This window comes from Tinamus guttatus, unplaced genomic scaffold (assembly GCF_059628265.1).
Source record: "Tinamus guttatus ecotype Peru unplaced genomic scaffold, ASM5962826v1 Tinamus_guttatus_pri_ptg000245l, whole genome shotgun sequence".
NCBI lineage: Eukaryota > Metazoa > Chordata > Aves > Tinamiformes > Tinamidae > Tinamus > Tinamus guttatus.
This window is the reverse complement of record NW_028288779.1, coordinates 1,780,994-2,069,351: the sequence shown is the minus strand read 5'-3', so window position 1 is coordinate 2,069,351 and position 288,358 is coordinate 1,780,994.

Below are 288,358 nucleotides of genomic sequence, written 5' to 3'. Positions count from 1 at the left end.
AATTTTTTAAAAGCTTTTTTCTTTTTTTCTTCTTCTCTCCATTGTGGACGGAAAACAACTTGCCCAACATTAAAAATTGTGGTAAATTGGAATTGCTGCCCAGTGGACAATTCCTGTAACAAGTCCAACCAGACTGTCATGCTGAGTCCAGTTCTTCCCTGTTGAAGCACAGCAGTTCATTTATGCAGCCGTTCATTTATGCAACCAAGTGTCCAAAGTGTTTCATGCATTGCTAATAATTATGGGCACATCTTGGTGGTCATATTGAATTCAATGGCAATTTTCCCACAGATTTTATCAGGAGCAGAATTTATCCCTATATGCCTTTGATTGTTTAACTCGATTTCTGTTATTGGTTAAGACTCCTTAGTCCATGCCAGCATGTGAAATTCTAGTGAAGTTTTACGTTAGCTGCTGCTGCTGCTAACTGTTCTTAATTATTTGATAGTCATCTGAGGCCTGAATTTCAGAGATGTGGACCTCCTCTTATTCCCATTCTAATCAGTGGCAATTTGGATACTTTGACCATCTGTAAATCAGACCTTTAAAGAGCATTTCTGATCCCATTGTGTCTAATGGTGCAGGTCTGTGCTTGCAGGACGAAATATTTTCTTCAGCTAATAAATTAGGTAGAGTTCATTAAAAACAAGCATATGAAAAGCCCTTTCTGGGGAAATCATATGATTTACTCTTTTTTGGGAAGAGTGTCTCAAATTCAGGAAAAAAAAAAAGTAGTAAAATTCCAGATTTTTTTCATAAAATGAAATATTCTGATAAGTTTTATCTGCATTGAAACAGTAATTTTGTCTCTATTGTTCCAACTAACATGAGGCAATAATTATACTGTATTATAGTGATCTCATCAAAAGAATAAAGACACTGTGAAATATTTGGACCTCAGTGCAATGATACATTTCATAACTGCACGTTGAACATGCTCATGGAAGTGATGCATTTCACCAAAATGATGTTGACTTGGGGAATCAGCATTTTCTGCTGAAAAAAAAAGAAAAAAAAAAAAAAAAGATGTTCAGATCTCGTTTTTACTTATCTGTCCCACTAGAAGTAACATAAGGTTGAAGTTAAGTTCTTTGGACTCTCGTGAAAATGAGCATCTGCCAATCCACCAAGTCTCTGACAGTGGGACTCTAGCATTTCAAGGCCTGAGTCAAGACAGGGCAAAAATAGCAGCTTTGACTGCTATGGGTAATCAGGATCTGGCCCAAAATGTTTGGGTCAAAACCAGAGAACTTTGTTTTTGTTTTGTTTTGTTTTGTTTTCCCTTCTTTTTATGGAGTCCTGGACATTTTTTGCTTTCAGATAGAACAAACCTGTTTTTTTTAAAAAAAAAAATCATTGTTGTGTAAAGCAAAAAAAAATGGATCTTCTTACAGTTGTTCTCATGGAGGAGTTTTAACCTACTTATACTGGCCTAAGTAATGGTGCATTAAAACCAGGACAAATATAACTCCTGTGTAGCAAGGCATGCCAGGACCCACTAGCATTCTCTCAAAATGTTGACCCTACACTGCTGTGTGCCCTTGGCTGTATTAGGCCAGAGCTTGATGCAACCTCACTGAAGTTGTACAATGGAGGGTTGGGTGGACATCAGAAGTCCTTGATGTTCCCCCCATCAGAAGCTACAAAGCCTGCTTAGCTAAATTTGAAATATTCACAGTTGCTTAGAACCATGGTGATAAAAGCACTGGTTATTGCTCCAACTTTATTATCCTAGTTCTAGGGAGATTATAGAGAATCTTAGGCCCCAAACACTGGGTTTAACTTGGAATTCAATCAAATGCACCTGGAAATGTGTTTTAGAAGTTGCTTCTGTGTTTAACCTCCACTTCCCTAATGCCATTTTTCAAGGTTCTCTGTTCTCCTCTTCCCTTTCAGAGAAAGGGGATTTTTCCATTGGCACTGCAAGGACCACGAGTGGATACACACAACTCCACGAGTGCAAGGCTGATCTTAAGGGATGAGTGGGGAAACAGGGATTGACGTCATCTTAAAGGACAATTGGGCATCTCTCCATCCCATTGCCCTGTGGGTCTCTGGCCCAGTGCTGTGATGGTTGCACATTTGGAGGTCCCTTGAACGGACATGTGCTCCCTGCTGCAAGCGGAGCATGAATGGGCAGTACTGCACATCAGGAGTCCCTATAGAAAGGAATTCATAGGGTGCTGATGCTCCTGAGGTTGTGGATTCATGGCTAATTGCATGGCTGGATCGGACATTATGGTGGCATGGGTTTTGCCAAGCCCCCCTCATCTTTGCAAGCTGAAGGAGGAGGATTTCCCCTCTGTGTGAATGGAGAGTAACTTCAGCTCAAACAACCAAAGAGCTACCAAAGCCCTACCAAAGAGCTGCAGTGGCTAATCTACAAAATCAGAAGAGAGTTTTAATTATTCATGTAATCGGATCTCACATCTAGACCAACACCCTGTCTTGCCTTAGCTATACGTATATAAAAAAAGAACTTTATGCATGCTATAGAGCAAAGTATAGGCATTTTTTGTCTTTGGGTACCCAAAATGAGGCATCTAAAATGCCTGGTACCAGACAGTTGATACTCAGCAGTTTCTGAAAATCAGCCTTTGGAAATCAAAATGAATAAAAGAAGGAAAAAAAAAAAAAAAGAGAGAGAGAGAGAAGCTCCTGAATCTAAGACCCTTTTGTCAGAATCAGTTATCATAGGGTAATTTTTGGAATAACTTATAACTTTCAATCTCCCTCCCTTCAATCCATTCACCCAGAAAAGACTTTGGAATGTTAAATTTTTTGAGCATCCTTTAAATTTGGGGTCAAATAGAAATCTGTTCCCAAGCTGAAACCCTACCTACCACAGTCTGGTGGGAATGCTTACTCTGAAATTGAAAGGTTTATGCTGGAAATGTTGACACAGACCTAAACTAGAGTGATGTGGGTGTTGGGAAGGACTGCAGAGTGGGGGCTATTTGAATCAATCCTTCTCCTAAGCCTAGGAAGGGGCCTGCAGAAGAGATTCACTTTCCATCTCAAGTTTCATTCGCTGAAATGATTCTGTAGATAAAACTCATAAACTATGAAAGTACAGACATAATGTGGGCGAAAGGGTTAAGGGACTGAAGAAGACTCGGTAATTCTCTCAAATGGGGACCAGATGTTGTTTGACATTTTAAAAACACACAGCCTCCTCCACCCCTACTTACCTTGCTGATACTGTGAATTGTTCAGCTGAGATCAGGGAGACACTACTGAAGAGGTGATTTCTTTTCCATCGTTTATTCTGTTTGTTTCACAAAATACAGGGGCAAAACAATAAGGATGCATTAATAACAGCAAAAGCCCTTCTCAGCTGGTGTAAATTGGCATAGCTCCACTGAAGTCAATAGAGCTCTGATTTACAGCATGTGGGCTTTTGTCCCTCAGCTGGATTTCCTATACCCAGGGATATCACAAGGGCCATTTACAGAATGTGCCATGTTTTTTAGTATTATATTATATTCACGGCTTTGCCAGGACATAGGCTGCAGTGGAAGGTGTACCAATACAGAGGCAGGCCTGCTGTATATGCAGGAGCTTCAAAATATCAGGGGAAAAAGAAGGAGATTCACATTTAACAGTTTGAAATGAGATGGCAAAACATGGTCAATAACCATGAGGTGTAACAAAAATGATCAAATGCAGGAGGAAAGGTCTTTGCTGTATCCAACCTGCCAGGAAAGAAAGAGTCATTATGGGGAGATGAATGATATACACATAGTCACACAATCCATTGTGTTTGCTGGATCTCATGTTCAAATCATGCAAAACTGAAGAATGGAGAGGAAACGGGCACTGAGTGGCAGTTCTGCTATAACAGATGCCCGATGACTGGGTCATCTCTTGCCTCTTAAGTCCAGTCTTGTTTCTTCTCTATCATGACCTCTCTTGTGCATACTTGTGAAGGGAGGCTGAGTTTGGCAAATCCTGGAGACAGATGTATCGCATTTTGTAAATCTCATCAGCCCAGTTTAATCTGCATCAGATTAGATTGTCTGTATGACAAAAAGATAGGTTGACAAGTAAAGAGATTTCTTCACCCAAAGCAGCAGCTGTCAACACCATTATCTGCGATCACCTTTTTGGTAACACTAATAATGTGCTTTTAACTTAAGCATATTTACTGTTTTAACCTGGCTGTAAAACAGTAGTCATCTCATCTTCCAGGAGCTGAAAACAGGTTATTTTTGTCTAGGATGGATTCTAGCCTGGAACACAATCCTGTGGCACATAGCTTTTTTATGGGACACGGGAGTGTTCTAGAATATCCCAGGCTAGAATCCATCCTAGACCAGTATAATGTTTTCAGCTTTTTCAGAAAAATGATTGCCATTTGGCCAGCTTCTTGCCTTGAAGGCAATAGTAAGAAACTGATTGACTTGAATAAGAGGCAGCTGAAGTCAGAGTTGACAGCTTCTGGAAGTAATTATAATTTTACAGTTTACATATATCAATTTATTTCTATGCTTATTATACTTATTATTTACCTACTATATTTTTATAATTTACAGTCTACTTGTGAAACTTGATATCTTGGTATCTTTCATTTTCCTTCTTTTCATTCTACCCTGTTCACCCAAGTCTTTTTATTCTTTTTATTCAAATCTTTATTCTTAAGAAAGATATACCAGAAATGCCTCACAACTGAATATGTCCTTTGCCTATGTATATAAAATATGCGTTTTTTTTCGCTCTTTGATTTATTGTCCCTTTTTTTACCCTCTGTGATAATAAATAGTCTATGAAATAGTCTATGTATTACCTTGAGATTTTTCTTACAAAGTTTTCTCTTTCCCTTTTCACTAACCTAAATAAATGTTGGCCAATGGCCAAGTAATTTTCCATATCAGCAACCTCTCTGCTTGCTTGCAGTCAGGAGAGATGCGGCTCTTGTAAAGAGTCTTCCTTTCTCTAAAATGCAGAGTTCCTGTACTCTGCAAAATCCCCAAACTTTCTATTTAGAATTAGCTGGTCAACCATGTACTGGCTTCCTGCTTTTGATTTTATTATTTTCATGCACCTTTGTACAGATTTCCCTACCATTACTTAATTCGAAAGTAATATTTCATTCTGAAATTGGTCTCACTGAACTCAACAATATATTTATGTTGTCAGGTATCATGAAGATCGAGGGTGGTAATATGTCGTTCTTATTGGTGTGAATTGTTCCACCATCTTTGACAATAATCTTGGAAGCTTTTGGATATGGATAGGTGAGCAAAAGGTAATGGGTGGTTTTGTTGTAGGAGTCAATGATCCACAGAATTAGGTGAAATCAGAAGCTAAAAATAGTTTAGCCTGAGAAAGATGAGAATCTGGTAAAGATCACAGAAAAAAAATAAAAAATAAAAAACTCAAGTCTGAATTAAGCTTCTGTAAATACAATGTACCTTGATGAATTTAGATCAAATTAATGATATACATCAGGGAAAATAGAGGGTGAATTAATGATATGTGTTAGACTTAAATAAATGAATAAAAGGCTAAATCCCTACAGCTACAATAGAGAGTTGTTTAGTTGTTGTCACATTCCCTGGTGCAATTTTTGGCCCATGATAACTAGCACTGCATGTGGGCCACGTAATGCTCCCAACATGTAGCATGGAAGGAGACCACCCTGTCTTTTGGGGAGAGGAGTGCAGCCTGACGGACCTGTTCTGTGGCATGTGCCTTCAGGGACAGCAAAATGGATCCTAATATAGCCCTGACTGATAGACATACAGGTAATATTGCAGTGCAACATGTGGCTGGTATAGCCGGTATTGAATCAGATCAAGGCAGGTGAGTTTTTTAGCAATGAGTTAAAGGGTAATGTATGGAAGATGTGCTTGCAACAGACTAGATTCCTCTGTGATTCACGCAGGGAAAGAAAACTTGAAATGAGCAGCAATTACCTGTGCCACCCTGTTTCATTCTGCACAAATTAAATGTCACAAACTGAATAAAAAAAGATAAAAAGTTATGGGTTATAAGACAACCTGTGAAGGCTAAGACAAATTGATTGAGATGACATAGTTAAAATGGTACTACATGCTTTGCTGTAGGTAATTCTTGAGAAAGCACCAAGCAATGAAGAGAAGCAGAAGGCAGCAGTGAAAATCTAGCCGAAAACATGGGTACTGAGAAGGGACTTTTAGCACGTAAAAGTCAGCATGAAAAGGTCACAAAAGGTTGTGTAGGTGGTGGAAGACACCACAGAGACCAGCACCCCCCACAGAGGTACAGAAGTGATATTTATCACTCAGCTCTATAAATAAAAATACAAAGAGACAAAAGGGAACATAAGGGCTGACTGTTTCAGAAGGTAAGACCAAGCACAGGACAGTGAGAGAAGAAGGGATCAAGCACTAAGGTGAGAGTTGCAAAGTGACTTTAAAATCTGGGGGGAATCCTGTTCAGTGAAGGGACATCAAGGAGCTCTGGTGACATTGCCACAGCAGTAGTGAAGTAAATGCTCTGAGACATTGTCCCGTGGACTCAAGGAAAAAAGTCCCTGAAGTTTAGGAATGTAGGACTGGACCTGATTGGATTTTAAAAGCACACAATGCTAAAATACCTGGAAAGAATGTTATGATATCTCTCCTGGCTTCTTCTTCAAGAGGTTAAGAAATTTAAGTCCCTTGAATTTCTATTTAATCTGCTCTGAAGGGACAGCTGCATTTTGGTCACTGCTGAGTGAGTGGAAAAGATAATAATATCCTAAAATGCAAGGTCCAATATAAAGGGAACTCAAGCCCAGTTTAAGAGTACAATAATTTGGGACTGGATTAAGCAGAAGTCAGGATATAATCCAAAGTGTCTCAGAGTGTCAGTTCATGTGTCACGAAACATGTCTTTCATGTGCTGTGTGAATCTAGAAATGCCACTGAATAGCCCACGGTCTCTGCTCTTTTGCCTGTTCAGCTCCAGTCTTGGACCATCTCCTTGGGCAAAGCAGTGCTGGTGAAAGCTAGTGTACCTGGCATGAGGACTGAGCTCAGGGCATCCATCTAGGGATCTTCTGCTAGTCTTACAGCCTCTTTTTACCAGCCTTGACAGAAGAAGAAAGCAACAAAGCCAAAAAGCCCAAAGAAGAAAGCAACACGGATTCCTGCTTAAATTTGAAATCACATACTGTTGCATTAGATAGGTTTTTATAATATTGAAACAACTCCATTTAAAGCTAAATCAAGCCCTCACTGAAGCTGAGAGCAGAACCGAGCTGAGTGAAGGCTCTCCAGTGCATCTGGACTGTTTGTCCAGGCAGGGAGTGACAAGGTGTGGACAGATATGCCTCAGGGAACTTGGAAAGTTAGGAAGAAATTTTAAGACTGGTGTCCTCGAGTGCTTTATTTGTGCTTAGCACCACTCTGAGGCACCAAACGTATGGATCCAGGGTCAACTACAAGGACTCTGCTTCACAGCCTGTGTAGCAGTTCCATAATATAGCAAGTGGGTTTTTTTTTTTCTATCTTTTCATTCCAAATGATCATTGGCTTCCTGAGGCCATCACTAAGGGACATTTCCAGCAAAAAACTAGTTCCTGACATACCCTGGAAAGACACAGTTGTCTTCTAAGGAGCTACAGCCATGTAGCACAGGAGAAGCTGGGAAAAGAGGTTTCTGAGCCCAAAGTGTTAATGCGGAAGCAAGTCCTGTGGCTGCAGCAGAGGAAATGATATTAATAAAAGTATTTCAAAAAGTTCTGGATTCCTTCCAGTCAGACGGATATTTTTATTATGTTTAAATACCCATGTCAGGGTCTCATTTACTGCAGACATTAGGGAAAGGAAGGGACATTCTTGACTGTCACATTCCATATTTTTCCATTCTGTCTCAGACACATTTGATTTGATTTCATCAAGGGAGATACTATTCTCCTCAAAAGTAAATCTACTGTCACTTTGCTACTTAGTTGTTTCTCCTCCTTTCCCTTCTAAATAATAATATCTACCCTTTCTCTAGAGACTTTCATGAGACAGCCTGAAGAAGTATCTAGAGGAACAAGCCAATACCTGGCAGCTGGGGACACTGAGGCAGAGTGGGGAAGTGATTTATCTGTACTTACCCACCAGTGATCGCCTAAAGCAGAGCTGGAGACAGAATCCAAATCTCTAAAATCTCAGTGCAATAGGTGACCACCTATGTCTCACCTAAACTCAAAATGAAGCAGAGAATAGTCTGCATGGGTAATGGATTTTAATTCCAACAATGTGGCTTGGACAGAAGCTTATTCTTCAAGCTTTTAATCCCCTCTGATAGCAGAGGACACCAGACTCAAGAGTCCCTCTGCAAGTCTATGTATTGGGCTCCATGCATATGTATATGTTCTTTTCAGTCTTGGTGGGACACTAAGGATTCCCATGTTTGGTTTCAGCAAGCTGTTTGCTTCGTGCTTCAGAATGTGCATCATCTTCATGTATCTTAGGGGAGTAAATGCCTTCATAATTAGCATTACAGTAGCAGGATGAGTGTGTTTTTCGTCTGACAGCACATGGAGAGTGGGCAGCCTCTTCCACTTCATCATGATCCCAGAAAATTATCTGTGCAACCATGCTATCCACACTGAATCACTTCTGTCTTGAGGACTTGCCGTTTTCTCCCCCTGTGTAATTGCATCTGTAAACTGGGGAAGAAGACATCCTTTGCAAAACTGTCTGAGGTCTGTTGGTAAAATGCCCCGCATAAGAAAGAACAATATCTCAACTATAAGCACTGTGTAGTCCAATTTCAGGAGCATCCTCTTCTTAGGTAGCAGAGCCAACTAGAAGAAATTGCTTCCCATTGTGTGGGGAATTCCAACATTTCAAAATTTGTTTTGGTAATTAGAAGCTGAGATATTTCATGGAATGGAGAGTCTAAGCTATTTTAAGCCATAAACACACTTATCAAAAGGGAGGCTATTAGCCTGTTCTATTTGGCACAGGTGGGGTCTCAGCTGGCCTGAAGTATTTAGCCCTGACCACCATGATTTAAAAAAAGTAATAAAGCATTTGGAAAACATCCAGAGGAGAGTAACACGAAGGAGAAGAGGTTTAAGAAAACATGACCTATAATGAAAAGTTGAAGGAATTGAGTTTGTTTAGTCTAGAAAAGCAGTGAAGGAAGGGAGGCACGATAAGAGTCTTCAAACATATAATTGGTGTTTTAAAAGGAGACAGTGATCAATTGTTCTTGATATCCACTACTGGTAGGACAAGAAGAGATGGATTTAACTCACAAGAAAAGAATTTTAGATTAAATATCACAAAATGATTCTAACTTTGCACAAAGGAACAGCATACCTGGATGGTCTGCCACTAGAGGTTTTTCAGAACATATTAGACAAATGTCAGGAACAATCTAGATATACTTGATGCTAAATCAGAAGAGTCGGGTTGGAGAACCTCTTGAGGTCCTTCCCAGCTTCCTCTTCCATCAACCTGTGAAATGCTTTATCTTTGTAATGCCAGCGCATTATCATAGAAGTGTCAGAGTATATAAAACATCTAATATTGTGCATTATACTTCAAATTAATGAAGAATATTTGCACAATTTTAGCATTAAAGGTCAAAACTAGCATACCAAACTAAAATAAAACAAAAAAGTCTAAACAAAGTGAATTAAGAAGGTCAATTCATATTAGATTTATTTTGAAGTGCTGCCAATGAGAATATTAACAAAGTTGACTGTACCAAGAAACATCTTGATTTTGATAAATCAGCTTTTTTTTTCTTATAGGAAGGTATAAAATCAAAACAATTTTAAACAACTCTGTCACATCAGGAGGGCTGATATAACTTAATAACAGGGGCTCCAGTTGTTTAACTCTAGCTATATACAGAGAATGTATTTTCAGCAAAATATCACTTCATGCATAGTGGATTTGGGATGGGAAATTGTATTTATAGTACAATCCCCCTTCCTTCAAAGTTTATGAAGGGCAGTTCTTGCAGAGGAACGTGTGTGGGCAAACAGGAGAGTTTTCTTTACCCTTATTGGAGAGACTGAAGATAACAAAACCTTGGCAGCTGCTGAGGGGAACCAGCAACTTTATCATCCCTGTAAGTGGGATTTAATGTGTGAGGGGTGATGCAGTCCATGATAATTTCCATATGCTTGGAAAAGAGAGAGAGAGAGAGAGAGAAAAAAAAAAGACGACTAGAAAATTGCAGAAAGTAAAGACCTAATTATCTCTGTCTTCTAAGCCTCACTGCAGGTTGCATGGAAATTTATTTTGGGTCAGAGAAGTGCAATTACTTGGTAGTCTGTGGGGAAATGTCATCCTGTAATCACCTGTTATTTGTTTACCAACAATTCTTATTAAGTTTCCCTTAATTAAAGAGCAATTGCTTTGATTTTGTGTGCTGTGATTGAAATTGGCATTGCCCTACACAGGCATGAAAGCTGTCCTGCAGATGTGGACACTGATATCATTAATGGCACATGCTGTACCAAGGCATATAGCAAGGAATTTAAGGAAAAAAATATTGACGTGAGGGTGATAGAGCACTGGAACAGGCTGCCCAGAGAGGTTGTGGAGTCTCCTTCTCTGGAGATCTTCCAAACCCGCTTGGACGCAGTCTTGTGCCACGTGCTCTAGGTGACCCTGCGTGTGCAGGGGGGTTGGACTAGATGACCTCTAGAGGTCCCTTCCAACCATTCTATGATTCTATGAAGGCTTCCTATTTGCCCTAAGATTCTTAGGCTCTTGGTGGCATGAGACTTTATTTTATTGTCACTACACCCAATTGCTGGAAACGATTTTGTCCTAGGCTCATTTCAGAGGCTCCATGATGGGATAACATTCTTCAAGGTTTTATTTTTTAAGAGATATAGGTTAGCTGAGATTGTGCCCTTCCTTGGAAATGGTCAGTGTGGAGATTATATACAGCTAAGCACAAGATCCTTGGTCATAAAGACACTCATGAAGCATGGAGTTGTTTCTACAGATGTCAGTGGAGCAACCTGGGGCTGCAGATATGCAGGGGGAGCACCCCTATGAGGAAGAGGTGTCAGACCTATGCTCCATGCTCCTGCATAGCAATGACACCATTGCCTTTGACTGGGTTGTCACTGTAGCATGGCAACATCTATGACCATTGCATCTAGCTAACAGAGTTGCAAGAGAAGCCAATGAAAAAGAGCAGACTAGGACAGGGAGTAGTGAACAAAAAACCTTTTCACAAGAACCTTTAGAAAAACCTTATTTGGCCTCTAGTCTGACTCAGTCCAAGACTTCTAGCACTAGTAAATAAGATGGGCAAACATGACTTAACTGTGGAGCCTTCTGGAGAAGCTATTTTTCTCCCTTTCACTACATTTTAAAAATGAAAAATAAAAAGGCCAGAGAAGTGTGGGTGGATGTGCAACCCCCAAAGCAAATCATTCATAATGAATGCCAAATCCCATTATAATTCATTCAGTGTTGTCTCTATATGGCAGGATATCTAGAGGCCAAATACTGTTCTCCATAAAGTTGGTGCAATTCTATTGATATATTGATTTTGGGAGATCATACCAGATTATTATAATGGTTCCTTCAGGCCATAAAAATCTATGACTATGAAAGTGTAAGAGAGCAAGTAGAGGAGAACACAGAAAACAAAATTTTTGTTTTTGTGGAGAAGAGAGGGTGGTTTCAGGGAGTGTAACGTAATAGAGCCTTTTGCTTTTAGATCATGAACATAAACCCTTTTCAGGCTGGTAGCTGTTGCAAACTGCTACTGTTTGACGGTTCTTATGTAAAACCAACTGGCAGCCTCTGCTTAGTTCCTCAGAGCTAAAAATCTAGTGAAGTCTATAAAGACAATTCTGAATTTAGCAGGTCTCAAAATGGGCCCTCAATGAATAAATGCCTGCAACAACATCAAACTGTCCATCATCTGATGCTTCTTGCATTCAATTAAACCCTCACCTTTTTACCCTCTTAGCACAACCCAGCTTTATTTGAATATCTGCTTTGAAAAACAGGGAGAAACAATGACACCCTTTTAAAAACTGGCTCTCAAATGAGCACCACTTTAATAAGAGATTGACACTCTAAAATCAAATGTTGCTGCAAGAAGAGATTGAATTTCCCCCATAAAAGTCTTTTAAATACCCATATTCCTTCCCCAGGGACAGGTTTTCCATAAACAAGCAACATTCGTGTGTTGTTGTATTTTTAGCAGTCTTGTACAGTATCTTGTCAAGATGTCATCAATACAATTGCTTTGACGTTTTTAGTGTGGCATTTGGAAAGCAGGTTGAGTTTTTCAGTCCAGCAAGCCAATATAAGTCAGCCTCTAATACTTAATTTCTCTATGAGATCCTTCACTTCTATTATAAACAGATCCAGCAGTTGAGAGATAAATTTCTTGGTAACAGTTTGGACTTTTTTATGAACCACCTGCAAGTTTTCTGCAAACAACATGTTTTATGGGAGCTCAAGGCAATGTTCACCCATCAAGACCTGACAGTAAGAAGTGGATGAATGAGGCCTTATCTCAGCCACACATGTAACCTTCTGTGTCCCCTGGCTTGACCTCCCTCTGCACTCATTTATGAAAATGATTCATCTTTAAAGAGCTTCCTCGCTCTGCCTGGAGGCTGTAGATCTTTCTACACTGGACTTGTGTAGGCTGAGGTTATAAACTTCAGCGTGGAAGGCATACAGAGGGTTTAGTTTTGAACACTAGGAGAAAAAAAGAATGTGTACACTGTGTACACATTTAAAGAGGCAGGTTAAAATGTGGACAATTAAAAAGCATTTCTCCATGAATTTTCATGAACTTTAAAAAGTGGATGGATAAACAGGGGGTTCCTATCTCTTTTAATACTGTGTTAGATTTTTTTAAAGATTTTTTTAAAAACTCTATTTACGTTGTATTAATTATTTGTATTTTGGCATGGATAACAAATACCCCAAATGCATTTCTATAACTAATATCTCTTTCTGGATCCCAGACATTCAAATTTAGTTGTACCACAGTTCAAAATCTAGGAAGCAATAATAATAATAATTAAAAAAACCCCACAGTTTCATGACAAAATAATATTTTACAGTTATGTAAATAATAATTTTAGAAGTCAACAGAAAGGCATCTTAGTGCTTTTTAGCAGTATCTAAATTTCAGCCGTACTAGGCTTCATTCTGCTAATGAACTCAAACATCTCAAACTCCTTCCTGCCCTTTGACTGTTACAAGAAGTAAATCTCGCCCTTCTCAACAAACCTGAATGTCTAAGACTTAGCTGTAAAAATAACCTTGAAAAAATAAAACCTGCATCAGCCTCAGAGTTAAACGACATATTGGAGTGTCTTGGGGCAGAATACTTTTACTATTCGTTTAGGATTTTCCTCCTGTATATGAACAAGCTATAATCTGATATGCTTGACAATCCATGCAGGAGAAAAAAATCCCCCCCCAAAAAAGCCTCTCACCTATATTTGGACATCATTTAAACCTGCATAAGCTTATTCATCTGGGCGAAGCGGGGTTAGAGGCTGTTTCCATTTTGCTTTGAGCTGAAACTTGTTCTTCACAGTGCATGCAAGCAAAAGTAACTCCTACAGGCTCTTCAGTGTCCTTCTAGCAGATTTTCTCCTGAGGTCTAGGAACACCTTCCCACCATCAACATCACGGGTAGGCAGCGAAGCCAAGAGAGGCTAAGCATAAAAGCTCTTGAACTGTATCTTCAGAGATAGGTGGGTGAGGACACAAAAGACAAGGGCACGATGTCTTGGATAGGATTTAATTACAGGATTATTTGCCCTTCAGCTAGGCAGATCCTGCAGTCAGATTATTTACTTAGAAAAAGCAAATCCCTGAGGATCTCCCTGAGATTGTTGGAAGACACTGGACATAGGTCTGAGAGCAAAACACTGGAGTGAAAAGTGTCTGCTCTTCTCAAGATTTTCTCTTCCCAATGATCATTTTTGTTTCATAAATGTAAAACAAAACAATTCTAGTTAGCCTAAAAGCATAGCATCAAGGAGCTTTTTTCTAGTTATTCTCGGAAAAATGAAAAGATTACAAGAATATTGTAATTATCTTTCAGGCAATCATTATAAATCCTCCCTCTCTGTAATTTCTGTTAAAGAAATTTCCGAGCTGTCATGGTACAGAAAGTTCCCCCATATAATTTCTGCTGTGAAGTGACACAGTGAGCTAAACTTCTGGTGTCATGTTTATAGTTCCAAGGCTACAGTAAATGGGACATGGAAAATTTCCATGTGTATTTCAGTGCTTTCTAGTTCACAGAGCCTCACCTGCATCACAGAACAAATATCTTTCACCAACTGATCCAGCATCATCTCAGATCTAGTCTTTTTTTTGTTCCCCTTATATAGCTAAAGTTTTATAGATCCTGATTTAGTTGTATTCACATTCATCAAATCCCTTTGGTTCTGGTGACACCATTGGCCATTGAGTTTTTCTTCCTCTCCCTTGATTTTGCATCCATACATCTATACGATACACTTCTAACTCCCTATAATCCTCTTTTGCTAAGCCTTTTCCTTTAAGTTAACAAGTCAAACTATGCTGAGACATGTCTATATTAATATAGCACTCAAGACAGCTGAAAAATATTTAATATGACTATGTAGGTTAATGCATTGGACTGCAAACACAGTAACCAATGTAGTGTCAACTCTACTCTGGTGCTCAGTCGAAATAGTTCAGATGGATATGAGCTCTTTCTCCCTCGCCCCTCAGACATCACTTTTGTCTCTTATGAAACAGATGCTCCATCTCTCTGATAAACCAAGCAACAACCCTCCATGTATCATTTAATCTAGAACCATATTTCTGAATATAGGGCGGCTGTGGTTGCATACGTCCAGAATGTCCGGGTGAAGTTGTCTTTGAAAATACAATGCAAGCTATTTTTCCAATCACCAAATTTTCCAAATCACCAAAGAGCATTAATAGTTTTTGTTGAAATCTGATGAAGCTGAAGATATTTTAGGTTGGGTTTGTTACTGGAATTTTTGTTCGGTTTGTGTTTTTGAAAAATAATTCCTCAGCATATAAATTTCAGAATCTTCCTAGTGAGTCTGTGAATATCACCAACTGACCAAAGGAAGCCTGGTTTATTCACAGAACATCTGTCATTGGCACATGGCTTTGAGTGTTAGTACTTGGACACAGAAGTCTCACAACTGTGGTGTTTATGGTACTTGATTGGGCATATCTAATATGCTTAAGAGGAGTGAAGATTGAACATGTTTGATGCAGTCAGTCCTTGGGAAGGGCTGAATGTCGAGTGGAGAAGGAGGAACAGAGACAGACAGACAACAGAGCTCTCATCTGTAAAAGATAATAAATGACATGCCTGAGGAACAAGAAGTCTGCCAGTTCTCATAGATGAAGTGTATGTGATTTGTGTTAAAGAAACTAACCTGATTCAGATAGGTTGCAGATATTAGAGATTCTGGATACAAATGAGTAAAGCTTCTATTGTATCCTTTTCTATTTTAGCCTATTCTAGCTATTACATTACAGGTGTGGTATCAAAGACCCACACTTATCAAAAGGCTTACATATCACAACATTGAATTTAATGGCTTCTAATTCTCAGGAGCTTTGTTCATAGTGTGTCGCCCAATTTAGGCATGTAAACTTCCTATGAAATATGCGTTGAGGAAAATCAAACACCTAAAAGAGGGATTGGCATATTCCAGCAATAGGTAGAGGCCCAAAATGGTGGTGGGAAAGTCAAGGATAAGCAAGAGAATTTGTATTCTCTTTTTAGGAAGTCAACTCTAGACTTGAGGGAGATATTGTCTTGCATTCAGGCTTCATGGTCTTCCAGTCCCTGAACTTCATCTCTAATAGGCTTTGGTTGAAATATTCATCTGGCATCTCGGAGACTCTTTTTCAAGTCTGACTGGAGGAGACCTGAGTCTTCTGCTTGAAGGAATTAAATGTTGATATATATAGTCATTCTGTTTCACGATGACTTTTATCTGAAAAAGGAGAACAGATGTTTCTGATGGATAGAATAATCTCTGTTCTCTTACCTTCAATACTTTCTCAAGGAATGAAAAGCCTAGTTTCAGTTCCATCACTATAAGTTAGGAATATTTATTGTAGCTTTGGACTAAGGTCACTCCTAGCCCAGATACACATTTAACCAGTTAAATATTGAGATTACTTTGGCAGTAATCTCAATTTCCCTATCTTCCTGTCTCTAGATGCTGATTTCCCCACTGTCATCATGATCCAGGCTTGTGCTCGTGCAGGAGTAAAATCCGGTGTGCTAGAGCACCACTGAATTTGACAGTGATTTGCAACACTGTAAGAAGCAACTCTATTTGAGAGGATAGTGCTATTCACTGCTATTCACTGCTAGTTTCAGTGCTTGGGAACCTACACCCAAGCACCTCTCATTTTTTTTTTTACCCATTAATGATCTTTGGAACAGCATTTGGCAGTAGGAATGGCATAACAGAGAGGAATACAGCCACAGGGGTTTTTTGGGTGCAGTGATAGTTTCTGACTGTGTTGAGTTTCATAGAATACAAGACCTCAACCATGGGAAGAAGCCAGATGATGACCACTGAATGAGTTTCCTATGCATTTTCTTCTTTTTCTCTTGCCCTTTTTTTTTTTTTTTTTTTTTTGGATAGCTGCCTCTGATCATCTCAACATTCTTATTTATTGGCACACTGACAGCATGCCAGTGGCAAGACAACTCCCTCCAGGAGTTCCCATCATTTGGAAGACAGTTTCCTCCCGCTCCACCTACTGCTGCTATTAAACACATTCAATATACACACTAGCATGCATGCACTAAAACACTAGGTAAACCCAAGGAGCAGCCAATTCTGAATATAAAACAGGCATCTGAATAATAATACTCGTGGAGCCTGAAGAGTTGCCTTTCTTGCCCAAAAGGCTTTTTAGGGGTGCTGGGAAGGGAGAGGAGTGGCTTTTGAAACCCCAGGATAAATCCTGCAGTGGAGATTTTCCTTGTTGAGCACTTCCACAATTTTGGGAGTGACCAAAATGGGATACCAGGGAAGAGGCCTGAAGCTAAACTTGCCTTGCAGATGTGAGAATCCACAGAAGGGAATGTACATCATCTAGCCAGGTTTAATTTTGCAGTAGCTCTCTAACTCCCCACCACTACAGCATTAATTTAGCTCACAAAAACTGCTAAGCCTGTGGGATGGATGGATTGGCTTTTATGCTGTACAGATGCAAGAGGATTCCGGCACAGGAGAGGACTTGTCCACTGCATTAACTCTCCTCCAACCCAAATGCTAGGAAGTGGAAGGAGTGAGAGGGCCTTTTTCCCTCTGAGATTCCTTCAAATGGAGGCGAAGGGGCTGGGACCAGTTAGAGCACCAGGCTGTGCTTTGCAAGGCAGAGGTGCTTTTCCATGACTTTGCTTTGTTTTTCCTCATCACCAGGCTAAATTCTGGTGAGGGAGGCACTGGTAAGCCTGCCAAGTGCCAGAAATAATAGGAATTTTGTTTGTCCAGAGAGGAAAGGAGCTGAGCTTGGCACTCTACATCTTCACAAGACACTTACCCACATCTCCGATACGGACACAGGGAGGAGGGAGGTCTCTGGATACCATACCCATCTCTCTTAGAAACAGGCTTCAAGTTTTGGTTTCCTGTACCTTCCAGGAGGAAGAATGGGAAGCTAAACTATCTCAAAATGAAAGCAATACTCTTATTGTCAGATTAGTATTCTCAGTCAGAGAGAAGAGCATTAGGAAGCGATTGGTCTGTCTGCTCCCCGAATGGCACTGCAAAATGAAGTAAAAGCATGAAAAGAGTTATACCAATTGTACAAGGACCCATCTAAATCATTAGCCTGTTTCTGAGTGGCCAAGAATCAACACATGCTTCAGGAAGAGTAAAAGAGCAGCCCAAGTGAGGCTTCCTCAGAGGAGTCTCCCAACATGTAACATCCCAGCATTTGCATTTCAGCATCTTCCGGAGCCAGAGGTAATGCCTTTGTATTTAATAGCCCTTGATGAATTTTTCTTTCATGAACTTGTCCAGTCCTTTTTGAACTCATGTAAATTTATAGCATCCACAACATCCTGTGGCAAGGAGTTCCACGGCTTCATTATGCATTTACGAAGAGTCATTTCCCTTTGTTTGTTTTAAAGCTGTCTCCTACTTGCTTCATCTGATGTCCCCTTGCTCTCATTTTGGAAGAGATGGTGAACAATTGTTCCCAATTTTCATGCTTCTTTAATTTCATAGATCCCTGTCATCTACCTCTCATTCGCAAGCTGATCCTTAATGGGCAACCCAAGGTTATCGCTCTGACTCTTAATTGTTTAAAATTGTTTCTCCCAAGTAATAAGAATCTGCATTGGGCAGAGAAAAGTGAAAGGGGTTTTTAAATGAGGAAGAACAAATGTCTGGTAGATTTGTAATATCAGTAACCATCACCATTTACAGGGAACGATCTTTGAACTGTGGGTACTTGGGAAATTCCTCTTCACCATCTGTCTGGGGAATTATGGAGGAGTTCCCTGTTTTGCAAGTGCACTGCAAAAGCAATCAGAGGATAACACCACATCTAAATCTGCTTATCAAAACCACTATCAGGAAGAGATGACAAAAATATACTATATGTTTACCAAAAGATCAGTTCTCTTTGTTAACTTTTGGTTCAAATTATATAGCCAGTAGACACTTAACTTTATCTTGCTGAGATATCAGTGATACCGTATTACAACATGACAGAGAGCTTTATAGACTAGTGACAAAAGCTGAGAGTTTCTCAACTGACATACAATTATCTAATGTGCTTGATGTGCCAAAAATTGCTATTCTAGATGGATGAACTGAGAGAACAGAAAGAGAAACAGAAAATACCTGAAATATTTGTTAGGAAGGAGGAAAAGGGAATCCTTATAGTGGAATGTACTTCTTAGAAAAATATCTCTAGAAACAGTAAACTCTTATCAAAATCTTATTTCAACAGTGGAGTTAGCTTTAATCATTAGAAGTACTCATCAACCTATTTTAAGCATGCACTTAATTGCTTTGCTTGATAAGGGCCTGATTGAGTCATTCTCAGAAAGGCAGCCTCTTCATTCATTCTGAGGTTCAGAATTTATATACAATTTAATGTCCCCCCCCCCAAAAAAAAAAAAAATAGGTGACCAAACAATTTTAGACTTTAAGGTCTTTGGGGAAGTCTTGGATGGAAATGGAACTCCATGTAAATTTCGGCTGCAGATTAGGGGCAAGTCATATGAGTGCTCTGGTTTAGCTAATTGCTTGTCTGTGCAGTTGTGTTTTCAACAGCAAATGATGGTGTACTCTTGCCTGTAATTCTCTTACATGCTGCGTCAATCTGATTAATAGCTATCCTGAACATTTAGCAAGATTCCAAGAAGGAATCACATAAGGCTGTGAGACAAGGGGAGGAAGGAACATGACATTCTTTGAGATTCCAATTTATTTTTGTGGAATTAAGAAAAAGTGTTCAAGAAAAGAGAAGGTAAGTAGGTAGTTACTCTCCCTCTTGAAAATCACTGTCATGTTTCCTGACACATTTGAACCCAGTCAGTGATAGAGAAAAAAATCTTATGCCGTAAAAAACAGAAGATTGACACAGGAAGTATTTGTAGTCTGTAGTTCCAGGAGGTGTAGACTGACCATTATCTCGACTATTTTCAGTTTAGAGGATAGAATGTGAAACTCAAATTCTAAAAGTTACTCATGTGTCTATCCCTGTTTAACTTTCATCCCTAAATATGCTCAGGGAACTGTGCCCAAACCTCTTGGGCTTGTAAAGCAAAAGCAACATGGTTATTTTTTTTCAAACTTAATTCCCACGGTCCAAAATCCAGAACTAAAATCGAAACTTCTCAGACCTATGGCAAGTCAATGCAGAGACACCGGTTATTTTACATGCCTGGAAATGTGTTCATTTGGCTGTTATTTTGTATGGAATAAATCAACTTTCTGCACAAATGCAATATATTGCCCTTAATCCTCATTTACTATATATCTAGCAAAATGTATTCATGTGGTAAGGGCATATATAAGAATTTTAGATGATTTATGTGTGTTTTCTTGAGACAAGCGTCCATTATTGTTTCCCGTCTTGTCTCTCTGTCTGTATCCACACAAAATGATTTCTCTTCATTACCTCTTGCCTTGTGCTTTGATTGCAGATTTTCTAGAGCAAACAAACACCTCCGTTTTTTCGCCCCCTCTATTTCTTTGTTCTTCTGTGCAGCATGCAGCAATCTGTGATCAGTTTCTGTTTTATGACATGCTTAAGCCTGGTACAACTCCTGGACTCCTAAGTTTATAATTATTAATATTACACATATATAAATAATAAATAAAAACATCAATATGCCCTTCTAGTTCATTGAACTTGCTCATTTTTTCATGTCATTGGAAAAAGAGTTTAAGTAAGTTCCCTGTGTCTCTTGAGATATGATTTTACTTGTCCATGGTTGACTTTCCTCACACTGAGACATCGGTGGGAAAGTCCCATTCTTTTTCTCTCATTCATTTTTTTTTTCTTTTTTTCCCCCAGACAAGCAAGATTCTGGAAAATTAAACGCAATGTTTTTCTTTAGTTTCTCAGACTGTTTATCTTTCTTTTACTCATTTCAGTAAAATACAGCATATTCAAATCAGGTGTTGATAAAATGATGTTCCTTTAACTTGCAGACAGAAATGAATCAACTCCTTTCTCCATTTATAAGTTAAGAAAAAAGGAAGGAAAAGCATATTGCTCTTCTAGCTGCAACTTCTCCCCTAATTATATCTTGAGAATGAAAATAAATTCAGCTGCTAGGCAAACAATTATCTTTCTGTGAAATTCTTTATCTTCATTAGTGATAATGTATTTTCTGTGTGTCAGGCTAGCTGCTTTTCAGAAGTTTCTTAAAACTGTTTCTTAAGGGCTCTACCTGGCCTGTAGGTACGTGAGCTGGAGGGAGTGGGGTAGGGTTACTAAGTACATGATGCAACTTATAGGCAAACTGTAATTCCTATCCTCCAAAGTCACCAAGGCTCATGATTCCAATGATTCCAACTTTTAGCACTGATCCATGGGAATCACAGAAAAACTAAGCAGAAGCATTGCCACTTAAAATGCTACAGAAAAAAAAAAAAGTTGGAATAGCCTTGAAACAGCTCTGATCCCTCTTTTGGGGCTGGGTCATCCAAAATTCAGGGTGCTGTGTGCCTACAGGCCTATTTCCTGTAGTCCTCACAGTGCTAAGGGGTATTTAAACTAGCTGCCAAGTATCAGTTCCACCACTCCATAAAAGCAATTTGGAAAAAACAGAGAGGGAATAGTTTTCTTTTCTCTCTCTCTCCCCACATCCCCTGCCCCTTCTCTTTTTCTTTTCTCTCTCTCTGCATGTCTTTTTTTTGGCCATTTAACCAGCTTTTCTGTGATAAAGCAGCCAACCAGATGTAGGCATAATATCTTATGCTATGGTCACTTCCCTTCCTATGAAACTTCTTTTTTTATTATTTACTGGAGAGAAAGCAGTTCTTGCTGAAATGAAGTGGTCTGGCCAATTCCCTCAGAGCTTCACTAAAGACTGGCTCTGCAAACCCATTCCTTCATGTTTACTCTGCCTTAGCTTCTGCCCTTGCCTTCCAGTGGGGAGGAAGGGAAAAGGAAAAGTAACGTGACCTTTGGTATTTTGAAATAACGTGATAACTATGCACGTCTTCAAAGGATGAGGCTGTTGAAGAACAGCAGGGGGATGGTGGTGGGAACAACCTACCCCTGACATTCAGGCCTGGTAGATGAACCAGAAGAACTTGCAGAGCTTGTGAGAAGTACTGGGGAAAACTAGGAGTGGCCAGAGCAAACTCACTGCCCCCTTTCATTATATCTGCGATTGACCTTTATAGGTTGCCTGTGGGTATGGAATGGGCTTAGTTGAAGCTCTTCACGCAGGCAGCACCCAAGCGCCCATGCAAAGCATGAAAAAGGAGGAAAGAAGGTGAGCAGGAAAGCCCCAGGGAGATTGCAAGATTGCACCGCAGGCCAATGCCTCTCCCTTTAGGGTCCCATTTATCTGCACCGTTGTAGAGGCCAAGCACAGTCTTGAAAGGGCACAGGAGCTTCCCAACATGCAGACAGACCAGGAAAGGATTATTATTCCTGTTTGCATGAAATAGGAACGGTGAAGCAGAAGGCATCTAAATGCCTTTCAGCATGCTGGTCAGATAAATAAACTTCTAATTATCCATCAAAACCATTTCCTGGTGGAAACAAAAGGTTTCCGTGAGCACTGCTTTTTCTGGAGGAGAAAACTGACCTTTTGTCTGAAAGTCAGACACCCCCAAAATAAATATTTTGATTCTTGAAAAAAAAATCCACATTATTTTCATTTCACACAATTTCTGAACAGATTAGCCAAAGGAAAAAAAAAAAAAAGAGAGAGATTTCCAGCTGATGATGGAAGGAACGAAAACCAGTTTTGCTGACCTCAGGTTTCTTTACTGACTTTGAAAATCTTCACTGGAAGCAATCATTAAAAAAAAAGAAGGGAAAAAAAAAAAGATTAGGTGTTGCCCTCTGTAAAACAATGCCAACAACATTTTACTGGTTCCTCACTTATGTGCCTGCAAAATATCTTTGATTATTAAAAAAGAGCTGCTTTTTATGAGATGATGACCCATGCATGAAGGCTTCTGTTCGTGAAAGAGTTCATAAGTGGATCTCTTTCTCTGGAGGTCAAGGGAGTTTGGTTTGCAGATCTCAGAGAGAATACTTGATTGTATTACAGCTGTTTTTTTCAGCGGCCCTTATCCTCATGTCTCTGATTGCACAGAACCAAATGGCGGGAACCCCCAAGCTAAGGATAAGATAATCCATTTCATATTAGGTAGCTGATCCTGAGTTTATGGTTCAGAATGTCTCTCAGATTTGATTCTGCATGGCTGTATTTTGGGTTTCACCCTTTTAGTTAACTCCTATTTCTAGGAAGGTCTGGAGGCCTATGCAGTGAGTCCACTGTTTTACTCTATGTGTATAAAAGGGGTAGTGGAAGATGAAAGGAGCCTTGATTCCCTCCTCATGCAACACTGTGCATTACTGAGTGCAGCTGGAGCAGGGCAATAGACGGAATGTCAACATTTGCTGCTTGGAATCACCCAGAAACAGAAGAAATTGTGAGGAGAGACCAGCATCTGGAGAGAGTAATCCTGAGCTCCTTCTTTGCATTAGATGTACAGCATGGCTGATGTGCTCAGCTGGGGGTGTCAAGGATGACCTGGAAACTGAGCCCAAATATATGCATTAGAAAAGAAAACAGACAATCCAGTGATAATGCTTTGGAAACAATACAAAATGTTTTAGAGTAATGCACTGAGTATACAAAGAGAAGAAAAAGCTATGTGAATATGAATTTTGCTTTACTGGAAAAGATCTTTACTAGTAGGACCCCCTTTCTATGTAAGAAGACGACTCAGTGTTCCTTCAGTACTGTAATGGGGATGCAGACATAACACACCTGCAGAACCCCAGCCACGACCTCCAGGCATGCTCAGGTCCTCACAGATTTCAGTTGGCCACTTTGAAGATGGAAGATGCCTCACCCAGCCGTTTTTGCTAAGGCCTTCATCTCTGCTGTCCTTCCCTTCGGGATTATAGTGACATTTGTGATACCAGCTGGCCATTTTGCATAGTTATAATTATTTACTAAGAGCAATCATAAAAAAACCCAACAACTTGCACCTCTCCTTCTCACACCTTTCCTGTTGGCCTCTTGATGTGTTTTACAAACACGAAGGAATGAAATTTCACCAGAGCTCTGGGAGATACGGGGCACGGACCCCTACAAAGGAACCTTCATGCTGCATGACGCCAGCTAAGAAAGGTGTCAGGTTGGAGGGTTTTTTCTGGGGAAAGGTAATCATTGTTTTGGGAATCTTGACAACAGCCCCAGAGGGAAGAGGCTAATGGTGCATGGACGTGTGTGGGCAAGCTCTCCGCTGACAGGGGAGAGCTCCCAGTGTCAGCACCCGCATCCAACCATCAGTCATGCCGAGGCCATAGGTACTCAGCAAGCACTCTGCGACCAGACACAGGCAGCACATGATGCAATGGGCACAGGTGTGCAGCAGGCACTGGGGAAAGGCAGCAGGGCTTTGCATACATAAAGCATCTTCCTCTGAAGTTCTCAAGGCGATTTGCAAGCATTAATTAATTCTCACAACGCCCAGGGATGGTAGGCAAGGCAGTGTCACTGGCAAATTAATTTCATAGGTAGTGTCTTTGATATCACACACTCATATGCGCACTCCATAGGACTGAATGTATTATATTATTTCCCCAACACACCTGCTGCCCTTCAGCTCTTCCATATTTTGCAACATCCTAGATAAATTTATTATTATCACTGTTATTATTATTGTTGATGTTAATATTATTATTATCTTTATTATGGCAAGGCTGGTGCTGTGAAGTGGATGTGTACATCCGAAGAGAAGTCATTGCCCTGGAGAGCTCATAATCTAAATAGGCAAGGTCCCATATTTGTGCAAGTCCCTGCTTGCACTCCAAGAATGCCTGCTTTAAAATACCTCAATAAAGTTTGCTCCAGGATTCACAAAGATTGGTCTGTCTTCAGATTCTGCACAGCCCTGCATTTAAACTGTGTTATGGGCTGACTGGTCAATAAGATATTCTTATCTGAAGATCTGCCAAGCTGTGCTGCCCAGCTGAGGACCTCATGCTTTCAGACTGGGTGATTTAAAGCAAACACAATGTCTCTATATAGAGCTGAATCTGTAACAAGGACTTTCATCAATAGGCAACGTTCTCATAGAAAATTATCTATCTATCTATCTATCTATCTATCTATCTATCTATCTATCTATCTTTCAAAATTACCTTAAATGGAAATAGAACGGGGAATATTGCAGGTAACTTTTTCTCCATAATGAAAACTAGAAGAAAACAGGTATTTATGAGCTGGGTCTGTCCAAAATTTGTGGGACTTGGAAACAGGAATACCACCGATAGTTACTATCAGGGTCAATAACCTAGTTAATTAATTAAATACTTCAAAGCTCCTTCCTTCCTTCCTTCCTTCCTTCCTTCCTTCCTTCCTTCCTTCCTTCCTTCCTTCCTTCCTTCCTTCCTCCCTTCCTCCCTTCCTCCCTTCCTCCCTTCCTCCCTTCCTTCTTCCTTTCACTGCAATTCCCCAATAAACTGATGGCAGCAAGGAGACACAGATTGCTTCACTCAAATGGCCTAAAGTGTTTGGAAAAATACCATCCACTCCTTTATAGATGCTGTTACACTCTTTCTTACATGTGATGTAAATATTTATCCTCATCTGGAAAAATATTAATGTCATGGTCAATGTTTCAGAGCTGAACTTCAGTTTGGAATTCACATGTTTCTTCAGTATTTTACACCACAAGTTAACCTTGCACTTTGTCTTTTCTATTTGTGCCCTAAGGGAAAACAAGGAGTCCCATGTCACTTGTACATAATCTGGAGCCTGAGTCATATCTCATCTAATATAATTCTTCTTTTTATCAGCCCTAGAATTATAAAGAAGAAAGAGGCTTGGTAGCATTATATCTATGTTTCAGTTATTTTCATCTAATATTCTGAGAGCTGGAAGAGTACTACTGTTAGCATAGATTCGCTTTGGGACAAGTACTTGATTTGAAGAGTTGACACTTTGGCAAACCTCACCTTCTGCTGTCATTAGACACAGGTTGATTGTGCAGATGGTGAATAATACAGGTGTGAGTATGCTCCCTTGTGGTAAGCCATTTTGTTGTCACATTATTTACTTAATTTCTTGCAAAGTTCATCGTGAAATTATTTGTTTTCTAATAAAGATTATATTAGTCACACTCTGTGATGATACAGCAGGATGATAAACATTTCGGCAGGACATCCCATTAGCTCGGGCAAGAAAAGGAAGTAGAGATGCTACTTTTTTCTCACCAGTAACAGTGGGTTGAGAATACCAATTAAGCTCTGGAAGATCCAGGTTGAAATCCCTCTTCTGCTTAGGGGGATTTGAACTTGTCTCTCCACTTCTCTGACTGCCCTAACAACTAGGCTAAAGAGTATTTTAGGGCAGGGCTTTCTCAGTTCCTCCTACTAAAGCCATTTCACTTTGCATAGATTAATTAAATATTCATGGAACAGGAAGATGGCAAACCTATGCAAAAGACTATATAACTTCGTGGTGTAGTCTTTCATTTGGAAGTAGAGACCTTGCTTCCATTATCCACATCAATGAATACTTAAATGAAAAACACAGAAACATTAGTTTAAGCAGGCACAGGAACTGAGGATTTCCCCTTCCAGGTGAATAATCTAACCACTAAACTAGAAAGTCATTCTGCCCATGACCCAGGAAATAGTGAAATATGGTATACAAATAAAACTGCTCCAACAAGAGAACTTCAGACAGGTCTGTCTTGAAATCTTGCACTGTGAATATTCACTCTTAACTTCAGCCTTGAGTTCAAGTTCCTTGAGAAGAAAGCTATGAGTTTTAATTACCAAGGTGTGTACCGTCCATCCCTGTTAAAAAAAAAAAAAATGACAATATTTCTTGCTCTCGCTTGCCTGCTTATTTTTTCCTGCCTCTTCCTTTAGGTGATGAAAGAATTGACGAGTTGACGAATGGTGAATTTGTTCTGTACAATGTTTGTTTTGTACAATATTTGATACTTTTGCCCTTCCTGGCTGAGTCAGGTGGATGGTCTATTGCCTTCTGCACTTGTTTTGTAATTACAGCTTTCCCACCTTTGGAAGATCCTGCTAGAGGGAAAGGAAATGTAAGTGGCTGATAGCCTCTTAATACAAGGACGTTGATATAGAGGAAGAAGGCAGTAAGAAATATTATTGATCCTGTATCTTACTGACCTCCAGGCAAGTTGCAGCTGAGTCCTGCATCTGCCAAAGAAGGGCAGATGATACATATTGGCATAAGTATTTATCTCATGGTATAAAAAGTAATATGTAAATTTACTTCTCACCTTTTTGGCCATAGGCCTTCCCACTTCTAGGTAAACTTCTTCATTGCCTGAGGAAAGCAAACTGGGTTTGATTGGGTAGATGAGCTCTGAAACATGCACTTGGGCTGTGCAGATGAAGTAGAAAGAGGAACACTTTTCATGGATTTGTCTCATCTCATTTTAAACATAAGCAGTAGAATTGGCGGCATATGAGTTAATCACCTATGTTACATTGATAGTCAATGGAGAGAAACTGAATGTAGAAACAAATACAGAGTGTGAAACATATTTTAAGTGCTTTTTGCTCTCTGTTGACTATTAAGGATGTTTAGGGTCTAATCTACTGTCACACACTGCAGTGTCCAGTTCAGAGATAGGTGTCTATACCATAGCCATCAGAAGTTAAAACAGATGAATCCCTTTCAGAAATGAATTTTACCGTCTCACCAAGATTTAATCACAGTCTGTGGTTCTGATTACCCTGAAGAACTGAATAGATTCTGTATGTATCCAGAAAAGTTTTGTAAAGGAAAACACTGGTCAAGTCTATACCACAGGGCAGCAGAGAGAGTCCCAACCAGGTAGCAGAATACCATCCTGTGTGAAGGAGCACCCCAGATCCAGAGGCAGTACTGATGCATCAGGCAAGTGCTGAAGTTGAACTATAGTCCCTCAGGAAAGAAGATGAGCTCAAGTGCAGATCCTGCCCTGGATCTGCATATTCACCAGTGCAGATGTAGCTGTGCTTTAGGAGCTCCTGACTTCAATGACAGCTGGATCTCAAAGGCACCAAGGACATGATCTCAATTTCAAAAACAAGTTGATTTCCTGCATCCCTATGGAGGCTTAGTGCTAAGTCAGTACAGAAACACTGCATGGTCAGGGAGAGAAAATTATGGAAAGAAACTAGAATACCTATTTTATCTGAAGGGAGGAGTCTTTAGGCCTTTAGGCCTTCTTTTTTTTTTTTTTTTTTTTTTTTTTCCTGTATATAGATGTTTCTCGCTATTTTACTTCAGGTCAAATTTATTTGATGAAAATAAATTGAGGTCTGGCTTTGATCCCTACTGTTTTTCTCAATCAGTAGATTGTTCTCCTGCATTTTCACTAAGACACTGAAGAGTCAGGATGTATGAAGGCAAGCCAGAAATGCCTTTTTATGCAGCAGTGTGATAGTACTTCCCAAAGACATGAAGCTTCATCTCAGATATTGTGTAGCTGAGTCACTGACATCGGTGTGACTAGTCTTAAAGATAGGCTTTGACTTCATGATATGCCACAGTAAGGTTTGATATCATTTCTACACTGATTTTTGTATTTCAGCAAACTTTCCACAATTAATCTACACATTGAGAAGACAAGCTGTAAAAACAGAAAGAACTCAGTAATTTGCCTTTAATTTTGTCTATGGACCAAATTTTGCCCTCATCAATAGGTTGCAACTTCCATTGACTTGACTGTTCCTATATCCAAAGGCAAAATTTGTGCTTATCTATCAATCTACCTACTATTTTATCTACTATCTGTCTGCTTATAACTCTATTAATTAGTTACTGTTTGTAAAACACTCTAAAGATGTAAAGCCCTATAGAAATGCTAAGTATTATAATTATTGTTATCTGACTGCTGTATCTCTTTACCGATCTAGCTATCTACCTTCTCTATCTATTATAATAACAATAATACTTAACACTTATATAGTGTTCTTAATCTTCAAAGCACTTTGCAAACATTAACTAATTAATCTAATCTAGTCATCTTGCACACAACTCCTTTAACAAACCAATGGTTGTTTTTGTCAAACAAAATTCTTTGCAAAATAGAAGAATCATACTTGGAGAGGAGAGTATTTTGTACAGGTTTGACTATGATAAGGTAATAAATACGTATAATAGTAAAGAAGTAAAAAGATGGATGAGAGAAGCTCCATAACAAGTCAACATAGATCTTGCAACCAAACAAAGAGCAAAAACAGTTATAAGCTGCTACAAACCATGAAGCATTCTTCTGATGGTTACATTTGTGTGTACTGTCAGTTTTGCTATAGAGACTTTCTGCTACAGAAATGTGATTTTTCTTTCTTATTTAAAAAGAAAGCCCTACAAAACATCTCTACCAGCTCTTTTTTTTTTTCCAGATAATTTTCTAATTAGCATCAAGATGTCAAATGGAGGATCTGAAGCTGTTCTCTGCAGTTTCCAGTCTGCAAAGGCATTTAGGGACCTCACTCTCTTGCAGTCATAGTGGCAGCTGTGATCCAGACTTTTCAAAGCATTTGGATCCCAGTTTCACAGTTGGATGCAATAGGGTTAAGGGGTCCAAAACAGTACAAAAATTAAGGAATAACTTCCTTGGTAAACAAATACTGATTAAGAATGACCCCCTAGATACCTCTGTGGATCTTGGCCTCATACTAGGGGTTTGGTGAAGACATTGATGGCTGTGTATGTTAGCAGCATCCTGGAGGCACCAGATTGAAAAAGCACATGATTAAAAAAGCACATGCCAGCTAAAGGGCAGACATATAGGTCATATTTATATTTCTAAATAGTCCTTTGACTTTTTAGGTTTCAGACACATACCAAGAACTGCTCCATGATTGTCCTGGCTGCTTAATTATAACCTAATAATTGCCTGACTTAATTTTTAACTGCCCTCTTAAAGACAAATCTTCTACAGAGAGACATAAGTGAGGCAGCCTGTGTCACTTGGCATTATAAGCAAGAACTTGTTGTGGCCCTGCTATAGTTAACATCTGAGACACAGCCATAACGAAAGACAATCCAGGCCTTATGTGGCTTATAATGTAACCAGACAGCAGAAAATGAAACAAAAACAGATAGAAGAAAGATTCTGTTTTCCATTTGATGAAAGGGTAAGCTCCCCGCTCCGCCCTCTGCTTTTTCTTGTGGTATTTTTCTATCTGTTCAGTTTATTTGTCTACTTAGGCAAAATGTACTGGGACTTTTCTGGTAAAAGCTGACTTCAAAATGAGTTAAGATTCGAGACTTTGCTCAATATTGATTCAGCTAAAAAGAACATTTCCCAGCATTACTTCCTTCAGCATCTAGGTTACCATGAAAGAAATAACAACAAACTTTTTTTGCTTTCTCAGGCTCTAAAAACTTAGGTAACACTCAAAATCTCTTGCAGCCATAGATGCATTTTGCCAAGTACCAGCTCAAAACCAACCGTCTCTTCCTTATCAGTGCAAATGATTTGTGAAGTACAATTTCCTTTTCTTTATCAGTCTTCATATGCCTGTCGTTCCATAGCATGCATATTTGTAAATGAATAAAATAAAATAAAATAAAATAAGCCACTAAAGAGGGTTGCACAGGTTCGAATACAGGCTAATCTTCATTAATTTTTTCAGCAAAAAAAGAACAGCTTATTGAGTTAAGACAATTAAGGATAAGTCAGCCTTCCAGTACAATCAATGAAATGGATGGCTGTGATGTATCTGTCCTGGACTCAAAGAAGATGATCTGAGAGGCAGGGGAGCCAAACAGACTGGGATTCAGGCAATATTGGCTCAGCCACAGACTTGCTTGGACACAAGACCCAGTCTAACTCCTATCTCAATGCTTTGCCTGATAATGCTCAGCATAAAAATAGCCCTTTGGTAGTCTCAAAAGTTATGCCAACCTGGGCCGGAAAAACAAAAGTAGATAGGTAAAATTATGTCGGCAAATGAGAAAGAGAAACACAGTTAGTTTATAGCAAGCGAGGGCAATTTTGAGCGGTGTTGAGAGACCTAAAATTAAGTGCAGAGGTTTCAAAATACTGAATCAGGAGTCTAGGAGACTTTTCCTAGGAAGGATGAAGATACCACTGCGCATTTGCAAAAGACATAAGCCTGCAGTAACACACCTGTAGGACTGGCAGGTCTCAAAGGTGGATAAGTGAAGCTGATGCAGAAGGAGGGCTTTGGATCCCATTTAGAGTAGCAGCTAAGGAATCAGTCTTTGTTTTTCAATAGGTTTGATGGGGCCTTTCCTCTCTCTTTTCTCACCTTGACCCCCTGCATTCACTGGAAAAGGTCTACACAGACTATCATCTTGTGTAAATATAAACACAAATACAAATATAAACGATCCTCCTCTCGCTTTCCTCATCCCCTTTATTCCCCTGAGAAAGCCTCCTGAAATATTTGGGGAAAAAAAATTAAAAAGTGCCCCCCCTCCTCCAAGCAAACAAAAACCCCTAAGTAGAAATCCAAATCTCCTGCTTTGCTTGACATCAAGGCAGTTTTCAGAGCAACTGTTACTTATCCTCTTTCCGCAGTGACGCAGAGGAGGACCGAACATGTTTCTAATTGCCAAGCCAAATGGTTATGCATGGGTCCTGTCATGCTTGCGAGAACTTGTTTTCCCCCATCCCTCCCTCTCCTCCCTGCTGAGACGGCCTTGCTAAACTCTGCTTGAGAGTGGTCACAGGGAAAGCACAAAGCCTCGCAGGGATTTGGGGAATAGGCGTCAATCTGTCAGAGGTGTCACCAACACTGGATATATCTGCTGATCTGTTACCACTTGCTAATTACGTATTCGGTGGCTAATTGTCATAAATCTTGGTAAGAGATGTGGAATGAATGCAGGGTTTTCAGAACTGCGCGGCCTGGATGGGCTTGCAGGCAGCAAGTCATGGAGCAGAAATGATGGGCCCAGTGCCAGGGCGAGCTCTTCTGCTGTGTGATAGCCCCATGAATGCACATATGGTTGAATGTGTCATTTTGCTCAAAGCAGCATTTCTGACATTCCTCTACAGGAACACTGAATGTCCAGGACTGGAGTAAATTGAATGATCGTTGAAGGATTTTTGGTTAATTAACCCAGAGACGACTGTGATCACTGCCAAACAGAGGTTTTACAAGATGAAATCTCACCCAGTCCATCAAGTTGACCTTTGGATCCACTCTGCAGGAAACAAAGCAAAACTGCCATGCAACCAAAACTTTGACTCACCTTTACTATGCAAAGTCCCAAATCAGCACAGTCGCAGAAGGGATCCCGATTGCTCCTAGAACTTAGCAAGTTTCATACATCTTTGTGTATCTTTTCTGACATTTCAGTCCCATCTAGTTATCTACCATCCTGTTCTGCCTTGTTTATATCTTTCCATTTGTTTTGGCAGTGGAGAGGGGAAGGCCAAATCTTCAGCATCTCAAAGGCACTGTATTTCGTTAAGAGCTGAGCATTTTCTCTGAAAATCAAGTTTCTTGGGGATATATGAAGTCAAGCATCCAAGAATAACTACTTGGAAATCTCTGTTGCTCTAAGGATTGCAGTCTCTGTGTTCACGTGCACCAATCTTCAGGTGACTGGTAATACCAGTAAAAGTTCAGTGCTAAATCTGTGCTATTGATCTAAGGTTGCATGCAGAACCTATCTCCTAAGTATGAATTCCTTATTTTCAGAAAACTTTTGCTTTTTTTTTTCTTTCCTTTTTTTTTTTTCCTATTTCATCAGTTTTTTGCACTGTCTTAATCTAATTCAAATTTTCATCTAGACTAAGATTACCAGCCACTTTTAGAAATACAAGCTAATGTCTGTCACACATTCCACGCAAAATCTGCCAATGTTTTGTCACACATTCCACTTAAAATCTGCCAAATTTTCCAGGTAGAAAGACATAACAATCTATTTTAAGGTCAGTTTTCACCAGCACTGGCTGAAAACTCTGTAGTAGAATGTTTGTTTATTTTCACAATTGATAGAGCTGATTCACAGTAATTCAAACATTTTACTGAGATGGTTCAGTTTTGATTCAGGTGTGATGGACTCCAAGCTGAGTGTAACTAGCCTCTAATGACTAAATTTCCATTGGCTTTGGAAACTCTGTGGCCTGGTGGGATGCAGGGACTCAAGCATGTCAGCGTTTTGGTTGTTGCACCAAGTAGTCAGGAAACTGGAAATGTTAAAACATAGAGGTCGAAAGTTTTTGTTTTTTTTTGTTTGTTTGTTTTGTTTTGTTTTTGTTTTGTTTTGTTTCCTGCTAGGTGGGAAGGGAGACAGGACAATCCAGAACATCTTTACTCACTTCATCTCTGTGCTCAATGTCTGATACTCTGTCTCTTCATGAAGTCAGGATCCATTGCTTTGTCTGGAAAAAAAAAAAAGCTTTTTTATGTTTATTTGCTAGAAATAAATGTAATATTTAAGTATTTGACTCTTTTCTACAGTGAGTAATTCCCCTTTGCAAAGTTCTAGTGTCTATAGCATGGTATGCCCATTAATGTTAATGTCTGTTAACTGTTTAGTTGAATATGTGTTAGTCCCTCTGTAGGAAATGCAATCTCTCTTTTGTGGAAGGGTGAGAATTTGCTCTGTATATTCTTAAGTCCACACAGGTGAAGGTCTTTCAAACTAAATTCTATAACATATGTTCTTAATTCTCCAGACAAAAGGTTTGTGTACCAGAAACCATCTTGATTCCTGCAGAAAGCAGACATTCATGTCAATAGAAACCAAGCAAAAAGGCAAATGGACCAACACAAAAAACCAATCTCCTCACCCAGTTCTCTCCAACTAAAAAAAAGAAAAAAATCTTCAGAGAGACATATTTTTTAGTTCTAATTTAACCAAAATATTCTGGGGCTGACTTAAAATCAGTCACCTGTCCTCGACTATATCCCCCTCACTTTTTAATAGTGGCATATCAATTAGTGGCAACTGGTGTTTATCAATTAGAGCCAATTCCTGGGTGCAACCCTGTGCCACGTTGTCTAGGTGTCCCTGCTTGAGCAGGGGGGTTGGACTAGATGATCCCTCGAGGTCCTTAGAGGTCCCTTGCACCCTCAACTCTTCTGTGATTCTGTGGGATTCTGTGTAATTCTGGAATATCGGCCTCTTCAGATAAATTAATACAGAAGGTCTAATTGTCCTGTCACATGATATGGATCATCACTCATATCCAGAGTGGAGTGATTCCCCTGTAAAACAATTATGAATAATCTCAGAATCCAGATGAAACAACTGGAAAAAATCACTTCACTGGAGTGTTAATTCTTCACTTAGTGGTCCACTGCCTCCCGAGCTAGGAAAAGACCAAGAAATGTTGTGCGGCCCAGAGATTTTTAATCTGTTGCTTTGTTTTCCTTATACCCCTGGAAAGGGCAACCAAGTAGGACCAGATATTTACCTGATGCAGGTGACTTCCATCCTGCATGGTCATTTCCCTTCTCCCACTGCGTAGGTTTCTAGATATGTACACATGTGTGTGAGCATGAGCACACGGGCGCACATTGGGGTAAATCTCACCCACTTTGTTCACACAACCCACTGGCTGACTCATTCTGGTCCCTCTAGAGTTGGCGGATCCCCGCCACAGTCTGACAAATAAACAAACAACCTAAAAATCAAATCTGGGTCTTGTAGCTTCTTTCTCCGGCAGTTCTTCACCTTCTTCCACCCAGATCCAAACTCAGCCTCCCTTGCCAATGACAAATGACAGTGTGAGAGAGGTATTTAATGTAATGATGCTTTAACACTTTGTGGACTGCTATCCTGGATGATTATATAATCGTGCACATTTGCTTGGCTGGAAATATGGAAAATTAATTAGTAGTAGAAGAGTACAGCATTGCCAGCTATTAACTGAATTATAAGTATTTTCTTTGTTTGGCAATATCTTACCTTGTCCTTGTGCCAAAAATATCTCATAACTTGGTATTATATTCTCTGAAGACAACCTTTCAATGACTTTGCATGTGAAATAATGTAATACTTCAAGGAAAGGACTTTCCTTTTTTTTTTTCTCTCTTTATTTTTCTCTTTATTTTTTTCCTATTTTTAATGTGAATTTTTATTTTTATTTTAGTAATGAGAAGTGACAGAACTAGATTTCTAGAGCTAAAGGCCAAGTGTTTGGAATGAAAAGCTCTTTGTCCATTTTTTTTTCTGAGCAACAATAAAAAAATAAAAACTTCCAACTAATAACAAAAATAAGAGAGAAAGAAAGGAGGATTTTTAAAAAAAAAATCCTTAATGCTGATGCTTGTTTATTTTCTGATGCAAAGCAAGCTGCTATAGATGGCTAGGGAAAGAAAGAGAGAAAGAGAGATTTGGCACCTTCCTCCTACCTTTGCTTTGTATTGAGTGCTTTTACACACGCAATGTTTTCCATCTACATATTTACTGTAGTACAAAGACTGATGTAACTGATATGTGTTGCAGTAAAAAGAAAAGACAAATAAAAATAAATAAAGAAGGTCTCCATTGCTCTAGGCAAGTTTTGAAAGCAGTTATAAAACAGATAGCTCCTAATTTAACTCGTGTTCCTTAATCACCACAATGATAAGCAGGGTAAAGCACAGTATGATTCTTCAGTTCAGTCTTCATGCTCCTCACACTTTTCTGGTCCATTATTTCTATGGAGGTCTGTGAGCAGAACGGCTTTGGACGATGGATGGAAGGTGAGGCTCTCTGCAATTGACTAATCTTTTTCTTCCAGATTGGTGATCAGCTCTCTGTTGGATGTTTGCCTACTCATTCTTCAGCCTCTAGGTACAATATACAAGTAATAGGAATAGGAGGCAGATATGGAGCATGGCAGACAGGCACTGGTGCAAAGCATCTTGTCCACTGGCTTATATTATCAAGGGAATGGTCTGAGACAACATCCTGGATGTTTCTTATTCCCCCAAGGTGAGAAGGAACTCAGCAGATTTCTATAGAATGGCTGCAGATCGCCCACGAGGACCCATCAGTTTTCGGAATTAATCAGTGCTGACTTGGAAGCACTTTCATCTGCAAAAACTCTCCTTCTTTCCTCCGCCCCCTTCCTCAAGCTGAGACAAGGTAGCAGGGATGTGATGGGCACCATGATGGCACTGTCTAGACACCTAGACCACTGCAGCCTTTGCTATGTTGTGAGCATGAGGTCTGTTGCTGCAAAAAAGGTGTTCACATGCATGAGGTAGTTGGCAGGTTCATCTCCCACTCTCTTGGCCAAGTCTCCAGCCACAAAGGCCATGTCTAGTCAGTTTAGTGAGCTTTCAAATGTCAATGGTTGGACTGATTAGCAAGTGCAAGAAATGCTGTTAACTGTGGTAAACCCCCAACTCTTCTAACAGGTAATTTGTATTTAAAGGTCTTAAACAAATTGGTCTGTGTAGAGTTTGCCTAGTTTTCCTGCCTAGCAACAAATGCTCATTGGTATTCTTCGTTGCCAGTGAGGCTTTAGCAAGCCTTTGTTCAGGAATAGTACAAATGCTGGTTGGAGAGAATATGTGCAGGTCTTTAGTCCAACCTCCTGCCTGAAGCAGGACTTATGCCAACACCAAAGCAGGTCAAACAGTCAACCATGGATTTATCCAGAGGAATCTCAAAAAGCTACAAAGATGGACATTTCACAGGGTATCTGAGTTTAGTGTGGCATGACCTTTTTATGGACGATGTTCTTCCTAATGACTAGTCTGGAACTTCCAAGACACAGCTCGTGGCCTCTGCTCTGTTTTACCACCTACCACTGCCAAGAAGAGTTGGTCTCCATCCTCTTTGTAACTCTCCATCAAATATTCAAACACTGATTCCCAACTCGATCACTTTTTAACTTCCTTTTAGCCAGACTGAATGTACCCAGCATGGTCAACCTCTCTTTGTAAGTTATTCGTTACAGGTCCCTAAACATCTTGCTAGCCCTCTGATGAACCCTATCTAGTTTCTCAACATCTTTATTGAACTGTGGGACCCAAACTGGACATAATATTTCAAGTGCAACCTCTCAAGTACTGCATAGAGAGTGATAATACCTGTCCTTAACCTTCTGGACCTTTCTTAATCTCTTCCTAATTGCCTCTTGCAAGCAGTTTGCTGTATTCATGCTAAGGGATCACTGTTGTCTCACATTCAGTTTGGCATATACTTTGAAGCTGGGCTGTTACACACCCAGTCAGATCCCAGCCTGTACTGATTCGTGGTTGTTTTTCACCTCAAGTGCACAATTTTGCATTACTCTTTGCTGAACCTCATGAGATCTTTGCTGTACCCATCCTTAAGTTTAAATATCCATCTGTTTTGAAGAATCTACTGTTTAGGTTATCAGCTACTTGTAATTTTCTACTTATCAGCTGCTAATTGGACATCAAGCTAATTACTACAATTTGAACCCAGTATCTGGTCATTTTTTTAACTCATCTAGAAGTTCATTTCTCTTTGGTCTTTCTGCTGATAATGCTGTAGCTGATACAATACTGTTATAAAGGTATACAACATCTACTGCCCTTTGCTTGTCGTTGCAGCTGATCATTTTATTACAGAAGTCAATCAAGTTTGATAAACGTGGCTTTCCCAGGACAAATCTGTGTAGACTGTTCCTGATTGATTGCTTCTTGTCTTTCAGTCTGTATGGAAATGAGGTCCAAAGTGATGTCCACCTTCCCAGGCCCTGAGGTGAGCCAGGTCAACCTATAGTTCCCTGGTCTTCCTTCCTGCTTTTTCTGAAGATGGGCATAACCTTAACCTTTTTCCATGATGATGAATTTACTGGCCCAAATTGCAGTGGTAGACTGTGACCTTGCAATCACATCAGTCAGCTCTTTCAGCACCTTCAGTAGACTGTATGTATTTCAATATATCCAACACTTCTTTGTGGTCCCTCACTTGTTGCTCCATCACTGCTAAGCATCCTGCTCCTTTCCAAACCATGCTGGTGAATGCTGAGAGGTCTGGGACCAGATTTAGCTTGTGAAGGCTGAGGCAAAAGAAGTTTTGAGGAATTCAAGCCTTTCTATATCATCTCTCAGTAGGTTGCCTCTACCCTAATGAATGTAGATTTCTGCTAAATTTCCACTAACATACTTGTGGAATCCCTTCTTATTGGATAGTTTTAGCTCCAGCAAAGCTCTAGTCTTCCTGATTTTATCCAAGCATTGAAGTATTAAAATCTATTCTAATTCAAGAAAGGACACAGGAAGATCCTGAGGCCTTTGTATATGGAGCTGTGCATGTGCTCTTCCTGCTCATTCTGAAGATTCAGACCCAGCAGGTCCCATGAACCTTAAAACTTTACACGGAAGTTTGCTTCAAGAGGTTTAATTTATGGTTGATGTGTGAAGCCATAAAGTTACATCTACCCCTGCATGTTCTGTGTATTGGAAAGCCACCTCCTTTGGGTATGGTACCGGCAGAAAATGTCTGTCTGGTTGAGGGGGAAGTGGGCTTGCAAATCTTCTTTTGTGTCAGGCATAAAGGAAAAGGGGTGGCTTCTAGTCAGCAGCAAAATGAGAGGAGGCTTTCTGTTCTCTTCAAAGGGCTTCCTCTTCCCCTTTTCTCTCTATTGTGAATTCTTTAAAAAGACCACCCTTTCCTTCTGCAGAACGAAGACATCAAAGGCAACGGTGTGGTGGGGTATTTCCTTGTGAACATTGACTTACCTTAGAAAGGTGAGGAGTTCACAGGAGGTTGTCTCTTGTGAAGCATGTTCTGGCTGCCTGGCTTTGAATGCTGAGTTGACTGGGAAAATGCTCTTACATCCCCGGGCAAGTAGTTTGGCTGCAAAGTCAAAGCTTTTCCTCTCACTCCCACCTTCTATTTATCCCATCCTTATTTCTCTTTTCTGGGGATAGAACCAAAATATTTGAGGCTTTTTCTGTGTTTCTGCAAAGGAGAAGGGGGAGGCAATTATGAAAACTGGAATTTAATGGAAAAAGGACACTACCTGCAAAAAGTTGACTATAAAACATCCTACATCTTCCATTTATTAAAGTGCATTTCCACAGGAAAAAATCAGTCTACGCCATTCAAGGATACAGGAAGAAGAAAAGTTTGCTTGTGCTTGTGGTGACATAAGCATATGATTGTTTTATTGGCTTATGTGCTTAGAAAGGGCAGTCAGTCATCAACCAGCTGCAACAAATTCTTCTTTTTGGAGTGACATTTAAGTTTAATATTATTAGAATATCTTAAAAGTCTCAGTTTTCTCCTTGTTTAGAGGGAGCTTAAGGACAAGTAAGAGAAAAGAACCATCTAGGCCAAGAATCTCAGACTCTGTTACTCCTCCCTCCCCCACATGTTTTTACCCCTAAGAATAGAGCTGCTGTCCACAAAATTACTATCTGTCGTGAAGGACAATGCAGAAATACACTCTTTAACCTGTTTTTCCATAACATCTTCTAAGAGTTGCCGTGTGCTATAAGTTGCAGATAGTTTCTGATTTACTGTAAAGACAGAAAATGGTTCAAATATTCACTTTTACCCAGGAAGAACTGCAAGATGTGTATCAGTGTCTCATACAACAATTCTCTCTCCCTGTATTCTGCCCCACATCCTACTTGGAGGCTCAGCCATTTGTGAAGCCATCACCCAAGCACTGCAGTTTAGACCCTTGTGTCTGGAATGAACTCACTATGATTTTGGCAGTAGGAAATTTATGAGGAAAGGAAGATGAGGATGGGAACCACTGCAGTAGCTCCATGGCTGAATCAGATTTATGAAAGATTTATCAAAACCACTCAGGAAATCAGTTCAAGTGCTTACAAATTTGCATAAAGTAGCAAAGAGATGCCGATATAGCCTTAAAATTATATGTCCATAAGCATCAGTATTACCGATTCATTTCAGATATCTGGAGTTAAAAAGAGAAGGCTTTCCCCTTCACCTCACCCCGGCAGGTGACAATATCTTTTTTCTTCACATTCAAGATCTCCATCCAAGATGCCCCTTCTCAGAGCCCGCTAAATAAACACAGAGATTTGTTTCAAGCTAAATTCCAGTGGTGACTCATAGTCTTACAGTAGAGTGCATATATATGTGCTTGATCACACTGGAAGCGAGTTGTGCAACAGCAGGGGGTAAAAGCTTCTAACGAATTAATGAATCCTCCATGTTCAGGTGGTGGAGTTCAGCCTTACCAGTCCACCAGTGAAAAGAGCAGAGAAAATCCTTAATCAAGAGCGACGTGAAAAGGCTACAGTTCTGCTTTTTAGCTCCCATAATGGAGAGTGGCCAGAATTTGCATGTGCATTTCTCGAACTCAGAGACACCGAATGGAAGAGCAGGTTTTTGCTCTTGTCAGCACTTCAGTCTGTGTGTGGTTTCCCCATTGCTGTTCGCTCCAGGCACTTTGGAAGTTGTATTCCTCCTGCAAGGCAGAGTGGGAAGGGCTGACAAGGTGGGTTAAAATATTGAGTAATGAGGATAATTAATCAAGAGCCTTCTGCAGAATTTCTTTCTCTCACTCTCTCTCTTTTTTTTTTTTCTTTTTTTACTTTCTTTTGTCTCAGAACAAACAAGCAGCCAAGGGGGAACCTCAGTGGGCCTCCAGCTGTGGAGTGGGTGCCCACCACCATCTTTCAACTTTTCATCCCCCAAAGTACTTGATCTTGAAGACTGCTGTCTCTTCAGGCTGGATTGCTGTAAATTGAGGCGGTTATTAATTTGGAGGTAATGTGAGGGTCAGGGAAAGAAGGGTTGTGCTAAGGAGAGCGCCAATAAGGAATGGGAGGTAAGTCCCTGGCCCAACAGATATGTAGCCTAAAAGGATGCATAAGGGAGAAGTAAAAGCCTTTTACAGCCAGGCACAGACCTGCCTGAGACACCACCAGGAGCAAACTCAAGTTTTACTCTTTAAAGGATAAGGAAGAAGTCCTGAAAATAGAAAGGACAAATTAAGCACTTTTCCCAATGGAGTAAAATACAGCTTTTCTCTTCCTCAGGCCCCAGGAACTTGAGGTTGTGTTTTGGGCTGCTGTTCCGGAAATTCAGCTAACCCCAGTAGGAAAATGATGAAGCGTGAACTGCAAAATAAATACATTATTCAAGAAGGAACTGCTCCTTTAGGCATTTCACCCCTTAGGCCTGAAAACACTTGAACAAACCTTGTGTCACTTGTGGATGGTATTACTGCTCTTCCCTAAACATAACTTTTCCTTCCTGCGAGAAAATAATTTTAATTAATCCTCTGAACAACATTCCTGCCAAATATAACTGCCCTAGTGTATTCATAAAATTATGACAGTACTCAGCTTGCATCTTATAAAACTCATCACAACTGATTTTTACCCTTTTTGGACAGTGATGAATTCAAAGATATTCCTCTGATGCATGTTTGTCTGAACAGCACCAGAGTGTATTTTAACATGAAGACTGCAATGATTTATTTTGCTGAAACTGAGTCTTTTATAGGAGAGGAGAATCTAGCCCTTTTTGTCATTCTGTTTTTGAGTAAACATTTCTGCAGCATAGCATTAATTATGGATTCTCCCCCTTGATTCTGTATCACATTTAGTCTGCTATTCCCTGTTAAATCATCTTCCCTGACATGCGAAATTCAGGCTGCTTTTGTTAGATTAAAGTCTTTTTATCTGACCTGCCTTTAAGCTTCATCTACTTAGTCATATCACTGGGTAGGTAACAGAAAATTGCCAATATGTCACCCAGTGGGTAAATCAATTCATGAAAGGAGGCCTAGTGCTTTTAGATTGACTGCAGAATGGTTCTTTTCTTTTTTTTTCCCAAGCATATCTTCCTCAGCACACCTGGGTATTCCTCCTGAGGGCTCAGGAAAAAAGTTTGAATTGCCTTGTTCTTTATTAGCTACATCCCGTCTCCTTTATATTGCAGGTGAACGTGATTTGCTCCATAGTATGTATTCCTAAGAGACGTACTGAAAGGAAAAGGGCAAATTATCGTTCCAGTGATGTGGAAAGCAGGGATAGAGCCAGTAGGAACATTATCACTTGTAACAATCTTGGACGTTTTCTGCATATATTGAGAGGCTGTTCTCTTTAGCGGAGCTGTCAGGCTGGTGGTGACATAGGTGACCTCTTCCTCGAGAGTCTCTTAAATGACAAATCTTCTTGGGTGTCTTACTCCAGGTGTGGTCAGAAAAGCAAAAAAACGTCACGAAAAACAAAAGTGTCATGGTGAAGACCCAGCAAAAGGGGTCTGGAAGTTAAAAAAAGGAGGATTTCTTATCAGTTCTAACTTTCACGGGGAAAGATTGGAGAACAGGGCGTTGAAGACACTCCTTGGATTGCAAAGGGCTTTGCAAGGAGTCTTTGGGGAAACTGAGGCAGGAAAGCACTAGAAACTGCCTCTGATATCTCGTTGTTCTATTTTAACTTACAGCTACTGTCTATGCCCTATAAAAAGAGAGGGTTTTTATTCCCTCTCACCAAAGCTGCTGCTATCAGTGATTTCATGCCCCCCAACGAAGAAGCTGTCAAGTGTTGATGTACTGAGAAATATTTGCCTGGTCTGCTTGAGAATGATGCTCATCTCCAGGCATAAGCAACCAAAACGAAGGGTCTGAGCTCACACCAAATGTGTTACAAACCCCAAAATGGACGACCACTTATATCAGCTTTACCAGTCCTGCATATGTATATTTTAGTACAGTGTAGTAAGTAGAAAGAAGGAAGAAGAGGTAGGGTTTCAGAAGCCCATGGTCTCCACAGTCTGTCACAATATGGTGTATGAAAGGAAATACTGAGAAGTGTTGTTACACTAGTTACATCTGAAGGCTGTAAACAGGCAGTCCAGAGCTCTGCTTAGAGCAGGTTGCAGATTGTTTTGCAACATGAAACTGATTTTACAGCTTCAGGATTTTTTTTAATATCACCTTTCTAGGTACACTTTTCCCACAACTTTCTGTAAAAAAATAAAAAATAATAGGGCTCTTTCCCTCCCTCAGAATTGCAAATTTTTGCCAGAAAACAGATAAAACACCTTTTTTGATTGGAAATTCAAAGCCTTTAGCTAATTATCTCAGAATCTGTCCTAATACTTCTGTAAATTCTTCAGAAATGCAAAACAATATATGATTGGTGCTATGAGTTATATGCCTATTATAGACAACCGATAAAAAATATTTGAGCCTCTTCTTCATGAAGGTATTTGAACACTGTAATCCTTTCTATTCTCTCATTTAATCTGGAAATCAGGAATAACTCATTAGAGCCAATGTTGTTTATTTAGTGTAAGTGAGAGGAAAATCCAAATGCATGTATCTGATATACATTAACTTAGAGTCTGCTACTAAACCACAGATCGTGAAAGACTATGGGAAATCTGAACCCCTGCTGATTTTTGCTAATTCTATAAAGAGTCTATTTAATTTCCTCAGGAAAACAAGACAAACCTTCCCTTGAGGGCATCTACATTTTTGAATGGGCTACAAGTAAGTCCCTGAGGGCTTAGTTATCGCTGATCACAGTTTGGTCTGTTGGATATTGCTAAGGGAAATTTAGTGCGATTGTCTGTGATCACTGGCATGTGCTCATACCCATTAGGAGACCTATTCAGCCCACTGACATTTGGTTCCTTGGAGAATAGCGTCACTATACTCAAAACATTTTCAGTTTGCAGCATTTTTTTTTTTTGCTTGCTCCCCCCTCTCTTTTTTTTTTTTTGTCCCAAACAGAGCAGCAGCTGTTCAAGTTCAGAAAAGAGCTTATACAGAGAGCTGCCACTGTGGAAAGAGGATGTCCTATCACCAAGAAACTGCCGCTTACAAGAGCACCTATCTTCCCCCCCCCGCCCCCTTTTTTTTTTCTCTCTCTCTTAATACCTTCTGGGCTACTATAGCAATAGTACAAAAGAGCAATAACATTGTCCGCAGCTTCATCCAGTGTGCAGAACTGAGCTGCAGAAGTTTTCTCTACATCACATGAGCTCATAGAGGGCCACAGCTCTGGCACCAAATCTACCAGCCACTCCAAAGTTGGATATGCAGCTGTGTGGTTGTCCCATGTCCCTCTAACTGCCTTTGGACACTGTAAGTCAGTTCCTACTGCTTATAGCAAATCGCTTGTGGAGCGACCTTGGTCAATGTTGATGACAGGGAAGTGGATGGAGCAAGTTATAACCATGTGTGAGGTGAAGAAACGATCTGCACCAACTGCAGCCAGGATCCAGGGGCTGGTATTCTGGAGTCTGCTGAATCTTAGATTTGATGTTCACAGGAGTCTTGGATAAAAGATCCAATTTACTTTCTTTTCTTCAGAAGCTGGATACAGATCTTTCTTGCTTTCTCTAGGATCATATCACACCTAGGTCTGGCTGCTCTTTTGCCTATACCAAGATGGATAGAAACAGAGGATATGACTGGGGGATGCCACCTCAGATAAACCCAGTATAAACTTTTGAAGTTTCAAAGAAAAAAAGAGAAAACAAAACAAAACACAAAAAACCTTGAGTTTTAGTTAAACCACCAAAACTAACCAACCACCTCCCTCTGTTCTTGAAAACAGCCTTTGGTTCTTGTTCCATGTTTGACCCAATGAGACCCATTTCTCCTTTTGTTTCTTAGCTCACCAGTTTTAATGACCAGGTCATTATTGTTTCAGTAAAAGATAGTGTGTCCTAGTGGTCAAAACCAGCATGGCTAATCCGTGTTACTCATGCATTTTCCTACCTCTTCTTCATCTTGCAGGCCTGCCAGAAAGCAGTGCTTTTCTTGGAGACTTCCTTCGTTAGGACAGGTTGCAAACCAACTTGTTTTCTCCTTGCATGTGCGTCAGCGAGATGTTTAGGGCTAGTCCCCAGAAAGGGTGGAGAAACAATCCAGGTGTAAAAATGCATGCATATACATGCATGCTTGCAATTACACCGTAACCATGGCTGCCAACAGATTTTTTTCATCTGTAGCTTTGCCATTAGACTCTCCTAATTCTGTGTTCTGACTGCTGCTGAGTGCCCAGCATCAGGTGCTATTTGGCTGGGCTTTTTGTTCTGCAAGCAGGGAAATGCAGCCATTTCTTGCCTCTTGTTTGGCATAACTTGGTTTTGTTCCAGAAAATCTGTAAACTAGGTTTGATGATAATTTTTTTTCTTGTTCATATATGATTTATTTTCTCCCTCCCACCCCTTTTATTTTTTTATATTTGTTTTGTAGAGAGATTGGGAACAAATCTAAAATGTTGAAATCTGCAAAATATTTTTGGCGGATAAATAAAGAATCAATTAAAATCTGAATGAAAAGGCCAAAGGCATACAATGGTCAGTGAAGTTCAACTCAGTTAAATATTTCAGAACAATTGTAATGACAAAATCCTATGAACAAAGTGGGAAAAAAAGGGCTTTGGAAACGGGCGGATGCCCTACAGTAATTCATCTGCACTTTTAGGGATGATGGGAAGACACAGGGCTATGGTTTTGCAAGTGGGTTAATGTGTCCTCTCTTGGTTTAATGCATACCCAGAGCCAAGCCAAGTGGTAAAGGATGACTGTGCCATTCAAGTCCAGAGATGAAAAGCTCTAGAGGACAGTTTTGAGAAACATCAGAAGAGCCCATGTTAATTCTGCAGTGTTTTTATCTTATATTGAGTATCCTGAAACCAAAGGATATCAAGTTAGCAGTCAAAAGAAAAGTTTGGCTACAGTGTCTCCATGTTTACTTGATATTATAGGCCACTCTGTGAGTGCTTGCAATTTCTGTGGTGGTCATTGGAAGAAAGGTCGAATCTGCAAATACTAACCATTTTGCATGTAGAAGAAAACAACACCAGAACAAGACGAGAGATTCCTTAAACATAATGTGGTTTTTCACTGGAATCACTTCTCATCTTCAGAGTATCACCTGTTACATAAATATATTGCTACAAAGGTAACAACAGGGAATATATATATATATATATATATATATATTTAAATCCTTATGTTCCCAAAGGCAAAATAGTTCTGTGGTGTGAAGATACGACTCTCACCTGACACAGAGCCATTAGTTCAGCTGAAGAGAATTGCCTACAGGCAAACATCAGACCATGATGGATTAGGTTATGTTTTTTTCCACACAGGTGTTTCTGAGTAACTTTTCGTAAATCTTTGGAGATGAAAAATCAGGGAATAACTTAATCATGTTGGGTTATTAAAAAAAAAAATTACTGAGAGCAGCACCAGGCGGATTAATTGGGTGGTCTTTAGAAAGCCTAAAGTTGTGGGGGTTGTTGTGGATGTGAAATCTCTCTTTGCACCAAGGTGTCTTGATTTTTTATTTTCTTTATTCCACTAGTGTTGGGGGTAATATCTCTGCAAAGAATATGTAATCCTGTGGTTGCCGAATTCTCATAATTTTTTAAATTACTAGTAACTGTCACATTTGACATGTTGCAACAAATGATCGGTGCAGTGTGTTTGGAAATGGCATGGTGCTAATTAGGAGACAGAGACAATTGTTTCAGTTCCATGTGATTGTAAGGAGGAAAACCATGGATCAGCCTAAGGAAAACTTATAAAGAGAGTATCATGGTCTCAACATTGCCTAGAGGAGAAGCATCATAAAGCTTCACTATAAAATTTATCTGACAGATTTCCAGGCAGTAATTATAGCTGTGATTTATGTGTATTTAATATCACTTCTGCTATTTTTCCCCTGAAAAGACTCTTGGAAGCTTCTTCTTGTATTGTTCTTTCTTTCATGAAAATGGAAGCCAGGTAGCTGTGATGTAATAACACTTTCTCAGCATTTGCAGTAGAGAAGGCTTTTTATTTTCAGCTCACCATTCCTAATAGTTGTCCTGTCCAATGTGGAGACTAATTTCTTTACAAAACTTTTTTTTTTTTTTTTTTTTTCATGTGAGATTTAGGAGCAGCTAGGAATGTAACAGCACTCAGAAATATTATGTGGAAAATTGACCCTATGCATTTAATCTTAATAATTTAATCTCTTAATCTTGGTGTGCCAGGTCATGCAAAACAAGGAGATTTGGCAGGCCTTAAAAACTGCAGTTCAGCAGTTCCCCGTCCCATTTGAGCTCATTTCAGGGGTTGGAATGGGTTAATCTCCTTCCACCTTTGGTTTAGCGCTGTGGTTTCTCAGTAACTCCCGTGGCATGTGCAGCTGGGGTGGCCGGTGAACGAGGGTGATGGCTTCGTCAGGCATGGCACGCTGTGGAGCAGGAGAGGAGATGCACCTCAAGGAAGGTGAAGAAGATAAACCTGGCGGTAAGGGGGAATGAGGTGGAAACAGCTGAATGGGTCTCACTTTCAGTAGCACAGACTTGCAAATCTGTCACCCCAAGGGCTATAGGAGAACTGCACAAAGGAATAAACATCGTATGAGCATAAGATTGTATTTATTTACCCAAAAGGGGCATCTTTCTATGGCTTATTTAGTAGTAACACAGAAATGTTGTTGATGATAAATTTGCCTTTCAAGATCACTGAGTCCTAAGCAGTGTGCTAGGAAATCTCCAAGACCCAAAGCAGGAAAAGAAAGGAGGACTGGAAGAAAAGGATTTCTTGAGAACATAAAACAGAAACAGAAAATCCACTGGGATCCTGGTTTTGTGTACAAGTTATACTCACTGGGATGCGCTTTATTCCTTTCAAAGAAAGATAAAGGAATGGAGTTAGTTGAGTATGTAGAAGAGAAAAATAGAGAGTTCTAGGAAAAGCTTTTCCACTTAAATTAATGAGACAGTAAAGTCTATCCAAAGAAGCCAGTCAAACCTAGGCTAGTATAAAGAATACTGAGTTCTTGATTTACAAAATCATTAATAAACAATTCATGTCCAGATCAAAGGAAGGACTGAGGTGTATATTAGTTATATATATATTTTAAACTTGTACTTCAGTTTTTTGCTTGCCTTCCCCCTCTCCTCAGCTTCCCTGCTCCAGTACACACATCCACAGCGTGCTGGAGCCTTAGTGGCACCACTGCTCTTACTAATAAAATAACTCACAAAATAAAAGTGGTATGGTGCTATTTCAGGGGAAAATCCAGACACTGCAGAAGAAAAATGAAAGCTGTGTTAGGCAGGGCCTAAATCTTTGTCTTAATATCACTTTTCAAGTTTAATTTCAATTCTCTCTTTCGCAGATGAAATCAAAATCTCCCTTTTATTATGCTCTTTCAAGTATCACTTGAAGTATGAACATGTCCATCTTGACACCTGAATTTTTTTGAATACCAGGGCAAAATCTAGAACTACTTTTTTTCTTTCTGTTCATGTTTCAAGCCTTGGTGATTATTGCCAGGGCGGTTCAGATGCTAACTTGGATTTCCAGTGCTTCAAAATGAAAACAAAATTCCCAATCTGCGTAAATCACTGAATGCCTTATTGTCACATACGGCTTTCACTTGTCAATGGAGCATTAGGTATAGCTCACATATGCCCTCTGCTCAAACCCAGGAGAAACCACACTAGAAAGCATACCGTGCTCCATTCTAAGGAGCTTCCTTCTAAATCACAACAAATTAACAAGTGGGAACAACTCTACCCGAGCTTTATGGGGACATAACCGCAGAAGAAAACTTTCCCTGCCTTCAGCCCTGTGTTGCTCTTTTTTCTCTATCTATCTGCCACATGACCAAGGCATTCTTGAATTGAGCTACAGGCTCTTCCTGGAAACGTTTGTAAGCAGATTGTGCCGCCAAGGCATTTTATTTATTTGTCAGAAGGGGACATGGGGAAGAGGCTTGGAAGTCACTTCATTTTGCTTTCCCTGGTGTAGACTAGAGGGAGCCAAGGAGTCCCATCTTAAGGGCTGGGAAATGTGAAGAGGGAGATCCTTAGGGTTTCTATGCAAGAGGTGGTGTGAGAGAGGCCTTCAGGCCACTGTGATTGAACCAGCAATCTGTAAAGTGGGTTCGGAAGAAAGGCCGTTCCCTTTGGCTGCTCTCCATCGCCTGAAGACTGGAGAAAAGGCTGCTTGGGCAGCAACTGAGAGCCAGCCTGAAAATGTGCACATGACTAATTCCAGAGGTAGCTGCAAGTGCTTATTTAGGAGCAGAGGAAATGTCAGAGCTGGAGTCACACCTCCAGCTATCCACAAGCAACATGATGCACAACAGAGCGCACATGTGTCTGTATGCAGCATTGCATTGCTCTTAGCAAATAAGAATAAAGCAAATCCCTGTGCATGGTCCGGTATGTCTCTCCCAGTGTTGACCATGACACTGAGTCTTCAAAACTGTGGTGTATCAACAACTTCTGAGGAAAGGTAGCTGTTTGTTTCCTGGGACCCAAAGAGCTGTCATTACCAGATTTGGCATTCAAAGTGGAAGAGTTAGACACTGGAGAAAGGGGTCTTCCACTTTGGAGTCCATTCTGCTGTCTAACATTTGATTTCCGAACTGACTTTCTGGATTCCTGGGGTCTTTGGAAGAACCAATATTTCCATTAGATAACTGGGATTTTCTGGCTTTTGGACATGTAGGGAAAGCTTTAAAAATTGTCAAGCCCTCTCATTCTATGCTAGGGAAATTTTTGGCAAATTGAGAAGAAAAAAAATGTTATGTGTGACCCAAAGAAGAAAGCTGGATAAAGTTGCTATAATATCCGAGTGATTAATTTCTGCAGAGGAAACTTTTATGGTTAAATCCCTGCCACGAGTTTAAGACTCTTTTGTAGAGTAGTCTTTGAAACAGAAATGATCCTTGGAGAGTCTCACATAAAGATGAGGCTATTGATTTCCTACCTGTGCTTTTCATGAGCTTCAGCCTTGCGCCATCCAAAGTAAATGGGAAAGCGAAACAATAATCATCAACAAATAGTGATGTGAAAAGAAGCAGAAGGACCTTGACAAATCAGAGGACATCAGGTTAGAACAAACTTATTCACACTGCTTTCCATGCAATAGGAACTTTCCTGCTCAAGGTGGATAGAGCTTCTATATTAGAAAAGTAGTTAGGGACTCCAGCTCATGCTGAATAAATTTAAGCAACCAGCTAAAATTTAGCTTTTTTTTCTCATCAAGGCCAGTGGAGTCTAACAGAGATTTGGCTTTCATCCACATGTGGCAGCTGCCTAAAACTGAATAGCAGAGGACAGTATTTTCTTTGCCCCATTCAATCCTGTTGATTTACAGGCAAGATGAATAAATACTTTGTGAAGCAGCTCCTAAATCACTACACCTTTGGACCCGCTGGAAACTGAATTCAGGACTGTTTAATCTGCCCGAGGTATTCAAGTAAATTCAAAGTGTGTGGCTTCAAGGCACTCGGATGAAAATTGCAGCCATTCAAATGCTGCTTTGGACATTTTTACTGAGGAGCAGCAACTTTGGAAGAGGGATAGTCTAGAGTCAGGGGATTTTCCCAGGTTGACCAGCTGCCACAGTGGAACCAGATCCCGTGTAACTTTGTGGTTACTTGTTACAGCTGAGTTGAGACTCTTTCTCCATGATTTTGCATTCATATTACCAGTAGACTTTATTTTACGCTGGCGAGACACCAGGTCTTTCCGTAGTAAAACCACCCTATGACATTGCTTCTGGAAGACAACCGCAAAACCTAATCCCTTAATCTCACTTGAGAAAGCTGATTTAAATGGGAAACAGAGTTATGTTCACTTCCATACTCACATGGCTGATTCTGATCTCAGTTGTGCCAATGCAAATTGAAATGCACAGCATAACATGGCAAAATGTGCTCTTGATCTGGCCCAGATACTGTAATTCCCATCTGTGTACAAGGAGGCCTCACACTACACTGATAGATGCATCAGAGAGAATGTATATCACATTACCGTACATGGAGAATGCCTCAGGATGATTTTTTCATGTATTAGCTTATATACATTACTTATATACATATCCAGTTATTTTACATTAGTTGAATTAAGAGCTATAATTTCAAAACAGACACATTTTTTTTTTCCTTCTCACTGACAGAGAGAAGGTCAGGCCATTTAAAGATCAGTAAAAGAGATCACTGTTCAAGATCATCTCTGTTTAATTTGAAACAAATTCTCACACTCTTAGTGCATATCCTAATTAGTGAGCCATTCTCAGATAGATATTTTCTTTTTTTTTTTTCTTTTTTTTTTTTTCTAAAATACATTCTACTGCATATAAACAAATATCTGAACATCTGTTGGTCTTGGAGACAAACAGAAGCAAAAGTGACCCCCATGGCCTAATAGTCAGCAGTAATGAGAGAGCCAAATTCAAGGTTCTCTTTTGTATTAGGCAAAGGGGTGACTGCAAACTGTGCCCCCTCAATCTCAAGGGCGTATTTTGCCATAGAGAAGTATTCTGCACATTTTGCACTGCTCTGCAGATAGTGCTTCTGTCACTACCTGTGGGCGCTGGGTACTGTGAAAAGGCAGATCCAAACTAGAAAGTCCACAGAAAGAAGAAGGAAGTGTCTGCTGTGGCTAATAATGGCTTGACAGAATGTGTTATGGCATTTAAATACTGTTGACAAGGCTTATTTAGGTCCTTGGCTGAAATGAAAAGACATTATTATTAATGTCCCGTAGATTCTTAAGCTGCTATATTTTTTAATCTTGAATATAAGTGCTTTTAGAACATTTTTTCTAGAAGTAATCCTTTTTTTTTCTTTTTTTTTCTTTCTTTTTTTTTTTTTTTTACTTTTGCAAAGTAGTTTCCATGTAAGGCTGCAAGCAAGACTCAGTTCTGCTATGGCAACTTGATGCTGAAATGGTCACTGCTGCGTTAGGACCACAGGGATGTGAATTCTTATGGTAGGAGGAACCTGAGAGCTGTCTCAGTTTAAAACCTGCATGCCCTGATTCCTATAATATATGTTCATTTTTATTATCTTTATTGCCTTAATTCAGTTGGAAAGGATTCATCTCACCTTACTTCAGCCGTCAAAATTGATGAAATAGGTATAGCAACTGTAAATTGCTCTCACCTAATTTAAAACCATATCTTGGAGTATGAGGAATCCCTTCTGTTCAAAGTGTCTTTTTAGATGTCCAAATTAAGGCAGCTGGATTCCAACCCAAGAGTTTTAAATGAGGTTATTATGGATTAGTAATGCAAGATGGTCTCATAACTGATTTCCACAAGAGAAAATACACAATATCATGGAAAATAGCACTTATTAATACTAAAAGCCAGATGTGATCAGACTGAATGTGGAGGAATGTGGAGTGAATTGGAAGCAATCGTAATGCAACATGAGGCATCTTAGCACAGATCCAGATTGCTATAAATGGGATAAAATTTATTAGTTCACCCTGCCTCTTTCCTTGTAAGTGCTAGGATTTTTTTTTCCTTGTGAAATTATAGGTTTTGCCTTATTTAAATGTTCTAAAAGGTGGGTCTTTCACTGCTGTTCTTGACACACTCTTTACAAAATGATTTCACCGGGAGAAAGGTTCAGTAATACAGGTCTGGTTTGGAAGAGCATTTGAATGGCTTTGCCACCTACATGATCACACGTTTTCTCTAAAGGTGGCTGCAACGCAAAGCTCCTGCCCACAGATTTGTGCTTGCACTAATTTGTCCTCATACCAGTATAACAGTAGAGACCTTGTACAGTCACTTCTAAATTGTGTTGTCTGCAGATGGCCCTTTTAGTCACATTAATTATCCAGTCCAGATTAGGAATGAGAGCATGTGATTTAGCTAGGCAAGGTCAATACAGAGTTTTCTTTTCTATTTTTTCTGCTTTATCCTATCCTATCCCATCAGATTGGATCCTATGTGATTCTACCTTCCATGCCATGAACAACTTCTAAAAGTGAATTACTACTCTGCTTCTATCAGAAAACAGAAACAGTCTGTTTTCTGCAAAGAAATAACGCAGGAAAATCTGTGAGTGATCAAATTAAATCATTTGCTGTAATTTCCCTTGCCAAGAATTATTTCCTAAAGTCATTTGCAATTAATGTCAAGCATAAATTTGGAAATTTTGTCGCCAGGCTGTGGTAGATTTGTAAAAATAAATAAATAAATAAATAAAGGTTTGGCACAAATTTTGGGATGAATGCTTTTCACTGAAAAATATATTTCTATAATCAATCAATATTTTACTAAAAAAAAGTCAGTGATCTTTTTTCTTCTTTTTTTGGTTTGTTCATGATTTTATTGACTTTTTGTTAGTAACTTAAAAAATAATAAATTATCCTTGTTTTCCCTAAATCTCATTCTTCATGAAACATGAAGGCACTCTCAATAAATAAGCATATTAATGAATATTTTAAAATAAGATTTTATTATAAATCCTATAAAATGTTAAAATACCACATAAAATAAAATAACTGAAACACATAAAATACGATAAATTACTTCTGCAAAAAGATATGTATGCTATCTTCTGCAGTGATGCTTTCCCTCCTGTTTTCAATAATAGTTTACATTTAAACAACTCTGTAAACTGAATAAGAATTAATAGCATAATAGGAAAAAAAAGTGTGTTTATGCTCTGTGCACTTTTTTATCTTTACAAGCATGCCATTTCTTGTCCAGTTAAATATAGAAATGCTGATTTTTGCTAATATACATATATAAGTTTTGATAACATAAATATATTAATATAAACATACTCCTTTACACTCCTAAGATTTCCTAAGATTTTAAAAGATGATAATTTAAAATGTAGATTTATAAGTATATATTCAAATCATAATTCAAATCATAGAATCATAGAATGATTAAGGTTGGAAGGGACCTTCAGAGATCATCTAGTCCAAACCCCTGCACACGCACGGTCACCTAGTAGGTAAACAAAGAACTGCCTTGCAAAAGTGAAGAGAATATTAAGGTTCTCATGTACAACAGTGCTTGCTCCTAACTTTAGAAATGAAGTCTCTCATTAGGAGGATTTAAATATATGGGAGCAACTTTTAGTCCCATTGTTTTAACCTTCTTTGTGCGTAAATCAGTGTTATAGCTCATTTCAACACTCTGAATGATCATCTTAAAAGAAAATTAAGCTAATGGACTGCGAGCCTTACCATTCGCTCATTGTCATGGGAAAACCTTATGAAACACTTCATGCTGTCGTCACCACTGTAATTAACTACTGGTGCACGTAAGAGCACATAAAGCCTGTTAAGCAGCGACTTCTCTTTATTCTGGACTAGATGATAGAAGATTCCTGAAGAGGAATCTTCCAAATACTGCTCCTGACAAACACGCATCTGCCTTACTCCAAGCTCCTGGGTTGCTCACTAAGGCCGTGCATCAGTTTCCCCGAAGAAGAAAGATGCCATGTAAAGAAAGCAGCCTCATTATGTCCCAGTGACAAGCCTAATTAAGAGTGTCTGTCTCCAAAAGACATAAGAATAGAGGGAAACCTTTTGTTCACCTGAAGACACTACCATCCTTGACCCATCCGAGTAACTTAAACCCAGGCTGAATTGGGCAGGGACAGGTGTAATTGGGCCCCAGTCTCGGCTGCTCTCAGCCTTGCAATTACCCTAATGAGGTTGTCTGCAGAGGGGTCAGTAGCTAGCGGCCAGTTTGGCTGGAGCCTTCTGTGGCTGTCGACAGGCGGAGAACAAGGAGTCCATTGGGCCACCGCGCAAGACGGGATGAATGCCGGTAATTGATCTAGTGACAGCAGCGTCTGATGGGAGCAACGGGCAGCTGCAATGAAAGATGCAATGCCAAACAAAGAAAAAAAAAAAACACCCCAAAATAAGAAAAAAAAAGTCAGGAATATTTCTTTTCATGCTTTTTAACCCTGCTCTATCAGCTCTCCCTCCATAAGGCATTTGCAGCCCACGGGTCTTTCTATATATCTTTGCATTATGTTGTTGTGGGTCTCTCTAGAAGGCTCTAGGACTACCCTCACAAAACACTTTCCCAGTATGTTATGTATGTGATTTGGCATGTATATGCTCAGCCTCCTTGTTGCAGGTGGATTGAAATGTAATTTTAACTCATCCTTCCATCGCTCTGCTCTTGCAACAGTTTTTAATTAAACGTGGTCTTTAATCAATTAAGTGGCAGCTGCAAGTAATGTCTTAGAGTTCTGAACATAGCTTTAGAAATACTCAAATGGGCAGAAAACACAGGTTCAAATACCAGCAGGGAATAGACAGTCTTTCATCCTTTCTTTGAATTCCATAAAATTTCCTGTCTGGGTCTGCACATCAATATCTTGCCTAGACACAAGAGACAGACTTTCAAAAACAATTTATCCCTCCTCCCTTTTCTGTCTGCATGGTAATTCAGGATAATGGAAATAATAATAGTAATAATAAGGACTGAAGCTGGAGCTAGAAATTGCAGCTTTAAAAATTGAAAAGCTCTATTTCTTGCCCTATGTGTTTAGAAGGAGAACTGATGGTGTTGATAAAAGACTGTTGCTTATCATCATTTTGACTTCAGAATTAGAGTAAAACATGGATGTTCCTGTGTATAATTAAGCTTATGGCTATTTGCAATAACAGGAAGAACAATAATAGTTATTGCTTTTGTTTATGGTTGGGGTTAGAGAGTCACCACAGCCACATTTTACAAATCTATAACAAATTACATACATTTACCTTAACTTAGGAATCTAAAATTCAGTGTCTGCGTACAAGATGATCACCCTGGAATGTGTTTATAGCCAATGCAGAGAGAGTATATAGAGAGTATATAATTCATATTTCTCATTCTTTTATCACAAATTTAAGGAAGTTAGAACATTGGCTACCAGAACGATGGATTTATGACTACGCATGACACTTTTCTTTTGTGAATCAGAAGTTTTTTTAAAAAACAGCTGGGTATCTGCTACAAAAATATCCCTGAATTTTCACAGTGCATTAGGATCCTGGCCATGTGCTGAGGCCGATTCTGAGCTCAGTTCATGAATCACATGCTTGTCCACTAGATCAGAACTTATGCACTCATCAGAATTGTTTGGATGAACTTAAAATTAAACAGCAAAGACAGAGTGTCCTTTCTACCTTAAGCATAGAGAGGAACGTTGGAGAAGAAAGAGTGTGATTTTTGAGACTCAACCTCCTCTGCTGTGGTCTCATTTATACCCATTCTACCCAAAGAAATTTCACTCAGATGCTTTTTTTTTTTTTTTCCTAAAATTGTATTTTAAGATCCAGATCAGATTTGGAGACAAGCCTTATTTTGAGGGGACATGCTTCATCCATTGTTCTCTCTAGTACAGTAAATTAATTGAATCATCAATAGAATCATCATTGAGTATGCCCCAGAGGGGCATAGGGAATATATCTGCTGGTGAAATCAGCTTGTAAGAGCCCTAGACAGAGACATTAAAAACTGTCAAGGAGACTGGCACTCTCAGAAACCTCCCTTCAGTGTTGTTTTTTATTCACAGAATGGTTGAGGTTGGAAAGGACCTCTAGAAATCATCTAGTTCAACCCCCCTGCTCAAGGGGGGACACCTAGAGCATGTGCACAGGGTCACATCCAGGCAGGTTTTGATTAAGGCAGGTTATTAATGACATGAACTTACACATATCATTTGCTGTCCATAGGCTCAAAGGGAGTTGGGAAATTTAAGGCACTGTCCTCAAACTTACATTTATGTGAGGAAAAATGCAAGTTTTTCCTTGTGTTCCAAGAAAGGGAAAAGCTTGGTAAAGGATTTATCATTTATCATGTCAAAGATGCCACCTTAACGATAAAAGAGAACAAACAAACAAAAACCCTCCTACACATAGCAAAGAAAATTAATAATATTAAGTTTGGCCAAAAAAATCACAGAGTAGAAAGACCAAATAAGGAATTAACAGAAATTGAAGAATGAAGAAACAAAAACAATACAAATTTAGAAAGATCGGCTGAAGCCGAACTATGTGAACATGTAATCGTTCATCCATGATGAAGGCTCTATCCCAGATTTGCCGTGGTGTGCAGTGTACACCATTACAATGAACTTCAGCTCCTGGGGAGCCAGACCACAGGCACTGACAGTTGAGTGCTGAGTCAGTTTTTCTTTTTCCTTTCTCTACCTCTCATCTTTCCAAGTGGAAACGAAACTATTTTCCTCCACTTTGTGTCTACTTTGTCTCATTAGGTTTTAAGTTTTCTGGCAAAGATGTCATCTCCTTTTATCCACTGTGCTTGAGAAAAAAGATCCCTATATCTTCCATTAAAGCTCTTATGATTGCTGTAAGAAAAATATATGTGAATCCTACACGTATTTGATTTAAGAAACTTGATCCTATTAATCTGATTAATTCACTGCCAGTTGCATATGCAATAATAAGAAATAGCCATGGTGTTTCCCACCTTTCACTGGGCTTGTGTTCAAAGTTTGTAAAAGAACTTAAACTGAATTGTCAAGTTCTTTATATATTTTGTCATCTATTAAACCTCTGAGAAATGAGAAGTGATTTTAATGGAGTCTTACGTGCTCTAGGTTATATCTAAACTGTCTAAACTGCTTTTTCTCACTTAATTTGTGTAGTAGAATACAAATGATGGCATTAGTAGATGGCACTAGTAGATATATATTAAATAATCGATTTGATTATTTTTGTCCTTTTTTTTCCTCAATAACTTTTCTGTATGGAGATGCAGTCCAGATTTGATGACTTTAATAATTTCTCCTGAAGTGCAATTAAAGAACAATCTTGACACTTTCCACCATAGGAAACTTAGGAAATAGGTGAGATATGGATTGACAGATCCAAACTTACTCTGTCAATCTGAGCTAGACTGCAGGAAGCCAGATCTGGCCATGAAGCTGTATCTCCACATTAGAGTGCTGCTGACCATAATATAGTTATCCTACTGAGCAGTCCACTCCTGATTACCCTGGAGTTTATGGTCGTCTTTGGTCATCTCTGTGTATCCACACAAACCTGCCTCTGTTTATACTTATATTATAATCACAAAATCTTTTTTTTTTTTCCCCCCTCATTTAGTGTGCGGGTTGGCTGATTCTTGCTCCCTTAGGAGCTACAAATAAATTGTGTTTTAATTTTCTTGTTGAGTGGCTGGTCCCCTCCACCAGTATTTATTTAATGACAAAATGCTTGATTTCCTCCTGGACTTTTCCATGGTTCTCTATGCTAAAATATCCATAATAATAATAATAAAAAACTCAGAACCTGTTGATTTTTCAACAGTTACATAGTTTGCAGACTTGAGGTAGGATTCTACTCACCTACTTTTGGAGGGACAGGATCCAGCTCACAGATTAAAAACAACTTTTTGTAGATGGCTGATTCCATACTAGGTGTGTGAGCTCTTCTTCTAGTCAATGTGGATCCAGACAGTACAGTCAAAGGATGTTGAACATGGGTGTCTTCTTCAGGGGGAGATGAGTTGTACTTGCTTAGCACTTTGGTGTCCTGACTGTGGAGCTGAATTCCAGGCCAGAGGTTTCCAGTATGGATGTCTATACCTGAGCCTAATCTCTGGATTTCCTATGTGACCAGGGCAATGAAAAAAGACACTGGCAGCGGATTATTCACTTTATCCTTAAGAAATACATCTGAAGTAGCTCAGAAGAAAAGAGCCATAAACATACTCATTTTCTTCCATTTAGTATGAAGGGAACTTAGAGTGACAGCTTGAGTATGTTTAAAATGTACATTTCCAAAAGTGAGTTCAAATTAATTGGACTCTGTGAGCTAGGAAATTTCTTAACAGTTTTCAAGCTACATCATAGTCCTTCTCATCCAGCTGAGGACATTGCAGGGATAAGAGAAAGCCTATAAGCTCTGCAGTGGCTATTTGAAACCACCTGTTTCTCAGACACTGATGTTTGGCTCACACTGAAGCATAGCAACCGTTTTCCCTCATTTGAGTGTAGTGAATCAAAGCAGACGATCTCCAACAATCATCTAAAACATGCAACTCCGTGATAATATACCATCTCAACACAAAACTGAAAGTTACATGCAAGTGCAAAGTAGAAAAGATGACTTACAGTAGGAAGTACAGGACAATATTAATGATAGGCTCTGTTAACAGATCTGTTCATACTATATAGGACAGCTCTGTGTAGGAAAATCCATCACAGAGAATCAGAGACTCAGTATAGCAAATATTAGGTATGTACTAAATATGTAAGCTTTTGCATGGGAAAGTAAAAGTTTCTCACAAAATCTGTAAATAAAAACTTTTATCTGAGATCTTCAGTTTGTAAAGTACGGAAGATCTCTATCCAAGGTCCAATAAGGAACACCAAAAAATTATCTTGTGCACTGTTTCATGTATCAGACACTTCTTACAAGCAAGAAGTTCCCTGAAGCACAGCATCCTTTATCAGAAACTCAACTTAGTTCCTCAGCAACTTCTGTTTCCATAACAGAAACACCGGTCATGAGAAGTAAAAGCTCTTGAACATCTGGCATCTCTGACTTGGTCAGTGATCACCTTCTAGCAAGCTGAGGGTTCATTTGCTGCCTACCACAACTTTTATTCTGAAATTTTCTCTCCCTTTCATTTGAAGGCTTTGGAGGCATAGGTCAGGGAACATGTGGACACTTCTAATGTGCTCAAAGATATTGTGGTGAGGAAGCCTGTGTGAGGATAGGGTGTGAAAAAAAGAGTGAGAGGATGCAAATCCTGTGTATACATTTGAATTTTGCTGTGTGTATGTAATTTATAATGCAGGACTCTGCATCACACTGGATCTGGATAGGTCTCTCCCAGCAGGACAAACAAGTGGGATTTAAAGATGTTTTGGTCTGTTTGATTTAACATTGAGTGGATGCAAGGAAACTAATGGCATGTGAAAGTCCACTGACAAATCTGATGGGGTTGTTCTAATAGTGCTAATGGGAAGATAGTGGAGGAGAAAGGAGATGTAACCCCCAGATTGCTTATGAATGTCTAGAGTGTATCTTGGGCTAACAGAGGTGTTTATCCAGCATGGGTGTAATTTTTTCCTTTAAGCATTAGCCCTTTGTCAAACCTTGGTCAACCAGGGGAATTATGAAACACAGAAATATAGACTCAATGAACTCAGTCTACAGTTTATCAAAGAGAAAACTAAGCATGATTTAATTTGAGCTTGCATCTACCTACACGACAAAGAAAAAAAAAAGATAATAGGAGATTTCGTGGGACAGTGGTCTCAGAAACATCTTTAGGAGCCAGTTGGATAAGGAACAGGCTTATTACTGACATCCATAATTCTGACCACTATCTGCGTCAATTTTAAAGACATACTATGGAGATGCAGGTGAATGAAGACAATGGCTAGGCATTTTTTTTTCCTATCTATCAACTACCTGTCTATCTATGTATCTATCTGTCTGTCTATCTATATATTTATTTATTTTTGCACGTTAATTTCTCAGTGTTTGTCATTTGATCCGGATTGGATCGATTTGGTCTTATTTTCCTTTGCATTTTTTTCAGATAATAGACCCATCCCTGACCCAGAATTAGAAAATTTTGTAAATGAGCCAAGATATAGAGGGGCTGAACAAGTAAAGGAGATGTGGACTAAGTCCTGGGACATGCTTTAGCTCTCTGTTGCCTCTGGCAGCAAGACACTTCTGCTGCTTCTTTTTGCTACTGACACCGTGCTCTCACCCCACTTTCCATAGCTACAACCCTTGTCAGCTGCTCTGACCTGCATCAGTGTGAAGCTGCCCCCCAGAATCGCATCAGGGGACTGATCTGTAGTTAATAAAAAGATCTTTCTCTCTAGAGATAGAGAGCATGCTGCTCTCTAGTAGCATGCTGCTACAATTAGTCATGTTAGCACGACTGGGAGGGAGACATGCAGAGGGAAGATCACCTCACTGGAGAAGGCAGGGGAGAAAAGTCCATAAGTAGCAGGGATTCCAGGGTAAACACAGGGTAAAAAACATCCTGCACAGGCTGCCTGGGTTTGCTTTGGCTCCCTGCCCCAGACCTTGTGCATGACCACGAGGAAGTCCAACTATCCGTGTCTCACATCCCCAGGAGAACCACGGGGATAATAATATTTTCTTTTGTTCCTTCAGGCCACGAAGGATTCTTCCCGGATGGGCATACAGCCCTCAACATAAAAGATAATAGTAACTGGGTTAATGCTCAGACTTCATGGAAGGGGACGTGTGGGTGTCTCGGAAACACGCTGTCTTGAAGACTGCTCTCTCCTCGAGACGGTGCAGACGGTTCCTCCCAGGCTCTCTGGGCTAGCAGCGTAACCGTGCAAAGGGCTTACGTGTGAGCACGCACTGAGTTACAACCTCCTGCTGACGGGACTCAAAGTTCCCTTTAAAAAAAGCTATTCATTTTACTGCTGAGCTAACATGATTAAACAAGACAGGTCTGGCAAGGCTCTTCCACATTGTCAAATCCCAAACAAAAGCTGTAATTTTCCTATTTCTTATAACTGCAAATAGCAGTTTGCTTATGGAGATGGTAATTACTCACAGCCAGCGTAACTCAAGATTTTTTCAGTGTTTGTATCTCCACATAAAGCACAAATTTACATGGCAACGGCATGGGACAAGACATGTCTCTTAATTTTCCCATCATAATTCACAGCAGGGCCTTGCCAAGAATACACTGGAGCTGATTACCAAGTGTGACTGTGATCGGATCATTTAGCAATTTGAGTTTCCACACCTTCTGCGTGAGGCTGGGCTTTGTTTTACTTAAAGCAATAATTGCATTTTAATTTCATAATATAGGTCATGGTTGCTTCATCCCTCTGTGCCTTCAAGGAAAAAAAAAAAGGTGTAAGGAACGCAGCATTTTTTTTTATTATTATTTATTTATTTTTAATGAGCTAATAAAAGTTTACCTGCATCACAGGTGTACTTAATGCAAAGAGCCATTCTTACCATTCCCACAGTCCCCATATGAAGGTTCACAAAGCGTTTAGCCGTTGGTGTGATCCCCACTAATAATGAGTTATATTTTTATGAAGAACACAGTCAACCAATAATGCTTGAGTCAACAAAACTGGTCCCACTGGATTATACATCCTCTGATCTCATTTTTGTCATAGATTTCTTACTTCATTTCAAGCACTTGCCACTGTTATATCCTCCTCATTCTCTGATGCTACCAAATAACAATCTTTTGTGTGTTGGTCTTCATCATAGACCTCACCTGAGACACTCTATGTGTGTTTTCCCCAAACATAGCTAAGTGGGGGTATACTTTTACCATCCAGAATGTCTGAAAATCAGATTAAACCACCTCTTACACTGAATCCATTCCTCATGTTACCAGTTGACCTCCCTGCTTTCTATAATGATAAATGCAGAAGGCTTTAGGTGCTAAAGGCAGGAGCCTCTGGAGTTGCAATCACCCTTCCCCATATTCAGAAATGCAAGCCAGACTCCTACCATATCAGCTGGACAGATGTGCCAGAAATTCTCTCTAGATTGAGTGTGCTTTTGCTTGAGTGGGACACTGTGGGTGTCTGTACATGTTAGGTCCCTGCAGCCACTTCTGTGTATCCTTTTTTAATGTATAATATAAGTGGACATCGTATACTGAGGACTGCTTCACATGGGGCTACACAGTTCGAACAATGTGCTCTACAGTGTATTTGTATGACTTGAGACTTTGTAGCTTCTTACAAGGTTCCATGACCACTTTCATTAACAACTCCTTAACCATTTTATGACAATTTTTGGTTATACTTCAAAGGGATTTTAACTTACTGGATCCCTAATCCTTCTAAGAACTTGACAGGGTAGGCAGCTGTGTGCAGTCATCTCTTCTCACAAGTCAGCAAAAGGTTGTTATGTGAGTTTCCTACAGTACTAAGGAGGCAGCATTGAATTTAGAGTAGGATTTCAAAACCTTCTTCCTTGTGCAGGTCTGTAAATGTCTGCAAGGATTCGATATTATAAGTCACTCTTCCAAGGCTAGTAGAAGTTGGGTAATTCTGCCATGAATATTACCAGTTGTCACTGAGCCTTGGACAAGAGAAGGGGCTGGTATTAACAGTCCAACCTTATCCATCTAATTTGGAGCCTATTTAGTGTAAAGAGTCTACCTTTGTGACCATGTAGTCAATAAGGAAAAGAAGGACTCTTTAGAGCATCATTCAGAGCCTATAACAAGCTTCTCTTCAATCATGTCCTTCTCTCAATCTTGACAATACAGAGAGTTCAAAGAGATTAGTTTTCTAAGGTAGTTATCTAAAGCATATCCTTCTGTAATACTGCATGCATGTCTAAATGCAAACATTTCCCTTTGCCCATTGCACAATGTCCATGCCAGCTGCACATGCAGAATAAGATTTAATTCCAAATAATTGCTGGCTTCTCTTTTTGACATGCACCATAGGCTTTAGTTGCCTAAACTCAGGCATTTCAGGGACATGGGAAATATTGCACTATCACCAGCTGCTCCTACCGAAGGGTACAGCTCTCCCATAAATCCTGCACAGAGATCTCTTGACTCCTCCAGGACATCTTAAAGGACTCAGGTGCTTGTGTTTAGGCAACCCAGATCCAAAGCTTGAGAGTTTGCTTATAAGTTTGCTTTGCTCTGATGTCATCAGAAGACATCAAAAATCTTCCCAGAAGTCTTATATTCCTATGTCTTCATCAGCCTTCTCTATATAAGTAATTAAAACATAACTCACTTGACCACAATGATCACAAAGTCTCTCACTTGCCAAATTCTCCAACCAACTTTACACAGATCTTCTGTCAATCTTTAAACTGTGAAAACTTGAAACATGGCAGAAATTTGGTCTTAGTGTTAAATTCACGACAGAACTGAACACTTTTCCTTCATTTTATTAATATGATTAATACTTTGTCATAGCTTTCTCCTTGTTCTGGACTCTGACCTTGTTAGGGCCCAAAGAAACTTAAGTAGCAACATGCGTATGTGTATGAACTAGAGCTGTGATAAGCAATGATTATTTTAGAATTTGAAGAGAGTTAGCAGGAGATTAATGTTGACTAGTGTTAATATCAGTACATATCTTAGTGACTTTTTTTAAGGCTAGTTGTCCCATAGTATTAGCCCTTAGTAGGTAAATATCCTGTCTGATAGCAGTTACCTCTCATTCTCTAGCTATAGCTTAGCATTTTCTCAGGTGTAAGCAGGCAGGACAAGATAAACCAAATTGAATAGAGCATAGCTGTATTGACAGACATATTTTATTTTCAGTTTCGACTTGCTTCATCAAATCTCTAAGCAGACAAGAGACAATCTGAGCTCCAGTGGGAGGTTTTGACATCATCCTCCATGTTATAAATGTTTCAACTCTGCTTAAATTGAAGAGTGACCCCATCCTGTGTGAGGTGCTCTAGGTGACCCTGCGTGTGCAGGGGGGTTGGACTAGATGACCTCTAGAGGTCCCTTCCAACCTTAAGCATTCTATGATTCTATGAAGAATAGAGAGGCACAGAGTTAGCTACAGATGAGATGCACCTTGTGCTCCTTGGTACAGCCAGGTGAGCTGCCTGAAGGTACTTCTGGCAACCCTTCTTGTTGGTGACACAGACCCCAAGGGAGGCCTCTACTCTTTTAGAAGCAGGTGGGAGATCTGTAGCACCTCACGTTGTGATGGCTGATATATATTTAGACAACTGTAGTCATCACTTCCATTTGAGAAACTTCTAAATTATGTAGTAAACATGTTAAGTTGGGACTGCCCTTCAGTTCTATCTTTGTACATGACTTTTTGGTCTTTACTTCCTGATATATTACAAGACAAGAAAATAAAAAGACAAATAAAAGGGAAAGATCATGTCATCACTTTATTTCCTCTAAGTTTAATTCCTTCAGTAGTCACTGGATCTCATCTAGTGAAGGTAAGACATCTTCTGGAGAAACTTGAGAGAAAGAGGCACTTTCAGAAAAGACATTCTGCCCTCTCATCTTAGGCATTTATTCAGTGACAGTGTGGCCGAGATGGCAAACGTTGGGTGGTTAGAAAATAAGGAAGGTGAATCCTGGCCTTAGTGACTTGCCAAGGTCATCCAGGAACCATCAGCAGAACAGGAACACCACACTGATCTTCAGAGTCCTAATTGATGCTTGACCCAAAAAGCACCTCTCCCGTACTCTCAGAGCAGAGACAGCAAGCCCTCTTACACAAGAGCTTCATAAAAAAATCAAATCTCACACCCAGTTTGTCACCACTGTCCTCCAGATTAAGTCAATGTAATCATTCTCATTTTATACATGAGTAAACTGAGGCAGTGAATCTATCTAACCATTATCTGACAGGGAATAAGTGACCTGGGAAGAAATCTATTTGCTATTCTCCTTCTTGTTCTATATTTTTCTGTCAATTGTCACATCTCATGTCTCCACATCCCAGTTTAGCTTTAATTAGGAAATATGCTGGAAAATATGTCTTTTACCATTGTAACACTGGGACTCAATTAGCTCCTAGAGCAAAGTTCCACTTGAAATGCCATATGGCATTTGAAGCACCTAGAGAAGACTGGTAGAAATGGTAAAAATCTAGAGGAGATCACATGTTTCTCAAAAGGTGACCAAAAGTCAGGCAGGACATCCCAAATGTCAGATGCAAATAGATATTTGTGTCTGGGCAATTAAAAGGTTGAAAGTTTAAGACAGCTTAATGTAGATGTCTACATTTAGATAATCTAGGTACCTAAGTGTCCCGTTATAATGAATGGAGATCTAGGGATTAATTCAGAGGTCTAAACATGGATTTACAGTGCCGTTCTAGTGCTAATTCAGTTCTCTCAGGCTCAGTTTGAAAGACCTTTACAGTATCATGCTGCAAAAGATTAAAACTATGTAGATATTTAATCCTTTCTTTTCCTATGGAATGACAGACAACGACCAATTGTGCTTTGATGCTACTCTCTAGTTGAAGCAGAAATCTCTTCAGCAAAGATCTGTGCTTTGGTGCTTTGCAGGTGAGTCCACAAAATGATCACAATGGCTCTTTCCGGTTATGAATTTTACAATGCAGAAAGACAGAGGTTTAAAAAAAAAAGAAAAATTTACATAGCAACTCCATTGCATAACTAGCAATCATCGTAATAGAATTACTGACATTATGGGCTGCTAAAGGAACAGTTTGTAGCTTGTCTCACTTGTCTGTAATTTACTCTGTGTCTATTTAGCCTTGATGTACAACCTAGGTCAATTGCTGTGCCACTTTCCTATCTTCCTGCTTCTGAGTTATAGAGGGAAATGTGTGTCTCATGAATGACTATCTGTCCCGGTCAAGCTTGTCTCTCCCACTGTTTGGCAGTGTCACGTGTTAATAGATAGTGCTGAACAGTTAATATCACTAGTTAATTGGCAAAGTGTGTGTGAAGCAGATGTTTTTAAATATAGAAAGTGGAGGCTGGAGGAGAAACTGAAATGTATAGGTGATAAGGATTTATTATTAGAATAAATTAATGAGCTCATTTATTTATATATATTTTTTTTTCCCCTCCTCCATCTCTCATCCTTTTTCCTGGCCAAGCGTTTTTTTAATTCTTACCTTTCAGGAAGATATTATTCTTCTGTTGAGTAAATCGTGATGGCTACTTTTGTGCTGGTTGCACAGCAGCACCTGGAAGGCCAAACCAAGTATGAATCCATTTATGCCAGGTGCTGAGCATGTGGTATTTGTGAAGACTCAGGTGTGTAATGCGACAGTAACAACTAATTTACAGAGTGTAGATGAGGAAGAGATGTGTGAAGGAGGGAGCGAAAAGGGAGAGAGGTGTATTTACTCTAACGTAACTGCTATCAGCTGCTTCAAAGACCCACACAATCCAACTAGAATATCCTATTCCCTTTAAAAGACTTTTTATCACAGGGTGATGCACATATTAGCAGACATTCCTTCCTGAAAAAATGAGCTCAGCAAGCTCTGAGGGGAGGGCTCAAGCCTCAAACTCAGCATTTTCTGCTCCGTAAGATTTTTCAGCTGCTTTTGCTGTGAGTCCCACCAGTGTCTCACTCCAGTCTCCTCCTCAACCCTTGACTGCAGTGGAAACCAAGGTGCTCTTCGATATATTCTAACTCCTAAATTTGCTCCCCAGGGAAACTTTCAAGCCAAGCAGGAGAGCAACTCCAGGTTTAGGAACTGGCTTCTAGGTTGTTGTCAAAACACACGTCTCTCCCTTCCTCCTCAGCTGAGGATTTCTGTAGCTTACATATTTTCCAGGAAGTTTGGTTTCCAATTTGAGCTACCTGGATTGCTTCATAAGCATCTACTATATCCCCTGAGGTCACTGTGTGTGTATTTGCTCTTTCGGTTTTGCAGTGCAGAGAAGCTGAACTCCAGAGAGTGTAAGATTAGCACTTCCCTAAACTGAATGTCTAGGATACAACTTAAACACGCTGCTTTTGCATGAGAAACAAACAGAGAAGTCCTTAAGATGAGTTGTTTTCTCTCTGTGCTGTACATCTAGCCTAGGATTGCTCTCAGGGCTGTAGGCACAGCAAGGCAATTCATCATGCAAAATTAGTCATGTGCTTCATTTAAACAAACATGTATGTATTTTATCTTCTACAGGGTTTAACTCTTACTAGCAGGAGCTGGTAGACACCTTTGCTGGACTTCAGAGTAAAGCCAAATAAATGGAATCTTTTCATTTCTAAACTGGAAAATTTAGAGTAAACCTACTTCTCATTATCGGTCTTGCAACTCCAGATAGATAAGATCACTGAATTCTTTCTTTACTAACTAAATTGATTTTAGCCATATTTCTATTTGGCAGTAAATCTCTGCAAGTCATTCAGACTATGACTAGTATGGAAGACCTAGGGATGCCTTAGCTGTGACATGATACTATATGGAGGCAAGGCTCAAGTACGCAGCATTCTCTTCAACATCCCACTTTCCATATGAATAAAATCAGTATACATGAATTAGATGGGAAAGTGTAGCACAGCCTCTCTCTGGTTTATACAGCAGAAGACTGGGACATTTTGGTACATGGACTACATATCCATTACACAATCTACACAGATTTGGTGTACTTCTCCAGACTTATGAAATCATTCTAACTATATTCACAGCCATATACATCATATGAAAAGCATTTCAGAGAAGTTCATCTAAATTTTCTCTGAATAAAATAAAAAAAATGCAGGCTATTTCTATCTTTAAGATAAGTGCTTACATATATGGAAAAAAAAAACATGCAAAGATCCAAATCTTCCTTCATTTATACCTATGCAAACACACGGAAATGAAACGAGGGCAGGATTTTCCCAATAAGCTGCAGTTTTAGTTATAACTTCTGATGGTTCGATGGCATGCTGGGGAGTGTTATCCATTGGAGGGTTTGCTAAACTGAACCTGATTTTCTACAGATTGCAAATCAAGGCCAAATCAGTTTTTGCTTTTGTCTGTTTCTGTTGGTAATATTTACAGTTATTTAACATGGCCCTTCAGAAACAAATTACCATTATAAATGGGACTATGGGGAAGTGTTAAAGCATCCTGGACAAGATTATTATTATTAATTATTATTATTATTTTCTCAGCTTTTTACAGACGTAATAAAAGGGGCAGACTGCAGACAAGATTTTAATGTTTATAATCATTTAAAAATCTTGTGTCCTTTCTACCTCTAACCACAACAGCAGCAAATAAATTTCACGAACATTTTCAAAGCTAAAGATGTAGATACACGTTCTTTCTTTCTTTTTTCTTTTTTCTTTTCTTTTCTTTTTTTTTGAAACATGGGTAAATATGGTTATTTTTGCTGTGATTTGATTAAGAACTAAGATTTATTCTTGCTGATGCAAGTGAGAAAATCCCACTACATTAATTGAGTGGAAAGAAGTGCTTAAAATATATGATTGCCAGCTCAACTTGAGCAGGTAGTTTTTAAAACAAGGGGGTAGAGTAATCTTATGCAGATAAAAATATGCCCCATGACACTATGGGGCAATTTATCATACCTCCAAGGCAGAATTACCCACGGTGTAAATTGTTCTTGATTGAAAGAGGAATTGCAACAGACCCATTCTGTAATGAAGGCAAGTTGTATTGGCTGAAAACCTATGCCAGTGCTTTAGATCTTTACAGCAAAGCTAAATGCAAAGTGGCCATTATATTCAGTGGAAAACCAAACTCAAATGCCACTGCAGCCTCCAGGAGCGTTACCATTGACTTGGGAAGGGAACAAAATGCACTTGTGAATTCACTATAGTGGAAATTATTTGAAAGAGGCAGTTCTAGCTCGACTACCACTCTATGTCTTCATGTGGTCATCAATTTTTTGCCTGTGAAGTCAGTGGCAGGATCCAGCCAGTTTAAGACAAGGTCAGGCTTTGCTATTTTCACCTCCCTTTTCCTTTATGTCTGGGCGGCACGCTAATTTGTGTCATGTGCGAGGAGCTTCACAACAAAGACTCCTAAGCCTTTTTTTGTTTGTTTCTTGTTAATTGTGGCTTCCTATTTTTTATTGCCACCTCTTTAATCCTGGAAAGATAATGCGCTGATCTCAAATCCTGCTTTGGGGTGGCAGCTAATTGCATGCTTGGTCAAACACTGGACTTCCTTCCTTATAATGTTTGTCTCAAGCGCTACACAAAAGCAATTTGTGGTGGGTTTTACTAGTCAAATGTATGTAATATTATGTATTATGAGAATGCTATTAAAGCAAAGACATTTGTTGTGCTCCAGCCAAACATAAAGAACTCTTTTCCCTTGCATAAAGAGCCCTCAAAGTTAAAACTTCCTGCCTCTTTGAGCTTCCAGCAGTGCCCTGATCTTAATGAACTGGGAAAGGCTATTTTTCTCATTTCAGGAAGAAACTGTAGATATTTTCCGTTCCTGTGAGTTAGGGCAGGACAAGGTGTGGCTGCTCCATGTGTGAACATCTCTGAGATAATTGCAGCTAACTCATTTGAGTAGTGCATGCAGGACAGGACAGAAAAAAGCCCAGATTGTCAAGTGCACCAGAAGAGACAAGGATTAACTCTGCTAACTCCTTGATGTTAGCAATGCCTGCAGAAGCCAGTTTCAAGCTGAACATGCTGCGTTTTGCCTTTGCCTTTTCTGGGCTCCTCTCTTACCTTTTCATCTCTTTCAGGCACAGCCTCTGGTTCTTCCATATCCTGATCCAAACCATGCAAGAACTCTAATGCCACAGGAACAATGGCAGAAGCAAGCGTTCATTCCCAACCAGGAATTGCTTAGAAAATGAGTCTGTTTTCTGAACTGGGGAATTCCTTAGCTGTTCCAGCCTGGCCTTATGCTTTCTTCTCCCTCTGTGCCCCCCTAGGACAATGTCTCTTCTTACTTCCTTCTTCCTATCCCAAACTTTCCTTCAAGATATTTCTGCAGTTAATGGTTCAACATTTCCTCTCATATTTTTGTTCTGGTGATGTTATAATGAGACCTATTTGAAATGGTGACTGGAACACATTCCTACTTTAAATCAGATCTGGAAATCTCATGACAGAAACCTCAGGCCTCCAGTCACTGAAGAGGTACCAATGAGCTCAAGTTTGTACCTGTAAAATACTCTTGTAGAGCTCTATTATTTACTATATACATAGTGACTAGGACAGGGATTTAGGAGTTCTCACAAGAGCAAAGCCTCAGTGTGTGGTGGGATTAAGAAGGCAAAGAGGATTTTTGATGGCACTGTGAGAGAGAGAGTATGCATCAAAATAATGACCAAATTCAAACAGTTTTCATATGTAGGGATCAAAGTGAACTCCTTAATGCTTTACCTGAACAACACTTGTGCCAAAATGCCATTTATCTCCTCAGGGCCACAGACACAGAGCGAGACAGCATTGCACCCTGCAGCAGTGATGCAGGTTTGGCGTGGTGGGCGCACAGCCATTGACTCTATCATTGGCTGCATCTGCAATGAAAACGTTGCCCATTGCAGAGGGCAATCTCTGTTCCAGGGTGACCACTCCAGGAAGTGCCTTTCTATAGTGCTTGGTATTGTCTTGGTATTGCCTTCTCTTGAAGACTGATGTGACCTTATCCACGTTTTCACAGGGGTGAGCCATCTCAGAGCCGTGCCTAGGGGAGCTCAATGCTGGACGAAGCAGGCATCTCCCCATGTCCCAGGTTTGCTTTTCAACAATGCTAATGGGTCAGTGTCCCTTACAGCTTAAGGCTGGCTCGTGTCCAAATTGAAGAAAGTTTGGACAGAGCAAGCTTGGGTTCGGGAAGAAACTCTCTGTTTGCTCACCTCCCACGACAGCGTTCCTCAGACACCAGGAGATACGTATTGCTGAGTCCCCTTTTGTTTTGGATTGTGTTTGAGATAGGTAACATGAGAAATGTTCACAGACCCATCTTTCTCTGCAAACAGCACAAGTCTTGAGTGGAAATATGATGCATTTCGCTCATCACTCAGGCTTTTAAACAAGTGTAAAATGATGATTTTGAAACATTTTTTTTTTCCCTCCTACTTCGCCTTGACCTGAATTTAGGAAACTGACAGATTCTTTCCACCCCCCTGTCCTCTTCAAGAAAAAAAAAGTTTTGGATTTCAGCAAGTTTGATGTTAGTCTGCTTAAAAGATACAGTTGCAATGAATATCTTGTTGATGACATCCAGCGACAACTGAAGTTAATACGGTTTGTAAAAGTCGCTTGCTTCAATTGACTTACTGAAAAAGCACAAGGGCTGTCAGTTTCATTAATGCAAAAATGTAGGAAAAGCCCTGTTCTCTTTCCTTTCTTCCTTTCTTTTTGAAGTTGCAAATATGTTACGAATAAACAGATTTGATATTTGACATAAAGAACCTCTGTACCAGATGTCTGACATAATTTATAAATTACTGTGCTTGCATAAAGTGCGTTATTGCTATGTGACTTTATTCTGTTGTAATGACTGGGTATGACTCTGAGGAAGAGGGAACAGAATAAATCACCAATAACTAGATAATGGCTTCTAAAACACAGATATAAGAGATAAAGATGCTCTGCAATGCAGGCAAAGATTCATTTCTATAGTGAAACATTCTGAATGTCCATTTTAAGGGCATGTCTTGACAAAATTTTAAGGCATTTAATTTTGTTAGTGCTTTGAAATTGTGCTTTCTAGGGAAGACAACTCATGAGAGGCCACCTTATCCCCTGTTCTGTTAAGTGAGCATATTTTATTGTAGCACTAAGTCTTTCACAAGGATGAGAAACAATGTCTTTAAGGCTGAAGATTTCATCCATGACAATTAGGATTCCTTTTTTCCAGTGACTGCATTTTCACCTTCAAATCCTAAAGGTCACAGGGAGGTAATGTTTTCATTAAAACATACCTGCTAAGGTGACCTAAGCCTTAACATAAACAAAGTCTTTCAAATGCAGACACCTGAAATGCCTGGGTTTTCAATCCTGGCTCCAGTGTTTGAATCTCAAAGGTGAAGAAGGCATCCAGATTCCTTTGAAGTCCAGTTTTCTAACCCTAAACTACTTACTTGAGGTACATTTCCATTTGAAAACAATTATTCACGCATGTGAAAATTACATATTTAGCAAACTTTAAGTATGTGATTTTACATGTATATGTGTATTTCCAGTTGATAAAGGAAAATATTTTCTAACCAAAGAAAAAGTTAGCCCAGCTTTTATCTTGTTAATATACAAGTATATATTTTAGTTTACATTTTTACGAAGTTAGATAATATAAGCTTTCTATCAATTACTTAGTGTCTAAAGTCTGAAGGAAGATCTAATAGTTTGAGAGGGAAAAAATCATGCAATATAAATCTACTGCTTATTCCTGGGAATCAACTGATGAAGGCAAAATTGCATCAAGTTTTTAGGGCTCACAATCATCAGACTACATGGAAAAATTATGCAGATTGAGAATCTGTCCCAGATCGCACTAATTTCTGCAAGGGTGACGCAGTAGCAAGATCTGTGTATTTTAATATTATGAAAACCTACATGGCTCAGCAGAGGTATCATCTTATGCTCCTGGTTGACCCACAGTCATTTCATATCGTGCTTCCTTCAAACCCCCCAGGGAGTCAGCTTCCAGATTTATGTTCCTTCTGTTTGCACAAGGAAGTGGAATAAGCCTAACTTTAGGAATCTTCTGTCCCCACATCCTCAGGACCCTGCCTCCAGCAAATTCTATTTTGTCTTTAATTATTCCAGATTTTTTGGCTCTAAAATGTAACTTTTATGTGTGCATATTCTTTTCTTGTCTCCAGTAGATGGGAAAGTGCAAGAACACTCATATTCTGCAGTTGTCCAGTTGAGTGCAGGCAGCAAGAGAAAGCAGGATTCAGTGCTCATTTGTAGATGTGTCACATTCCAAAAATGTTACAAACCAGTAAAAATAGTAGTTTTCAAGGGAAATATAAACTGCTGTAGCTGCACTGGTTAACACTTCTCTAATATATGAGGAATTATTTATGATTTTTTTTCTCCAGCTTATATCCAATCTGCTGTCTGTTTTCTATATTAGACAAATAAACAGGAATAAAGTATGCCACAACTGGAAAGTCTGTGGTCTGATGGCAAAGGGCACTGGGTTTTAGTTGACAGGGGTGGCTCTGATGTCAGATCACTGCTTTGAAGGCAGAATAAATAGGATCCAGTGTAAGTAAGATTGCCAACTTGTGTCTGCACATCAGGTGTGTAATTACAGAATGGTTAAGGTTGGGAGAGACCTCTAGAAATCATCTGGTCTGATCCTCCTGCTCAAGCAGGGACACCTAGAGCATGTAGCACAGGGTCGCATTCAGGCAGGTTTTGAAGATCTCCAGAGAAGGAGACTCTACAACCTCTCTGGGCAGCCTGTTCCAGTTCTCTGTCATCCTCACAGGAATGTAGTTCTTCCTCACATGGAGATGGACCTCCCTGTGTTTCAATTTGTACCAATGACCCTTGTCCTGTCACTGGCCGCTACCAAGAAGAGTTTGGCCCCATCTTCCCTACATTCTTCCCTCAGGTACTTATACATATTGATCAGATCTCCTCTCAATCTTCCCTAGGCTAAACAGGCCCAGCTCACTAAGTCTTTCCTCATAAGATAGATGCTCCAGTCCCTTAAAAGTCTACTTTGAAAGTCTACGTTGGACCCTCTCTAGAAGCTCCACTTGTACTGGGGAGCCCAGAACTGCACACAGTATTCCAGGTGCGGCCTCAACAGAGCCGAGTAGAGGGGGAGGATCCCCTCCCTCGACCTACTGGCAACGTTCCTCCTGATGCAGACCAGGATCCCATTGGCCGCCTTGGCCACGAGGGCACATTTCTGACTCATGGTTAACTTGTTGTCAACCAGGACTCCCAAATCCCTCTCCGCAGAGAGGATCAGCAGGTCAACCCCTAATCCGTACTGGTGCCAGGGGTTATCCCTCCCCAGGGGCAGGACCCTGCATTTGTCATTGTTGAACCTCATGATGTTCCTCTTTGCCCAACTCTCCAACCTGTCTAGGTCCCTCTGAATGGCAGCACAGCCCTCTGGAGTGTCAGCCACTCCACTCACTTTTGTATCATCTGCAATCTTGCAGAGAGTGCACTCTGGGCCCTTGTCCATTGATGAACTAGTTGAAGAGCACGGGGTCCAGTACTGACCCCTGTGGGACACCACTGGCCACAGCCTCCAACTAGACTTGGCCCCATTTATCACCACGCTCTGGGCTCTGCCATCCAGCCAGTAATTGACCAAACTTCTTCAAATAATGTCTAAGATGGGTACTTGCTGGTGAGAAGAACCTTTGAAGAAGCCCAGAGAGACTGACTCATAGCTGAGTGTGAGTCCTGAAGCTCAGGGTCTTTGTTGGGTAAAGCATTTCCCTGCTGGCCTTCAAAAATACTTGCCTCCTTCCATGCCTTGTACAAGAAAGCTGGTTAAGGTGGGCATAACCTAATCTAAGCTTGTTACTTGGAGTTATCTAGGCAAGTGAAGTGGAGAAATACTGCGGGTCACTGAGGGCTGTAAGGAGAGGCGCAACAGCAATCTGGGGTTGTGTTCTTCAAAATCAGGAGGAATGTTCTCATAAAATGTGTAGTGTCTTCTTGTCAACTGCATCAGATGTGGCAGTCAGATGGTAATCAGCTTCTCCAGTTCACATTTTAAAACTGCTGTTCTTCAGGATAGCGAATGCTACTGCTTAGTAATAGTGCATTCCTTGCAATGTGGCAGATTCCACTCTTGTTCAGTCAAGTCTGACCTTCAAGAGCAGCAAAGACACTCAATAATAATAACTGACTAGTGATAAATTAAATCGTAAAAGTATAACTGGACCTATCACTGACCCAGACCTTTATGCAAAGCATAAAAACAAGTGAAATATTTATCACACATTAAGCAAAGTAAAGATTTAAGGAAATAACTGTGCTGAACTGTTAGTCTCAAGAAGAACTGACTTGTGGCCCTGTCCTGCAGACATGTACGATTGTCTTTATGTGTATGCTCATTCTGTAGTATAAAAAGGAGTTGTCCATGTGTGCAATGCTGCATGTTGGCAAATCCATGCAGGAATTAGGTCTAATCAAGAAAATCAGATTTGAAAAAAACACAGTTTCAAGGAAAGTAATCTCACAATGTGAATCTGTGAATAGCAAAATAGTTACTTAGGCAAAGAGCAAGTGTGTGACAAGCATGGCAAAAACAGGCTACAGCAAAGTGAAAATGTCTTGGATCTTGACCCAATGTTAGCAGAAGTCTTTGGACATCAGTACGCTTTATACAAGATCCATCAGCAGTCTGACTGACCTCAACTCCAGCTCCTGAAAGCTATGTGAAGGAAATAAATGGGTATCATGGACATGGCAGGTATGCCTTTTAACAGGTAACAGATTTCTGTGGTGGTCAGTGGAGTTACATCAGTCACCCCAGAGCCACGTGGGGCTCCGATATTAACTGCTAATAGGAGATTTCTTATGCTGGGCGAGGTGGGAAACAGCAGGATTTTGTGCTGGGATACTCGGTCCTGGCTGTTCAATTCTATTTCCCCAGAGAGTGAGAGAGAGGGCGAATAAGGTGAGAAGTCTTAATCGCTCCACTTAATCCTCTGCTACATGATGCTTAGATAGGACAAAGATGTAAGAACATGATTACCTTGGTGTAGACTTAAATTTATCTATTTTGTGCAGCTTTGTAAGCAGATGCTGACCTGGGAGACCATTCAGAAATTGTTCGTACGTAGCTCTGAGCTAGCTCAGATTTGAAAGCTAAGGTTCATATATATTCGACAGAAACTATTTGTTTAAAAGAGGAACCTTCGTCCATAAAATGGCTGCTCATATTTATTTTGATTTGATTTTCTTGTAGCTTTTCATGTTCTGTTGCAGGGGGAACAACGCTTCGCTAGGGTCTTTCCTTATATGTTTCCTACATTTCACGCTTACAGTCTCAAAGGCCCTGAAAACAGATGTCTGCTTTTCAAAGCAGGTTTCAGCTTTTGGAAATGCCAGACATTTTACAGTAGAAAATACAAAACAAAAACAAAGCCAGTGACTTCTGATGTCTTCTGTTTCCTTATCACCCTTTGTTATGCTTGTTAATCAGGGTAACTGGGAGCATTTTAAACATTCATAATGTATACATTTCTCCCCCCCATAAACATCTGTTTATTTTACAACAACATGAAACTAGTGGAAAAAAAATAATAATACTTTTTTTTTTTTTTCAAAGTGAAGAAGTAAACATGCAGCTTTCACATTTGCTACATCAAATGGATGCTGTTTATTTAATTGCCTCAGGCAGGAGGCCTCATCAAAAGAGAATTTCTTTTATGGCCTAAGGTGCTGAACTATTTTTAATAAGAACAATGCTTAAGGAAAAGAAAATTCCTAAAAAACCTCTTCAATCAGTTGGAGAGGGGAGAAGGGAAATCCCCTCTTGTGGTAAAGAAAGGTAACAAGCCACCTCTCCACAATAAAACCAGCTTGGGCTGTCTGAATTTTCCTGAGCCCAAGGAGAGAGCGAAGATGTGTTACTAACCATCATCTCACCCAAAAGTACAAAAGTAAACGTGAAAATATGTCACAAGGATCGTGGGCCAAAAAGGTCCTGTTTCTCCCATTGCTAGGAGCAGAGGTGTGAGGAGTGGCTCTCAATACCTATACTGGAGAAGCCTCCAGGTGATGTCCAACCTCTTGTTTTTCTCCAGAACTTTTTGTCAGTTTTGCTCAATAATGTATGCCCAGGGGTTCAAATCTCAAGAGAAAGAAAGAAATACTAAAAATATGAATTGTGGAATGCTATTTATTGGTGTCTCAGACTCTGAAACTGAGGGCTGTGCACGCAAGTGTGCAATGAGTGAAACAAAGAGGTGTTGCCTTGGTGAAAATCACCCGTGAGAAAGCCCTGGCCTCAATTTCTATCCTTATTCAGTTTACTTATACGCGCTTTCATAAGCCAACTTATATATATTTAGCCCAAGGTCATCCTTTTTTTTTTTTTTTTCAAACTCCTTGCCAACAACATGAAAGGTAGAAATTAATATCAGCTGAATGAAAGCTGATGTAAACAATTTGAGAATCCAGGAATATTGAGCCAATCATCATGTATCACAAGACTAATGATAAAAATAACACAAGAATATTTAATTTGTATATTTTTAGACTTACTCTTTAAGTTTCAGCTATGATATATTTGTCATTTTATTTTGATCCTCAGTGTCAGCAATTTATTATGACTGCAAAACCAGGAATGATGACTAATTCTGCACAGACAGATGAGAAATACACCATTTGAATGTGCATCGAAGCAAGTATTGTAAAAATGAAAGAATTTGAAATTTTAAAATTTCTTTTAGACTATTGTTTTTTTGTTTAGATACCAAAAATACTGTGGAAACTATAAGTAGAAATGTTAAGTAATAGATCTGTTGGGATTTATTTTATTTAATCTTCAGATTCTATGATATCTCAAATGGTCTTTTAATCACAATGAAAACTTCACCTTACAATGACATTTCCCAGAAAGTGTTTTGTTTTTCTTCTGTGTACAAAATTCTTAAAATAAACAGATATAGTCTGCCTTGTAATCTATCTCTTTGGTGAGAAAATGCACTCTTGCTGTCTTGCCTAACAAATAATAGCCAAAATGTTAATTTGAAAAGATAAAGCAAGACACTGAAATGCTCATTTGGGTCAAAAAGAGTTTATTTCCCAGGGCATAGAGGGAATCCCAGCTGAATTGGTTGCTGCAGTGACACAAGAAACATGCAAACCGTTCTCTTGATTAGAATCTGGGAGAGAGAGATAAAACATTTATCTGTGTGAATGAGAGCTATTTGATGGACTATTATATGACACTTTTTTAATGTTTGCTTAAATCTCACAACTTCTGTTGCAGCTTTGTCACTGAAAAAATTAATAATCTCACCTTTCAAGGAAGGCTTTCTGGCAAACAAAACTGATATGAGCAAATATGTAAATAGCATTAGTATTTTGCTTCAAATACACATGCAGAGACGTGCATGTGTTTGGGTAAATATTTAGGTATCATTACACATTGTTGCATGCAAATTTGTCCACATGTGTTTATGTGTGTTTGTGTTCCACACACCCTCTAGCAGGTACTACTAGGTTTTCAAGTACTCACATGTGATCATGAGCTGACACAACTGTACAAATAGACATTACTACATGAACCTGTGGCCACCGTATGGGATGCAAATACATATTTGCTATATGCATATATAAACATAAATATCTGTGTGCATACATTCAACCTTATCTGTATATATTCATACATACATAACCAGACTGACATGCAGTAGTACTCGGAGACATATAATGCTGTAGATATTCGTATAGCACATAACTGTGTATGTGCATAACATACCATATGCATAAACATGGCGTATGCATAAGCATGCATATGTATTATGTAAGCATATTGTGGGCATAGGCGAACACATGTGTGGATATATATGTATATCCATATATATGTACATATACAAAAAACATAAGTTTAAACAAATTTTGACATCTTTAATAACCATTTAATGCTTTTCTGGTACAACAGGCTCCAATGAGACAACATGAGGATCTGATGTAATTCAGGTATACTCCTGGTGTGCCTTCAGAGTGGTCACCATTTCATAGGGATAGATAGTCTGAAAGTCTAGTAGATGCTTACAAATGAGAGAGCAGGGGTGACAGAGGAACACAACTGTGATAGGGACAGAGTGAAATACAGCTGACCCCTTAATCAAATCTCCCAGATTGCTATATTTGTTTAAGGTCTCAGCTTGGATAAAAGTTTCTGCCTCATCTCCTGAAGTTCCTTCAACCACTTCCCATACTGCACAGCTATAATTCACTCCCACTCATTCCATAGTGAGTTGTGGAAAGGCCTACAGGGAAAGATGCTTGCTTCAGAGGGCTTCATAAATTCTATCAAAAGAGAACAATCTTCCCAGAGACTAACTTAACCTTTGTTTTCCTTTAAAACATAAAACCAAGGGAATTTCCCACACAAAGGAAAGCTGTCAGAGGTAAAGTTGCATATGGTCATATCCTGGGTACTCCTTTGCTGAGCATCCATCAAACCAGAGTTAACACTACAAGCAACTTTGAAGCGTGTGTATTTTGCAAAATATCATAACCAAATACACCTGCAGGCTTTTCCTCTCCATTCATTCTTCCCCAAACTAGAGTTCATATCTTGCTCTTCAATAATGACTTTCAGTACAAAATTAAAAAATGTACTAAGCTCTTTCTAGTGTGGATTTTCCTGAGTTTTAATAGCTGCACCATGGTAGGCCTAGAACATGGTCCTTGATCTGGTCTAAGCTGATTCTCCCTCAGTTCAGCTGGGAGTGATAGTGGCTTCCCCGTACAGTTTACTATAAGCCCAAAGCTACTTTAGACTACATCAAGAAGAACATTTTTACTTCCCAAAAGAGAATCTGACTCCAGAATTTTTGGATTTATGTGAAACTGGTAACATTGCTTTTCTGTCTTACTGTCCTCTGCCTCACCAGTTTTCCAGATACTGTTTTTCCCACAGACAATAGGTTGAGTGCTTATACTTCTCTTTCATAGTCTTGCAGTAAGATGATTTAATCTACCAGATAAGACCACCATGCTGTGGCACCCAGATATTTAATCCTCATTTTGTTCTTCTGTTTCTGCAGTTAGGAGGGTAGCCACCAGGTAAGGGGCATGGTGGACAACTGGTTTCGGTGGGGCTTCAGCTGTTGTAGTTAAATGGAAGACAGCTGAGAAGGACTTAGAATACATTCATGTTCTACGTATCCATCAATAGCTCTGTCTGAGATAAGTCTCCAGGATGGTCAGTGGAGGAAAATAATCACTTTTAGCACATAGTTCATCTTATTGTAAAAAAAAAAAACATGTAGATTCCCAGAGGAATCATAGCTGTTGGCTATCAGGTGACCTCCGGATGATTAGACAGGGTGTAAAAATAGGTCAAGTAAACTTACTCCCCATCACTTGATCTCTGTGTTGGAGTCTTATAGCTTGCCTATGAGGTGCAATGAAGAGACCAGCTAGGGAGCTGATGACCAGAAACATTTTAATTAACAACAATTCGCCTGCATAAGATTGTACACTTTTGTCCCAGGTACTCTGAAATTTCTTGGAAATGAAAATCTTTTTCTGCCTGAGCTTTTTCTGTTTTTGTCTGACATGTGGATCTCTTTAATCTATGTATATATATGGTTGAGCCAAAACCCAAGTTAACAGGAAAATGAACCAGAGCTGAACTAACAGACGTTACCCATGTCTACATTAAGCCATGCATTACAATTAAATCCACCTCTCTGCACCTGAGTCTATTCACTACATCAAAGCTAGGCCACTAAAAATACTTATTTCACAGTAATTCAGCTATTAGTTGGCATTTTCCTTCCCTATTTACTCCATCCCAGGCCTCTTAGTGTCCTCCTGGAGTGATTTATCATGACTGGTGAAAACTCCCATGTAGCTAGTAGTGCAGAGGAGCTGGAAAGTGTGAAGGCTGTTTGGAAGGACTCATTGTCTGATTTATGTTATACCAAAAACTTCAGCCTTGTTAACAGATTTCTTCATACACAGGCAAAGCAGTCACTGCTGCCAGATTAGGCAGTAATAAAGATTCAGCAGGATTTCTTCAAATCATAATGTCAGTGATTTTTTTGACTTATTCTTGGCCTATTTCTATTGAAGGATAGGTGAAAAGAGACTAGTAACTGCTGGAAAGATTGTTTTTGATTTGATGAGTGTGCATCAAGCTATTTCAGGGGAAATTTACCTGAGCAGCACTAAATCTTAAAATATGCTGGATATCAAAAACACCAATTTTGTTTTGCTTTGTCTTTCAACTGGAACACAAGCAGATATAAAATTATTGTTATTATTTTTTTATGTTGGAACATTTCTCTTATTTCATAGGAAGAAAAAAATCTAATCCTTTTATTTTTAATATTGCTACCTCTCCTATCCAAACTACAGGTAGAGAGTATGAGTATTTGGCTTTTGCAGAATGTGGAGACATGTAGTTTGGAGTAAGTGATGAAAATAGGAAGGACTTTAATTCAAGTGCTTTCAAATGCGTTTGGGTCTTTCACCCAAAACTCTTTCACTCTGCATGAGACATCCCAGTGCAAGAGGAATCTGTGTAAAACGACAAAAATGAATCTATAGTGGACTGTCACACAGTTTTGAAATTGGTTGCAGAGTCAGTGAGTGAGCAGGCTGAGATTAGAGCTGGCCAATACTCATAGTTCCCCTTCTTGGGGGAATTCCAGCCTCGGGAAACTCGCCTTTGTTCTGAATCACAACAAAACATTTTTCTTTTCTTTCAGAGTTTTCCATAAACTTGAACGAAATAGTGATAAAGGAAGTTTTCAGGCCAATCAAAGCATTTAATGTCAGTTTTGATTTGCCTTCTTTTTTTAAAAAAATAATTATAATATCAAATAAATGCACTTTAAAATTATTTTGAAACAAAATTATCACATTTTAATACTGAATTTTTTGATACTAAGCTGAATTTTTATTCTTTTTATTTTCTTATGCCTGAAGTAATTGCACTTGATATAATTGCTTTAAAAGTGTTGTTGTTGTTGTTATTTTTTCTGATGAAAGCACTTTGTGATATGGGAAAAAACTGGCAGAGTGGAGGATTTTCTAACTAACTTCAGTTCTGCCAATGGAAAGCAAAGACTCATGGGTCTCTGCAGGAGGGTAGTTTCAAAAGTGTTTATTTAAACTGGACTTATTGCCTGAAAGTATCATTAAAAAAGCACAAAGGATTTATCTTTTTTAAAATATTTTTTAAAAGTTATTTTAAGTAGCTGTTGCATCACTTTGATTGAAGATTTGCTTTCTAATCACACATCTCTGGCTTGCTTTGGTAGGGCGTGGATGGTACTAGCTTTTCTATTTATTAATCTGATAAAGGGAGAGTTGCTTGTGCAGTTTCATTTGTACTCTAGAAAGCTAAAATATAGTGTTAATACCTGCACAGAATTCTGCTACTGATTTCAACAAGGTAGGTACAGAGGAACTGCAGCTCTCCAGCTTTGCTCTGATGTAAAATGAAAGTCAGCATCACCTGAAGGATGCTGAAGGTGTTATTACAACACCAGCTTACCTGCCCTTGGCATAGCAGTGATGGGAAGAACAGTTCCAGACAACCCAAATATCCAGCAGTGAGAATCAAACCCCAATATATGTACATAGTTTTGGAAAAACTATTTGTGACACTATTTGTGTCAATGATGTACTGGAGCCAGTTGTTTCATCATGAATAATGATTATTAATGTCCTTTTTTTTTTTTTTTTTTGGCTCATCTCAGAGAGAGAATATAGAGATAACCGTCAGAGAGCCGAGGATGAGAAGTTTTCAGGTCTGGGCTAGTAAGCAAAAGCACCATGTTTCCGAGAGGGCTGATTCTGTGAAAGTCACATATCCTGGAGGAGGAATCAGAACTTATTTTTAACCCCAAATGTGCCTGGAAACTTCCTGCCTCCCTGACGCTGCCAGGAGCAGATCCAGGAGAAGGTCCCGATATGTTAAATGCAATCCAAGTGTCCTGTGAGAGTCATTGCCTTTCCCGGTGCCCTTGCAGTCTACACAGTGGGGACTAAAGGCAATATTACTGTCCCTGAAGCAGAGATGCAACCAGAATTCAGATCTTTCTTACAATTTTTGTATTTCTTTCGAAGCTCCAAAGACCTCTTTGCCTGTTATTTAAGCTTAGTAGATGGTTTGTCACATTGGGATCTCGAACAGGCTTGTGTTTGTATTGCACAGATCCTGGCTTGCCTCCTGCCTCAGTTTCACTGTCCGCAGTGGGAGGAATTATTCAGGTTTTATTCACTGAAATGCTATATAAGATCAGGATATGTCTACAATCATTACTCACAGTTTGGGATTAATCAAATGGTAATTTTTTTTCCTGATCAGATGCCTATCATTCTTTTGATGAAAAGAATAAGAATGAATAACAGAAAGGATGATAATACTGATAGTGAATGGCAAGTACTTTTCTTCTCTGAATTCTTTTCCATGTAAGATGGAAGTAGGAGAAATGACTGAGTGAAAAACAGCCTTTCTAAAAATGCTCATGTGAACTATAGCCACTTATTGCAAATAGTCATGAGTGGTGAATTAAAAATGCTCTCCAGATTTTGATCTCAGTTTAGCTGGTTTTGCTCGGGCACAAGTCCATTGGCTTTTTCACCCATGCAAGTAAGACACAAATCAGGTTGTCATACATATGCATGTCAGATAAAAGTGTGCGGGGTTATATCCATATTAGTCATGCGATAACAGGACAGATACATGTGAGGGGGAAACAGTCTGTTAGCAAATTATCTCAGAAAAGGCTATTTGTCTTCCTTGGGATTTGTGCCACTGTTTTAAATAAATCTACATTCCTGACTTATGTCATGAAGACTTAATCCAGCTCAGTCAGCAAAGGGATCTGGGCAGCAATAAATTGGCTGGAGAAGCAAAAAGCTTCAGAAGGCTCCTGCATTTTCCCCACTGCGGGTCCAAGGTTTTGTTCTCGGGGTAGGCCAAGTTGTTGAGGGATGAACTGGGAAGAGGGTAGAAAACTCTCTAGGTGAGCAGAGCTCTGCCTGGGCTGTAGGTATGATGTGAGGTCTGGATTCCCTTCATAATCAGAAGGCAAATATTGAGCTATCAGTACTGTATCTCACCCCACGCATAAACAGAGGTCCAAGGTAGGCCATGCTTTTGCACAATCTACTCCTGTATTGACTATGAAGGGTGTTGAGGGTGACTAGCTTGGGTGCATTAATCTTGTTGAATGCAAAAAGAAAAAGAAAGACTTGGATGATGAGTCAGAGCTCACCATTCCTGCCCATATCCAGGCTGTCAATCTTTGCAAATGCCAAGTACAAAACCACATTGTTTTACTTGCTCCTAACTAAATGGCAGTGGCAGGATAACATGTCTGAGCCCTCTGCACCTCAGGCCCCTTCTGTGTGACATGCAGAGCATCAACACAGCAGAAACAGCTGGAATTCAAGCTCTCATTTGGCTTTGCTTAAACCGTTACTAATTTGCACTGAAGTGCACTAGAAACTCTTACATATTCCATGACTCAGCAGCCAGCACATCAGCCCCTAGCTAAAAGCAGTAACAAGCAGTAACTCCTTAACATCTTCAGCCAAGAGAATGAAGCTGGCCTGTCTACACCCTGGATTAATCAAGCACAGATTTATAGGGAGTGGTTAGGAGAGAAAGGGAGTGCGTTGGCCCTAGAGCTGGACTGCATCTGTCCATGCTCACAACCTCGCTTTAGACTAGCAGCTCCTTTAGATTCAGAGACGTTTCTTGGACCAGCCTCTGTCATATAGGTATTTACAAAATAAGTTTATGATCATTGGGTCATGCTGTCCAGCTATCCAGTGTTATGGGCATCCTGACCCCAGCAGAACCATAGACTGAGGGATAAAGCTCTGTTCAACTCTTAATTCTGTTCACTGAACTGTGAAGTTTATAATTATTTTTTTTAGTGGCGTGACCTCTGTGCACTTGCTAATCCCTCTTCCACTGCTCTGTAGCTTCTTTCTTGCCCATCATCGTCTGGGCTAATATCCAGGACGATGCTTGGATTTCCCAAGCTGCAAGCGGTGCAGCTGTGGAATTCACAGCAAGCGTTTTCAGGAGTCAGCAGGACCACAGCGAGGGGATCTCCCCTCCCTGCGGATATTCACATCATCACATGCGTCCAGGGCCTTCTGGCTGCAGCAGGCTTTCAACATCAGCAGCAAGATTGCTTCTCGGTCTCGGGGCAAGCTGAAATGTGGGAACTGAAAAAAGACTTGAGTCAGTATTTGAAGAAAGGATGTGTCCAAAATTAATGTTTGCATCCTCTAAATCAACATTTTTTTTCCCTCACAGTGACTATTTAGGAAAAAAAAAATGCCGTCAGAGGTTATTGTTGGTGGTTTTGTATTCAGGAATATATTATTTGGGTTATGTACTCAGGGTTATGTGTTGGAGACTTTTACTCGAGAACAGCCAGTGCTCTATTGGTGCAGACTTGTAACATGGACTTGCAGACAAGTAAGAGTGGGCATCAATCCACAGTGTCCGACTCTTCCGCAAAATCTACACACCAACATGCATTTCCTCCACAAGGTAACTCACTTCTCTTTCATGAAGAGTTAATTTACTTCACAGTAAGTGAAGCAATTCCAAATGTGAGTAATGAACTGTGGACGTATCTTGATCTTATATAGCATTTCAGTGAATAAAACCTTAAAGCTTTTGTTTAATCTGGAAAAATGGAGGACACTTGGATTGGCCAAACTGGACTGACACATCACCAAGGCTGTAACAAAATTTCAAGCAGCTCAAGATGAATCAAAGAGAAAAAACTTTCCTGGAAAAAAAGTCACCCAGACAGAAGTGAAAGCAAGTGGGTCCCATGTGAAGATGACCCTAAGCAGAAGCCAAATTTCCTAAAAAAAATTCGTGCCCCAAATGCAAAGTCTGGCCATTCCAGTGGTGTTTCAGACCAAGAACAGACTAAACTTCTGTTAGAATATCTGATTAAAACTTCATGGAATATTTGATTATTAGGAAATACTAAAATAATCTTTTTCTTAAAACAGATATACTTTCCTCTAAGAAAGTGCCTTCTTGGTTGTTTCATCTTGGAAAATCTGTCCCTCTTCTAGAAATCAGAATAGATATTTTCCAGAAAATTCTGCTATTTTAACTTCAATTTTCTTGAAATATGACAAAAGAGAAGTGATACTAAACTGAACAATGTGAAATAACAGACTAATATATAAACATTTAATTTGGAATTATATCATCTTAAAGGCCAGGAAATCTTAAATGCGTTGGGGAAAAGAATTGATTCAGTCTCCTACATTTCCTGAAAAAAAAAACCAAAAAAAAACCAGATTCTTTTTAGAGGATGCATTTTCTCTGTGTTTTTTTTTTTTTTTTTTTTTTTTTTTTAAATAGTGGGTACAGTGCTAAAAATGTGTGCAGGATATGAATAATTTTGATAGAAAATACCTGAAGACAAGTAACAGAAAAATGGAAGAGGTCTGCTTATGACATTAGAAAGTTTAGGATGTTATTAGGAAATTGTAAGTGAAGGCCTTCCCTACAACACAGTCAATGGCAAAATTGAAATTAAATATCTTTTAAATATAAGGCACACAAGTCACAATATATACTTACCCAGAGCTTTGGTTATAATGTGGCAGGAACTAGCCTATAATTAATATTTTATGGTGATTTCTGTTTAACGAAGATTGTTTCAAGAGCTGTAATCACCGCTACATAAGCAACTTGTCCTTCGACAGCTGGGAAGAAATTAGGACTCAGAGCAGAGGCAAACACGCGAACCGATTTTATTGTCAGAACATAATGTGAAATGAAATTTTGATTCTCATTTCTCCAAACCTTTGCTGCCTTAAAATCTTTTTCTTTATTTTTCTTCCCACTAGTAACATTGGACATGGAGTTTGGACATTTTTGAAGTTTTAGCAGCTGCAAGTCAATCCTGTCTTGAATCTAGATCTTTTGCGTGTGTCTTAGGTCAGCCTGTAGTCTGCATAATAAAACAGAATTGCCTCAATAGAAACAATGACTTCAGAAGTATTTGGTTTGTACCTTTGTCTGGGGGCAACATCTTTGGAGATTAAGCCATTTCAGGCAAAGAATTGGTCTCTATATAGACCAAAGAAAATCACACTAATATCTGTCCTAGAGGAACAGAAAATAGTAATTCTCATCTCACAGCAGAACAAGGGGAACCAGGTATTCTGCATTCATCCAGAAGATGATAAATAAATCTTCAAAAAAGGATGTCTTAGTGAACTAAGTTTGCCTAATCAAACACTCTAATAAATGAAAATTTCTCTGGAAGTCAGTTAATCAACAGTTTATGATTCCAAATTTGGAAATTAATGGATATTGTCACTTTTAAACAAGCAAAAAAGCTTCACATTCAGATCTGTATTCAAAGGGGCATACCATCTTTAACGTGCATCTAAGACATTTGTTTCAGTTGCATCCCATTGCAATACATTCTATGAATTAATCATATGATGTTTAAAAGAATTATTGAATCAATTTGTCAGTTATTTTTTTTCTTAGATTTATTTATTTGTTTATGTATTTATTTTTATTAAACTTATCTATTCCTCTTAAGTGAATGATTTTCTTCTTCTAGGACCTGGCAGGAGAAATTTTTAATTCATCATTATTAGGAAACTGCCCACAGTTCAGTATTATTTTATGCAATGTTGCACCTTAGCAGGCTTTGCAGTCTTTGGGACAGTGTTGATGCATGTGGTATTGCAATGGTCTGTATTAAGAAAGCTTTTTTCTTCTGTGAAAGGTCCCTTTACAGTGTTACCATATTTTGTCAGTCTAAGAGCCTAATAGTTGCTTGCACAGAAATAAAAGGCAATATCAACTCATTCCAATCTAGAAATATGAGAATTGAACCCCTGACATCATTGTAAGGATACCAACGCACAGTTCTTTAAAGTCAAAAGGCACATAGTGTCATATTTTTTTGACCTTCTGAATGATACTATATCCTTCTTTGAGCAAACTAGATTGCTTACATTAGGCTCTGACTTTATAACAGATCTTTATAACAGATTTGATTGTTCCAGTAGTGAATTACCCTAATTTGTCCCAAACTGCTCTTATTTAGCTTCTACTTCTACTTCTTGGACCGTGTTATACCCTTGTCTGGTAGAATAACTATCCCTTTTGTTGTCCATCATGAGATTTCTGGTTGAAGTGTAGCACATCCTGCTTGCTCAAGTCCAGGCTAAGTGGTTCACAACATTTGGATCAAGAGCTTGATTTGCCCTTTTTGTTATTCATTACTCCTGTGCTCTTTAAATTAGTAGTACATTTTATCAGCACTGACTTAATCATCACCTGCTTTCTTTTGGGTGCAATGTCAAATAATCATTTCAGGCCTACTGTGTTTTAAAGAGATGTTTTTTATTCAATGATCTCTTCCATTTGTCGCTGCATAACAGGCCAAGGGCTTCTCTGCCTCTGCCTCTCATTAGTCTTCTGCTCTCCAAAGCTAAGATATAGGATGATGCAGGTACCATTTCTTTCTTTCCCAAATAAATTAGTACTTAACAAATAATACTGGTCTATAAGGTTTATAGTCCTACCCTAGCAATATTCTCTTAACCTCTAAGGAATCTGGCCCTCATTTGGACTGTTGAATATCCCTTGAAAAAGAAATGCTCCTGCTGTTGAGGAGCAGCACATCTGTCTGCTCTGCCAGTAGCATTCCTTAAAGATAAACTGCCTGATCCTGATGGGAGCATTGCATGAATTAATTCCTCCTTAGCAAGCCACAAGATTTTTTTTTATCTGGAATCTTTGACTTCCTCCACTAATGATGTATTAATTAATGTAAGAAGGGGGATGTTCATCTGAATCTCAACTCCCTGTGGACATAATTCGGATTTCAGGCAGACAAAGTTTTGGCAACAAAAACCATCAACATATTCCTTAGTATAAACCCAACAGGAATAGCATCTCTGGGTGTTGCATGTCCTCAGCAATGCTGAGAGACACCTCTGGCATTTGCAGCTGGTAGATGTTCAAAGCTTGCTGTTTGAAGAGTACAAAAGTCAAGTGCATGGGACCAGTTTTAACTGGAAAAGCATCTTTATATTAAGCCACAAGGTGACTTGGTCACTGGTGACTATGAGGCCACGTCCTTGATGTCCTTGATCGCTCTCCACAAATAGGCCAAAGCTTGCATTCTAAAATCTGATGTTTTCCTGTTATCTAAAAGTTCACATCTGAACATCAGCGTTATTTGAAGCAAGAACAGAACTTTGAAATATAGCACCATAGAAAAACACCTGCCATAAAAGGTAAAATACTTTTCATATTCATGCCATGGTTTCTTTTGCATTCCTTTTGCTAGAGTTTTTTTTCTGAACTCCTTAGAATATAAGAATATTGAAAACTTAACTTTAAAATATGCTTCTAAAAATCCTAACAAAGTATGAATTGATGCTTTAAAAGAAGGCATGCCACATTAGAAACCTCTGTGTATCAGAGATATGGTAACTTAGATTACTTTAGAATATCCTAGGGCAGAAAACCCCTGTGGTTTCTCCAAGTCGGCTGAGGAGATAGAAAGATTACAGCTGTGACAAGAATTCTGTAAAAAACTGTTTTCACTCCTTTATCATCTGGCAAAGTAGTGGTCAACTGCTTAACAGCTTGCTCTGCCCACACACACACACACACACACACACACACACACATATATATGTATTTGATCAGTTGTTATCTGCAAATTTGCTGAAATAACACAGCACTAAACCTCGAGAATTTGCTAGTTAACTGAGCATAACTGCCTTGCCAGCTAGTGCCTGATGATGCTCCTTGTTTCTATTTCATCTCTGTATTTAAACAAATGAAAAACACAGCCAGCAGTAACCTATGTTCATGTTCCCATATCATAAATCCCACAGCAGGTTCACAGTCACTGGAAGGAGATTGCTTGAAGGGTCTAGCACTGGAGGCAGCATTTCATGTTTTTCTTCCTGGACTTTTCATTTCAGTCTGGAAAAAAATAGTGAGATATGAAATAAAACTTCTTTTGTTGCAGTTCTCATGGCTTCTGCCACTCATTTTTATGTCACTTCAAAAAATCAGAAACAATCCATAAAAGTATCTCTGAAACCCAGATCTATCACATCTCTCGTGTATAGATAGCAACCATTGTGTTTCTTAGCATTTTACACATGTCTAACTCTACTCTTGTGCACAGCCTGAGACAACGGCGTGATCTTAGAGGAACTCTCTACTACCAAATTTAGAACAATACCTTGAGATAAGGGGGACACAGGGGCTGATTTCTACTATAACTACTTTGATAGTGTTATGTGATCTGTTGAAATCTGAACACCAGTGCAGGCTCCGTTGAGAAGAGGTCACTACTAGTGGCTTACATTTTTATAGAGATCCACAAAACGCATTTTCAGTAGCTTTTCCTCTTGCTTTTCTTTGCCCCGCATGCGAGTTCCAAATGGGAGGTCAGGTCAAACTCCTGGCTGGTGTAATAGCTAATTACACCTCCTATTTGGCTTAGGATGCGGGATGAGGCATAAATTAGGACTTGATAGCTCAGTTGGTGCCACGGCAGGTTATTAGATGTGTGTCAGTGAACAAAGTTCTGATCAAAGCTCGGGGGGAGACGGCCAGAGGTCGTGAAGCATGGCTGGGGCCTAATTGCTGGGCTGTGCACTGAAAGGAAGTTTGTAATGAAAAGCCATTAACTAGCAGCCTTTCCAATCAGTGGAGCAAAGCTATGGATAAATGCTATTTGTTGAGCAGCAGGCTGGCGGGGAAATGAGAGGGGCTGATGCAGAGCCAGCTTTAGGTTGCAGCAGCAAGGGCTCGCCTCATTGCAACTTCAGTCCCAGCAAGCACTTATTCTTAAACAGTTCTCTTAATTTAAACAGGTTGGATTGGTCGGAAGAAGCAATCCTAATCATTATAGAGAAGTTCAGGTGGTTGTAACATGAGCTGGCAGCAACAAAGCTGGTGAGGCAGGAGATGAGTAGGGCAGAGGATTTAGGCAGATACTTCAACATCACATCAAGATGCCTGAATGACAAACATTTTGATTTTTTAAATATCCATGCCACTTTTATATATGTGTGCTATTCCTAAGAACTAACTATTTAAGTTAGAGCATGACACATGATCTAAAGAGTAGATGCTGAATATTTTTATGACTGTTTGGAAATGGGACCTTGAATACCAGCAGTGATAAATAGGACATAAATGTCCAGCGGCTCCAATCAAACATAGATTATCAGAACTAAAATTGAAACTTCGATGAAGAGAACCTTTCACTCTTTCAACACTTACTTTCAGTTTGGTTTGGGAATAAATGTCACATTTGGAGGAATGAAAAATCCCATAAATGTTCAAGTTAAACCTGTTGAAAACTTTCCTTCTGGGTCACTTTGGCCATAAGTTGCAATAACCTGTGCTGTTACAATGTAAAGGAAATTATCGCATTGGTGAGTCATGCCCTTGGTTTCTTCACAACTCTTTGGCACAACTACATTTCTTATGGATCCACATGCCTAAACACATGAATGCCAAGTTTCTTAAAGCAAGAGTCAAGATCCAAACTGCTAGACTATGTCACCTAATTTAATCAAAACTGAATACTCAAGGAAAAACAAACATTTCTGTAATTTTAGCTTATAATAAAAGCTTAGAAGTATCACAAAAAGGTAATTTAGGAAATAAAGGTCTGAGATGTACAGAAGAAGGGTGATAGATTGTTAAAAGTCATAGGAAAGAGACTCAAACTTTTTATTTATTCAACAGAAAAATATGAGAGGGAAGACTGATGACATAGGTAGACAAAAATTATTTAAGAGAAAAAAAAATCACCCTCCCTCTGTGATATATTTGATGTATTCACTCAGATGAATCTCTCTATCTTTCCTGTCATTTCCTATCCCCATGGACACGAACATTTCATCCCTCCATCCACACACCATCCTAGCAGCTCAACCTCTCTTAGCACTCGTCCAAATCGCCAGAGCAGAGAAACTCCCACCTGGCCAGGAGTCACTTTTCACCCATCACCCTTCCTCTCCCTTGCACCTGGTTCACATTTCCCTGTTTTCTCACCTACCTGTCCTTGGGGCAAGATGTGAAGGTATCATTGACAATGGTAATTATTGTTTAGTATCATGTAATCATCGAAGTATATCACCATACTGTCAATCAAGCCATATCTTTCAAATATACAGTTGATTATTTAAAATCATATAATGCATCTTAAAGACACAAACTCTAATCTGTAGCTTTCTTTTTTTTGGATCAAAAGAACTGCTGTTTCATTTAAATGAATGAATTTAGGAAGAAAAAAAAAAAACACCGAAACAAAGATTAAAATCTCTTCTGTGGTATTTCACAGGTGACATAGAAAACTAAAGTAACATTTAATAGCTTTCCTAGCTGCTTGCAACCTACTTCCTTTTAAAGAAAATTATTCACTGTGATAAAGCAAGAAGGGAAAGAGAAATTTGGTTGTTGTTGGATTTGTCTTTTGTCTCTCCCTTGGTATTGAAGAAAATGAGAAGCGAAATCTGTTTCATGTCTTTTTCTGTGCTTTTCATACAAGTTAACTAGATTATTAGAAATGTTCAGTAATAATCTGTAGATGAAAGGAATGTTAACTCTTGAGTCTTTATTATGATTAAGGCTTGAAGTCATTTGAACATTGTATGTGGAACATGATCTATTACATCTTATGGCAAATAGGAGCTCTTATATTTAGGCTACAGTTAAAGAGTAACATCTGCCCATGTATTGAAGAACTAATTGCTAGCAAAAGAGAAATGAATATGTTTGTGACTTTGTATGGTAAACTAGGCAATAAAGAGAATAAGGTCCTGATGTGGAAAATGGAAAGTCAATTCTTCTGTAGAAACAGCCTGTTCTTCTGTGAGGAGTAAGAGAAGATAATTTTTTTTATACTCTGAGACAAAAGGTAAGTCCAGGATCATATGATATTGAGGTGAACTTCTGAACACATGATTGATTAGTTGGTTTGAATTTGCGTTGTCTGTAATATTGCCAATGATAAATGTGTGCTGGCAGCAAATTGGCTCCTGTTAAAGTCAAAGGTAAAATTCCTTTGCTTGTTGTATCCATCTTGGTATTTGTACATTTTAGAAATGAGCCAAACACCCAGATTTAAAAGTGGTATTTGAACTTCCCTAAATTCAGGCTTAACTTGTTACTGGAATTAAGATTCTGCTTGCTAGGAAGCCAGAATGATGCCATTTGAAAATTTCAGATCTGGATCCAGTTTTTAATTTCAAGTACTCTCAATACTTGAGGTTTTTCAGTTCCAGGATTTTAGTTCAGGTCTCTCTATTCTCAGTTTTATAACTTTGTGCATGTATTTGTTTGAAGTCTCTAAAATGATTAATGTGCATGCAACCCTGTGAAAACATTCTTTGGTGTTTCTCCAATTTGTGGTTTCATACATGAGAATAAGAAGCAAAGAAGAAATATTATCCTTTGCTTGCACTGCAGCAAGTACCACTAGTCATGTAAATATAACCCTGAACACAGCGAAAATTACTCAGCTGGATTTGAAATACTGTTTGTAGAGATCAGCTTTGTTTTACAAAAGAACCCATTGGAATCCTGTATGGTTAAAGAAATATTCATGTGTATGAAGGGCGCAACTTTCTGAGTTACTTTTCAGAGCTATGGGGTTTAATAAATACGCGTGTACACACAGCAGGCACGGATACAGATACATGCAATTCATGCACACTCTGGATAATGGTGTTTTGGAAAAGACTTCCCAGAATCATGAATATTATTTTGTGTGCAAGACTATTCTGCAAAATGCAGCGTGATTCTATTGCTAAAAGATAAGATACAATCCTGGCATGTATTAGCCTGGATATATGGAGTTTATGTAGAAGGGGATTCTATTGTGGCTTACGACATCATTGAGACCAATACTGGAATAGCATGTGCAGTTTTGGTATCCTTACCTGAAAAGAGAATATTGGCAACTTAGAAAGTACTGATTACAGAGCAATTTGAGTTGCCAGGGTCAAAACCAAACCTTTTAGTAAGAGATTTCAAAGCTCAATCAAGGAGTTCATTCAGGACCATTTTTAGCACGACTTGGGAGCGATTTGTACATACTATCATGAAGGAGAGTCAATAGATCTGTGATCAACCAATGGTTAGACACTGCACGTATATATAGTAGAAATATTTTTATAGTGATGGTAATGGCAAACCAGCAAAAACATATTTTCTTAATACAATGAATTCTTTATCAGGTACTATTTTTTCATTAGGAGAAGGTGAATTTCTGAAAAAGAAGCTGAAACAGAAGCAGAAATTGTAATTGAAATGCTTGGTGGAACAGCACTCCTTTGTGGAGTTGTTTGCTCTCTTACTGAGAACACTGGGACAAGATGATTACAGTGACATCTTCTGTGCTTCAAATTTGTAAAATATGGCTGCTATTGGACGTCTTGATACGTTTGTGTAGTGTAGATGTTCAAGTATAGTCTTTCTTTTTGCTGCTCCTATAGTCTATGAGAATTTTTCCTTCTCTTTCTTCTGAGCCTAAATACCTTCATCTAATGCTTGATGTACATTACATGGGGGCAAAACACTTGTTTGACAACTTGGAAACAGATGTCTGTAGCCCCTCAACACACTGAGAGATATCGTGGACCCTCCTGTGTGGACACACATGTCAAACAAAAAAAAATCAGCATTATAATCAGATTCTCATAGTCAAATAGTATTCAAAATAGTAGATGGGTTTAAAAAATCAGCATGCATGAAGTGGATCTTAATCCGCTACCAAAGTAATTCCTGGACCATACCCATGTATAAGGTAAGACTGCCTGGAGCCAAAGATATCTGAAAACTCCTGACCTGCAGCATTTCCTGACCCCACTCTGCTCAGACTCCTTTTCCACAAAAAGAGAGCAAATCAATATCTAGTTAGTTTATGCACATGACTCTATAATGTCAGACTATAGATACATTTGGGGCAGTGCATTAATATCGACATAGGCACCACTAAAATATTAGTGAAATGCTAGAGATACTGAGAGCAATGAAACCACACAAATGTGACTATGCTAAGGAGAAATACTTTCTCATCTCTTTAGTAAACTCCGAATATTAATATAAAGCAGCAAGTCTCATACTTCATATCCTTCATTGCATCTACTCCCGTGTAAGCTAGTGATAGCTTTTTGTTCCGTGTATTCTGGTTGATCTGCGTTTAACTCGCTACCGACAGGGTATTGGTTTGAGCTACTTAGCTGGAAAGTGTTGTTTTAAGCTGCCATTCAACGTATGTCACATCTCCTGCTTGAGAGAAGTTATTAATCTTGATTAAAATTCTCCTGCTGAATGGAGTGTGTAAGTCTGGATCTACATTACTGGAAATGAGAGTGGTATTTGATGCTAAGATATCAGCAGGGTGGGGACAGCTTTTTATTTGCTATAATGCTGGCAAGGTATGTGTGTCCTTAACTGTGGCTTCCCCTTCTTTTCTTCCCTCCACTCCCACTCAGAAAGTAAGTCTCCTTGTTGGAAATTTCCGTTCCCCCTGAACAGGCTCCCCTGCAGGTTTGCACTGGTTTGAAGCATATCTAACATGGCAATTGAGAGGTTTGTTGGGTTCACATGCCGCACAGAAAGCAATTTTACTTTCATACTTGATGTTCTCGTGCACATCTGACCAGAGTAGCCGAGTGCACAGGTTGTAATCTTTCCAAAAGCAGTAGGTTGATATCAAAGACTTTGCAATGAAGCAAAGAATTGTGGCAGTACTTCAAGGAACAGGTTTGCAATTAACTGTTAAATACAGATGGAAGTAATGCCCTGCTTGGTTGCTGCAGGCTTTCCTCGCGCTCCAGCAATGACTGAATCTAAAGCACAGAGCAGAGCAAGATGATAACCTGTTAGCAGGAGGAGAAAAAAAAATGGGGAGAATTATTGACTAGTTGATAACAGGCAGACTGTTAATGGTTTCAGAATATTGCACAAAATAACAAATCAGACACTCTGAATTACAATTCTGTTGACAAAAATTGAAAGATGAAAGGAAATAACTATCTTATATTAAATATGTGTGAGGTTTTTTTTACAAAAAAATCAAAGTAAGTTAAAAATTGCTCAGTCTATGAGCTCATTCAGCCATGGAAGGATAGTACAGATGTCAGACCACGTAATTTGGAGGCAAACAAACACACAGAAACAAGTGCCCGTGTCTCAGCCTGACATGGCTGTGCTGCAAGAAGGCATGGTTTAAGCTATGGACTCAGTGGAGCTGGGCTTCCAGGGCTTCACTTCTCTTGCCAAAAGAGAGAGAGAAAGCCTCATGTGGGTGTCTAACTTAATGCTTAGGGTAATAGTTTTGCTTATGGTAATAACATGGACCTTACTACTTATTAAATTGTGAGTTATGGTATTGTGAAGTCTTTCTGTAAGTAAGAGTACCTGCTTCCTTCTGATAATACGTCCCAACAGACAAGAGAACAACCCTCAGTGCAGGGAAGGGCTTTGAGATTTTTGCGATGTCATCCTCTTTGTATTATTGATCAAGACTAAATGTAGGATCTGCAGAGGTAAAGGCAAGGGCTCAGATATCTAAAGAAATAGTTTTTTTAGTTTTTAGATGTGATAAAACTCATGTATTTCTGCACGAGCTCTAGCCACTCCCAAAAGTCATGAAATCATATGGTATGAACAACTATTACATTTGAGTGGAAGGGATGTATTGAGTGCATGAAGAATAGTGCAGAAATAGCTTCTGAAATAGGAGTTTGTTGCTCTCCAGCAGGAGATTAAGTGCGATCTGCCTGGACACAGTCCTGTGCAACATGCTCTAGGTGATCCTGCTTGTATAGAGGGGTTGGACTATGTGATCTCCAAAGGTCCTTTCCAACCTCAACCATCTGTGATGTTCCTCTCTGGACTAAAACCAACTTCAGGGGGCAAAGGGTCTGTGAAGGAACCTCAAAACAATTGGTGCTAGCAGGATTTGGGAAGAGTTGCTCAACAGGTGTCAAATTTTGACAACAGGATGTTAGTATCATTGTTTTTCATTTGCTTAAGCAAAAGTCATTCCCATGCAGGTGATAATTTTGCATGAAACTGAGGATAAGCACTGAAAGAATAGGAACATTTTATAATTACAAGATACGGTGATTTTTGTACTTTTAGAACTTGGCAAGAGTTCGGATTAAAGTAGGGTCGCAGCTGGTCCTGCTTCAAGCAGGAGGCTGGGTGCCAACCTGAATTATCCTGTGGTCCTGAAGGGGTCATGCTGGGGACAGCCCATGGTGTACTGGCTGAGGTAATTCAGCCTCCTCTTAAAAATTGACATTAGATCTGAAACACATCTTTCGAAGAATGAAAACCACTGCCTTGGCAGTTACATCCCAGGAAGTTAAATGACTTTCTGATACTGTTTTGGGAGTGAAGGGGAAGTCCCACTTGAGACAGAAGCCTCCTAAAATGTTATCTGAATGACAGGTTCTGTGCTTCTGTTAGAAAGGTGCATTAATGAACAGGTGACCTGGCAATGAATTGGCCTGCAAAGATGCAGGTTGGGTCTCTTCCCCTTGTTCTGTCTTGTGTGTCTATCTCGTCCCCCAATCCTTATCCAATTAGCCTGTGCCAATATCAATAAACAGCAGCCACATTCAGTATCTTTATTCCAAACTAGCCATTTGCTGCATAAATAAATGTCAATGGTTGCTGGGATTTGGAATAAGAGCCAGTGCAGATAAAGCTATTACATGAATGACTCATTTAACTTTGTACTCTTGCTTTCTGTGGAAATACTTAATCATAATTATTTTGGAAACATGAGTTTTCAGCAAGTTTTACTTGGAACTTTTGAAAGTATTCGTATTGTTGATGAAAGCAGTGTTGATGGGTGAATTTATTATTAAACACAGTTTAAGATTTTTCTCTGACTTTAGGGAGATTTATTTTGTTTAAATAGAGAAGTTAGCTGACCCAGATCATGGAATTCAATGGAAATGGCTAATAGATAAATTCAGGTTGAATTCAATGGTTGCTGTATTCCAGCTCTGCCATCAACCCAATCAGGTGGTCGTCTTAAGGACCCAAACTCCAAAACTGCTTTACATTTGTGACAGAAAAAATCAGATTTTCCCAGGTGAGCTGAAGCCTGGTTCTGAGGGAAGAGATTAACACAAATTTGTCATTTACATTTTGTATGAAGAAGCTCAACAAAGTTTACTCCTCTCCTGTGCAAACACTGCTTAGATCAGTCTTTGCTTTTCTTGCACTTAGTTTTCTGTTTTTTTTTTTTTTTTTTTTTTTTTTTTTGCATACTGCTCATGTTAATATAAAACAAAAACAAAAACCTTGATAAATTGCTGAAAAAAACGATACAGTCCAAAATGAGTTCATGTTTTCTGGCTAAAAAGGAGTGATCTGCAATATTCTCCCTTTCATAGCTAGACTTTCCCCTCTGCATTTAACCTGGAGGAAGAGATTCCTCCCTCTCTTTTACATGCAAGTAAAATAAGGCAGAGACCGAGCTTTTTAAATACTGGGTTAACTGCAGGTATTAAGCAATCTTAAAAAAAGCTAACCTAAGCTATGAGCTCAAAAAATCTGACCTTGAGCTCTGCTGAAAATGCAGCTTGTCAAGTAGTGACTTGCCCAAAAGCCAGGAAACCAGAAGATCTACGAGAGATCTGGCTGCAGAATCCCAAGGTGTAACCTCCAGCTCCAGATGCAACCCCAGAGTGGGAGAGCAGAGAGAGATAGAGCTCATGACCTAGAGCAAGAGCCCTTAAAGGGTGATGCTGTGAGGCACTTGACCTTCTTCTTCCTCAGGCCAGCAGTTTTTGCCTTTGCTAATCAGTAGATCTCAAATACCATAAGGCACTTGGCCAAAACACTGCTAGCCTTTGCCGACCATAATGGTCTTACAGATGATGTTGTTAGCAGGGATGTCTTGGGTCAAATGCCACATCATTGCAAACTCTCTAGGATACATAGCTTAATTGACACAAGACTATCAGTCTCTTCCTAAGATTAATAATTATGTGTGTGTGTGCGTGCATGCCTGTATATTTTGTCAAAGTGGCTAGAACTGCAGTCATTTCTTGAGGAGTGATCTTAGGTCTTTATATATATATATATATATATATTTATATATATATGTTTGGCCAACAATAGCGAACACTAATCCTTTCTCTGACTAGCTCTCTTTGACTGTTTAACTACGAGGTTGTCCAGGGGCTAGTGCCAGGAAATTCCTGCATAAATGCCTATACAAAGTGCCTGCATTTTATAAAGTTGCAAAACTGTTTTGTCAACAGCTAGACCGAGATAAATGAGAGGCTAGAGTTTTAGATCATGTTCCCAATCACTTGCTAACTGCAGCCAGTCACCAAACTGTCATGTCCCGGAGATTGCTTCCACATTCTTCCGAATTGCTGTAGCATGCGTCAGCATTCTTCCAGATGCATCACTGGGCTTGAATGCTGTCAGCCTGTTTTGAGCTCCATCCTGCTCTAGGCATGAGTTCAGTAGGTTCAGTACCGCATCTTCTGTGAAGAAAATCATCAATCTTACTCAGACTTACCCTGTCAGAACCAGAATGATAACTACTGGTTGGACTTTTTTTTTTTTTTTTTTTTTTTTTTGAAAACTTGCTATAAGAAAATAAGAAAATGCACTTAGTTACTATAAATTACTCCAAGGTACAGAGTTTGATCTCTTCCCGAATACATTTTTTTTTTCACTTCAGCTATTTTGATTGTGTTGAGTCATTTCAAAAAGTGCGAGAAAATAAGCCATGAAGGCTGATCGGTGAGATTTTCTTCATGTAGCCTTAGACATCAGTAGGAGGTCAGTTGAGCTAGTCTCCCTCAGCATCATCAGTTAATTGGAGGAAAAAAAGATCAATTTTAAGGCACAATTTTTCACATCTTAATGCAGCTTTAAGAATAAATTGAAAAAAAAAATCATGCCTCTATTAAATCACCATTACTTATGAGAGAAGCATGAAGAAGCTAGCTCAAATGCAGATGTCTACACAAAAGATGTCCTGTTAGGTGAAATTAAATCCACAGCTATACCTCAAGGAATCGACTCTAGTGCCCAATGCTAGCCAGCCCTTGTGCCCAGATCCCAGAGCATGGCAATGGATCCAAACAAACCAGCTCACTCCCTACAAATAGTCAACGGAAAATGCTGAACACAGAGCTACCTCTCAGACCACCGAGTTAGGTAGGCAAGAAGTTTAAACCTTGTCTTAAATGCTTGTGACTAGTTTCTTTCAAAAAAAAGGGGCAAGACTTTTTATCTAGATTATTAAGTTCCCCATCTCTTTATGAAGCCATTCAAACTGCCATGTTTGTCACTGCATGAGAAGACCCCAACTACAAGCTATAGGCAATACTGTGAAAGTACTGTCCTATATTATGGAAGTGATTAGACTGTACAGAGAGAGTAGAGGTAAAATAAGGTTGAAAAGGGTTGGGGAGAGTGAATAAAATAGAGAATAAAACAGATATTTCTGTATTCTAATCAAGGAAATTATCATTAATACAAAAGGCCATAGGCAACACTAGAAGGAGACCTTGGAACGAGACCAGGCTTACGCCAAATGAATGACCTAATCCTTGAACTAGAATGACATTTTTCTTTTTTTTTTTGAAACTTGAACTGTCCACTGAGAAGTTGCTCAGCATCAACAGGAAAGGTAGATTATTCCTGTGACAAATACCTTCTGGCCTGGTGAGCAGACACAAATTTCCTGGGAGGTGAAAGCAGTATCAAACAAGAGTAGGAAATTAAATAGTTTTTAGGAAATAGGTTTTCCAGTGCTAAGGCAAGCAATCTGGCCTAGAGGTTTCCATATAAAAGCAAGAGTAACTCCAGCATCCACACAGTGGTAGTCATCACTCCATCTTGCAGGGCTTTCGAGCCTGTTGATTCATGTCAGGAATGCTCTGGTGATGCTTGCCAGGTTGGCCTCTTAATGAGACTTAGACAGAGGAGGAACTCCCGGATTGAGAAGATGTCTAGACACAAGCCAGAGTGGTTCTACCAGGTCTTGCCAGGAGAAGAGTAGTTCTGGGCACAAGCCATACAAAGTGCCTGGAGAATTTAAGAGTAGTGAGGTGAAGCTGAGTGACCCCTAGTGTTAGGAAACAGTTTTTAGGATCACAGTTTGGGATTTGGGAGCATAAATTCCTATCAGCTCATCTGTCTGATAACTCTCTGCACGCAGATGGACCCCAAAGAAATATTTCTCTTCACACTGTGGTTGGCATCACTAACGTCAGTGGGAGCAGAGTTAGCTAAATGCTGAGTAATTTTGAAAAGTCAAGCTCTCGTGATTAGGCAGAGCAGAGATAGGAATTGTTTTGCCCACCATTGCTGCAGACCCAGAGATAAGGAGATAATCTGGCAGGAAGCAGCAAGACGTCCCATGGTTGTTTTGAAACTGGCTGACTGCTATGAGGGGATGGTACAGGCGGAACCACACAAGACTTTGATCTGAAGACTGCCAGGAGATGCGACCACTGCAGGGGTATGAAAAACAGCTTGGAATTCTTTACTACTGCACATGGGCAGGGCCTGGAGGCTTTCGGCTGGTCAAGTATCAGCTTTGGTTTGCATCCATCCTTGCGGAATAACAACCCTTTTCTCATCATTTTGCAGGTTATGGGCCCTCCTGAAGTTCCAAATACATCTAGACTTTTTGAGTAGTTAGATGGAACAGGGGTACATATGTGAAAGGGTTTTGCAGGGGTAAGAATGGGATGCTGGCTGTCAGTACAGCCACTTGAGGGGTTAAATAAGACTAGTTCACTTTTATCTCAGGACAATCTCAACCCACTTTCCAGAGATAAGAAGAAATCCTTAGTCCAAAGTCATAGCACTATGAAGGGCTCCATGTAAGTTCAGTGGTATTAATCAACCTCTAATTTGAAAGTTTGCTTAGATGGCTAAGATTGAGCTAGATGGACCTTTTTTTTTTATTTCACACATGTTTCTAGTCACAGTGAAAGGAACTGTGACTGAGATCCTGGGCTCCTGGACTGTGAATGAGAACAGGAGCGTAAGGAGAGAGAAGAAATAAAAAAAATCCCTGCAGCTTTGAGCAGAGAACCGGGGGCTGAGACCTGTCAGGTTTAGATAGACTCCTGAAAGGTAAGAGACACAGTTTCTGTGCTGAATCGATTTATTCCAACAGAGAAAAATTTCATCTCCAAGGAAATGGGACTGACATTTTTATGCTTTGGAAAGTGTTCTTTAATGCAGTTCAGGCCAAAATGGCCTGGTTGGTGAGTAGAAAGATGTGCCTGTGCCTAGGCACAAGAGACACCATCATTTGTGTTTCCCTCTCTGCTCGGGGAATTCAGCCCCTTTCACAAAGGGAAAAGAGTTTTCAGAGAGTCATAGTTGTGGGCAGAAGCATGAAGTAGGATGTAAAAAGGGAGAAAAAAAGGAAAGAAAAAGAAAGAAAAAAGAAAAAAGAGCTAAGATCACCTCTCAAGAAATGACTGCAGTTTAAGCCATTTTGGCAAAACTTTATGAAGCTGAATGTGTCAGTTCCCACCAACTGATATCCTTTAAAGATGAGCTGGGGTGAGAAAGAAGGAGGAGAAAGAGAGATGTGATCTTATAGTTGCAATAAATCATAAGAATTTTTCAACTTGTTCCTCCAATATTTGCATACTAGTCTTAAAAGAAAAATGCTTCAAATTACGTAACCATTTGGAACTATATTACAGCTATCAGAATGTACAATTTGTGATGTTCCTGAAATATCCTACAAAGAGCATATTTAGGATATAATGCTTTCTACCCAATATTTTTGTGTACACATTAAAAGCAGGCTTCTTATTTAAGAAAAAAATAAGGGGGAAAAAATTGGTATTATCATGAAATCATGTGGCTGTACTAACAAGTTATTTTTTAGAAAATATGAGTATTGCAATTAAAGAATAAGATATCTCAGAAGCTGGCAGTTCTTAGTATAACATCCATATTATTTTCTGTTGACCAAACTGGGTGCTTTGTAGAGACAGATACATTTCCTTTCAACAAATGCAGGAGCCAAATAAAATTCTTAACAAACATACTTCTTAATTAATTAAAATATTACCTATTTTAAGCTCAAGGAAATAAAACCCAATTAACACAAATGCATTTTTCAGAGATAGAACTTGCTTAGACCTAACTTCTTTTTCCTAACAAAATAAAGCTCAAACTTCTTCCATACAGGTGTTCTCATGCCTGTAAATAATTTGAGAGGGAGTTTCCCTGCTCCACTTGAAGGGTTAGCGAGCAAGGTGTCAAGAGAACAACTGACCTCTCAGGTCTCAACATATTCATATTTACCAAGAGGAATCTCAATTTTGTGGTCTTTATACAGTATTTACAATAACAGGTTAGAACTGCAAGTAGAGGGGAAGGTGCAGCAGAGATGCTTCCACAACGTATATTTTGTAACTAAGCACAGACCGGCCTAGTTAATAAAAAGCGTTTTCTGCCAGCATAATTCCTAGGCTTGGTTTGCCTTCATGTGCATATGAATATTAACTATGTGAGTGACTAGGGGAAGAGAAGGGAGGACAGTTGCGTGAGAGAGATGGATTACCCATTCTGGATTAGTATGGATTTCTGAAAGTCTGAAGTGATCTTTTATCTGTTTACACAATCTGCTTTGGTACTTTGGCAGGAGAGTGGCATCTCTGGAGATGCTGGAATTAGGTTTTCTGTAGTTACACTTGAATGGAGGCACTCAGCAGCATTTACTCCAGGTTGAGGCAGAGGTCCCCACCACATCCTGATTCAACCGTAGGCCTCCCTTCCCCTCATCATGCCTGGTTTCCATGAGAAGGGCCGCACAACCTCAACTGCTTAAGGACTGCTGCCGTGCGGCTGTCAAGGTGGTTGATCTCAACGTAGGACATCTGATGGAGGCCTGGTAGTCTGCCCTCCCTTCGAAGAGGGAGGCAGACCCCTTCTGTCCCACTGCGTTAAGCACCTTAAGCAGATAAATCACATCCACCCAGTTGTTCCCTTCTCATCAGGACTGGCTAAATCTAGAGAATAGAAAGACCATCAAGTTGAAGAGATATGCTGGTACTGCTCCACTGCTTTATCGATACAGAGGTCCAACACCCAGTCTGAAATTGTTGTTTTCCTGAAGGCTGTAACATGTGTGGAATTAGTTATGTGATTAGATTATCCACCTCCTGGACAGGATAAAAAATCTTGAGCATAAGTAAAACAGCTGTATTGTGAATTAGAACTAAGGTAACATTTTACAGACTTTTATGCTGCAACAAAGATAGATAAGTGTGACATGAAAGTAAAACTCTTTTATCTGTGTATGTCTTTGAAAAGCCAGTCTACATAGACTCAAAGAATCTGCTAATCAGATTATGGGCCATATCCTGCTCCCAAAACAGTTAATAGCAAAACTCTCATTGATTTCCTCTGAACAGGAATATGCCCTAAAGGAGGTCTACTTCTTCATAGACCTGCTTGTTGTAGAAACACTTGTACTATTGACAAAGGCACAGCAATTTTCTGGAAGCAGAAACTCTGACCTGAACTCTTACCAGCTCAGATGATCATAGGGATCATCTGAGTCTATCCATCTAAAAAAGTCTATCCAGTATTAGGATTGCATTTTAGCAAATGTCACCTTCATGCTGCTTTTTGCCACCCATGTAGCAGGAGGGAAGTTCCTTTTTTTGAATCCCAGAAGGGATATTTAAGGTGACTCCTCTTCCCCTGCTTAGATTTCCCATCCTTCCCATCCTTCTCCCTCCTTCTCTTTCCCATTCTCTCATATTAATTGCTAGTTTTGAGACCCTACCAAGATACATGCTAGGAGATGGGCCATAGAAGTAGTGGGTCCTGTCACGGCTTGTCCTCATCAGACTACAGGATCAGAGATTATGTTCATGTTCTTATACCGTTCTGACAGTGTTAAATGCTCTTTAATGCTCTTGCTCTCACAGTTATTACCTCAAGATCATATTTTATTTTAGAACTTTTAGTTCTTATTTTCAGTCCTTGTATTATAATTAATTTTTGTCTTTTCTTATACAACAACCACACTCCACCCTTAAATTGCACAGTTTAACTTTGGTCATTGAGTAACAGTAAGGAAGCCCACATCACCTTTATTAAGAGTGATATAACCAATATAACCTGCATCACCTAAGACCTCAAAATACAGATTAGAATATTTCCTTGTAGCCCATGTGATTTGGGGCTTCTCCATTACTGAATGCATCTGTTAATTTGTTGTGAAAGGGGATTGATTTCCCTGAATTTTAGTCCCCTGAGAGTCTGATAATCAGGTGCTTTTAAGACACTTCATTTTGCACACTCCAAGTCGAGAATGATATTGGAAAATCTTGGTCACAGTGAGTTGTACTCTGTGGCCCATTCCTTTAGGTGATAAGGACATCATGGAACAAAGAACATCTCTCCATCCTGGAATGCAGACTGCCCTCCAGCTTATGTAAAATGGTACTTTACTGGTTTTTGCTTGCAACCCTGCCTGCAGTCCTGCCCACCATGACACAGAAGGACACTTCTCCTTTCCTTCTGCTGCACCGGGATCATTGTTGTTAAGCTTTGGGCTGCCTCAAAAATATGTCAGTAGTTAATTTTAAATCTATTAATTCCTACCGCTTGACAGAGGCAAACAAGTTTTCAAGGGCTTCCTGAGTACAAAATCTGGACCAAAATCTCTAGCTATATAATTTCATCAGCAGGAAGTACCTTTTGCAGACCTCACTGCTTGTCAGATAAAAACCACAGATTCTGCTTCTGTTGATAAACCCCCTACATTAAAGACTGCAACCTTCAACAATTTTCAATTCCAGGCAAAACCCTGACAATTTTATTTCCCATGTGCTTCTCATTTTCCAAGAGTAATGCAGTGTCCTCTCCCACTGCATATCAGTTTAACTCAGCCCACAACAGCAGGAAAAATATTCGGAGGCTCATTTTCCAGAATGCTCGCTGCTTAACATTGACTGGAATCAACTTCTTCCTCTGCATCTATCCTGAAACTACATGTACATTCAGTCCTCTACAGCATTATTTCACAATCTGGCATTAGCTTTAAACAAATTGCCTTCAGACCTCTCTGCTCCCACACCAGCAGCCTCCTTCTATTCCCAGTAATGTTATAGAGTCTCTGCATTAACATAAATGGTAACCAGGACAGACTGTCATGAAATTGAACTAGTCTCTGTTACAGTCTCATCCCAGTCTAAGCATAATCCCATTTATTATATCTATATAGTACTTGTATTCCTTCAGTACTTTAATGTCTGAGAATTTTGGGGGGCTGCATTAAGCCCTGTGACTAATACATGTCACATATAAAGGCTGTATGCCCCAAATGCAGTGCTGTGACAGAGTGGGATCTGGAACAACTAGCCAGCACAAAAACCCTGGCAATTGTCTACAAAAAAACACTAGCTAGCAGTGATTTTTTTTTTTTTTTGCCTTAAATCCTGCTGCTTCTAAGGCTCAAGCTGATTTATCCTAGTGCCATAAGTCTCCTTCTCCATTCAGGGCCCCAAATCAACCTTGCTTGATGGTAGAGGAGAAATCCCTGCAATGGTCATGTAATGGCAGTTGAATTGAAATAAACATGGCTTATCCATGTAGGATTTAGGGAACGTAGAGCTTATTCACTTCTCACTGCCTGGCCTACAGTCCCCATTGTATAAGTAAACTGCCTCTAATTTACCAAGAAGAGAGGTTTACCCTCGCAGCAACGCAGTGTTTAGAGCACTGCTGCAGAACATAGGAAATGTGTGTCCAGCTCCTTCTGAAGCACAACCTAAGACTCCATTTCTCATTAAAAGGTATTAACTTTGGGCTATTTGGTGACTCTGAGGTATTTTGTACTCCCCACTTAAAAATGTCCTGGAAAGGGCTCATCATTCACTTGGCAAGGTAGCCTTAAAGGAAACATTGCTTTTTACTCATTAAAAGACTCATTTGGATGGGAGGATGCAAACCTCTGCATTAGAGACTGCTTTTTGCAAACTGTATAAATACTGTTAAATGTGAAATGCACAGAAATCAGCCTTGGAGTATGCATCAGCATCCAAACTGTTTCCTGATCACAGGAAGCCACGCATTTGCCAGGGTCTTAAATCATGTCCTTGTCTTGTTGCACTATGAATCTTGGCCTCTTCTCTGAAGGGTCAATTTGTAAAAAAGGATACTTCATGCCCTCCGTCACTCAATCCAGCATGAACTAACCCATAACGTCAAGCAGAGCCCTTTCTTAATGATGTATTTCTGGGAACACAGAGGGGAATGGTGAATTTAGCCTTCTATATCCTGAATAAATGGCCTGACATGATCCTACTAAAGGCATAAGGGGGCTGTCCTTCCTTCTCTGTTTTAAATGATCTATCTTACCTGCCGTTTAAAACATCCATCCAAGCCTTGATCTGGAGAAAGATGGGGATCCTGAAAGAATGAGGATAGCTCTTCACAAACCTAAATGTAATGTCTGCATCCCACTCTGAGTGGTTATGGATGAAAATGATCTATTTTCATGTCTAAGTAACTTTATGTATCTTGCGCTTGTAAGGCATTTTGAATAACACTTTCCTGAATATAGCAAAAGACTTTAATTCTGTTCTTGAATACATGGACACACCTAGAAACTGTAAAGAATACCGAAGGAGAGGACGGGAGGAGATACAAAGAGAAAAATAAGAAAAAATCAGCCTGCATGTTTTGTTTAGATCAAAGGATCCCTTGAAAAACCCTGTTTTCCTCTTTTCCTATTGCTATAGCTTGCAACCAATAAAATGCCCAACACTGGGCATGAAGCTGGGATGCAATTTTTGGTGACTTTTGTGGTCAGCTGCACATTGGCATTGAAAGGAAGTTGGCTGTGGAGCTGAGCTTTTTTAGGTGTTCTGACATTTGGGTTGTAAGAGGAGCTGAGGTAGATGCGGATGTGAATGTTACTATATCTGTTGGTAATCTTGGGTTTTAGTGATTTTATTGATAAGAGATGGGTGCATCTGAATAATCTTAGAACAATCTTTAGGTTAGAGTCCTGTGGTATTGTGTGTGCCAGTGTCTCTAATGAACTTATTTGAAGTGAAAGAAAACTAGAGGTGTGTGCTCTAAACAGTAAATTCAAAAATAGTGATTACAAAATAGGATTTGCACTGATTGATTTCTGGCTTGTTTGGACCATGGCTGGCAAACATAGTCCAATTTTTCTCTTCTGGCCTGGTGCAGAAGAAGAAGCATTAGCATCAGTAGAAGGGAAGGGATGTATTTGATCTGAAAGATTTTGCATTTTCAGCTTTTTAATGTCTTCAGCTTCTGTTGAATTTTGTTGGTGAGTTTTTGTTGTCACCGTTATTTGTTTTGTAAAAGACAGAAGTCCAGTTTGGGGTCACAAACTTCTATTGTGGGTGGGATTTATCTCATTTATCTTTATCCATCTAAAGGTTAGTGATCAAAGTGCTCTCTATGAAGAGTGATCAGCAGTTTTGTATGACAATCTATCCCACCTACTTTAGGATATACTTTAGGGTCCTACTGTCCTCCCATCTCTTTCCTGTAATTACAGAGATGGTAGCTGATTGGCTTAGAGTGAGATTCAAATCATCTACAGTGAGAAGACCACATCTGAATTAATCCTTTTCAATTCCCTTCCCAGTCAGTGGAGAACACGAGTGTGATTCATGCTTATTTTAGATATCTGTTTCAGGATGAGATGGTGTTTTTCTCCACTGAGGAGAAAACAAAGGAGGACTAGCTCAGATGGAGGCACCAACTTTGGAGACATTTACTCACAGGAGCCTTTTCCTAAATATTTAACTTTTAGTTAAACAGAGACAGGAGACCTCAGCTTGATCTTCTACCTAAATATAAACAGAGATCATGAAGTTATACCTATTCTAAAAAGAGAACCTAGAAAATTGAATATCAGTCCAGATGTTTATTTGCCAGTGCACTCTGTGCACATGACAAAAAATCTGTTATTAATCTATTCCAACCATTTGACAAACTTCTAGTGATTAACTGGTTTGACACTTTATATCATGGTGGAATCTCTGTGGAAAAAAAAAAAAAAAAAAAAAGGTGCAGCTTTCACAATTAAAGATTAAAGCAGCAATAGAGCTGATGCTTCACTACCATGCAAACATGAATGTTATAGTAGATATGGTATACACATCCCTTCAGTGCCATATCAACCCTGGCATTAAGCTGTAAATACAGTGTTAACTACCTAGACGCTTCAGGAAGATATTTCTTTCTGCTCAGATCAGAAATAGTCTGGCTAGATGGAATTAATATCAGTGGTCAAGTCTTATTGTTGTTTTTGTTAAATAAAATATGCATTTCAATCTTTTTTAGTACTAAAAGATAATTTGCTTCCATTTAGTGCTTTGTTTTTATTTTTGATTTGTCTGTGTGATTCTGAACAAATTTTGAGTAAAACGAGATAAATGCTTCCAAAATAATGTTTCCAGATCTAAAAGGTAGTGCAAGTTCTTTCGCTTCTCTCTATACGGGGTATATCTCTTCCTAAAGGTACAGAATACTCTTTGAATGAAAAGTTAGTATTTCAAGCTCCCTGCTAGACTTTACCAGCTCCAAAACCTTTAAGTCTTTTGGGCTTTGGGGGATATTATGGCACAGAGTCTGGAGTTTTATACTAATATTTTTTCTTTGTTTTAAAGGGGAATGATTGTTTGCCCAGAGTTACATTTTTATTAGTCTTATTGTTTGCCTGCACACCCTGGTTACCTTTAAAGCAACCATCATCCTTTAAAATTTTAATAGGAAGGGTAGTTGCTTTGATTATGTATGTGTACATCTAAGGATCTGTTTCATTAAAAATGCACACAGAAGCAAATTATGTGCCTTCCCACAGTCCATCCTTTACCAGTGAACACAAATTAAGGATTTAGTCTCACAACCCAGAATTTAAATATTTACACTGGGCAGTTGAAGTTTTTTTTTTTTTTTTTTTTTTTTCTTTGCATTACTTTTTCTCTGACCTTATTTCCATTGGAATGTTTTAGTAAAGCTCTGTGTTGGCTGAAGTCACCAGAATAATCTGTCAGTAGAAATAGTCTTCATTTTGCCCTCATAGAGATAAGAGTGTTCAGAACTGGAAATAGCAAGGCATGGAAAAGTTAAGAGACCACTAGATATTTTGCAGATATTTGGTTGGACGACTGGTATCTCATGCCTGCTGTTTAGTCCATCATCAGATTTGAAATGATCTTTTGGGCTTCTAGAAGAATTGTTCATCATATGACATCACTTTAAACTGATAGAACAAAGAGTCAAGATGTAAATCATGATCTTGCTAGAAATGGCAACCTAAAAATATGAAAAACACTTAATGAAAAGTTATATTTCATGTAAAAATAATATATTTCATATCTCATATGAAAGAAAATAAAGTAGGAAGTGAATCCAGTTGTCTGTGACAGGAATTCGACCCTCTTGAGTTCAATAGGCATCTTGCCTTTGATTTCACCTTGGGAATAAGTTCAAGGATGGCATAGAGAATATGAATAGTAGGGTTTGGAGGACATAAACCAAATAAAGAATATGGAAATGTGATGTAGACAAGCTAAACAGGAGTACAAAAGTGGAAATTTGTAAGGATATGAGTACTCCTCACTTTGAACAATAAAATTATTTCTCACAGTTGGAAGCTTTCAGAGTTGGAGCTTTTAGAGTGCCAATGATACTCTAATTCCTCAAGCCAAGAGGTAAATAAAAAGACCTCAAATTCTTATTTCTTTCTTATATATGTTATTTCTTGTAATTTATTTATCTGTAAAAGGAGGGAAAAGGAGATTTATTCATGATTCTAATGCTTGGATCTGGCAATCTTGCTGCAGGCCTCAGGTAAGGAATTTACATTGCAAATGCATATTCCCATGGGAAACCTGCTGAGTCCTGAGTTCATTTCAGAGGTCCTTGTCTTTCAACAATTTATTCAGCTGGGTCAGAACCACAAGTCAGTATTCTGCATTCTCCCTGAACCTCTGTGTCATTCAATCTATTTTTAACTGGACATCATCAACACCTGATATCATAGGTGTTGCCTGAACAGATAAAGCCTAAGGTTGATGTGATCTAATACCTTGCCTGCACCAGTGGCCAAATATTAAACTAAAAAAAAAGGTATATCAATCCTACCAGATTTGAAAGATAGGTTGTCTTCTCCTCATCCAGGTTTCTAATAACCATGCGGTTACCCTCTGAAGCATGAGGTTTATTACTTCTTCCTATCACAGTGTTGGGTCATATAAAATGCCCTATCCCTTTGTCATGGTTCTGGCCTAAACCAGGTTCAGTGGCAGAATGACTCATAGAATGACTCTGTATTTTTTATTATTATTTTGAATTTCCCCCTTTTTATTTTCATTGGATGTCCTTTTTATTTGTTTCAGAGAGAACCAGATTATCTATTCTCTTCAGCTTGTAAAGTTGACTCCAAAGCCTGCTTAAGTCAAGAGTTTATTTCCTCTGACATCAATGAGCTCTGGATGAAGCCCAAAATGAACATGAGTTAACTTGGTTTGATAGGATGAGTATTAACTATACTGATTGCCACTGGAAACAAATTTATGAGCCTCTCACTCTAGGAGCCAACCACAATAATTTTAATTATACAAAGGGAAGTATTTCTTGTGTAAATACATTCCAACTACTTCCATTTCTTTTAAGCTACTTCAAAAGTAGGCAGAACTACAAAGTAGTATTGAAATCTCAGGATGGGGTGGCAGGGTATTTCCCTTCCTCTGAAATTCCTCCCCCATATATGCATACTGCTAAACCATCCCTAGCAGGGATTACTTTTATCTTCAGCTCATGAAGATACTTCTGAAGAGCTTTTTGCTTTTGTCCTTGGAATACACCATGTTGCGCAAAATGGCATGTGAAACTCTTGAAGAAGGAGCTCAAATGGCTCCCGTCATGTGCTTCGCTCTCCTTCATTTGCCAGTGTCAAAGTTCCTGTTCTGCAGGAATGTAGGATATCTGAATCGATGTTCAAGAATTAAAAGTGAGCGACCCATTGAAGATCATGAAGCTATTGGAGACATACGTAAATCTGCTAGATTGCATATCCTGTATATCAGGTGAGTGGATATAGCAAATTTATCCTTCATCTGTATGTAGTTATGCCAGTACCTTTTACTGAAAGTTTGAATCTCCTGCAAGCCTAGGCAGCTTAGTGTCAATAACTATTTCGGTTTGATCTGAAAGACTGTATTTCAATATGTAAGAAAAATGCAGAATGGCCATTTTTCTACATCGACCAAACTGCAAAACTTGTCAGTATTAATAACAACTGTGGTTGTATGTCTTAGAGGCTTGAGTAGGAGTACAGGTTACTCAAAACTGCATTTCAGGAGTGTCCAGCAGATTCTCCAGCAGATTTGCACAGCCTCTGTCACAGCAAAAGTCTGAGGTTTTCTTCATGAATAATGGTACCTGTTTGGGATCTGAGCTAGATCATCCAGGGCTTGCCTCTACTTATCATGCTGGGACTCCAGTCTTGCCTGGTCCTCTGAAATTTTCTCTCCATTTTTCTCTCATTTCCTGCTTTCATGCAATGTACATGAGGAGAAAAAGCATTAGGGAGCCGGTCCTTTCACATCTGCATCTTTGTTCATATATATTTGTATGTATACTGTAAATAATAAGAGTACTAAGGAGTATTCTCTTAAGGAGATGTTTGTCTCACCATCTCTCAGCAGATAATCAAACCAGTTTCTACTCTGTGAAGTGTAGAATTTTCCAATGAATGCAAAAATAGTAAGCAAATGTACTCAGCTTCTATGAAGGGAAGCCTACTTCTTTGTACTCCTGCAAACGCAGAACAACATTATCAATCTATCCCCTATCTGATGATTTCAAAGAATGTGACAGAATTTGAGCAACAAAATATTGCTGTATCCAGGGAGGTAGGCAAGTCTGGGGATGCCACCTGGGGGAGGAAAGAAGGGAGGTTTACAGAGTCTTCTCCCCTTGCCCTTCTACCATGCAAACTCCGAGCCTCATCTCGCTGGCAGAAGGTAAGCATGTGTGTTCTCTGCTGTTCTCCTTCTCTTCTGAATGAAGCCCGAACCTGAAAGCAGAAAGAGATGTGACACAGGCAGCAGTGCAGTAGTTAGTCATCTGTTTGTACCCCTAACAAGCAGCTAGAAGAGGCTAGTGTATCAGTGGGATGGTTGGAAGAAGGAACCAAGGGGCAGAGATAAAATGGCTGTACTGTGAAACTCATAAATGTTCCCTGTGTCTTTTATACCTAACTAGAGCAAAGGCTTTGAAATGGGCTTGTAGGGAGGCACTTATCCAGCTATATGTGCTTTTTTTCCTACAGTCTGGAAGTAGAAATTTAACATACGTAAGCACAGAAAAGCTCTGTGACTTCCTAAGGTACCATAGGAAGAGGGAAAATCAAACCCAAGTGTCTTGACTCTCATGATACTGTGTTATATGAGGCCAGTCATCCTAAATCCTCTGCTTTGCCAAAACAAACTGAATGTTCTGACCTCTAAAATATATTCTGCTATAAAGATAATATTTTCTGCAGATAAGAGTTCCATATGCATTATATATGAACCTAGAACAGTCAATAGTCTATTCATGCTTTCCTTCCTCTTCGCTATGTGAAACAACTCTAAGAAAACAATCTTGATGCAAATGAAAATTAAAAGAGATATAAGAAGAACCACATAATACAAGCATAGTGGTACTGGTTCAAGGAAAGGTTTTTCCCCCGAGAAGTAGCTGGTGCCTCACTTTCCATCAGAAAAACACTCCCACTTACAGAATTTTCAGGTTTAGTCTTTGGATTGTAACAAAGCTCCCTGCTGTTATCTTGTTTTGCCAAATACCTGCACTGTAATAGCAGGAAAGATCTGCAGCAACAGGGAGGGAAGGCAAGTATGTACTGACTGGAGATGTTTTGTTTAAAGAAAATAAATATAAACGTTCTCAGAAGGGAAATATAGATAAGAGAATACTTTTTTGTTTTTTTAATTGAGGCTGAGCAGGTGAGCTGAGCAAGTCTTAGAACGAGGGCTTTGCTCTCTCCTGTGTCAGGTTCTGTGCTGGTGCGTGGGATACCAGGCTGAGGAGGACACGGCTGAGAGTTTTCCTGGAAATTTATTTGGAGAAGAAATGAGGACCTTTGCAATGTCAGAGCAGATTTTAATTTCAAACCAACTGTTTGGGTGTTATCTATGGGAATATCATAGCTGCCCCAAGAAACCCTGCCAGCTTTGCTAGGCTCTGGGGACTGTCTTGCTTTCGAATGCTTACCCTCCACATACATACAGGAGGACTCCCAGTTTGGATGATCTGCTTGCCAAGAATTTTAACAAAGATTCTTTAGTCCGCCAGGTGATTTGTGGGCTGCAAATTGTCCACCCCCATGAAAAGTCACCGAAGAATGCTTTCTGATCAGCAAAGGGTGCAATTGGAAAGGGTAGCCAAGTAGACATCTTTCTATTGATCCATCACCTTTATGAGAAAGAGCTCCAGATCACAGAGATTTTAAATAATCTAATGGTATTTTTTATGATATTCCTTGAAATAAATCAGGCAAATAATTTCTGTTAGACATTTAATTGTATTTTAAAATTCTATCTATCAAAAATAGTTCCAGTTCTAGTAAGGAACTAAAGACTGGAAATATATCAGATGAGATTTTGGGACCTAAATATAAAATTGCGTTCAGAAAAATCCTTACTATCTGTCCCTTAACATTATGAAACAGGGGTCAGAGCTGTTGGAGTCAAGTAGATGTGACACAGCACCATTCTTTGGCTCATTGGCTAATGAATATGTCATGATTCAGACTCTCATTCTGCAAAACAGATTAGTGGCATCCAAACTGTTCATTGTGAATGGTCCCTGGCCTGTGCTTGTACCCAGCTGGTGCCTGATAATTGATGAGAAAAGTGCTCGTTGGTCCCAAGCCTAACCTGTGACATTCTAACATGTTAATGGTTAGGATGATCACATTTCTGTGGTCCCTGAATCTGTCTAATTCACTCATAAAATTGTAACTCTAACCTTCAGGGCACCTCCACTTTTCAGCTGAAAGTTTCTTCTCCTTCCATATCCCAGAATACTGCTGTCTAGATGTGGGTTCATAGGATGAAATCAACAACAACAACAAAAAAAACGGAGCTGGAATTCAGCTCGAGCTTAAGACACTTAAATGTACTTGTTACAGTAACTACATATAGATTATGTAGGTGCAGTTAGCTGGATAGCTAGCCATCTCTTCCAGCGGAGGAGTCTGAAGGGCAATTCCAATAACAGTATCTTAGGCCTATTTCAGGTGGAAGTGACTTCCTCTCTAGTCTATCCTCACTATAATAAGGGTCTAACTCTGATACCTTCACACAGACATCTAGTGTCTCTTGGAGTTGCTTCAGGGCAAAGTGTCTAGCTGCCAATCCGGAAAGGTTCTTGTCTTCCATATGTCCTTGTTACATCTGACAATGCAGTACCATAAGGCATATGACAATCTCAGTAAGACCTAAGACATACAGAGTACTCTAAGTACTGAGTACTGAATATACTGAAAGTTTTCAGGACCCTAAAGCACCTCAAATACACAAAGGTCAATGTGTGAGCAGCTGAGCCCTACATACCTCTTGATTCTAGTGGCAGTATGAAGTTCCACCTCATATAGAAAGTTACCTGTGTCTTTCTCTTGAACTGGACCTTGCCCTACATCTTTTCTTCTTTGATAGCCTTGATCCTGCAGGATCAAGTTTTCAGGATCAGTATTCAGGTCACATCCAAAGTGCTGGGCTTTATCTTAAATAGAGGGACAGATGTTTTCTGTTTGTGATGGGAGTAACACCATAACTCAAGAGTTAGTGCCATTTAGGATTTGAAGGAGCCCTTGCATTTCAATTTCCGCTGTTTCATAGGTATGTTCTGTCCTTATCTCCATTCCCTCCATGACCCTCTCCCACCAAAACCAGAATACTGGGTACCCACTGTACAGTCTCAAACTCTTGGATAGGTAAGGAGATGGTCTTCACATCTTCTGCAGATCTCCCCACTCTGTGCGGGGAAGAGAGGGACAACAACAACAACAAAAAGGCAAGACAGCCAAGATGCTTTGATACAGGAGGGAAAGACGCCTAGCTGTTAGGAATGGACCTGTAGAAAATGTCATTTCTGTGCACCTCTAATTCAACTTCCACCTGTGTCCTGGCAGCAGCTAGCTGGGCTTGCTGTAAGTGTGAGGTGATGGCAGCGAGGATGGAGAAGCACAAAGAAGGAGAGGAGCAGTGGAGGTGTGTAATGCATGAAGACAGCCTGCAGTAGAGATGGTGTGGCTATGTTCTCTTTGTGTCCAGCAGCATTTGGAGGGGTTCCTATCTTCAAAGGGACATGGGACAAGAATCCTTGCCATAGTGTCCTTAATAGACCTCTGTCAGGGCATTCACAGAGTTGGAGAAGGGAGGTATCAGCGGCACTTTCTTTTAACGCAATGACTACTTGGAAAAAAAAAATCCCATTTTGTGAATGTTGTGGAGATACCAGCTTTTAGCATGCGCCAATGCCTGCTTCTGCAGAGAAAGTTCCCTAGCGTGCACCAGCATCTGCTTATAGCCTGAGTCAAACTCCATATCTGAGTTTGTCAGGTCAGAAGGCAAATGAGAAATAGGAGTAATATTAAATAGTTTAATACCTTAGCTTCCTCTGGCTCAGAGAAAGCAAGGGGCCAGTGAGCACAGTAGAACAAATGAAAACTGGCTCATTTTGATAGCTTTTCCCTTCCCAAAGGGATCTGCAGTGTTATACTGTCAACAGCAGATACTGTTTAGTGAGTCTATAAACAGCAGGGCATCCTCCAGAGACCTGAAGCACACTGTGCCACCAACATTCTTGGAATGGCCTAAAACAGAGAGAGTCCCTACTACTTGGTTTCATGTCACTATAGCCAGTAAAATAACATTTGTGTGGAATTTTCAGAATGCTTTTGCTCTTTTTGTAGGAAAACTGGCAGTGCTTGACAAGGCTGACGGAGTTTTAAGTCCTTGCATAGATGTAAAAAGGAGGAAAGAACCTATTTCTGCTATGAGTGCCCATATTGCCTTCATGTGATTTCCCACTCTGTCTGGTTAAGGATTTTGGAGAACATGTCCTGATGTTAATCCTGAAAGATGATCCCTGTTGGATATTTTGTTCTTTCTGGGACCTGCTCTATCATAGCACCCAATTCCTCAGCTAGATAAGCATACTATTTATACTATTTATACTTACAGCATGTGGAAAGAGTATTGGCCAAATATTTTCTTTTTGATTTTGGTTGCTTGCTGGGAGAAGGAGAAGAAAAAAAAAGTTTAATTCAGAATTCCTCATATCTCAGGGGCAGAAAATTTGATCTAAAATCTAGAATCTGTTTTTTTCTGGTTTTTTTTCCTTTTTTCTTTCTTTTTTTTTTTTTTCTTTTTTTTTTTTTAGTTTTAGTAGTTCAATGCAGTTTAAAAAACCATTCAGAAGTGGCTGAATAATTCTGGAACAATCTCTTTGTCTTATTGCTAGTGAATGTCAGAATAAGACAGGTTGATGGGAGGATATCCTACAGGAGGTAGAGTCGGTCTTGTAGAGGCAGGGATAAATAACAGCTTTGCTAGGAAAGGTAACCTCCAAACAAAACTACCCCCGACCCCAAATAACTACTGATTTTCCCATTTCCCTTCCCCTTTCAAACATAACCCATATTCACATCCTCAATCCAAGTAATAGTGTTTGCCCTGGAGGTCAACAGACCTGGGCTAGCTCCCTGAAAGAGATCAGACAACATTAAAAGCGAAAAAGTTGGCTTTACTTGCAACAGTGCTTCACTACTTAACAAATATAGCCCTGCTCTTGCAAAGAGACCCTTGCAGGCAGATTGCAGAATTCAAGGCCTAAATTAATATTTCAAATGAGCCAGACCCTTTCATTTTAATCAGAATCTCATTTTAATGAACTCATTTTGCCAAGAATAAACAATCCCTAAATAGTATTGCAACTTCCCTCCACCTTGCACACACATACTTCTAAAATGTCAACATACGCGGGGAAAATATTCATTAGATATTTCAGGAAGTTACCATATAGCTTTTACACCATGGCCTTATTCCAATTTTTTTTCCCCTCTTTCCTTTGGTGTTTGAAAACTTAAAATCCCAGTGACAGTCAATTCCAGGTGTTCATTTCTGACTACAGTGACTGCTTTGAACTCTTTGGATGAAACCAAACCAGAGAGGAAAACATGAAAAAAAAAAAAAGGAGAAAAAGAAAGAAAACCTTTTGCTTAGATTAGGTCAGAAACCTCTTGGCACTGTCCACATTCTTCTCCAGCACCTTGGCCTCTTGCTTCACGTCTGAAAGGGAACAGAAAGAGCAGAAAATCAACCAACGCCAGTGCACTTTCACAATTTCTGTATAAAATTTCACTTAATGCAATTGTGGCGCCAGGGCTGGGCGTATGATGGTACCATTCAGAATATGTTTATATAACATGACTGCATGCCACTGCGATCCTTTAAATTCTTTTCTAAGAGCTTTACTCACTCCAGGTTCACTCATCCAAAACCCTTTATAATCTCAAATATCTCTGTTACTTTCCCCTTTGAGCAGCAGGGCTGGAGAATGGGGTGGGGGGGGGAAGGGGAAGGGAGGAAAGAAAAGGGGAAAAGGTAACTGGTGAGGACATAGGGAAAAGTTTGCTCTTCCTCCTCCTTCCCAGGACAAGAAAACTTGGAAAGTTTTCTGTTTTAAGGTGAGTTCACTATGCAACAACCATGGAGAGGTGGGGGAGAAGGGATCTAAATGAATATTGGGAGGTTTGATCTGTTCTGAGAAATGCCCTGGAAACATTCACAAACTTATAATCTATTTTTCTTTCAACCCTTTCCAGATAGTGCTGTTTTCATTGCAGTAAGGACCAAATACCCCAGAAGCACATCTGCTGAACCCCCAGTGTACCAGACAGAGCAGAGTGACTTGGCACTGATCGTATAAGAGTGTGTATTAAGGTCTGGACAATAAACAAGGACATACCAAATAGACCTTCTTATGGAAAATAGTTCTTCAAAATAAAAATTAAAAAAAAAAAGAAAAGAAAAGAAAATATATATATATATAAATATTCCTTATAAAGCATTCTTTTCCTCTTAAATATGCATACTCCTCTGAGCCTATTAATAGGGCGTTTGAATGCATATTCAAGCATTTGACTCAACTTGCATAATTTCTTCACAGTTTGCTTTAAAACAATATTATTGCCAGACATGAAAATAAGTGTGTCTTTTTCCAGCAAGAACAATGACAGTCTTTCATTTGGATGGCACATTGCTCAGTCTTTTTGACCTAGGCTGGGGGATTAGGGCTTGCAGTTTCTCATCATGTGTCAAAAACTACATTAAGCAAGTGAAAGATATTACACTGTGGGGTATGTTACTTATTTGTATAAACAGTTCTTATAGCAACAGTGGTGCTGTATAAATAGGAGTTTTGTAGGCTGTGTTGCTGTTGTACACTATCCAAAAAATCATTTCTGAATGAGAAAATACTTCCAACAGTCAGGTAGGAATGTGGTATTGTGTAACCATAGCAAGAAAAAATAATAAAAAAAGAAACTTCTTTCAGTATATGAAGTATTGTTCTTTTAGTGTGGTCATGTCCCATTACTGGTTAAGGGAGAAGATGGGGGTCAGGCTCAGTGACAAGCTTTATAGGCATCTTGTTAAGTTTATTAAGCATTTTGGTACTGAATTTCCCCGTCGAAGAGCTATGGCTTTTCCTGAGGACTGTAGGACTCAAATATCAAGGGCAAAATCCCTTATTGAAGGAAGGGAAGCATGGGCACTGGTTACAGGGTGGCCAAATCTTTCCCCTCATCCAAGGATAGGGATCCCATGGTGAAGTTCATGATGTACATCAGGGTGGGCTAAGATTTGCAGTCTCTCCATATAAAAAGCAGAGCACTGAGCTATGAAAGCACTACTAGCTGTTATAGAAAAATCCCAGCTTTGTATGTGTCACTAGTATTGACCTGGACTTTGTGAAGAAAATAAAACTTGTTCTAGAAGGGAATAAGTTTCCACTTGTTTCCAACTCATAATTTGATTTTTTTTCTTCAAATTGTCAATATTTACTCTGAGAAATTGTCAAAAGAAAAAAAAAAAAGAATCTCTTGCCCTTCTGACACAAATGCTTTTTTTTTTTTTCTGTTAAATTTTACCTAAGAAAAAAAAGATTTTTTTTGTTATTTGTTTTTTTGAGGAGAGAAGGCATTTTGGAATCTCATAAATGCTCATGGTATATGGAATGATCATCCATACAACTTGCTCTACCGTGAGCTGGGGCATACTGGAATGGACTGGGAATGCATCTTTGAATATCTGATTATCTGGATGTACTGTGAAGGTGCTGGAAATAATATGAACTTTAAATGCATGCCTTAATTCTTATCATCCCAGTGCAGAAAAAGAATATTTATTTCCATGCTGTTTTCTTCATGGGCTTTTACTAACAAGTAAACACATCCAGTGATCATTCCGTGGATGTGTATGTTTTAATAGGCATTTTAATAAAGTAATGTAGAATATGTTTACTGCCATTCATTAAGGGTTTGATATCAAAATGTCTTACAACCTGTCTAAATTCATAATAACTGCATACTTGTGAATATTTTAGCTTTGCCTACAACCACCTTGGAGGTTTATCACATTATGCATAGAAAAATATTGTGGGAAAGCACAATAAATATAATCTCAGCAGCTATTCCCTTCAAAGACTTTCCGTTTTATGCGTCTTGAATTCTAAATAGGTTTATTGCCAATTATACATGATGATGAAGCGGTAACACCGAGTATATGCTATATTTAAGCGCCTCACACCAACAGATGCTCTTGTAAATATATTTTGCTTCAAACCAAGAAATCAGAATTGTGAAATCCCCCCAAAAGCTTGCTGCTACACTTTCTTAACTCAAAACTTGTAAGTATTCTTGCTCTTTGATGGCTGACTTCTTATTAACTCTGGCCAAAAGCAACTCCAACACAAAGATGCTTGTTTATGCCCAGATTTTCCATATTGTAGCAGTGCTGGAGGTGAGCACTAAGTTCAAGAATCATTGTGATAACATCCCATATGCAAACAAATCTTGCAGACTGAGAAGTCAAAAACAAAAGGGCTGGAGGGAACATTGAGGGTGACCTGGTGTGACCATCGCTCCATGTCCTGCTGACGAGTGGGCAGGGAGAACAGATTGCCTCTTCCAGCTATCTTTTTAAACAACAGAACACTGATATCATATTTCTTCCCTTCTCAGCCTTAAGCAATCCCAATTTCTTCTTTCTTTCCTGCAGAGTTATGTCTTTTTTTTTTTTTTTTTTTTTTTTGAGGCTCCTCTGGACACTCTCCCGCTCTTTTCTTTTAAACCATTTTTCTCAAAATTGAGCGTATTGTTTCAAGTGAAGCCGAGCACAAGAAAAGGACTGTTTCACAGATTTTCTTAAAATACAGAGAGCAAATAGAGGTGTAAAAAGTGAGAAGTTCTTTATATCTAAATTGCACATGTGGAAGTGAGACACAGAGAAATTAAAGTCTCGGTCCTGCAGATGTAGATGCACCCAATTAATTTCACTGACTGGGATGTCTGAGGGTAAGCTCAAAGCACGAACATAAGTATTACTGCAGGTCTGACATCCGTGAAAGACTTTCCCAGTCTCACACCAAATTAAACCTGTAAACAGAGTCCAACACTACTTAGTCTTAATTTAGTGCCTTAACCATAATCTTTTTTTTTTTTTTTTTTCTCCCATGGAAGAAAAAGATTGAGGCCTTTAGGGACCACAATTATCATACCAACTGTGTGCCACAGAAGTTCATCTTCTTTGACTGCAATGGCTTCATGATTTGTTTTCACTCCTGTTATCAGAGCTGGAAAGCGTGAGTTAATTCCCAAAGATCTGTGATAATTTTGACTATATTATGCAGCCCTTTGTTTGTGATTTGTCCTAATAGTTCTTGAGATCTGTGTTTACAAGTACCCCAGGGAGTTGATTCATTTTGAAGACATTGGTTATCGACAAAATATTAATTTGATCCCTCTTCACTTGCAATCAGGAATTGAGCAGTCAGCTCACATGGAGCAAGACCTTCATCTCTCCTTGTTTCTCTTTGCTCATCCCTTAAAAATTCTCGCTTCCTTTCATAATACTTGGAAGAATCAACCAATCTTAGGCCTTCACTGCCTTTGCATGTCAATAACCAAAGTTTGGAGATGTTCCAAATCTAAAGGACATCCTAAAAATCTACTTTGATAAATATAGACAGAGAAATTGTGCCAGAATCTGAAATAACAATTGCACTGTTTTCACCTCTGAAAGTCTGAACAAGATTTTTCAACTCTTTTGCCCTTAACATCATAGCCTATGAACTTTACTTGACAGGGACCATCATGGTTTGCATATATTAGCACATCTAATGTTAATATTCTTAACATCAAATAAACAATAATAAAAATTCTTTGCACATCTGAGAATGTGTTTCCCATTCAGGAAAATACATGGAAATGCCTTTAAGCCTATCCATATTAAGGACAGCATGTAAGCAAATAACTTTAATCTTGTACTAAGTATGTGCTTAAATAAATGAGGATGCCTTTCCAGCCTATATTTTTTACATTGCTTATAAGCGCATCAGAACTTCTTTAAGCCTCATTTATTGGCATGAGAAGATCATATTGTTACAAGACCGAAGTAGGAGGTCTAGTAAATTTTTTTAATCTGATGAACCACACACAAAAAAAAAGGAAAAATATAATTTTATATCTCTGCTGGGGGTGAAGGGGAGAAGGGGGAAATAGATAATGTGTCTGGAAAAGTTTGTCTCCTACATTTAATTAGGCTGTAACTTACACAAAGTTATTATATCAAGCCCTGCAATAAAATGAACCTGGATTTATTTGTAGGCACAGATCTTCTTAAAAAAGATGTAATTTTTAAAATCCTTTAGGAAATAGAAGCTGTACATTAAATTACACCAGATTTAGGAGAAAAAGCAAATAGAGCACAGATGATACTATTATAATGTTTAAAAATATGTATTTATCACATGTTGCGATTTGCCATCCAGAAAGCACATTGTTTCAGGTCTTTTAATAAAACCAACAGTTTCTGTACAATGTAATAGTAACAAACTGCACAAGTGAAACCGCTACTGGAATATCCTCATGCGCAATATGAGACTGCAATGTGAGGCAATATGAGATAAAGCAGCACTCCAGAAGAATAATAAATTCCAAATGAAAGGGGAAAAAAAGGAAAAGGGTTTGGAAAAGATCCAAGCTTTATGTTTCAGGCGTCAGACGTCCTCTCACTGATGAATGGCCAAGAGGAAGTTTAGCTAGCAGTAATCACTAGACTCTGATTCATCTTGCTACAGTTTAGGTGTCTAGGTGTCTAAAAATTAGGTGTCTACTCATGGCTAATTATCTGTGCTCCTTCTGTAGTCAATAATGAGAGATAGGCACCTCTGGAAGCAGATTCAGTGTACCTGTCTTCAGCCATTTATCTTGGGGTGGAAACAGTCTCTCTCTCAGTCCCTATTTCTGTCTGCTGATTACAGAAAGTCTAGGTGGTTTACTTAGATTAGATGCCAGATTCACAGATAACTAAATTTAGGTGTGATGACTCTCCCTATAAGTAATTACTCTTATTGTTGATACCGGGGATAATTTCCATTGATATCAGGATGTGATGTTTATCTGTGCACCCTGTAAGATTTCACCCACAAAGTTTTCCAAGCGGTAAGAATGCTTTCCAGAAACGGAAATTCATGCCTGAATTTGTACTTGCTCAGGTCATCCTTCCAGTGGTTACAAATGGTAAAGTAATCTGTACTTCCCATCTTAACTTACTGTATACCAGTGAAATGAGCAACTCCCACATTCCACCCCAGAAATAGCTACATTTCAGTGAGGAGGAAAATAATTGTTTTGCATACTTGCGCAAAAGCAGTGACATTTAACTTCTGCCCATGGTGCAAAATGGTTGATGCAAAACCCAATTCCTTGCTAAGCTTCTCAGTGTCCTCAGATGAAAATCACAATAGTAAGCAAATAGTAACTATGACTCCCATTCATTCTGCCTGCACTGTCAAAGAACTGACCGTCCATGCTGCTTTTCTGCTGGTTTACTAATTCCATATGAAGAATGACCTGGGCATAGTTCTGGGGAATGATCACTTTCTGGGTGGAATTTTGTGTGCAGTATGGAGGAGGTCAAGGAGGTCACACCAAGGGGAGGTGTGTCTTTGCCTTCCCAGTTCTTCAAAAGAGAAGACACTATCCTATATCCTTATGACACACCGTAAGGCAAGATATATCCTCAATGACACCGTAAAAAGAAAAAAAGAAAAAAAGAAATCCACCAAGTTTCTCTTTAAACATTTTTTCGCATAACATTTTTCTCGCTATCATAGGCATTATGAATTGAAAGCAAAAGTGATGATAGAGATAGAAGTGCTATGGGGCCAACAAGAGACATGGGCTGAACACTGTTTAATATGGACGTAACCAGTCCACTCTTGCAACAACTGATTCTGAATCTTACAGATCATAAACTAAGCAATGAAGAGTGGCTGGGAATTGGTGATTTTTTAGAGTGCAAACAGAGATTTTGACATGAGGCTTTCTGTTAGTCATTAAAGGAATTCAACAGTATATATATATATTTCATTCCTCATGACAAAGTATCAAAACTGGAACTGGTTCTGGAACATGGTTGCTAATATACATTTCACATACTCAAAATGGAGAGGAAAAAGGATTCAAAGATTTCGATGCCTTTGTAACATTACCCAGAAAGGAAGAATTAAAAAAAGCTTTTTATTCTGGTTTCTGGCTTTTAAATTTACCTATGGAATGCTTCAGGCATTGTAAATTGTCCTAATTGGTAAAAAGCTCCTTTGGCTGCTGCTTCTCAGCCGTTTCAGAGCCAAAAATTCAGCCCCTAGAGGTGGGTATTTAGTATTTTGAACTTTCTGATGAAGAGCAATCCAATGTGCCACCAGATTGTGCAGGAAAAGCCTCCAGGAAGTGGCTAAAAGCTCTGTTTGTCCCTGCAGCCCATAGCCTGCCTCCTGGTCTCAAGGAGGCACCTCACTGTTCAAAAGGACGATCCAGCTGGGCACTGTCTCCTGCGTCTGGGCATCCTGCTGCCCATGCAAACTACTGGCAGGAGGAGTTTCGAAGGAAGCTGTGTGGAGTTATCTGAGAAAAAAAAAAAAGGCAACAAAACAAACAAAAATCTCAGCTTTCTGATGCAGAAATCCTTTGGCTTGCTTGTTTGTCCCCAGAATCACCCATAGGCCAATAAAAGCCCTACCCTCTCTATGTAAAACTAATCTTTCTGATACAACTGTAGATGTAGACGAAAACAATTTGCTTTAGTGATGACTTCTGTGACATGAACTGGTAAGGTCTCGGCTCGTTTCTTGAGTAGTCTTTGGTTTGCAAATTCCAACTCTATACCAGGCATTACTTTGGTCTCCACGGGATGCTGAAGAACTTGGGAGCTTTTGGATTGTTCTAGTCCTGGACATAGATTCTTACAGATTCTTACAGAGTATAGTTAAATATTCTATTGAATGCTGTCTGGGTGTGTGAGCAAACATCTTTCACTTGTAATGAGATTAAGTTACACAGAATTAAACAACCTATTACTGCAAATTCTTTGGGACAAGGATCGTCTTTCTGCTCCAAGTTTAATGGCTCAGAGCAATAAGCTTGTGGATCTTAGCAACTGCTGAAAAGTAAGTGATAAATAAGTACGTTTAGAGCTTGATCATAAGCCTTTGCTCTACTTGGTAATTGTTTACCTGGGTGACTCCCGTGTGCTTTTGTGTTACTGCAGGCCACATTGTCACCGAGGTACACATAATTTCCAGAACTGTCACATAAAAAAAAACAGACACTGCTACTTCTCAATGCTTTCTCTGGACCAAAGGAAAAAAAAATCAACCTACAGGGATATTATTCTGGCCTTTCTTTGATCACTGACTTCACTTAATTTAAAATTAAAGGAAGATCAGAAAGAATAAATGCATATTAAATTAATAGCACCTATTCAAAAGACTTCCATATTGTAGATAACAAAGTAATGTTCACAGAAGAGATAGAGATACAGAGCAGGGTGGAATTTCCCCTGCTTGTTATCATTTTCAATTGTCCATATTCATGCCCATTTAATCATTACCATAATCTGTATAGAAAAATGACCATGACAATCTGTATCTCACTCTACCCACATACACATGTATATTAGCTGGAAAGGAAACACAAGGCCTTGTTGTTTTCTCCCTTTTTCAGTCATTATGTACTCAGGATTTTTTTCTCCGGAATGTGGATGACCCAAATTTCATTACTTCTCTATGCAGAGGGTCTTCAGACTTATATCATCTCTGATGCACTGGCTCCAGCTAGCAGACTGCTTTAGAATTTTTCGAAAAAAAAAAAAAAACAACAAAAACAAAACCAAAAACTTCTTCTCCAGAGGATGGCAGATTTGAAGATTCAGGCCGTGGGGATCTCACAACCACATGTGTCTGCAGCCTTGCTTTCAAGATGTTCATATAGAAGGAAAGTCTTGGGTTTTGGACCCCTATCCATCTTATTCTTTGTTTCAAAATTATAAGTGTAGGATAAACAAACCCTAATGTGAGAACCAGAATCCAGTTTCCTCTCTGTTCTGAGTGCTGTAACCAGCGGGATCCAGAGTCCTGCTGAAACCTTCTTCATCCTTGAATAGACCTCTATAATTAATACCAGGTAAAACTAATACGTTTCCTATGTTCTCTTTCCCTGCACTGTTTTCGTATGTGCTTCTCCTTTCTAAGGAAACAAAGGCAAACAATACAAGTAGAAAAACAAGTTCTGCCTGTGCCTGGTTTGTGGTACTTATCTCTACTGCATGTTTTACCTGTTTCTTGGAGAGATGTAGCAGCTTGATCCTTTCCATAAATGCTCTCCTAGGTGTCTGCAAACTTCTTGGTACAATGTGGTGCACCTGCACTTCCCAGTAGACCAAATTTATTTTTGGATTCAAAATGTCTTGAGTGTCTTTGCTATTCTCAGCCTAAAAATGCACATTAAAAAAGTGTCTTTCACCCTTCTGAAGAAATAATGTGCTGAGGTCTCACATTAGAGATAGCAACGGAGGCTTTGCCCTTGGATTAAACTGAGAGCAGGATCAGGCCATTGTATTTTCTAGGAGAGATTGTGAAGGAAGGTGCTTCTCAAAGGCAGATAGAGGCTCTGCACAGTTTCATATTTTATAAGCTCCCTCTTGATTAAGCTCTTTTCATTTTCAAATTACTTAATTGCTGTTCATCTTGCTTTCAAATCAAAATGTGCCACAGCTTATCTCAGTTATATGAGAAGGGTAGTAAGGAAAGAGATATAACCAGGAAATTAAAAAAAAATAATAATAATGCCAGTCGGCCTCAAGAAGAGAAGAAAAAATGACTTTTACTAATGTTATATGTTAATTACAGTTACCCTAATTTAAGGTCCTCATTACATGATATAGAACAGTGCTTAGTAACCCTACTGTAAATGAGAGTCTTGTCCATTGCATTGACTAAAGTTTCCCTTTTACACTCTGTTGTGCTAGAGAAGCAAATTACATATTCTCCATGTGTTTTTTTTTCTGTTCTATGAAATAACCTGTCCTTTAAAAATAGCAAAGGAATTAATTTATATGGGATGAGTTAGGCCAATTTTAAAGCAGACAAAAGTGACAGATCTGTTCCATCACCTAGAATAATAGGAAAATAATAGGAAAATAAAATAGGAAATTGCCTCTAATTTCATTCATTTACATTTTTTTTTCTAGATTCTCACAAGTGTAGTGACAAGTTGTGTCACATTTTCTTAACAGATCTTTGCATATTGTGAGATGCTTACTTTAGCTTGCTTTTATAAAGTTTTGTGGTGTCTAGTACAATTGAATTGATTTTGGAAAAAAACCCAAAGACATGCTTTCAGTGAAAAAAGCAGTCAGTTTAATCAAAATGTTTACTGGTGCCATTTACAGTTTGTCATATTATTCATTCAATGTTAAAATCATGAAATATGGTTAGTATTATAGCAACATCTTTCAATATTTCTATAGAAATGTTACTTCCAAATCTATCTTTTTCTGTAAATTTTCTTCACAGTTTTCACAACAGAGGGAGTGGGAAGTTTTGTTCAATCTCAGGTGATTTTTTTTAACTTATCATTTGGATATTTTTACAAATAAAATTTAAATTTGTCTTGATGATTTGTTCCCCCCAAATGATCCTTTTTTTTTTAAAAAAAAAAAAAGTTTTATGGCATATCAGTCTATTATTTGTCAATTGCCAAATCAGCCATCAAGAATCTCTATGCATAAACTTATAAGAATATATATTCTGTGGAAGAGCAGATGGTTTCCTATTATTCTCACTAACTGCTGCTGTAGAGATCCACCATACTCTGCAAGTGTAGCCCTTATCTACTTCAATAAGATCAGTTCAGTCTTATTCAGTTCAATAGCTCAAACGGTTTTGTCATTTACGTGATAAAAAAATCTTTCTTTCCCACATTTTCTTCTCTACAGAAAACACACTACAGAACATTAAAAAAATGTTCAACTATTCTATTACCTTGTTGCCTATGATTGATTTTTTGCTGTAGAATAGGTGCTTCAGAAAATTACGGACTATGTAAACAATGCAGATCCTATTTCCAGTTATTCATCAGGGTGAATTTTGATTGCTAAATTGTTCAAGGTATTTAAATTTTTTTAAACCTTTTCTTCCAGTCTTTAGGACTTTACCCTAAATAGTAATCTTCTCAGAGACACCCTCTTCTAGGGTAATAATGCAGATTTACATTGAAAGGGAATTAGAGACAAGAATCTGGCCCATTGCTACTATGAACATCACTTATCAATATTAGTCTCCTGAGCAGACTGCACATCGTGTACTTATTGAAAAGTTACAAGTTCAGTGCAAACATATATCCTCTTCAGACTAGCCTTAAAAATCAATAAAGAGGGCAAAGTTCCTCTGCCTGTGACCTCCTAATACTGTAATTACAAAGTCACAATGGATGCAATTGCTCTATGAAGTTTCCACATACCATGGAAGTACATAACCATTGACAATAAGATTGACAAGGTACACTTTGTATGTTTTATCTTTTTTTTTTCTGCGGGACAGCAAGGCTCCATTTAGGGTGTGTTACAGCAGAAGGACTTGGTATTTTTTCTTCCTGGAATGATGAAGTGCAAACAGTTCTTTCTTTCAGTCTTGTAGTTTACAGGTGCGCCACCATGTTATCCGTATCACTCTGCAGCATTCTTTGCAGCTATCATCATACCCATAAAGTAAACTAGGCTCTTACTCATGCATGAGTTTATACGCTATTAAAAATTTACTGTCACCTCTTGATTTATGAACTTGCTCTGCAAATTTCTGAACTTAGTAATGTGTGACAGGGCTCTCTTTGAGTAGGTTTTGCTCTCTTCTTCCAAACCACAATGATATGATGCTGGAGATGTCTTTAAAGGAGAGAGAAAAATCTTAGTGTGTCCAAAGACTGGTGTTTAGAGCCCACACAGTTCTAAGAGGCTCAGTGAATGATAAACCTCAGAGAGTCATGCCTCAGAGATTCAGGCTGAGGCAAAACTTTCAAGTTTCAGGAGTGTGTGTTTTTTTTAATAATCAAAACTTCTGATTTTTTGTTCGTTTGTTTTCTTTGTCTGTTGTTTTTTGTTTTTCAAATCCCCCTTCAATATTGAGTCAAAACTGCTATATTCTTTTTTTTTCTTAATATATCTTTCAGCTGCTGCAAGAAAGAGCAGAGTTTTCATCAGCACAGCACACTGTTGAAAACTTAGAGACTTCAGTTATACGATTATTGTTATGCTCTAAGTTTGCTTCAAACACTAATTTAGGAAGAGGTTGAATCTTGAATCACAAATGGACTTCTTTCAAGATATCTGGGAGTGTTCTTGGATGTAAAATCTAACTTAAAATGGACATTGAGCAAATAGTCTGCAGAAAAAAATAGTCTGCAGAAAGTCTGCATGTACAATTTTGGGAGAAGCTTCTGCTGGTCTTTTGATAGTTGAGATCAGATACCTTCCAGGCTGCTGCTTTGATGACATACAGAGATCAGTCCTTCTGACTCAAGAATTCTTGAACTTCTTTGTGATGCAGATTATATCTTAGTATGAGGAGAATCTCACAACCACTTAAATATCCGAAAGTTAGTCTCTGTATTTGTTTTAATCACACGAGGCTCTCCTAGTGGAGAGGAAGAGGCACTAGCAGAGGTGAAATTATCTGATATATCTCAGATACGTATTTTACAATGAGCTGAATAATTCTCTGTATGTTCTTCTATCTCTCTCATTTGACATCAATGTGTCTTGGAGTGATCAGCTCAGTTGTAAGTGTCAAACTTTTGCATGCATAAGTCTGCACACCTCTTCAGAGCCACACAGTTGCATTAGGGGAGAGTGATTTTTATGTTTGTGGATATTTTTGCTCATGATTTCATCACTGAGAATAAGGAAAAAGGATTAGCCAAGCAGCTGTAACTGAGCCACCAGCAGCTTTGGAGTATTGGAGCTAGTCCTACTTCTCAGAACTTCTCTGAACAACTTCTTAGAGTCGAAACTGGTCTGAAGAGAATGGTATGAATGTCTGGAGCAGGTTGTCTACTGGTCAGCATGAGTATAGGAATTATTCTAATTTACACAAGGTAATACATTCTTGAAGTGAACCCATCCAATCTCACAAAGTGAACAGGAGTGTCCCTGTCTAACACTTGCCTATACTGCTTGGCACCTGGAGTAATTAAAAGCTGTAAGGGCTGCGCACTGCACTGCAAGGAGAGGTGCAACACCGCATCGTTGGGATGCTCCACTTGGAAAATCCATAGTAGAAAGCACTTCCCTGGATACCTGTATCACAGGACCAGGTGTCCCAGATAGCCACTTAGCATATGGTCAGATAAGCTGATGCGGTAACTACATCAAGGATAAGGGCCAACACTCTCAAGATGCAATGAAGGAAATCCCAGCATAAGGAATAAAGATTCACACCATGGAATCTCTTACGCACTGGAATAGTTTTCCTGAAGAGGTTGTGGGATCTTCATCCCTGAAGTTTTTCAAAAATACTCTGGGCAAATTCCTAAGCAACCTGATCTACCTTGGAGGCAAGAGACTTCATAAGGTCCCTTTCAGCTGGAAGGATCCGAAGATTCTGTGACTGAGAACAAGGTTGAGGAGCTTGATAAATATGACAGTATCCCTGTAGCACAGCACCTTTTTTCTGAGGTTGAGAAAAGAGGGTACTACAAGAGGGAGGAAGAAAGTACAGGCAAATTCAAATGGTGGCTGTGTGGAAATATTTCCAAATGTGCCCATTCTTAGACTCATTTTGTAAGGATATGTGGATTTTGTGAGCCTTTGTTGTGATTATGAGACATCCATAGTAACTTTTGAATCTTATGGCAAATTTCAATAATTGGGCAAATTTTGAGAGTTAAATTTTCAAAGAAAATTATTTTCTACATATTTGCTTTGATAATAGTAAAATGATAAGTAAAAGAACAGTAAATAATGCACTTATTTAAAGTTCTGCAAATGAGAATGTGCTTTTTATCTGTTTATCTATGCACCTATCTATAATATACTTATGCACTCCCTTTTTTGTGACTATGCTCATGCATAGTACATAACTGGAATAGGACTTCATGTGTTTCATACAGCCTTGAATGGCTGTGATCCACTTTTATGAATTAGAATCTTAAATGCACACATGTGAATCAAAGAGAGGGTTAAAAATGTCTTCTCTTTCTATCAAACAGCTATACCTTCTGCTATACATATTTTCATATATGAATCAGTTGCAGGAAAGTTTTATAGCTTCAGATTTCTGTACATTGCAGGGTGGCTGTATCAAAATTCTTTTTACTTAACTTTTTTTTTTTTTTTTGAGGCTTTTGTTCAGTTGTGCTACCTCTGCACTAACTAATGTGGAAACATTAGAAACAAGGGTAATATTAATGTATAGTTATAAATACATTAATAATACCGTAACTTTAATAAAACATGCTGTGTGGTAAAGAAAGGAATAAGGTAACCCATCGGTCAATGCTTAGCATTGATTATATAAAACTGTAGTCACATAACTTGAAACTTAAGCTCTATATCATCAAAATAATGATGCCTGTGAGAAGGAATTTAAGAATGAGATACAACCTGGATCTGCAACAGAGAGGTTTAAAATAATCCAGAAATGCTTTTTAGGATTAAAAGAGTTCCATTGAAATGACCTCAGATGAGATTCTGACCTCCAAAATACCTCCTATAAACCATGTGAGGGTATGTGTGGAGTTCTTTTTTTTTTTTTTTTTTTTCTTTTTTCAAGTGTGAGTAATTAATCATTTTTGCAGCTTATCAAGAGGATTGAAGTCTCACCCATTTGCACTTTCAAAATCAGGACTAAATGCTATTGTGAAAAATAGTCCCAAGATTCAGGACAGTTTATGGGAGCTCATTGGATACTTATTACTCGTGCAATTCTGTAGTCAGGACTAGGGAAGTTCTGATGGCAGAATGATAATAGTCCTACGGGGTGTTAATGTCTTTAGATGAAATCCTCACCCTGGCCTGACCTCTTCACCCTTTCAGCTCATTTGTGCTATTAAGGAGCCCTAAAAGCTCCAGTCTGACTGTGTACATAGAGTTGGGGTGAGACTCCTGCTGTATAGGTATCATGCAAATCTGTCATGATGCCTTAAAGGGGATTTTTTTTTTTCCTTTCTTGTAAGAGATCCACCAAAGGGAATAAGGCTGGGGTAAAGGTGTGGGAGGATGGAAAGGGACAGCCAAATTAGGAGGTGAAATTTGGAGATGCAGTAGCAGCCCTAGGAGCTGTGGTTGCCTGTTAAGTAGTTGCATCAGGGTCAGGGAGCAGCCACAGGGTAGGAGAGCATGAAGTCTGCTTAACCTCAGTGGAGTCAAATAAATTGCATGTTTTTGCTGGCATTTGGCCCTCTGTAGCTTTCCTGCCATGCTCTCTGTGTCACAGCAGTTCAGGCTCTGACTGCAGTTGGTTCTGTCCCAATGGACTAAATGTCAATGATTTCCTTTTTTTTTTCTTTGTGTGTGTGTGTGTGTGTGTGTTTGTTTTGGTAAGCTTTATTCATGGAAGACGTCTGGATCTGATATCTTTCCTGTTTCATTTCCTACCTGTGTTTTTATGAGTGATCATCTTTCCTTCTTCTCAAGCAGCGAGTCTCCACACAGTTTCCCTTATCAAATGTTTTCTGCCATCCTCTTGAATTCCCAGCAGAGGTGCTGAACATTTAGGGAAAAAGACTTTTGTGCTATGAAACTCAGTTATGACTGCAAACACACTCCTTGGTTATATATATATATATAAATGTATGTAAAAGGTCAAGAAAAATAATGTCTTGTAAAAAGTATACTCCATGAATGACTAGAATTTATATTGATCATGCTCATCTCCTCTTTGCTCATCTTCCTTGCATTATCTCCATATAATTAGTCACAGAATGGAAAAGTTACAAAATGGATCAGATTTGTATTTTTTTATTTGTTTTTAGAAAAATAATGAAGAAAAAGTAACTGGAAATAATAGCTTTCTGTTTGAGTTTAAGATCATGCTAGGTTGATGGTTTGGGTTCAGATGCTTTTCAATTTGAAGTTGCAGTGATTCTTGATTGTTGATTGTTGATTCTTGAGGCATCTTTACACAGGATGGAACTATTGAAAGTTTTGTGTGTTTGTTTTTTTTTTTTTCTTCAACTCTATTCTGAAACTTCAAGTTAGCCTGAATATGAATTAGAGGAAAAATTAGTGATGTGTTTTTGTTTCTTTCCAAATGAAGAGCTGAAAGAACATATGGGATTTTATGCTCAGGAGGTGCTGGGGCAGGCAGACAGTTCATTTCTAATGGGAGTATCCAATTTCATCTTCACACCAATATAAGTCCATTGATTTTAGAAGATTTAGCCCCGTTTTTCCCTGCTATGCATGAGATTAAAATCAGGTTCTCAATGCACTAGAGAGCTTTTCTAATAATGAATCATGTTATGGAAACTTTCAACTGTGCGTTAAACAAGTAACTGTTTGTGGCACTCACACTGAGTACATTTTATGGAATCACTGTGCTAGTTCAATAGCAACTTTTAAATGTAAGTTTAATGCAGGACTTTGAATGGTGAATTCAGACTCGTGACCACTAATTGAATGACAGATAATACAACATTTCACATATAATTTAGTAGCAAATATTTTGTAGTAAAAATGTGGCATGTGAATAAAAACTGACCAATTCCATTCAATGAGATATTACGGCACTCTTCAAGACTGATACTCTTCGAATTATTTCTCTCAGTGTACCTTTTCTTACAGAGTAATTCACATTTAAGGTTCTCCACTAAATCAAGTCATTTTTAATAATAGTCTAGCTAAAGGGGACTCAGAAAATTTGCCTTAGAAATTGCTAAGATACTTTTGAGCTAATCAAAAGAGATATTTCTTTTTCATATTATGCATTTCTATTCCATGGATTTAGAGGGGCCATTTGATATTTCAAGTGGGAATAGTCATAGATTTCCTTCTGGTGTGCACGTGAAGTTCCTTTTATCACCAATGGGAGCCATATATTCACATTAAATTGAGAACAAGCCCTGATTCATGGCCATTTTTTCTTCAAATATGACTTTAATTTCAGAAATGTACCAGATGCTTTCTATTTTCTTTTTAAAAAGATATTTTCATCGGAAATCCTGCACAAACTTAATTACTGCTCTTTAGAGCTGCTTGAAAAACTGCCCAGGGACCATTTTCATGATATTTTCCATAAAAAGATACATCCCTTTTTTGGCTAGCTAGACTCTTTCTTAGTAGGTAAACTTTCCACTTTGTCAGTTCCTCTCTTGGATACCAGGAAGGTTGTCTACACAATATTTCATCCCAAATTTGACTTGGCTTTGTCCAAAAACTGTGAAAAACAATGGGAAAGTTCCCAGTCATACCAATTGACTATGGATTAACCCTACAATATACCTCATGTAAAAATTCGAAGAAATTCTGTGTTAGCACGGATGTTCCGTCTTTTCTGAGAATGAAGCAAACGGAAACCCTACATCTAGATATTTATTTATTTTTGTCTCTCTTGCTGATTTTGTTAGTTGTTGAGTCAGTTTTTCCATCACTACAGTTTCCCCACACTCCATTAAACTCACAGACAAATTTGGCGATGTTTTATTTCTTATATTCCCACTATCAAACGTATTGGGAATGTTAGACTACAACTTGCAAAATACCAGAGGCTTTTAACTAGACCAGCAAAATCACCATTAAATTCTGGAGCATAACTTATTTGCTCACAATATATAACATTAAATTGTTTTTACTCCATTCTTTCCTCTTTTGTTCCAATTCCATCTCAATATCTTTCTTTTGTGCATTAAACTTCTGTTTTACCAGTATGGTAATTACTCGTGCTTACAAATATGCTGCAGGAGATGTCAAAGGAAATTTTAGCTTTACCATGTGCTTACATGAGGCCTAAATAATAATCTGAGATTTGGGGTATATGGCTTACAGGAAAGGAGGAAGGGCTTTTCTGCTCTCCCCATTTAGACACAATATTATTTGTATTATGGCAGGATCCAGAGGCCCAAGGTGATATAATAATGCAGTAAGCCAGAATTCTTCTTTATTGGACACAGACTGAAAAGAAAAACATCTATTCATTACTTCAAAATGTTCAGACCATGTTTGAACTCCTCAAGTGACACAACACTAACTTGAAAAGAAACCTCAGTAAAGCTAAGCTATCGGCAGAAATCTCTAGATTTCTTGATTTTGTTTCATAAAGGACCATAATTAAAATAGCATATATACTTATATATATAAATATATTTTTTCACATCTAAACCAGGATAACTGATAATGATGTGCTTTTTTTTTTTCTTTTTAATTCTGTACTTTTGATTATATCTTTTCTGATTCTGTTCCATTCATTTTAATTGGTTCTTTTCACGTTTACATTTCCATTATTGCTCTTCAGAGTAAGAGACTCATAGGTTACAAACATGAAAACATTCTGTATAAATAAACTAAAAAATCTGTGAATAAATTTTAGTTTCTTCAGAAGTGCTAAATTAATCAACTAGAAAAAGAGAGTTCTTATTTTTCCTAGCCCGTAATAGTGAGTTAGTACAAGTGAGTTCTTATTTTCATAGCCTGTAATTTTTATAAAGTCACTACTCTTTTAGACAGACAAGAGTTTCAGAACATAATTGCAACATTATACTAAATCATTTTACCTCTACTTTTTTTTTTTTTTTCTCTCAATTATAGGAACAAAAGCTTATGGTCATTCTCATGCCTATAAAAGAGCTCTCTTCCTTTCTGACCTTTTTTATTTCCACTGGCAGGAACTCTTGCAACATCTTTTTATTCAAGAATTTTCCCAGTCTATCAATACATTTTCCAGAAAAGTACTTGTCAAGTAGCAAAGTGCATTAGAGCTATTACTTTCCTCAAAGACTTAAATTCCCAAACACTGAACTTTTAAGAGTTTCATATCCTTTAGGTTTTGCAAAGCTTGGTCTATATCAGAATACAGTGAAGACAAGCTAATAGCACTCTGTTTACTACTTCTATATCTCTGATTAATCACTCAAAGAGCCCAAAGGATACTCAACTGTAAACATTACTAAAAGCTACTGGTTGGCACCATTTGTTTTAGTTGGGGGGCACCAAAGGAGATGGAGATTTGCTTTTGTTATTCATTAAAACATACATCAGAATTATCTCAACTTCTTCCAATCCCTTATGATTTATGAAGCTCTATTAAATAATTTATTCTACAGGTAGGCTCTTCTGTTTTCACCCACAGCTCTTTAGGATCCCAGGAAAAACTGATCAAAACAGTTTGTGATCTTTAATTTTCCTCACATGTTTTCACAATAGTACAGGACATGTCTAGAAAGTAAATATATTTGAGATTACATTTTTATATGTAAATAAATACACATACGCTCACACAAATCAAAATGTTTTCTGTGCACTCAAGCACATGCAGAGACATACAGAAAATCTTTTCTATTGATTTTAATAAGCTTTGTGCTTTTTTCAGCCCTCGCTGAGCCCTTAGTTTGATCTCAATGTCTCTGTTCATGTGAGAGTGCCCAGGCTTGCACTCTCACATGAAAATGATGAAAATGGTGACAAAGTTAGTAGCATGCCCTGCACGAGTATGGATAGTAAGCTCTGATAAAATTGAAAGTGATTCAGGGCTGTAGTTTGAGGACCTAAAAGACCATTACAAACTTTGCTACACTGAGTCCAGCAGTTGCTCAATACTGTCAAAGCCTTATTGAAGCTGAGCATTCAGCATTGGTGAGGGATATGTGATTAAAAATGTGCTATAGCAGACATTTGTTTGCAGCTGGAGACTCTTGGTATGTGATCACCAATGAGTTTTGGGTAAAACAGAGACAGCATTTCAGATTTTTTCTTAATAATAGTGAGAACCCAAGTCCAGTGAAGGCAAGAACAAAACCACTGCAGGGAAGTCTTATATTTCATCCAGAATAACTCAACTTTTTTCTTCTTTTCGAAACATTTAAAAGAAGTTTCTTTACATTCCCAATAGCCTCACCAGATAAAGCATTATTTCTTTCAGAGGGCTGGAAACTTTGGGAAGCTAATTGCTTAAGAATTATAGACTGAGCAGCTTCTATGTATGAATCCCTTGAAAGCTAATTATATTTATATGTCCACATATATAGAGAGGTAGATGTATGTATACATATACATACACCCTCACAAACACTGTTCCCCCATACCTTCAAGAAGTCTTCTAAAGAGCAATAAATACTATGATAGTATTTGAAAACATCAGCTGGAATTTCCATTTTGATCCTGGACAGAATTCAGTCACCTGTATGTGCAGAAACACAGATATCAACTTTAAAGCCCACACAGTGAGACTAATGCTGGGGATCACTCACATTTTTCAGCGAAGACTCACATTTTTCAGTGAAGCCATGATAAGTGGTATTTCTACTGGTACAGGTGCAAATTGAAGGTAATTGTCAAGAGGAGACTGGCTTTCAAAAACTACATAGCTCTCAACTGTTCTGGTACAGAATAGATGCCCTGATGAAATGACCACCCCATATTCATCCAAAGAATGTCCTGCAAACCCAAATATATTTTACAAAGGAAAAAAAAGAGAGAGACAAAAAGCAGATCTTCCTCCATGGCTAGTCACACTCCTCAGCCTCTCAGCTGATGCTGATGTTCAGTTTACAGATAAGATCAGGAGGGACTTTCACAGGGGAACTTTACTATTCAAGCAGCGATGTAAGACTCAAACCTCCTTACACTGCAGATCTACTGTTCCCTGTTCTCTAATTGTGGTTACATGTGCTGACTCCATTTTCAAAACTAATTTCTTAATCACTTTTGGCTCATCTTGGTTTTTCGCATTGCAAAGCCAGTGCAGCTGTGGAAGGACGGACTGGATTCCATCCTGCCTCACAGCTCATCAGTATCAATGATAATTAAGTTCTAGGTGCAGGGCCAGGTTACACCCTGCAAGGCAAATGACCTCCAGACTGGGACAAGGGCTTTTGTCTTTTACTTGTGCAGTGCTTAGCACAACGCAGGACTTGGGCTGAGGTTCTGGTGAATTACTGGCGTAGAGATAATAAATAACAGTATTACTGCATTTAACAAAATAATCTTTTATGGGAATTCCTTCAAATACAACAGTAGGGTTGGGATCAGCAGTGCAGCTTTGTGTCTATATTGCCTTGTAATCCTGGTCTTCTGACTGTCCAAGCTGGAGGGCATGGTGGGACTCACTATGACTTTTCTTGTCCTGATGCAAGAAAAAGAAGGGGATGTGGTAGAGAAGCTCATGTTCAGGGGTCCTTCTAGAAGCTGGGAAGCACTGTCAGGTCTCACAGCACATTTGGGGACTGCTGAGTAGCTTTACTAAAAAGTTAATCCTTCTCTTTAACATATGCTGCCACTGGCTCCTTGTCTCCCTCAGCGGGGCATCCTCCTTTGGCAGTTCAAATGCTGTGCTCCATTAAATACTTTCAACCTGTGATACCTTTCAGGGTTTTGTTTAGCTCAAGCGGGCAAGTTCTGGTCCCAGTGTAAACCTGCCTCCCCCACTCCCTCTGTCTTTCCCTGAAGTGTTACTTGAGTCCCCAATTTGAAATGCTGTAATAGCATGGAATAACTATTTAGTCGAACACAATCACACAATTGTGTGACAAGACAAATGCAATGTAGAACACTGGGGAAATGTGATCCTAAACTCAGGGCATCTATTCTGTACCAGAACAGTTGAGAGCTATGTAGTTTTTGAAAGCCAGTCTCCTCTTGACAATTACCTTCAATTAATGGTACACTGCACTAAGCAGAAAATAAAACTATGCCATTAAATCCTTTGGTGCAGGCTGGAACAGTTCCAGTTTGGCTCTAAACTACCCTAAAGAATCTGTGTTCATATTACATAGTTATAACTTTATAGGTCTGAAGGAATATGAATCAACAGTCATTTATGCTGTCCCCTGCACTTGACAAAGCTTATGTCTGAGGGTTTTAATTCTGATACAGCCAGGATATGTGGAGGCTGTTGAGCACTGAAAATGTAAACCTGCCCATATGTATTTCCTGCCACTTTAAAACCAACTGTCTGCTATCCAGACATTTCTTTCATTAACGTACGGCAATCTATTTGAACAGTAAAAATACACTCACCTATTGGAAAGTCTTTCCTATGAGCCAGATCTTTTGAGGTGCTTTACATAGGTATAAATGAGCTTTAAAAATGGCCTTTTACATATATATGTTCTTTGATGCATGGGTTTTGGGTAAGCTATGCAAATGACAGTGTGATCATCAGGGGCTTCTGAGCATTAGGAAGCTGCAAACCATCTATCCCAATCACTTGACACCGTGGATGAAGGAGGATCCCACCGAGCATGGGTCATCACCCACTGGGGCTCCCTCTCTGCCGTACCTAGGGTAGCTTTTGGCCATGTGAGGATTTGAACATACAGAAAGGTCAAGGGGACTGACCACCCATGCTGGAGGCCAGGCAGGAGTTATGATGCAAGTATGAAGAGGTGAGAGGCCGTGCTCTATGAGGGGTCAAACTTTACGATTATAATAGTCCCTCATGGCTTTGGAACTTGTGACTCTACAAATGAAACACTTTACTAAGCTGTAATTGGGCAGGGAATTTTTTTTCTGTCAAAAATGTTTTGATGTGCAAACATGCTTGCAATCAGACAATATCTTTAAAGGGAAGCACCTCTTTTCTTTAAAAATAATAAAAAAGGGCTAAGTATGTTTCCTGGAAAAAAAAAATTCTTCAGCTCTCAGCTAGAATGTTTGGCTTTCAAAGACAGAACCACTTTTTATTTGTTTCTCATTTGTTATTTTTTAATTAGACTTACCAGTATATCAAACGAATATCAACATTTTCCGCTGGTGTGTATAGAACAACTCTAAATATCCTCTTTAATATATTAAGCACCACAGTGTGGACACTGTTTCTGCCTGCCACTGTGCACAGCCTGACTGTGGCCTTAGCTCTCAGAAATGTCTGGTGGGTGCTTAGCACCTTCATTTCCACAGCCTTCAATGTCAGACATGCTGGAGCAGAATTTGGGATGCAGACTTTTGTAGGAAAACAGTAAATGTCCACAGAGTATGAAAATGATGCTCCCAGAAGCAGTTGCTGGGTCCCCATCTGTGCAAAGCTGGATCCCCTCAAGGAAAAATGCCTGTAGGGTCGCTGGGGGTGACTTGGAGCATGGGGAACTGCATGTCCTCTCCAGGCCCCTCTGTGTCACCCAGAAAGCACAAGATCACGAGTCCCAGCCAAACCTAGCAGCCCAGTGCTTGTCCCTACTCTGAAAAGCGTGTCAGAGGAGACTTGTTTTTGCCTTCTCTGAACAGGGACCACTATGTTTCTTTTCTTCTGAGAGCATTTCAAGGCTTAATCAGCCTTCCCTCAAAATTATAAGGAATTTGGAAAATACTGAAGTGTAAAGTGCAGCGCTGAATCTTACCAAAATTCTCTACCATAACTGTACTTTCATAGTGCTATATGAAAGGGTTTAACTGCTTTGCTAATGTTCCCCTAAAACTATAGAGACAAATTTTCTTAAGGTTAACCTCTCAGTAATTACTAGAGCTTCATTTAGCCCCCAAATATCCACATTGCTTAGAGCCTTGCTTCTGAAACACGTTGATTTTCAGACCCAAAAAGAGAAAGAAATGCTCAATGCACAAGATGTCAAACTGAGATTAAACCCACTAAGGTCTACAAAGCCCGCTGAAGAAATGATAACTATCTTTGTCAAAATCCCAAGCAAAAACATGTACGTCAAGTGAGATCGTCGATAAAATATGAATATCAGGGTAAAACTAAGTTGTGGGTTAGTTTCAAAGAAATTTTTTTCCTCTGAGATGCAAAAATTATCTAAAATCTTACAACCCATTTCTGAACACTGCATTTATAAATTCTGATGACATGAGTAGTTTCTTTCTATGGCAACATATAACTACAAAAGACCTGTTTATTAAAAAGCATCTGTGAATTTCTGTGGTTTACTGAGAGATTTGGGGAGCTTATTTTTTATTTCTAAATTGTCTGCCATTCACTACACGCATATGTAAATGCATACAACTTTTCCAATCTCTACATGTTTATCATCAAAGGTGCTGAATCTGAAGATGGGACTTGCGATTTCCCAGAGGGATTGTCCACCACAGGGTCTTTTCTAATTATTGTAATGGGCCTTTCCCTGCTGTAGGGCCACTCTGTTGTGTGGTTAATCCTGTTGTCTTAGAGGGTCCTCATGCTAATTCCAGTTTAGATTCTCCCCTCTTTCTACTCTATATATTGTCTGAAATGTGATAAAGGTTAAATTAAGAATTTCTTGTAAGTTTGTTAGACACTGCCTGTCTGTACTCTGGTCAACACAAAACAGAGAAAGAAGCTACAATTTTGCATCAGAGATAATATAGTAGAAGACATTGAATCTCAGTCTTGTGAGAACTGATAATATTATTGCATCACAAAGTGCTAACACCTTCACTGATGACCAGCTAATTTTGCCGTGGGAATAGCATGGGCTGGAAAAATTATCCTACAACTCTGTTAAATTCTTTCCAGATCCTTTTAGCTCTTGATTCACAGACTTTGAAGAATAAAGAATCTACGATGTAATGAGGCTAATTCTACCAAGATCTGATATTCCTGAGATGAGTGGAACACTATCGTCAGTATTAAAAACATAATATAAATAAATAAATAAATAAAACAAGCTGTCTTTGGTAGCTTTGACTTTTTGGCTTTTAGGGATTTGATCTTCTTCTGTAATTATGAAAGGCATCAGGCTCATTCCACTAAGACAAGTGATATTGAGTCACTGTTGTTGAGCTTGAAGGTAAATGAGGACAGTGAGGGGCTTCCCATGTGACGAGAAAAGATGGAATAACAGCACTGATCATTACTGTAAGTGGTAGGAGCCCTCTGAAATCAAATGTGCTTCATTAGAGCCGTGTTTTGGCACCAGCGCAGCTCCCTTATCAGAATTGTTCCAGGTTCTCAGAGTCTCACAGGATGCTTTCATTGGAATCCTTTCCTCTACTTCCTCGTCGCCATGACTCTCGGCATGTCTAGTTAATCACCAGATACAATTAATGAAATTGAAGCATGTCTACTGCTCAGGCAAATATGGACACTTACAGGCCTTCTTCTCTACCTGTCTCAGTGATTTGGGTTTTCACTATAGCTTCAAGTTGTCACTTTGGATCCATGCATAGCCAGATTTGTTCTGAATAGTCCACTGGTAGTAAGAGACAGAAGAATGAGGCAGGTCTGGAAATTTATTTTCAGAGTTGCCTGTCCATTGCAAATATCTCATTTTTGGATTCTTGCTCAAGCTTAGACCTCATTTAGTTCAGTCCAATTTTGAACTCTACAGGATTTTTTTTTCCAGAATAAAACTCAAAATGAAACTAAGAACTCTATTTTTTTTCTGATGTGACAGAAAGAAAAGACAGTTCTAGCTCAGCTATTTTGATGATTCACTTATGAACAGTACAAGTGTTAACACATCCTACTAGTACAATTTCCCCACTCCCACCTGCTTACTTGCTTCACTCACCTGTTGCATCTTGCCTGTTAGATTGTGAGCTGTATAGGGCAGGCATGTTGTTTACTCTGCATATGTTGTACAACACCTAAAAATGACCCACTTTGGGCTCTTAGGTTTTCTATAATAAAAAAATACAAGTAAAAATGGCTAGTGAACAGCAGAGATAATCAGAGGAAATAGATAGTGATTTGTTTTAGGAAAGGAATCTTAAAAGTAATTTAATTCTAATTTCTAATATTGATATAATTCATGTGTGATAATAATCCCAGTGTAAAATCTGATTGGAAAGTAAGCATTTGTTCTTTTCTTTTCCTTGCAAATTTGTTAAATGAGGTCACCCATCTTTCCTTGAAGCCTGGGGTTAAGCTCACGTTGATTAATGTAGGATAAAATTCCAATATCTGTTTTTCACCTCTGTCTTGCAGTGGGATAGAAATAATGCAATTTAGCAATTGTTTGGTGAAAATGTATGAGTTTTTCAAGGAAGGAAGAAAGGAAAAGCCTGCAAGTGAAGGCTATCAGCTGCTACCTTGGTCTAACATTCCTAGATCTCTGCCACACAGGATGATTTTCAGGATGAACTCTTTTGCGGTTGCCTTTCCTGCTTACTGTGAGAAATTTGTAGCCTGTTACCAAGGAGGTAAAGATCTGCTAAGAGGTAAAAATTTTAGCATGAGTGGGATTCAAGCCCTTGCCCAAGACAAGATAGACTCATCTGCCTGTTGCACTGCTCCTCTCCAGCACACATCTGTTTCAACAAATGTGCTCTCTGTTTGGTAATAAAGAGTATGCGGCAGGCACCAGTAATAAGTCAAAGCATTATCATTAATAATCAATGCAAGACATTGGACAGAATGGGGAATTAATCACAAGTAGCAGGTGAAGCACCTCAATGCAAGATGAGCTTTTCTGCATACTGAAAAGGAGATTTCTTCTTTTATCTTCTGCAAAAGAAAACACTGGGTCTAATTCTGACTTCCACTTTCTCCTTCCTTCTGCTTTCTGAAGGGAATGCCGAATTTCTAAAGGGTGTAACCTCCAGACCGTTATAAAGTGTCCTTAGACTAACAGTGGAACAGGGTTACTACTTCTTTAAGTACTTCAGTGGGAATTCCCGCTTTAAATGGGAATTCAGTTTCCACAGCTTGGCAGCATAATTTGGATAATTTCAGGAATCACAGTGACTGAAACAATTTATTATAATTATTATCTTTCTCCTCCCTGAATGGGTCCCTCACCAAGAGAACTGCAGCGATTAGAAAGACAGAGCAATAACTTTGATTTAGGCTGATTAATAAAGATTATTGAAACATAAACAATTGAAATGAAAGTCCTTCTCAATATATCAGCAAGTTGAACTTACCTCAGTGATTGTAGACACTCTTTGTTAGCCTCTAAACTGAAATGGAAAATGATTCATCCTTTCGTTATGACAGAGTGAAGAGCTGAATATCATATTCAACTGTTGAAGCTTACTTTTACATTGGAAGAAACTACAGGGAGAGATTATAGTGTGTTTGTCTTTCACTAGCTGCTGTTCTAGTACCCTTTATTTGTTTTTCTTTTTTCTTTTTTTTTTTATCCTAAATCTGCTTTAATCTCATAAATAAGTGATATAAATTCATCCAGAATGAAACTAGTCAGTATATACTCACATTAAGTCATAGGACATACATTTAACCAAGAAATGTCCAGCACAGTTTTCAGAGTTCCAGTGCCTAAACAATGATGAATCTGTTTTACTGGTAAAACACAGCCATGGTTTCAGGAATCCCTTATTGCCCCAGCTTTTGTTCTTTACCACTCTACCAGCTAGTAGCTTAAGCCTGTGGCCAAAAACAACTGGACCTTAATGCTTGATAGTTGTGATATACTATGCCATTTATTTGATCAATTTCTTCTCTACTTCGTTCCTTTGTCCTTCACAGCATCTTCTGGCAATACGTTCTATGGTTGCATGAAAGCTAGACAGACTCAGTTGCCTGAAAAATACTTTTTACTCATGTCAAAATTAACCATGAATGTATACATCATAAACATCCTCAGAAGATCAATTTCCAAGATAGAGTTCTGCTGGTCTACTTTAGTTAGGGTTTCCTTAGCTTTACTTCATTTAGCTGATCAAAGTACTCCCTATCTTTCTGTGACTGCAGGGATGAGGATGTTTTAACTATGAAGACTTGTCTTCTTACCACTTTTAGGGTACCTTACACCCGAGGATGGACAAAAAGAGAAGCTTAACTTGCTGCAGAAGTCAACATCCTGCCCAACAGACATGGTACCATTGAGACCATATTACACCAAGCCTTCATGCTCATCGTCACTTGACAAGAGCATTGGGAATGAGTGTGTTGAACTTCTTGGATTACAAAAATTAATGTCTCTGTAAATAGCTCCACCAAACTCCAGAGAAGCAGCAGGATGTTGCAGGGTTCTTTGCATTTTGAAGGAGAAGTGGTAAGGTTTTGGGGACATACTGCAAAGTATTTTTCCAACAAAAATTTGACCAAGTCATGCACAGATCTTTTCCAACAGCTACCTCTTTAATGACAGGCAGGGTAGTTTCTTAAGGAACCTACCTCCTTTACTTATATTCTGCCCCTACAGATAAAATGTCACCAAAGTCAGAGGAAACCTGGATTTCCATTAGAAAGCATGATATATATTAAAGCTAGATAGGTGGTTCCAGATCTTAGAGGGATGAGTTCTTAAGAAATGTGCGTAATAATGCATTTTAACGGCTACATTCAATAATAATAATAATAACAGTAACTAGCAACAGACACAGACTGATATCATTTTGCATTTTGCAGTGTATAGATGATGAGTTGTTCTAAAGAACTCAGTCGTGTGTCAGTGACACCGAATTTGGGGCTCATGAAAACACTGAAAAATGAGGCATATTCTTTAACAGTGGCAAGATTACCTTTGGGGTTGCTGAGCCAGAGAAAAGTGCCTGTTGAAATATAAAATGCCTTTAAGTCTTTTGGGAATATCTTGCTGAAAAAGAAAATCAAAGGCTAGGGCAGGGGAAATGTACTGTCTTTTTCTGTTAAGAAGCTCATTTTTTTTGCCTTCTTTTAGAGACACTAGAAATTACTTCAGGCACAGTTTAATAATCTACATCAGTATCCCAGGAGTTAAGATAGGAAATGATATTATGGCAAAAATGTCTTAAATAAAATAAACCTCAGTACAACCAGAAATGTTGCTTTTTCATCAGATCCCTGAATAATTCAAGAGCTGTAACATCCATTTTTAAATTTTGCTTAAATGAGGATATTCTTCCTACTAAATGACAACTGTAGTTTAGTATAAGGCAGTGGAGCAGAATTAGGTTATGATTAGGTGTTATATAAGAGATTGTGTAATATCATTCTTTCTCATGTGATTGTGTAACTGTCAGTATTAATTGCAAGCAATAATTCCTGTTCTTTGGGCACTGTTATTCTCATACTACCTTCATGATTGTGTGGGTCTCACACCCAGGTTGGTGAGATTGGTACCAAGCAATGGGATAGATGTGATGGAGGGAACTTTGGAGGTATTTTGAGGATGAAAGAGCCAGAGCCGCACTAGGAACCCATCACCCTATTGCCCAAAGGATGTGGGATGAGTGAAACTGCCTTAGCAGCCCTGCCTGACTTCCTCCCAGACCCAAGAACTTGGCTCATTTTGAAATTCCAGTCCTATGAGCGGATTCTCCCTCGACCATGACACCATCCAGCTGTGGCTGATCAGCCACATGTGACTTGAAAGCCCCTGCTTGACCATCCACTTTAGACCTACCATGATTGTGGGAGGGGAAGAAGATGCCTCACACATCCTGACATACTAAGTGTAGGATAATGAGATAGGTCAGATCCTGGGAAGATTCAATTAAATTAGGGAAAGGATCTGAGATCTCCCAAAACGTTTTTCACAGTATTTTCCCACTCATGTTTTAGCATAAGTATTCTAACAGCTGGTATGGACTCTGTTGGATTTGAAGAACACTCATTGACTGGGCAGTAATTACGTGAGTCTGTGGACCAACAAACATTCATTTTGTTGGTGCCCCTGCTGAGGACTGTAAGACAGGTAGAACGCCTGGGGATAAGGACTAATTATGGAGGGAGAGCTACACTAGCATTGCATTTGACAAAAACAGATTTCCAGGTTTCCTAAAGACGATCAGGATGCCACCATAGGGGAAACCGTTCCATCACAGATTTCCTGAATTGCTACTCAAAATGGATAGCATTTATCTTGCCAAATACAGGTCTTGACAAAAAAGTTATCTATGTCTGTGAAGGTTGTTCCAGTATCCCGTTACGGTCAGTGGAAATCTAGCTGACATACCCTGTGAAGCACAGAGCAGTATTAAACTTATTCTGAAGAATATTTTTTTTGATTAGGTCAGATGAATCACACCTAGAAGTGCCTGTTTTTCTCCCCTATCTGAAAGGAGAGCTGGAAAAGGCAAGTTCAGCTGCGTACATCCAAAATGCATACACATGCCTGAAGTTTGCTGAAATGAATCAGATTCTGTTTTTTTATTCCTCATGGCCTCATGTGTGAAAAGGAGATACCAGTACTACACTATCGCAGTAAGACTCACTGTTTTAAAAGTACTGTTTTTTCTCCAACAAAAACCCAGTTCATACTGCAGTCTAAATATTTTACATATCAAATAGGAAGTGATGTAGTACTAGAGAAAAAAAAAGCTTATTGGCATGAACTTTACTCACAGTTGATGTTATCTCTTCTGAAATTATATCAGATCATATCTTTCCAGGAGATCAGGCTCACTGGGGTACATATTGTAGAACTGAACCTGATGTCACACCAATTTTACTGCACTTCAGTCTGAAAATTTGAATGGGGATTCTGCTGGTACGCCATCAGTATGTAACTAGAATTAGATGCACACTCATATTTTCATTCTTTCTTTTCATTCTTTCAAATGAAATCATGAAACCTCCTTGGGAGTTCGCTTAGCAGTTACCGGTTTGGAGGGACACAAAGAAAGACAGAAAGAGAGAGTTGGAAATCATTAACCTTAAACAGTCAGTATAAGATTGCTGTTATTGAGAGTAAGCACGTAATGCCCAAACTAAATCAGATCCTATCTTTGTGTCCTACAAAATGCCCCAGCACTAACATAACAGGCCTTGCATCTCATATCTTCATATGCCTTTATAGTGTTCTGCAAAGCATTCAAATCATGCTTTCAGCATCCTGATAAAAAAAAATCTTCCTGACGGATTGTGCCATAGCCATTGCATTATTTCAAGCCTTTCGAAGAACAAATGAGAATAAAAGTAATCAACATCATATCTTTAGGTCAGTGATGCTACATTAAGCTGCTAAAGGCCTGAGCGGAGTGTGGCTGTAGCAAGCTCACACAAGAGGTGATGACCTCCACAAAAGGCAGATGTAAAAGAAAAGTGAGGCACGAATTTTCTTGATCTTTCTCAAACCACCTTCTTGGAAAGATGAGAAAAGGGTAACAAAAAAAAAAAGAAAAAAAGAGAGAGAGAGGAAAAGAGGAAAACAAAAAAAAAAAAGAAAAAAGAAAAGAAGAGAAAAAAGAGAAAAGGAGAAAAAGAAAGAAAGTGAAAAGGAGAAAACAAACCCTTCTCATTCCAGGAAATACCATTCAGCTCTTCTAATTTGTGTGTCACTTTCAGAACACCAACAAGGACCATTGCCCAGGAGACCAGTATACTGAAAACTGTGAAAAGCGCAAGAAAAAACAGGTTTTATAGCAGTACTGACACTCAGGTTATCGATGCATTGAGCTGTTGATGTGCCCTTTAACTTCAGCAACATAAAGTGTGCCAAAGCAATATTACACGTGAGAATTATTCAATAACATGTGGAATGTAAATCTATCCCCTATCTTTTTGCATCAGGAACATTAATTAATCGTGTGATGAGAATGCCATTTTCAGCTCATAGTGCAAGTTGGGAGAAACTGCCAGGGATCTTTCTGGCTTTAATAACTGTGCATTTAGTTTAAGGAAGGAAAAATGAATTCAATTATCAAGCTAGAGGATTTTCTTGATCATTATGAGATTGATCTGTAAGCAGAACTTGCAGTCTTTATAGCAGAGCGAAGAAAGTCTGGATGCCTCTTTTATTATGGGCATTTTGCTTTATTTTATTTTATTTTATTTTTTTTGAAGACTAGGCAATCTGAAGTGCAAACTGTTAAGGAGAAAGGAGAAAAATATTTCAGGGTATTCTGGGACACAAGTATGGGAACTGGGAACAACGACAAGGTTATTCTCACAGCTGATTGCATGCAACACAAAGATTTGAATTTGCATCATATGAGATATAATGGAAACTGTAGCTTTTACTTAAAACTTTTCTTCTTCAAAGCCTTTGTCTTCTGAAAACTCAGCTTGAGTAGACCTTTGTTTTCTGCTGCAAACCATGATGATGAAAAAGATTATACTGATCTCAAAGCACCTTGAGACTTGTGGAATCTTGTAATACAGGGAGAGCAGGAGGTTCTGTCTGGTCGAAATACAGAACCAGGGTGCACATGTTTAAATATGATGATGATATGTCCTTGTAATTTATTCAGTAATTCCAAATTTACTATATTATAGTTATAAGAAAGAATTTAGGGCCACTTATTAGCTTGCAAGCCCTGGCTACATATGTTTTTTTTTTTTTAGAATAGCACCTTTAATGAACTCTCAACTCTGCCACCTAATTTCATCATGTGCTAGCACGTCTCATTGAAGAGAAATCCTGTTGATGCCTGGCTGATCTTTGAAAGCTCAAGATAAGACATTCTTTATCAATGTCAATAATACTACAATGAAATAAACCCTGCACATGCACTGATAGTGCCTGTATTTATAGGTGGAGCTCCTTAGGATTTTTTTTCAATGGGTTGATTTTTGTTGTGTAAAAAGTGTCAACTCATTGCAATTCCTTTTTTTTCACCCATTTTCACACAATTTTTGTCTAAGCAACTATCGGAGTTTAAGGGAGAAGGGGAGTTGGCCAAAGCAAGTGCCAGTCAAATATTATTCGATTACGCACAATGGCAAGTAAGGGAAATGCTTGTTTGAGCTCTGAATCACATGGGGAAATGTTTTTCTAAAACCAGCATAGATTCACTGAGCGTGTAGCTCCAGTCTGTTTAAGGGCAGACATCTCTTTCAATTTGTTTTTTAGAAAAAGAGGTGGGAACCAAAGTCTTCTTGTTGAGTAAGACACAAAAAGCAATTTCCTGATTTTTTCACATAATATTAAGGTTTGGGGCTCTCTATAAATACAGACTCCAGTGTGTATTTATTGCATGAGACTGCAACTCTCCAGTGACAAGCCATTCTTAATATTTCAATAAGTGACCAAGAGCCTTCATTTCCCAGGTTATTCTGTATTAGTTCTGTAAGACAGCTATACCATATCTCAAGAGGAAGAATAACTTTGTCAATCAGCTTGGCAGCTTGTTGACTTCGAAAAAAAAAAAAAAAAAGAGTTTTGGTATTCAAAAAACATCAAAAAAAAGCTGAGCACCTTGATGTATTTGTGCCATGGCTCAAGTGCTTAAGTGGCTGGATAGTTTATTTGGACATCCAATCTTGCAAAATCAAGAGCTACTATATTGAAGACTTTCTTATATCCTCTGCAAATTCCTGTAAATCATCCAAATCTACTTTTCTATGCTCTTAGATATCAGGGATATATCGAAAGGCAGAGTTTTTCTTTTGTTCTTTTTTTTTCCCTAACATCCTTTTTAAATTTTCCAAAATATTTTTTTCTGTATTGTGCTTGTGAGAGCTTTTTCCTTCATTTGATGACTTTCACATTCACATGAGCCTAGAAATGTTGCTTCTTTATTGTGTATTAGCAAAATATTCTCACATTTCAGAAAGCCCAACTAGTTCCAGTATTTTTAAAATATTTAGTTTCTGCTGCAGAAACTGGAAGAGATTTTAAAACTATGATATTCCATGCAGAAACAATTTTGTAGACCAATACCCAATTGATAAGATATCAGAAAGAGTAATTAACTAATTTTCTTGAAACTCCACAGTAAATTGAAGTATTATCCAAGGTTTAATGCTGAAAATTCATGGAAGGTTTCATTTAGTAGAAAAGAGACCAAACTATTAACACTTGATTTATTTATTTTTTAATTATTTCAATGAAGCAGTGTTGTCACAACCTTCAAAGAATTACATAAAACAGCTAATATTTTTTAAATAGTCAATAGAATCTTAAATAATCATCAGAGCTGATTATTTTGCCATGTACCCAGATTTGAAAATAGTGTAGCACTTCTATTCACAATGGTAACATTAATAAAATTATCAGAGTTAAGGATGCAGATATATCTTCTGAAATCAGCGTTTCATAGTGCAAGTAGGGCAGCTGATGACATTTGTGGTTACTTTCTTGAAAACAAGCACAGCCTGCTTTGTGTTGAAAAAATCGTACAGTGAAGTATCTGAGTTAGGCTTTGTGCATCCAGGAACTGATGGTGTATAAGGCTTTTGTTTTTCTATTAGGTGAAAGTCACTCTGATGCACGGAGAAAGGAGAAACTACCTGTCTTGGGGTTTTCAGCAGTGCAACAGGTCCAGATATCAGCTGATACCAGTTAACTCATTCTTGAAAATAGTAAAAGTGAAAAACAGGTTTGCAGGAGACCTTTTTTTTAATGGTTCACCAAAACGTTCAAATTGGTTAACAAGAGCTGAACATAAAACCTGTTTTTCCTGCAGTTGGCCTTAAATAGGAACAATAATAATAATGATAATAATAATAAATCATATTTGTAATAACACTAATCATTCTGTTCTTTAATTTTCCTCATCAGAAACATAGTCATTACACTCAGAAAGTGTCAAATTATTTGACTTAATCAGTTCATTTTGCATGAATTATTACATTCATTTTTACTTTTATAATCTGTTCCTGTTTGTAATTTAGTTTCCTTTTAACAGCACTTCTTTTCAAGGTATATTTGTAAGATTTTCCTTTTGAGAGAATCATCAGTACATTTTAAAACATACCTCACAATCTTCTTTTCTAGATGCAGGTAAGAAGAACTACTGTTAAATTCTGTACTGAAAACCAGTAAAAACAGAAACCCCACCTTGCCAGACATAAAAAAAGCAATGGCATATTTAAGGAAACATTTGTCAGGGGAAGCAGAATGAAATACCTTCCTTATAAAATGTCATTTTGCTCTTACAAGGGCCAATCTGTTTCATTTGTTGATGTTCACTTTAGGATCCATTAGATTTAACCATATCTTCACTTCGGAGGAAAAAATGCAATGCATTATTAATGCCTCATAGTATATGAGAAATGAGTATATGAGTCAATATTGCTCCAGTGCTGTACATTATTAAGAATAAGTTAAAGTAGGTCAGCACAGCACATGAGCTAAATAGACTAATAATGCATTCTACGGGTAGACATTCATCTACCAAGGAGTCATGCGTTATGTGCTGGCACCAACACAAGATAAGCATTTTGATTTGTGGATTTTCAAGATCACATTTGTACTGAAAAAAAAAAAAGAAAAGGAAAAAAACAGCTTCTTCAGTTTCTCCAAAATTTAGCCTCACTTTTTATTAAAGGGGCATACATGGGTTTATTTGTGCTCAAAATTCAGGGTTTGGTAGCAAGGGGTTCTCTTAATCTGATTTTTTATGAATAAAATATACTTAAGGTCTATAAAATGGAGATGAAAGGATAAAGGAATCACATTATTAAATATTACCCTCAAGTGTTTTCAGCTTAATCGTAGATATATTAGAGCAGTTTATTAGTTCTTGAACACACACAAAAAAAACCATCAGAAACCAAGATGAAGATAATCTGTTGTTTATCTCAGTTAAGAGTTTTGCCCAAGAAAAGCAAAAGAACACTACTCAAGGAAGAGTTATAAGCTGAATATATATATAATTTGAATTGTTACCAGCTCCTATGTATGAAAACTCCTGTTCAAAAAATACTGGAAAACAATAACAATGCATTCCATTGCCATTAAGTCTCAAAATCCACAAATCACATCTGTTTAGACTACAAGTTAAAACACAATTATCATACTCAGGTTTTTGTTTTCTTTCTCAACTATCATTCATCATCAATAAGAAAGATATTATTATTGAAAATTACCCTACAGTTTTGTTCCTCATCTCTGAGCCAAAATTTGAGTTGTCTTCCCAAAGCTAACAACACTAAAATGCAGTTAAAATGATCAAGTATGAATCAAGTACACAAAGAAAAGGATTTGTTAAGAGAGAAGGTGACATTATTTGATGTACGTGTACTTTAAGCAGTTAACTGCATTATAAAACCAAAGGGGAATATGTATGCTTTTGTTTGCTTTTTTTATTATTATTATTTTAAGGTTAACTGTAGGTAAGCTGAAGTTCAGTTTTAACAGACTCTCACTCTTGGCTCCATTCGTACCCAATAACCCCCAAGACATAGAGGGCAGAGCCTAGAGGTTCTGCTAGGACCTTGCATCTCCTGATGGGCACACAGCTCGTGTCCACACTGAGGACCTTTCCCGAGCTGGGCTCCGTGCCTTGGCTATGGAGATCATGTCGGTCATGTCATTTACTCTGCAGGGTTAGTGACACAAATATCTGTTTTCTTGCCTTCCCAATACCGCTGTGTTATAATTACTTTACCATTACTAATAAAAGTCTGAGGGGAAAAATTAATGTTACTTCTGTTAAGCAGCTGGCAGATTTCCATGGAAATAAAACATTGGGATCATGCACGAACACTACAAAATCATATATTTAGGTTATATATTTATTTTCTTATTTCCGTGTCTAAACTGCAAAGAACTTCCCCCAGTGTCTGCTCATCATCTAATTTTCTTGTGTTACTACAGGCTGGGAAATAGTATAATGCAAGGGATGGAAATCTGATGTGATAGCAGGTTACCAAACTATGATTGTTTTCTAGCCCTAAAATGAAGTTAATAAAGAAGAACTTGCCAAAAGAATTGGGCACTCCCTGGTAGAGAAAAACAGAGGATGAACTCAGTGCACTTTTCTTTAGCAGAACATACGCTTGCATAAGTATTTAATGATTCATCTATATTGCTGAAAGAGCTACATAAAAGAGGAAAACAAAACACTGTGTTTGATATTCTCCTGCACTGTCTGTTTCGGTATATGAATAAGCAGTAAAAGTACATTGGTAAGTATTTTAACTTTGATTTTTTTCCATGATTTTTCACATATGCAATATAAGTCTTATTTACTTGGAAAAAAAAAGAGAGAGAGATGGCCACTAGAGAATAAAATTAAATAGGAATATAAGCAACATCAAGCCAGTGAATGAAAAACATTTGAAAATCGTAATTTAAAAATATATATTTTTTGCTACTCCACTGCCTTCTAAACACTTGGAGAAAGAACATCTTTATTACATATTTTTAACAAATCTTGTTTGATTTTGCAATTAAAGTGCGCACTCCAAAAGGGACTCTAAAGTTCCGCAACTTCCAATAAATCTAGGAAAAAAATACAAATCTAATGTTTCTAGTGTTTCTTAAGTCAAAAATATAGCCAGAAAATATAGCCTTTTATTAAATCTATCATCTAAAATCATTTGAATTAAACCTTGCCTGAGAGTTTTTTTCTTCTTAAAAAATGAAGCGTAAGGAGCCAAATCTGCATTCTAAAAAATCTCATAGTAGGTTAACCTAATTATGTTGAACAACAACAAAGTAAGCTTTGTAAATCTGCCCTGAAATACCAGTTTACTGGTAAGTATTAATTTATAAGGCACTTCTATTATTTTATCATTTAGGCAAACTTTGCAAAACTACTTCAGCATGTTTGTTTTTTTCATACAGAAAGAAAAATTTTCCCCTCTGAGCATGTCTTGAGAACACATTATTCCAAAACAGCTTGGAGAATATGGGAGATGGCTTATCTTGCTGTATTTAATAGGACAACCTTTAACTGTAAGCTTTGGCTTTGCAATAAGAAAAACAGATCTCCTGCCATCATGTGGAATATAGCAGTATCTCCTTCTTGAAATGATCTACTGATCACCTGAATATCCTGATAGCAAATATGTCATGACAGCAATACTATTTGGTGTCTCTTTTGAAAACTGAACTACCATCGCAGAGCATGAGCATTTTGGGAGGTTGTGTTTAAAGAAATGTGCTTGTCTTTAAAGAAATGCCCTCTGGTTTCAATGTGTAGCTCTGCTTAGAAAGCACTGGTATAATAGGCCGTTTCTCTTCATTCATGGTGTCAAGAACATCAAATTATACAGAGACTTTTTTGAAACTCCTCCTCACAGTATTGTGTCTATGTTATGTACGTCATTGATTTTAATAAAGTTCTAACAGGAGGAGGTTGAGTTTATAGTGCCTTCTCATTATAACTATCAGATTATTTGAAAATGTGCCAGGCCTGATCCTTATCTATTGGTGTCACTCACACCATTTTAAATCCACCAAGCAGAACGAAGCCAAATCTGTCTGCAGAATCTTAGAACCAAATTCCGAGGTTTATGCATGCAAAATGTGCATCCACACAACTGCTGCTGCCAGAAAAGCTGGGTTTTCAAAATAAATGGATACCACCTTGCCATACAATCAAAGGGAATTCATGTCTTCAGTAATTCAGGGAAAAATAAATCTGGCATATCTCTAGTTATCAGATCAGTCACAGAATTACAGAATGGTTGATGTTGGAAGAGATCTCTGGAGATCATCCGATCCAACACGCCCTGGTCAAAGCAAGGTTACCTACAGCAGCATGCTCAGAGAGGTCTCAAATTGAATTTTGAATATCCCCAGGGATGGACACTCCACTACCTTCGGATGCCTTTTGACCTTGGGTGTGTGACCTGATTTGCTCATTCTCTGCTGCTCTCTGCCTTTCTCCAGGGAATCTAGCTCCTTAATTTGGGGATTTACAAGTTAGGGAAAATGAATTTGCTTCCTTTTTTCCCCCTCCATTTACTGCTTGCCTCAGCTCAGTACTTTACCCAAGTGAGTTTTAAACTTCTCTGTGTGGTATTTTTCAGTACTGACATATTCTTCTTCCCAGTTTTGGGGGATTTAATTCTTTTCCCTCACTGTTTGTAGTACTTTCTTGTTTCCCACCATACCAGTTCTTTTGTTTTTGTTGGTAGTGCCCTTCCTGTAATATGGGCTGATGATATTCTGAGCTGACTTGGGAGACCCTTCTCTGCTTAGGGAAGAAGTAACAGATGAATTGCTATGGAAATAGAAATTGTCGATGAAATAAGAAAACCAACTTTCATATCTCCCTGAAATTTCACATTATACTTTTCACAAAAACTGTCATTTACAAAACCAGCTGCTAAAAAACCTACATATGGCAACATATTTGCTGTTAGATTGTGTTGTACATCTAGAAGTTGGAAAGGATAAAACATCCTCTCTGTGTGGAGCTGATCACTGCAGCCTCTCTCCTTGCAACTGGACTTTGCAGAAGGCTTATTGTGTATGAATTTCATAAAATAACTGATTTTTGCAACATGTCTTAACACGGCCAAACTGTGGGTTACCTCCTCTCTGCTGGAATAGCATTCTAGTGATGCCCCACGTTTCACTATTCTTCTACTAATTCCTCACTGTTTTCTTCTGAGTTTTTTGAATCTCCAATGCGTTTGTGGGCTTGATGTAAAAGGCAATGGCTTCAACTGCCTCAGAAGTCAAAAAGCACTATAGGTCTTTTGTATTATTTTGAAAAGACAGTTTTGTTATTGAGTCTTCAGACTGAGGAACTCTGAGAAGAATTGATACAACAGTATACTGCATCCACAGCATTTGGAAATCAGGTCTTTGACAATGTCTTTATCTAGACTTCCCAAATTTTAGTAGGTTCACCTGCAAGGAGCAATTAAGGCTACTTAAAATCCAAGTTTTCCCTAACAAAGACAGAAAAATGTTTTGTATGTCTTTATAGCAGATTTAGTCTATTCCAGTAAAGGACCTTCATCTTTTCATTCTCTTTCCAGGAGGACAAATAATCTATTTAATGTAGATGCTCTCCCTTTCTGCTGAGAGTGGAGGAAACCAGAAGCAAATTCTAAATGCTCACATCCTTCCCAGGATCCCACTCTACTCATCAGAGGAAGGAGACATGGTAAAGCTAGTGTGCCCAAGGAAGGGAAATTAGATCTCTGGATACAACCTGATCCAGATCAAATCATTGTAGAATCATAGAATGCTTAAGGTTGGAAGGGACCTCTAGAGATCATCTAGTCCAGCCCCCCTGCACACGCAGGGTCACCGAGAGGACGTGGCACAGGACTGCGTCCAAGCGGGTTTGGACGATTCCTATGGAACTTTTGATGCTTTAGTTTCTGGCCATTTCCCCTAGTTGTATCAGTGGCCACCACTGAAAAGAGGCCACCACCACCCTCCTCACTGCCTCCCTTGAGATGCTGATCAGGTCTCCTCTCAGCCTTCTGTTCTCCAGGCTAAACAGGTCCAGGTCTTGCAGTCTTTTGACTGTAAAACCCTTGTAAAATATGTCAAACCCTTGATCAGTTCAGAGCTCTGGATTTGGAGCTCCATTTCTCTTGTTTCCTTCTGACTGCTTTGACCATCACAATAGGGGACTATTCCTGCTCCCATTACAAGGCACAAAGTGGATTATATTCTGCAGAGGGAGTGGCAAGCCCTTGCACAAGAATAGCCGTGGGGATATCGACGTATCTTCCTGGGAAGGATTCAGAAAATCTATTCCCTCAAATGAACTCTGCTAAAATTTAACTCTCTCACTTCTTGAGGGCTTTAATCACCACTCTTATAGAAAGAGACATATCAGCTATCTGGCCAACAGAATCACAGTCCTGAATAAAGCAACTTTTTTTTTTTTTTTTTTTTCTGTTAAATTTATGCAGAGTTTAGGTGACTACTAGGATTAAGTTTTTAAAAGGGTTTTAAATAAGTGCTGAGGGTGTATTTCCCAGGACAAACTCCTCTGAGTGTGTAGAGGTAGTCAAAGTTAAAAGTTCACCATTTTCAGAATAACTACCAAGGTATCTAATGTGTGCTGAGACTGATGGGCATACAGTCTTGTAAAACGGATAGATTGGATGATTATTCTGGATAAATTTCACTTGTCCAAGACTAGTTTGAGATGCCATCTTACCTCTCGGCTACAGTCTAAGAAACAAAATCACACTGAAAAAACAAAGGAAAAATATATTTAGAAATTTCAATAACTTTTCGACTAAATTCTGAGATGATGCTGTAGAAAAGCAGAATGTCATTTTCTATGTTTTATGGTAATTTTGACAGTAGATTTAGCTTCTACACTAATTTCCATCATCTTCTCTGTTTTACTCCCATCCTTCAGAGAGAGATTTAATTTCTCTTCATGATGACTGACATATCAGTACTTCTATGTTTTAGTATGAAGATTTTAAACATTTCTAGCATAATGTTAATTGAAAATATTGTCAATCTTTTAAAAGGGTTCATTTTTGAAATTATTTGCGTTATCTTCTGTTTCTTCTTCCGTTAGCCAAGAATAGTCAGTCAGGTCATATAGAGTGCAGACAAAATCTTCTAAAAGTCAATGATAGTTTTGCCCAAGGGAAAAATGAAAAGGATCTAATGGACTGTATGTTTCTAATAATGGTATTTTCAGGAGCCTGAACTAAGCCACCCAAAAGAAGCCACAGGAGAACTTGTCTAGTGTTAGGTAGCCAATATATCTAGTGCCTCACAAATACTCCTTACCCCAATAGATTTCTCTCTTTTACTCACTCATATTTTGCTATGGTCCAAGTTGTTTGGAGGATGAGGTAATTAAAGCAACAATATTTTTTTTTCCAGCATGCTTATTTGTCATGCACCAACATTTGTTCAACAGCAACAATGATTTTGAAAGTCTAGGGAAGCTTTAACCATGGGATCTTCAGCTTTTGTCTCTGTAACGTGGAAAAGTTTCTTAGTCCATCCTATGAAGTCCAGGGATTGCTATAAAGTATAAATCATTTGCTATACCTGACTTAGACTCTAGCCTGAGAGGTGTCCTTGAAGTGTGTTTTGTTTATTTATTTATTTATTTTTAATGCTTTTAGTTCTAAACATTATGGTAATTCACAGGTCAGATCATGAACTTTTTACTCAGGGAAAATGTAAATTGCCTTAACTTCTGCGGCTGTGACTGAAGATCAAAAAATGCAGTGTTACTTGGATTTCTTATTTACAGTGAGATATAAACACATATTTAGCTATATGTGGTGCTTTTTTAACAGAACATTTTGAATTCTTATCTATTTTCATGTGTGCAGTTATTTATTTCAAACTGTTTATACAAGATAACTAAAATGACTAAGAAAGAAAGAAAGAAAGAACGACAGAAAGAAAAAAAAATGCATGTGTTTAAATACACCAGTGTGATGCACTGGCTTTTTACAAATACAAACAATACAATAAATATATAGACTTCCTATTACGAGTTCAAGTGGAAAAGCTACACAAGACCAAATTAATCAGGTCTAAAATTCTTTCTGCAATCTCTTGCCAGACAAATGAGGTTCCTTACGGACGATGTCAACGGCATTCTAAAGTTTTAAAATCAATAAACAGGCTGTAAAATTGCATCTGTAATCAGGATAAGGAACACAAACATTTACAGAATAACATGCAAACATAACAAAATACTACAGCTCGGCTAAAATTGAATGAGACACCCAGTTCAGATGCCATTATTTTTAAACTCATGTTTAATTTAGAAACTCAGCGGAGATAAAATGCAGAGAGAGCCATTCTAAATTGGTAATACCAACTGCCTGCAGATATCTTCAGATTAACCAACCTATCCACAACCCATCTATAGTAAAAAATAAATTAAAACTAAACAACAGAATTCGAGCTTTTTCGTCTTTTTTTTTTTTAAAGCTTGGGTATTGTACATCATTGTTGAAACACCCAGAGATAAAGTTCAGCATTGCAGTGAGCTGGTTATTATGCAGCCAAAGTACGGAATGAGCAGCAGGAAGCTCCCAGGTGAGCATGTGCCTTCAGAGGCCTCTCTGTGTTGCAGCAAGTCGCTGCGAGTGCAATGTTTTGGAGTTCTCTAACAGGTGTTTCGGGAACACATTGTTATTTAACCCAGAGCTGCTGCTCTGTAATCCAGCCAGTTTGCTCACATATCATGTAAAGTATGACTGATCTTTCCAGAGCTTGGGGGAATATCCCACAGCAGTGTGAGTTAAAAAAAAAAAAAAAAAAAAAGAGAGAGAGAGAAGAGAGAGAGACAGTAACAGAAAACCCCCCCAAAAACTGTAATAGGAAAGTGAGTATGAGGAATGAGGTGGCTGATTTGGTTCCTTGGGAGAAAAGAGTAAAGATAAAGGAAGAACTGCAATTCTGGAGAAAAGGGCTGCCTCTTTAAAAGCTGGGAAATAAAGTGATGCCAGGGGCAAAGGGGCTTTTTCTTAGAGGATTTCATCCTCTCTTATTGAAATCTTGAGGATTCAGCATAAATCACGTAGAGGAAAATGCCAGGTTGGACCCAAAATAAAACCGAAAAGACCACTCAGTACGTAGTGTGCTCTAAGTTCTTATATTTTTAGGCAAAATCTTGTAATTTGTCTTTTGTCCCAAAGTCTCAGCTAGTGATTATAGAAAAACCTCAACATTTCAGTGTGATAGAAAGAACAAAACCCTAAAGTTTATAGCTATGAAGGGTATGTTTGGGTTCTAGTCCATGCTTTTCCATGCACTTTGCGCACAATCCTTCAGTATGTTGTTTTGCCTTTCTATGCTTCAATTCCCAATCTGCAAAATGGGAATGAGCATACTTGCTTTCCTCATGAGGGTGAGGTGAAGATAAATACATTCAAAAACACGCAGTGCTCCAATAATGTATTGCATACTTGACTACCATAAAAAATTATTAATATGGGACAAATGAAATGCAGCTTGGTGATGTGCCTGTACCTGAATACCCCTAAGGGCGCAATAATCGAAAGGCAAATGAAGGAAATAATTTGATGTCAATCTGATGCATTCTTGGAACTGGCTTCTTCTTTTTATTTTTTTCTTTTTTCTTTTTTTTTAACAGTAGTGGTTGACAGAGTTGCCATCAAGAAGTCTACAAGGTATATGTACATTTTAGATGGAGGTATGGTCACTAAGATACTTCTGTTAGCTTTAAACATGCTAGCACCCTAACTGCTGTAGCATGAGCAGGGTGTAGCCTAGGTGAAAAATGGTGAAATTATTTTCTCTGGTAGGAAGCACACCAAAGAAAATATGTTTTCTCAATAGCTGGTAATGAAATTTTGGTACAGACTGTTTCCCAACCCATTTTGCATGTTTCAGTAATATAATCATAGCTATCAGCAATTGGCAGGGCCGATAGAGGGAGAAAAAATGGGCCAGCAACATGTTAGGGAAAGAGAAAAGATAGACAACAGAAAATAAGTTATTTGAGGAATAAGTAGGGATATATTTGCAAAGTTGGTAGGCTAGATGATAGGCAGATCAAGACTATTGTGGATACCAGTTGTTTCAGGACATAACCCTTCTCTTGCTACAGCTACTGTGGTTATGGTGAATTGCCAGTTGTGAGGCTAATGCCACACTTGGACAGATGGAGCTAGGAGGAGGTTAGGTCGGGTATGATCTGACTGATAGATGGAGCAAATTGAGAAGGTTTAAATGCTGTGTCCTGGATTCATCTCATTGCCTCAGAGGCACTCATTAAGCCCCCTTATGTAAATGTATCGCGTCCCTTCTACAGATAATGAGTTTTCTATAGGAAGAGAGAGTTGTTCCAGAGAATGATTCAGACATTTAAAAAGTCTGAATAGACACATCTGACTTCAGAATAGACACATCTGACTTCAGAGCTAGACCCGCTGTGGCCAGATGATCTCCAGAAATCCCTTCAAACCAAAATTGCTCTGTGATCCCTTGATTCTTTGAGCTGCCATCCAGATGTGACAACTCTTTCCATTCTTATTCAGACAGGTAAGGAGGAATATATTGTTATAGACAGTTCTGATAAATTCCAGAAGTTAATCAAAAATTTAGAGGTAAAGGTCCTTGGCCAGGGCAAAGAAATAGCTTTTAAATGAGTAAGAAAGCGAGGTGGTTGATTGCACATAGGTGGAGTCCTTGGATAGGTGTAGTTAGTTATTCCAGAATGCTAGACATGCAAAACTACTGAATGTATGTGGGACTGAATTCTGTGAATGGAGAATGTCTTCTAGAAACTTAAATTAACTTCAGTCATGAACTCATTGAGAAGATGTCTGAGCTGTGTGTTTTTCTACAGTGAAGTCTCAATTTCGATTGCATCTCACAGGGGTACCTAGAGTACAGATACCAATTATTAGCCAGAATGGGTCAGTGCAAATCCATCCATAAGGCAACATGAAATCACATTAATTGCTAGTTTCAGGAGACAAGAAAAGGCTTACTTTTTGGAAATAAAATTCAAATTTTTCTATAGAACAGGAATACAAAAATTGTATTTTTGAAAATTTAAATGAAAGTTGAGATTTAGGAATTTCTCACTGAGTAAGATTTGAAGTTTCCCATAAGGTCTTTATCTTGTTTAATGTAACTAGTGACTAATAAAACTTATCTTGTTTAATAATGGATGAACTAATTATCCCTATACATGTTTAATCCTTTTTTAAAACCTGCTAAGCTCTTGGACTTGGGGCTATCATGTGGCAATCACTTCCACAGGTCAATTATCTATTGTGAAAAAGTGTCTTCCCTTTTATCATCTCTAAATGCCTCACTATTTAGATCCATAGGATGTTTCATTATTCTTGTAATATGAAACGGGGTAATTGGGAACAACCAATTTCATTATCTCTATTGCATCCTTCATGTTTGTCTATCCTCTTTATTTCCTAATCTATGTATGCCTCATTGTAAGCATGCCTTTTGGTGACTAGAGGCCTCTCAGTGCCTCTAGCATTTTCACTACCCATTGCCCAGCCCTTGTTTTGCTCTATTTGTTTTGAAGATGACAGTAAGTCAGCTCAGAATGCTACCACTTTTCCCACCATTTTATTGATAACCACATAAATTGCAATGCTGAATTTGCTGCAGTCATTGACTAGTCTCGTAAATGTTACAGATGTTGTAATTAATGGTTTTCCTTGCTGTCCTAACTTGTTCAGACCATATGCAGCAATAATTATTAATATATCACCATTTATCCACAGTTGCATCACCGGGGAGTTGCTACTGTTTCCTTTTCTAAAAGGTATTTAGGTAGCAAAGCACGAGGCACTACTGCTACAGAAAGACTAGAGCATCACAGTGCTTTTTGCTGCAATCTATAACTTTGCTAACTAACTGGCATGTGCACCTTCAAAGGGAGGTTCTATAGGCTTCCTAGGTAAATTCATACACTTAGTTATGCATCTCCAGCAACAATTGCACAAACCCAGTTCATCACACTGAACGTTTTAGATTGGGGATTAGTTCCCAAGTTCTCCCATTCTGCCTGTGTGTAGAGTTATTATCTTTTTTTTTTCTTTCTTTCTTTCTTTTTTCTCAAGCACAATGAATATTTAATTAAAGTGGGACAGACTCAGTGGAAAAGATTGTGAGACCCACAATCTCCTTGGTGGTTAGGGAGATAGAAAAACAGAATTGTGGTTTCAAATCCCCTCAGGAACAAGAGAAGCTTGCACCTGGGACTGCCCCATTCTAGGTGAATCCATGAGACTACCAAATAAAAAGGAGTCGGAGAGAGGGTTATAAATCTCATTTTCTTGGATATGTTTCATGTGCTGTTGCTGTGCTCTGAGAATGTTTCTGGCTGAGGTCCTGCAGGCCAGATAGTCAGGGAAACCACCTGGTTTGCAAATCCCATCCACAGTGGAATGAGATAGGTGTGGAGCAGCTTGGCAATAGTAGACCGAGGTGGAGCCCGGCCACAGAAATGTATGGGTTTTTACTGGAAGAATGGCAGCTCTGGTAACCCTGTCAGGGTGAGGATGTAAAGGCAGGTGAGGCTTGTAAACAGTCAATGGCTTTGTTTAGACCAACTGATATCACTGGACAAAAGTAAATAAATGCTTTAACAAACAAGCCCAAAACTTTCTTCAGGTTTACAATAAAACCAGGAATGTTTAATGCCAATTGCAAATTGAAAATTATTATTTTGCATTTAATAGCTTCTATTAAGTAAACTAATGGAAAGGAAAGGTAGAAATTGATGAAAACCTACGTACCTACAGGGCTAGGCAAAATTAGGCAATTTTGAGGGTATAAAACTTGATCTTTAACTTCAGAAAAGTTTATCAGTGGCCATGGTCTTGATTTTAGCACTTTTTTTTTTCAACAAAAGCCTTATAGAAAGTCAATAGCTGCAACAGGTTCATGGAGGAAGATAGGCCAGGGACATCAATCAATACTGCTCAGAGCTCCCATCCTCCATGGTAGAAGCATTAGGGACAGCACAGAGACGAATGATGGCTAGAAGCAGATGGTGAGTAAAATGTTAAGAGTCCAACTTCATTAGCATTGCTTTGACAGATTAATGGTACCCTGAAATCCTGCCAGGCAGGCTGTTGCCAAAGGTGCCATCTGCGTGGAAAAGCATACACATCAAGAAACTCATCAGAAAAAAAAAAAAAAAAAAAAGAGAAAAGAAGAAAGGGGGAAAAAAAAAGAACAGCTAGCTCTGTCAGTCGCACCCCAAGTTATTTCCACCCACCATGTGCTGATGGATAACTAAGAAGTCAAAAGTAATCATAATAATGCTGAATTAGTTCAAAAAATAAAGGAAAAAGCATATCTGAATGTCATACTCTGCATTTCCCAGCAGTGGGTCTTCTCAGAATTAATCCAGTCATAGTTGATTATTATCATTATCATGGTTGTTGTCATCAGCATCATCATCTTATTATTATTATTTTTATCATTTATTGTGACGTGGACACACCTGGAAGGCCAATTGTTCTATGATTATGCATTTAAATGGTAAGAGGTAATCCCTGCCCCAGAGATCTTAGAAGAGGATTTTTCAATTACCTTCTAGTTTACATTAGCTACAGATGAAGCTTTTCCTGTTTAGTTCCAACTCAAGCCAATAACTGATAATTAGTTGTCTGATAATCAGTTTGCTAACACTGAAATTGTTTTGACATGTTTTCACAGTTGAAAAAAATATATATATAAATAGAAAAAGAGAAGTGTCATGTGGGGAGAGAAGGAGACATCAGCTGGAGGGAAGTTGAACCCCATCTCTAGCTCCTTGACATCTCTTCAGAGAATCTTTTACCATTCCCTGTATATGTCTGAGGGGACTGAAAGCTTTGGTGCTGTCCTGGTTTAGGAGCAGGAGTGGAATCAACTCTGCAGTGGAAAAGCAGGAGATGAAAGTTATACCAGCTAAAGCTTTCATACTTTTCCCTTCCTCCCTGTTCATTCCACCTGCAAATAAATCTGTTCTAAACATGATTCATTTCTGTATAACAAGATACAACAGTGAGATTATTGCAGGAACCTCAGGCTTGCAATGCACTACCTCTGATAACAGGAATCAAAGATCCAGCCCCTTTCCTCTGGAGCCAATTTGTGCAGAGCTCACCTGCAGCATGATCTAAAAGCCTGTGGGCCAAATGAGTCTTACCTAGGGTCTGTAAAGAAGCGTGGCCTTGTCGTGTAGGAACAAGGACTGATGTTGTATAGGCTGCTATTTCATATGGAAAACATGGGGAATTGAGGGACAGAAAAGCTGTTGTGAGCAATTTGAGCCTTACAGGCAGAAGGAACACAATCCAGTTGTCTTAACTCAAGTATCCAATACTATTTTAGATGTATTAGGATATCCAGGGTGGATGGCAAATGAATGGCAGATACAAGAAGGGGTCTGTGGGAGACAGTCATCTGGAACATCATCTGGAATGCATTTAGGCAGGATAACCTTGTACATCTCAAGGTGATTTCAATGATTTATATTTAAGCAGCACAAACAAGCTGCCTAACCTTCAGTTTCTACTGTTATTCGTGATGTCTTAGCCTAGCACCTCTGGCCTGCATTCGTCTCTAAGGAAAGACACGAGTCTACTTAATTCTTGGCCATACCAGCAAGCCCTATAGAAACACCTTAGATATATCATGATATCTTGAATGGCACTAAATGTTTGGGTGGACAACATAATCAAACTTATTTTCGCATAATTATATCCCTAAATTTAAGTGAATTACTCTGAAGCTGAAACACATCCAACAAGACCTTGGGCTTATTAGGTCTCTGATAGAAGACTCAATTTTCCTGAACAAAGACTTACAGCTAGTAGTTTAATTCAGTCAGACAGGTAGTACGTAGTGGGGAATATTCCCCAAGTCCTCTGATTTTCTACTAAACCAATGATTTATGCCAATGATTTATGCCATGACCCTTGCCAACCGGGTATGATATGCTGGGGAGTTCCACACAAACCCAACCCACATTCCAGCAGCATCTAAGCTAAATTTCAGCTGGTGATGGCAGTAGATAGAAAGAGTAGATGAAAACACAGATATCAGAAAAGGAGGGTGTTAATATTGATGGCATATAATTATCTGCAATGCTAGCAAAGGCTGGGCAGGTGGGGCAGTCTCCATTACAAGTGTTGACTGTGTTTAACATGTTGGTGAAATCTGAGTCACTTGCAAGTTGTTGACCACAACTTGAAGTCAGTTTAGGCCAAAATAAGTTGCATTCAAGGGTTAGCTCTTAATTCTCTACCTTTCTTAAGAATGTTTTCAGATCTCACCAGCCTCAAAGCCAGTTAAATCAATATGTTAATCACTATTAGCTGGCATGGTGCTAAATACAGTTTTTCATGAGTGGTGGGCAAAATCCCAGCAGATGTAACGAGACTTACAGAAAATTTATTGGGAAAGTAAAGGCACAGAACTTCCAAAGTTCATGTTAATTTTGATTTATGGCATATTGATTTTCCAAGGAAGTATAAATCTTTTGTGGATTTAATATTTATTCTGATCTATCCTTAAATAACATAGAAAAAAAAGAATGAAATTAACTATCTTCCATTACAGTATTCTTTCAGCAGTGTTCTGCCTTCATGCTAAACTAGCAATGTCTGTATTTTTTCATTTATTTTTAATATGGGCTAGTCTAGACCAAGTCTAGCTTTGCAATTTACATACTCAATTTACACACTCATTTTTTTGTATATAGGAAACAATTTAATTACTTTAATATTTTTAACTGTTAGAGTGGGGTTTTTTTTTGATTGTTTTGTGTTTTGTTTTGTTCTGTTTTTACTCTTGAAAAGAGCTAATTTATTCATGTTCTCAATTTATTTCGCTAGCAGACTCCAAAAATCTTAGGCTATTAAATTTTCCTTGGCTACTTTTACACTGAATCCAGTGATGTAGTCACAGTAAAGGCTTCCTTTGCTCTGGAGCCTAAAAATGGTGTTGCCTTGGATGAGGACATGGAGCACTTAGACTGGGGTATGACTTGTCTGGGAATTTTTGTGGTGGCTCCAGGTCTTTGTGTCATTTTCTTCGTGGCTCTCAGAGATGTTTCTGAAAAAAAACTCAGTTGATGACAGAGCTAGAGTCTTTAACCTGGCTAATCAAAAGGGCCCTAAAGAGTGGTTGACTTATGTCAGTACACTCTGCAGGAAACTGTGGTGATGTATGAGCGACTTCCTTGAGAGACTTCTCAGGCAGGGATGAGGATGAGAAAAGAATGGTAGAAAACACCATATTTGTGCTAAACTAAGACATCCCCATTTGTGAATCAAGACTGTGAAACCAAATATGCTTTCAGTTCTTCAGGAATAAATAGCTGCTTGGATGAGGCACTCTCATATCTGCTAGACTTTTGTAAAAGAGGAAGACAGGGTGAATATCACAGAAATAAAATTCTCTGCACTACCCTAGAGGTCTAGTCTACCACATTAACTATATTTTCTATTGGCACTTATCATCACTGTATCTAAAATCTACACTGAAAAGAATACCATTAAACTAAGTCATATCAGATTATATGATACAAAGTATCTTAGATATCATGTGTGCTACACAGCTTTACATTTCAATGACTATTCATGGTCTCCAAGCCAGTATTTCCAGTATCCAATATAAATTCTTTTATACCCTCTACATTAATGACACAATGTTTTTTGGTAAATTACTTGAGGGTTCATCTTTCTGCTTCTTCATTTCCCCCTGGTTTTGATGAGAACGATTTCTGCCTCTCCACCTCTCACTTATTTTCAACTTCTGAAGCCCAGGCTAAGGAGTGCCCACACCCAAACAACAGTGACTAAGACGTCGAAATAACATGAGGCATCTTTAACATATTCTCCAAACGTGTAGCAATGAGTGAGTTGCTGCCTGGAGAAATTGGGTGAGACAATTTCCCAAGTAATGAATTAATAAATGTTGCAATGCTTGCTAATGCCAGCCAAGATCTCAGCTTGGCATGCTAGAACGTGATCAGAGCTCTTCTTCTCAGCCACCTTCACTTTACTAAACAAGATGTTCCTGTTGTATTTCACTAAAATTAAAAAAGAGGACATAGTCCCTGAAATGTTCTTTTGAGATAAATAGTTGAGAGGAAGTTCCCAGAGTTCTAACTGGGATGATATTCTAAGATTAGACCATGGGGCTGTACAGTATCAGGAGTGGTTTCCTTAGCCTGCTGTGTCACAAACTGATATATTCCTCACTTTTACACTCACATTTGCCTGATCTAATTTTAGCTATCCCAAAGTTATATATGGAGTCTTAATTAGTTATCCAAAGTGCCAAAAAGCCAAAAGAGAGGGAAGGAGGGGTGCATTTTGCTATCTGTCTTAAATGGGTGACTTAAGATGGGATCAACTGTCTAGGCAGATGTCTTGTTTCTCCAAAGTCAGACAAGGAACTATAACCAAATAGTTTTAACTAAATATCTAGAATTAAGGTGAGCAAAGGCCAATCAGATGAATCTATCATAATTTTATCATAATATCAGAGAGTCAGTGTACCTTATTTTGAAGTTGAACCTTTAGCCCACATGAGTTTATACAATCTGGAGGTCCAAGTTTTGCTGCTAAAAAAGTGAGACAGGAGCTTCTGAGTTTCTAATTAGGCTCTTGAAAATCATCCCTGGGGTCTTAAATGAGCTTCTGTTTTTACCTCATCACTAGGGACACCAAAACACTGAACTATGTATAAATTTTTCACAGCAGACCAAGACTCCAGGTTGGCTTCCATGTGCTACTTACATTTAAAGTTAAGTACATGCTTAATGGTCTTACTGGCTTGGACTTTATAAGCATCTGTTGGATCTCCTACAGGCAAATTTTCCATAGCTGAGTGTTGTATGAGAGTCAGGTCACTCCATCTCTAGGTGACCAAGTTTAGCCCAGTCCATTTGGTGTCAGAGACCCATTCAATAGAAAAGCAAAGCACATGATATTCAGGAACTGGGGCCCTTGGCTTGCCCAATATTTTATCTTCTCTATCTTTAAGAAAGGGATATTAGGCTTTACTTCTCAGCCTCAGAAGGTTGTTATGAAGATTAATTAGTTAATGCTTTTATGGCACAGTGAGGATGCAAAGTACCACTATATAGAAGTATTATTAAGTGCCTGCAGGGTCTTGGTGTCTAATGTGGCTGAATGGGAGAGGCTCTGAACCATGGAGATTAGGTAATTTTAAAGCAGTTCTTTTCCAATTGTATTATTTTTAACTCTTTGTTGTTACTAATATCCTCTCAACAGGGTTTGGAAATATTTACCGCATTCATTGTCTACTTCTATTTTCTCTGACACTTACTTTTAAATAAACACACATGGCCTGGGGTTTTATCTGCATACAGAGTTGCACTGGCTTAAATAAAGGTGTGACTTTACACCAATTTCATTTATCCTAATCCTTTTATTTCAATTTTAAATTAAGCGCATTTCAGTTCAGCATAAGCAGATTCAGAACAAGTTTACGATAAACTGAGATAAGCCCCTCAAAAACTGAAATTAGTGTGTCTGTATAGGGATTTGATCCAGTTTAACTTAGAATATAAATGCACGCACAAGTTGCCTTGATAGAAGCTGGAAAATGAATTTACCACTTCCTTTTACCTAACTCAGCACTACCTGCCAGTGTTCTTACCCTACAGCATTTTCTCTCCAGAAAATGATATACATTTTCATTGAGGAGGAACCTACCTCAAAGTACAGGTCCTTTACCACATGGTAAAAATGTGCATATCCAAAGGAGGATAAAGCAGCTAGGGCTTGATGTGTGTTCTATTTGAACTGGAAAAAGGTCAGGTATTTAGGCAAAGTCTATCCCATAGCGCAGGCCATGGTCATCAACCCTGCAGGAATGGCAGAGCGGATGGAGAGTGGGCTACAGTCCAGACAGACGGTGCACATCTAGGAGCTAACAAACTGCAAATTCACCCTTCATGTTTAATCTTATTTATGAGCCTGTATGCTGTTCCCGCTGACTTACATCCTTGCAAATGTGCGCATAGACATGCTCTGAATTGCTGCTGTCCCAATGAGTCACCATTACCCTAATCCAAATGGTGGCATTCAATGCGGCTTTCGTCGTAACACATATAATTGCACAACGAGCAGAATGACGGGTGGTTGATGGAAACCGAAACATATGCAGGGGATGTTAAGAGAGAGGGCTAGAATGTGTGCGTGTGTGTATGTGTAAAAGCTGGTTCTGTTACATGAAAGATTAAAGAAATAGGACACATACTGAAATTTCATTTGCATCTCTCATTTGGGATGATATTGGGTCAAAATAGCTGTCATAAGGCATTTCTAAAGAAACCAAATTGAAAGAAACAAATGAAAGAATTGATTTTTTTTTTTTTTTTTTTACAAATACTATGCTCCTTATGTGACTGGAATTTTTAGTTCCCTTTTTTTTTTTGTTTTGTGTTTTTCTTTTTTCAGTGATGAATGGTTAGCAAAAGACATAAGGGTATTAAGCAGCCTTCCTTTAGCTTAAATTTTTATTTCATTCAAAACAGAGAGATTTTATACAATCAAAAACTAAATTCAGGTTTTCATATCCTTATTTAGAAACTTAAGTGAGAACCTTATTTAGAAAAGATCATAAGCACATGTTTAAATTGATCCTGGTTCAGGAATGTGCTTAAGTATATGCTTTAATCTGATTAAATATGTGTTTAATGTTAAACACATGTTGAAATGCTTTGCTGAATTGTGGCCTGATTTTCAAAAGTGTTAAGTACCTTGAACATCTCATTAAGGTCAAGAAAATCTACATGTGTTCATGCTTTTACCTATCAAGGGCTTTACTTACATGTTTAAATTCAAGTTTAGGACCCTAGCCATTTTTTTTAGTAAAAATTTGGACTGAGTATTGCTGAAGATAAACACAGAAACATCTGGATTCATACCTTATCTGAACTATCTACTCTTAATGAGTTTTCAAAGTTGGACTGAAGGATTGAAAACTTTAGTGCAGTCTAGGTTTGTTTGGTTTTGATTTGTTTTTTAAATGTAATTTTTAGTGCGCTCTGTTTCCATTTGGAAATACTCTGTTCTTTCCAGTCCCAGCCAGAATCAAGAAGTGATGTGTGAAAAGAAGTATTGCTATTAACATTATTTATTAAGTGCTGACAGCCTGCTTAGTGAAGAACAAGACACAAGTGAAGGCAGACCCTTCTTTGCTGATATTACTCACAGGTAGTCTGAATTCATTTCAAGCTGTAGATGGCTATTCAGGTTAGCTTCTAATTAATCTGAAAAAAAGTTTTCCTTTTTCTAAGAAAACAAAGAGCTAATTCAGGATGCAAAAGAATTCTTTGACCCTACTCTAAGACTAAAACAAATTAAAAGCAAGACATGTTTTGGCTTTTAAAAGTTTAATAAAAGTCTGCTTGGTTGTATTCTTCTATTGGTCCTATTGCTCATATCTTTTTACCATTTTTTATGAAAAAACAGTAGTTTTTAAATGACTTCTTACTGCATATTTGCATATATTTGCAGGTTTTTGTTTATCTTTTATTCCTTTATAAAAACTTTCCAATAATCCTCACCCACGTAATGTTATTTACATCAATAGTTGCTTTCCTATTGACTCAGAAATGATTTAGATCTAACCTAAAAGCTTTTCTGTGGCTGAATCTTGTGAAGGAACCATGTAAACATTGGCCTGTTCCCACCTGCTTATCATCACTCTTCTCTTCCAGTCCCCTCCACTGCAGGAAGATGTTTCTCTCTTCACACTTCTCCATAGTCCCCACACAGAGATGAAACATGACATCAGGACAGCTGCTTCCTGCCCAAGTTTTGTAAGTGGCACCTAGAGGAGAAAGTTTTTCTTGTTTTAAGGTGAACCCAGGACCACAATGATAAAAGGGACTTTAGAGCCCTATGGGCTGTAGGGACCGATCACACAGCAGCACCATGGCCATCTTGCAGCTGAAACAACACCCAAATGACCAGGAACTGATATAATCATGTATACGTGACACCAAAATGTGTCCCATTCTGCCCAACCTGCACAACAAGGCTCATCCCAGCCCCACTCTCTCTGTTCCTGCCGCAACCTCAGATCCGCCACTTTTTTCCTACGTGCTTTTGAGCCGCTCTGTGATCTCTCTTCTGCAGTAGGAACCCAAGTGAAGGTTGCTCCCTTTTCTTCCAAAGACAAATTCTCCTTATTGCTTAAAGCTAGAGAAAAGTAGAATTTGACTTGAGGAGGGAGAGCGCATAAGTTTTCAGAAGTGAAAAGTGTAGAGTGACCAGGAAATTGAAGAGCAATGAAGAGAATCCCAGTGACCTGTTGTGCTAGAATCCAAAATGAAGGGACATCTTGCAGGGACATGCCCTGCTCCTTCCCAAAAGACTAGATCAGCCAGGAAAGAGGGAGTTACCGCAACCTTCTCCTCCCTTGCAAAATAGAGGCTCCTTATACAGAATATTTAACTGTGCTGTGATACTTAGTGATATTGTGATTTTTTTTATCTATCTCAATTAATAAATAATTTTAATGACATTTGCTGAAACTAGTGTTTGGTCTTGATGGCAATTTAAAGTGAAGGAAAAAAACTAGCTGGAGAGCTGGTGGTGAAAGCATTTGAGAGGAGGCTGGAGTTGTTCTTTATTTTAAACATCTCCAATGCAGGTAGAATATCAGACCTCACTGTAGTCTTTCAGACAAATTATTAAATCCTCCAGTTTGGTCTCCCATAACTTTAGTTTCTGAAATACAGCTTTCCTAGTTATCTAGGCTCCCTCTACAACTAATGAGGAGAATCCATAGGGTGATTCATCCCAGACTCACAGAGCTGATTGACTGACTGATTTAATGAATGATGGCCATCTATATATTTTTAGACTACAGAGGGAATTTAGACATCTAGCTAAATTGAACAACATTTTTTTTCAGATGTATTCAGTTAAGCACATTCTAAAATCTTTATCAAAATGCTTAACTTGTAAATCAGGAAAATTGCTTTGATACCTTTACTCCACCTCAGCTGATTCACAAGCTTGTTTCCTTATCAGGATTTGTTTAGTGTGTTCCAGATTAATGATAATCATGATAATTCTTTAGGGAGATTAAGAAATCCTCACAGTCACCACACGTAATAGGTAAATATAGATATCGCTGTTTTACAGATGAGGAAATAGACAGTGAGAGTTTAAGTGACTTATTCTATCTAATTTAATCTTGTTTGAGCTAATCTAATCTATGTTTTATAAATAAATCACCCAATCATTGTGATATACAGGCAATAGACAATCAAGAGCAGTGCTGGAGATAGTATTGAGGAATTCCTAGCTCCCAGGCCCATCTTTGTCCCACTGAACTATTGCCTTAAGAAATAAGACCTAATAGGAAAAGATCTTAAAGTTTCCCTTTAAGCATTTATAGGAAACGTATTTTAAATGTATTCCCCAAAATAGCACTACTGATTCTTTCTCAGGTTGAATTAGGATAAAATTTGGAGCTGCACAAAAGAGCTGAGTATATGTGGAAATGAATGAGAGAATGAGAGATTTTGATTTTTCTCAGTTGCTTATTGAAAAAAAAAAAGCTTAGAATCAGATAATATTTACCGATGAAAATCATCCCTTGTCTTTGGGCCTGTATGGGCAGTAGCCTATGGGTTCAGATCTATAGCTGATTTTTGAGTTATGCGAGTGGAAGTATGAGGTCCAATCTGGACGAGTCACTGCTTGCTGACACAAAGAAGAGGAAGGTTCAATTCCCTCTCTCAGATCAAGTAGAGATACAGATCTACATGGAATGGATGTTTGACATTGAAAGTATTTGTCATCTCTGCGCAAAAGAGTAAGCGAGCTGGGCCTGTTTAGTCTGGAGAAGGGAAGACTGTGAGGAGATTTGATCAACACGTTCAAGTACCTGAGGGTTGATTGTAGGGAGGATGGGACCAGGCCGGTGGCCTGGTGGCCGGTGATGGCACTAGGGGTAATGGGTGTAAGTTGAAACACAGGAAGTTTAATCTCCATATAAGGAAGAACTTCCTTACTGTGAGGGTGCCAGAGCACTGGAACAGGCTGCCCAAAGAGGCTGTGGAGTCTCCTTCTCTGGAGATCTTCCAAACCCACCTGGATGCCACCCTGTGCCGTGTGCTCTGGGTGTCCCTGCTGGCGCAGAGAGGTTGAACTAGATAATCTCTAGAGGGCCCTTCCAACCTTAACCATTCCGTGATTCTGTGATATCTGGGTTTAATAGTTGGTTAAGGTCAGTGGATTTTTTTTTTTCTTTTTATGGGAATGGGAAAAGGTTGTGGAATCTTACAAAGACCACTTAAGAGAAAATAAATGTTTTATTCATTTTCTTCATTCATTTTGTAACACAGATATGATAAAGCTCTGCTGGAAGAGGAGTGCTTTACTGTATGTTTCCAGGACTGGCTATTTGGGGTGTTCCCCAGATTATGGGGTGCCTTCACAGAAGAAAGTGTGATTCTGGGTCTCTTCCATGAGGCAGCAATGTCCTCTTTCAGATGACTGATTTCTTCCCTGTGCAGTTTTTTACTGTGGGAGCAGCCAATGAGGCCTTCTGTGATTAGTTCTGTCTCGGAAGTACGGGGCAATCACTTCTCCACAGAAACATGTTCTACCTCTTTCAAAGCCTCTGGTTAAATTTTTATCTAAGTCATCAGATTTAGCAATTTGTAACTGATCTAATCTCTCTGCAAAATCCTTGCTCACCGAAACTGTATCCAACAGCTCTTCACTGTAAACCTTGTTGTTCATATAAAAATAGAACCACAAATTATGTCAGTGTCTTTTCTTTATTCTCTTTTTTTTGCTTCATATGACCTATCGCCCTTTCTTTTAACCTAAATCAAACAGATTTGCAGATTTGCTTAACAATAGCACTTTATGAATCATATCACCAATTGCCAGCTATCATACTGTGAAACATCTAATAATGTATAATTAACATTATAGGCGGGTAATGAATCACATCATCATTGCTGTCTACCGCATTATTAAAAGGAAAGATTTAAGTAATCACAATTACATTTTTATTTTCTTTCCTCCTCCCCCTAGAATACTGTAAAAAGGAAATTCCAGACATGTACATCAGCTGTTATTTCCGTGAAACAACATGATACATCAAAATGATAATCACAATCATTCATGTAGAGAAAAAAAAAAAAAACTAAGTTAGATAGGTAAGAAGGAAAAGCTTTCTGTAACTTACTATGTGTACTGTCAGTATGTGCTTTCAAACCAGTAATTTACTGAGATCAAAAATTTATCTGGAAAAAAGGAATAAAAATTCAGTTAAAAGAAAGACATATGTGTTCTCTCTACAATTTGGAAAATCATTATAAAGAAATTCACCTCCAGGCTCCTGATTGACAGTATATAGTGGCTATTCCCTAAGAATATAACTAAGATAATCTTCATGCCTCCAAATTTAAATGCTGTTTTTGGCCAAGTTAGGCAAGGCATTTGAACCAGCTTGTTTCACGTTGTCACACCAAATTATCATTTACTTTACATGCGTTTGTATTTTTTACCCTTCTTTCTGTCTTCATTTTTGGTCAGCACTAATGTCCAAATCTGAGCATCCACTTACTGAGTTTTCAATTCATCTTGCATTGAAAATAATATTATTTTGTGGAAAATTCCTCTTCTCACAGGGGAAATAGCTCACTCTCTATTCTTCCAGGATCAACTTCGCCAGAAGCCCTGCCAAAACTCTTGATATCTTCCTACTAGGTAAAAGAGGAGAATCATGCAGCCTTATATAATATATGTAATAGGTCAGATGAAGAGCGCCTGCTAAGTGGTTTCATTGACCTAATTGTCTCATTCAGTCTGGATGAGCAACTGCTAATGTTACTGAAAGAACTGCACAGTAGCTGTGCTGACAGACCCTGAGGGGGAACCCAGGATCTCATCTCATTAAGGCTCTTGAAAAACCAACAAATTCGTAGTATTTTATATTGTTTAATTTATCATAATATTTGAATAATAGGAATCTTCAATGTATTCGTCTTACTAACATCTCTTGGACTTGATAGTGTTCCTATTTTGTAGGTAGGGAACTGACAGAATAAATACCTGCTCCTTTATCAGAGAAGGTTAATAAAGAAAAATCATCTCCTTCCCTGGCTAGTGTTTTGAATATCAAAATATCTTTTCCTCCAAAAACTTTTTATTGCTTCAGCTATTTTTTTCAAGCATTTAAAAATAAATTAACAATCACTTCAATGGACACATCGTGCAAAGTGCATCTTAAGTTTTCTGACCAAAAAAAAGAACAAAACCCCCAAACAAAACAAAAAATCAAACAAAAAGCCCAAAGAAATGAAACTAAAAAGTTCTATAGCTTTTTAATATATATATTTTTGTCCTTCCTTTCTCCTCCATTCTTCATTTCTCTCTTCTGCATGCTTTTCTCCTCCCTTTTTTCTTTTTTTTTTCCTCTTTCCATTTTACTAATGGAAAAAATGAGAAACTCTGGATGAGATTCATCTGCTCTCATGCTGAGCTTGTCATTGCAGTCTCCCTTATTGCCAGTGGAAGCACCTGCAGAAGAAAAATCCTCTGATTTAGGTACTACCCCTCCCAAAGATGCCTATAGCTGTCCTTTGAATGCAGAGGATGCCTATGATGACTGGTTCATATTCAAACATCTAAGTGTACATACATTAACTTAGATGATAGCAATACCACCCAGGAATGAAAACTTGAAAATAGATCTGATATTCCCTTTTCCTTTGATATTCTTTTTGCCTTTTGCAAACCAAAGTACAAATAGGGTGAGGGGGAGCAGGGGAGAGGGAGGAGGAAAAAAGAGAGAAGAAAATGAAAAATCCCTGGTTTTCACTTGTTAAAGAAAAGTTGGAAAGAAATATTTTTGAAAAAATCCTCATCATCAAGTAAACTTTTATGCTACTAATGATAATAAAATAAAGTGGAAGCTATCACAGAAATGCTTACTATATAAACATCATTTTTGTATATCACAATAATTCAATACATCAGACTGCCTTCTGCCCGGTAGCTAGCGGTTTTCCGCGGAGAACTGACCTCATTTCTGCCTCGAGCTTAAGAAAGTTTGTACATATAAAGCTGATTTCCCACTAGGTTATAACAGCGGTGGAGAAAAAGGCCTGTTGAAACTCAGCCACTGCTAAGCAAAATGGAAAACGAAAACCCGACCTGGTCTTATAGCAGTTAGGAGAGGAGAAGGGCTGGATTATGACCTCTGTTCCCAGGCTTGTTTATGAATTTTGCCTTAGATGAGCACTGAATGAAACGATCTTGGGAACTGTGCCAGGATTTATCCACACCCAGGTAGTTACAGAATTGGGACCTCAGTCTTTCCCACAGATTTTTGGCAGTCCTTTCAGGTAAAAAAAAGTAGGATTTTCTCTTCCTGTTTCAGTTATTTTTCTCGACAGCATTTGAAACAAGAACATTAACGAGTTTTTTACACTGACCTGTGAATTATTTTCCCCAGTGGTAATATTTCAGAAGTTTTGCTGATATTGCTTCCATTTCCTGGGTTCTTGGTTGGCTATGTTTCTCCTCTTGAACAACTGCGCAATATATGGCTTTAGGTATTGTAATATCCACGAAACAAATGAACTCTAGCAACTTTTTCTTGTCAGAAATGACTTCCACCTATTACCAAGTTACATTTTAACATCTCTTGCTGAGTTTAAATAGCATTTTTGATATTGGTCAATGTTTTATTGAGTTGTTTGTTGAAAAAAAAATATAAAGCTGGTATTAGTGTCAGTTTTGAAGTAATAATTATAGTTTTATACAGTAAAGTATTTATTATATTATCAAATTAATACACCTTTTGGCATGTCAGGGTCTGTGGGTAATTATAGTTTAGCATTGTGGTAATAATTTGTATGATTTATGTTACCTATGGAGCAGCACTGAAAGCCAAAAAGCTGTCTGGAATAATTACTGTTAAGAGGTAAGATCAACAGATATCCCTAGCCAAAAGAACACAGCCCTAAGGGTAATAGACTCAAACAAGCAGAAGTCACCTCAGGTATTTGCTTTGCAGCATGCCTTTTCTCACCTGAGAGGTGGCCCACCCACTATTCCAGGTTACGTTAAGATTTGCTTGCCTCAGCCTTGTTGTTTTCCAAAAGATAGTGTAGCTCTCATATCAAAAGTGTATTATAAGGAGGTGTGTGGGGGGGGTGAAGCCTTTGCAAATAAAGCTTGATGCATTTGACATGGGAAGAAAAACTTGAGCAGGAAATGATTTGCCATGCAACGAAGGTGGGTGAATGATTTCAGATTCTCTTCTTTCTACAGAGCTGGATTGAAAATCATCTCTTTTTTTCCCTCACTTTTTTCCTTTTTTTTTTTTTTTTTGTGTCTGCATTCTTCTTTTTATTATTTTTTGGTCTAAACGCTGTACAAACACAGAACAGAAAGACAGGCTTTGCATGAAAAAAAAAGCTAAAAAGCTATGCAAAGTAGATTCTATACCATTAATACATTTTTCTCCCCAAGTTTCTATGCAGTTATTCAAATAAATGCATAGAAATACAACATTACCCTCATGCCCTTTCAAACCTCAGCCCTCCCCTGGAAAATGCATACCACTGTTTGCTCTGAAATAGTCTCCACCAATTTTACATAAATAGCAATATTCAAGAAACAATCTAAAAATCTTGCCAATGAAACCATGATCATATCGTCCAGTTAAAACTGTAAATCTCCCTTCCTTCCCTCTCCCTTCTATCCTCAGCATCACCCTTCCAGACAGAAAATATGAGTCTGATATCATGTTCAGTGAAGGTTACAGACTTGAGCCTCAGTTGAGGAAGGTTATGAACAAAGGCCAAGATCCACAAAGGTATTTAAATACATAATTCTAATTAATTTCTATGTGTCTGATCCTGAAAACACTTATGTATGTACTCAGCTTTCACTGGCCATGTGATCTTCCTGAAGTCAAAGTCAAAAAAACCTGCTAAAAGAGAGGTCTGTGTATCATGTCTGAGTAAGGAAATATCGAATGGAGAGTGTCCCACCAGAAGCAATTCCCTTTTATCGAATTACGGAGTGTCACCAACTCCGCTTAAATCTTTCAAGGAAGAAGATGTTTTTTACTTCATTTTCTGTATCACTGTATTTCTGAAATTCTGTCCTACCTAGTAAAGAAAGGAGCAAAAAAACCCCAGATACCCACTCACCCTGTTATACCTTTTCCTGCCACCATCAATTGAGTGCGAAACAACTTAAACAGCATGTGAATGGAAAATATGAGGGTGAGATTTATTTCATCCAGTGGTATGTATCAAAAAATTAAATGTCTGAGTGAGGCACATCTCATAATCATAGAAATGGGAACCTCCAGGAAGTGAGTCATCTGGTCCATCTCCCCCACTTATGGTGGGGTAAGATGAGTCACTCTCTAGAGGTGCCCGTTTCTCTCCATCAAGGGTGCTGGGGTGACGAACTCAGACTTTGTTGTTTAGTTTTAAGACATCCAAGTTTGGGCAGATCAATTTTATCTCAAAGGCTTGGAGTGTTTTCCTGAAACTTGAACCAACCTTTTGAAGTTCACTCCTCATTCTTATAGAATATAGGTGTGTCAATATTCAATGTCTCATGTTTTTAATTCTATAGGAATAGTTATGTGTGTGTGTGAATGAGTGTATATGTTTAGTGGCTATATTGTCAAGCTGACCTTCAGCAAATAATAAAAGTGCATTTTAATCTTGATGCATAATGCTTTTGTTGGCAGGTACCCTGAAGAACGTACTCTCCTACAAGGAGGCAGCTGGTGAATTTCTGCCCACCGTATCATCCTTACACAACAAGTGGGAGCTTAAGTAGCTTATAAGCCATCCCACAGCTTGATAAGATTACTTTGTAGTGTGTGCCTAATTAGTATAAGACCTCCTTCACTTGGGCAACTGTTGTGCCTTTATCTTTGTTTACCTTCTTTAACTCTCTCATAAGATGAATGTCATTAGTTGTTGTCAATGGTTATGCAATAACCTTGGGTGCAATCTTAAATCCAGGTTAGCTGTTGAAGTCAAGAAGAATTGAATTAGTTCTTAAATGCATGTTTGTGGGATCAGGTGTCATATCTCCAGCGTACCTTGCGGGAGAGAGAGTTGTAAAATTCTGATGGAGCAGAAATGGTTTTGCACTCACAAGGAGTCAGAATGGTTCACCAAGCTGGCGAGAGCATCTCTCTTGCCTCGAAGATGCAGAAACTTGGAATGCTTTATTACAGCAATTGCTTGGCTGAGGAACCATGCCAACATAAAGAAGCATGTGAAATTGTAGCAGCCAAGTCAGCACATTATTTCACAAGCCTGATGAATCCAGAATACTCCTGCAACAGCAAGGAGTGGGCTTTTGGTGAGGGTCCCTTTTTAAAAAATGTAATAGTCAAACCTCAAAGAATCCCATCCTGTTTTGCCAGTGCTAGCAACATTTTGTGCTTAATGAAACATGTAAATATGAAGCTGCCAATAATACAGCCCATGTGTAAGGCAAGCTGAAGTGAACTCAAAACAGGTCAGATAGTCTTGCTCTCTAACATCCGAGTTCAGGTGCTCTCTCCAGGCCTCTATGTCTCTTTGGGAGATAGAATAAGAAGTAACTTAACCTTGTTTCCTCAAGTAATAATCATAATGATATGTATAATGGGAATAATAGTTGTCTCACCTGCCTGACAGGGAGAAGGTGCTGTGAGAATAAATTAGTTTGTGAAGCACTTTGAAGATAAGTGTTGTGTTATTAATAAGTAAAACCCATTGCACTTAGACACAACTTGCAAGTGATTGTATTATATTACAGTGCTTAGATAACACAGAGATAGTTGCCGTAGAAATACCAGTAGACGATAGAAAGTTGAATAGATAGATAACCACCAGATTTCTTATGTTTTCTTTTGACATCACAGTTTTTGCTAGCTTAATGTCATCTGTCTCCTAAAATATGTTCCAGCAATGGCAATGACTATCCCCTTTTTACAGATGTTACAGAAGAAAGGAAAGGTATTGTGGATAAATGCCACCCAAGAGTGAAAATGAGATGACCTTTCCAGGCCCTCTTGCAGCCCTATCATGTGCAATCTTTAAAAACAGTCCATTAGCATCAATTCAGGTCATCCAACACAACGCTCTGTTTACTGAGCTGGTGTACTATGAGGAGGAGTGATCTTCAGGGGCTGAATAAAAGATGAGCAACAACGCAAAGGTGTGAAAACTGGCAAGAACAGCCAACTCTGAAATGCAGCTAAGGTATTGAGTAAGGGTGCATCGTGTCTTCATGGTCAAAGATATGATCCTATGATCTTAATTACTGAGTTGACAACAGGAGCTGCAGGATATTTTTAATCTGGAAGCTTGACAAAAGCTGTTTGGAGGAAAACTAGCAAATACATGAAAATTAACAATTAAAGGTAAGGTCATTCACATTTACCTCTGGTTATCAGATATCATTATCCCGCATGGTATAAAGAATAAAAGGAGATGGAAAAGGCTATAAACTCTAAGGAGTTGGTAAGGCTACTCCTGGTCTGTGTAAGGCCTACAAGACTTCTGAATCCACCAAGGCAACCTATCCTGTGCTTGTGAAAATTTGAGATCCCTGAGTAACGGCATGAAAATTTTTGTTTCCCTGTGACCATGTAATATCATGCTATCACTGTGAAGTACTCATGCTGTATTTGTATCACGCAATATATATGCTATGCAGTTTCCTTCCAGGCCAGTGTTTTTAACGTGGAGAGCTACCCGATGAGTAGGACTGAAGGCCTTCTGAATTCTTCAACTTCTGAATTCTTATGAAGACCTTCTGAATTCTTCACGATCTCTCATTTTTTTAAATGAAAATGATATATCACTTTCATAAATAATGAACAGTGTGAGATCCAAAGACCTGCAAAATTAGCAAAATTAGCAGTTAGAATTGCATAGAGACAACATGGACATCTTTCTTATCCTCTTGTTCCTAAAAATAAAGAAATAAATGGAGCTGTTTCTTGACTCAGCAATACAGAACCCATGAAGACCCACCTCAGTAGTGCTAGCAGCACCCAGAAGAGGGCAGTGACATATGTAATCCATGGCCAGTTTGTTTTCTTGCAGACAAGGTGACTGGAGGTAAAAAAATCCACTCAGAACCATTTCTGTTCCATTCTCTGCAGAAAATGAGGGTGTAACTGCCATAAATGTTAATGAGAGATCACGTGCATCAAAAGAAGCACATCCTCTTTTGTGAAGACAAGATGAAAGCCTTTTATAAATGTGACCTACTGGTGAAAAAGGCATACGTTCAGATGAAACCTATGGGTTTATACTGATGGGTTAGATTTTTTTTTTAATACAATGCGTTTTGTTAAGAAGAAGGATTAAAGTATTTGCCAAAATGATTTGTGTTGACAAAATGGCTTAGTACATTTGGCAGATTTATTTTATGAAGCAGAATAAATTAAGGTGTCTAGTTAAAAATGTGGGTTATATCCAGTGAAACAATTTCAAGTATTTCAGAAACTCTATTTTTATTCACTTTGCAAACTGCTTAGTTGAACTGCCAGTCACTGTTACATTTCCATTTCCAAGCAATTAATTAAAATCCCAAATCAGGTTTTTTTCTTGATCATGCCAGCAGGAGTTGGTTGCCATGGTAATAGGACGATCAGCAGCATTTGGGAGGGAGGGGAGGGAGAAAAAACCTTCTGCGTTTGGGCTTTTATTGTTGAGACATAAGTGCAGGTCTGGAGGAGCATGTTGGCTGATCTGTGCAAACCTATGGCCCCAACGCTGACAATGGGAAATGAGTGAATGTTCCAGGATTACATTATTTTCAGGGATATCATTTGGTTCAATGTAGAAACCATTAGCAAAGCCTTTTCAGTCCTAAAGTCTACAGGTTAAAATCATGAATACAGCTGATCACAGAGAGTTTCAGTGCTGCTGAGGAGGATTTTTCTGTGTGTAATTGCCCATATTTGCTGAGATCTATTGAAAATAGTCATTTTCATCCCCACAGGCCCATGAATCCTTAGATTTAAAGCTCATTTTCAGACAATACTGTAGACCTGTGGCATTTTGTGAGAGCCATTGCATATTTAGTCTTAAGAAAGCATTACAGGTGCAGCCATGGTGACAAAGTTTTACGGGTTGGTGTCAGAGACAGACAATGGTGGGGAGCTCATAGGGACAGTGATCCCAGTTCCTGCTGCTTCCCCTGCTATAGTCTCATGGACATTGGCCCCATGTATCTTGAAGCAAGTCTGAGCTGGCTGGAGAAGAGAGGAGACAAGACATTCCCTGAAGCAAGCACCAAAGACAGTGCACAAGGAAGCTATGGAAACTTTCTTTATCAACCAATCTGGGAATCCCCTGTGATTTAATAATCAGTTCCACTAAAGGAAACCAAACCTCCTGCAGTCCAGCCTTGCGTAGCAGGACACGTAACATGCCCATCAGCCATGACCTACAGAGTCCATGGATGTCTGGATTATTAGGCTGTTCAGCTCTGATTCCTAGGCTTACTTGCGGCCAAATGTGTTTTCCCCTTTGATATGGTATCACGTGCTGATCTCTTCTATCTCTTTGTCAATGGTTCTTCTCTCAGGTGGACACATGCAGCAGAGAGTGAGGAAGCTCTCGCCTGAAAATCACCTCCAGGACAGGTTTAGAACCCCCACTGAGAATTATTTTTAACTGTTTTCAGAGCAGTTTGGAAGTTCATACACCATCATTTAATTTTAAATCAGCTCAGCAGCATGGCCATAGCCCAGCAAGGATTAGGGGAAAATGGAACTGGCCTTATGCCTTATCCAAGGAGAGGCACAAGTTAGAGGCAAACAGGCCAAACCCCAAGCTGGCGTACGCGTTAGCACAGCTGTTCTCTGAAGTGGGTCTGGAGAGGCACCCAGCTTAAATAAAACCTCAGAACTTTACTTTTTCACAACCAACTTGATAACTTTTAAGTCTGATCACCTTCACAAAGTAGTCATACAGTGTTCCAAAGTTGGGAAAACCAAGCAAGGAGAAGAGAGAAGAAATGTGAGTGCAGAGGAAATAAGTTAAATGAATGCTAACACTCTTGTGAGTCTGAAGCTTTGGTTGAAAGGTGGTAGTCAGCAGGACACCTGTACCACAAGAAGAGTTTGCAGTCATGACTCAAAAGCACATTTTACTCAGCACACTCCAGCTTGAGCATACTCTGCACTGGCTTCTGCATGAGTGAGTGGTGTATTAGGGTCTTTGCAGTTTTGAGATCATAGATGTGTAAGAGACATTTCAGGAGACTTCAGCATCGCCCTTGTTGTGAAGCGGGACAATAGCAGGGAGATTCCTTGAACTGCGGGGCCATATGAACACAGAAGAACACAGTGCATCACATATGGTGCTTGTTAAGCCCCCCATGAAATCAGGAGATTGGTAACAGTATTACAACATGCTTAGGGTTATAGGTCATGCACCAAATTTCATCCTTATGTATTAGCTGGAAATTAATCTGAAAATAATTATGAAAGAATCCAGATATTAAAAAGGAAAGGATTTGAGAACATTAAGATTTCATGTCTTCCTGCAGCATGAGATTTCTGAGCAAGTCCAAAAACACTGTCCTATGGCCTAGTGCTTTTGCTGGAGCAGAGAATGACTTGATTAAACCTGTCTGATGGGGTCTATGCTCATCTGTCGCTTTACAAAAAAAACAAAAAACAAAAACCTCATCTGGCCCTGGGATTTGTTGCTTACCTTATGCTTGCACCATCTTGGTAGAAGATCATTGTGACTAGGTTCTGAACAAGTTCAGACTAAGTTAAAGAGGCCAACAAGGGATTTATTGATTTGGATATATCAATTTGCACTAAACCAAGCAAGTTGGGTTCAGAGCCCCACGAATTCCAAGGACTGCAGGACAAAAGTTGAGCTTTTGATCTTGTATATATCAGGATGCAGTAAAACGTAATGATTCAGGGCTTTTGCTAATGCCTCGAAATAGAATGGTTGAGAATAATGGCTCCTTTGTCTCTCCTACTCTGAAGAACTCTAGAAAAGTTTCACTATATAATTATCCTTATCATTATACCCTGAATTTGGTTCTACTCATTTCCCTAGAAGTTTGGCCACTGGAATATATCTAACTCTTCCTTGACCTCGAACATCCATCTCACATTCAGATTCCCACATATAGACACCAAAACTTTAGAGACTCTAGCATGCAGATTACAATATCTGAATTAAATAAAATATCCTCGATATATCCTTGTACCAATAGTTGCTAGAACATTTATGAAGTAAAGTCTGCAGTAGGGCTGCCCAAACTAGGTACCTCGAGCTATTAGAAACACCTCCATAAAGATGAGATATTCATGTGGGGTCAGCAGATACGGGACCTATGGGAAATGCCCTTTTGGAGAGATGATCCCCTGATCCCCCAGGCCAGGTGGACACTAGGGCACTTGACACTGACCCTGAGTCATCTGAATTGAGCCCTAGATTAATAGATTAGACTAGATGCACAGGTTTTAGACCACTGAAATTTGATGAGATGAGCCTAACACTCGGTATCTTCCAAGTAAGAAGTGTGTAATCCTGGCCTCTATTATAAGAAATCAAAACCTGCTAATGATCTGAGGTTTTCAGACTGCAGCAATCTTTAATTAAACAGAACAGTAATTTGACTCTAGTGCTTTCTATATCTATATTCTTGGTTTTTAGTTACTTTTTTCAGTTATAAACAAAACCTAGAGTGCACCTAGAGTATTTTATATATTTATGTATTATTAAGTATGTAAATATAGCATATCTACTATGTTTATGTTAGTATTATATGTAAACTAGCATGCTAAATTGGAAAAATGTTTTCTTAAATAGCTTAATACTAAGATAAAGTATCTTGTAGGCATGCATTCAGAAAACAAAGTATTACAAAACCAGAAATCCAAATTTGTTTTTTTTTTATGCAAAAGCACAATTATGGAGCCATTAACTTGAGTCAGACACCATTAACTCAACCATGTATTATTATTACACCTTAGAAATGTGCTCATGCCCATAGATCAGTCTCTCTTGAAGTGACTGTCTCTCTTGAAAGTGAAGCCAAGGCTTGCGTAGACGACATGGAGGCCAAGGAGTCCTGTACCCTGACAGAAATTTGGAAGATTTACATTAAGGAGATGCATCCTTCCTTGAAATATTAATTTCACTGAGTGCCACAACAAAAATCTTACTGTTTGGAATTTAAAAAAAAATTAATAATCTCTGCAGGAAGACCAACTTTGGGGTTGGAAAAATTACATGCAAAAATAATAACTTATTATAAAATAATAAAAATAAACTTCAGATATAGTCCAAGTACAGATTATTTTATGTATGGTATTTTATGACTGAGATCATTTGGAATATAAATGATCCTAATGACAGATGAATCATTTTAAGAGGACTTGTTTTAAAATTCGTAATTCAGTACATAACTCCTCCCAGACTAGGAGCCGCTTTATCTCACCATAGTACAGGTTACATGATGTTTTACCCCCTAGGCCCGAGTAAAACTCCCTCTATTTAAAATTCTAGTGGTTTGAATGGCTGGTCTTTCATCAGGAGCAAATGAGGGATCTCACACATTCTCTTTGTTAAGTATTTAGTAACTTTGCAGAGAATACATTTCAAAATGCACCTTTTAAAATCTTCCCCAATGTACCTGGCATAAATTTACTAGGGAAACCAGAGGATCTGTGTGTATATTTATATATATATATATATAAAAACATATATACATATCTGTGTGTGTGTGCCACTAATAGACTTTATCCATGCCTCTGTTTGTTAGGTTATCAGATTTGGCCTTCCCTGACATGATCACTATCAGTGTGAAACGCAAAGGCACCATGTGACTTCTGCAAGGTGCTTGTGCAAGTTCTCGTGAAGCAAGACACAAGCACACATTCAAATAATTTTAACAAAATATCCAAATATAGTCCTTATAAACTTTATAAGATTTTATGTACAAATGTCATTGTGTTAAAAATCACACACACACAAAAAACCACTATATTGTTCTTTAAGCATTATTTGATCAAGGATTGGATTGAACTTCAAAAGGCTATACATGTATATTCATGCATTTAAAGCCACCAACCAATTTCATTCAAACATGTCATAGAGAAAGAAGTTTAAATTGTTGAGTTAATGTAAGATCTATAAATAGAAAACTTTTTGGAAATATATCTAGTCGATAATACCTGGAGGAGAAAACTTTGTTAGTACTCCAATACACGGTAGCAGTGTATTGGGATATATAGCTATATATAGATATATTGGGATATGTATTTATATCTGGGATATAAAGTATTAGTAGAAGATACAATTTCTACAGATACAATGAAAGCTATAGAAAGATGATGCTGAGAACATGCAAATGTTCTTAATGTCTTCTGGCTTCATTTTAACTAAAACAACTAATGATAACAAAGCACCTAATATAATTAATAATGGCAGCAAAGAGGGTAAGGCAACAGAACAAGTAAGGAAAAACAGGTTAGACAGTATTTGGATCTTTTCAAAATGTTTGGACCCAGTGGAATTCAATTTCTTAGTCTACTGATAGAATTGATTGGAGCAAACTTCAGAACTGGGGAATCATCTCTTAGGAACTATGGATGGGTTCTGGGGAGATGAGCAAGGACAGCAATACCACCTGTTTATAAAGAAGGAATAAGAATACTGTAACTTTATAGAAAACAATGAAATAAAACTTTTAGAGTTTTCTTTAAAATGCTGATTTTTAGAGTTGACTCTAAAGTTTTACCTTTTAGAGTATACCCTAAAATACATTCCTGTGCTTCAAGAACAAACAAACAAACAAGTTGTGAAAAGGAAGAGAACATTTATGTCCACTGTGATCAGAACTAATGGTTTTAAATTTTAGCAAAGAAGGTTTAGGTAAAATATTAGGGCGGAGATTAGGGAGGAGGAACTTACTGCATGGAAGGATAGTTAAGTATCAGAGGATGGCCACTGGTGGCCACAAAAAAAAAAAAAATCAATAAATAATGAAGTTAAGTGATCTTTCCTGGGCAGATTAAGAGATTTAGTGACCTTATAGCCCAAATTCAGATTATTCTCCAAGACAAGAATTCTCTCTTCTCCATGACCAGGATTACATATTATGTACTGCTTGGGACCTCTACCTTCTATTGAAGTATTATTAAAAGTTAATCATTTTTTTTCTCTTTTTTTTTTCTATCCCATTTTTCTTTCCATGGTAGTGTTTTTTTTTTTAAAGCTAAAATGCCCCAGATAAAAAAGTAATAAGAGAAATAAGGCAGAAGAGCAAGAGTAACAGCATTAAGAACATTAAAACAAACTAATTAGCTGAACATACCTAGGGGCATGACATGAATCACAACTGACATCTGATTAACTCTTTCTTAGATGTCATAAGCCACACAATGATGCCAGTTAACAGACTGTTGTCAAAATAGTAAGAGCTGGATTATTTTCATCTGAATTCTGCTTATCTTGGGAGATCTGGCTAATCTGATGGAAAATCCTTCTTTGCTGTCAATTTACTCTTCTATTTGAGAAAGTCTGAGGCCTCTATGAAGAAAAAGTTAATAACCAAATATTTTCTTCTTTTTTTCTGTGTGCCTGAATATCTCCTTTGAGCTCAGCAAGAATGCTTAAAAACTGAAAAATCAAGGTGTTCTTTCATTTCAGATGAAAGGCATTTCACTGCTGCTGCCCACAAACAGAATATAAACAGCAGAAGATAGGATAAAAAGCTTTTGTCCATGTGAATAGTTTAAATCACCAAAATATTCAGTACTGTGAAGACTTGCAAGGTCAGTTCATAGAAGAGTTTTAGCAAAAAAAGGGCTTTTTTTTTCCTACTTTTGACTTGTAAGCCTTTCAGAAGGTTTGCTTCGGATAGCCTATCTCCAAATATATAAAAGGATAATACATTGAAGCCATGCATGGTCGGGAATACATTTGTGCTTTGTCTGGAAAATGGGAATATGTTAGAATTTGCTGGAATAACAGAATTCCACCAGCATGCCCAAAGGCAGAGCCTGTGTTATAGGCACTAGATATCTCTACCACTGCGCCCTCTAACAATGTTTTAATGTTAATATTGGTTTAATGTTTATCTCATGGATAAGAAAGCTTCCTATGGATCAGACAATATGGAGTAAAAAAGCACCTCTTTGTGAATCCTGGACCTCCATTCCTGAAAGCAAGAGACTCACAATGAAAAGCTGAACAATCCTGCACTCTTGTTACAACCTTAAGTATGAATATGTTCAAACACAGAGCAAACATAAAGGCAAGCTCTTTTCCTTCACTTCACCCAAACACTACAACTAGTCAGGCCAAAATCATTGCTGGAGAATCTTCTGCTATTGGAACTCCTCAGCAACAATTTTTAAGCAATGTTTGTACAGCAAGATCTGTAAAACTATAAGGACTATTTTGTACACCATTATGTCAACACTGATATGAGGAAAAAGAGCAGTCTTGGCCCTGCTGTACTTACAAAAGTCCAAATGACCAAAAACTGATTGTAGGCACTCAGACACAAAGACTGGGCTGAACAGATACCAGAACAGACTTGCTCACTAGGCTGGAGACACAGTAATTTTTCATAGGAGAAATTACAACTACACTACTCAAATCATTGCAAGGTGGCCTATTCTCACCATGGCCAGCAGATAAGGGAATGGCTTACTCAGCTGTAACACAGCAAGATTGATGGAAATAAAAAGTTTTAATTGACAAGTTGCAAATGAATTGATCTAAAATGGGATGTGCCTCAAAAGACTGAAATTTCTTATGTTCTCAGTAATAAAAAGCTATTAACAAAGCATTTTTTAAGAGTATTTTATCTGGTATATCATGGAATAAAGATCTAGATATTGGCAGTAATTAAAGATCAACTTTGATTTTGATAATCCTTTTTAATTGCTTTTTTAATTGTGGTGAAATTTTAAAACATTTCTGTGAAGTGCTCCGTGGAAAAAATGCTGATGTAGAGAGATTAACTAATCAAGATCGCGCTATTCTGTTTGAATAACTAGAAAGGAACTTTGAGTGGGTAAGTGTAAAATAAATCTTCTAACTAATGTATGGCTCCATGTAATCTCATCTCACCTTCTGGGAACAATGTATAACAAATTAAGCTTGGATCATGAAATGTCATACAAATCTGGCAGCGAGATTTCATTTGGAGGGAAGAACTCCTATTCTCTTGGTTCTTAACAGCCATAGAAAATTTCAATTACGTGAGCATCTTGACAAATTCTGCCTTCAGGGTATGGAGGATTTTTAAAAAGTTTTCTTTTACCAACTGCAGTGTCCCAAAAATGATGAATGGGTTATCCACCCTGACTTGTATACCTTTACAGATTACCTGGCTTCTCATTTAAGAAAATATCCTTGACAGAAGATGAAGTTATAAAGTAAAATATTAATGGATGAATATTTTACGCAGCATAGTAAATATCCTCAAAATAAGCAGTAATATAAAGGCATTTTAACAACAGCAAACAATCTTTTGTCTCGCAAAAGTGATGAGTCATTAAAGGACTGGGTATACCTTGAACTTGAACATAATTAGACTATTAAGAAAGAAATAAATAAGATGAAACAGAGAAAGATTCCTAAGGGAACACAGAGTGAAACAAATTGAAAATTTATACAAAAGGGATTGGAATGAGGATCAAGCAGAGAAGCAGGAGAGAAAAATTGTAACACAGAAATATGTTCATGATATATACCACGAATGTGCAGAAAGATGCCTTTTGCATGTGTTTCTTCTATTGCTTTTATACAGAATTGGTTTCATTAAAAGATCTAGTAATTGTTGTCCGTAGTGGTAGGTGTTTGTTTTAAATAATTCATTCCTGGCAGCAGTCAGACACAATTTAAGTCAGAGAAAAAATATGCTAAATCTGGATGAATTTGGTAAATCCTGGACGTGTTGAAAGCTCTTTTGAGAGGCTGGTCGAATTCCAACATTATGGAGCTTAGAGTAAGATTCAAAGAATACCTCCCATGTTGAGTTTGCACTGGTTCCTTACTGTTTAAACTTAAGCACTCCAGGAGAGAAAACATAGGAATAACGTGCAGCTTGGATTCAGGCAGTGTCTCAGAAGATAAATGTAAAGACTTTTGCATAAGAGGTGGCATGAGGACTGCTTTCTCTTCAATTCCAGGATCTTCCTGCAGGAGGACAATCAACACAGCAAAGAAAGAATCCAGAGGAGGAAATCCCGTAGAAGAATCTGCTACCGTAAGTAGATTGTTCTTTGGTCAGAGCTACATTGACACCATTACCTGCTCATCATTAGGGGTTGTGAGTGGAATGTAGTTAGCAGCCAGGATGATCTTTCCAAGCCCTCCCTCCCTCCCACATGCAGCAAATGCTGCATTTTAGATCCTCTATGTCCACCATACTCTTTTCGAAAGTCACTGAAGAAGTAGAGCTGGGTGGTTCTCTCTCCACACTGTTTTCCTATTCTGTCGATGAGTGCCATGAGATTTTTCTACCTTTTCCATGGTAGCTATGACACTTTCCATACACAGGTCATTTCTGCAGGCAGGGGCTTAAGTCTATTATGCAGAAGTTACAGATATTCCAAGTAGCTGCGTTACGAAGGCAGTGTAAAATTTGGAAGAAGCAAATTATTTCAGAGGGAAAAAAATCCATAATGTCTTTGAAGACTTAGGTCCTAAGCAGTGCTTCATTAGGTGTTCTTCATGCAACTTGAATACATCATGCAAGTCTCTGCTTCCCAGTTTATGTGCAATAAAGTGGAAATTGCAGCAATTCTGCATTTAACCCAGGGGCTGCTTGGGGGCCAGAAGATGGTCAAACACTGGTGTTTGGGGAACACATGAGGTGTGACGATGCAGAGCCACCCTAGCTAGTTGTAAATAAAGTTCAGACCCCTGAAACTAATATGCCTACAATGTTTTCAAATCTATTTAATATGTAGTTAGCTCAAATAGCCTTCCATGTGTGTCCTGTAAATGTAGCCTGGAAGGCAATGACATACAAGATCCCTGCCTGTCTCTCTTGGCTCCAAAGACCAGATTTAATGAGTGACTTAGGCAAGATGATCCCCAGTTGAAATATTGTATGTAGCCTTAAATAAAAAGAAAGGGCAGCATTTTATAAACATGCAAACTTCAGACTAACTTCAAATATCCTCTTTATTTAAAGTATCAGTGCACACTTTTAATTTCCATTGGTAAAATCAAGCTTTCATTATTAATTAAGCAGCTAATTTTCTCTTGCCATATGAAAGAAGGAGAAGAAGCTAATTGCGTTTGAGATTCCCTTCAGCATAATTAGATCTAGGCAAACAGATAATCCCCTTGACACCCATGGTGTGCGTCAGATTCATTTTAAAGCAATCATTTCATTTGGGAATATCACACCTGTAGCAATTAGGCAAATGCATCTCATTCTCTTAAGGAACTATTTGGGTAACACGTTAAACTGTCCTTAAAAATGGACAAAATGAAAGGCCATTTGTAAAAATAATAGTATAGTTGCTATAATTAGTGAGAATACATTCTATTTTAATTTTCCAATTTAAACTTAAAGTACAATGACAAAAAATATGATTAAACTATATTATTCAAGAAGATAAATTTTAGGTTAACCGCATTTGATATTTTTCACAAAGTAAATCAGTTTTAAGCAGTTCTTTGAAATGAAAATCGATTCATAGACTAGAGTCCAGTTCGCCAGAATTTCATTTTTAAATAAATATATCTCTGACAATATAAAGGGTTGAATTTTATCATTCCTGAATGAAAGATTCCTTTTTGTTTGCTTGCTTTGAAATGGCTTTTTATTTTGAATGTCATGTATGCAGTAAATATATGCTATAATATAAAGTGCAAAAATAAAATTTTGTTCAGTTTAAAATCAATTTTTCTAGAGATGTTTTTGTCTTTTTTAGCTTCTTTTTTATTCCTTTGGAAGGTGATGTATGGGCACATTCAGGAAAAAAAGTCTTTCTTCTCAATTTAGAAAAGAGATATTTTTCAGAATTTTAAAATCTTCATTGCTCTTCACTGTTTCAACTTAAAATATCCATGTATGTTTGTTTGTGGATGCATGTTTGAGGAATATATATATATAGAGAGAGAGATGAAGAAACAGTATGACAACAAAAGGTGTATTATATATGCAAAATAAGAACTGCAAATGTGTCCCTGTATCATGGAATCAGTGTACTTTAGGTAGTGTACTTTAGGCCTGTGTAATTTATCACTGTGAAGTAAACATTACTCCAATGTTCTATGTGCTATCCCTGGTTGACTTGCTAGAAGTGATGGCGGAAACTTCTAGGACTTTTAAACTCACATTGATCCACCAACTGGATTACTGCAATTACCATCATCTCAAAATCCTGAATTCTAATATCAGGATAATGATATATCAAATCTATTAGATAATAAATACCACTGAGGGAAGAGGAGGTTTGGTCTTTTTACAACAAATTTTAAACAATTGTAACATATTAATGTCTCCAAAATGCTATACAAGTTTAAAAAAAAGAAAAAAAAAACTTGATTTTGAAAAAAAAAAAAATTGATTTGATTTAATCTAAAACAAATTCTTTTTAGCCACACTTTAGGATTCTTCCCAAATATAGGGCAGTTTCTTTGTGCCTGTGAACAATTTTGATTTCTGCAGTTTATTATTCAGTGGAGTTACTATTTGCCCTATTTCTTTTTTCTCATGCTTCACATCAGACACCATATTTGTTATCTTAATAAATTATATTCAGACCCTTTCTTTGACAGGATCTGAGCATTTAGGTTAGTCTGCTGTGTTACACAAGCTACAAAATTTCAGCTCCTTCTGCATTAATTTCTGTTGTATGTGTTATCTTTCTGCCTCCTTTTGCACAAAGGGAGCTTATTTCTTTTGGCAAGTTCCTATGGCTGATTCTCACTTCTTTGGGTACAATATGAAATACCCCAGGATTTTAGTTGGATGATCATCCTGATCACCGACAGGCTGGTGAGCAGCATTGCTCCTGTTTAATGAAGTTGTCTTTCTTACTTTGCATGAAAACCAGGAGGAGGTCCAGACAGGCGGAGTAGGTATCACCTTAGCACAAAATTGGGATATGGCCAATGTATCTACTTAGGCTTCAGCACTTGGAGGCACTCCTCAATTTAATAAACTAGACCCAGCCAATACATCCCACTTTTACCACACTGCTCAGATTATCATAAAACAGGTTCAATTCAGACTTGTCCTGTAAATATAAATACATGCTTTGCCACAACCTGCTTCATTAATACAAAACAGCCTCCCCAATCATTCATCACTTGAAATGATACACACAGGTGCTGAAGTGGAACGCAGCTGTTGATAAAGGTCGATGCCAAATTATTCTCCTGAGGTGAGTTGGCTTTCAGTTAAGCTTATGTTTTGTTTTCTACTCTTCTATTCTTTTATATTTTTTTTAATTTTTGGATGAGAGTGGGGAAGAGGAGAATGATCCTAATATTAAATCTTATTGATGATATGAAGGACTGTTATATGAAATTTTAATTAATTGTCTTTAAATAAGAACGTCTCTTTTTTTTTCTAAACATAGGAGAAATGTATGGCTCTCATTATTTAGAAGCATTTGCAATAGTTAAATGGGCGTTAGTTTTGTTCATGTGACAATAACCACATAGAGGTAGGTGTCTCAGAATTTCCTATAGAAGTGCTTCCACTTTCTATAAATAATTAAACAGTCATTAAAGGAGAGACTTAAAATGGGGTCTTCCATTCATACATACAAAAGCAATACCCACTTAACTAGGTTGTCTCTTTGTTCCAATGAATATTTAATTGTTTAATATTAAGTGGAGACAAATTCCCCGCAGCTGTCTATGTGAAGTTACAGGATGCAGAAATCTATTGCTGCTGTCCATGCGATCTGTTGACTGTTATTCTGTTGCTTTTCCAAATGACAATAATGCCATATATTCCAAAGAGACCCTGTACATAAAAACATCTTCCTGGTACTGTTTTACAGTACTTTTAAGCATTCTCCCACCAGGTTGAGGGTGTGAGGCAGGAATGCTGTAAAGAAACATTTTCAGAGAAAATATACTCTGAATTTAGTGAATCCTTTTCATCAGCAATGCATCATTTCTCACTGAGGATGGTGGCTGCTATTTACCTCAGCCCCTCTCATATCTCTGTCTTCTTCACTCACTTTTTTTTTTTTTTTTTTTATTGCATTAAGTGAACGCTGTTTCAAATAACTCTATGTCTGAGACTCTTAAAACATCCCACCAAGTTTTAGGCCATCAGCTAATTTCAAAGGGCAATATGGGTCAAATTCATCACCTCAGCTTTAGTCAGCTAAAAGTCAAGATATTAGTTAAGCTTTTCTACAAAGATATGTCTTTTATCCACTGAGATGAGCTGGATACATCTGTGAGGTGTTTTATGCCACACATTTTGCATCTCTAACTCCGGGGGGAATGAATCTCATAGATTGTTTCTCTGCTTCTGTCCAGTAACCAGAGAAATCTAGCAAGCTTTGATCAGACATCTCAACCTTAGGCACATAATTTAAAAGGAGATGAAACTCACTTTCCTCCAAAACAATCATGATCTGCAAATGCCAACCTTTATTTTTCAAGCAGTTATTATAAATGCTGTACCACAAGATATTAAAATGGGGGTTTTAGTCTTGCAGTGAAAATAATGCAGACAAAGGGAAGTCTGTTCACTGAATAGTGAACCTGGAAAGCCAGATACCTCTGCTGCAATGAACTTGATGCATATAAAGCTAAGAAGGCTTGGCTACCTTCTTTAGTTAATTAGGGTTATTAGCTAGAATTTAGATGAGAAATATCATAAAGGTTCTTGTTTCTTTGCTGGTACATAAAATTGATCCCTGGCAAGAGAGAACTATTTTGGAAGCATCTCGTTACACTGTTATCAGCATGCTTGTGCTCATTTATCTCACAGCTGGAAAAGGTGCACACAACATCTTCTGTTTAATAGCACATCCTGGCTAGAGTCCTAAGAGACTTTTGTTTCCCTGTTAATTGAAGGCTTTATTCCAAGATTGCCAGAAGCCAGCACTATTTCAGAAAAAGCTGGCGGGCCACAGCGTGACACAAGAGACTCACAAAGAAGGAGGGGCTGGGCCCTTCCTTCCTGACATGAGAGCAATCCCGCAGCTCCCGGCGCCTGCGGTCGTGAGGATGGAAATCTGCCTGGCATGGCCTGGTCCTCGGCTGCTATTGAAGCAACTGTGATGACTATCCTGGCCGTCGCGCATATCCAAGTGTACAATGATCCAACCCATCCTTCCTTGTGACCTGCTGAAGCATCTCAAGACCATCACCTCCTTGCAAAAAATCTGCAGCGCTGCAGTAGGAAGAGAGGAGGATTTTTTTTTTTTTCCGGGAGAAGGGGTATTTTGCTTTATTTTTTTCCACCTCATCCTCCTCCCCCTTTTCCTTGAGCAAATCCCCATAACAAATAAAGTTACACTTCAAGACTGGATTACGCCGACTGCTAGGTTTGCATGCCAATATTTACTTTAAGTTAAAAATGATACTTCTGAGAATTCAAATAATATGTTTAAAGTATTTCCAGGCTATTGCTTTGCTTGTATTTGTTTTGGCACTGATTCCCTCCGCGAATATGTCAGTTTTGAAGGAGAGATGAATGCAGTGCAGTTACAGCCCTTGCCTATTGATCATACTTTTAACATCTGTTGACTTTGTGTATGTGCAGTTTTTGGAAGGATTCACGGCAAATTCAGGAGAAATTTTGTGATGGGAACTTGCCACTTTCAAGACAAATATTCTTGGATGACAACAAGACTAACAGGGAGCCATAAAGGCTCACAGCATTACTATTTATGGATCAGTGTAGATAATCAGAATAGTCCTTTCTGACCTCAAAATTTATATAGCCATCAGAAGTTTTCATTTCCATTTTTCATTATAATGGCTTATCTAGGACTCAGATGAAAGGACTGCAGCACACATGTATCGCCTGACATCCTCTGGAATATATGCCTTTCCATGGCTGCCTTTTCTCTGTACATCACCTTGCCTGATAGCCCTGAAAAACATGCCGGATCCTGTTTTCTCAACCTTGACTCAACTTCTCCCGAGGCATGTGTGTCCTGTGGTTGTGTACACCTGAGCAGGGTCCTCAGAAGTTATCCTGGAACTAGACGTGAAAGGAAATAAAGGATAAGGGCTGCTGAGATGACTTTACATGAGCCAGTTGCATGTGAGTGGAAAGCTTATTAAATTGAGCAGAAAGCAGCATAAATACAGCTGTAGACACCTGGGCAAACAGCTTGGATGGTGTTGACATGACAGCCTGCTTAACGCACTCCACTGTGCTTGTGTGGATTTGATGGTCTTTCCCATTTTTTTTTACCCTGTTTTTTCTTTCATGTGTCCGTTTTGCTTTCTCTTTACCTATAACAAATTATCACATCTACTTATCACACCACTCTACTGGGCTGATCCATCTGAAAAAAAAATCAGAAAAAAAGTTTTTTAAAGAAACAGGCAGAATCAGTCAGTCTTGGTTCATTTATACATTGTAGAGTAAAACCTTTTTCTTTGTATTTGTGTATAAATTCTGTGTATTTGTATAAGTCAAGTGCAGTACACATCTCTGAGAAAGACAAAAAAAGTTGGCCCTAGCACCTGAATTGCTTGATGGAACAATATTTAGAAGGTTACAACCATAGTCTTCCTTCGAAACTATAGATACGAAAGTATGTTAAGATTGTTTTTTTCATTTAATAAAAGCAGTGTTGGATGGAATTTCCCATTTTAGAGGTCTGATTCCAGTCATTCTTTGTCCTTCTTCCACCAAGGCTATACAGATCGGTGGTGGTATTTAGTGCTTTGAAAAGCTTAAATTGGGACAAATTCTGTAAGGAGGAGGCTTCCACTGAGAAGTATGGCACATGCCTAATGGTCTTTCCAAGATTCAGAAGTTAGAGATGGCAGATAGGCAAGTCTGTGAGCAAAATTATTTTTGGCCTCTTAAAGTAGCACCCAAGAGTGGTCTAGATTTTTATAAAGTCTTAGGAGGTGATCAGGGAAGTCAGTAAAAATATTTAAGGCTATGCCATCTAGAAAACAAGATGAATCTGACACTTCTAGTTCCACATAGAAGAATAACAGAATGTTTATGGATTTACTTGGGAGTGAATGTTAAAAAATTTCACAGACTAAGTGGTCATTCTTAATTTTTTTTCACAAAGTTTCCTGAGACTTTTTGAGAAAGAATACGTAGTAGTACGGGATAATGAGTCTTGAAAGTGACTAAATAAGCGGATGGGGTATAGGAATGGTGTATAGGAATTAAAATTTAGTATACTTTAAATAATAGGTGAATACAAAAAAAAATAAACAGTTGGTCAAAGTAATTAACAATCAAAGAGAAAAAAATACATAGCAGGAGTTTCAAACATTATTTAGCCTTGAGATAAAGGAATAGTCTTTAATTAATTATCTTATTAGGGCTAAAGAAGAATCCTGACAAGGTCACCATGACTTTGACAGTGACCACAGCTATATTGCTCTTAGGAACTGAAAGCAAAGAATGAAACACAAAGGGAGAATCGTGATAAGGAAATTGGATAGGTAATTATTCAAAGGTCAGGAGGGAGGGTCAGATGATTGCCAAGTATGTCAAAGGGCACGGCATGTCTTCAACATGGCTGAAATGATAGTTGTCTCTAAGCGCATTGTCACTTTTCAAATTAACATCAAAGAAAATGGAAAGCATTGATAATCTCTCTAAGAAGATAATTAGGCAGATGGGCATAGAAATTAAAAAGATAGATAAATAAGCTAATGAATAATGTACCAGAAAAAAAAAGGGGGGAGAGAGAAAAAAAAGGAGGTGCAAATATAAACGCTCAAGTAAATACTCAAGTATGGATAAGCTTAACAGACTTTGCTAACTTGGAAATTGTAAGTAATGGCAATGCAAAGGCTTTAATTTTCAATCATGTAAATGAATTCAGTGGTTGCAAATGACATGACTCTGGACTTTTTCTGTTTCTGGAAGTGGGTTTGCTTATATATTTGTGACAACAGGAATGGATGCAAAACAGGAGTCAACTGTTGCTCTTCAACCGCTCCAGCATCTTCGCAAATAGCAAATTTCTTGACTGCCTCCACATCTCTTCTTCACTACAGCTAAATCAAGGTGTGGCCTTTCTAGGAAGAAATTAGCCTTTTTCCAGCAGGGAGAATCTTTTCCATGTGATGTATGCGCCTAAAATTACTTAGAAGTAACTAACAGAGCTGGACCTCTCCCATATGGATCAAGGCCTTGTCTGCAACTGCTGAGGATGGAAATTTTGACCCCAGCATCTTGACAGTTTTTTCAGCTTAGTTCTGCTAGGGGAGCCTGCAATGTGAATGCAGTGCAAAGGTATCTTATATTGCTCTGCCAGCACTTTATGCACCTTTAAAGTGTTCCTATTTGCACTAGAAGAAGAGTTATATATCTCTGAAGCTCTCTGAAGAGGATCTCACCTACCTGCATTAGGTATCTAAACTCCTTTAGGGGGCTGCCTCTGAAGGTAGAGAGCCTCAGGAGCCTCTCAAAGGCTACTTCTTTCCATTGATTACACAGTAAAGTAAACTACTTAGTAGTGTCTATTTTACTCAGGACATAAAATTTGCATCCAAAATAGGTGTCTAAAATGCTGACTAAATGCCTGAAGCAATGCCCATCTTTCTTTGCATTAATGTTTTGGCATTATGGTAATAGCTAATGCAGAATCCTTGAACTTGGTTACCTCCCTTTTTAATCCACTTCAAGAACCACAGAAATATTCATGGAAACTGAAGCTAGAGATGAGTATGTTCCATTAAATTATATGGTTTACAGGGGCAAGGGGTGGGGGAGGGTTTTTATTGTGTTCTATTTAGTTAATGACAGTGTAATGGTCACTTGGTTTCCATACATCTCATAATTTACTATAAAACAACAGACCGAAAGGAAAACATAATGGAGAAATACCATAACACAGAGAGAAAATACTAGGACCGTGTAGGAGAATTGCTGTGTTTGTGTTGCTGCTTGAGCATGGCTATTATTGGGTGTCTTGGACAGCTTTGTTTGTTTGTTTGTTTGTTTTGTCTTTCAGAAGTTTTATCCTGGGAGTAAAAGTATGAAAGACTCACATCAGCAGATCCAGTTGTCTTGTAGCCCTGTGTTCATTACATCTCAGAGTCTGCTCAGAGCTAGACACAGCTTCCTCTGTAAAGATTCTGGGCACACTGTGAGGACTAGACTCTCTGTCTAGAGCTCCTTGGAAGAGCCAGACTCCATGAAGTAAAACTCTTTCTTGTTTTTAGTATTTACTTATTTACTCCTCACATTTCTTATTTGTCTTCAGAGGACTCACCACTTTCCCTTGAGCATCTTTCCTCCTCCCTAACTTTTTCTCAAAATGCATACATAGCATGAGCAACTGTGTGTGCATTTAGCAGAATAAAAGAGAGAACAAACTCTGTAGAAGCTGAATGAAAATCCTTCTGCTGTTTTTTTGTCACAGCCTTAATAATCTCGTGGAAGGTCATTCTGTGTTCAGACCAAAAAGGAGGAATTTCATGCATGTTCCTACACCAGGCTCCCACTGCAACTCTTTTTATCTTGAAAGATGGCTTTTTTTTAGCTTGAAAAATGACTGTTTGAGCAAAGGCAGTGCGATCTCCGCCATGACATTTGGTTGCCTTTGTTGCTTTGCTCTTCAACTGGCAAGATGATAAGAGGCCTTTGGGCTTTGCTGTCAAGGTAGCAGCTTACCTGGGAAACCTTCTGGCTTCACCTCTTAAGTGTTTGTCTGTGGTTAGAACATCATCCTGATTTAGTGGACCTCTGTGGGCAGATCTGAGTTATCACCTTTGGGAGGGTCAGTCCATGGAGAGATGAGGAAGCTGGAGGGTACATACAAAGCTATTTGTTGCTTTGTACTCCATTTAGAAGGTGTACAATCAAGGCCTTAACAAAAACGGAGCTCATGAGAGGATGTGATGAATTACAGTGGCATTTGAAGATGCCTTCTGATGAGCCAGAAAGGTACAAAGGATGTCCAAGGGCGCTCCCCTTACTGTAAGGCCCAACTTTCCTCCAGGTGCAGGTGTCATTATCTTTCCATTCACCAAAATCTGAGGACATGAGGATGTGCAGTATACTACTTTCTTCTCATTATAAAGGAATAGACTTTGAAATCTCTCTAGGTTCCCAAATTTCAAGCTCTATTTATAATGCTAAGGCACTAGGATATTTTTCATAGTTTTAATGCCATCACATATTTTAATGCATTGCTTTAAACTATCAAAAAATAGTAATGCTCCCAATCAAGGCAACTATATTTTATATACAAGCTCTGATTTACTTTTTGTCCTGGTGGTGTTAATCAGATTTCATTTATTTTTTATAGCATTAACATTACCCTCTGGAAATGTTCCCCTATTTGTCCTTGGATAAGATATCTCCTGTATTAGGATAACTTTCTTCTTCAAGATAAATGCTTCCCGATAAAACAATATTGTTAACCTGTAACAACTGCAACCTGAAATAAATGCAGTTGTCAAATAAACTTTAAAGGGGGGAATTAAAAATATAAAAGACAGAAACCCAGGACACAGATTAAAATACTGCTGTATTGTTCTTTGCCATTCCCAAATGCATTTATCTTCTTGGCTATCTCACATGATGGAATAGCAGAGAAGTCACCTAAAACACTTCCAAATGACAAAAGATGTATTAGCGCCATGGGGTAATGTGTTTATTCTCAGAAAGAGGAAGGAAGGTTCAGATGTCTTTCACACTGGCATATAGTAAAAATCACTATGGATGAAGTTCCCTGAAAGTTGCTATAGGAAACATGAGCTATAGGAAGGCCTTGGTCTGCAATATTTGTGTCTTGTTTTGAAGTGTGACAGATTTAGGGCTTATCAATAGCCTTGAAATCAGCAGAAGACTTTCAGCTGACTTCAGCAAGCTTTTCATCACACTCTACTTTCTTTTAGACCTTGATCTAGAAAAATGCTTCAATAAACACTTCACAGGTAAGTGGTTCTACTGAAGTACGTGAGGGCTTTCCCGAATAAACCATCTGCCCACCTAAATGTTCTCTTTGTAATCTTTTCTATCTTTTGTCTTTTCTCTTATTTTCTTCTGAATTCTCTAGTGTCTTCTGATGGACAGAAAAAAAAAAAAAAAAAGAGAGAGTGATTTAAACCATAATGTAAAATTAGAAATCTATACTAAAAAATAAGTATTTATTTTAATTTCTCCTGGAGGATACGGCTTTCATAGAAAAACCTATATGGTGTGGGGAATTTTGTTTTTATTTGTGGGGAAAAGGGATACAGAAAGAATAGAAGACAAAGGTGACCAAACTGAGAAGTTTAGTCTTTTAGCTTTTCTCTGAGTTTGGGACATTTGTTGTTGTTTTATCCCATGAAAAATTGAAAAGGCCCAAAAACTATTTTCACCTCTTTAAAATATTTTTTTCCATATGTATGTTGGTTCCCTACTTATTGCTTCCATTCTTGAAACGTTGATTTCTTAATAAAGGTCAAACTTAAAGTGACTTGGCTTCCTTTTCTAATTCCATCCCACATTAAACTTTGATTGGAATATACATTATTCCTACAGATTATTTATGAGCTTGCACTTCCAGACTTAATCCCATGCTGATATCCTCTGCTTGTGATTCTAATTTTTCAGGGTCAGTGTCATAAATATTTGTAACTTTACAAATTTGTGCTCTGTTCAGTATCATCTTCATAAATTTTTTGCTCAGATGAACAAAGGGAAGAGAGGATGTGTGTTACCTAGTTCCACATTCTGTCTAGTCATAGACAGCTAATTCTTCAGGTCCAGGCTAAAAAAGAACAAAGATAGGTGATTTGCTCATGAGAATCAAGCAAGAAAAAACTACAGACAGATTCAGTTCTTCTTCACACACCGAAACGCACCAAAATAATGCTCTGGTCTAGATGCATAAATTCATCGTAGTGTGTGTATGTAGGTCTAACTGATGGAACAAGCAAAGATGTAGTCTGGGATCATAAATGTCCTACAGTTCAGGAGAAGGTTATATTTTGAGTTTACAATAGAACAACGATGTACAAAGAATAAGGATGATGAAATGATTACTCTGGGTATAGCACTAACAGGGTGCAGTTCACCTTGTTGCCAAAACCTTCTTTGGTGTAATTTTTCCACACCTTCAGTTCCAGCTTGCATTATCATTACCCACAGTATCCTTCCAGTTTTACAAGAATGAAATCTTGGGGATATTTGGAGACAGGAAAGTCATATCTTACATCACACTTGAATGGAGCTTCTGAAAAAATGGCTATGGGTGCACTCAAGGGAAGGACTGGCTAGGAACATCTGTATTACAATGTCATGAAATGCAATGGTTCTGAGGCAAGTTCTAAGGATCCCACCTTCTTAACTTCTAGGTATGGGCAATAGAATATAAATTGTCTCCCTCAGCAAGATTTCTGGTAAGGATTTTTAATATTTTTTGTTGTTGCTGTTTACATGTTTTTAATGTATATTACCCTTGTTGGGCAAAATGTGCCCCACGCTCTGCTACTGAGCAAGCAGAAGTTGGCTTCTGTTTAACAAAATAATACAAATCAAATATAGCCTGTATGATAACCAGAACTGGTTGTGTCTATGGACAAAAATATCTTTTGTGACATTTGTGTATGAGAATTATTTGTCTGCATGACCTTTGTTTTCCCTATTCAGGCAGAGAAGTTTGGCCATGTTCCTTGGGTGAACTAACCCAAGTTTAGGCTCCAACTTTGGACCCCTGTGATGCTTTGTATCTTATCTTAGTCATATACGCAGGAGTCTGCTCTTCTGCTGAAACTTACTGTCTTCTTCAGTTTCCGTCTAGATTTCTTGCTTCGTTTGCCATCACATTTCCTGACCTTTCAGTGAGTAGATTGTCTCCCATCGCCTAACTCCAAAAGATCTAACTGGATGCCTTTCTGTGCCCTCTACCAGAATTTTGGTATGTGTTCTCTTTGTATTTTTACAGGAAGGAGGGAGAAAGGGGGATGGAAGAGAGACCGGGAGCTTTTATAATTATAGGAGCTTTTCTTAGGGCTTTAGCTAACTATTAAGTAAATATGTTTCTTATTTTAACCTCTGGAGTGCCCCAGGCCTCACAGGGATATTTCACATACATGGATTTTTGTGGTAGGATGTAGGTCATGCTATTTCACTGATTAGCATGGACTCTGCCTTTCAAGATATGCCTCTGGGTGGGATGTTCTTCTAAGAAGTAACTGGATTAGTCACTAGGTCAAAGACTAAGTGCCAGTCTTTGTGGCCTAGAAATTCAATACCTTGTCCCAGGCTGGAACTGTTGAGCCTAACGAATGATCTTTTTCTGAGCTCTTGCCCATCTACCTGTTCTACCTTTAAGTAAGAGAAGAATGACTTCTAGCATTTTCCTCAGGACACAGCTCTTATAGAAGATTTCTGTAGATGAGGTGGCCAGTTCTGCCTTAATATTCAGTTCATTTTCCAAGAAATAAGCTAAGAAATCTCAAATCCATTAAGAACTGTGAGACAGATAAAAAAAAATGAATTTCAGTTTCACACCCTGACTTCCAGCCTGATGTCTTAATCCACTTCTGACTAAACGTTTTACACTGTGTTTCGTGTTAGGGACATCTGCAAATGAGCACACACATGCACACACTGCACTAAGCTTCTTTTATTCTTTTCCTCTTTCACAGTTGAGGGTTTTCTTCTCATTTCCAATGCCTCTTTAAATGTCTTTTAAGAGAAAACTGTAGTCAGCAAAAATCTGCATGCTGTGGCTAATGTGAATCAAGGAGGATGTGTCATGTATAATGAGACATGAATAGCTAAGGAGATTGCACAGCCTCTATCATAGGCACATGGAACTGGTTGGGGAAATCATGTTCTATATAGGTCAGTCTCTTTCTGAAACATGTGTCATATCTCTATTTTCTGCCTAAATGTATCGCTGGACAATTTATGTCATTAATTGCCATGGTCTTCGAGGTTGCCTGCTTTGCATTTGACTCCCAAACCATTGAACATATCCCACACACATGCCCTCTTCTACCTTTTCTTTTCTATTTTAAACTAAACTTTCTTGAAATTGCATAATTGGCCCTGTCCATATTATTCTAGATGTTGGCTGAAGTGTGTTTACAAATGGTACTAGGTCTCCCTTGTCTGTAACAAACATCTCACTTGATGCAGAAAAATGTTTTTTACATTTTTCATGGCCGAATCAGATATTGCTGATTTGTTTTCATTCTAGAGGAGGATAATTTCATCTTCCTTGGCCACTCAGAAATGAGGCCTCTGGTCCAAGTTGGTCATATAGACTTCCTACAGATCTGAGGAAGAGGGAAAGGCACTTCAAGAACATTTTTCACTTTATTTCTCCGAAGGTGCTTACATACCTCTAGGACTCTCTAACTCTACGTCAACACCAAACAAGACTTGAGTTAACTGGGAAGAATTTTATTCTCCATGGTCAGCTGGATCGCCTACATCACTCCCAATGCCATCTGCCCTATGAGGAGAGGCTGACGGAGCTGGGCCTGTTCAGCCTGGAGAAGAGAAGGCTGAGAGGGGATCTAATCAGTGTATATAAATACCTCAAGGGAGGGAGTGCAGAGGACGGGGATGGTCTCTTTTCAGTGGTGGCCACTGATAGGACTAGAGGAAATGGCCGGAAACTGAAACATCAAAAATTCCATAGGAACTTAAGGAAAAATTTCTTAACAGTGAGGGTGACAGAGCACTGGAACAGGCTGCCCAGAGAGGTTGTGGAGTCTCCTTCTCTGGAGATCTTCAAAACCCGTTTGGACGCAGTCCTGTGCCACGTGCTCTAGGTGTCCCTGCGTATGCAGGGGGGTTGGACTAGATGATCTCTAGAGGTCCCTTCCAACCCTAAGCATTCTATGATTCTATGATTCTATGATTTCATAGGAAAAAAATTGTTCATGTGTACCCCCACACAAAACAAGCATCGTAGTGTCATGGTAGCAGAGGAACATTGCCATATAATTCATACAGATATTACCTATGACTAAAGAAGATGTTCTCAAAGACAAAACATCTGCCCTTGAAGAGGAGACAGCTTAGACTGGTCCTAACAGTGTTTTCTTTTAATTATTTCTTTAATTCTTTTTTTTTTTTTTTGTATCATTAAAGTTATCTCCAAAAGTTTTCAACAATATATTTGGGTTTCCAGTGGTATCATTTTAATTCTGCTCAGAACGGTGTAGTCTGATGGAATGGAGGAAAAACAGTGGTTTTAGAGAATCCTGGAAATAATCCCTAGGAAGAATGGGCAGTGAAAGAAAGATTCCTTCTTGCACCTGCTTTTTATTTAACACAGACCTTCATTCAATACTTTCCATTAAATTAAGAGTATTAAATCATAAGTAAAATGCATTTTAATCATACATAGCAAAAATGAAATTGTTATTTCTAAAGTACGTGAATTAATATTATCATTTTGATAGAAAGAAATCAGTCTGAAAAATGGGATTTAAGACCTTGACCTTTTATACCAAAGCAATGTTCAAATCTTAAACCTTCATGTTAGCACAACTTGTTCCTTAGATCTAAAAATAACCCTCCTTTTTTCCAGATAGGTACTAACCCCCTCTTATTTCTTAGAATTTATTTTTCCCCCTGGTTTTACCACAAAGCCACCCACCTGTTTTTAACTGCTCTCATGTCTGCAGGTGCTGCCAAACACACTTGATTTTCTCACTCCTTCATGTAAGAGTGTGCACTCTTCATTTCCACAAAATCTGAATTTGTTCTGTACACATGTTGCTATGAATCATTTATGCAGAAATAAAACAAGGCAAGTATTGTTACTCTACCCTCCCCCTGCAAAAATAAATAAATATATTAATTAATAAATAAAAACAGAAATAAAATCCCAAACTCAAAAACAAAATGGGGGGGGGGGCAGGAGATGGGCAAAAATTTATATATTTTTTTCAAAGGAAGAATACACCTTCAAAAATACTAAATTAAGTTCCTTTGTTTCTTCAGGTATTCATAATTTCTGATGAAAAAAAAAGATCAGATTTCTCTGCCTTTTTTTAAAAAATCATTTTCTCCTTTTTTCAACAAAGAAAATGAAACAAAAGGAAAAAAATGACTTTTGGTAACTTTAAACAACAACAAAAAAACTTTTTTCCTCTTTCTTTTCTCTCCCTCACATTAATTTCATTTTTTTTTATTGTGTTCAAATAATATGAGAGATATCATATTTTGTTACTTTCTTGGATGATTGATTTCATTGTAACTGTTTACAGTGCAACTGTTTTTTTTCAGCGAATTTTATCTATTTGACTAAATTACAAATTTTAGCCAAAAACAGTCTTTAAGAACTGAAATCGAGAACAACTCTGTGGACATATATTTTGGACAGAAAAGCGTTAAAGGTGTACAAACTGAGAGCATAGATCTATTTTTGATAAAGAGCATATTTCTCAGTTTTATTTTTGAATTCTAAAACTAATGCATATTCACCATTGAAACTACTTCCCACAAGTTTGCTTGCTAATAAAACTGAGCATTATTCTCCTACATGAAAGTATACTGTTACACTGACCAGAAGAACCTTTTGCCCACAGGGTAAAACAAGGGGGATAGCTCTACTTTGTACTTCATTGCCTAACTAGTACCTTGTGCTCTTTATTTCTTTTTCTCCCATTTAGCACAGCAACCAGAGCTGGTATCCATTGCAATTAGAGAGAGGCCACGATTGCGCATCCTGAGTCATAACTCTTAACACTTCTCGCCTTCAAAGCGGTTTGTGCACAGTCTGAGCGACAGTCTTGCGAAGCAAAGCGGCATAATAATTCCAGAGTTAAAATGGCTTAACTGAGAAAAAGAGATTTGAATGCTGTCACGCAAGCGCAGGCATTTCCAAAGACATGTCATCCTCTTCGTTTTGCACAGTATTTCTTAGGCTGGCATGAACCATGTGCTGGAGGTGTCTGTCTGCTGATGATGGGGATCACAGATAGAGACCTTGGGCTGCTTTCAGAGAGCTAAAGTTGGGAGAGATGGAAACAGGTACCTGCAATTCATTAGCAGAGCTAGGATTATGTTCCATTAGTACTGTGTTAGATGCTGCAAAATCTAGAAAATCTAAAAAATCTAAAAGCTAGAAAATCTAAAGCTAAAATCATCTAGAAGTAAGAGTAAAAAAAGGATGAAGATACTCCGTGTTTGGGAGCAAGTGAATCCAAAGAAGGATTTTGATTCATGCATAACCTAAAAAGAGCATAAATTTAGCTTAGCATATCAGGTGGAGTGGAGAGCAGCAAGCTTCATCCTTTCCTTGGAAAAATCGTAGTTGCTAAATTGTCATGAAACTTTCCCTTTCATTGGTGTGCTTGAATGAGTTCAACTTTCATTTGCTGTTCCAGCTTTGAAGGGTAGGGAATCTGAATGATTTTGAGACTATTATTTCGGATAGGATCAGTGTTGCTGATCTTAGCTGAGCAACTGCGAAGACAGAGCCTGAAAACCACCCCCAGATGTTACGTACCATGGAAGTGACTCAGACCTTCAGAAACATCTTGATTCAACAATGCAATGGGTATTGAGAACGGGTATTCATATGGGTATTGAGCTTCTTATGTAGCTTAAGGTAAAAAAATGAAAAAAAAAGTAGTGCTTCTGTTTATCGTAGAAGTGCTTTCATAAGTTATTATTAAGATACACCTACATGTTCTCAAATGACATTTGCTTGCAGCATTTATGAAGAGGTCACATACTAGTGAAACTGCTCCTTTCTCTCTAATTTTTTATGTGAATCTAAAAAAAAACATCTAGATGTAACCCATAAAAGCACGAGAACTTGATCATGCTGCAGTTAATAGTCAATGGAGAAAATAGATGTTATAAATCTGGATTATGTCTAATTCAACATTGTGCTTGTTCTAAGGAAGAATTTGGAATAGTAATTGTATTTGTTACCAAAATAGGGTATTTTCTTGGATGAACAGTAGAATTTATTTCAAGTATAAAAAAATGTGCTATGCACATTTACATCTAATGATAGTGGGAGCACGGAAGTTTTCTATGAAAAATGATGTCTCTATCATAAAGCAATATTTCACATCCAAATATATGTATATAAATATTTATATATATACATATAAATGTATTTATATACATATAAATCCTTCCATGTGATATGTGCTATAGGCATAAAACTATATAATCTCTTGTCACAGTTATTGTCCTTTATGACCTGTCCCTCTTTGTGCACGTTTTGAGTAGGACCTAAGCTTTTGGAGTCAGTTAGGCACCTTTTTTTCTTTTTTCCTAGCTTAGCTTAAAGGTGATACAGAAAATGGAAATTTCTGTTTTCAAGCAGATTTTTTATCTGCTTGTGATGAAACTTGAGTTTGAATTAATTTCTTGAATTAATCTGGAATCTCTGGAAATCCTTGGTTCAAATCCTTGCTCTCATTCATCAGAGCTTGAATTCACAGTGCGAGTTAGCAAGCTGCAGGAGAACTGCAAAGTCTTGCTGAGAAATCTTTTCCTACCTAGACAAAGGTAAATATCACCTTAAAATCAATATCACGGGCCTATAACTGTGCAAACTCACTGGGGTGCTAAGAAAAGATTTTTGTTGTTTTATAGGGAAACCTGCTTCCATTACTCTACATCAGATCCTCTCTCTTGCAGAGCTGCAAGCCTAGCATCTGAAACTTGTTAACAACAGATGTTGCTGGGTTGTTGCTTTTCTTTTTATTTATTTATTTTATTTTTTTATAAGTGGATCTTTAGGTCATAACCTGGTGTTTTTAGCAATCATGTCAGAATGTTTTATTTTTCAAAGTGTAGGTCTGGAGTGAAGCTTAAAATTGGAAAAGAAATAACTTCTGCCAGCATTACGTATGCTTTGTTGGAAGAGATACCTGACCCTACATCATCTCAAGGACCGAGGTTTTTGAAGGGAATGGTAGACACATGCTGGGTTTGACTACAAAAAGACCCATCTCCAACGCAAACTACTCTTGTCTCCAAAAGCTAAAATAAAAGATTCAAATGATTCAGATGAACTAGCATACTAGTTGAAGCAGAAAAGTTAAAGTTGCATTTTTGAACTGATATTGCACTTTCAGAAAATACTATTCAGAGTAAATCCTGATAACTTATTTGCAATTTTGGCTTGGGTATTTGTGCATAATTTTGTAGTAGGTCATCTAACTACGAGAATTAAAAACTTATACTAAGAATCTGAGGCATTACTCACTTTTGATGCAATTTGGAATCAATTGCCCCCAGGGAGGGGATCTTGTGCCCCTCTCTGCAATTCTGAAGCTTTTCAAAAGAAGAATTATAAACATAGATGGCTGTCAAACCTGGACCAGTCCCAAAAAATTCTATACAGCAAGAATTCTGCATGTCCACATTTTAATAACTTACTTCCATCACCAAAAGGCAAATGGATCACTGAAAGATTGACTTTTGCCCTGTGAAGAGCAGACATAATGACTTTCAATGACAACCCTTTATTTAACACTTTGTCTGTCTTTATGGAGGATGATTAAGTCATTTTTTATTTTTTATTTATTCTATACACTGAAAGAATATTAAGAAAACTAGATAGTGAATAAAGATTTTCTGTGGTCAGGAAAATACTAAGGATGGTTTTTCCTACATTAATCAAAATTCTAAATCCGTAGTAAAAAGATCATTATCAACTTCCTTAATTGTGCATTCTGTTATTTTATTTATCAAAAAATCTCATCATGGGATGAGAAATGTTCAGTCCTTATTTCCTACCTACAGGTTATTAATATTATAATATCAAGAATTAAGTAATGGCATATACTTGGTAATGAAGCATAAGACAGTGATGATGATCCACCTGGTGTCTTCCTATAAAGAGGTTTACCAAGTACTAAAATATGTCTGATACAGAAATTGAAAAAGAAAGCAACCAACAACAAACCAACCCAAAAACATACTCTTAACATGTTAACAGGTTAACATGTCCACATATTTAACCTTTTAAGTCTTGCAGAATGACATCTTTAATGTATTAGAATATGCTAGATAAGAGGAGCAGACACAATAGTTTGTCTTATGATATAATGAGAAAGATAAATCTAATATCTGCACAATAAGATTCTTATAAATCATCATGGGAACATGCAAAATATGCACATCCCCATCACGAAATTTTCAAGTACCAGGAAAAGAAATACATTGTCTTGTGGAGATCAGATAGGTGTTTTGTTACCAAAAATGGCACCTTTCAAATATTTCTCTCTCCTTTGCTGTTTGGTGACACCGTGTTGAAGGGAACTGGTAGCTTAGAGGTGCATTAATTCTTCAGGGATCAGTCTTGCTTCTGCTCAGGGAAGGACAGAATAGGTTGTTGGCTACAATGGTGTCGGCTTCTGCAGCTACGCAAATGTTTGTGGTCGCACAAAAATGGAGAATTTAGGAAGCTTTAAACTGCCCTTTGTTATTTACCACCCTAATAAATACCCCACCAGAAGGAGGAGGCTGGTGAGATTAACTCCATGTGTGTCACCAGCAGGGTTTGGAAGCTGAGATGCATTCCAGCAAAAGACAGAGTTTTTATCTCTTGTTTAGATAACACTGCAGGTTTGGTTCTGGAAGGTGCTGAGTACTCTGGCAGTGATCCAGCAAAGCACTTATCCATGTCCTTTTAGTCAGTGCAAGATCAGAACTGGCCTGCTCAAAATTCTGCGGGATCAGGTCCTAATTCTCAGGACTAGAAATCATAAAAACACTTAGGTTGTCCATTCATTAGAGAAAACAAAAGCACACGCTCTGCTAGGAAGTATTTCACTGCTCAATTCATGAGGGTGACTGACATCAGGGCTTGAGCACCAGAATTACCCCATTAGTGTATTATACAGTTTTGTCATTTCCACCTTTGTGCTAAAACATCCAGGGGACGCCCAGTCACTCCTTGGGCAGAGACATTGTGGTGCAAATCTATTCTTTGCAAAGAATTGTAGGAAACTTTTGGAAGAGCTATCAGCTCCCAAGTGATAGCATATCTCCTGACTACACAAAAACCAAGCTCAAGTTTGGATTGAAAGAAATTGAGGTCTATGTTCTCAGACAGGTAAGTCAGTAAAGATGTGGCAACTCCAAATCTATGTTAATATGGGCTGGTTTTTGTTTTCTTTGTTTGTTTGATTTATTATTATTATTTATTTTTTATTTATTAATTATGGACAGCAGCCCAGGTAACAATCCTTGCTAACAGCAGTGAAAATGCTGCAAATGGACATTTCACTGTGAAGTTCATTTATCTGAGGCTTCCTGTGTCAAAACCATGTGGATTTCTTTATAGAAGGAAGTGATCGGACTCAGATGCATTCCCTCTAGTCATTGCAAAATGCAACCACCATTTCACAGGCCTCTGCATGGCATCTAAATAAATTACATATATGGTTGTACCACCATTTCACACTATTATGAGTCAAATCACTTTAATGTAAGATTAGCTCCTGATTCTTAGTATACTAAACCTTTAATAGACTTATGATTTTGAAATTGAAAAGATCAAAGCAATCATAAGCAGTGTGTATAATACATAGTTTGGAAAGACTGGAATCTTTCTAGTATATATTTTTCTTTATTTGTTAATCTGTAGGGAAGGAGAAACATTCTGTAACAACAGAGGAGGAAACAGGATTTAGCTACATAATGTGGCATTCAGAAGTCAATTCCAGCCTACCAGCCTATTTCCTCTCCTTTTGTTTCAGATATTCCTAACTTCTTTTTCAAAATAAATTTGGGAGACTGAAACTTTCCATGCTTCCATGGATTCAACTGAAAAGTGCTTTTTTTTTTTTTTTTTTTTTTTAAGTTAAGATGATTGAGTGTGAGTTATTCAGGAATGAACCCAACGCATTTTTCCTTGCATGTTTCAATTAAAAAGTAATTAGGACAAATAAAAAATAACAAACATTGAAAACATTAAATGCACACCTCCAAACATGCCTAGGTGCATTTAGTCCTATTTCTTTGAAGATTTCCCATTTGTATATAGGAAGTTATGTATATGCTTAGCTATTTTAAAAATTGGGACCGTCCTTTGCTTTTATTTTTCCAACTCAATAACTAAAAAAGTTGTATAAGAAAATGCTTAAAGGATATCAGAAAACATACGTGTTTTTCTTGGACAATTTTATGAAAATGGATGCAGAGGAATTTTGATTTCAGTATTTTTACAGCAGATCTTTTATTAACTTCCTTACCATTTAATCTATATCTTTTCAAATGTAATCAACTGGGAGACCAGGACTGCTGAACCAATTTTCCTCAAGTCTCAGTGAGATCTACAATAGAAAACAAGATTGAAGTAAATTAGACAGTTAGATCTAAAGTAATATATGCCTGAATTCAGCATTTGCATTCTTTTTAGGAGAAACTTTACAAATGCGTCTAAACATTTCAATACATACCATAATTTGAGATTGCTTAAGACGATAGGAATTTGAATAGGAAGTGTGATAGGAATGTGTAAAGGAATTACTGTTGTTACTATTTTTGCCTTTGTATTAATTGACAAATAGTAAGAAATTCCCCAAGAAAGGATAAACAACTTATGCGACTGAGTGAATACTGAAAATTCAACCTAAAAGTTCCTAAAATTGCTAGCTTGCCAGTGCTTGATATTTCAACATCCTTTTTTAAAAAATACAACAGGATTACAAATAAGCTTTATTTATATGTCCAGTAAATCAGTTTAAATTATGGCCTTTTGTAATTTTGTGTAAAACTGTAATGAGAGGAATGTATTTTTTTCATTGGAGGCAGATACAGTGATGAAAATTCTTAGGATCAGCAATTTTCAGAAGCCGTAGGTCTTCTAACAGCAGCTTCGTACAATGCATTCTTCATGAGTTTCATAAATGTAAAAAAAGACTTTACTTGCCTTCAAGCATGTCAATGCTTATGATTTACAGGGTATCAGATTTCAGTCTTAATTCCCATTTTTGAATGCTACAACTTACATCCATAAGATTTTTTTTAACCACTTTTTATTAGTTTCAACCAGTGAATTAGCACACTGGCAGAGTCCAAAGTTTTCTTTTTCCATTTTTTTTTTCTTTACATGTATCCAAACGAGTTTCAGGATCTGGCCTGCAAATTTTTATTGATTTGGCATAATGACAGATTCTGATTATTTTATTTTATTTTTTTTCAGAGTCACAGAAATCTATTTCTCATGACCTGTCAGGCGGTTCCTGATTAACTGGCCTGGTGGTACATGGGGCAGAGTCCAGTCGTTTCTCTTTTACGTTTCCCACAGCACACTTGGCAATTTGCAGTGCACACTCCAGTGCCCTGGCACAGCCCTGTGTCCTGCTCCTCAGCCAAGGCTAGTGAGTTGTTTTCTGCTTGATTCTACCATGAACATTTCTACCCCACACCTTCTAACCTTGCTTGCTAAAGACTCTGGAAAATTATTTTGCTACCAGCAATTTTAATGTTGTCTTTTTAGCCTCATGGCATATGCACCTTGGAAATGCAAAAGCCATCAGTAGTGTTAACATAAGGCTACCACATATCACTGCATTTGTGCTCAACAGTGAAGAAGCTCGTCATTCTGACAGAAAAGCTAGTGTGATGTTACCATATGACTGTATGTTATGACTTAACACGAACATTAAAGAAGGAATAGACTTATTATACCAGTTTATCTTCCTTTTATATTATATTTTATTTATTTATTTAGAGTGTAATGCCAGAATGCATTACAGTCACAAGATTGGAAAAATATCAGATGACAAACTTTGTGCTACCTTAGATTTAAGTCAAGCCCTATGAAACTGAGGCTTACACTATCTTTTTATTTTGCCTTCATCTCACACCCAATGAGAACAGAATTCTCCTTTTCATCCCATCCTGACTCTTTGGGGCTCTTTCTGTCTCTTTACATGTTTCAGAACCAAAATACAACTCAATCCCAGGGAGTGGGAGGTGCGTGCAAGGCAGACAGACACAGCATATTGAAAACGTTGTGCTTTTTGAATAACAAAATATAACAAGAGTGTCCTAGTCCTGAGGTGAAAAAAGTATAGAGGTTTGCAGTGATGCCTACACCCAAGTTTTGGGGGCTGTTTTTCTGAGTTTGTTACAGTACTAAGCTGCAATTTCATGTAGAAATTCAGTACAGATCAATTTGGCAGATGGTCTGGGTTCAGTGGAAGATGTGGCTAGTGATCTATTGCCAGGATCATTCATTGCCATGTACTATTTGCTATTTTACCTCAGACTCCTCTTCACTATTTACAAAACCAGAATAAATAATATAGGGTGCTATGAAAAGTGATTTGCCAGCAAAGTTTGCAATAGGAAAGACCACTTTTAAAATAGTTGAGCAAATGGCATCACCCTTAAATCCATCCTGCCACCCAGAAAAGGAATAGAAAATGAGTGAACCTTTGAAGTGAAAGGTGAGCAAATGTACAGTATTGCTGCATAATCTTAACCCCATTTCCTTTTCCTGCCATGAAAAAGCACTCTGAAGTGCATCCATTTCATTTCCTCAGTCTTTGCTCGCTGCATGACAGCTATTTCTCATTTTTGCCCTTTGAAAATAAACATATTTCCTCATTAAAAAGACAGAAAGGAAGAATGAAAGAAAGAAGGAAAGAAGGAAAGAAAGAATTTTTCTATCAAAATTTTATTTGCTGCCTTTGTTTAATGTAGTAAAGGTCATTGACAGCAGTGTTCTCCCCCAGTTGTTGTCACCCACCAGGTAACTCAGACCACCTACCATCTGAGTCAGTCTCTGGAGGAGCTTATCTGTCCCCACCGACTACAGGGGGAGCCAATGGCCCCCGGGATCCCCAGCAAGGTGACTCTGTGGCTGGCAAATTTCTGAATCTGTATCTCAGCCTGAGGGTTATAAAGTAGATTATGAACACAACATGGCATTTTAGGAAGCGGGGTCGCTTTTCCTCAATCACCCAGGCTGATATGAGGCTGAATGCAATATCCATTTTTTCTGATATCCAGGAACATTATTCATGTCCCTAGATGTGAAATATGAAAAAAAGGGAAAACACTTAAAAAAAAAAAAAAACAAAAAAACAAACAAACCTCGGTCCTGTGCTGCATAGTATCTCTTTTGAAATGCAATTTGCTAAATGAGATTTTGATAAATGATGATTCTAGCATACAAGGCAATAACAGTCCACATCATTGTTTTAAAATTCTTTAACAGTCTCCTCATCCTACTGCTGCAGGATTCAGCCTTTCAGGGAAATATACTGTGTCTTCTTTAAAGCAGGAGGGCCTGACAGTTATTTCCAGAATGGATGTCATATTATGAATCGCATAAGCTTGTACAAAAGCATTTAAAACTAGCAGGATAACTTTGCAAAGTTAAATTACTGTAATGTCAGAAGGATAAGAAATGTGTTCAATGTTGTGAAATGAACAGATATCCATGTGCTATATTCAGTCCTTATCATTTAATGACATATAACAATGTTTTGCCGTTAGACAAGCAATCTATTTTTTTTTAATGTAAATAACCTTGTCTTAAATCTATTTCACTCTGATCACAGTGTGACTGTAAAAAAACCACAGAGCAGCATCATTTTCAAATGGTTTTCGGTCTAGTGGGATAGGTGTCAGTTGTGGGCGTCTTTCAGAAGTTGGAGGTTTTAATCTAAGGAAGGGAGATCAATGCACAGCACAGGAAGGAAAAGACATTGCAAGAAGCTTTGAGAAGTTGTGTGCTTCTCTTCGCCTCCCGGCCGTTTCACACCCCCCTGATATTTGCACACGATATTTACATCTTGGCAGCGGTGTTTGAAAGCTGCAGGAGAATTCTCTGCATTTAGGCAAGAATTAAAGCAAAATTAAGTTGTCTGTGGGCTTCCTCCAAAGTGCCCAGGTTGAGACTTCCATTTATTCCAGCAAGCACTGGGTCTAAGCTCTAGGCCCCCTTTTAAGAGCACAAATTCCTTTCTGTTTTTGTCTTTCTGCTCATCCTAGTCATTATTTTTTGACTTCTGTGGTCAAGACAGTTGGGTTAAAGAACTATAGAAATCACGTGTCCTGAGACTATACCTGCACCACAGAAACTGGAGGTTTTGCTCTATCCCAAAATAGAAGGGTTCTTTGACAGAAGGAAGCATCGTCCCACTATGACACTTAGGAGCCCAAGTCTGACCTGATATCCCACTGGAACATGGACAACTTTGCAGGGAATTGCCAGTGCATGTGAGGGCAGATTTCACCCTCTGGAGTCTCCCAAGAATGCTGGCATGATTCTGTTCTGATAACAGTGAGAAGCAGCTTAGAAATCAGCACCCCACGTAGAGGGAACAGAGACTTATGCTCTTCTGCAGAGATTGAAAGAGCCTAGACGAGTCAGATGAAGGATGGGAGGGGAAATGGAGGAGGAAAGAGATTAAATAAGTACTTCACAAGTTAGATCAATAGCAGATGTAGAAGTGGATTGCAGACGTCTCAGCTGCCACCATGCATTGCTTGCTCATCAGTTACAAGCTGACATCTCCACTACAAAATTCAATTGTGAGACAGAAAGTATCAAAAAACAGATGATTTAGTGCATGTTGCTTGGCCCCTAACATTGGCCACGGATGATGACAATGGGGGTCAGGCTACTGATACTGCCTGTAGTCCACTATGGAGTCCATCATGGTGACCTCCACTCTTATCCTACACTGAGACTTAGGACCAGCCTTTGCTCTAGGTGAGCAGCGGTACTCCCCCAAAAACAGCAGCCATACAGAAAAAATCCCCTCATTCAGACAAACTCTGAGCTCCCACAGGGCATCGACTTTCCCTAACACAGAATCATCTTTAGTTTTCTTAGAAAAATCCATGTTGAAGGTCAGACTTCTCTGTGAGTCGTGACAGTTCCCAAAGTTGATTGGCTGCATGAATCAGTTTTCTTTGAGATGAAAATGCCCTCCTCCACCAAATGTCAATGATCATATTCTTGATTTTAAGCTCCTTAATCATAATTTTACAGTTTCAAATCCTTTGAAGATTCATATGCTCCTTTGTTTTGTTACTGAGGTGGGAAGCAGTTTGATCGACTATTAGTTTTCTAAGAACACATGGCTTTTCGCTTTTTTTATTTGTTTTGTTTTTTTTCAAGTTTGGTTATAAAGCGATTCATAACTGTAGTAACACCCACAGACAGTATCTTTAAAGATGATTTAAACAAAATGTATTATATTTTGCATTTTTTTTCCGCTGTTCTTAGAACTGCATTTTTTTTCATTAAGTCTTAGCAAAGATCAGATTGAGCTGAAACTTCGGTAGGAGAGGTGATAAGTTTGCAGATAATAATGCATCTCGCCAGTCATGAATTGCACAAAATAATCTTCAGATAGGGGCATGTCATACAAGAATTTACATGCTAGCACTTTAATTGTCAGAAGCTAGTTTCTATTAGCCAGATGGTCTGTGAATGAGTAGCAGCATTTCCCATTAGTGGAGGGAAAAAGGAAAATGAAGGTAAGTGCAAAACTCCAAAATACTCTGAAAATGCTTTAATGATACTCTTTAACTTACCTTGTAATGAAGGGAAAGAGCAAGACCTTAAGACAATTAAGAGCAAGATTAGTTTGTGTTAGAAATGCCATCTCTGTGCTTAGATCAAAATTTTTATACGGAAAAAGATAGTGAAGAAAAGAAGCAAAGAAACATTGCACAGGAAAATACGTGCAGAAAAGGAAATATCTATTTAAAGGAATACTTTGAAAAGGCTGAAAAGAAATTCTGTGAAAAACACTGTCAATTTCTTTTTTTGTTGTTGTTGGATGAAATTTGAATATTTCTTTTTTTTTTTTCCGATCAGTGCTGGTACAAAGTGGGTTTTCCCTTCCTGTCATAAAGTGGACCAGAAGGGCCCTTGCACGATGCGTGGTTTGATTTGCATAGGGAAAGAGCGTGGTTGCCAGACACAGGCTGCAACTCTTGTCAACATTTTTTGTGCCGCATTTAGTCGTTTTAAAATTTCAGAGCCGCAAGCGATCAGAAAGAAAGATCCATGTCCGCACTCTGGGCACGGGGGCCAAGAGTGGTCCCCCTGCATCGTGAGACCAGGGTTTTGCCCCAGAGGACAGCACGGCAGCGTTAAACAAATAGGATGGTTACTAGGGCTATTAAATATTCACCATTGGCTCAAATTTCCTAGAATAAAGGATTTGGGGCCATGTCCTCACTTGGCAGAAGTTGGCTGCAACAGTAGGTATCAGTGGACAGTACCAGCTTGCACCAAGTCACAGGGTGATATTATACATCGGTGCTTTCCTTGTGAATACAGGCTTGTATGGTAGAGACAAAGCTCTGCAGGTCATTATAGCAACAGTACTTTGTGCCATTGCATTTGTCAGTTATAATCTCAAAGTGTTTGTTAGTATTTATTTATAATCTCAAAGTATTTATTAGGCTAAAAAAATGCAAACTAAAGGCAACTTAGAATTATTGCAACCTGTTGTTCTGCAGGTGAATAAAGGAATATGAGTAAGTTTTGCCTAGGGTTACTGTTAATCAGGAAAAAAACGAGAATTAAAATCAAGGTAACATGGGTGCTAATCTCTAGCTTTAATAACTAAACAGTGGCATGTCCGAGCTGTGCTCGGGGTTCTTGCCTGTGTGTTTAGACAAGCAATTGAATAAAAGCCCAACTAAAGCAAAGAGTCAAAGCTTATTCTCTTTGGAGGTAAGAGGATTTTTATCATGGCTCTAGACAGGACATAAAGCCCTAATGAAGCTTGCCAGCCCTGGAATATATTCTACAACTTTCCTGACTGAGGCAAATAAACTCTGGCCTTGATCAGCTAAAGTAATAGAACAAATAACTATACAACACATGAATCTTGTTTTTCAAAGAGATGACAGTCTGTTTATATACATTACTATCGTATGCATTTGTGTTTGCAGCAGCAGAGCTTTAGGACCTTAGAAATAATTTCTCCCTTTCCTGCAATATTATCCAGATACTCTGGGATAGCTCTGTTGTTACAATACATTTAAAAATTCTTTGTATTCCTAGAGAGAATATTGCAGAGTTCTATCATAGCACCCAAAAGCACTGGCTTCTGGGAAGCTGGCCCATGTTTTTATATATGATTTCTCTTCATGTCTTCCTTTACTATCTGTGCAGATGTACAACCAACAGTTTCATTTCAGTTCTCCCTGAAAAACACTATAGTTGATCAGTACAGACTTTTTGTTAGTTAGTTTGTTTTAATGTAGTTTCTGCTGCATCTTTTGCTACAGTTTTGGGGTTTCTGAAAAATGGAATATATTGATGACATTTCCATTCCTAATGCCTAATAAAGTTCAATTTTCTAATTACAAATTGTTCTCTGTAGCTAGAACTGAGAAGATATTTTGCCTGATTGATAGATATTTTCATATTTCCTAGCATAAAATATTTTCATATCGAATATACTGAATATGAGCTGTTTTTGAAAGTTTTCTCTGCTCTGTAAAAAGTGACTAGGAACACTCAAAGGTTTTTTTTTTTTTCCTAAATTCAGTGGAACAGTAAAGACTTCTTGAGTTGTATTTTTCTCTTCCTATAGGAAATGTCTAGTCTGAACTTTTTTTTTTGCTAAAAACAATTTCATAAAAACAGGTCACTTGTCAGATGATATTTGAATTTGCTTTGAGAAAAGAAAAAAATACAAAACTTGATGAACTGATCTTTACATTTTAAGTTTTAGATAAAATGTTTAATTGTAAGAGGTGTTCTAAGGAGAAGAATATACATCGTTTAGGTTATCTTGCCTTCTGATTCTTCTGTCTGTTATCTTGCAAAATTTTAAATTCTTTAAGCATGACTTACATATATGTATGAAAAATTAAAGGAAAAGTTCTGAGTTGCTTGATTTATCACCAAAAGCACCCACCCAAAGCACCACTCTTCAAAAAAAGGAGTAAAAAATCACTTTATTTATTTATTTATTTTCTCTCTCTCTTCCTCGCCCACATTTCTCTGACTCTTCCAGGCCCCCACTGTCTAACACCACTTTGCTTTAGGGAATATCTGAGATCTCAGCGTAGTGTCTTCTGGACAAATGTGCTCATCCCCCATATGGGTCTGTATTTCCAATTTTCTCCCCATTACAATGAGTCAAGATAAATAGGACTTCTACAGCAAGATGAATCTCGTTTCTAAAAAGTAAGCGTTGAAATGAAGTCAGATGGACGATGTCATGAAAGCACCCTCTCCCCCTTACTGGTTTTAATGGGTATCCAGGGTAACTTGCTCATTGTACTTGCGTGCCCTGAATCACCCCCCTGGCTTCTTCCTGCCTACAGTAAAGATGAAGCTTTACTAATGAAACAGAAAGCCACTTCCACGCACCTTCATAATTAATACAGATGGGAGCTTCTTACGCGTGGGAACGCCATCACTTGTGGCAGATTTTTGCTCTATATGGCGTCAGATTATTAGGAAGTGACAGATTTCAAACTTTGTTTTCTAGACTTTATGAAGAGATTGACCAACGATCAATGCCAATCAATTTTTTGTTGTCCAGGACTGTTTTTTTTTTTTTTTTTTTGTATGAATGTAGAAAAACTCACCTTTCAGTATCCACAAAAATGCATAAAAGGGATATATGGTTGAAGAGGTGTTAAAGCTTAGCAGTGGGATGAATTTGGCTCACAAGAAGATGTTATGAATTTGGCAATTAACTTCCTTAGAATCATAAAGACAAACAAAGTTTCTAATGTGTGTACCTTTTAAGGTAAAAAGAACAGCAGAAACATGAATGGCTGAAAAGCAGACTTTCATGCAGTAATAGCTGAAGTGCACTTTGAGTCTTTGAGAATTCACAAGGAATTCAGAAGACCAATTTCAGCATTACCTGTGGTTTGCATTGGTATATTTTTGGTAACTAACTAGAAAATAAATGTGTAAATAGTCATGCAAAAAGGTGTGGTTGCCAGCCAAGGGATTAAATACATTCCAGAAAAGAGAACAGTTGTTTTCATATCTTTTGTATATTTGATTCAAAAATACCAGTGTTGTAAAGCATACCAGTGTTGTAAAGCATGTTGTAAAGATGGAGTTTAAATATCGGTAAAAGAACAGAGTTTTTACTATGCATAGCACAGAAACAAATTGTTAAACTTCCTCAATTCTAAAGGCCTTTTCCATAATTTCTCCTAATGCAAAAGACTCCTGAGGCAACAAGACAGCTTACCTGCCAACTTTGACATTTCTATAACTAAATCAATATTTCAGAAACCTTGTGCTATAAATCTGATGTTGATTTGAATTTCTTGAAAGTAACAAATGATCCAATTAGAAAACAAATAAAAAGGTGAGAGTAATTACACTGTTTATTCTTCCATAATGATAAGGTGAGCTTGACAAGACAGAATGCCCTTCGCAAACCTGGAGTCTGCCTATGCTTGCAATTGATCTTAGGAGTTAAGGGTTTTGTTTGCATTTTTAACATGCTGTTAAAATGTATTGCCTTAATAGAGATGTTAAGGAGCAGTTTGATTACAGTATCTCAAACTCTTAATTTTATATTCCTCTCATTTTCTGAAGGATTTCAAATGCACTTGGGGAGCTAGTATCTGTGTAGAAGTAAGTCTTATGTTGCAATGATTTAGAGTAGATGAAGTTCTTTTTTTTTTTTTTTGCAAACAGCTTCTTTTTTCTTTGTGTTGTAATTTTTCACAAATTGGAATGCTCCTCTTGTTTCTTTATCACTGAGATTTTCTTTTAACGAAAAAATAACACAAAAAGGGGGGCTGTCCAGTTTTCCAGCTCTTTTCGCATTCATTTGTAAGTGCAATCAAACCCAAACGTTCTGTTAAGAAGCACATATAGCAATCCTTTGATTTTTGATCACCTGGGGTTTGATTACGCATTGTTTGCACCATCTTTTTAAAAAGCTGTGGGATATTATTTGACTTTCATGAGTCCGATACAAAGCCAGGGATGCTTCATTAGGAATGGGCAAACACTCTTTGTAGTGGAATTAGGACCAAGCTCTCAGAGAGTATCAGGCATCATAGGACTCCTCCTCTCTGGCTTCAGTAGTTTCTCACACATACATTTGATATATAGCTGGTCTTCTGGGTTGCTTCAGATAAAGAAGGCACGAAAATAACCCCAACCTAGGTTCAGTGAATGTTTTTATGAACTCTGTGTGATGGGCATGTTGTTGAATCTCCTCATCACCTGAGCCTAAGGAGCTCTATATTGCTTTCAGTTAGATCTATCACATGAGAACTAATCTTAATCTTGTCCTGACTTTTCCAATGTCATGGGTACCAAGACCTCCCAAGCAAGACTGTTGGGAAGGTATGATCCATTTCAGATGTCTAGTGAAACATCTTGTACCAATGCACAGTCACCAACTAAATGAAACTCAAACTAGATACCTATTATGCAGATAAGGCCAAATGAGATGAATCCTCTTCTTTGGGGATATTAATAAACAATTGTTTTGTGTGCAGAAAGAATTTAAAACATGGTTTCCCCAATTAACACATCCAACACAATCACATGAATGTCCCTTCAAACCTTTGCTTTTTTTTTTTTTTTTTTGATCTATTGATCAGTTTCTGCCAAGCATGACAGAAGAGCAGAAGATTCAAAGACATTGAGTCTCCACTGAGTTCTTTAAAAACAGGAAGCTAAGTAATAAGAAAGCCTGAATTAGCCTGGATTGAGGAAAAGGCTGTAGTATGACTCAATGTCAATGAGTTGGAAGATGTAGGTGTTACTGAATGCTCAGGAAATCTGCACTGAAGGACTTGTGTTATTGAACTCTGGTGAATCCACTGCAAAATAGATATTAGTATTTCTCAGTTCACTGAGTGTGCTTAATATACTTGCATAACATGTGCGCAGTAGAAAACATGAACCCAAAAGAAACACAAATGCCTCAGTTTAAATCCAATAATAACAGTAATAGCATCAACTAAAAAACGTGGAAACACATTAAAAAATAGAATCTGCCTTTCTTCACAAAAGCATGGGCTATGTGTTTCTGTTGCACTGTTCTTTGTAGTCATTCACACCAAACAAGGTGGGAGTGCAACATGCTTCTGCTAGGACGGAGGATGGTGCTGATTTCCACCCACTTTGCTCTCTGACAATTCTGGTCACTGGACAGCAGTGAATCAACCCCGTTCCCAAATGCTGAGATTGTTGTAAATTTTTTAAAAGACAGGTTTTGTTTTGCCAGATCTCATAAAAGGGCTTTGCATTTATTGTTCCCATATTTTTACTGTTCTTTCCCATCACATTGCTAAGAAAATTATTTCTTTTCTATTCTAATATTGTGGCTTCAGGAACAGTTCACCATGCCTCGCATTCCTCTGAAATATGAACGAGATGCCCTCTACAGCAAGTTTAACACTGTTATCATCTGCATAATAAAGATAGGCTATGCGTATGGAATATGCATACACACATATAAATTTAAACTTATATATTCTGTGGGTACAAAGATAAACAGAATATGAACTACAGTAGAATAGAGGAAGGAGGCCTGTAGCTCTGTGGCTGACATCAAGAACAGATCTGATCTGTCAGCTGACTGAATTGAGAGGCTTTTACAAATATCTCTTCTAGGACAAAAACTACTTTATGTGAAAAGTAAATATATGCAAGTTCTGTGATTTCCCCAACTAGTCCACAGAATACTTGTTTCTCATTCTTTCTTTCTCTCTCCCTCTCTCTTTTTTCTTCTGGCAGTTTTTTTCTTCTCTCACCTCCTCTCCCAGGTTAGAACAAAATAAAATGATTGTATTCTTAAAAACGTATGTACCAAATTTGAATCCCAATACGGATAAAATTATGTACTTAGTTGTAAGTTCAGATGCTCTCAACCCTGCACTAAACATCTCACAAGTAATTAAAAATAAAGCAGTTACATGAAAGACGTTTTTCTTTCTTCCTCCCAAATCTGTGGGGATCTGCCATTTCTTTTTCTTGAGGAATGGAAAGCAAGGCAAAGATGTGTGCAAAGCTTAAAAGTTATTGATATTATAGCATCAGTATTATATTCACAAACACTATTAACAAGAGTCTCTTAAAAAGAAAAAAGTCTTCATATTCAATAACAGAATCAAATAGTATCGACTGATTTAGTAAGATAAAGCAAATATTCAGCTGCTAGTGGGTACTTGGTGGTACCTCTTGTCGTTGCTTGCCAAATGAAGTTTTGTCATGGTTACAGGGCCCTGATTCAGAAAGGCACTCATGCATCCCACCTTATCCATGTGACCAGGCCCGAGAGGAACTCAGTGGAACCACAAACATGCTCAGGTTTCATGCAGGCTTAAGAAGTTCACTGAATCAGCACTTCTGCAGCAAGATGAAAATCTCCTTAACTGTGGAGTCACATTAATGACTCAATAAGAAGTCAAATATTTTCAGCTAAAGACTTTCCTTTCTTAGGAGATACAATAGTCTGCGCTTTGCGATGCATCTGATGGCATTAAAGCTCCTTTCTTTTGTGCTTGATTACTTCTCTTCCACTTATTACCAACATTTGAATTTTGAGTTCATATTTTATGCACCGTCTATCAAACATGCCCAGGTTTCTGATTCACCTTTTAGCCAGGTTAGGCTCCAGCAATCTGTAGCATGTAAATTCTTGTTCCAAAGCAGATTTTACTGAATGGATTTAACATAGCTTGAACTGTGTCTGATCAGAATGGACAGTGATACTTTCCAAAAGCACAAATCACCTTGTCCCCCATCAAAGCATTTTTGGCTTCCTAACACAACAAATGCATTGGAGAAGGACCTAGAAATAAGGATTTCTTTGACTCAGTTCTTTGCTACAGAGTCAAGTAGAATAAAACCTTTTTTTTTCCTATATATAAAAAAAAAAGGAAAAAAAAAAAGGGTTGGATTTGCTTATGCTCTTTGAAGCTTTTCTTTGTAGGCAACAGATCAGTGTACACAGAGGGAGAGGGGAAAAGGAACTAAAAATAATTTAAGAAAACACTAAGTTCTCTCTTTGAATTATATAAAAGCAGCTGCATTTGATTTAATTTTTCTTTAACATAATGTGCTGTATAATCATTATCTTTGTCATCCCTTGGGCCCAAGTTGCCTCTTAGCACAAGTTCTGGGAGCTGTTTCAGAGGGTTCAGTGGAACTAGAATTTGGCCCATTCTTTGCTTTAAAAGTAGAGCAAAAGAAGTTACCCCTGTGGCTGCTCTCCTCCCTCAGAAACTCTACTTTTGAGATGGTAAGAAGGTCCTTAAACACATTGGTGGAGATGCCAATGGCTTTCACCTTCATAAGACACTGAAATAACAAACCACGTAATAATAAAGTGGAAGTCCATATGCCCTAACATCCATTAGCTGGAAGCATAAATAAATGGAGTGAAAGAGAAATACCGCAATCTGCCTAAAGGAACAAATATAAGGACCCATTCCAGCCTCATTCCTTAAGACAGAGGACTGGGGGAGAGAAGGAGGAAGGGAATGAAAGAGTAGAGAGATGAACTTGTTTCAATATAGTTGAAGACCAGCTTTCCTCCAAGATAAAGTGAATTACCTTCAGGAAGGAGAAAGAAGGCTTTGCCACGGGATTTGTCCCTACAAAGTGACAGTGAGAATCTGAAAGCAAAATAGTGTTTTAAAAGGCCAATATTTCTTCAATTATCAAACAGAAGTAACTGGCGTGTTAGAATCTTTCTTTTTTTCCTCTGCCAAAATATAATAAGAGAGGGCCGTAGCATTTCAGAAATTATGTTAGCTATTAACAACCGACAAATAAATATTAAATGATCCTGCTTCCAAATTGAGTAAAAAAGAAAATTTCTAGCATCTTCATTGAAAGCAAAATGAGAACAAAACATAGCTAGTCAGGCCTTTAAGCATGAAAATACAAATAAAACGAGTAAGAGCAAATAAATAATAATTTGTCTCTCCTGCCGTCTGAAGAACTCACCATGTACTCTAACCACTGCTTAATTAAACCTCACAGGACAGCTCAGTAAAAGGGGAATTATTTCTTAACTGCTTGTTTTAGGCGAGAGAGCCTTTGGCCTTCAATTACTATAAATTACACAGAGGGCAAGTGTAGACAAGCAGAATTCAATAGCGTTCAGTCAGCCTCATCTCTACCAACTTGGAAAGGACAATTCTTTTCAGTTTCTTCAGCAACACACACAAGAGTAGGACTTGACTGTGCAAGCCCTGAAGTCATGGTTAAAGATTCCATTGACTTCCAGGGCACAGGCGCAGACCCCTGGAGCCTGCAGGGTTAGGGGTTAGCACTTACTTTGCATTAGAGCTATTTTGCTGCACCAATACTTTTTCTTTTCTTTTTTTTTCCTTTTTTCTATTTTTTTTTCAAAAGGTGGATTTCCCCCCTACACCTCACATAGTTCTTGACGTGGTTTCTATGTACTCATCTTCCTGCGATCATTTTTACCTGATAAAAGTGCAAAACCATTATGGCCTTATTTGTCAATTTGGTACGTGAGGGAGAAATGCTCGACTGAATGTTGAGGTTCTGCAGCTCCTCCAGCAAGTGGTGATTCATTAGGACATTATGTGGTAGGTAGTTGCACTCCAGCATGCTCTAGGCACCCTGTACGCTGCCGTTTGAAGCAGAGCAACATAATAAATCCTTTTGTTAATAACTCTAAATGATGACTTATGCCCTGGAAATTCCTTTTCCTCCTGGCACAAATAAATATAATCTGCATGGTGCTGCAAAATGGAGTAGCCACCCTAATACCTTTACTGGAGGTGAAGCAATATGTACCTCATTACTAGGCCACAGATCAAACTATTAGCAACATGGTGAGAAGCAGGCTGGGATTTGGTGAGATTTATAAAAGGTCATCTGGAAATGATGTGCAAAAAAGCTTTTTGGTTCTGCAAATTCCTCTAATCAGCTAATTTCCCACTCAGTGGGCACAGGGAAGACATTTTATCACATTGAATAGGCCAGTTTGGCAATGGTGATTACATGGGATTAAAGCTCTACATATATCGTGAAAGCTGTGGCAGTTTCTACTGGTAAATTGACTTTAGTCTTTTGCGACAGACAGGGAAGAAGCCCATCAGTTCATCTTTGTTTCCTTTGCTCTTTATCTTTCTATGTTGTTCATTGCAAAATTGAGAGGGAGATAGAAAATACTGCAATATCCATTACAAATAAACATTATGTAGTTTCCCTGCAACATCCCAGAGGATTGAATCCTTAGCTTGGATGCAGAGAGGCTCGTGGAGCTTGATGAATGCCTGGGATGTCCCAGATGATGCACAATAGCTGGATCAGGCAGCTTGCTCCTCAAACCAGTCTTCATATTTGTAAAATTTTATATAGTTTTCCTTTTTGAAGTAAGTATATCTCAAAGGTCATAAGTAAAGAGAGAAGGGGAAAATGAGGAAGGAAGACAACTCTCCCAAGCCAATCTTGCAAACCAGACTCTGTACAAATGTCACTGCTCCTTAAGCTCCAGCAGTCTGGGCACACAAAGAGAGAATATTATTTCCTTGCAAAGAAGTCAGCACACTGCTCTTTGTTACTACTTACTTTGCTAAATTCACTGAGAGAAGAGATGACCTTTTGTCCTCTGTATGCACATTTTCTAGCCCCATGAGTTCGCAGGTGTCACTGGACACCCTACAAGGGGTGAACATTCACCGGTGGTCCATCTTCTATGGTCTGCGTTGCAGCACAGCACAGATGCTTCTCCCATGAAGCACAAAGAGTAAGGTGCAGGATTCCCTATTTTCATTCAGGTCAGAGTCATCCCCTTTATATAACACAGTCTAATTATCAAAGGTTTCTAAAATGGGCAGATTAACTTCTGGCGATGATCTCTGTCTGGTCTTTGGTTCATTTCTCTTAGGTCATAAAATAACTTTTGCATGCAGATGTAGCAGACAAAGACCCAACGAAAGGAAATATGAAGATTAGCTGCTGCTTTTTTTGAGTGTGCTAAAACCCACATTTGGGAAATTTCTTTTTAATTGGTACCTCAAGGGCTAGAATATTTATAGGTGTGCATAAGGCGTCAAGACCTGCATATCCAAAGTGGTCAACCTTATTTTAGAAAGATGCCTACAGAAATGTTTAGAGAGTTATTTCACTGATGTCTATATCAAGAGGAGGCATTGTCATTTCAAAGAATATGCAGAGCATGAGAGAGGAAGGAAGAGTGGTTCTCTGATATCTTTACCAGCAAGACTGTCATGACAGGGAGAGACAGCACGCTCGTCGTAGAACAGCATGCTCCTTTCCTATCTAAGCCAGTGACCGACTCCAGTTCATTTAAACCTTTCTAGGTTTCTGTTTACTCACATGTAAAACAGAAATAATATTTTTTTCTGAAATTCCTTAGAATTATTATTATTATTTTAATCGAAAATGACTAAGTCTTTCAATTTGACAGCCCCTTTCTTTAGTGTGAATTGAGGGAACAGGGGATAGACTATTTATATGGCCTAAATTAATTCATTTAGTTAAAAATAGGTACATAGAGGAGAGAGAGACTAACATGAGTTAGATTAAGGGCATCTCATTTAAGAGGACAGCATCGTCCTGGGAGATCACATTGGCCCTTATGGGCTGTAGAGAATGATGAACGGGTCCGTATGCCCAGAGAGAGTGACATTCTCTGAGTTCACTACAGTAAGTACTGGAATCAGTAATTCACTGTTATTTGTAAACTCAGTATTTGTGAGGGCTCTTCCCTTCCCACTCCTCGATCTCGGGCTGAGCAATATCAATGCTGTTATGAGTCACCGTGCTGTCCTCCAAGACGAGGGGGGGTACAATTCTTTCTTCTAACAGCCTACGCAGTGCCTTGCTGCTCATATCAAAATGATTGCAGTCATTAAGTCCTTCCATGGACCCTCTCACTTGGACCTGAACATGCAGAGCATATCAAGGGTCATTCTTGCCACAACCCCATCTTCATATCTCCCCCATCCCTTTCCAGGACAAAGCCATAGAAAAGATAAGTAAGGAAGGATGCAAGTGTAAATGCAAGAGGATTTGTCTGCACATACACTGCTAGATATGTTCACATGAGCTTAGTTCCTGTAGCCCTTGCTAACTGGTGCAAAGTGTCTGGTTTCACATAGCTTAGAGCTGTCTGCATCCACAACAGAAGGGCTGTGCCCATATTGAACAAATGTTGAACACGAGACACTTCTGCATCTACCTGGACTGCAAAATCCAAAGGGTTCCAGCATGACCTGGAGTGATGAGCCCATGGTGTTTTTTAACATGATGCCTTATTTTCATAGATGGAAAGGATTTAAGGTGCATGGTTCCCACTGCTGTGCCTGCAGTTATAAAAGGTCACTTTTTTTTTTTTTTTTTTTTTTGCAGTTGTTGGTTTATTTTCATAGTGTCATAAGCAGTGCAAAGGTTTTACTAAAGTTCACCAGAGCAGTGTTTCTTTATCGTTAACCCCAAAATATGTGTTCCTTAGCAAACTAATGCTAACTGTGGGGGTTGAGAGTGTAAAATTCTTTGGAATGCTGTTGGAAGGGAGCATAAGCCTTTGCAACGCAAATCTGGAGCTATTCTCTCCTCCGTACAGGGTCTTGAATGCTGTCCTTGGAACTGCACCAAGTTTTTGGTCTGCAGAGCTCATTGAGTCACTGCAAAAGAGAAGTCAAAAGCAAAATAGTATATGGATGACAGAACGAGGGGTGAAATTCAGATCTGTGATATAACATAGTAGAAATATACCCAGTGGATGCTAGCTCCCAAATCACACCAATGTCCAGCTCTTCTGACATCATGAAGACAAGATATGGAAGACAGAGGACAAGCTAGGTGGGGGAAAACATGAGGTAACTAATATCCTCCAGATATCTTACTACAGTTCTATTCCTGGATTACCTGTGATCAGACAAAAATGGATGATGAAATTTAGACAATGTGTAAGAACGAGGCTTAGGGAAGGGGCAAAAAACATCTGTCCATGTCTTCTCTAATAAAATGAACATATTGTCAGGATGTCTTAATATTTCCGTATTGGCCTCTGCTTTGGAAGTATTGAGACAATGAATTGGTAAAAGGCCTTGAAGAATAATTTCCCTTTCAGAAAGAACAACTAAAACTGCAGTTATCTTATCTTCTCGCAGTTTATATTGTGAGGACCACAGGCAAAAAATATTATTGGATGAAATTTCTGATGGATTGGAAGAAATCAATATAATGTGTCTTCTGTATTTAGTACCTTAAAATCAATATTCCTGCAACGTAAATACCCTTATAGTATCAAAAATGTTCCTAATAGAAGTCAGATATTGTCAGACAAAGAGAAAAGTAGCTTTACAATTAAAGACCTGACTGTCAATAAATAAATAAATAAATAAATAAGAAATCCTGTGGGAAATTCTGTTGTTTTATATTTATTTATTTATTTATTTATTTATTTATTTTTCTAGTTTTGGGCACTTGAGCATAAAACATCATAGTTTTGACAAAAAAAAATAGAATATGAAGCACAGTAGAAAAACATGACTTCGTTCATCAAGTTCTAAGAAATCTTTTCTTCGCTTTTGAAATTTTTTAGTTATTCATTATTAATGTCATCTCTTTCTTTAAGTCATGCAAAAGCTTCCTAATCACAAGATTAAAAGAAAAGAAAGATAGCAAATTCGGTTTGCTTTCCTATTTAACCATTTTATTGTATTTTCTTGTATTTTCTTGCGTTTGCAGTACCTTTGGAGTCCTCAGGTCTAAATTATTTTCAGCTATGTGACTTCATTAAATGAGACTTCCTGAACCATTCCAGATATTCAAAAACTCAGAAAGAAACTGTGAGATACAGTGTCTGAGGGTTAGAAAATTGAATTTTAAACTTCCATGGTGAACAAATGTAATAAGATTTATGATGTTGATAACAATATTTTAATAATTTTAACTTAAAATAGTGATTAAAATGTTAAGACAAATTCTAACAATCCATTACCTTTCTGTTTTAGAGTCCAGCGCCTTATTTCATTTAGTTTCAAGATGTCTTGACAATTTAATTTTGTAAAACAGATGTGATTTTTTCTCTTTTGCTATTCCTTCTCCCTTTTACTATCCTTTTTTCCTTTGTTATTCCTTCTCTTATATGAGAACATTTCATTTACAGTCGGTTTAAAGGAACTTGTTATGTAGCCTGGTGATTCTCAAATTGTAACTGTAAGTCCCTTCGTTGAGGCAAAGATTTTCAGCCATTCTCATCCCTATTTTTTATCAAAACAAGAGTTACAAGATCAAACTGAAAACCTTACTCATATTGCCAGTGATAACCTTGGGTAAAGAGAGAACACGATCTCAAAACGTAAGATGGGGAGGGTCATGCAAGATATTGGTTCTACTGCAAAAGTATTTAAAAGCCTCATGGACCCATTGTTTGCCCTCTGCTAGCTGCAAAAAAGTGATACCTGGCAGCCTGAGAGGAATGAGAGTAGAAGCTGTGACAATTTACCCCCCCAAAAAAGATTTGGTTCTGATAGTGGAATCACATAGGTAGGTCGTGTTGCTTTTATTGGCTGTCGTGGGACAAAAGGAGCCTTTAAATGTTTGGCTATTCTGTGGATTTCCTCTCTTGGAGGTTGGGCTTGGGTTTGGTTTGGCTTTTACCTAGACCTACTTTTTTGTTTGTTTGCTTGGTTTTGTTTAACTTGTGACTAGCCTTTTCCATGAGAAACAGAGAGTTTCTGGGCTAAGACCAATAAGTTCATTTTGACCTCGGTAACTCCCTTAGGTTCTGCTGTGTATTTCTAGTATCACCCGTCTTCTGGTGACACCGCTATGGGCTAACTGGAGCTCTATTAGTATTAACAAAAACAAGTTGATATGTTTTCTATGTAGCCTTTGAATTCTTTCTTCCCCTTGTCTGAAACATTCCCAGTGTGCCCATTACCCCTTGTTCTATCACTGGCCACCACTGGGAAGAGTTTGGCCGCATCTTTACATTCCCCCCTCAGGTATTTATACATATTGATCAGATGCCCTCCCAGTTCTCTCTTCTCTAGACTAAACAGGCCCAGCTCACTTAGTCTTTCCTCATAAGATAGATGCTGCAGTCCCTTAATCTTCTTTGCTGCTCTGCGCTGGACCCTCTCTAGAAGCTCTATGTCCCTCTTGTCCTGGGGAGCCCAGAACTGCACCCAACACTCCAGGTGCAGCCTCACCAGAGCTGAGTAGAGGGGCAGGATCCCCTCCCTTGACCTGCTGGCAAGGCTGCTCCTGATGCAGGCGAGGATCCCATTGGCCTTTTTGGCCAGAAAGCCACATTGCTGACTCATGGTTAACTTCTTGTCATCCAGGACTTCCAAATCCCTCTTCGCGGAGCAGCTTTCTAGCAGGTCAACCCCTAATCTGTACTGATGCCTGGGGTTATTCCTCCCCAGGTGCAGGGGAGGACCTCATGAGGTTCCTCTCTGCCCAACTCTCCATCCTGTCTAGGTCCCTCTGAAAGGCAGCATAGCCCTCTGGAGTGTCAGCCACTCCACCCCGTTTGGTATCGCCCTCAGACTTACTCAGTGTATTCTCTATCCTCTCATCCAAGTCATTGATGAACAAGCTGAACAGCCCAGGATCCAGTACTGACCTCTGCAGGACACCATCAGCCACAGGCATCCAACTAGACTCAGCCCCGTTTATTACCGGCCTCTGGGTTCTGCCATCAAGGCAATTCTCAATCCATCTCACTGTCCACTCATCTAACCCACACTTCCTGAGCTTTCTCAAGAGGATGTAATGGGAGACTGTGTCAAAAGCCTTGCTGAAGTCAAGGTAGACAAATCCACGACTTTCCCATTGTCCAGCCAGCCAGTCATCCCATCGTAGAAGGTTGTCATGTTGGTCGAACATGACTTTACTTTGGTGAATCCATGCTGACTACTCCTGATCACCTTTTCCTTCACATGTCTAGAGATGGTCTCTAGGATGAGCTGCTCCATCAGCCTTCCAGGGGCAGAGTTGAAGCTGAAGAAAGGCAGATTTTTTTAATGGATTGCGAGAGTCTGAAAAGCTCTCCAAGGAGTCCCGCTGTTCTCATCCTACTTCCAAGAAAACCACAGAAGCATCTAAGAGAAACAAGTGTCTCTTCAGGAGACTTTACTATAGGATACCTTGTCATTAGGAAATTTCCAGGGGTTCACAAATGAGAAAATCATGAAAAGTCACAGAACCTGATTACTTGCAAAACAGAGCCCACAGACCTCCCCTGCTTGCTTTTGAATGAGTCACAGCACCAGGGTTGGTAAAAACTTTTTATTTTGAGATAAAGTTTTCAGCAAAATTTAAAGGTATATCATTCTTCTGCTTGATGCACCTCCAACTTGTAAATGTGTGACTGTTTTCCAGTCAGTGTGGGGCCTAGTTTCAGTCTGTAGACATTAAATCTTGCTATATTTTTGTCTGTTAGACTGAACAGACCTCTGGTGTTTTACCCTTGCACTGTTAATGGAGGAAGTATGCTGATGTTGTTAGATTGCTGTTTAGATTTATAATGAAGATGATCTACATGGATAAATGACCACTCTTCTTTAATCTTTTTGTTCACCAAATGATATAAAGCTTTATGATAAACACTCAGCATAAAAATCCTCCACTTTAGATGAGAGTCCATAAAACTATTACAATACAATAATAAATATTAATGGCTAAATATCTGTGTTGCCTAGGTCTGTAGGATATACTTCCTACTAAAAAAAAAAAAAAAAAAACAGAAATAATGAAAAAAAGACTTACTTATCTACTTCAACACTGGTATGTCCCTACAGAGTGTGACCAAACACAATATTTTTTATATTAAAAGAGCCGCAATAAAAATTATCCGTAGTAAGTTCAAATCATCATAATAGTGCACTTTTATTGCATTGTACTGAACTTTTACCAATCAGTTCAATTATGGGCTAATTCATTCTCATCACTTTTGGAAAGCCTTCTTTTACTTTTCTTTTTTTTTTAGGTCATATCTGATTTTTCTGTGTGAAATGCTTGCAAAGGGAAGTTAATAAAAGAGCAGTTCATCTGCATTTACAAAGAAAGATCATATTATACAAAAATTGCCACATTAGAGAAGTCTAGACCTTGACTATCTGTCGTATATTTTACACCATCTTATAACTGTGTTATCTGATTAAGCAGCAAAATGGTTAAGTAAATGAGACTTAATTAGTGTGAAGGATACCTGTCTATTGCAATCCTTAAATTTTGCATCAGAGAGCTCTGATTTTGGTGATGGAGAAGCACAGACCTTCAGCTCTCCCTCCCCTTCAAAGTAATGGGAGTTTTCCTTATGGTAAAAACAACACTTATACTTGTTATGGTTGTTGTATAGTTTCACCATAAGCAAACTGAAATCCTTACTGCTTGCTCATCCGTTTGACTCCTGGACTAAAAACCTGGGGAGATGAGCAAAGACTGGGGCTCAGAGGAGGACGGAAAGCACCCAGACTTGACTTTTCATATTACAGATTGCAGAGCTCAGCAGCACGGGGAGATAGATAAATCAAGGCTGAAAAGGGATTGATTGCTTGCGCTCAGGAGTGAGAGTGACCCAAATGAGACGCGGTTCTTTTTAGCTTTGCAAAGCTAAAAAGAAGCTGTTGCCTGTGCAGAACAAGAAATGCGCCGTCGAGCTCGTAGATGGAGTATTTACATTCATTTATGTTTGGTATAAACATTCACAGAACATTAGGACAAATACTAGCATTCTCAGCTAAATGCCTGACCACAATTATTTCTGATGAATAAATGGCTTATAGAATGACTCTGAGATTTTTTTTTCTGTTAATTCCTCCACCTCAACCAGACTTTTAAAAACACAGTGCAATGCACAGTTGAGCACACTGTGCAAAGGTTCATGCAGAGTTAAAGAAAACCATAGATGTTTGAGAGATTGGGGAGTGAATATCTAGATGAAACCAGTTTATGCTGTCCTTCATCTGTTGTTCTGTTCTGTTTTTTCCTTCAAAAATCTCACCTTCAAATCTGACCCTGACAGACACGTCTAATTCAGTAGAGTTGTTTTCTGCTGAGCAAATACTTTTTTTAACCAAATGTTATGAGTTGGACAAAGCAAAGCTACTTTTCCCACTGGAAATGGTGGCATGAGGGTTGTTGACTATAGCATAGGAGTCTGTCTGCTAAATATTTCTCAAAGGCATCTGGCTGTGAGAATAAGGAAGTCATTCTAAGATTCCTAAAACTAGGTGGTATAAGTTGCATTTTTCTCCTTATTTTCAGCAGAATAGGCAACTTTTCCATTATCTTGTAAAACTATGTCATACACAAAGATTTTATAAAATTTCTATTCCTTTTTATTATAATTATTTTTCTACATCCTTTTTTTCTCATGACCAATTTAGCTTCACTTTGGATGTTACATTTACTTCTTTTGCCCCAGTCAAACAGAGAAAGGGGGTTAACCTGATGGTCTACTGACTATTTTGGGATGAGTCTTTCTCAGGTTTGGAGGACAGCTGAGTATCATTAGGTTTGTCCATGTTATCAATTTCAAAAGCCTAATGAAAATTATGGATAGATCAGTATTTCTCAGTTAAATTGAATTCTGCTTTTCTGCTCCCTCTTCCTCCTTCTTTAAGGTTATTCTTTACCCAAGTGTACTTCTTTTGGAAATGTTTGGTACAGGTGTATAACTAAAATCTCTCAGCACTCCTGACTAGTAAAACACTTTATTTAATTATTATTTATTTTTACTTTTCTCAAAATACTGTATTTTGAAAGGATATTCCTGACACGAACTTACAGTAATACAAAAGTAATAAATCCAGTAACCTGGCCTCAGGGCTGATGGTAGTACTCGGAAGCCAGAATTTCTGCATTTGCCTCTTCACTGCATGGCCTAGAGCTTCTGAGAGAGAAAACTGAATTCCTGTAACAAGACCAGCTGTTCAGAATAGCTAATGAGTTTGTTCAGATCTTGTGTCAGGTTGGTCCTCTTGTTGAGTAGAGGACAGAAGTCCATAAGACTCCCATGGATAGATGGGCAAACAAGCTTTCTGAATCAGGGCCTTCACTGAAGAAGATACTGATCTCCAGATGGAAGGAAATCTCATCCTACAGGATTTATATCGTTAGGTGGAAAACCAGGTACGAAACAAGGGTTTTTTTTTTTTTTTTTTTTAAACTCAGCTGTGAATTCCTGTTTTCTGTATATATCACTGACATCAGTTTGAGGGGGATTGGAATATTTTATTAAGACAGAACAAGTAAAAGTCACTAGCAGCCTGGACGAAGCCTGAGTATTGAGGTCAAGCTGCTTCTCAGGATTTAGAAGCAGAAGGAAATAGATGAAAATAAACTGAAATGAATAGATGAAAAATAAAACATTGAGTTGAGAAGAAAATTGAGACCACTTTGTTTACACTTATTTCACAGCACTAAAAGCAAAAAATGAGTTTAAAATCACAAACACATCACAGAGGTAGCATTTTATACTCTTCACCCAAAGGTGCAAAAAACTACGTGACAGGCAGAATAGTGATGAATCTTGTCTGAAAAGTTGCATGCGCATTCAGCAAGGGGGTATGGGAGGGAATTTTAATGAGTTTAGGATTTCTGTCTGCAGTAGCTTTAATCATGAGGTCTCCCCCGAAATGAAGAATATTCATGCTTAAAATAATTAATACTTAACAGGAGATTCATATCAATCTGACAGATAGGAGATGAAATTAACTGTGCTTTCATGTACAATTTTAAGTAGGTCAGATAAGAACATCTATTGTAACCAACTTTTATATTTTAGATAGATCTTCTCTGACACATACAGAGCCACACGTACGGACCCACACGTACACGTTATGCAGTCTGTAGAAAAAATCTCACGCATGCAGCAGAATCTGCTTAACCTCATATTTGCAAGCTACCCATTTCTTTTCTCAGAGCTTACCACTCTTCTCCCTCATCGATCCATCAGCTGTAAGGTCAGAAGGGACAGTGGTGATATAGCCAGCTCCTCTGCAAACACCAGCCTTAGAATACCACATAATAATTCCTGCATGGAGCCCGGTCACTTGAGGTTGGACTGGAGTATGCTGAAGATATTTAAAGAAGAAAACAGCCTCCTATGCTTCATTGATTCTTCTCTATATTTTATTATTTTTCCTCCCCAACTTACAGAATTAGGTCAGATCCAGTGTTCTGAAAGTGCTTCTTCTTTTAATAACATTTTTCTCTAGGTAATGAGAGCAAAGCTAAGAATAAAAACTGATTCTAGGGGAAGAAGAAAAAAGAAAAAAGAAAAAAAGAAAAAGAAAAAGAAAAAGAAAAAGAAAAAGAAAAAGAAAAAGAAAAAGAAAAAGAAAAAGAAAAAGAAAAAGAAAAAGAAAAAGAAAAAGAAAGAAAGAGATCTGCATCAGAATGTGGCATTGATATGATGGGATTTCGGTTAACCTGGTTCTCTGAAGGTGTTCATTAGTTGTTCATAGTGCTTGGTGCTTCAGAATTGAATTCCTTCAGCAGATAATGGAAATGCAATGAAAAGATGTCTCTATCCTGCAGTACATTCTACATACATATTTTCAACATGAACCCAGATTATAAAGAAATGAGCTGTACCCTGTTTCAAAGTGTTCAGGTCCCTTTTCAATTATGCTGCTTTACTTATTTTCTAAAATGAATAATTAATTCTGGTTTTAATATTTATTTGAGACCTTAGCTCTTGGCTATGTTAATATATGGCTGCTGAAATAAAAGAATTTATTTGTATGTGAATCATCAAGGGAAAACATTAAAATCTGAAACCAAACTCTGAAACATTGTTTGTTAATAGTTCTGGTTAAATTTCTTCTTCCATTTTCCATCATCTGATTTATTGCTCACAAAAAATAAAAAAAAAATAAAAAAAAAGAAGAGGAAAATGGAAAAGAAAAAAAAAAGAAAAGAAAAAGAAAAAATCAATAGATTTAATTGGAAAAGAATGATTACAGCAATTAATTTAGAACATTGAAAATGCCAGCTTTTTATGAAAAATACATAAGTCCTATTTTAAAATACTTAACACTGCCAGGTGCAGGTTGTACAAATGCTTAAGTAATGATAAATAGTGACACAGTCACTGATCATAACCATGTAATCATGCACATAATCATAATCATGTCCTTAATTACTTGCTGAACTGGGGCATAGTCCATGGCCCGCATAAGTGGGGCAAGCTTCTACGTGGGATTTAATTTAGTCATCTGTATGATTTCCTAAGTTTGCTCTCTAGTCCATGGGAAAAGACAACAGTATCAAAGACAGTTCATCCCACCAGCAACACGAGTGTCCTCCTCAGCCCGTTGCTCCCATATTCCCAGTTCTCTGACAGTGCTGAAAATGAGGCAAAGTGGACCCACTGTGGGAAATTTGTTAGAATATTGCCCTGGATTCTGGTTCTTAATTCATTTAAGCGCCTTGAAGCAAAATAAAGTCCTATGCTGTTGGCTTTGCTTAGGACCAAAGGTTCAAGCTCAGAGAAGATGGAAAAGGGCTCCATGTTGAACAAAAAGCCTGAGTAGGTGCTGGGATCCTACAAGTTTCAACCAAGAAGAGAATATTTAAGTGAATCAAGGGGAATGTATAAGCAAAAACACACAGGACTTCAGCAGGTGGGCAGGCTCTTGAGGACCACAGCTTGGGAGGTAACTGCAACTTCTCAATTTTACCTTGTCCTCAGGTGGGTGGATATGAGCATTCTTAAAGAGAAAACAGAAAAAACAAAACAGAACAAAAATCTATTTTCCTAATAGTCCCCCACTGCCCTGGTGTTGCTTCAGCATGCTGGGGAGACTGCTGAGCGTCCAGTAAGAAAAGTAGAGCAGGCTGAAAGAATAGGCATATATATATAAATATATATGCATATGTTTGTATGTATGTATACAAACTTTGAGCCAAAGTGGTGAAGCTAGTGATATACGGGTCGGGCGCCTGAAGAGCTGTGACTGTGTAGTAATTAACTGGTGTAATTCCCCTTGCATGTGAACAAAACACGTGTATCGCAAAAGCAAGTGGAGAGAGAATCGAGACAAACAGATTGTGTTTTTTTTTTTTTTTTCTTGCGAAGAAACTTATTTTTTTTTTTTAAAAAAAAAAGTCCCCTTTGGTAGCTGCAGCCTTATCATATGAGAATCAAAAAATGAAACTGAGTGAGAAAAAAAGTGAAATTGTCTAGACTGAAAGAACTACAGGCAGCATAGAGCAAAGTAAATTAGGAAGTTTAACATTCATTTTTATTAACCTGGCGTGTTACGAATAAAGTCAATAACTTTTTTTTTTTTAAAAAAAGATGTTCCTTTTAGATCAATAGTATGCCTATGAAACAGCTCAAATCTTTAATCATATTGAAAGAGCACGATCCCGACTCTAGACTGGAATTGAACCGGCTGACCTTTGTGAGGGTGCAACCGTATTGTCCATGTTCTTAGCTGATCTCTTCTGTTTCCAGCCGTGCATTGGTATATTTCTCCATCTTCATTCTCCTTTTCTGCAGGTACTTTTTCAAACTGTGGAAAAACATGTGTTTTGAAAACTAAGAAGTCCTCCTGAAACTGCTAAACTTCTGATTCTCAGGGAAGTTGTTTTCTGGAGAGGTGCTAAAAATATTAACGCTCAGAATAGCATGAGCTGACGGCTGCAAACACTGTAATTTAAAGACTTGTGGGCTCTTAGGTCGCATTTAATAGTTTCACGTGGGCATTTTAGGTTTTTCCCATGAAATACTTTTCCTGAGATAGCAGCTTTGATTTTATTGGCAGACAAATAATAAATTCAGTTATATATATATATATATATATGTATATTTAACATACGAGTTTTCTCTTGCAAACATGCAGGCAAATTCTCAACGGAGATGCACAGATGCCTGCCCCCCTGCCCAGACGAAACAGCATTGCCTATAGCCAGCTGGATGTGGAGCCAGCAGGGTCTGAAGGGTCAGAAATGAGTTCAGGAAAGCTCCATCTCATCATGCAGGGATGGAACTGCCAGCCCAGGTAGTCGATGATAGTCCTGAGGATACAAATGTGCTATTTCTGCACTTCCCTTCATGCATCTCCAGCTCAGCAGTAGTCAGACCCTCAGGCCTCACCTTTGCCTGCAATCCGAACCCAAATGAAGCATCTTACATCATGCTATAGCTGCAGGAAGCCACGAGCTGCAAGAAAACATCACTGCCAGGTTCAACTTGAATGAAATACACACCTTCTTGCTACTTTTTCTTTTTTTTTAACTCCACATTATTTCCTCCTGCTTCCTTTTTCGAATAAGAAACATAAAAATAAAAGAAAAAAATTCTCAGAATTATCTAAACATCAGAAAGACTGAAACATCTCCATACATCACTTTTATAACAAGAGAAAAATACCCAGAATGACCTAAGACATATTTCTTCTTCTAGAAGCCTTGTTTCTCCAAGGGATCCACCCTTCATATTCCTTTGTTGTTGTTTATTGGGATACTATAAGAAAGTAAATATTGCTGTATACAACACATAAGAATGCATTAAGAGAAACTTGGAACTAGCTGAGCTGTGGGCAAAGGAAGGGGAAGAAATAAAACAGAAAAGTAAGATTCAATTTTGTTTCTTTGTCATATACGGGGCAGGAAAATTGCCCTGCTCTTGTAAGATGTTTCTTCCTCTTGTTTTGAATATGGCCTGCCTGGAAGGCATTATGGAGCTAACTATTTGCTTGTACATTAAGGATTTTTTATTTCTACATAGGAAATCTGAAGACTTTATTCATTTTTTTATGACTTTAATGTTTTTTATAACTAAAGTTCATGCAAAAGCCATGTAATTGGTACAGAACTTTTTTTTTCCTTGCATCAAGCCCCCTAATCTTTGAACATTAGAATAATTTTGCATCTAGCCTGGGGTAAATTAGTTTCTTCAGGGTTTCTCTGTCTCTCTTTTTTTTATCCTCCGACTTTCCAGCATTATTTATTTTCAATTTGAAATTCTTTTAATATCAAAGTGGGTGTAATTAATTCTCTGTTTCTGATGATCTGAAAATTAAAATGAAAAATTACAAATAATATATCAAAGAACTTTCAGAAAATATACCTGACCAAAATAGCTCAGGTTTACTGAGCCTACATAACAATTTTCGTGGGGATTTTTTCTCCCTGTATATAAAAGCCATGCTTTAGTGCCATCTAGTGCACTGAGAAATCACCAAAGAAACTTCCCTGGATGTTTATGCTTCTGCCTTGCAACAAACACTTAGAAATTTTAGATTAGGGTAGTGCTTACAACAGTAAGTAAACAGCACAACGACTCTTAATTGCATATTCTGAGCGTGGCTGTCTATGGCCAAGGGTGAGTACAAAGGAGGAGTTTCAGGTCTTTGCTCTACCAGCCATTGCCGAAACTGAAAAAGAAAGTCAGCAATTCAGATTTAATCTCTTTTCCATTGGAAAATTAGAGGCATGATTCTAGTTCACTGCTAAATATCGTGAGTTTGATGCTGAATTGCGGCATGTGCAAAAAGCAGCAAACGCAGACACTCGTCTTCCCCCTTTTCTCATCACTGAGCAATATCCGTCTTCGTGCCAGAAAATAAATAAATAAATAAATAAAATAAAACAAAACAAGCAGAGCACCATCACTAAAAGCCCGCTGGTGAAATAAAAATGTGACCATGTATTCAGCATTTTCCCTCTTCTCTTTTATGGGCAGATTCTGTTGATAAAAAATGAGCTTGCAAGACCTGGAGGAGGAGGGAAAAAAAAGCCCCCAAAAAGTCCCAGCCACATATGTCCCCACGATTTGCTGTCCATCACATCGAAATCATGATGGCAGCCACAAAAGAAGACTTAGGGCCCTGTCATGTGTCCACATGTGTGTGTCACCAATACTCCTTTTTTATTATTATTTTTTGAGTATTACCTCCACTATTGGCACCAGCACTACAGTGGTGCATGTGTGATTCATAAATAGACAGCATGGCTTGAGAGGAGAGGGGATTTGATGAGATGATCTGAGGTTAGATATTAGTGTTAGCAAGGTTAGAGGACATGCTGAAAGCACTGCGGAGCTTTGGAGATCGGGGATTATCAGCCCTGGCTCCATGGCAGGTCTATGCAGGTGCCAGGTCCAACACCTTCCAGGCTCATGAGCATCTGGAAGGTTTCCTGCCTCAAAATCAGTGGAAAATAAAAGCACCTTGAGGAGCATTTAGTATTGGAGGGAGGGGATAATCAATGTAATCAAAAGGTGAGATTCATGCTGCCAGTCTTGTAAAATCGAGAATCTGGTCTGATCCTCTGATTCTGTGTCCCTGATAGTGATCACCCCACTTTTTAGACATGTTCTGGCACTCTAGTACAGCCATATCTTCATGTAAAAGCCATATATATATAGTCTATATCTCAGGTGGATATACTGCATATGTATAGCTGTATCTTGGATCATTGCCTGGGGACCTTGGTAACAGCAAGGGGATGAGGGTGGTAGCGTAGGATGATGGAGCCATGTCCCCAGAAATGAGCAGTCTCCAGCCCCACACTGGGATATTGCAACCCAATTTCCAAAGCAATAAAAAAAAAAAAAAAAGAGAGAGAGAGAGAGAGAGAAGCATTTCCCTCTTCTGCCTTAGGCCACTTTGGTGACCAGACAAGAGGATTCAAGAGATTGAGTTCAGCTGGAGCATAAGCTGGGCATGGTCCTTACAGCAGTAGGGCCCTGACCTCACTTTGGGCATCCAGGTGCATCACCATGATAATAAACGCCCATGAAAAAGCATGTGCCAAAACGGCAAGGAAAGGAGGAAGGAGGAGGACTGAGGGTCAGGCTTTGTCTCCACCTCCCCTCCTTCTCAAGCCTCCTTCTTGCCCCTCGCTGGGACCTACAGACAGTCATATGCCTCACAGACCCCAAGAGTTGAACATAGCCATCCTGAAATGATAAGATCCTTCCCCCTCCAACCACAGTGCTCATGACTGCTTGACCTCCTCCTGCCTGGTAGCAAATAAAATAAAATAAAATAATGGCGATCTTGTGAAGAGAAACGCATTTGTCAGCATTCCGCATGCTAATGTGAGCTGGCAGCGGATCTCCGTGATAAAGAAGTCTAATGCGGATGGTAATTTTTTGCAGGGTACTTGCTAACATGTGTTATCCACCAGCTTTCTTTTGTTCACCGCTGTGAATTATCAAGTGACTCAAGGCGATGGAGGGAAAGAAGTTATATTTCTCACTGTGTCACTTTCCGAATGTCATCCGGTGCTAACTGCAATCATTTAATTTTGCAGAAAAGGCAGAGAGTTTATTACATTTCTTCTTCCCCTCTCCCATCTCTACGCCAAGCAGAATTTTGTAGATAGATGCTAAATGGTGATTGACCAAAAGTTATGATTCCTGGTTAGCCCCAGGCTCCCACCAAATGCCTAACAAATTCTGTTCACCTAGAGCAAGAGGAAACATAACTGCAGATCTCAGGGAAAACTTTCCGCTTGATTTTTAACAGCTATATGTAAAAATAGCAATGTTTTTCTAAACAAAGCACCCCTGTTAAAAAAAAAAAGGGGGGGGGGGAGGGGACTATGTACAAAATTGATAAGATTCAGGTCATTCCTGACATCTTTTAAAAATAGTTTTAATATCAACTCTTAGACACGTTTGTTGATGAGCTTCATTCATCTTACTTCAGATTTGCTCTGTGGCAAGGAATTCCCCCGTTTCCCCCATGTGAAATCATGCTCCTTGATTGGCCATCTGCGTGTGACCTTCCACCGCTTTAGCTGCAGACGATGCCTCTCTAAGGCTATTGACGTTCTCCGTGGTTTGCACTGGTCAGCAGAATTTGGACCATAAGTCAACACCTCCAAATTCAACAAATCTTTTCTGTGTGGCATCCTTTGTTTAAAAAAGAAGGAAAAGTAGAAAATAACCTTTGGGGAAAAAAAAGAAGTGGAAAATAACCTTAAAATGATCACCAGAGAGCATTACCAGGAGTGTCATGTAGATATCTTATTTACATAAGTGTTGAATACCGTATGTTCAGGGTGCTAATTACACTGTTACTACATGCCAATCAAGTCATTACCTTCAGCCCACTGAAATGTCTTCTGCAATTTGGCTAGCCTCAGCAGCTGAGGAAGGATTAGTGCCATCCCATCATACCTTTCCGTGTCCTTTCCCAGTGGGCTGCATGTCACCAACCAAACTTTTGAGTTCTGAATCAAAGTTTCACAATCCATTCGTTCCCTCACTCATCCTCCGCTGCAATTTCTCAATGCTTTTCTCCCTGCTACACTCAGAAACTCAAGAACTCTATTTTTTTTTGGGTGGGGGGGTAGAATTTTTGCTCCCTTACAATCTTCCCCCCTCATTTGGTCTTTGGAGGAATCTCCTAATTTCTGAGAGAGGGGTGGCCATCATTTCCTGGACTGGAACCATAGGCCCAGGCAAAGACTGATCAATCTTTTGTCAATTTTGCTCAACTGAGCACTTTTTGAAAGATTTGCTCAGCATGAATATACTGTGTTCAGAAGCGGGATCTACATTCAAATCCTTACTTTTATTTCTCGAATCAGACTCTGGTCAAAAAGCCAACCCAGAAGCAAGGTACAAGTATAGATATGCATATATAGGGATATACATATACATCTATATGTGTAGATTTTTCTGTTTTGGAACTTTCCGGGAAGGGTGTCAAAGTTTTGCACTGACAGATAGCTATGGGGTAGTAAATCAACACGATATGCAAGGTCGATAAGAAACTCTAATCCCGATCGTTTCAGAGACAGCTCAGCCAGCAGGTACATCAGTCCTGAGCATTATGCAGAACTTGTCTGCAAAAAGTTTAGAACATATTCAGCAATCAGTGGTAAAATTTGTCATCACTATAATGTAGCCAGGAGCCAAACAGAGACAATTTAACAGATGTTTCTATATTTAAGCCAGAACAAACAGAGCAGATTAATTTCCCTACTTGCTCCTCAGAAGCAAATGCCAGAAAATTCTGAGTCTGAAATTTCTCTGTGTAACTTAAGGGGGGAAAATAAATAAATAAATAAATAAATACATACATACATACATACATACATAAAGTGAGGGAAGAAAAGGAAGAACTGTTTGATCCCATCAGCAGCCAAGGTGAAATCCAAAGCAGTGGTGATCCTAAGAACCAGGAGCCAGCCTGTAAATTCTCACTGCCAGAGTCTTTCCCCTGCTTGGGGAGAACAAGGTCGCAGTAAGGTCTGTTGGTGTCTAATCACACCATCCTGAGTACAAGCAATTTAGGAATATTACATACCATTAAAATGAAAATAGAAATACCCAAGCAGGCTATCTGCATTAGCAAGAAAGCTTGGAGCCTAGCCTCAGCTTGTTGGTTTTATTTTTACTGTGCCATGGGACAGGATGAACATTATATCTTCTCTTCTACCTGGCACATATTGGCCAGAAAAGGGTGAAACGTGTCCTGATGTGCTCCCCAAGCCACCCATGGGAACTGCAGGCAGGTGTCACAGGGCTGAAGAGGACATCCCGGAGGTCACACATTGCCTCTCGAGTTGCAGGACTCCCACACTTAATTCACTGCCCTAATTATACCCTCAGCTGTCTTTATTGCTGGTATTTACAGCTATCATCCAAGCCAGTCGAGAGGGTTGGGAGGAACCAGGGCATGAAAAGAGAGGCAGGAGGTGGGTGGCATCCTTGGATCTTCCACTTTGGGTTGAGATATGGAGTCATTTAGAAGCAGCACTGCTCTAAAACTGCAGAAACTGCTCTGACAGGTTTGCAAGACCATTTCCTCCCTCTCTGTGCACGTGTATGCACGAGGGGTGGCTTTCCTATTTATTATTATTATTATTGTTATTCGTACTATCCCACCCCAAAACATCGCACATTCCCTCTTCTTGTGTGTCCTGAGGGCACTTTCTCATAGATTTTGGGAGCGGATGCAGAGAGCGCAAAGGGTTAAACCTCGCCTTTCCCCTCCACACTGCATTTGTGTGGGCTTTACCCTTTTCCTGCACGTCCGCCCCGAAACGTGAAAGTTGTGTAATCAAACCCTGCCTCAACCTTGACTCAGACGTGGCCGACTCGGTGATTCACCACCTGCCTTCCCTGGAACTGCTGCAAGCGGCCGGTGTGGGCGGACGTCAGGGCCACCAGTGTCCCCGACACGCATCCCGCTGACATCTGCCACAGCTGTGCGATCGGCATCTGATATTAACTGTAGATATATAGAGACATAGTTATTAAAAAAAAAAGCAATGTCCTTACCTGGTGGTGAGAACTTCCCTTCTCCTTGCCTTTTTTTTTGCAGATTTTGCCCTCATTTGTTGGTAGTCATCCCCACAACTCCTTCAGCCAGACTTTGCCAGGTTTAAAAGCAGCCCTCATGTGATGATGGCATCTTCAGCCATGGCAGGATCTAAAAAGGGTTTTAATCCTAGCTATCTTCTGTTCCACTTAATGGCCTTACCCAATGCTTGTGCTTCATATAAAGACAATCCATTTTTTCCCCATTTGTCTCTGAAATAATAATTATCTTCCTCTGTAGAAATTAAATATAAATATATATATATAGGTACGTACACATATATATAGGCTATAAGGAAACTTGACATTGAAAACAGACACCCAAGATGTATTTGAATAATCACAAATATTTTTCATGCACTTCACAGAGTTCCTTGCCAGAGCTGAAGGATCTTTAGCAAGGGATGTTTCCCCCTTAGTCTTTCTCCATACCTCTTTCCCTCCCCTTTCCTCTTCCACTGAGAAGTTTCCATAAGAAATACCAAATACAATATTTGGATGACTGAAATATTAAAGCACAGTGTTACCGCACAATGCAGTATATCCAGATCTTTCCTATGGGATGTAAATCTTTGATTTTTGAAATATTAAAAGAAATAAAAAGTTATAGAAAAAAAAGATATTTTGAAAAATTATTCTACATTTTTGCCTTTTTTTTTCACTGTATTTATGATACATTTCTTGGAGCAACATCAAGTATTCGAAGGAGTGGCTTGCTGGAAATAGTACCTAAATGTTTCCCAGGGACAAACCCCCTTTATTTTGATAACAGAGGTGGGCCCAGGCCCATCAGATCTGCTCCGTGCTTGCTCTGTGCCATCTGCTCCTGCTGTATTTGAGAGTGGGCCACCCCTGCAGGTGCTATGTATGCAAGCAAGCAAAAAGCTCAATATGTTTTCCATAGCTTCTGAGACAACTGGAACTACTCCTGTTGGCTTTATCTATATAGTCTCAAATAACGAATTAGAGAGGGATGCCCAGCACAAGTGTCCATGGGGGAATAAGGACACTAGGAGGACAAAGCCCTTTTTGGGGGGTCCTCAAAGTGATCTGGGCACGGCTCCTCACTGTACGCCTTGACCATAGGCAAGACCCACCTTTTAGCAAGATCCCCGTTCACCACCTCCCAAATGGGGCTGACAGAAAGTGTTAGTGGTCTGCCCATAAAACATGCTGTGTGAAGAAATTTGCAAAAGACATACCTGTTTTGGGTACTTCTGCCCTAAAGAGGCTGTGACTTTGGGGGAGATGATTCCTAAGACATCTCCAAAACGGCTCACATGGGCACTAAAGGCAGGCAGCGGCCTCATGCAGACCACAGTACCAGCTTTAAGGATTGTTCGGGTATATGGACATTATAGAGCAGACCTAGCAGTGAACCACGTTGCAAGGAGAAGGTTAAAGACATACATATACTGATTACCTTTTGGACACTGAGAATATCTCATTAATGTAGTAAGGGTGATTGATAGAAAACCTGTTGCTAACCAGTTGTGTTTTCTGAATCAACTTCTGATACCCATTAAAAAAAAAAATTGCTTCGTGCTAAACCTTTCTTCTCTCTTTTCAACCTTAAAAAGAAAATCTAATTGGGAATTTGAAAGTCCTAGAAGCACTTTGCTGACTAGTCAGCTGGCCACCTTTTTTTCTTCATGCAAAATGTTTCACATGAACAGCTCTTGTTTTATGCCTCGTAACATTTTCATGTGAATCATGAGAAGTGATTCATATTTCTCTGGTATTCACCAAAGATTATACTTAGAAATTGGATTCTTAGAAATTTGAAATTCTCTCGTGTAGGAGGGTCTGTGGGTGCTGTATTCAGGTTCATTATGATAATGCAACCTCAGAAGCTGTCGCATAAGCCAGTTTACAGTAATAAATAATAATAATCACAAATTCACAAATCTCTTGAGCCTCCAGTTTGAAAATTATATGTAGAGCCAGGAATAACCTGCCCAGAAAGTATTTTTGCACTTTCAGCAGTAGTTGCTCTTATATTTAAAGCATATGAATAATAATAAAAAATTACCTAATAATTGGAGCACTAAACTAGGATTTGAGATTCAGGTTTGAGTCTTTGCCTTGATAGCAGACTTCCTGTATGACTCCAGGCAAATTACCAAGTCCTTGTAACTCTATTTCCTCCTACAAAATGTGCTACTTGTTACCGTTTTTTGGTCTGTTCTGATCTTAAATTCTCCTCATGAACAAATGCAGATTAGCTGTTGAGCCTGTGCTGTGGTTAGCAAGGGCAGTAGGATGGTAAGAGAGCAAGGATGGAGGATATTCATGATTCCAGCTCAGTATTTCTGCTATATGTAGCTAAATGTCAAACTGTGATGAAAATAATGAATTTCCAGAGTTTTGGGGCAGGGAAATTTCCTTTTAGTACTTATACAAATTTGAATTTGAAACATGGTGTGATCTAATCTTTGGTGCTTTTTTGCTTCCTTGTCCAGATAAGTATTGTACAGAAATTTCCTAACTCATCTGTCTTCAGGCTCTATCACTATATGCACATATATATATATACTTTTATTTTTTTCTGATGCACATGGCAGAGCTGAAATAAAAAACAAACTATGGAAATTAAAAATCAAGAAAATGGAAAGAAGACAGAGTTAATTTTTCAACTCTTCATGAATTTTTTTTATGAAAGATTTTCGATGACTGTTGATTGATGTTTTCTGCTTGACCTGGACTGTCTCACCCATCTGTTTTCCACTTTTGTCACTACATTTGTCCTGTATAAAAACTAACGGAAGATGTTAATATCTAAAGCAGGGATGAAGGGCTTAGGATACTCAGATAGAAAGAGAGAACTTTGATCTCTGCTTCCATTTTTTTTTTTTTTTTTACATTTTAAATTAAAAAGTCATTTGATAAAATATGTAAAGAATACTTGGCACTTTAAAGCACCTAAGTCCCTTGTTGAATTACTGAATATGATCTGTTACCATGGTAAAACCTTGCTGCTGGTCGCCCTTGGATTCATGACAGCATTTCTATAACTTTACTGTGTCCCTACTGCTCGTGTCTCTCTGTTATTTCTCTTTGGGCAAGCTCCCTCTTGGGATGGCCAGGAGCCCTCTCACAACTCCTACAGTAAACCTGGCCACACGAGGGTTCCTTCAGCTCTATCACAGACTCCTTTCAGCCTTGCCCAAGCACCAACTTTTGTTTCTTAGCAGAAACTGAGACCAAAAAAATCTGTTTTATGTATGTAGGTTTAAATGTTAAAATAAATACTTAAATGTTCATTTTGAGTGTTTTTTTTTTCCTGAGCTGTTCAACAGGTTCTACATTCAAGCTAGTGCATTTGGCTCATGTGCAGCTTCTGAGCTTCTTGAAGGTATCTAGGACCTTGCTTTTGCTAGATACTTGTTAGTTATTTTGCATCTTTTACAATGCACTTATAAAAACACAAGATTTTTTTTTCCTATGGGACTCATTTAGTAGAATCGAAGGACATCTTTCCTCTGGCTTTGCTCAGCCTCATAGCAGGCATTGAGTTTAAAAAAAAAAAAAAAAAAAAAAAAAAAAAAAGCCAGGCAAGTCTCTCAAGTCTCTATTTACTATTTTTCCTTTTCTCCTTTCAGATACATTTGTAATGTTTGTGTTGGAAAGCGTTTCATATGAAGATGTCAAACTTAATGACCACCTTTCATCCCCATGAAATTTTTCACATTCATGGATGAGCTCAGAAGCATCTATTCAGAGGCTGTAGAAAGCAGGTCCTCCCAAATAGTTGTCAAGTGCCAAATGCATTGAAAGGTTAAGATAATGTCCATGCCTCACTTAGGTAAATACTATCAGTCTAAAATCTCCTTTTAAAGAGGAGATAACCAAACCCACTCAAGTAATAACAGCAAACAAAGCAAGACAAAGTAAACTCACATTAAAAGAAATTAGTACCTAACAAAACAGGATAACAGCTTAACAAGCTACTGGTGCAGCACAAATCTCCCCTAAGTAGCAGGAAATAAGCCATTGAACCTTCATCACTGAAGTGAAGTCCCCACTTGTAAAACTTCAGATAGCTACAAACTCCTTTGATTCAATGCAAATCAGCGCTTTTTTTTTTTTTTTTTTTTTTTTTTTTTTGTGTGTGTGTGTGTGTTATTTGTTTCTAATGGATCTAAGCAGTAGGTGAGCCGAGGAAGACCAAGGATGAGAAAACACCAGCTAGTGTAACCTCTATAGGCTTAAATATTCATTGAGGATGGGTGAATTTAGAAACAACAATAGCAGCTCTTAAGTGTTTGCATTTCTGTTGATTTTCTCCTTTCATCTTCTGGAGCAAGGTGATGTTTAGCATGATATCTTGTTAACCACTCTAAAGTCTTTCTGCTTTGTAATCTTCACTTCAGAGCTACCTACCGTTTCCAACTTTCAACAAGGTATTATACCCACATGTAGAGAGGTAATAATAAAATTTCTGCTATGACTCAGTGTAAGGATGGATTCCTTTTCAAATTACATCTTCCCTGGTGAATGCAACCCACTGCTCACCGTCTGGTCTGCTTTCTCCTCTATACATGATCTATGGACAATACAAAACTGTTTCAACTCTCGGTAAGAGGCTTAAGCCTGTAGCTCAGACTATAGACTCTCAGAGACTTTAAGCTCTGAATGGGCTATTGGATCAGCCAGCCTGACCTTCTATACAAAGCAGGCCCCTGCTTTTCATTCAGCTACCTCAGCAATAAGAGCCGTAGCTTGTTTGACTAAAGCAGAACTTCCACTTCATGAAACCGACTCTCAGAATGCGACTCATTCTCCATTTGAAAAAATCCACAGCTTTCCTTCACAGTGTCTGTCCGGGCTCCAGCAGCCTTGCCTAAAAACAACCACCTACTTCTCAACATAATTTCGCCCATTGACGATTTGTTGCTCCACAAGCTCTCAACTGATCTCACCGTTGCATGTCACCTTACTGATGATCTGCCTCAGCATGCCCCAAAGGCTTCTTCTATACTGACTTTGGATTTTCTCTGTCTTCTCTGTCTCCTCTAATCTACAGGGTTTGTGGATGTCTTTTCCTGAGCTTTATCTTGCTACTCATCGTTCTTCTCTTTTTTTGACCTTAATGAGCTTCTATTAAACTGGAATCACTATATAGATTTGTGCTGCACCAGCACTGCACACTTACATAAATACAGCAGGCAACTGTACATAAGCCCTGAACTATATAACAAATAGTTGGAGCGGCCAAGTAACTTAAATCCCAGTGACAGGTTACTTCACATTTTCCCTGTCCATGCTGATGGACTTGATGCCAGTTTTTAAAGCAAACACGTCCAAGTACAAATCCCAGCTTTGTTATAGAGATACAGTCCAACAAGCAACAGACCTGGCACAGTTCCACTGTGCAAACCTAGAAAAGATACAAAAAGCCCATATTTCTGCAGATGTCGATCCCCATTGCTTCACCAGTGACAACTTATAAGGTTCAGGGTCATGGTGAGCCCATCTATATCGACTGATGTGAAAGTCTTCAGTCAGATCCTTTCAAAGTGTAAAATTTCCAGTCCGCCTCAATGTCTATATAACTACAGCAATTTATGCCTGCCATAGCAAAAAGATATCAGTACTGAAATATAACCAGATAGCCTTCTTTTCAGTTCTGAGTGCAGTTCTGCTAAGTGGCAGCTATTTTTATGATATGTAGAGTGGTAGTGACAAATTAAGAGAAATTTACTCTGTTGAAGAAGGGAAATAGCAGCACCATGCATAATGCAGTCTGGGTGGCATTTTTTTAAAACTTTCTTTTCAGCCATCTCTGAGCTAGCAAATCAGTCTGACAAGGGAGACAGACAGTTTTCAGAGAAAAAGGCAGGACAAAGACCGTAACGTGTTCAGTGTGTTGTAGAAATGACTGTCTTGACTGCAAAACCTTCATGCAGGGCTGGCATTCTTTTGCAGGAAAGCCAACAAATAGGGGACAGCTCTAGCGTGGTCCCTAAGGATCATGGCTTGGTAATTATGTCACCACTTAGTGGAATAATGAACACTGATGGGTTGAAATGAATCCTGCTCCCAACAGATTGAACTTCTTAGCCTGTCCCATATCAGCCATCTCTCCATTTTTAAGTATAGGGTTTCAGTAAAGTAAAGGGCAAGGCCAAGTTCAGAATGGGACCCTGAACCTCTGTTGGCGTTAATAATATCAATTTTACTTATTTGTCCAAAGGACTTTTTTAAATGTCATTTACTCACAAGGAATTTAATCCCTTTTGGCCTATCCTGTAGCAATTATTTTTAATTAAGCAGAATGAAGCTGGATTTGTTGGTTGCAAGCAATATATGTGTGTGTGTGTATATGTATATATATATATATATGCTGCACTATTATTTTCCAGGATCATTGTGAAACTTCTCGGTATTATATCACCTATCTCTAATAATGGAATTAATGATGTTTATCTTACAGCTTTGCTCAGTGTTAATATCTGATAGTGGTCTGATAAGGCAGATTGCTGCCTGGCAAACGACTGGCATTTTTAGTGTAGTTAAAGTGGGAGCAGCTTTCTCTCTGATTCATGGTGTTGGCAACTCATCCCCACCCTCTCTATTTCATTTCGCCACAGCAACACCCATCCCCTGAAAATCACTACTGTGTGATTAAGTGTGTGGTTGTATTGCCCTCTAGTGCTGACCCTCAGAGGAGAAGTGTTAGTGTTATTATACCTAAGGACCAATCCAGTCCTCTTGCAGATATGGGTCCTTAGGTCCACAGATGAGAGGGAACACAAATCCATCTCAAGAACTACTGTCTGGTGCATGGAGTAAGCAGTTTCAGTGTGAGAAGTCTCAGCAGATCATGAAGAAACCTGAGGTCTGCTTAAAGCTCTTTTCTTTTTCCTCTCCTCTCCTCTCCTCTCCTCTCCTCTCCTCTCCTCTCCTCTCCTCTCCTCTCCTCTCCTCTCCTCTCCTCTCCTCTCCTTCAGAATGAGCTAGTATATAGATTTTTTTCAGAGAATATTGACTTCTGCATTTCCCTTCTCTCGCTCACAAGTGGGGACAAGGAAATGTACAGGTTTCCTTTAGCAAGGATGCAATTTCTCATCCAAGTGAAGCTCTTCCTTCGGTACTCCCCTATCCTAGCTCATAAGACAACTAGGATCCACAGGATAAGAAAACATACCTGGACACAGGAGACCAAGGACCATATCCTTTTTCTCTCTGATTCAGCACAGGATCCTTTATCTCCATCCACACTGAATGTCATAAATACTGGACTATACTGGCCAGCCATAGAGTAAGTTTGAGGCTGTCAAGGTATCTCATTTGGACCATAAGTTTCATTTTCCTTTTCTTTCTGTCTGTTTCTTTTCCTTCCTTCTGCAGGTCTTGCATGTTTTGCCCTTGAAAACTAAATATCTAAGGAGAACTGTGGCTTATGTTAAGACATAGCTTAGTCTCACTTAAAGGCACAGGACACATCCTCTTAAGAGTTACAATATTATAGTTTAAAATCTATCATTACTCCACAGAACCATTGCATAATAGAACATGGTATTTCCAGAGTGTGATATAAAACATCTTGTATTGGCTGAGCCAAGGCAAGAGGTTCCTTAGCCAAGTGCGAGCCAGCAGGTAGAAGTAGTAGTAGCTTTTGCTGTCTTGAGTTTGTACTGCCTGTATTAGCTGGCCCTCATCACACTCAAGTGACAGATAAATCCCAGACCAGCATTTTGTGCCCCATTTCATGCTGCAGGGCTGTTATCCTGAGCTGAGATGCACAGATCATAGGCAGACCTGAGAACTTGTTCTTCTCATGTCTCAAAAGCCACAAAACTGATGTCTCCTGAGGGACTCGTGTCCTGCCTCCCATTACCATCAATGAGAGCCAGCCATGGGGGCCTTCACTCATTTAAGATGAGGATATCTATGTATATATTTAATATATATATGGTCGAATATATATATGTATAAATGGGAAGTACTGTCTGTGCTAAAAGGCATTTTTGTGTCAATATCTTGTCCATTTCTTTGAAAAACATCCTTCAAGCCACAGTTACTCTGCTTCCCTAGACTTTCAGAACCACCTCCTAGGGAGCATTTTAAGATGTAATATTTCCCATAGCCTCCCTCCCCATCCTTAAGTCTGGTAAAGTGCGTAAAAGTTTTCATTTGCATAATTACAATGTTATCAGGGCAGGTGCAATCAAATTTAATGAAGGGACTTCACAGCTGAATGATCATTACTATGTCACACCCGGCACTGTGGCCTTTCTCCCCTCATCCTGGTAAATGTACACTGACTAGCCAAAGAGTTGATCAGTTATTTCCCAAACGTAACCAGTAATTCTATGAGTCCCCATATTTGAGAGTTTAATGAGAGCTATGTAAAAGACACTAGAGATTAAAATTCAGTTCCTGAAAACTAGGTCCCAAAATTGGTTAAGCTTAAATCAGCATTCTGCAATACTGCTCTCCTTTTTTTTTTTTTTTTTCCTTTTTTTTTGGCCAAAGAAAACTTGAAAGACAATATATTAAAAATGAAAGGTTGTAGCAAAAGCAAAACAAAAATATCCTGTAAGAAAAACTAATGAAAGCAAAGCTTTCCAAAGCAAACAATATCTTTGCTGGAAAAAATCCTCCTTTTTTTTCCAGATCCACATTTTTATCCAGAAATTGTGCTATCAAACAATTTCCACCAACCTTACAAATATATTTTTCCTTTTCCTTTTCCTTTTTTTTTTTTTTTAAATGGCAGCTATTCTTTTAATGTAATTCATTGCTGAAGTGACTTCACGGTAGACATATACGATAAGCAACGCACATACTTCATCGCAACTCTGCTATGCCCGGGAACGGAAGCCTTTCCAGAGACTTGGACGTGTGACATAAGGAACAAGAAATGTAGCAAAAAGCTGCTTTCTAAAGTTATCTGTAAGGCTATCAGGGGAAAAGTTCTTAAAGAAAAGAAGTTACCAAAGAACATGCCTACACAAGACACGCTAACTTACTGAACAAGTTAATAAAGCGTGGAATAGTATTTTAGCAGTTTGCTTATTATTAGCAAGGGACCATACCCCACATGAAACATGACTCAGCCAGCTGCAAATATACCCTTCTTAGTCCTCTGAGGTTTATCTCTTTGATGCTCAACTTATTCAAGATACTTCCCACCGCCTGCCTCCAATTTTGCTTTTGTGGTAAGCTGTTTAGACATGATTTAAAAACACATTATGGGGTATGGAGTGAGATAAGATGTAAATCAAGCTCATCCAGTCATTCAATCCAAAAATAATATGTTGGCATGGCGGGATATTAGAACCTCTGTAGGATCCCAAGTGAGAAGTCTTGAAACAAAATCAAAGTTATTGTTGTTGTTATTATTACGCTATGCTGAAGAGTGGAGGATCCTTCCCTATCTGCAATGGGCATCTTGTGTCAGGTTTCCCACACTTTGGAAACCAAAGCAAATCCTTTGATTGGAAAGAATAATACACTGTGGCATATGTGGTGTGGTCTACTCCTCCTGCCTTGTTATACTGAATCCATGTTAACATGAATGATGGGCAGGTTGACTTGGATTAGGTGAAATTTGAAGAAAACTAAAACTGCAAATATATTCCTTTGAACTTGCTTAGTTTAATTAATTGCCCCCCATAAATGTGTGGTTGCAATAATTAGGGATTTTTTGTTCATTTGTTTTTTAATAAGTATATCATCTATAAATTTGATGTTTATAATAATAACTACATACACACAGAATCACAGAATGGTTGAGGTTGGAAGGGGCCTCTAAAGATCATATAGTCCAACTCACCTACTTAAGCAGGGTCACTTAGAGCACGTGGCACAGAGTCTGGTAGAAAAGCATGGTGAAAGAAGGGCTAAATCCTGATAACTGGATAGCATTGAAGTTAAACTCTTTACCACCATTAGAATGATTTGTAATAAATATGATTGAAATGGTCCACAATAAAAGATACTTGAAATACAGTATATGCTATATATCATATCTACTATTATGCGCTAAAATGGTCCCTGAAATACAACTGATACTAAACAGTCAGTCACCCAGATGGAACGGAATTCTGTCACCTGTTAAAAAAGTAGAAACAACGAGTTGTGAACCCTACTAACAACAGCTATGGAACTGGGGAGGAATGCTGCTGCATTCCTTACCTTCGTATTAAACTGGAAATCTGCAGATGTCAGTTCTTAACTAAAGGAAACTGCACGCTGGAAAAGTACTTGATTTTGCTGGAAATCACTTAACCTTTGTCCTGCTCTGTCCAAATGAGATTAACTTCTATTGCCTGCAGTCGTGTTAAAGAGAAGGTCACCTGTTCTTGCTGAGAGCAGAAACTAAACAGTCCTAACCTATGTGTTTCATTACTTGGTGACTCAAGCCCTAACTGGTGAATAACAGAAGTTGAATGTGATTCAACCCAAACAGAAGTTGAACTCTTTCCCAATGCTACATTATTGTCAGACATTCCTGAATAAGTGGTACAACCTTATGCAAAATCCAAACAAACCTAGCATGTGAAAATGGCATTTAAGCCTGAATAAAGTGTTAAAATAAACGTATTAGGCAGCAAGGATATGTTTTGTAAACACATCAGGATTTGTGAACAGATTGTCGTATTATGTTAAAACCATTCAAAACCCCATTTGTGAATGTGGCCATTTCATAACATCTTTTTCTAAGTGGCTAAAGAGACATATGTGTTTAGTCTATCAAAAGAGACTGCAGGCACACATGGGCAATGCTAGTCTGTGTTACTGAGCTCAGTTACAGCAGAGCATGATCTGTAACCAATGTCACCTGCCAGCACCGTTGGGCTGACATTGGTAGTCCATTCCTGATGGAAACCTCACTGAGCTTCTATTTATTAACAGGTTCAGAAACCAGTGGATCTTCAGGGAAAAACAGCACCCTGGATATTAAAGAACGATGACCAGAAATCTAGTTCATCTGGGTGTGTTGTTTGCTCAGCAAAGCAAAAATGCAGGTACTTGACATTTTAAAGTGGTCAGTTGTCACTGAAGACAGTGGGATTTTAATATGCTCATGTGTATGAAGCCTTAGAGTCAAAGACAAGAGACCTTCCCAAACATACACAGGTTTCTCTCCACTAAACCCTTCTTTTATGATTTTGTCCACTCTTTCCTTCATGCCTAATCCTTTGAAGTTAGTCCTCTGGGTTGCCTTGGTAGTAAGTAAGTGAAGAGAAAGTGGCATTTCCAGAGACTTTAGACCATTGTCTTCAACAGTGGCTCTCTATGTTGATGACCCAGGGGTCAAAACGTGCCATTTAGAAAAGACCTCAATTTTTTGTTAATTGAAATTAGATGAAATGAATTGCAGCTGCACCTTTAACTTAACAAAAATTTGTGTGCTTTGTATCCCAGATCTGATATTTTGAAATCCTGCTACAGAGCAGGATCATCAAATGGCACATGTTGGTGTAGTATCGCTGTCTGAAGGGAAGTCTGTTTTGGCAGTGCTTCCCCTTTTGGCAATAATTGAGGATTTGAATGGTCATTTTATTACTAGAAATGAACAATAGAATTAATATTTAGAAATTCCTGTGGATCAGTAATGGAGAGCTTTCTTATTCCAAGTTACTGCTCATTTCATGATAGTATCATTAACTCTATGCGCTCGATCAGGTCATAAAATTGTTAAAAAAAAAAAAGACAGAAAGAGAGAAAGATTGTGATATAAGTAAGAGGATCTTGTTGCTATTTTACCTTTTTACACATTTTAGATTTTTTTTATTTGTTTTGTTCTCTCCTGCAGGGAGCCTGCCATGATACACTAATCTTGCATTTTGAGCAAGGCTCCCTCATCCTGCCATGGCACTGCAGAGGGACTCCAAAGCAGAAACACATCTTTGCACCCATCAAGGTCTCTTTTGGTGCAGCTGGACTGCTGAATTAAACAGGAACAGGCCCCAAAGCATCTGCTAAGCCATAGGCAGAAAATAAAAGCCTCTCAGCCTATAACTCCCACTCCAGCACTGTCCTGTTTCCAAAACTGCCACTGTTTTAAATTCACTGCGGATGCTTTCAGAGGAGATCTCTCTGAACCCAGAAGCTCCTGTTTGGAATACTAACTGTAAATAACCTTCCAAGATAAGCTTTGTATAGTGAAGTGGAAATTTTTCCTTTGACTCTTCCTTGACGATGCAGCACAATGTGCCCTTACTGTAAAGTTTCCCCGTTCATGTATGCTGCAGATATGTCTAATGAAATGTCTTTCAACTCCCTAGACACTTGCTATATACATCCCCGTTAAACCACCCTGCCTCTCCACAGCAGACACATCCCTTGGCACAATAGGACAATCCAGATGAGGTGATGTTGCATTTCTGAGCTGCCATCGTCCATGAGGACATACAATGAGACACAGTCAAGAACTCAATTAAAATTGCCATTTTAATTCAGATGATTTAAGAATTTCCTTCTGCTCCTAAAGATGGATAAAGAGGTTTCCTATCTTTACATTTCAACCCACTGGCTGATAAATGCCAGGCACTTCTTTTCTGCAGATACAGCCAGCTCCAGAAGCTGCCATGCCATCAGAAATGACTTGAGAGAGACAGCCAGGGATTCAAGCTGCTTCTTAGCACCACTAAATAGGTTGATGCCTATAATTCCTAAAACCATAACAGCTCACTAGTAATTTCTGTCATTTCAACAATATAGTTTTAGAAGAGATTTAAAAATGTATCACCACTATTTCATCAAATGCCACATTTCACCTTCTGTAGCCACTATTTTGTATCCTTCTTTGCTATTAAATTGACTTCAGTTTTTCAAATGACACATCTGTTTAAGCCTTATCTGTTCAAAGAAAGCTAATAAGCATAGCTAGGTTTAAAAGGATTAACTTGGATGGGAATTCTAAAAGTTTTGAAACATTCTTGATAGTATTTGCTATTTTAGAAAAAGGGAAAAATGAAAAAAAAAATACATTTACCTTCTTAAAAACTCTCTCAAACTTGTGATGATATAAGATTATTTCCTTGAGCGGTCAAATGGATGAGGATGACAGTTCTGCACTTAGGGCAGATGCTGGTAGCTATCTAACATATTTTTGAGTATTTTTAAATCAGCACTCAAAAAGAGGAAGAGTTGCATTTTTATTTGGAGTAGTAAAATTCAGAATAATATCTATATATATGTAAATGTTCTCCACGATTATATATAGGTATATCTGAGTTGCTCCAAAAACACACAAATGAAATGTTACTATATAAAATGATGTTCATATGATGTCCCTGTCATAGACAAAAACAAAACAATAACAAACATTTTTCCTGTTTTCATTCTCCAAACATAGGTTATGTTCCAAGGCATATATCTTGTTATACCTACAGTGGGTCGCATTATCTTCTGAGAGCACAATATGTGAGGTCTAAGTAGTCTGAAATACACTCAGATGATTTTAGATGCAGAAGAAAAATTTGCATCAATGACAGCTAAGCAGTGTGTTGTGCCCTACTTGAGGAGCTCAGTTCCATCAAAATCAGTGCTTCCCTTTCTAATTAAATCTGCAACTGTGAGGTGCTATTAGGAAGTTGATTTGCACAAAAGGAGATACGCAAATGCATGCATGGAGTAACAAAGGAGGTGTGAGGTGACATCATGCATCATATGAACGTCTATTAAAAATAGAATCAGAGAGGGCAGGGCAAAATTTGCACCCAAGATGAGATCCTTCAGAAGATCAGCCAGCTATGCACCATAGACTGTGGGGAACTGTCCCAGATCTAGAAATCGCAAACCTCAACATCTTGAACTAATTAAGCAATTCCTAACACTTGCACTTGAGAAATAGTGAATATTGCCTAATTTATTTGTCTGCCACCAGCAACAGTTGACCACACAAATAAAAAGCAAAGACTTTTTTTATTTTAACTGAAAATTGAAAGCATAAGCAATAGCCATCATTTCTACAGGAGAGACTGATGACTGACTGACTTGCTGTGTATGGATTTTATATGCAATTACTATTGAAAGAGGGGGAAGCCAAGCAAAGCAGACACAGGTGTTAATACTGTATGTGTCAGTCACAAGTCTGAGCTGCTCATCTCTAGCTTTTACCAAATTAACATATCAGTGCGTTGTGCATAACTTGGGGACTTTAATTCATAGTTTGAAAAGCCATAAGCAAGAAACCAAGGTACAAAATTCATGTTTTTTTTTTCAATAAATGCTTCAAAGGCATTCTGTACAGTCAGGTGGAACCTGTCAATAGCACACATGATGCTGTAGATATGTTTACAGTGGCAGAATATCCCAAATACGCTGATATTATAGATTTTTTTTAGCATATAGAGCTAGGCCAGAAGGACATACGGACTGAATAAAACTTTGGGGTTGGGTTAAGGATCAGCCTAAAGAGAACCTAGAAAGGTTTTTTTGCTGTGGTAAACTTCTGAGAAAGTGAAGTCAGAAGAGAATTTTTTATCAATTTTGGATCTGAACCCGAAGTCAAACCCTGTAGTCTGGCTCAGCCCCTAAGGTTCACATCAGTATCTACTTTTCATCATAAAGTCGAGTGGGAGTCTGAGACTCTGTTCTGGGTCCTTATTCATTTATATGCACTAGGGAGATATATGTAACCACTGAACATCTAATCAGGAATCTTTAGAAATCTTGTTTACTTTCCTTCCTAATTCCCTCATTGTTTTAACCCAGATGGATTTTTTTTTAATCCTTCTGGAAAGATCTAGATGTCAGCAGTGTAAACTGGCTGACTTTAGCAGATTTCTCCTACTTGGGGCCAGGTTAAACAATCAAATCTTTTTTCAATGAAAGCTAAATACTATTTTCAAAAAAAAAGATCACTAAAAAGAAATCGGTAGCTATTCTATGGAAACTGTGAGACTTCATGGGAACTATAAAAGCTGTCCTATCTATGAAAAAATGAATCCAGTTCTGGATTGAAATTCTAAGCCATTTCCCAACAAAATTCAGCATTGTTCTGCTCCTAAGCTATTGCCTCACTTTAATTACTAGTGGAAAATGATCATTTCATCCAGTTAATCTAGTTTGCCTTTGAAAGTATAATAAAGTACTATCTAATAATAAACTCTGTGCTTATCATCTGACCAAGCTTCTAGCTAAAGTATTATTTACTGATCTAATGATCTGGCTTTGCTTTAAACAATAACATCTAAATATAAACACTGATTTCTTCACTTGATCTCCTACACTTTTGATTTTATGTAGGTCATTAATGATGTCAGTAAGGATGGGCCTTTATGTATTCAAATAAAATGGAGTTTAAGAAGCATGTGGGAGAATAAGAATTTAGTCCAGCTGTTGAAGTGTGTTGGGTAATACTTTCAGCCAGAATGATGTTAGAGCTGCCTGTCCATGGGGCAGGTGTCTTATTCAGATACAGTTGCTCCTGGTTCCTGTCATAGGACTGGGCTGCACACTAGAGACAAGAAGATCCTGCTGTTTGGCTGACCATTCCTCACATCTAATGTGGTGAATAAGTTTACCTGTTGCAAGAAATGTTACCTGAACAGTTGTGCAGAAAGGATGTGAAGTGGTCCAAAGTGGCTCTCGTTTTCATTGTCATGAGCTGGCATAACAAAAAACGTTCCCCCAACTTTATTCACAGCATCAGAGGAAAACTCTACTGTATTTATCCAGACCATCATATGTTCCCCATTATGTCATTCCAGATCTTCAATCTGACTGCTTGTCTCTCTGAACATGCATGGTAGAATCCGATGCCCAATTAAATCATCCATCACACTGAGACCTGTCAAGAAAACAAGAATCGCTGCTGTAGGATCACAAAATTCTTGCTTATGCTGCTCATCTTTTGCCCCTGGTTATAGTGAAGAATCTTGCACTCCCTGAACACTGGATTGGCCCCACTGACAGTTGGAGCCTGAGCTGCCTTTGATCCAAGGGAGTGAATTCTGGCCATGTTGAGGTTTCTTGTAAAACTCCCGTATCTTTGTTAAACAATTTAACCAAAGGCACCCATGAAATCGTACTGACATTTCAGCATGTCAGTAATGGACTAATTGCAATTATTCCTCTTTTGTGCACATTCTTCTGCACTGTAAAAGCCAAACTATTCAGAATAAAATGAACTGGCAAAATGCTAGCATAGCTGCAAAGCTGCATGAAAGTCCTAGCAGTTATGCTGTTCTGAGAACCTCTCTTTCTCAGAATGGGAGATGAGGTAGGATCTGAGCATTTTGCAGATTCTAAGAGACTTTATAGTTAGAAAAATATCAGACCAACTATTCCCTACTGCTCAGTCCCATTTAATTAAAGGATGCAGATATTATTCAAGCATAATTTATATGGTTGCAGAAAAGGAAACATAAAAGAGCAGGAAAGCCAGCCTGGAATCTGGTGGCCCTAATTTCAAAAAGTTGCAATCATATATGATAGTCTAGCAGAACCTCATGTGAAGAAAGTACCAAATCCGAAATTCAGCTCTGGATGCATGAGGAATATTGGAAGCTGGTGGAGGATTTGTTCCCTAAGCTGCTTCTCTGAATGCAATATATGGCCACAGTAATCAAGTCAGTATAATAAATTAGAGTGAATTTGTCCCTCAAAGCATTTGTAATAGACAAAACAAGGAAAGCACAAGGCTCATTTAGCAGCCTCAGAGTCACTCCTTTTGAAGCTGAATTTGGCCTTGTGTGCAAAGCAGATGTATCTATATTCCCAGCAAAGTTGCTTCTCCATAAGGTTGTCATTGAAAGCATAGCTTTGGATATCTATGGTGCAACATATTAAAAAAAAAAAAAAAAAGAAAAAGAAAAAAAAAGAAAACAAGATCTGTGGCTTGAGGGTCACCCAGAATCTGTTCCCACAGTTCTATTTAGCTAATGAAGTCATACAAACCATGCACAAACTGGCACCACTGACCCCTGTGTCGCTGGATGCCAAACTTTAAAGGTAACACGATAATGGTTTTGGATGTAGAAACAAAGGAAGTCTATGTGTAACCACATAAGCAGGAGAATGACAAACAAAGATGCTATAGAATGGAAATAGATAATTTCAAGCAGGGAGAATGTAAAGTAATCGCTGCTGCCAGTTCCACTGCTCATTACCATGCAAGCTTGGCTTTCGGTTCCCCTTCTCTACTTTTCCACCTTTTATACCCAATAAAGAGATTTGTTTTGTAACATGGAGCAAAACCACATAAACAGAGTTACTAATTCTCCTCAATTTTCAAATACAATCAAACATACAAGTATTCTACTCAGGGCTGTGAGACATACTGTCCTCCTGTGTCAGAAGCCTCGACATAAGATACTCAAGAATGCTTCATTAAACATTTATCTTTTCTAGCCATTTGTGCCCTCAAACAAATACACATTTCTTCCTCCTTTTCCTTTTCTTTCTCCTTATATTTATTTCTCTTCCTTTCTCTTTCTGTCTCTCTCTCTCTTCATTTCTTTCCTTCCTCCCTCTAAAATGGATAAAATTTCCCAGTGCAAAAACTATGGTGAAATACATTTCCAACATGAAGGAGAAGATCAAATAGATCAGAATAATTAAAGAATAATTATACATTTCAAGTAGGTCAGAAGACCTTACAGATACAAATTCATCACCAGTCTCCTGTGTTCACAGGTATACTAGTAAAATTTACAGATGTACATACAGTACAGAACCCCTGCATAAGATAAATATACATATTCCTTAATTTAGCATAATTATTTTGCAGAACAACATAAGATAAAGAAAATGAAATGTGTTTGTCTTTTTTTTAATTGCAATAGTTTTGCTTTATGTCTCAAGTGTCTCTGATAATATCCATTTTCCACAAAGCTGTATTTTTACATCTATTTCTTTCATTCATTAATGCACTTATTTTTAAAGCACTCATCTGTAAGAAATTGCTGTTGTCCCCACTTTATAGCCAGAGACCCCAGACATGCACTCACTCCTAGAGCTGCCTCTGCAGTGCAGAACAACACACACAAGCCTCATGTCCTGGCCCTGAGGTCAACAGGCTTGGCCTGACTCATGTCCACATGCCTCAGCCTTCTTTCCCTCCCAGGAAAAAAAAAAAAAACTGTATCCAAATTGCCTATTGGGAACAGCACTAGACTTGTGCTATCCTCCAAATCATGTCTGAGCACCATCTGGGAGGGTTGGAGTCAGCACAGCCGGGTGTTGTGCCATGAAGCTGGGCTAGCTACGGGGCAAACCATTACCTGTCCAGCCCATCCTGGCCCCAGTTTGTCCACTGGTGCAGAAGTGACGTTAAGGATTCTCCAAGACAGCAGGGCATTGAGACACAGGCAGCTCTTCTAGGCATGGAACTATCCTTCATCCCTTTTCACTAATAATTCTGCAAGAGGGAGCCAATCTCAGCAATGGTGCTAACCCTGTGTGCTTCTTGTGCAGGAAGGCAAAGCACCATCTGAGCCTGGGCTGCATGTGAGTTTGCATGGAGCTTAGTGTAGATGCATCTTCCTGGGGTTATCCCCAACCCAAGGGAATGAACCCTCCTGAGATGCCTGTATGCACTGAGGACAGTGAAAGCTGCTGCAGCTCTGTGCACATTCCAGAACAGAGTTGGCTTCTACCTGGCCAGATCAGAGCAGAGCAGACAGTATTGCTTCTGCCTAAGGTCTTCTATAATAGCTATGTTCTGTATTGCGGTTTTGGGGTGTGCTTTTAGCACAGCTCAGCTTAATGTTTCTTCCTACTTAGAACATATGGAGAAAAACAGTTTTAGCAATTTTTGTCAACCTACCTAACTCTTGCGTAAGCACATCAATATATATATATAAAAGTAAAAATAAATCTGCATTGCTATAAATAAAGACTTATTTTCATGAGATGCATGAGTAATGTTGCACTCAAAATCTACAATCTGAAAGGACACATTTTGTCTTAATAAGATATGTGGTGGGTTTCCTGTATGTGTCATCGAAAATAGTGAATGTTTCCCAGTGGACCATTTAGCTACAATAAATCCAGCCTTGTTCCTTATAAAGAAACACTGTCAGAAACAAATTGTTTAACAGTTGTTTTAAGGTCATGCTTTCTAAACCCACTTGCTTCCCACAGTATTTATGGCACCGCTGTTTAATATAGTTAAAATGTGATTGATTGTACATGTGTGTGGGGGCGTGTATGTGATTATTTTCATTAAACAAAATAGTTCTATTGCCATCTTATCAGAAATTGCAGAAAGAACTGAATGAAAATGAACTGAATTAATAATAAATTGAATGAGAATTGTGCAACACCATGGTTGCTACTAAACACAAGACAAACTTGAACTGGAATGGTCCTCAAAATTGCTGTTTTGAGGATGCATCTGGGTTCAGCCCCCTTCCATCCCTATTTTTGGTGGGACAGTAGATTTAGAAATTGCCTGTGCCCGTAGCTGTGGGGACATGGTGTTGGGCAGAGACAATTCTCCTCAGTCAAGAAAAAAGAAAAAAAAAACAGGTAATTTCAAACTAAATCTCCCAGGAAGTGTTAGTGATGGAACCACCATCATTGCTCCAAGTTTTGGTCAAAATAGAAACTGAAAATTTTTGTTATCGTAGCAAAATAAATATACATTTGTAGCCCTGGTTGCATCTCTTTCTCAAGTTTTTTTTGTTTGTCTGTTCGGTTGATTTTGGTATTTCCTGACTCTACACACATAAAGAGTTTAAACTGTCCCATCTCTTACCCCAATAAAATCTTCCCAATCTGAAGGAGATATTCGGTTACCTGGGTTTAAATATATTATCATTGTTATTATTATTTTCCAGAGGATTTTATGACTGTGCACTAGACAAAAGCACCAAATATTTACATACATAATAAAGTGGAACAAATTTACCATATAAAATGCAGCTATCCGACTCCAGAGCATCAGTATTTTTTACCACTGTTATAAAGTCTTAAATAATAAACACCCTAAATATTCATTTCATAGGGCAAAGGGAGTTAATCGTGTAAGCCAGGACACACCCCAGTTTTAAACTATTTGGATTATTTGAGATAGCTGCTCAACATCTTTGCACAGTGGGTCAGATGCACATTAATGCACATTATTCTGAGGTGGAAACTACGGGTCACGACTCCTGAGTGTACATGGAACATCTCTGCACATCTCTGTGCACTTTCCCACCCCAGTCTCTGCAATTTTTCTGCCGTGAAGCTTGCTCACCTTTCCCAGGCACATAGGGAATATTTGAATGAGACAAGAAACAAGTCCAGGCTTCTTCTATCCCACTAAATTAACTGGGTTTTATTGTTGCCTCATTCCCCACACTCCCAGGCCAGCTCCCACTTGTCCATTTAATATCCACTGTTGCATCCTGTCCAATGTATAGATGCTTTCCAACTTGCAGACTGTCTCTTCTCCCTTGTTTATGCTATATCCTACCTAGTGGCCTAGCGGGTCCTATCTGATTCCTCACCAGAGCTCCGAGGAGCTTCTTTATTAAAATAATAAAAAATGAAGCCCATCAAGATTTTGCAGGATTAACCTATTAGTCCTCACTGGGCGGAAAGGACACCCAGCCCTTCACAGCTTGGCTTTGTTAATGTTTCTGTTACTTTTGCAACTGCTGGCCACTAACCAGAAACGAATCTCCTGCCATCTACCACAACTCAAATGAATTTGACCAGCCATTTCTCAGGCCAAACAGCATGTTAAAATAACGCCATATGGACTTGCATAACAGCCCCGCACACACAACGTCCTTGCTGTATAAACCGCACCTTCATGAGCAACTCTTTTATGGGTAAACAATGGCCATGCTATCAGTTTTTGAAGGGAGGAATCTAGGGTAACATAAGCCACCATTATGCAAGCAAATATGGTAAACATAAACATCACATGTTAGCAGAAACAAATATGTAACTGGCTGGCACCTTCATTGATTAAAGTTCCGTACTGGCCTTTTTTGTTATTAGCTGTCAGGGGGTAGGGTTCCCATTGTGATAGGCACCATATATACAAATATATATATATGCAAAGTGAGATGCTATTACCTCCCTGCCTGAGAGCAGGCAATCTTTGGACAGAGATATCACTGGATCATGCCGTCTGTCTGTGTCAAAGCTCTCAGCTCACTAGACCTCGCATCTCCTCTTCCCATATAAAATCTGCAAAAGGAAAGATGTCTGTATTATTAAAAATGGACTTTTGCCATGAAACAAACCCCGTCTGCATGAGACAAGCCTATGCGAGGAGAGCCACGTGGCCGCCAAAGACAGTGACGCCAGCTGTGACTATAAGCTATTTCTTTCTGCTCAGCAGCTTGCTAATAACTCAGACAACCCTTGTTCTCACTAAATTATTTTTGTGAGCTGAACTGGGAGAGCACTTGCGAGAGGAGAGCGCTTTTGCTAGCGCTTTCAATGTGCTCTGGCTGTGACTGGCAGCGTGTTCTGGCACCTTTCCATTTGGACAGCACAGCAGTGTCACTTCTAATAATGAGGGATGTACAGACGTTTCATGGGCTTTAAAGCACCGCTTTGCTGCAGACTTCAGGGCCCTCTTATTTCCTGGAAGTGTTAATGAGTACCATGGAAAAAAAAAAAAAAGCTTTATTAAAGGGAACTTCTAATACTGGATAATCTAGTCACTATAGTACTTAAAAAAAAAAAAAAAATAGGAGTATGTTTTGCCCAGAAATACCTTGGTGCTTGATTAGACCCTGAACTGCTTTCTAATCACATTTGAACTGTTTGGTGACAACAAATCACAAGCAGATTGCAGATTGCTCTTTCTCTCTCTTCATCTGTTTTTCACTAATTTATTTAATAAGATTTTAGGCTTTTCAGAAGGTAATTGTCACTGGGTGGTTTGTCCTGTCCAGTCACAACTGTTGGGACGTCTCTACTGAATAAGAGCAAATGAGCAGCGTTTTGCATTACCCACTTCAGGACCATGATTCTAAGATACTTGAATGTTTTCTGGAAAGGCTGATGACCCTCCTCAACCACATGCAGACCCCAAATACCGTTAAAATACAAACTTTTGTTCCTCCCATAAATCATCCATTTCCTTTTAAAACACAGGCTCAGATCTCGGGGTGTTTAACTTGACTTACTGATGTGACTTATGCATCAGTGTCAGACAAAAGGAGCTGCATTTTAATGATGCTACATGTAATATCCATGAGCAGTAATTCAGCAGCTCTTGTTTGCCTGCATCCTTTAGTCTCTTTAATGTCAATGATAAAGAGGCCAGTCTTTAACAGCTGTGCTGAATATGAAAGACAAAGCTTGGGGATCACCTTAGAGACTTTTGCTCTGATGGTAGCATTATTTCCTTATCACCAATACATATTCTAATAAAGACACAGTAAATGAAAAATAAACACACCTTGCCAGTATGTAAAGTGATCTAAAAGCAATGCATTTCCAAACAAGATTTTGACGATACTCTCAGTCAGATAAAACCTCGTGCTTTAGCCCATGTTCAGACCTAGGCTCCCATTATTAATTCAAGCTACTATTTTCTCTCCTTTTAACTAGCACTTATATCTGACAGCTGTAAAGGCTTTCAGCCATAATAAATCTCTCCCTGACTTCCCAAAGCAAACAGTGTTGAAGAGAGTGATCCCTCCAATAACATTTTGTCAGCTCAAATCACCACTATGTTGTGAGTTACTCAGACAGTCTGTGCTGACTGTTCGCTTCCCAGATTTCTTATGGTCCTTATTTCCTACATACGCTCTGATCTTGATATACCATCAATCCTAAATGAGAATTTTGCTGCAGCTATACTTGTTGATTGGATTAATTACTTTTTTTTTAATTCTGGCAAAATATATATTTTAACAATTCATCAGATCCAAATGCCAGGTCATCTCCCTAAAGGTATGAAGTGGGTTACTGGTTGTCATTGGGCTGGACCTGAAAAAAAGCACAAATTATTTCAGTAAAGGCTAGCTGATTAGGCAGAAAATATTTTTGTTCACTACTGATCTACTATTTCTCTGGAAGTCAGATAAAAAATCAAGTCACTGTAACCCTGCTAACATCACAGTATGTTTAACTGCACCACACAACTTGATTTCTATGATATTATCTTAGGAAACAGAAGATGGAAGAAATAAAGAGAAAAGGAAACCAGTAAAGACTTGGATCTAGACACCCTAAATCAGTCTCTGGGTTGAGAAAGGTAAATCCTGCTGACTGATTAAGGCAACCTTCTACCTGATATTGTGAATACCTCGGTATTGTGAATATCATCTTAAACACTTCAGGCTTTCCTCTTGTGTTATAGGGACTTAGTCCTATTTCCTTCATCTCTGGGAATTTCACACAAGGCTCCCTAGTTTAGGGTACTCCATCACTGATCATCCTAAAAACAGGTTCTGTTTTGGATGTAGATCTTTATGCTGAAGGAAATATGAGTTTACTGGCTACTGGAACTCTGGCATTGAGGGGAAATGTAGATCATTCCCACATGCACTGGTTCCATTCTTCTGGAAACAGAGAAATTGAGTCATGGTTTCTCACGGTCCCTCGGTTACTGGAGGAGAAAGTGTACGGATAAAACCTCAGCTGAGGACTCCAGGACCTCTTCAGAGTAATCATATTGCCTTTGGTGAACCCACACACTTATATATGCACATTTCCTCCCATTTTACCCCCAATCAGATACCCTCAGTCAAACAATTGTGTCATGGCTTGAACTATCCATGTATACCTGCAGGAACTTTATTAGATCCTAAGAATAACGGTAGAGCAAGGTGCATCAGAAAAGAAAATTCTACAGAAAAGACACACTCACTCGTCAGTTGTTCATGCCACATAGTGAAGCCTTTGGTCAAGATACAAAAAGGAGTTGGCTATTGAACATTCATATGATTATATTGTTTACTTTTCCTTGTTTTACTTGCAAAGTCAATATTCATGGGGAGTACTTGAATGAAGAGAGAAAATAATAACAACAAAATAGTTCAGAATTCTTCTTCTAAGGGGATGGAGGTTCCTGTATAAATATCATAATATTCACAATTTTCTGATTGACTTTGGAGCCTTCCCATGCACTATATGGCCTTCAGGAAAGAACTTTGCGCACTGAAAAGGCTTGTAGGCTCCTTATTGTAACCAAAGAATAAAAATTGGGATGATAATTTGGACACTCTGAACTACCTTCTGATCCTTACCTCTCTGTCTTTACTACATAAATGACTAGAATAGGTCCATCTAGGTAAGATATATGAAGTTGCAGTTTACAATTTCCAACTACTAGGTCACTTAAAAAAGCAACCTTAGTATGAACCATTATGGAGAAAACGTTGAAGTATTCCTGCTCAGAAAGTGAATTTAAGGTACAAACTCGTTCTTCCTAAAATCTGTTATCCAAATAGCTATTTTTTGGACCTGATAGGTGTGTTCCAAAGTTTAGTTTATAAAGCAAAGCAGGGTTTCTTGATTTATGGGAAGTGATTCACCTATCGTTTATTTAGATGCAGTACTTTCAGCCACCTTGTTGCACATTCCAAACTAAATTTAACAATGCAATCACTAAAGGCAAAATGAAAATCAAAGTAATATTTGATTTTAATGCTCTATGTTGTTTTCCAGGTATTGACATGTATTTATTGGTTTCTTCTAACACATGCCCCAAAATTTCTAAACTGACTATCTTCCTGCAGGGCAGATTTTGGCACCTCATTCATACCTGTTGTGTTGATCAGTACTATCCAAAAACGGAGTTAAGTCAATGGGGTTAACAATATTTTAGTCTTCATTACTTACTATATTTTCCCGCATTCCTCTTTTGCTCACACAAACACTAATGCACACATTCACAACCACCTTCCTTTTAACTGACTTTTTTTTTTAAATATTCTCAACGTGTTTTCATAGTGATCAGCAAATGAACAGAACAGATGGAGGTTTCCAGATGTTGAGTGTGCCTGTGCTAGTAAGAAAAGTATTTCGAGGAAGAAAGAATTCACACTGATTGCTTTGAACACTGGTGACTTCTTTTCCTAAGAGAGAAAACTCAAAAATACTTGCCTTTGGCGGGTAAACACACTGTTTTGCTTCAGGTAAAAGAGAGGGAAATAACCTGTGCAGGTTAATTTTTTATAAGAGAAACCATTCAAAGAGGATAAAGTGGTTTTGATCAGTGACACGAGGTTGCCTATAAAAACAGTCATGTTCAGTCCAATATTTTAATTAAATGTATGCATTTTATGGTAAAGAAGTTATGGAAATACATGTGAATTGGGATTTTCCTTGAGTGTATTATCTCTGAGATCTGTCTCTCTTTCTCAGGTTAATGAGAATTGTCATGCATTTGCCCCAGGCATGAATTCATCATTTTCATAGGCAAGTTGTATTTTTTTCCCCCAACATCATCCCAGTAATGAACTTACCCCCGCCCTGACAACAAACCAGAAATACCTTCATTTTATTTGGTTGTTTATTTTCTCTAAACCCACTGGGAATGAAAGATGTCTTGTTTTTCATAAACCTGCAGAAACATGACTTTTTTTAACCAGTCATGTATTGGTAATGAAATGTTTTTTCAGTCTTAAACAAAACACTGGACAGGTTGCAACCACAAATTGGTCTTCTACATCATAGAAATGAGAGAAAGGGACAAAGGAAGGGGAAGAGAGAAAGAAAGAAGAAAGAGAGAAAGTAAGAAAAAAAGGAAAGGAAAGGAAAGGAAAGGAAAGGAAAGGAAAGGAAAGGAAAGGAAAGGAAAGGAAAGGAAAGGAAAGGAAAGGAAAGGAAAGGAAAGGAAAGGAAAGGAAAGGAAAGGAAAGGAAAGGAAAGGAAAGGAAAGGAAAGGAAAGGAAAGGAAAGGAAAGGAAAGGAAAGGAAAGGAAAGGAAAGGAAAGGAAAGGAAAGGAAAGGAAAGGAAAGGAAAGGAAAGGAAAGGAGAAGAAAGGAAAGGAGAGGAAAGGAAAGGAGAGGAAAGGAAAAGAGAAAAAAGATAAAGGAAAAGAAAGAAGACAGAAAGAAAGAAGCAATCTAATGTAAGTGAAGCATCATCCATAGAAAAATATATTTTTTACTGATTTTTCTTATAAAACTGCTTTCCTGCCTTTCCACTTGCTCCCATGGGAAAATAACTTGTACCACTCTTAATTGGTCAGACATTGCTTCATCACCTCTTGCATAACTTCACAGAGAGAAGAAAGAGCATGCCAAATTCCATGCCAGTCCTTTTTTTTTTTTTTTTCCATAATCTAGGAGGGAATTCATGGTCACAGAGAGCAAGAAGAGGCAAGTCAGATTCTTGCTGAACATTGGCAGGGATTTGTGGTCCGAAAGCATCAGGCCTGGGTGTCCTGTGTGATTATATGGACTAACCTAACAAATACAAGCCCCTGAGAAGGTAGTTTAGCACTTTCCTATTATGCTATTCCCCATGGCCTCTTTCTACAGAAAGCATCAGTCCCATCCGTAAACTCTGCCCTCTCTGCAGCTGAAAGGCAAAGATTGCTAACCTATGTGGATGAGTTACACCACAGTGTGGGCAAATTCTGACATTAAGGGAACAGAAGATTCATTTCGGTATGGAAATGGAAGGAATGGAAAATATAGGGGAAAACCCAGCTGCCTGGCACTGAATCTGCTTCTTGCTTTTGAGTATATTCTTGCGAATATTGTCATTGCTACAAATCACATAAATGATCTTGAATAAGTCATTTTCCATGCCTCAGGTCTTTTCACTCTAAAGACAAAAATAATATGAATCCTAGAACTTTGAGAGTTTTGATTCATTTTGCAAAATTGAACTGCAGAAAGGGGCTGGATCTTGGGCTAAATCTAATGAATATCTCGTCTTGACACTGTTGGAAAAGGATTCCGGATGAGATGGTTCACTGGTTTGTTCCCAAAAGACAATTATGGTCATAACTAATCTGCTGACTTTTTATTATGATAATATTTTAGGATTGAGAATGAATACGGGTCTCATAATTCTTGTGATTTCCAGGGCACATATTTTATAGCATGATTAGAAATTGTTGAACAAGAGAAGGAAGGTTCTACTGAAAAAGGATTTGATCTACTTTTGGTGCCAAATAATGGAGCATCTTTTATATTTGCCACATGGTGGGCCAACACTCCATGATTTTCTTCTTTTTTTTATCGTTGGCTAACTTTGGTGACTAACCAATAAATTGCAGATGAGGACAAAATAAATATGTAATAAGCAATGCAACAGCCTGCAACTATTCATAGAGAAAATCAGAGAATTCTACCTTCTTTTTTTCTTTATAAAAACCGATATGAGTGCTGGCATTTTAACTTCCCGAAACTCCAGGAGGTGGTGACAGCTTTCAGCAGTTTATGCAGCTCCAAGATAAATGCTTCATTACAGGAGGCATGGAGACTTATTAAAATAAAAAAAAAGGGGGATAGTTTGAGTGTGTTGAGTGTGTGTCTGAAACAATATTGCTTCCTGGCCGGAGATGATAATCCTCTTAAGTCTTAATGTGCAATCTCTGAGGTCAGGAAAACAGTGTACCGATGACTTCAGGGATCACAGGACCCGTTCCCGAGAAAGCGTCGCATATGAGGTATAGGAAGTGCTCCTAGGCTGAATATCTCAGCCGGGGTGAGAGGAGGAACTTTAGAGTGAAGATCTTGCTCATAACCAAAAAGAGAAATACTGGTTCCGGTAGTCTGCTGATAAATGTTTTGGGAGCATGGTCATTGAGCTGGCTTAATGGATGAATTGGCAATGAGGACCACTAGCTGCAAGGATGGGAATGTGTTATTCCTCTCAAGACAGAGGAGGCCTTCCTGCTCGGAGCTCACACAGTAGGGGGTGAGAAGCTATTTACCATGATAAAGAAGGACATAGGCACTGGGGCAGACACCATCAGGGGCAGTACTGAAGTTTATTCAGGGTAGTTTTTAAAAACCCCTTTGGTGTGGATGCTAATGCTCCGCGTGCAGTCAACTCCAACAGAGTCCTCAGCTCTTAAGAAAGGTCAGGTCAAGAACTGAGTAAGCGACTAACTGGCAATGGAACAGAGGAATACCACAATTTATGGTAGTATTTGTCACTAAATTTAGAATGAAGGTTTAAAAAGGGTGTATTATGTCTTCAACCTTTAGGATTAAGTGGGGATGCAACAGGATGCAGCAGGAAAGTTCTCTCGCTTTTCTCTAAAGGATATGATAGTGCTGACTCTGACGAAGTCGCAAAGTGCTGAAGGTAAGGGACTCCCCCTGCCTATTCCATGTTACTAATGGCAACAAAGCTTTGTTAAAGGAAAATATTATCTTTAGCCAGAGCTTTCAACATTCTCACGTTACAATTCTCTTTGCTGAGTTACACCAACCACTACCCCAAAACATATCTTGTGATGGTCTTCAGTGATGTTGCCACTTGCAAGAAAAATAATGCCAAGAGTGGGGAATTATTTCGCCTAGCTTCTGATAGAAAGAATTAATTTGGTACTAGAAGAACTAGTTGAGTTTTTATTCTTCTGTTCATGATATCTAATTGAGGGTAGGATAGGCCTGATGATTGTTTATGTTTCTGGACCACAAGCTCTACTTGAAATATTCATATCTGTTTAGAACATCACTGTTTTGTTCTACATTACAAATACATCATTTTGCCATGTTTATAACTGCAGTACTTGTGGGACGAAACATAAATGTGAGTCTCATCTCAAGCCCTCTCCTTTTTTCTGTGCATGTGCCCATACCCATATGCATAAGGTAAAAGCAGTCTGCGACACAACGGATTTATCTTCTAAACAGACATGGATGAAAGGCACACTGTACTGTGATCCCCATTTCACAGATGTGGAAATGAGACACAGGCAGATTTAGGGACTTGCCCAAGGCAAGACAGGAAACATGTAGCATGATCAGGAATCAAACCCACATCTCTTCTGTGCTTTAGCTAGACGACTAGTGTTCCTCTTAGTGCAGAGCACAAATAAGATGGAAAGTGGCACTTTGAAGCACTTTCTCAAGATAACGTCACTGTTATTGTTATAATTTAGCAATAGATGTTATCAATATAAAAGTAAAGCCGGTTGCAATTTGAGTTTATCCTCCGTAATGACTCACTTCTTCCATACTGCCCACAAGAAGTGAACTAATAACCAGTTATTCCCCCTGGATTTCTCAGTATGAATTGTCTCTCTTTCATTCAAGCTATAAGGCTGCCTTCCAAGCCACCCCAGCAGTCATGTAGTCATACTGAACCCCCCCATTAGACCTCTTTGTGACCTCCTGGCGGAAAAGGAGGCAGCTGACATACAGCAGCATACACCCAACTGCAGCATGGTGTCCTAGGATGGTCCATTCCTCTGACAAGTGACTATCTATGTACATAAAACACCCTGGATTCTTACCAGTAGACCACATTAGGCAGGAAAATCTACAGATATATTTTCTATGGTAGATCTGATTTTGTAGAGCACAGTTGACTTGCAAGCACATTGTCTTCCACCAGAGTAGGATCTAAGAAGTCTTCTTATCTCCCATTCTCCAAATGCATGGTGAGCTGAACAGTGGTCTTGCAAAGCCAGGGAACTTTGAGCAAGGAGGAACTGGAGAGACAGACCTTTAAAATGAAATAATACCTTTAGTAGGCCACTAAATCCTGGCCTCAGTTTGTCTCAAGGCTGAAGACATAAAGAGGTGCTCTACTGCAAGGTGCTCTACCATGCACCTCAATTTAAGCATAAAATTAGATTTAAGAGTGCAATATCTGGGTCACGAAAAGACTTTTCCTCATTTCCTGTAGCTTATATTGTACTCTGTTTCTCTGGACCAATACTTTACTTACCAATGACGGAAGATGGCTCTAGAAGTCTCTTCATGAATGTTGAGTTTTTCTAAAAGAAAATGTCCAGGGGTTCTGGTCACCCGTACTCAAGTCTGGATCTGATAGGGTGGTGGCAGGACAACTGCCTGGCACAAAATTCATTAGAAGACACATAGTGAACTCTGATCTTGAATTCATGAAGTATTGCAAAGTGACATCAGCAGTATTGAGTCAGTTCTAGTTTACCTAACTTAGCCTCTTTCTTCTGATGCAGAAGTCCCTAAACATTAGGCAGAAAGAAGGTGTCAAAGCCAGGCCAGCTTAAAGATACTCATGAGATTTAGGGAAAAGATTGATGTTAGACTGGGGTCAAATGTTTCATTGGAATTAATAGGACTTTTGCCATTGAATCTGTTCTGTTTTTCTGTTTTGTTGTTGTTGTTTGTTTTGTTTTTGTTTTCCCCATAAGCTTCCAATGCCATTTCGTAGAGTTATTTCTCTATTTCACTAAAGGTTTAAGCCTCATTATGGAATGCATAGCTGCATTCTGATTCAGGACCATGGTGCTTTGTTGGAATATTTATGATGATATCAGGTAACTACATAGCCTGCTCTGTTCTTTGCACGTTGAGTAATCTGGCATTTAGAGTAGAATACGCTTTACTCGTAATGCATGTCACTGTGGCATATATGTCACAGTTTTGAAGAACTGGCTGCTCTCTGCTAACTAACAGCTTTGCAAGATATTACAAGTAATGTTTGATTAGTGGTGCTCTGTTTCTTTTCCCCTGAAGCACAAATATATTTACATATAGATTTTTTTTTCTAGAATTTTTAAAACTTGATTTTGAAAGTGCAACATTTTGCAGATTATCTGAGTCACTGAAGATTTGTTGTGTTTTTTTTTCCCAGAGACTGGTAAAATCACACTGGCTCCAGAGGTTCAACTTTTTGCCCCGGCTAGGAGGTCATCAGTAGCGTGGAGTCAGCTTTGGATATCTCCCAATCAGAAACAAATAAAAGTTAGCCTACTGGGACTTCAGCTAGGCCGTATCTGCCCTTGCAATGAACAGTTAAGCTTTGTAGTGTGCCTGCTTGAGAAACAGCTGTTTGTCTAACCTCTGAACTGCTCAATACATTAATCTGAAGCATAATTTAGCTCTGTCTGAGCTTCCGAACGTGGCACCAATAACCGGCTAGCATAGATTTACCAGACTTAAAAATAATCATTTTTGAGGTTTGTTTAAAAAATGCTTCTCCTGCTGTCTTAGATTAATTAGAAGTGATAATTTTTGGCAAGAACATACCCAACAGAGAGAACGGTTCATAAAGTTCAGAGCGAGATGCTCCCCCTTGAAACCTTCGTGTTACAGTTTGTTCTTGGTGCTCGTGACTCAGCTGTAGAGGCAGTCCCTGTTTTCTTGTTGGCCTTCTGTTTGGGAAGCATGGTTCAACTGTGCATCACAGTGTTGTCCCTCTGCCAGCTAAGAACAAAGATCTAGTCAGAAGGATGGGAAAATGCAAAATTTTCAAATAAGGAGGAGCAAAGCCTTGATTAGATCTGGATATCCTCAAGCTTCAAAGTTCCTAGTCCCTTGTCTTTAGCGTGGGCTCATCCATCAGTTTCTGAACCACTGAGAGTCAATGGTTTTCTTTTTTCTTTTCATTGATCTCTGTGAGTTTATGAGCAGGTCTTAACAGACGGAAGACGTAGAAGGCCACAACAAAAACAACGAGAATGTTTGTAAAAAATAGGAAGTGAAATAGTTTTGGCTGATGAAATGCTGGGTGATGCAAGATCAAATAATTCCCTTTCACTCATAGACACTCAGTTCTTGCTTCACTTGATAAGCATATATATCATATATATTCTCTATTCATCTGTTTGTCCCAAAGAAAAATGGCAGTAAAATGGATAACTCTTCTAAGAATTTGGCTTCTGAAAACGGATGTTATGCATCTCTCTATCTAGGTCATTAAATATCTGGCTTTCCGCACTGAAATGTTCCAGTAACTCACACTTATTAATGGGCTTTATTCCTGCACCATTAGGAAGAAAAGTAGGGGCTTCAGGCTGAAGCTGTTATCTGTGAGGCAAATGGATGATATTTATTGTGCCATTCTACAAAACATGCATGAGTATATTTTACAAAGGGAACTGCTTCTTCTAGAAACTAATCGTGTGATGCCATGGTGTTGTGTAGAATGCTGTATCCATTCAAGGAAAAAACAGCATGGAAGTTTATGAATCTAGACATAAAATATTCAGGTATTCAATCTAGGCTCTTCTCTTCACTTTGATGGATTGTCAATGGACTGTTGTCTCCGTGGGCTGTTACAGGAGCTTAGATACCTTGTCCTGCCATGGACAAGGAGTCAATGCCGGTCTCAGTTTAATTCCTCCCCTGTGTATTTTCTCCATCCTAAAGTTATGGGTCCATGAATCAAGGAATTATGAAATATCTACCACTTTGTCTTAAAAAAGATGTCAAACACCGCCATCTTTGCCAGAGCTGTCAAACTTTTGTGGTCACAGACAAATCCTGAAAACTTAGTTTAGATCAAAATATATAACATGACAATGCAAAAGTCTGAAGGGAGATGAAATGACATGATTTTGTTGTATCATGATTGTAGAAAGCATGGCATTTGTACCTCAGGGAGTTAATTCGCAAAGACGGAGTATGTGGAACTGGACAAAGCTATGGACTGCATTATGAGCACCATCTCTGTTTGAAGGAGTTTAAAGTGCAAAAAAGGTTGGATAAGATGGACACTGACAAACCAATAAGGAATAAATATAATGTTACTACCATCTTTTTGCCAGATTACTGATTTACTGACAGCAGAGGCGTGAATCTTAATGAGGGATTTAATCAGAGCAGGATGTAATTTTTCAGCAGGAACCCATTTGGTGAAACTGTAGGCTTGACAACACAAATTTTCTTGTGAATTTGTGTCAGATGAGTCACATAATTTATTAAGCAAATCTGAAATATCTTTAAAAATAAATTAATGAATTGATATGGATGTTTATTTAAAATCAATTGAAAATGTATTTAAACCATTAGAAACCATTTTAAATCTCAGTTATATATTTGATGTTAAAGAATGGTAGGCCACAATGTTTATTTTTCCTGTGCCCATTTTGCCATAGTGTCCTAACAATTAGGATTTTGCTCAACTCAACGGATACAATAATGATTATTCAGAATTAAGAGCAAATTTCCTTTTGAACAAGGCAAAAATGTTGTTTCGGGAAATAAATGAGGCAGGAGAGTGCTGCTTGCAGAAGGACACTGCTGTCCAAAGATAAAAGCAATGCCACCATGAAACATGTCCCACTTCTAAACTATCCTCCCTTTGCTTCTGTACTAGGCAGCCAAGGAGCATGAAGAAGATGGGTGGTCAGAGTAGAGACCAAGAACTGAAGAAGGTCGAATTTTATTTCTAAGATAACTGGTCTTCCTCATTACTGGTATGTTATTCTTTGTTCTGTGGACGATGCTAAGCATGGATTTAAACTCACCCATTCATGGTTGCAAGTGTTCAGTGAAATGCAGACTTAATTAATGCACCCAGAGCCTTCATGGACTTTGTTGGGGGCAGAGCATTTTTCCCTGGACCTTTTAGTGGGATGGGTCTAGCCATATCCACCTGAATCACAGAGGGGGCTGGTGAGCAAAGGGGTCACCATGGGCGACATTCACAGGTCAGGTGGCAAATATCCCAAAAGAGATGACACGTTGCTATGAGATCGTTAAGGCACCGTGTCCTGTTGCAGCATCTGGGGCACCAGGCACAGGGTAGCTGGGGGCTGAGCTGTGACTGCACCCACGCCGATCCGGGCTGACAGCACCGTTTAGCCAAAGTGCATCGTCGCATTCCCCGCTGCCCTCGTTTTGCTTAATCTGCATTCTTGCAGCTCGGTAATCCTCATGGGAGACTTCCTATAAATAGTGCTTTGGCAATTAAACCCGCTTTCCTTGCAAACTAAGCTTTAATTGCTATTGGCAGGTAGCTTGTTGAAGCGTCTCCTATGGAGGAACTAGGGGATGAAACACGTTTTAAATAATGAGGGTTTATCTTTGCGAAGAAAGGAAAGTTTATCTTAAATGCTAATGCTGATATCTAATCGGGAATCTAATGTTTTCCTATGCAGTTTGCCCCTCTGAGAGCACCAAGGAGCAGAAATGTGAGCTGTAAAAATCCTGCTGTGCTCATAGAAATGTCTTTTGCACATTTTCACGGAAATCAGGTCAAAGATTACACCTCTGCTTTTTTTTTTTTTTTTTTTCTTGTTGTGTACATTCATTATTTTTAATGCATTTTAGTCACATTCCAATCTGAACGATACTAAAAGAAAAGAAATAAAAAAAATCACCCTTTCTCCCCAGAAAACAGGTGAATATACATACAGGTCAAATCCATCGGCCAGCTCTGCTACGCAGAGGAGCTGGGGTCATTTACTACAGAAGCAGGTTTAGCTGCTCTGCCTCTTATTTCAGAAGATCTGCACATATTTAAATGATACCTGGAAACTTGAACTGGCATATTGGTGCCTATCATAAAAGGAGAGGGGGATTTGGACTGTTTGGAAGTAAATCCTGAGATTATTTTTGCATGAACCTGTAAGAATGATATCAGTATGCAAGTGAGGGTGTATAAACCAGAGGAGATGCCACTGCTCCTGCCTCCTAGTGAGCTTCAAATCCACATTCTTACAGGCTGCAAGAGGAGTGGGAGCAACCTAACAATACAGAGAAAAACAAGGCTTTGCAGATCTACATATGGTATCTGATTATATGAGACTGTTTAAAGAAAATGAGATGGTCCAGTTTCAAGATTAGAAGGCACAGCATGATACATGGTCCACAGAGTGAGCCAAATCCTGCAAAGTGCTGAAGCTCTTAGGTATGGCTAGTGCTACAGGGAGCTGAAGTCACATCAGATGTCTGGAAAGGAGCATACAGCGAATTTTTGAAAATAGTAGATAGCTATGACTTGGCTGTGTCAAAATATTCTGTAAAATTCATTTACATGGCATTCATCCATTTTACACTCCCTTTCTATAAGCATTCAAAACACAAGGGCCCTGTTGCTTATGCCTGCACAATCATGGTCAGGTCTGGGGTGGAAAGAGAATTGTGGATTTGTAGTTGCATTAAGCAAACACACGAATGAGGAACATGTTCCCCATGAGGAACACATGCATCCATCAGGACACGGATTGGAGGAATCAAACTAGGTGAGCCATCAAGGGGAGCCAGCTTAAGCAAAACGCTGAAGGACAGAGCAAGCCCTGGTTATTGTTTTGAAGAATTCACAGCTCACTTTTGGACAATTTTCAAGAAAATGAAAGTTGTTCATAATTTTTCTAGATTTTTTTTATCTTACTGCCTAGTGGGGACCATATGTGATTCACCTATTTGAGCTTAATACAGAGTCCTGTCTTGGGATGTCTTTCTAAATCCCTATCCCAGCCTAATCTCTTTGTATTACCCAGTGCGTCAGCCTCATCTCCAAATCCCACTGTGCATCCTGATGTTTGACATCCTTAGTGCAAGGGCCCACATCACGGCTCCATCTCTGCTCTCATGTACAAGTGCTGACAGACTAGAGATCACAGTCTGGGGTTATTACAAAGGGCACATATTCATACTGAGTTTTTCCAAAGGCTTGACTTTTTCTCTGACATATTGCCCAAAGAGAGCACAGTCTGTACGATTCCAGATCAGAACATGGACACCAGGGATCTAAGTGCTGGATCGATGTCTCACATGGGACTGAAGATATTTTCCCCTTTACTCAGACTTCGGAACCATGGAGCTGTGATGCTGGGCATTGCAAACATTAACTCTCAGCCTGCCCAGCCTCACGGTGGGATGCACAGCTCTGAATTACGCAGCAGGTCTCTCCATCCCATACAGCTTCATGCTGTATCGGTACACAGGTAAATACAGAGAATGGAGCTAGGACTTAAAACTCCTTGGTGAGGGCTAGGCACTTTTTCTGAGAGCCACACAGCTCTCTATTTATTTATTTGTTTACTTACTTACCTATTTTTGAACCTTTCCTCTTAATGCAGGTGTTTTGCCCTTTTCACCCTGCCTCTTCTGAAGGAAGTCACAGCAATGATAACCACCTGCAGGAAGCTCTCCTACTTCTCTTTGTCTTGCCACCACTTCAAAAGTCTTTGTGAAAAAAAATGAGAGGAAAAGATTTCCTCTGACCATTAAATACCCTAAGAAATAGATTGGGTCTCCTGGTGTTACTTAGCTCCTTCCCAACTCAAACAGACCATTACCTGTGAATCATACCAGTGCCAGAAGGCACAGGGCTTTGGGGTAACCCTTTGCAACTCAAGTCAAACACCTACATACCATGGCAGGGACAGGGTTTGAGATGCACCATTTCTGCAACTGCATCCCCTTGGTAGCTCTCCAGGCATCATTCTGGGGTATGGGGTTGGATTCTGGGGTGCCCAAGTACCTTACTGAAGGTCTCCATCTACCCTTGGCCAAATCCTGCAGGAGGGATGCCCTTTATTTGGAATAGGCATGGACACATTTGAAAATCCTACTAGACCCCTTGTTACATTTAAGCACAATTAACATTAGCAAAGCTGTGAGCACTTCTTCAAAAGTCAGTTTCCTTTATCCACTATTTGGAGAAAAATACCACATGAAAAGTTCATTTATTTATTTATGTTTTAATTAAGCAGTCAGTCACTGTATGTCTGTCTTCAAGTGCAAACAATGACAATAACTTTTACTACTGATATGACTGCTAGGAACTTTAATTTTCCACAATTATTTTTTCTTTTTCTTTTCACATTTATAATCTTAACAGGGGAGAAAATGCTTATAGAGAAAACATAAAGGTATAGAAGGTAACAGAAGCTTAGTCAAGAAGAATAATGCCTATTATATCAATATTTATAAGCATAAAAACTAATAGAAAAACACTCATACACGTTTGCTTTAAAAATAGGTTGCTACAAAAACATGCAAATGAATATTTAATATAATGATTTTTTTTCTATATCAGGTATAGCTCCTTTTAAAAAAGCCATGAATAATGACAATAATACACAATAAATATTAATAATTACCCATAATGGGTAATTAAAGTTTAATAATTAGTGTGAAAGTCAAAATAACAAGAAAGAATCACTTGATCACATTCAAAACATGCAGTATTTGAAGAATGCTGTATAATCATAACAGCATAGGTTAATGATTGTCCATTTGAAGTCTGCACTCATTTATGTTCATGGTTATTGGAATGTAACAGTTGATAGAGCATTTCGTGACAGAAAAAAAAATGAATATGTAAATAGTATTCCAAATGTGAGTCCACCGTGATGGGGTTATCTCTGCAAATGTGGTTCTAATTGGTGGTAGTCTGTAAGGAGGTTGCTTTTTGAAGTGCTTTCTTAAAAAAGTGTTTAACTTAGGGGAGTTCAGTAAGACCTGCTGCATCCAGAGAGATGGTGTGTGTGTAAACATGGCTTGCCCAAACTAAGTGGGCCTTTTGTAAAATGCTCTGCTACTCTGCAGCTCCAGATCTGGACTATATTTTCCAGTATTTCATAGAATTGCAGATGAATAATCTATTGCTATACATTGCACTACATTTTTTGTTTTGTTTTGTTTTTCGTTTTTAAGCACTGTGCTTATTACTATTTAATATATAAATCCCGATGCTTGACATATTCCCAGGATAAAGGAGAGATAAAGTTTGTCAAAGATACACTTCACCTCCTGAGATTATCTTATAAAGATGATGGAGAACAGCAGACTAGCCAGGGAACACCTCCTGTAGGGTAGCATGATGGTGTTTCAAAATATACTTTCCATTTGGAGGTCTTCTGTTTTTTGTTTTTTTTTTTTTGTGTGTGTGTGTGTGAAAAAGATTTTAAAACTTCTTGTGGAAAGTGGATACGTTTTATTAACAAATAGGTTAATTTTGCTGAAGTTTAATCTCTTGTCTGTAGTTCCAGGAACTTCAGGGTTCTTTTTTGCTAGCACTCAACATGTTTGGAAGGTCTGCAACATCTTCCACAATTTGGACGTTATAACTGCCAATCCACTTCCATCATACATTAAAGGAGAGGTTTCATGGGCAGTTTGATGAGTTGTCTGAAAACTGTATGTTTTTCTTTTTATTTTAAATACGTTTCAGCAAGTTCTGCTTCCTGATCCAGTTGTCCATTCGTCTACAGGGAAAAAGAGGAAACAACAACTGCTAGAAGCAATAGGACAGGATCCTCCATGGTCTTAGATCAGCTTGAGTTATTCATGTAGCTTGAATTGAAAATTTGAAAAGAGAAACAGAGATGGAATAGAAACAGAGCAGCGAATGAGAGAGAAAAAACAGGGCAATGTATTTCTGAAACAATAGGATTACTTAAAGTAACCAAGAACCTCTGCTTATTCATTTTTCACACCCTTTGGCACTCGAGTTGGTGCTCAAGCTGTTTTGCAATGAGTTAATCTTTGCTTTTTCACAAATGAGGAAAATGAGGCACAGGAAAGCATCATCCTCTAAGAAGCAGAACAAGTCCCTAGCAGAGTCTGGAGAATCTGGAGAACTGTCAAGGTGCAAAGTGTCAGTTAGACTCAAAATTCCAGGCAGGAGGAGATAGAGGGACTTTAATGCTCTTTAGCACCCTACAGATCCAATACTAGGGAAATCCCAGAATGGTTCACATGTGTCTGAAAACACTAACTTATAGCAACAGCAAAATTGTCTTACTGATGTCCCATCCATTCTCAATCCACATAGAAATCTTCCACACCATGTCACACCAATAATATCTTTAGGAGTCATGGCCATTAGTAATGACTGTGTCATGCACGTTCCCATATGTGGATACGAAATGTTTCTCATCCCTTTGGGACCACATCATTTTCCCTATTGAACAAAGATGTAGAAGAGGGCAAATGGATCTGCATTTCAGGCAATGCAAGAAAGCAAAGCTGCTTTTAGTATGTGTGAGCATCAGCAATCCTCCCATGCTTTAGTTTTAAGTAAAGCATGCAAGAGAGGAAAATGACTGAGGAAGTCTGTGCAAGTGAGTGAAATTAGGTTTTTCCTAAAATGGAGAATTAGAATGTTTCATGAAATTAATGGAAAGAGGATCTTAGAAAGAATAAAGAGGGGCCTGGATAAATTAAAGATGTTATCTGAAACCAAACTGGAGTAATTGACTAAATTAACTTGTCTTAAAGAGACATGTACTGAGACATTGCAAAATAAAGAAAAGATAAAAGGAAATTAGAGAGTGTAATATGGCATATAAACAGCACTAGGAAAAAAACTGAAGGGAAAAGTAAGAATGCTGTTGTCAAAGGGGAAGAAGAAAGGTTTTACATGCATATAAGTGACTAAATGCTACATTTTATTTTTTCAACAAGAAATATAAAAAATCTTCCTCTGTTTCTCAATAAAAAGAGATCAGTATTCAACTGGCATATCTCAGGGAGCAGTCTACAAACAAGAGCATCTCTTAGTCATTTCAGGCTTACCTTACTTGCTAATTAAATTTCAATAAATCATGGGAAGGTCCTGAGGAGAGATCATAATTTGGCCTTTTCCACTGATATGTAAAATATACTAGACAAGTATTGGTTTTTTTTGTTTGTTTGTTTTTTAATATGAGTAGTAATTAACAAGAATCTTTGGATAGTATATTTTTGACCAGTAAAAAACATTAAAAAAAAATCCAAGCTTTTTAAAGTAACCTTCACTTGCTAGCACAGCCAGCATGAACCTAAAAAGCAGTAGAAACCTCTCTGTGTACCAGAATATGTGTTCTGCTGGCAGAACACATATTCAATACTCTTAATGCTAAAATTTAAGAAAATATCAAGGAGTAATGTCAATGATGCAAAAACCCTGCATAAACCAAGTAAAGCCTTGCACAACTCTTTCTTAATTCCTGATCAGAATATTAAATTAAGATTGCATTAAGGGAAAGAGAAAAAGTGGTTTTGTTAATCTTGCAGACCTTGCTTCAAAGCTGTTTTCTTTTTCTTCTGCATATCCTAGATTGCTTTCTCTTAGTGTTTAATATCATAGTTGCTATTAGTGCCCCCAGTCAGAGAATGAATGCACTGGATTAAATTAGGGAAATATATATATATAGGTACATACACACATGCTCAAAGATCTTCCTGTGAGATGGGGGGTTAACTGTAATGACAATTGCTCATTATCTTTAAGGACTGAGCAGCTGGGAGGGAAGCAGCTGTGGAGGGGGGAAGAAGGATTTTTCAGAACCTAACTTCATAAAAAAAACAGGTAATTTAGTAGGTTTAATGGGGATTTTTGTAATTCTAAATAATAATATAGTTGTTTAAAGGTGGAGAAGCATCTATAATTTGAGATGGGATCTAAACCAAAAAGGAGGATTAGAATAACCGTTTTACTGCTGCTGTTCATGTCAGTGGGTGTCACATTATAAAAATAGCCTTCTGTGCAGAAAGTGCAGAAAGTGTGGTTATATAAGAATAAGGTTCAATAAATTTAATTAATAATAAGATAATAATGCTCTGTTGTGATCTAACTAGACATTTTTATTCCAAAGAACTAAATCCCTGGTTGCCGCTGGGAAAATGTACACCATCCATTTTACTGTACATATCTCCCTGCAGGGAAGCCAGCTCTGTGATAGAGCTCCACTGAGAAGGCTTCACAACTCTTTAGGGCAGAAAGAAAAATAAAAGGGAAATGGAGACCAGGAAAAAATATAACAATAATAATATAAACCTTTTTTTTTTCTCTCCTTTGGGGATGGGAAATAAAATGACACTGTCCTGGGAGGAAGCCTGCAAGGAGATGGCAATTTCACCACTTGAAGGCTTTTTATCTCTATTTTTGTTTGTTTTATTTATGATTTCTCACCCATCTGCAAAGTACATGGGCTTTCTAGTGAGGCTCACTCACTTGGCCCCCTCTCCACAACCTACTCCAGCTCTCATTACCCAAGTGCCAGGACTCCCTTCTCTCTTTCCCCTCATTTCCATGTGCTCTATACAGCTGACTGGCAGATGTGTCATGAGTCTGTGGTATGTGAAGCAGGTGACAAGCTGATACCTATACAATTACTCAAGGACAACACACTCTATGACAGACAAC